We start from the raw sequence: 207,967 nt of genomic DNA, 5'->3' as shown, positions 1-207,967 counted from the left end.
AGATATTGTTAACGCCTTCAAATTACTACCAATTCAACCATCACTATCGCATCTGCATGGTATTAAAAGGAAAGGTCTGTACTATTGCTTTCCAAGACTCACTTTTGGTTCGAAGAGCAGCCCAAACATTTTCGACACGTTCGCTAAAACTTTGTGTTGGCTTTTGTTGAACTCGTGCAAGTGCCATTCAGTTATTCACTATCTGGATGAGTTTCGGTTTATCGAAAACAATTCCTCTCCCACAAATGATTTGACCAAAGACATTCAGTTATTTCATTCTATAGATGTTCCAGTCTCTCCCAAAATGACTAAAGATCCAGACACCTTGATTAGTTTCCTGGGTATACATATGGATTCTGTGGCCATGGAAGCCAGGCTCCCGTTAGGGAAGATTGATAATATCCTACAGATTATCAACCAATACATGCAAGTGGGTACCTGCAACCGCAATGAGTTACAATCTCTGTTAGGTTCCCTTAATTTTGCCATAAGGATTATCCAGCAATGGAGAGCCTTTATCGCTAGACTTCTTAGCCTACTTCCCGAATTTGCCAACGATCATAGTCGTATCCCCCTTAATCCTCAGGCTACTGCTGATCTACTCATGTGGCGCAAATCCCTGTTACACTGGAATGAGCATGTTTCTCCCACAGTTGTCGATACATTCCCCCATCATCTGGACGGATGCAGCAGCTACCACCAGTTTTGCGGCCATATTTGGTGACAGATGGCTCTGGGGTAGTTGGCCAGAAGAGGTGCAGGATATTGAAGGGTTCTCCCGCAACGCGGCCTTATTCGAGGTATATCCCATGTTTGCGGCAGCTGTAGCATGGAGCAATCATGGGCTGGTTGTTCAGTACGATGTCTTCCAGACAACCTAGCTACATGCCATATCATAAACAAAGGGCGTTCATCCTCCCTGATGTTTATGAGGTTCATTAGGAGACTCACTTAGTTAGCTGCCTGTAATAAGTTCTTTCTGGTTTGTTGTCATGTTCCGGGTATTTTCAATACAGCAGCTGACCAATTGTGCCGCTTTAAATTTCAGGCATTCAGGAGAACTCTACCCACTGCTTCACGGGTAGCCATAGTCGCCCCCCCCCCCCCCCCCCCCTGTTCTGGGAGCTAGTCATGGATTGAAGGAGTTAATGGATCATAGTCTAGTATTAACTATCTTGGCCCTTTCGACAAATACCGATCCTACAATAGGACTTTTTCATTATACAAAAAAATCCTGTTAGAACATACACTGGATAAGACGTTTGGCATTACATCTTTGGTAGTGTTCACTACTTTTTGCCACCTCAGGTTAAAGCTATCCCACAATACCATCAAGCTATACTTAACCGGCATTCAACATCACATGTATTTATTATTCCCAGACAACCCCAGTTTTCTTTCTTCATATCCAGTTAAGACTATACTAAAAGGCATATACAAAGCCAGCAGTCCTACCCCACATCAAAGATTACACATTCATAAATAGTTATTTCAAGATATGTCAGATTTGCTAGACTAAGCCACTTTCGAACCTATCACTAATGCAGTTATTAAACGGCAACTTACCTGGCTCATTATGGGTTGCTTAGACCCCGAGAATTCACCATCCATAATAAACAACTTCCAAGAATGCCTAAAATGCTCCTATCGGGTAAAACACCACGATCACTATGTCCTATCATTAACAATTACTAAAACAAGGCAACTGGGTCAGCCAGTTCAGATTGCATATTACCCTATGCAAAATAAATGGTGCCTGGTGAAGGTCCTAGATGCCTATCTCTGCACACTACCAATACAATCAGACACACCCGTTCTGACCACTTAAAAATTCATTTTGTACGTACGTGTATTACGAACTAGACTGGGTGTGAATTCTAGTAGATATTCAGGACACTCCTTCGGGATAGGAGCCGCATCTACGGCCTCAGGCCAGGACATACCCGTCCATGTTACTGAATCATTAGGTTGATGGAAGTCCTCCGCGTTCTCTGTATATAGCTCAACCCATTCAAGAAATACAGAGGGCTTTTGAGAAAAGGTAATCTTAAGGTATATTCCTTGCATTATGTTTCGATGTATTAATAAATATTCTTTGGCATGAAACTTCTGTTTTTGCCCACTTTATTTATCCGGTCTACCACATAAGTCGGTTCCGGCACACATCAACTGACTTTTTCCTCTATATAGGTTATGTCAATACAGAGTATACATTAATCTTAACGATGGTTGCCCCGAGCACGAATATATATATATATATATATCTCAATATTTAAAACTTACCAGGAAAGGTTAAAGGATCTTAACATGTATAGCTTGGAGGAAAGACGAGACAGGGGGGATATGATAGAAACATTTAAATACATAAAAGGGAATCAACACAGTAAAGGAGGAGACTATATTTAAAAGAAGAAAAACTACAACAAGAGGACATAGTCTTAAATTAGAGGGACAAAGGTTTAAAAATAATATCAGGAAGTATTACTTTACTGAGAGGGTAGTGGATGCATGGAATAGCCTTCCAGCTGAAGTGGTAGAGGTTAACACATTAAAGGAGTTTAAGCATGCGTGGGATAGGCATAAGGCTATCCTAACTATAAGATAAGGCCAGGGACTAATGAAAGTATTTAGAAAACTGGGCAGACTAGATGGGCCGAATGGTTCTTATCTGCCGTCACATTTATTTTTAAGAGCAAAGGAAATGATTGCTGGTAAATGGCATACAGTACTTTGCAACATATTTTGACAAATGACAAGAATTACTTTTTTTGACAAGATTAGCAAAGTATGATACAGCAAGTTCTCAATGTGCGTGCGATTTTACACCAGCTGCAGCAGAAAATGTACTTTACAGTACGCCAGCCATCTATCTGACCCTTATTGTGTCCGAGTATTTTATTATAATTTCCTCCCTCTATAGGAGAGAGAGTAAAGAACTTGTAAGGTAAAATAAACAAAAGAATTTAAATGGATAAAAAGAAAAAGGGGGAGAAGAAAGAAATGTCTTATACCATGCTCTGCCCCACTAAATTATGGTCTATGAGTCACTCATCCAGCAAAGTTCTAAGATGACACATTTTTAGGGGTGCCTATATTACAAGTGACCTGCCATAAACCACAGTCATAACAAAAAGAAAACAATGATTTTTAGTTAATATAAAAAAATATTTGCTCCACATTTTACAGAAATTTAAGGGTGGGTGTTTTGACTTATAATTCACAGAAATAGTAATACAAACAGGCCAGGTTTCTATTTCTCTGCTATGTCATAAAGCCATGCCCTTAGCAGACCTTTTGTACATTCCAGCCGCTATGTAATTTGTGTACTAAACATTAATTGGCTTTAAAGTATCTCATCTCAATAAATCTGGAAGCAGTTGTAAAGGCAAAATGTACAATTACTTTTTTATGAGTATGCAGTTTTATCTTCTCAAATGCGTTTTCAGAAGAAGGCCTAGCTCCTTTGATTTCTCCTAAACAAGCTTGACAGATTTATTTTGTCAAAAGGTGGTTATATTGATTCTCACTTTTGCTAGGTGGCCATTTCTTGTTATATAGTCTTTCAAATGTGGTGTCTACAAATTCCTTAAGGAACCCAGCCTTGAATTTTAGACATGTCTCAATTATCTAATTAACCTACCCACGAGGCACGTCTCAAAGCAATGGGTTAAGTTTTTATTAATGCAGGTGTAGCATGGAAGACTGATCTTTATTGAATTGCAGGGGTTTAGGGTTGAGAACTTACTTGTTAGTGAATGGACCCTTACGGTTTATATAGAATATAGTTGAACAGGATTTAGAACATAGATGCTCCACTGCCATCTGCTGGTAAAATTAGGACTGCACAAATATCAGCATAAAAAAAAAAAAAAAAACACACACACAAAAATAACGAAGGACAAGCTGCGCATCATTAACATAAAAATATACAAAAGTAGATTTCTTTTTATTCTGAAAATGTATATTACATGTCCCCTGTCCAAAATAAAATACAAAATAACAACAACCTAACATAACATCTGGTATGTAGAAATATCACAAAAATCAGGCATTGAAAAGGGTATCAAAAAGAGAGTATGAAATGAATATATAATTATGAATTAAAGAAGTCAGGTAGGTTGTAATTTGCAGTAAACAACATATGCAATGGTCCATTAAAGGACCATTGTGTAGCCTCACTTGCCAGGTGTTCTGATTAATACATACCATTCAGGTGACAATTTATTAGTTACACAAAATAGCTAAACTATTATCTTACAGGAATTCAATATATAAAGCATGCAGACATGGAAAAGAAGTTACTGACAATGTGTAGCCTTCCCTTACTCCTTTTTAGATATTACTTCCACAGAGGGGGTCCAGCATGTGTTTTGGATGCACTGTTCAATCTCCTTACCAAATGATTTGACAATGGCTGTCCACCACAGGATGCAATAATACACAGCTTGATGACCACATAACAAAATGTCTTGCCTGGTCATGTATTTTCATAAGTTTTAAGATAATGGGAGCTTTGGTGACCAGTTTAAGAAAATGTACATTTAGATGGCAACTGACCCAGTTAAGAGAGATCTTTGGGGACCAACTACATACCAAGGTGGTACACAAACCTAAAATGTTTGTTAGTCACTACTGGTTTCCTTGTCCTTTTATCACTTTGAAGAGGTTGATTCTGGTTACTTGGGTCACGAGATCAATCTATAGGCAGAAGAGAGAGGTATCACAAATAGAGACATGTGACAAAGACATTAATACAATGACATTGAGATTGTTTTGCTCCCACTGTCATAGAAAATCAACAGAAGTTCTTACATGTTAAGCTGCATGGTTTGCTGGCACAGGGTGGTCTTTGTTTGAACCATTACTGGCGGGTGGAGAGTGATGCATATCCCATGTACGTGAGCGGACGGCCATTTCCTCCAGGTTCCACAGGACAGTATCTCCATCTCCTTTATGTGGGGACGGTGTACTCCTAAATAATAAAAGGCATGTCAATGTCATGAATGCACTTGAGTAGATTCATGTCAAATACAAGCAATTCATTCATGATACTTTGAGGTCATTGTAGGCTAAGCTTTCTTTACATAATGGTTCTCTGAAGTGGAGGCAAAATAGTCTTAAAGTGATAGTTACACAGTTAAGATTAGTATTTAGACAGTGAAATGCATTCTGATTTGCTTTAGTCCACCACAATGATTTTACAAAAAACAATGACTAAAATATGGGTTAAAGTACAGCTTGTCAGTGTTTGACAGTTTTACATATAATATAAAATCTGTACTGGAACCAAAATTCATATACAATTGAATACCTGGTTGCAGATCCTTAGCATTCAATAACTACCTGAACTCACCACCAGCCAGTGGATATTTGCATTGTTGATGCTCTGCCAATATCTAGCATTATTACCTGTTTGTTCTGGGGGCATTTTACCATTCAGGAAGTGAAACATGCTCAGTTAGAATCTGGTAAAGTGATAACATTTACAATTAAGAACATTCCACATGCTGCACAGGACCCAAAGTAGTACTGTCCAACTGGTGGCCTGCAGGCTGTATGTATGTCACTTTAAACGTAATAACATTTTAAATTAAGACAGTGGCTTGATGCCGCTACACTTATTGGACAAGTTTCAGCAACAATCCCTTAAAGTACAACTTCATCTAGCCTTTTTTATGAATGGGGAGCTCCTGATTAGCTTAGAGCTTCAGGTATCCTCTCCAAGGTCCCTACCCGATGCTACTAGATTTCAAAGATAAGAAGAAGGTTATGGTGCAAAGAGTGTTCCTTTAAGAGTTAGTATTTGCAGGTTACCTGCTTCTGCTGTATATGAACTTTTTTTTATTAAGTTCAAACTTCAAAGTAGAGAATTGTAATTCTATTTTGACCATCTAAATGTATTTGGAACTATTACTTCAAACCTGTAAAGATTAATTCTCACTTACTTTGCGGAGTTCTGGACTGCTGAGTGACTGAGTGATCGTTGTACCTGAAACAAGAGACACCATTATAAATAAATTATAAAAGAGTGCACAGAGAACTATGACAAATATCTTTTTCTCACCCATAAACTCTTATTTGAAAGCTACTGAAGGTAATGAGTTAGTCAATAAAAGAAAGTCTGCAACTTTATTCTACATAATTAGCTCCATTTGGTGACAACATGTGTATATGAGGAAAGTTTAGATAGTAATGCCACATCAAATATAATTTTCATTGAGCAGATATATAATATGCATTGTGAGTATATACATAAAAGCACTATCACTTTAATTGTTTACTTTTGACACCGATTTTTGTTTTTTAAATTGCATTTATCACATTTGTGACAGTAGTCACCATCTTTGGGGATGGTAGACAGACACTATGTGTGGGTCCCCAGATTCCGTTTGTGTTTTGGTCCCCCTGTGCCCATTATTGGTGCAGGGTTTGTTGAATGTATTGCTTGTCTGTGCCTCTCCCCCTTTTTCCTGTCCTATTGTTTCCCCAGCAGGGCGTTCTCCCAGGGATATTGCCAGACCAGTTTGAACTAGCAGCCCAGTCTCTCCTCAACCTCCCATCAGCCTTTGCTATTGTCTGACCCCACCCTTCCTTGTACTATAGTGCTCTTATCAACCTATTGTATGTAAATGAGGCTGTTGGGGGCTGGAAATACACGTGCTATGTCCATTAAAGTTAGTTGTTGTTTTAACCTTCACCAAGTGTCGTCTGGTGTTTGGTCAAGGGTTAAAAAGGCCCTCCGTGATCCCAGTCAAGCCACAGCGACTGGGTTTGAAGTGCTCCAGGGTCCCTGATAGCTACGAGGAAGCAGACTTGGTGGAGGTTACAATATTATTTTTGCATTATAGAAACAGAAACATATGTTTCAGCCCAATTTCCTAAATACACTTCTTAATCCATGACCTTATCTTATAGCTAGGACAGCCTTATGCCTATCCCAATCATGTTTAAAGTAGCCCTTATAGTGCCAGGAAAACAAACCTGTTTTCCTGGCACTAGATGGTTATTAGGTCTCCCTCCTCCCCCCCCCCCACCCCCTCTTCGTGGCCGCCCTACCGCCGGGGTGAAGGGGTTAAAACCCCTTCAGCCACTTACCTTAATCCAGCACCAGTGACCTCTCCTCCCCCTGCCGACGTCAGCTCCCGAGTGGAGCCGATTGCACATGCGCGGCCAGAGCCTTGCGTGCATTCAAACCGCCCATAGGAAAGCATTACTCAATGCTTTCCTATTGGGAACTGAACTCATGCTGCGTGATTTCAATGCGATTTTCACACTGAGAATCGCGGAAGCGGCCTCTAGTGGCTGTCAGGGAGACAGCCACTAAAGGCTGGATTAAACCTGCAATGTAAACATTCCTGCACCATTCCTGCAAGATGCATGTTCCAGGTGTGCCCCCATTTTTCACAATGATCTTAAAATAGATTCATTAAATACACTTCAGCCTATTTAGCATTAGCACTTTTTGATTTGTCTCCCACGTAGGAATTAGTTTAGGACCCACAAATGGGGTACTCTGAAGTAGTGGTTGGCTTAACACAACATAGACATATGGTGAAACTAAATCCCCATATTTGTTTGCTGAGATAGGCTATTTTAACCCCTTAAGGACACATGACATGTCATGATTCCCTTTTATTCCAGAAGTTTGGTCCTTAAGGGGTTAAGTAGCTTTGTTGAAATTAGAAATGTATTTTATGAGTGTGCTGTTCCTTAATCTGTATTATGTATACATTTTGGTCACTATGGCAGCACCATTCCTGCAAGATGCATGTTCCAGGTGTGCCCCATATTTCTTTTTATTCTAGGTAAAGTAGTCTGAAACAACTTGAGTTCACGTGGTTACCTGGTACTGCTCAGGTGATAGCTCAGTTTTATTAGCAGAGAACAGGTAATCGTATATAGCAAGATGGCTATGTATCTATATTTGTGGTTATTAAGGAACACTGAATGCTAGATTTTGTCCATTATAATTTTAATGTTTTAAATATATAAAGCATTGAAAAGATATGCAAAACAATAAATAATAAGAATACTCATATTTAAAGTGCCTTTACTTACTGCAAAACCGCAAGCAATGCATATGTAGCGAGTGGTTATCAAACCAGGAAGTGACTATAGCACTGCTGAGCTTATCCCATACACAGTGCTCTACGGACAATGCAAGGGTATCTCAGAGTTGCTGTCCAGTATTACATCACATTATTTTTTGCAACATTTTTAGCAAGAAAAGGCAAGACTGCAGGTTCTGCAGGAGGGGAAGAAAGGATAGACTTTGGGAGCATTACTAAAGACAATTATTACAATAAAACCACTTAAGATAATGAACTGTAACATACCATCTACATATTTGAAATTATATACATGCAATCATGGTGCCTCCTTCGATTGTAAAATGAGATCAGTGGATTATTTTCCCATTGTAATGAAATATATGAAAAACACTTTCATTAAGATTTGAGCCAACATCCTATGGTTATATAGAATATTATATATGATGGGCACCTGCTTAGTACTATTTATGTGCCTATTTCAATCAACAGCAAAGCACTATATTACCATAGTGAGTCAGTTTTGATTTAGACGTTTGACCCAGACTCCTGGATTGTTGGGAAATTTGTCAAGTAATACAAAAACAAACCACACAGGTTACTAAACTACACTGAAAACTGTAAATGAAACTGAAATGTATGTGTGCGAGTATGGCTATTTAAAACAAAAATTTGCAATTGGTTTCGATTCACAACAATTCCATGTTCCTTTTAGCATTTTTACATAATTAGTTCAGATACATGTACCGTATATGACTAGAGGGGTTACTCTAAAACTAGCCATGCCATAATCATAATCAAACCCTTGGTATTCCAAGAGTGTCATTGGCACACAAAGCTTTCCAATATCAAAGTATGACATGGTCCACATCATGTATAGATAGAATACCTTTCGGGCCTGTGGCAGTTTAGTTCCAACAACATCTTCTGGCAGGACTGGCAAGGTGGGTAGGTGCTTCAGTGATTCCCGATTGGAATTGACGTACTTTATACACTCATCTAGCGTAGAACATATGCATGTGCACGTTCCATTCAGTATGTTGCAGGCAGCGTTTAGTTTCTGAAAAAAACACCAACATTGTTAATGCTTTCCCTGCACCTCGTATCATTAGTCAGTCAACAGATTTTCTCTGTAGTAAACCGATTCATTATCTCCTAAACAGCATAGCGCGAGCATGATTGATCTGCAGCCATATTTTCTGTATGAGCTCCTAAACCTACATACAGGTTCAGATATGCAAGTCATACAAGATAAGAAATAGGGGTAGACAGATTCCGACGGTTATTAAAGCCGATACTTATTATAATTGATATTGGTCTTATCAACTTACTCACTTCTCCCAGTCACTATCTCACATCGCTCCTCCCTGTGGAGCTCAGATGAGACAGTGAATAACCTACCGTAATGTATTGGGCTGGCTGGCTGACAGAGTCTGAGTGAACCCAGCATGTACTGGCTGCCTGTGAGTGATAGGAGTGTGTTTGCTGTCAGCATGTTCAGTTAACATTTTAAAAACGTTAACTGTACAGAATAATTGGCACTGGCTACCAGCAATCAGCCCGAAAGACAAACTAAAAATATGTGTTTGTATATGTTATCTTGGAAAATTATAGCATTCGATCTCTAATATGAAATACCGTATAACGTCCAATACTTTATATCCCCAATATTTCTGCAGTAAACCCTTAAGAGATACGTTACAGTGAAGATGTGATAATTTGAAAGAGGACACGGCTCACAATAAAAGAACCATCACTACTGCTATTCACCAGCTTTCTTTGTTGGAGGGACATGGAAGCTGGGCAGAAAATGAGCAACAGGCCAGCAATCCAGCAGATTTTTTTGTAGCCCCAGCTCAATACACAGATCTATACAAAGAGCATGGGTATGGTACAATCGGCATAGATGATGAAAGGATGAGGAATACATAGTATGGAGAGAAAATGCAAGGAAATGACAAACTGAGGGAGCTCTAGTACCATTACTGATGGCATACTGGAAGAATAGTGTCACTAAATGGACAGAGGGGACAATTTAAAGATACTCTATAGTCACCAAAACAACTTTACCTTAATGAAGCAGTTTTGGTGTATAGATCATGCCCCTGCAGTCTCACTGCTCAATTATCTGCCATTTAGGAGTTAAATCACTTTTATGCAGCCCTAGCCACACCTCCCCTGGCTGTGACTGACACAGCCTGCATGAAAACAAACTGGTTACATTGGTTTTTATCTCCAGTTCTGCCAATTCATTGTAGTTTTGCTCCGTGGAACTAAATCCAAGTAGCAGTGGCCAGGCCTAAGAACCAGCCTGCACAGATTTGTAAATGAGCTGCAATACAAATCATGGTGAAGTTTGTCATTGATAATCTGTGCTGGGAAAGAAGTGGATGGCTTGCAGTAGCTGCAGATACTAAATCTGTAGCTACTGTAAGCCAATATCTCATGTACCCCCCCCCCCCCCCCAAGAAACATGAAAATCAAATTGCATGTATATTTTCTTTGTGGGTATATAACTAAATTATTGTTTCCCCTCATTTAAATTCACCAATAAAAGTATTTATATAGGTAATAGAAGGAAGAATCCATTATCATACACTTAAAAGAATAGGATTGTCTTAAAATTTGCCCTTTAGCTAGCCTGACTATAAAACCTTGTATTACCACATTCCATATAGTTTTAATGTATGCACAGATCTTTATAATACTGGAGTATCCAGTTTCTTCTCTAAAATATTTTCTCTTTACAAACCTCTGTTGATGCATATCTCTTGTTTCAACTTTAATAAACTTAGTTCAGAGGCCAAGACACTACCAAAAATGAAATTCCAATATGTGTCTGCTACGTGGTGATTTCACTCTACTGACCAGAAGGACAATATATTAAAAAGTTCTAAATTATTTAGCATGGAAAGCCACAGTACATAATGAAGTCATAAAATAAATCAAAATATAAAAAAATCTTAGCAGTTGTATAGCAGCTGCATGATACATGTGTTCTATGCCAATTCTCAAGGTGCATACTCCTCGGCCAGAGCTCTGATTAAACCTTTGTTGATTTTGAGACATTAGTTTTTTTTTTTTCCCCCAAACACAGGTGGCTGATTTATTTATTGCTAACAAGAGTGTGTCTTTGTAAGATAAAATCAGAACATATTTTGTTCTATAGTAATATCAAGGCTCAAAATTTCCTAGCCACTGGCAAGTGAACATTCAGCACTGGTGAGTAAAAATTAATCTATGGTATGTAAAAAAACCATTTAGGCTTTTAGCGTCCGACTTGAAATTTTGAGCCCAGGTAATGTACTTTTTAGATGGATACAAAAAAAATAAAAATGTTCCTGTGCACCAGTCATAGCATGCCAAACTTGAGCTAAAGTGAACAAAATATCATCTTTAAAATGTGTCAGTCAGATTAATAACAAATCTATAGAAGTTGTTTTTTTTGTTTTTTTTTTACTTGTACAGTTTTTTTTTTATCGAATATACATCCTAATATATTCAGCATACACTTCTCTTATAACATATTCATGATGAACATTTATTAAATGACAAACAGCTCAAGCTGTTTTTTAGGGTTGTTTTTTGACAATCATTTTTTTTATTGAGGTAAATTCTTGACAAACAGATTAGACAATATACAAAATGTCAAAGATCGATTATAAAAAGTTTGTACACATACAGAGAAGTAATAAACTAATTTTATAGGGGATATAGAAAAAGAGAGTTAAGACTTGTTATGTAAGCTGTGAGGATATGCACTGATTGGCTGTTACATAAGCCAGTATTGTCAGGTCATGACGAACTTCAATAGACGCTAAGTCATAATAGAAAGTAAGCAAAACGCATGAAAAAAATAAAATAAAAAGGGACATCAGTCAGAATGTCCTGAGGAACTATCAGACTCCTTGTCGATAGGTATTTTTATGCTACAGCAGAAGAGATTTGGTAAGGACCTTCTGTCTCCCAGTCATCCTACCCATTCCAAGTCCCTCAAGACAGCTCTAACTGGCCCCCAAGCTTGCCTACAAGTTGGAGTATTTCTAGCGTCATGAACTGTGCCCGATATTAGGTCATATGAAGGGTGTCATCCGCCCATTGAGGTATCACAGTGTTTCCATCAGCATTTCTAGACCCTCAGGGAGTGGAAGCCGTGCAAGTGGCGATATCCACTTAGTGCCTGCTGAATTAAGATAGTCAGTACCTTTTGACTAGCGCATGCATTCACCACTCTTGCAGTTGATGGGACCAGTGGGGCCCTCTCCATTATCCAGCTAAGTAAACTGGGTTGTAGAGGTGAGGCATGCCATATTATAGTAGACTTGCTCTTGCTGCCAGTGTTTTCCAAAATGCTGAGCAAATACTGTGGCAAACGTGCCTATGCCACGAGCTCCTGGAGGAGCCTGTTAGCTAGCCTCCTGCCCCAGGACTATTGGCCATTTACAAAGACCCTGTTCAGGAGTTAAATCTCCCCAACTGCCATTAGTAGCTTGCTCTGGGTGCCCCTGGCTCAGCACTTTCCCTTCATGCTTTGAAATCTACCAGGAGAGTGCTTTTTAGAGGGAATGTGCCTGAGACTAAGGGGAACAAACGCTAAGAGCCAGCCGGCGCACCCAATATTGCAGCTGCAGGAGCTCCCGAAAGTTGACCAGCAAAAGCACCAAACCCCCTGAAACTGTTTTGGGCATAGGACAACGTGTGCGGCAAGTCAGAACTTTAACACTGTGGCGTTTCCCCTACACTGCATGTATCTGAGCACTATTTGGAGAACTTGGGACCAGTGGTGTATCCTGGTTTTGTGCTGCCCTAGGCAGGACAAAACTCAGATGCTCCCCCCCCCCCCACCCAACCCTTCCCCCCTGCCCCTCCTTCTAAATACACACACACTCACTGACAGATACACATACACTCACTAACAGACACACTCACACAGACACACACAGCTTGCTTACCTTTGGGAATGCTGGGGGAAGAGGGGGTGGTTCTCCCTCTCCCTGGGGTCTAGTGGGCGGTCTGTCAGGCGGCGCTGGCGAGGGAGCACTGATTAGTGAGTGCTCAGCTCCCTCGCGCGCCGCAGAGTGATGCCGGAATATGATGTCATATTCCGGCTCCCGGCATCACTCTGCGGCGCACAAAGGAGCTGAGCAGAGCACTCAGGTGAAAGTGCTCCTTTGCCAGCGCCGCCCAGAGCCCAGAGAATAGTAGGAGCACTACAAAGCAGGGAATCAGTGGTCTCCCCTGCCTCGAAGTGATCAGCAGGCTGCAGGTAATGCTGTCCAAAAAGGTGGCAGGGTGCCCTGCAGACGATTATAGGTTTGTTAGTTGCATAAAATGTCAGGATAACATGCTAATAGGGCTTACATTTTCATAGATCTTCTCCAGCATGCAACCTGCTTGATCAACAATCAGGCCCTGCCCTTCACCAAGTTTTTTCCCCACTATTAAATAAAAAGAATATTTAGATGTTATTTAACCCGTTCCTAGTGACTTGCTTTAAAAGTTTTCTAAAACTTGGTCATTGCACTCACACTCGTTCGGACAGAAGGGTCCGGTATACCTCAGTCCCACCGGCCACAATCATCTGGTGTGTAAAACAAAATAATTGTGGTTTAAATTGCATTTTTTTGGGCTTTTCTGCAGGCCTTTCTCAAGCTCGCTTAAGCTTGAGAAAGGTTCACACAATAGCTGCATTGCATATGGATGCTAACCTTTAGCCTGGTCATTATTCTCACACACGTTCCTTTTGTGGTTTCAATAGAAAATGAGCTCCTGGAGTTCAAGTAGTAAAAAACAACAAACTTTATTCTCCCCTTAGGAATTTAAAATCCAATGTCCATCCAATAATTCATGAACCGAGCCTTATCTAAGCAGGTGTCAGTGGGTCTACATGTTACGTTATTTTACATTTAATTTTATAAAGACCTTTTGTTGTTGTCTCATATTGTGAATTCACTTGCCCTAGTAAATTGGAATCTCACATGAAAGCCTCTGTCATTTTACCTGTATATTAGTGGTGCAAAGCTACCAAAAGCCATCCTAATGTGGTTCTAGCTAAACTAATTTGCCAGTTGAGTAAACACATTCCATTTTTGGGTGCATATTGCCTTTATGATAATTCATTAAGAACGTTGTTATTAAATGGAGTTTATGTACAAAACTGTGTAAAATCTCTTTGCATGGAAACGTCAAAGGGAATAACAAAGGGTAAACTATAGAGCAGGGTTTTCTTGTGTTTCTTTGAAATTTTAAGCAGGGGGTGAGATTATATACAATTTATCAGCTTGGTAATCCATTCATCAGCTGGAGCATTAGCTCAGTGGACACCTTCTTAAATCAGAATATAATAAATGCTAAAATAATTGTTAAAACTGTTTTGCATGGAAGAAAACAGGATGCTATACTTTACTCTGGGCAGAGAGTATTAGGTTGTGCCTGTTCCAACCAACAGGAAGTCCACAAAAAAAAAAAATACAAACAAATAAATAATAGCAAAATCAATCAATCAATTTTGGGTCCCTGTAATACAGTATAGTATAGACAATGTTTAAAGGATAGTAATACTAACTGTCATAAAAGAGTGTTATTCTCACTGGACTGAAAGGATTGTATAAGATATGTGTTAATACTTTGTACCCACGGTAGCCCCACAGAAGTCACGTTATGTTACCTCAATGTCTGGAGGAACGTCAGGACTGAATTTTCCTTGTATTTCTTCCACCTGCTGCTTAAGAACATCACAGAACAGGCGCATCTCTGACAGTTTCCGCCCCAGAGATTCTCTGTCGGAAGGGGTTTCTACAACAGGAAAATGCATCACTATGAGCAAAGCCGACAACATACAGTTTATATAAGAACAGCCATTATTTGCAGTGCTAACTGAGCCAGGGTACATTGACAAGGATCACAATTATTAGCATCTGTGAACTACACATAATCCTTTACAAGGAATGTGACCAGGAACATGCAGCTTTAGATCAATGTGGAAAAAAGATTATTCAATGATACTAAAATGTAGAAAAGTAACTGCTTCATAGAGAGAATCGCGGTCAATAAGGTTAAAGTAATTCAGAGATTTTGCAAACTCATTTCAATTTGTGCTATGCCTGCTATTGTCTAAATGACAAAAATAACAAGGTTTAGGTGAAGGATATATATATATAAATATAAATTTGTATATAGTCAAACTCAGTTCTATCTAAACCCAAACCCATTACATTTCTTACTTTATCTTTGTATTAGTCGATCTCCATTTTAAACATTTTTGATCCACCCTTTAACTCTGTTATCAGGGTAGATATCCCATGTGTTCAGATACTGCTGTGCGCACAGGTTGAGTCAAACTATAACTGTACAGCTATCAGACTACAAGAGAGATTTGAAATGTGTGTGCACTTAGTCATAATGTTTCCTCAACTATATAAAGTAATGATCGGGGTGCGGTGATAGAATTTGCTATAGCTAGACAATGATACCACTGCTTTGTACAGATTATCTATGCACATATATTGTACACACATTGACAATGTTTGTATAAATACTGCAGTATGGTACATTCTCACACCAATATTTTAGCCATACCAGTGATTTATCAGTTATATGGTAAAAGAGACCAAAGTATTTTGGCACTGAATAACCACACTGTTTCTATGTTTATTAAAATGTGTTTTAGAGCGAATTTGCTTGACGCACTCTATCATATATGATCGATTACTGCAGATATGCACGGAATGTAGTCTCTAACAAATGACAAATTTCAGTAATTAAATGATTTGACTACGCTATGCCAACAGTCACTTTTAGGGAAAAAAAGACAATGCGCTCCATGTGGATATATGCATGTCACACACAATATGCTCACTAACGTTTTGGTTTCTGGGTTGCACTGTCCCCTAGACAGGCTTTGGCAGATCCCAGTCCCACCAGCCATCTCTGCCGTTCAGCCACACTCTCTGCCCGCAAGTAGAAGCATTGTTCTCGTGGGATGATGAGGTCCATCCGGCAGCTGTCCGTGTTGTGCACTACATGGGAAGAGAAATGGCCATTTTATATATGGTTTGAGAAGCTTGAAGTAGAATAAAAAAAAAATATTGGTTTCGGGAGCATGCGTGAAAACAGAGGTAAAGAAGAAGTTCCTCTGAGCGGAGGTATAAAAGGAAAGGTGGCGGCACAGGAATCTTAACAAATCTCCTTAATGTCCTCAATGGCCAATCTGTGCCTTACAGGATGGAGGTGAGAATGATTTATCATGTTGTAATAGTAGAAACAATATTGTAAACCTGTGACCTTAAAACAATGTTCTATGGTTTGTCTTTTTATTAAATTAATCTGCAACTAAAACTATTTCCCATTTATGACTTTCAAAAATGTAATCAAATCCCAATGGCATATAGTGTTTAACCCCTTAAGGACACATGACGTGTGTGACACGTCAAGATTCCCTTTTATTCCAGAAGTTTGGTCCTTAAGGGGTTAAAACAGTGTTTACAAAAACAGATCTCACCTTGGATCTCACACACAGCCATTTTAATGCTGCCTTTGCTTGTTTTGCCAACATCCTCCTGGGTATCATAGTAAGACAGGATACCACTGTCCAGCACAAAGTAACGAGGCTGCCAGCCTGTTGGGGATTAAAAGAAAGGTAAATCATCATGTACACACCCACACATTTCAATATGACAAGAGTACAATGTACATAATTGCAGAATGTAAATAGATATGGCAGCAAGTGGAATAATTACAAAAAATGCAAAAACAACTTTTCAATTGTGTTCGTTTTAAATTGCTTTATTATTTAGGTTACACTTAACACAATTTAGAGGCTACTTTATCTCTACTTTGAAAGTCTCAGCAAACAGTTCCAGGCTGCAAGTTCTCGCATTGCAATGGACATGACCAGCACCTGTCCATGCAATAGAACTGCATGTAAATGATATGTGCAAGAAGATTCTTGTGATGATAGTGCACTATCTCCCATAAAGTCAGTGTCGGAAAGGCACTTCTGCAGGCTAGGCTATAGGACAGGATATTACAGGGTTACTACAATCACTATGACCAATTCAGGGTTTTGAAGTTGCCATGGTGATTGGAGTCTGTATGCACAGCATTTCAGAATAAAATAGTACACATGTAGAGTTATTCAGAAGTGATCAGGGAGGCATTAGCCATCCTGGGACATGATTTTGGGGTGCAGTGTGTCAATTCTGTGCATAATTCTTGAACAGATCTTCGCTCACTGGCTGAGAACACTTAGATGACGAGCTCAGCCAATAAATGAGCAGCAGGTTCAGCATCTTTCTTCTGCAGTTCTGAATAAGATGGACGACATTAACTCTGCTAGAGAGGAAGCTTGGTGCCCAGCAGGTAAGACGGTAAACCACTGCAAAATGCTTTGCCACATTATCGGGAAATGGAGCCAGGGAATCTCTAGCACCAGTCCAAGGACAGCAGTCTGTAGTGGTTATGCTAGGAGTACCCAAAGTAATTTTCTTTTTTTAGTTGTGCAATTACTGGTGTTATGTCACTTGTACTTTTTCAAAAACAATGTCTCACCCTGCACCCAAAAGACTTGGCTCTTGCACTCAGTGACACATACACTCACAATTATGCATGTGTAGCTGCTGGTTTCAACTATGCAAGGGAAAAGAAAAAAATGAGAAATGAGAAATAAGACTCTCTATTTAAAAAGGAGTGGTTCAAATCTCAGAAAAAACAAGGCCTCTGACTGTAAGCAAACATTGACTCTCACCCCCACCCAGAGATACTGACATGCAAGGGACTATGAAGGAAGAATGTGTCTACTGCAACAACCTTAATGGTAGCAAACAACCAATATTGTTATGTGTTTTAGGTTTTCATTAAAAATCTAAGCAAGACTTTTCAGCATTTCATAAAATAAAACTAGCAATACTATTGCTTATATAATGTTGTGACTATGGACGGTTTCTAAAATTGAAGTGAATATGGTGATGTTCTCACTGTGTTAATCCGCAAACCTTATTAATATGTGTAGATCGTTGTAAGGCAATACATTTTACTAAAGTCTTCTGTAGTTTAAAAGAACTGTCTACCCCCCAAACACATATCCCAATGATGTTGTGATGGGGGTTGAAATCTCAGATTCCCTAAAACCTTACAGAGATCTACTCAGTTTAACCTCAATGTTGTCCCAGGATGTCCGTATCAGGTTAACTTCAAAGTTGTGTGCCAGGATGTCCATCCACACTGACTCATTCTTCCTTTGCACAGCCGCCGTAATGATAAGGAAGGATTGGCTTGGGTGATGATGATAAGTTGAGAGCCTATCACTACAAATAACAATAGTTATAGGGATACTACAGCTTATTGTATTTGTTCTGGGGAGTAGAAACATTCCCATCATGCTTTAGTGCAGTGTTTACATTACAGCCTAGGGATACCTCCACTGACCACTCCTCAGATGGCTACTAGAGGTGCTTCCTGGGGCAGTGCTGCACAGTGTGCAACACTGCTATTTAGTGTCTCCATCTTCTGCATGGAAACACTGAATTTTCCTCATAGAGATGCATTAATTCAATGTATCTTATGAGGAGATGATGATTGGTCAGGGCTGTGTTTGGCTTGTGCTGGCTCTGCCCCCGATCTGCCTCCTGACAGTCTCAGCCAATTCAATGCTTTCCTATGTGAAAGCATTGTGATTGGCTCAAAACACAATTTCTGATGTCAGCCAAGCAGGCAGATCGGGGCAGAGCCAGCAGCATCAGGATAGATTAAAAATAAGATTTTTCTAGATTTAGGGGGGCAGATGGTGTTTACAGGTTTGTGTTCCTGACCCTACAGTGCTCCTTTAAATAGAGAGCTCCCAGGAACACCAGACCCCCATGACAACCTTTTCACAATTAAAGGGGAAACAAAAAATAAATAAAAATGTGGCAGTGTACATTAAAAAAAAAAAAATCATTAATGTATCATTAAAATACAGGCAAAATGATCTATTAGCCTGTTCTAATCTAAAAATAAGGGAATTATGAAAAAGGAAAAGAAAAAAAAAATGTTTACTCAACAGGTGTTATGGGATATGCATTCCATGAGGTCACCTGCCATCTCGAAGGCAGGTTTTAGCAAGAATAAGTAAGTGAAACTTTTTTAGAATTAAAAAAAAAAAAAATTCAATAAAAACCACACACACACACACACTTATGAAGACATAACATTGTACATTAAATTAATCTAGTTTATTGTTGTTTCCCGCCCACATAATGAAGTGTTTTTGGCACAAAGAGAAATGGCAACGTTAACATTTGGCCATATACATACCTCTGGTGGATTCACACAAACTGGCTCATAAATACAAAAACATTAAGCAACCCTCCCTCGCCCTGCACATACTCAGGAGGGAACTGGGAGGACTGGAAGCCATAGTGTCTGATGTCATCACAATGACGCCAAGACATCATAGATAGGCAATGCCAAATTACACTGCCCCACTGTCATATTGGCATATAAAGGCTGACGCCAAGCCAGCAGGTAACATCGCAACGTTATTTTTCCTGCTCCAACGTGTCCTGCTTCAAAATGAATGCTACAATGCTGCAGTGGCAGATCCGGGGGGGGGGGGCAACGGGGCCATTGTCCCCCTCCCCCCCTCCCCCCCCCGATGCTCTCTCCTGCAGGGCCGGTGCTATCCAAGCGCCGGCCCTGCTAAGTGCCTTCACAGACCGGAGGGGAGATCAAAGATATCCCTCCCCGGTGCGCAGGCACATTAGTGGCGACAGGGAGGGAGGAGGGAGAGGAGACCCGGGAGCTCTTTCCTGCAGCTGAGCTCCGCTGGGTCTCCTCTCGCGAGCACGGAGTGTTGCCGCGGTTACCACGGCAACGCTCCGTTCTCGCGAGAGTGAACTCTAGCCTGAGCTGCAGGTTTGAGTTCACTCCCACTAGAACCGCCAGGGATTCACCACGAGGACCACCAGGGATTTGAAATAATATCCCCCCCCCCTCCCTGGGCAAAGGTAAAAAGGGAGGGGGAATATAAAAAATATAAAATAATGTATTTTTAATCAATTAAAATTTTTGCTCTGCCCCCTCCAACTACACACACACACACACACACACACACACAATTCCCCCACAACCCCCCATACACACAGACTTATCCTCCACAAACACTGCACCCCCATACACACAGTGCTCCCCCATACACACACACACACTGCACCCCCCCCCACACACACACTGCACCCCCCCACACACACACACACTGCACCCCCCCACACACACACACTGCACCCCCCCCCCACACACACTGCACCCCATACAAATACTGCACCTCCACACACACACTGTATGGGGAGCACTGTGTGTATGGGGGAGTAGCGTGTGTGTGGGTGCAGTGTGTGTGGGGGTGCAAACACTGCACCCCCACACACATCTCCCACACACACACACAGTGCTCCCCATACAAACACTGCACCCCACACACACTTCTCCTCCATACACACACTGCTCCCCCATACACACAGTGCTCCCCCATACACACAGTGCTCCCCAAACAAACGCTGCACCCACACACACACACACACTGCACCCCCATAAACACACTTCCCCAACTGCACTCCCATACACACACTGCCCCCACTACACCCTCATACAAACACTGCCCCCACTACACCCTCATACAAACACTGGGCCCTTACACACACAGTCCTCCCACAGCACCCCACATATACACACTGCCTCCTACACACAGTGCTCCCACTGCACTCCCATAGACACACTGCCTCCCATCCACACACACACTCTGCACCCCTCACACACAGCCTCCCATACCCACCCTGCATCCCTCACACACTCAGTGCCTCCCATATACACACACACTACTGGAGGCCCTATCCCCTACTACAGCCCCTATCCTAGCAGACCCCAGGTAAATTGTCAAACTGTTCTTAAACAGTTTGACCATTTACTCTGGGAGGGCGCCACGGCACTCCTGGCACCAAAACCACTACAGAGATAGTGGTTATTGTGCCTGGATTGTTTATTTAAATAATCTATGAGTGCCCCTCCCGAGATAAGACTCTGGATCCGCCAGTGCAATGTTGTATAGCATTGCATCGAATAGAGGACTGACGCTGGCTTGAGTTGAGTAGCCAGATAATAGACAGGAAAATCTAATTGCTGTAAGCATTAATATATTTTCGCTGTTCCGGACATACCTAGGGAGCATATTCAATAGGGTAATGTCAATACTACAAGTTAAAGGGGATAAGGGCAGGAAAGTAGAAACAACCTCCAAAAAAGGTCAAGAAATGTAGACAAACTAATGAAATACCAAAAGGTGCCATAAATGAGCTACAGGATAGTTAATATCTCAAGGTAAAAAATACCAAAAGGTCAGACCCATAGTGTGGAATTACTGCTAAAGGCATGAACAGAACACAAAGTGTAAACTAGATATGACAATGCAACTGTACTACATCCCTCCAAATGTGGATGATATCTTAGCAGATACTGGCTAGCATTATTTAGGACAAGTCAAAGCATCCTGGATAATTAATCAACACCACATTGAAGGAAAGGAAAGCTGAATAACTGAAAATCATAGTCAATATGTGCAGAGTAAAAAATGGAAAAAAGGGGCGGGGCCGGACCGCCGAGCCGGCTGGTCGCATGCTAGACCAGCTCCTACAGCCTAGCCTTTAAACAGGTGATTTTAAGCATAATTCTTCGCAAAAACTTGCCGGCAACGGTGGCCCTTGGCGGGCAGAGAGCCCTGGGGCCCAGGGCGAGGCTGGCCCTACGGGCTACAGTCCCCTGGACGAGGAAACCTATCCGACCCTTTTTGAGGCCTACTCCAGAGGCGAGCGGGACGGACGGACGCTGCCCTGCCGCATACTGCTCGGGGCTTGGAGTCGGACCCGCGGGGATGCCGGCCCCGTTCCCCCCCCTATGGACCGGGGGGGTGATCCCGGTCCACACCTCTGAGACCCAACCTACCAAGCCAGCATCTTGAGTCTCCCACCCGCACTGCAGTCCACATGTCGGGCCCAAGATGGCCGCCAAGCTCCGACCTGCAAACAAGGGAAAGCACTTCCCGCTCAACCAGCTCACGTACGCCGAGACTAATGGTGGAGCACGGAACGCAGCAACACATACCCTGTACTATCCACCTCACCTGGGAGAAAAGGCTATTAAATCCACCAGGCGTATGGCAAAGCGACTTGTTCACCGGTGAGCCAGCCGTCGGACTCCATGAGAGGGGACCTGCAATGCGATACGACGCCATATACCACACACCGTGCAGAGTGAATCCCGACCGGGCCTACACAAACCCTAGAAAGTCGACCGGGCTCCCTCAAACCGGAAGGGAGAACCCTCAATCAAGCGGCAAAACAAGTCGTAAGAACGTACTCTCACCAGCTCCCGCGAAGGTACGAGCCTACAGAGACTTATCCTACTCCAGCACCCGTTAAGAACTGCTTAACCCTCTCTGGACACTCCACAGCTTAACCCAACGCCTGGAGACAAGCATCTGCGCCCCTGAAATGCTTCACCACACGCCGGATTAACCCATCCTGCAATTAAGTTGTTTGTCTTAAATTGTATACTTAATTGGGCCACTGGGCAATATTGTTTTGTCAGGGCAGGGGGGGGGGGGAAGAGACTCTAGGACACTCATGTCAATACTAGCGTGTAGCTAATCGCTTATTGTATTCGTAAACCTGCATGCTCTTACTATTCGTGATAAAACACTGAATCTACTACGCTTAGAAAGCATAGAGCCAAATAGACTGGCTAGAGAGTATTATACAACCCCCATACGTATAGTAGCAACACTAAGTAATATTCGTCTGTCAACTAGAATGCTAACATATACATAAATCGTCTAACTAAGCATGTTTAACAAACACAAAAATTTTGTGCAAGTTCCTTATGCCACTGTTTAACGCATCTGTAACCTTATGAAAATGAACGCTGTTGTGGCGTATGACAATAATCTGTAATCACCTGCACAACAAAAATAAAAAATTAAAAAAAAAAAAAAAAATGGAAAAAAATCCAACTTGTTTAGTAACATCCCCCAGAGGGTACCAAAAAATGCACCAAATGACTTAGACAGAACATTAAAAACGTGAAACCCTTAAAGTCAGAAAGGCTCAATGTGGGAAGTAATACGTGATCACTATTTCAGACAATACCATAAAAGTGTCTGTCTGGTAGTATATGGGAGCTTAAAGAGAAATGACAGAATTTATGTAATCACTGTTACCAAACATTGTGCCTGCCAATAGAACGATGAAGATATTCTTACTGAATTAAAAGAATACTCCAAGCACCATACCCACTCCATCACGCTAGTGGAGACAAGAAGTGACACCCGGCAGTACCCAAGTAAGATGTCAAACCGTTATAAAATCGTTTGACTATTTAGGATGGGAGGGCACTCCTGGTAAGATAATCAGTACAGTGTGCTGTAGAGGTTATGGTGCTCCTAGTGTTCCTTTAAGTCCTCTTCAAAACAGCATGCACTATGTATTCTGCAAAACAAAACAACCAATTCATTGGCAATGGTATTAACCATGGATATCTCCAGGATCCATCCTATAACACAAGAATCAGCTAAATTGAGAAGATAATCAAATTGTAGTATAAAGCACTAATTTCTCTGAAATTTACACCACTATAACGTGATATAGGAAACTATCACTTTAATTTCAACTTTTTTATTTTTTTTATTTACCATATTCCTGGTGGTGGGATCTTACATAAAGGTACCTCACAAATACATATCTGTTTAAGGAAAACTATAGGATTCCAGCGCCGATGTCCCTCGGCGCAAGTTCAGGCTCCATCTCCACTCCTCCTCTCCCGATGGAGGGAACCTAATGTGTATGTGTGGCGAGTGCCACGATCTCATTAGAACTTCCGCCACAGAAAAGCATTGAATAGTGCTTTTCTGTGGGGTTTTGGGCAACATTGGATGTCCTCTTGCACACCTTGAGGACGTCCAGCGTCAGTTAGATGACCAAAAGTAGCCTAACCACCCGGAAGTCCCTCTAGTAGCTGTCTCATTAAAGTGGTATAGGTGCAGTGGCACAGTAACCGTAACCCTGCAACTGTAATTATTATTTTTTTTGTAGTTAACATTTTTCAATTTCAATGCAATTACTGACTTGGAAAATAGAAATGACACTTGAACTGAATACCTGCATGGTGACAGGTATATTCTATATTACATTATTAGTGGATTACACCAATAACAGAAGTAGATCAAAGTGGTCTACAACTTATCTTATGTCTCGGAGCGTCTCATTATGGACGCTGTGAGACCTTCCCACAGGATGTAAAATGTCAGCATTATGGCAACTAATGATTTGCAAAATACCACAAATCCAAGTAACCTTTCATTTACACTTCAAGCACATTGTTCAAAAGTTAGAAATCTTATAATTCTCACCTCATTGAAATTAGACATTGTGGTCGGATACCATATCAAAAAAAATAAGGAAAAACAACAACACATAACTTGTAAAGGAAGTGAATGGCGCTTAACACTGCAGGGAAAAGGCAGTGATTATAGTGCCAGAAGTGCACACGGAGCGTGAGTAGTTAAACTATACTTACTGGGGTCTGCCATACATCAGTCATCTGCTTTAATTGAGCTGTAATTAACCCCCGAGAAGGGCCAGCTTACTGGCACATAGCAACTACAGAGCGATCGAATTTAGCAGTAAATTTGGTTTTGGTTTCCCCACATGAATATTTAACTTTAATAGTTATTTCACAGGCCTTGTGGATCCTACTACATCAAAGCCCCTGTAGTTTTATTTTATTGATTGCGCAGAGTACAGCAATACAGCTCATGTATACCTTAGCCAGGTTTTTGAAGGAATTTAAAAAGCCAAATAATAGACACGCTTCTTTGCTTGTTTCCAAGAGATCTTATATGGTAAGTAGTGATGTACCGAACTGTTCGCCAGCGAATAGTTCCCGGCGAACATAGCGTGTTCGCGTTCGCCACGGCGGGCGAACACATGCGCGGTTCGATCCGCACCCTATACGTCATCATTGAGCAAACTTTGACCCTGTGCCTCACGGTCAGCAGACACATTCCAGCAAATTAGCAGCAGATCCTCCCTTCCAGACCCTCCCACCTCCTGTACAGCATCCATTTTAGATTCATTCTGAAGCTGCATTCTTAGATAGAGGAGGGAAAGTGTAGCTGCTGCTGATTAGATAGGGAAATTGATAGCTAGGCTAGGGTATTCAGTGTCCACTACAGTCCTGAAGAACTAATCGGATCTCTGCTGTAAGAACAGCACCCCAAAAAGCCCTTTTTAGGGCTAGAACATCAGTCTGCTTTTTTTCCCCCTAATTGCAGTTGCCTGCCTGCCAGCTTCTGTGTCAGGCTCACAGTGGATACTGTGCCCACTTGCCCAGTGCCACCACTCATATCTGGTGTCACAATAGCTTAAGCTTGACATTTAAAAAGAAAAAACTTTTTTCACTGTTATAGATTGAATAGCAGTTAGTGGTCTTCAAGCGGGTGTCAGGCCTTCAGCGTGTACTCTGCCAACCTCAGCAAGTGCATTTGCCACTCATATCTGGTGTGACTATAGCTTGCCTTTAAAAACAAAAAAAGTTTTTCACTGTAAGCTAATAGCAGTTAGTTGTCTGCAAGCGTCTGGGTGTCAGGCCTTCAGTGTGTACTCTGCCAACCTCAGCAAGTGCACTTTGCCACTCATATCTGGTGTCACTATAGCGGGCATTTAAAAACAAAAAACTTTTTTCACTGTTGATTGTCTGCAAGCGTCTGGGTGTCAGGCCTTCAGCGTGTACTCTGCCAACCTCTGCAAGTGCAAATTGCCACTCATATCTGGTCTACGTCTCAGGCAGGCAGCATTACACACATGGACGTATGGTGTGATGATGATGATGTACCCGCTGCTGCTTCCTTTGCTGAGTTGTCAGATACAAGTGAAGCGGTTGATGATGACGATGCGTCCATGGATGTCACGTGGGTGCTCGCTCGGCAAGAAGAAGAACAGGGCGAAAGTTCAGATGGGGAGACAGAGAGGAGGAGGAGACGAGTTGAAAGCAGGGGGAGGTCGTCGCAAGGAGCTAGTGGCACAGTCAGACAGCATGCATCGGCACCCGGGGTCAGCCCGACAGCACGCCAATCAACGCATGCTGTGTCCACCACCAGAATGCCGTCATTGCAGAGCTCAGCAGTGTGGCATTTTTTTTTGTGTGTCTGCCTGTGACAACAGCGATGCCATTTGCAACCTGTGCCAAAAGAAACTGAGTCGTGGGAAGTCCAACACCCACCTAGGTACAATTGCTTTGCGTAGGCACATGATCGCACATCACAAACGCCTATGGGATCAACACATGAGTACAAGCAGCACACAAACTCAAAGCCGCCATCCTCCTCCTGGTCCAGCATCTTCAGCCACGTCAACCACTGCTGTCCTCCTTGCCCCCTCTCAACCATCCGCCACTCCGTCTCTCGCCTTGAGCAGTTCCCGCTCATCTGCCCACAGTAAGGTGTCTGTCAAGGACATGCTTGAGTGTAAGAAGCCAATGTCACAAAGTCACCCCCTTGCCCAGCGTCTGACAGTTGGCTTGTCCGAACTATTAACCCGCCAGCATTTTTCGTTGATATGCATTTTTATTTCTTCTTAGATAACAAAAAAATTTAGACGACATTGGCAGGGCTATTCACTTGTGTGATCTGTCATGAATTGTAATTTGAATGTTAATTTGAACTGTGGGGCACAAGAACTTGAATAGAAAACATATTTAAGCCAACTATGTTTTCACTAAGCTTAGTGAATAACCAACATTAACGAGTCGGATTAAACGCACTCTGCACTCGAGGTATGATCTGTTTAAATGACCCCACTCTGGGCCCTAAATGGTAAAATGTTTCACATGGGCATACGAAAGGTACACATGGCAATTAAAATCAGAAAATATGTAAAACATTTTTAGATATACTGGAAATTAGTACACCAATACGATTAAGCACGTTGATTAACAAAATAAAGAAATGTAAATCTATCAAAGCGGCTTGAGAAAATATATGTTTAAAAAGATACAAAAATATCAAAATCTGCTTATAAAAAATAAATACTGCCTTAAAATTCAAAATGCAAGTATGAATATTAGCACACACAAGCTATCTACCAAATGTGAAAACTATTATTTAGCTTTTCTGGCAACTAAAACTAACATACTACAGAGTTTACTATATTCAGTGCAATATCTAAAGGAAGTACTGGTTAAGAAATTCCATGCAAAACTAGCAAAGTTTTAAAAAATGTATTAAGTCGGTTGTTTTCTTTTTATCTGGTGAATAAAATGTTTCTACATTAGATCACACAGCTATTTGTCGTCTTCAAAAAATTCTTCTTGTGGTTTTGTCTTTCTGTACTTTCAGGATTCATGTTTGCACGTTTTTTTTCAGAATTTGCCAGAAATCTATTTTTGAAGTTGTTCCCCTCCTCTTGACACGATCAATGACCTGAGAGTCTCCATAAGCAGGGTTGACCTGTTAGTCACGTTTTACATTCAAGTTGCACATGATGTCCCGGCAAGGTTTCTAGGGACAAATGTTGGAGCCTCGGCGTTGCCCCAATATGGAGGGAGCGTGGAGTTTGTTGGAGGCTTCGATGTGAGTAGCAAGTCCGGGGGGAGACCCAGTTGCCCCAGGATTCCCTCTGCCTCTTGCATGTTGCGTACGGTATGCCTGACGTACGCATGGCGACTTCTCGCTTCAGTAGTTAGGACACGCCCCCCTAGCCCGCCAGCTTTTACCATACAAGGTGGTGGAGTCTGAGGCGTTCAAAAAATTTTGTAGCTATTGGGACACCGCAGTGGAAGGTACCCGGACGTTATTTCTTTTCACAAAAGGCAGTCCCCAACCTGTACTCGATTGTGCAAAAGGAAGTAATGGCATGTCTGGCACACAGTGTTGGGGCAAGGGTCCATCTGACCACTGATACCTGGTCTGCAAAGCATGGTCAGGGCAGGTATATCACCTACACTGCGCATTGGGTAAACCTGCTGACGGCTGCCAAGCATGGAATGCGTGGCTCTGCAGAGGAGTTGGTGACACCGCCACGACTTGCAGGCAGGCCTGCTGCCACCTCCTCTACTCCTCCTACTCCATCCTCTTCCATAACCTCCTCGGCTGAGTCCTCTTCTGCTGCTGCGTCTTGCTCCACATCAACGGCACCCCCCCAGCTCCCCAGGTACTATTCCACATCCTTATTCTGCTCTGTGTCAGTGTGTATCAGGGGCTCTGAGGACAGGTGTCAATCCATATCTGCCAAGTGATCCTATGTAGGGGAAACAGTCTCTATTCTGCTCTGTGGCAGTGTGTATCATGGTCCCTGAGGACAGGTGTCAATCCATATCTGCCAAGTGACCCTATGTAGGGGGAACAGTCTCTATTCTGCTCTGTGGCAGTGTGTATCAGGGATCCTTAGGATAGGTGTCAATCCATATCTGCCAAGTGACCCTATGTAGGGGGAACAGTCCCTATTCTGTTCTGTGTCAGTGTGTATCAGGGATCCTTAGGATAGGTGTCAATCCATATCTGCCAAGTGACCCTATGTAGGAGGGGCAGTCCCTATTCTGCTCTGTGTCAGTGTGTATCAGGGTCCCTGAGGACAGGTGTCAATCCATATCTGCCAAGTGACCCTATGTAGGGGGAACAGTCTCTATTCTGCTCTGTGTCAGTGTGTATCCGTGATCCTTAAGATAGGTGTCAATCCATATCTACCAAGTGACCCTATGTAGGGGGAACAGTCCCTATTCTGCTCTGTGTCAGTGTGCATCAGGGATCCTTAGGATAGGTGTCAATCCATATCTGCCAAGTGACCCTATGTAGGAGGGACAGTCCATATTCTGCTCTGTGTGAGGAGGAGGAACGGGAAATGAGTAGCTCGGCATCCAACCTTGTGCAAATGGGGTCTTTCATGCTGTCGTGCCTGTTGAGGGACCCTCGTATAAAAAGGCTGAAGGAGAACGACCTGTACTGGGTGTCCACGCTACTAGACCCCTGGTATAAGCAGACAGTGGCGGAAATGTTACCTAATTACAAGTCGGAAAGGATGCAGCATTTGCAAAATAAATTAAAAAGTATGCTTTACACAGCGTATAGGGGTGATGTCACAGCACAACGGGAATCTAACAGGGGAAGAGGTGAAAGTCATCCTCCTCCTCCCACGCCATATCTGCCAAGTGACCCTATGTAGGGGGAACAGTCCCTATTCTGCTCTGTGTCAGTGTGTATCAGGGATCCTTAGGACAGGTGTCAATCCATATCTGCCAAGTGACCCTATGTAGGGGGAACAGTCCCTATTCTGCTCTGTGTCAGTGTGTATCAGGGTCTCGGAGGACAGGTGTCAATCCATATGTCAAGGTGTCAATATGTCATATGTCAGGTGTCAATCCATTGTGATTTAGGAATGTTAGGTGATTTCTGCCCTTTATGGATTAAAACCAGACTCTGCATCAACTGTGTAATTTTCCATGGGAGTTTTGCCATGGATCCCCCTCCGGCATGCCACAGTCCAGGTGTTAGTCCCCTTGAAACAACTTTTCCATCACTTTTGTGGCCAGAGAGAGTCCCTGTGGGTTTTAAAATTCGCCTGCCCATTGAAGTCACCCTTCGCGAACGTTTGCGGAAGTTCCCGTTCGCGAACCGAAAATTTCATGTTCGCGACATCACTAATGGTAAAGTGACACTATCTGACCAATGTCATACTTTGCTTCTCTTTCTAAACCTAGCTATTACGATCAATTGATTGATCGCTTTGCCTTAAAGGAATGCTTTAAGGCAAAAAAAAAAAAAAAAAAGTACTTTTACTTAAAGGGACACTGTAGGCACCCAGAACACTTCTGCCCATTGGAGTGGTCTGGGTGCCTTGCTCCTCTCCCCTTAGCCCTGTTAGTCAAAACACTGCCGCTAGATGGTACTTCTGTGTTCTTTGAGCATAAAAAGTGTTTTAAATGACGTTCGACTTCCCCACGCTCTGCATGAGGACGTCGAGCGTTGTCGTAATCACCATAGGAAAGCATTGAACATGTTTTTCCCCTTATCCCTTCTGCTGCTTAAAAAACAACAACAAAAAAGGAGGATTTAGAGTTACCTTGGGGCCTGTTTACTTACCTGAAGGTTGCCCTTATCCAATACTCTGGCGTCATGTCATTATTGGGGGTAACGGGAATGTAATCTAGTCAGCAGTCAAGCATGTGCGGCCAAACTCCACTCTATGCCAATTAGATGACAACGTTTTCAGCTGCAGGGTGAATATGGTGGTGGAGGGGACAAGGCAATTCAGATCACTTTATCGAAATGAAATGGTCTGGGCACCTATAATGTCCCTGTAACGTACAGATTCACTGTGACTGGCTTCCAGGGTAATCAGCCAGCCTGGAAGCCCAGTCACTACGACTAAAGCAGTTAAAGCATGCCTCCTGGCAGTTGAGCATCAGCTGTCAATCTCATTATTCAGGCTTTGAAAAACCTCCACATTACTATTTGATGCCTTTTTAGACAGACTTCAAGAAAAGCCTGTTCTCACTAATCCTTGCAAGACCGGATTTGTAACGGCACTGTTAAATGAGTGTAATAACATCTAACAGAAAGCACATTTAAAAGCAATCATACAAGGTACAGCGACTGTCACAAAGTGCATACATGGCAGCGCTGTACCCGGCCACCACGAAGCAGTCAAAAGACATACTTTTTAAGTCTTCTTCTTGTCAGATGCTATGTGATCAATATTGTGACGATTAACATTTATACCTTAAGACACAAGTAATATACTGATTGGGAAATAGCAGAAAAAGGGTTTAGACTCAGGGCAGCGTGAATATCCATAATAAGCCAATAACAAGGTAGACATAAAGTAAACAGGATTAAAAAAAATTAATTAAAAAAATTAAAAACCCATAAATTCAAATATAATTAAATATCTATGGAAGTCCAGTGATGGGTCAAAGTTTTTAATGGTAAAATATTGCTTCCCCTAAAGCACAGACTTGTTTCCTTTATCACATGCATGCACTGCTAACTTACCTACATACAGCACACCCACCTACCCCCACAGCCTGCCCTGGGTAATTGTATGCATTGATAACTTACCTACATACAGCACACCCACATACCCCCACAGACCTAGCACACAGCCTGCCCTGGGTAATTGTATGCATTGATAACTTACCTTCATACAGCACACCCACCTACCCCCATAGACCTAGCACACAGCCTGCCCTGGGTAATTGTATGCATTGATAACTTACCTTCATACAGCACACCCACCTACCCCCATAGACCTAGCACACAGCCTGCCCTGGGTAATTGTATGCATTGATAACTTACCTTCATACAGCACACCCACCTACCCCCATAGACCTAGTACACAGCCTGCCCTGGGTCCCTCTGTGTGCACTCTCCCAGTGCCAGGCTGGTTATGGTGCTGAACACACTGTCAGTCCAGGCTGGGCTCCTGCCATGCCATCGGTGGTGGGTAAGGTACCAACCTGACAGGTAATTCGTCCACTTGTGTAGGAACCCTTCCATGCCAACAGCTGCCTCAGAGCCCCGCCCCCTGTCGGACAGCTGGCAATCAGCAGAGGAGTTAGTCCATTGCTTCCAGTTACAGGACTTAGGGGCGGGGTCATTATTAGCAACACCCGCCCTTGAAGACCGTTACAGCCAATTAGAACTGTTCAGTAAAAGGAGGACGGATTAGCTGCAGCCAATCAGGACAGACCTGCAGCGCCGCGTTGAATAATGGGCTGGGTTTATAACAGGCGTCCAGCGTGCAGCCACGCCCACTGTCTCCCGAGGCTTTTTGTCTGCCTGGGAGGTGAAACCTGATTGGCAGCTGTGGCTCGCGAACGGCTGCACGGGAAATGTAGTCAGCGGAGAGCGAGCGGCCCTGAGAAGGCCCGGCTTTTAAGACTACAATTCCCTTCGTGCCCGCTGCGGCGATGGTTTAGCTCTGTGAGCCATGCTTCCCGCCCCGGTCATTGTTACTGGCGAGCGTAGACCGGGAGGGAATGAGTGAGAACGAGGAGTGTGGGAACCAGACGAGCTCCGGGTGTCCCAGGTAGTGTGACCCGCATGCCTGGAGGTTATAGAAAGCCGGGTGTGCAGCTTGCTGAACGGGGACTGACAGCATGCACAGGGCCTACACCACCTTATCCCAGAGCCTGGAGTGTGCACTCACCCTACACCACCTTATCCCAGAGCCTGGAGTGTGCACTCACCCTACACCACCTTATCCCAGAGCCTGGAGTGTGCACTCACCCTACACCACCTTATCCCAGAGCCTGGAGTGTGCACTCACCCTACACCACCTTATCCCAGAGCCTGGAGTGTGCACTCACCCTACACCACCTTATCTCAGAGCCTGGAGTGTGCACTCACCCTACACCACCTTATCCCAGAGCCTGGAGTGTGCACTCACCCTACACCACCTTATCCCAGAGCCTGGAGTGTGCACTCACCCTACACCACCTTATCCCAGAGCCTGGAGTGTGCACTCACCCTACACCACCTTATCCCAGAGCCTGGAGTGTGCACTCACCCTACACCACCTTATCCCAGAGCCTGGAGTGTGCACTCACCCTACACCACCTTATCCCAGAGCCTGGAGTGTGCACTCACCCTACACCACCTTATCCCAGAGCCTGGAGTGTGCACTCACCCTACACCACCTTATCCCAGAGCCTGGAGTGTGCACTCACCCTACACCACCTTATCCCAGAGCCTGGAGTGTGCACTCACCCTACACCACCTTATCCCAGAGCCTGGAGTGTGCACTCACCCTACACCACCTTATCCCAGAGCCTGGAGTGTGCACTCACCCTACACCACCTTATCCCAGAGCCTGGAGTGTGCACTCACCCTACACCACCTTATCCCAGAGCCTGGAGTGTGCACTCATCCTACACCACCTTATCTCAGAGCCTGGAGTGTGCACTCACCCTACACCACCTTACCCCAGAGCCTGGAGTGTGCACTCACCCCATACCACCTTATCCCAGAGCCTGGAGTGTGTATCCCAGGGCCTGGAGTGTGCACTCACCTTATATTCCCTTATTCCAGGGCCTGGGGGGTGTACTCGCCTTATCACAGGGCCTGGGGTGTGTATCTCCTCATACACAATTACAACAATGACGAATACAGGCTGCTCCCAGTAATACAGGGCATGAAGTGTGCACTCGCCTTAGATGCGCTTACAGTAACCGTAAAGACAAAACACTTCATGTAGTACTATACTTGCCTCTATACACTTACATCAATGGAAAATAGAGGCTGTTCATGTAATACTGGGCTCAAAGTGTCCACTCTTTGCCTATTTCCTTCCACCAAATGAAGCTACTTCTTGCAATACTGTACCTGGCGTGTGCACTCCCTGTAGATAGTGTTATATGAGCTTTTGAAAAAGACAAGCTGCACTATTTATTATCCAGGCCTGGAGCGTGCATTTTGTCTATACACACACTATTCATACACACAGGAGTTTCCCTGCAACACCGGCCTTGCAGCAGGTTCCACGCGCTTATTAAAGAATTAATAATATATTGGACATCCTCATGCAAAGTGTGAGGTCGTCTAATGTTGTATAATGGAGTAAACCTCCATTAGGGACCCGGAAGTTCCTCTAGTTGCTTTCTAGAGATGGAGTTAAAGGAACACTATAGTGTCAGGAAAAAAAACATGTATTCCTGACCCCATAGTGTTAAAACCACCATCTTGCCCCGTGCCCCCCTAAATATAGTAAAATCTTACTTTTAGTCAAGTCTGCTGCTGGCTCTGACCTGCCTGCTTGGCTGACAGCAGTGATTCTCTGAGCCAATCACAATGCTTTCCCATAGGATTGGCTGAGACTCAAGTAGGCAGATCAGGGAAGGAAGCACCTCTAGTAGGGGCCAGTGGAGGTATGCCTAGGAGGCTGTAATGTAAACACTGCATTTTCTCTAAAAAAAAAACAGTTTACTGTAAAAAAAAAAAAAACCTGAAGGGAATGATTATATTTACCAGACCAAATATATAATGTAGAATTAATTGTATGCATGTTTTCACTGGGGATATATTTATAATGTTTTTGGGCAGTGGAGTGTCCCCTTTAAGCTAGTGGTAAAAGAGAGGCTATTCCTTGCCCTTGGAGTTTACTGTTTCTGCACATTCACACTTCCGTGTAGAAATATGCTTATCCCTGAAGCAGGGCGCAGATCTTACAAAATAAGTCTGGATTATCCAGAGACCAACATTAAAGTAATTTAGTATCTTCCAAACTGTGTTAATTTAAACTTATCGCGACACTGTCATCATGTGGGGACTTCCCGGGTGGGATTGGTTGTGCCATCTTCCGTCCAGTACTCTTCTGAAGAGCCAGGAGCCGGCATCACAGCTGTACTGTTGCACATGTGTGAGTTCCATAGAGGATCCCGCGAGAACTCTGAATCGCCCATAATCACAGCTGTTATCTCTGCAGCTGTCACTGGTGACTGCTGGGAGATTGCCACTTCTAGATGGCAGTAGCTCCGTCCAGTATCAAGCGTTGAAAAAATATTTAGACAAAGTAGTCCCTTCTTTGTCCCAGTATATCTTTTGACTGGACGTTCATCATTGTTTCAAGGAGGCACTGTAAATTCTCTGAAAACTGCAATGTTTTACATTTTAGGATTATGGTAACAGGTACACTGCACTCAGACCACTTCAATTAAATTAAGCGGTCTGTTTGCCTATAGTGTCTGTCTTCCAGACAGCCACTGGAAGCGTTTCCTAACTTTTAACAGGAGCGGGAGCCGGTCATTGTAAAACTAATTTTAGCTGAGTATAAAATTCCATTTCTACATTGCACTTGCGTTTTTTTTTCTAGCAAATTTATAGATTTGGAGAAAAACCTATTAAACATCAGACTCTCAGTTCCTCGGTATAAACTAAATGCTGAGGAATTGAAAGCCAGGGAGTGCAGAAGAGACCCCCCACAGAACGTCCCTCTATGCTCCACGCAGAGCAGCGCAAATCAACAATTCAACAAAGGGATGCACCGAAATGAAAATCCTTGGCCGAAAACCGAAAATTACTTTTCCTCCAAATGATTTTAAAATATATTTTTTAAATAATTGTATTAATATTAGACTTTTTAATGAATTTAATGAATCTAATATGAAAAACTTCCCCTCTCTTTTAGTGGTTCCCACTACCCCAGTGTTCCTTTCCCCTTTCCTCTACCTTAGTGCCCCTCCCTTTTCCCCCTCCTCCCCTGTCCCATAGTGTTCTTTCACCCCCTCCCCTGTCCCATAGAGTTCTTTCCTCTCCTGTGTCGTAGTGTCCCCCCCCCCTTCCTCTGTATCGTAGTGTACCCGTCCCGTAGTGTTCTCTCCCCTGCCCCCACGTCCTGTAGTTTTCTCTCCCCTGCCCCCACGTCCCGTAGTGTTCTTTCCTCCCCTGTCCCATAGTGTTCTTTTCCTCCCTCCCCTGCCCCATAGTGCAGTATTCTTGACTTTTCATGTTTTGTTTTTTTGTTTTTTTACTAATTTGGCATTCCGCTATGGGAAAAGTTCAATCTTGCCTTAGCCAAATTATATTGCAAAATATAGCCCTGAACCAGTCACCCTAACCTTCATGCATTTCATTCGGATATTCTGAATAAGTAACCTCTATAAAAAACATCTTTGCTTCACCCACATTTGGGTTTGTTTTCTGCTAATTGGGTACCCCATTAATGAAAATGAAATGCCATTAAATTAAGCTGATGTCAGAGGGATGCCCAGTTAGTAGAAAATAAACCAGATATGGACAAGCCAAGAATGGTTTTCATAGGTGAAGACCTTGGTTACTTATTGGGAATTTTCCTTTGAAATGTATGGATGTTAGGATTTAATTTTGTCTCAAGCCTGATTAAATTTTTTGGAAGATTGTTGTTTAGTAAATAATCAGTTTCATCAAAAATAAGTTGGATGAACATGAAGCCAGTCCAAATAAGAAACTAGGTGAATAGTAAGCTAAATTTAGCATTTGAATAAGAAGCTGATTGAAAATAAAAGCTAAATTCAGCATTGTGCTGCCTTGGAGAATTTTTCCAAACTTTTTGGACAAAAATTTGAAGCTTCACTTTGAATTACAAAAAAGTCACACGTTAGCGAATAACCCTTATAGAGATGTGTAAACTAAAGTCACCGAACATGTTAATTTTTTGGGGGGGACTTGATTGTGCTTTCCCCAAATAAGAACTATGTTTTCTTAAAACATGCATGCACAGTGACCGTTTTGCATGGCTTAAAACGGATACTTTATAGCTGACCTTTTATTGAAAGAGCAGAATTTTGCATTCATGTTCTACAATGTATATTGTTTGTTTTTTATATAGTTTAGAGCAGATGCTTGCTTTGAGCCCTGGGAAGACCCCAATCAGCTTACTGCAGGAGTATGGGACTCGGATAGGAAAGACCCCTGTATATGACTTACTGAAAGCCGAAGGACAAGCACACCAACCCAACTTCACATTTCGCGTTTCTGTTGGAGACATCAACTGCACTGGTCAGTCCCCTGGGTCATCCAGTCTTCGAGGTGAAATGCCCGTATCACGGATCCACTGTGCTGTCTATATGGTGTCCATTCTGTCTTGGATGGATTTTCCATCCAGTGACTCCAATCTTACAGCATGTACTGAATAGTTGATATTTGTTTTGTTAACATGATGCTTTGCCACCATTTAAGAAAATAAGCTACTTTTCAAATCCCTCTAGATATGTTACCTCAATATTGTAACAATGGGGAGGAGGATAATCTTTCATACCGCATGATTGGTCAGGTGCATTTAATTAAGTGCTGCTCCTCCTATAACAGTATTATTTGTTCTCTGTTTTCCTAATTGGAGATTGTTTAGGAGACAGAAGGAGACATACTATATAGTTTCTCTGGTATAGTGTGTATGTTTATACTGGAGACATCATAAGAAACAACAAGGCTAGAGCTTAAGTGATTTATGAATGTCCTTAGAACGTTTTAATAACACACATCAATGTATCCTGTATACTTCATTGCTAGCTTTACGGCTATTTGTGTTCCTTTTAATCCTTGGACAACACCAGGACATAAGTGGCCTGTTATGCCTGAGCTTAGTGGGAGCTACACACCAGGGCTGCAGCCATTAATTCAGCCTCTCATCTGAAAATATGGCTATAGATGATGTGTCAATTTATGTACATTTGAACTTGTTAACTATTAGTTAAGTTGCTTGAGATGCTGTCACTGTGCAAGACCGTTGTTTTCAAATGAGTATTGACCATACTATGGTTCTGACACAAAATACTTAACTCTAAAAATACGCTAGCATCCATCTATGTGTAGCATTACTATAGCTAAATTGGCTGTTATAGCTGCTTGCTGTGGTTGGTCTTTAAAAAAAAAAAAAAAAAAAAATTGGCTGTGTGTTTTTCCTACAACTGTGAATCGGCACAGTACTGGTAATCCACTTGAATTAAACCATACCTACGTGCTATCATTGTTTTATAACTTTCAAGATGTTGTATGTCTGCAGCCATCTTACTCTGGGTACACCGGATATAATGGTCTTTGCACTTTTTTTTTTTTTTTTAAACAGGTGCATATGAATAATTAATAGCATTGTTAGTGGCGCTAGGATTAGACATCACTAGATACATTAAACATAATCAACACAATATGTCTTAAATTATTTTTTTTAAAACCATTTATTCGTAAAGTAAATACAAGCTTTGAAACCTGATTTTTTTTTAGATTTTTTTTCTGAACACATCATTTTCAAAAAACAAAAACATTTTTATTCACAGTGGGAAACAGGGAGTTACTGCTAATGATGATTGGCGACTGGCATCACACCGTCTCTCTGCAAATTGTATCAGTAATTTGTTGAGAGATTGAACATTGTGATTCAATCCCCAGAAGTGGTAATTATGCCTCAATTGTTACAACAAAAATAATTGATATATAGAACATTTTAGAGACATTGCTGCTTTAGCATTCACATTTTACTATTTTATGTGATAACTTTAGTTAATTTATATACCAATTTCCCTTTTACATCTCAGATTCTGGTTCACAATCTATCAGATTGGTATGAATAAAATAAAAAATGAGGGCATTTAGATTCTCCTTTACTGGAACGTCTTGAAACCTTTGTAAAAGCAACATAAAACCTGTGGAATTTCCGCGGAATCCTGTAGCTTTAAGATTTCTTAATCTAAGCATAGCTGACTTTAATTAACCTGCCAGACTTTAATTGTGCACTCCTCTTATTCAAATTTTTTTAATAAAAAATAAAACTGCTTTGTGTCGTTATCAGGACAAGGACCCAGCAAAAAGTCAGCAAAACACAAGGCAGCAGAAGAAGCCATGACTCTTCTCAGAGGAGAACACATGTTGGGAGATGCCAGTGAGGAAAACACGTGAGGAGTCCACACTGTATTGATCTTTCTTTCTGGGAGAACTTTGTAAAGAAGGGCTTCTTCCTTCCTACTTGTCTGTTCCTTGTCTAAATGTTTTTCTTTTGCTGTGTTAGATAACTGCCCAGTTTATAGTCTTTAGGAAAATATCGCAGGAAAGCATTCAACCTCATGGGCACATTATAAGAAACAAACCTCACAGATACCTTCAAGTTGAAATCAATGACCAGATAAGCCCTTAGAGGAAAACTATAGGGTCAGGAACACAAACCTGTATTCCTGACCCTATAGAGCTAAACCCACCATTTAGGTGTCTTGCCCCCCACTTAGCCTCCTTAAAAGCAATTAAAACTCACCCTAGTTCCAGCACTGCGCAGGTCTGCCGGCGCTAACCCCGCCCCCTTGGCGACATCATTAGAATTGACGATTTTGATCAAATCCAATGCTTTCCCATAGTAAGCATTGGATTGGCTAAGCTATAGTTGTTCTGGTGACTTTAGTGTCTCTTTAACCCCTTAAGGACGGCAGGCGTGCTATGCCGTCCTTAGGGACCTGGCTCTAAACGCCGGGGGGCGGCATAGCACGTCCCCGCCGCCCTGTATACTTACCCGGTTGCCGGCGATCGCGGTGTGGGTATTCACCTGGGAGCCCAAGGAGTCCCCCTCCTTCCTCTTCGGCCCTCCTGGGGCATGTGATGCAAGGACCTCGCAATCACATGGACGGCATAGCTGTCCACAGAAATGCCAGCAGGGGGAGTGCCTGTAATGACAGGTACTCACCCTGCTGTCTGGGGGGAAAAAAACGTTTAAAACAGTGTAAAATTAAATAATATATACTTAGATCATATATATATTTATTATATATATGATCTTAGTGTGTGTGTGTGTGTGTGTGTATATATATATATATATATATATATATACACACACACATACACTGTCTAAGTGTATTTTAATATTAATATATATATTAATATCAAAGTACATGTACAATGATATTGATTAAATATATATATATAATTATATATTTATATAATAAAATAAATATGTAAATACGTTAAAAAATTATTAAATAATAAAATATATGTAATTTCGTTCTATTTTAAAATTTATATATATTGATATCAAAATACACGTAGAACGAAATCATATATAATTATATATCACTATATATAAATAAAAATAATTTTAAAAAATTATATATATATATATATATATATATATTTATATAATAATTCTACATATACATGTATGTAATAATTTTACATAATTAGGTCATTTTATTCATGACAACCGAGGCCAAAAGTCCAGGGAATTTAATTTGCTAGCACTATATTTAACCCTGTAACTTTCCAGGACACCATAAAACCTGTACATGGGGGGTACTGTTTTACTTGGAAGACTTCGCTGAACATAAATATTAGTGTTTCAAAACAGTAAAATGTATTACGATGATATAGTCAGTGAAAGTGAATTTTTATGCATTTTTCACACACAAACGGCACTTACACGGACGATATAATTGTTGTGATACGTTTTACTGTTTTGAAACACTAATATTTGTGTTCAGCGAAGTCTCCTGAGTTTTACAGTACCCCTCATGTACAGGTTTTATGGTGTTTTCAAAAGTTACAGAGTCAAATATAAGGCTTGCGTTTCAGTTTTTTCACATTGAAATCCGCCAGATTGGTTACGTTGCCTTTGAGACCGTATGGTAGCCCAGGAATGAGAATTACCCCCATGATGGCATACCATTTGCAAAAGTAGACAACCCAAGGTATTGCAAATGGGGTATGTCCAGTCTTTTTTTAGTAGCCACTTAGTCACAAATACTGGCCAAAACTGGCGTTCAAATTAGTTTTTTGCATTTTTCACACACAAATAAATATTAACACTAACTTTAGCAAAATAAAAAATAAGTTGAAGTCATATTAAGTAAACAAATATTAAAAAAGATTCCCCTTTCAATCCATATTGTATAGAGCTAGATGTTCAAAATGTTTGGACCTTTAAATCCATAATATGCTCTAACCTAAGCAGAGGCGTAACTAGAAACCACGGGGCCTCGGTGTGAAAATTGCCCTGGGGCCCACCCATATGTCTACCCCCCATGCATGCAGGCACACACACACACATACAGACATATGTACAGACACACACACACACACACACACACACATACATGCATACAAAATGTTTTAGTCACCCTTCTGTTTCTTGCCTTTTCGGTGCAGGAGGGGGGCTTTCCGTGGGTTCAGTGTTTCAGCCTGACTCCCTTTTCTCCTTCCTCCTCCCGTGCAGCTCCCGGTGGTTGCTGGGAGGAAGTGACCGGGGCAGTCACTTCCTCACTGCATCTGACATAATCAAAGGGGGCCCGGTAGTGCTATTAAAGCTCCGCATCGCTGACAGGGCCCCCTGGAAATTCATTGCCATCGGGGGACCCTAACAGCATGTGGCCCCGGTGGTATTACATGCCGCGGTCGCAGGGCGGCCGGACCCCCTGGAGTGTCGGGTCTGGTTGCAGCTGCGACCACGGTAGATTTTTGTTTGTGTTTACATTCAGATTTAAGAAAATTCAGAAATTTAAGTCTTGTATAACCTTGGTGTGTAGAAATTCACCCCGGAGCGTATGCTATGGCTTGCAATGGCGTGTAATTTAAGTCCTGGCCAGCAGCAAAATACCACAAGTTTTAAGCTGTATATAAGTGGGTGCATTGTCTGTCTATTTATATCTGTGATCCTAGATGCCTGGTGTAATTCCTATTTTTTTTAAATATATAGTATTATATTCAATTGTGTTTGAGACAAATTGTTTTTGTTTTTGTTTTTTGTTTTTTTAAAGTGCAATGTTCTCTCCTGAATCCCCTTCGGAGAAGAATGAAATAACAGATGTATGTCCCTCACCTTTATCAAACAGGTAGATGCTTTATTAATTTTCTATTTTAAGATGTAGTTGTCTGGGTAGATTTAGTGTCCTTTCTATTAAAGGGACCACTAATTCACGCCAGATAATCATTCTGCCTTGTTGAGAGTAGTTTGATTTTGATATGCTCCTCCCTGCCCTTACTTATTTTTATATTGTGTGTTCAACCAATTCCTCATATATAATAATTATATTCACTATAATATGCTATAGATATTACTCTATGGCAGCGGTTCCCAAAGTGTGGGTCGCGACCCACTGGTGGGTCGCAGGGCGATCCCCAGTGGGTCGCGCTGACCCACACATCCAGGGCCGCCAGCAGTCAGGCAGACTGACACCAGGAGGGAGCCCGGCGGTTTGCCCTGTATGCCGCCGGGCTCCCTCCAGTCAGTCTGCCCAGCAGCTCCGGTCTGCAGCTCCGCCGGGTGCAGAGCTGCAGACCGTGTGATAAAAGTCTCGCGAGCTCCCAGAGCGTTACCATGGCAACACTCGGGGAGCTCGCGAGACTTTTATTACACGGTCTGCAGCTCAGCACCCGGCGGAGCCGAGACAGGAGAGTTACCCCAACGGACCACCAGGGAGACACTGGACCACCAGGGATGTTTAAAGAAGGTAGGGCACAGAGCCCAAACAATGCCCCCCCCACCCCAATGTAACCCCTTCTCTGTCTACCCCCCACCCCCCACCCACTGTAACCCCTTCTCTGCCCCCTCCTCCCCCTGTAACCCCTTCTCTGTCTGCCCCCCTCCCCCCGTAACCCCTTCTCTGCCTGCCCCCCTCCCCCCACTGTAACCCCTTCGCTGCCTGCCCTCCCCCCCAATGTAACCCCTTCTCTGTCTGCCCCCCTGTAACCCCTTCTCTGCCTGCCCCCCTCCCCCCCAATGTAACCCCTTCTCTGTCTGCCCCCCTCCCCCCCAATGTAACCCCTTCTCTTTCTGCCCCCCTCCCCCCCAATGTAACCCCTTCTCTGTCTGCCCCCCTGTAACCCCTTCTCTGCCTGCCCTCCTCCCCCCCCCACTGTAACCCCTTCTCTGTCTGACCCCCTCCCCCCCAATGTAACCCCTTCTCTGTCTGACCCCCTCCCCCTGTAACCCCTTCTCTGCCTGCCCCCTCCCCCCCAATGTAACCCTTCTCTTTCTGCCCCCCTCCCCCTGTAACACCTTCTCTGCCTGCCCTCCTCCCCCCCCCCACTATAACCCCTTCTCTGCCTGCCCTCCTCCCCCCCACTGTAACACCTTCTCTGCCTGCCCCCCTCCCCCCCACTGTAACCCCTTCTCTGCCTGCCCCCCTCCCCCCACTGTAACCCCTTCTCTGCCTGCCCTCCCCCCACTGTAACCCCTTCTCTGCCTGCCCCCACTGTAACCCCTTCTCTGCCTGCCCTCCTCCCCCCCACTGTAACCCCTTCTCTGCCTGCCCTCCTCCCCCCCACTGTAACCCCTTCTCTGCCTGCCCTCCTCCCCCCCACTGTAACCCCTTCTCTGCCTGCCCTCCTCCCCCCACTGTAACCCCTTCTCTGCCTGCCCCCTCCCCCCACTGTAACCCCTTCTCTGCCTGCCCCCTCCCCCACTGTAACGCCTACTCTGCCTGCCCTCCCCCCTGTAACCCCTTCTCTGCCTGCCCTCCCCCACTGTAACCCCTTCTCTGCCTGCCCTCCCCCCCTGTAACCCCTTCTCTGCCTACCCCCCACTCTAACCCCTTCTCTGCCTACCCTCCCCACTGTAACCCCTTCTCTGCCTACCCCTCCACTGTAACCCCTTCTCTGCCTACCCTACCCACAGTAACCCCTTCTCTGCCTACCCCCACTGTAACCCCTTCTCTCCCTGCCCCCTCCCCCACTGTAACCCATTCTCTGCCTACCCCCACTGTAACCCCTTCTCTCCCTACCCCCACTGTAACCCCTTCTCTCCCTGCCCCCCTCCCCCCACTGTAACCCCTTCTCTGCCTACCCCCCCACTGTAACCCCTTCTCTCCCTGCCCCTCTCCCCACACTGTAACCTTTTCTCCCCCTGCCCCCCCACTGTCGCCTTTTCTCCCCCTGCCCCCCCCACACTGTAACCCTTTCTCCCCCTGCCCACCCACTGTAACCCTTTCTCACACTGCCCCCCACACTGTTACCAGTACACACACTCCCTCCCACACTGTCACCCTCACCTCCTGTCTCTGCGTGTCCTTTTGTGTCAGTGTGTGTGTGTATTTGTGTGTCTGTGTGTATCTGTGTACATGAGTGTCTGTGTATCTGTGTGTGGGAAACTAAGTGTCATTGTGTGTATCGCTGTGTCAATGTGTGTATTTGTGTGTCTGTGTGTGTGTGTATACACTGCACACATACTCCATACAAAAACCATGCTTACATTGAAACACACGTGTATATGTATATTTTATAAACACAATATACACACACTGCATCCACTACACACACACACACTGAAATCAAACGCAAACATTACATACAAATACACCCCTGCATTAAAACACTAAAATGATCTACAAACACCCCTTCATTCAAACACCAACACTACACACAAAAAGCACATCTGCATTTAAAGTCCTACACTACATATACAAACACCCCTGCATTCAAATGCAAACATTACAAAAAAGTACACCACTACATTCCAATAGCAACAGTACATACAAATACACTCATACATGCACACATATACTTAATACAAAAACATGCATTCAAACACTGCTCACAAATATAACCCTGCAATGATGTGCAAATGGTAGATCTCCATCTGGCATATTATTGTTGAAGTTCTCCGACAGATGGAGATCTACCTTTTGGCCACACTTTCACTAGATGGGGGCCCAGAAAACATACTTGCACCACGGTCCTCTCTACATTAGTTCCACCACTAGGATAATCAACGTGAGGTGCCTGGATGAAAGAGCAGGACAACTAAATTTCTGATTCTGAGTTTGTGAGTAAGCAGTTGTATGTCTCTAAAACTGATTGCCATGATGTGTAAAGTTTCTGCCTCTAAAACTGCCATGATATATCAAAATTATGCCTCTAAAACTGCCATGTTATGCCAATTTTATGCATCTAAAGCTGATTGCCATGGTGTGCCAATTTTATGCATCTGACTGTTTGCAATGGTGTGCCAATTGAATGCTTCTGAAACGGATTGCCATGATGTGCCACGTTTATGCATCTAAAGCTGATTGCCATGGTGTGCCAAGTTTATGTATTTAAAGCTGTCATGATGTTCCAATTGTATGCCTCTAAAACTGATTGCCATGATGTACCAATTTTATGCATCTAAAACTGATTGCAATGGTATGCCAATTGTATGCATCTAAAGCGGATTGCCATGGTGTGCCAATTGTATGCATCTAAAGCGGATTTCCACGGTGTGCCAATTGTATGCTTCTGAAGCTGATTGCCATGATGTGCCCAGTTTATGCATCTAAAAGTGATTGCCATGATATGCCAATTTTATGCATCTAAAGCGGATTGCATTGGTGTGCCAATTGTATGCATCTAAAGCGGATTTCCACGTTGTGCCAATTGTATGCATCTAAAGCGGATTGCTATAGTGTGCCAATTGTATGCCTCTAAAGCGGTTTGCCATGGTGTGCCAATTGTATGCCTCTGAAGCGGATTGCCATGGTGTTCACTTTTTAAAATACGCATTAAAAGCAAGTGGGTCTCGAAAAATTACCATTTTGAAAAGTGGGTCTCGGCCCATAAAAGTTTGGGAAGCCCTGCTCTATGGTATTAAATATAACTGTTGCTTTTAGTGGCTCTTTTGCAGCTATCTTTAAAGCCTGTACAACAGTTTTGCTCACCTTCACAGGATTGTACACTAACGTAAGAATTGTCCGGAACTAAATTGGATGTCAAATTTAAGACTAAATACTGACTTTTAGAGTTTTCCAGTTCACATATATTGACCTTAAATTTGAAATTCACTTTAAATTACTGACAGATCTCAATTTAGTAAGTAATATTGCTAGTGTAGAAAAATAAGCTACTACCAGAAAGAAAAATCTACGTATCTGACTTTATTGTGATATAGTGATTTGACTTTTTTTTTTGATCTTACAATTTAAAAGTAAACCAAAATTAGAATAAAATGTATTCTTCAAAGAAATGTATAAATTCACTACTGGAAAATACATTTTAGGGATAAAATAATGCATAGAGGTATGTCTATTGTTATAGAACTAGGATGTTTGTAAAGTGCTATGTTATGGTTGTTTTTTTTATTTATTTATTTTTTTCACATATAATTATCCCTCCCGTATGGGCTCGACACTCCCGCCTTGCTCCTGCCTCGGTGCAACTTTGTGCCCGGAGAATAATAATTTTAAAAAAGTGCACTCTGAAGACTTTATTTTTATTTTTTTTTGTGCATTCATTATTTTCTTTATTGTGAAGAAGTGGTGTACGAGGTTTCAGTCTTTTGTGGACTTTTTTCACAAAAATTTAGTTGTTTTTAAAAAAATAAAAAAAAATAAAAAAAGTCTCATATGACGATTTAGTTGCCGAATATAATCATACAGAGAAATATACAAGAAGTGCGCTGTGTCTTGAAATATTCTAAAGTGCAAATGCAATTTAAATTTCATGCAAAAAAATTATGTAACACTTGCAATACAAACAGTTCCATACACCATTATTATAATATCATTCAAGTGAAGATGCACTGTGCACAAATAAAGTGTACAAACGTGCAAAAAAGAAAAATATACTTTTACCACAATATGCGCAATATAAACATCTGACCACTCTTTAGTAGAAAAATGATATTCTTATGCATGTATAGAAAAAGGGAAACAAAGAGGGAAGAGAGGAAATATAGTGTAAAACTGTATGAACAGTAGTATAAATGTAAGATGAAAAATATGCACTCACAAACGCAGAGCAGATGAGTCTGCTCTGACTATAACAGCTCCAAGCAATAAACCCAACAGAGATGCAGGTAAAAAACCACAACTTTATTGTACATAAACTTTAAAACCACAGCAGCCAACAGAAAGGACCCTCTACTTTGTTTCCTCACCGGGGCAGAGTCTCTAATGAATCTCGGTGTCTGGCGAAAGTTCCAGGAGCGAGATCACAAGTGTACCTCAATGCTTCCGGAGGACGGGGTTTCCTTCGCTGGCGTGCGTGATGACGTGGGAGGGCGCACTTGTATATTTCTGTTATATTTATTAGGGTTAGGACTCACTCTTAAAGAAGGTGCTGCTATATGTTAAATATATATGTCCTTGAATTTATATTTTTAACCCCATTGTTTTCACTTGCTTCAACCACTTGTTGTATATGATCATACATTGCATAAGCTTGCCACAACTTCAATGTACCCCATTTTGTAACCTAGTAACCTGATGCTTGCCTTTTTGTGAGCTTTGAAGTTGGTGTTTACTGAGTGAGTGCACTGACTCTTGTATTATGCATTAATTGGCTTTAGAAACACCCTTATATTTTATGCATGTTTAAAAAAGTATAGCCATCTTGTAATTTATTTATATATATATATATATATATATATATATATATATATATATATATATATATATATGAGAGAGAGAGATTTTTATTTTATTTTTTTGGTTTTCTTCTAGGAACGACACAATTGAACTAAAACCCCCGCTCTCTGCACAGCAGTCAGAATGTAACCCAGTGGGAGCTTTACAGGTAGGTCAGATCGCTTTCACTACATCCTCTGACAATCTTAAAAAAACAAAAACTGTTTTCATGTGAGTTGTTTTTTTCCTTCGTATCATTTGTCAGCCGCATGCTCTTTACACACCAAGAGTTCTTGGTTCCAACTTTTGTTTACTTAAAACACAACTGTCATGCCCTGCCCCCTCCCTTAGTGGGCCTGTATTGTGTTTTGTTTGTTTTTTGTTTACACAATTATGCATATTTTCTAGTGAGTTTCTTATGTATAACCTGAAGGTTGACAAAGGGTGTTTGTCATTGACCATCTTCTACTATAGTCACCTCCCTCCCACGGCTCAGCACTTCATTAGCGTTACATTATTGACCATTGTTTACTATCATAAGAGTTAATGCAAAGTTTCAGATTTCATGTCCAGAAAACGTCAAGAGATAAGATTTACGGGCGCCGCCATTTTAGAATCTTTATGATGGCAGAGCCAAGAAGAAGACCTGGCGAGACTGGAATAACTTTGAAAACAATAAGTTGAACCAGTCCTGGGGCGAGGCGTGGTGGTGGGGTTCAGGTTTAAGCAGGAGATCCCTTGGCTGGGAGCAGAGTGATTCATATAGTGACAGAGCTACTTCAAGTACTATCCGTTTTCCCCAGGAGCTTGTGGTGCAGAAGGGTTGGAGGCTGCCTGAATATACAGTGACTCAAGAGTCTGGTCCAGCGCACAGGAAGGAATTCACCATGACGTGCCGTGTTGAGAAGTTCCTGGAAATTGGTAGGATCATGGAGAAAGAATTTCTAATTTATTCTTAGTGTTACATATGCAGAAAATGCAACATAATTACAGAAAAAATGGCTTAAGTTTTGTGAAAATAATGGAAATACATGGTTGATGTCAACAATATTTCTTTAAACCCATGCACTTTGAGCCAGACCAATCGGAAATTTTAGACTAAAAAGTGTTGCTTCATTATGTTAAAAGTAATTTATTTTTTATTTTTTTAAATTGGGGATTGTTGGGAAAAATAAATATAGAACGAATATTTGTAATCTTTTTCTGCTAGTTTTTAACCCCTTAAGGACCAAACTTCTGGAATAAAAGGGAATCATGACATGTCACACATGTCATGTGTCCTTAAGGGGTTAAAGGATGATGATAGGGTCAGGAACACAAACATGTATTCCTGACCCTATAGTGTTAAAACCACCATCTAGTCCCCCTGGACCCCTCATGCCTCCATAAATATAGCAAAATCTTATTGTATTCAAGCCTGAAGCTGTAACTCTGCATGCTGTTTGCCTCAGAAAAACAAGCAGTCTGCTGACATCTGCAGAAGTGGTGGCCTGATCCAATCACAATGCTTCCCCATAGGATTGTCTAAGACTGACAAAGAGGAAGATCAGGGGCAGAGCCAGCATGATTCAAACACAGCCCTGGCCAATCAGCATCTCCTCATAAAGAGGAATTGAATCAATGCATCTCTAGAGGAAAGTTCAGTGTCTGCATGCAGAGGGAGGGGACATTGAATGTTTGGATGCATTTTAGGCAGCCATGACCCAGGAAAGATCTCTAACAGCTATCTGAGGAGTGGCCAGAGAAGTCATCACTAGGCTGTAATGTAAACACTGCATTTTCTCTGAAAAGACAGTGTTTACAGCAAAAAGCCTGAAGGTAATGATTCTACTCACCAGAACAAATTCAATAAGCTGTAGTTGTTCTGGTGACTAATAAGACCACTTTTTTTCTTCTTCTTTTTTATTTCATGCCCTTGAACAAAGCTGTTCTTTAATAATTGTATAGAGGCTCTTTTTTGAGCCCCTGTGTAAATAATTCTAGTAACTGCTGGGGCATATTTTTTATTCTTTATTTTTATTGTGCAAAGGTGTACAAATCATCCTGCATCGTCACAACAACGAATGCAGGAACATGCAAAATTCACAATAAAAACTGGTACATAATGTTTTGATATATGCAAGGTATTACTTTGTTTCATTTCGCTGCATCTGCACATTTTTATGGTAAAGTTAAAGTACAAGAGGTAACTGCACACATTTTCATGGTAAAGCTAACGTACTTTTTAGAGATGCACGTTTTTATATTAATACAGGCTGAAATAAGTTATGTCCAACAATGCGAAAGCAACAAGTGTTATCAAGGCTTACTGGGTAGGCAGACATTAACATTGTCAGGTACACTAGGGTAATATAGGGCAACACATTAATCTTTAGTTTGTTCTGTAGCTTAGTATCCACTGGGTACTATTCCTAGGGGTGGAGCATGTTCGAGATGCAATTCGTAGGGGTATTGGTTGAGATAGCATGTCCACCCTGAGATTAGGTTTATCCTCTCATGTGGGAGGGGAGTCCGTTAGTTAGGCTGGTGGACTCTGGGGTTTATGCCTCCAAGGGAGGTATCTCGCAGTGGCCAGTCTGGTTATTACCTTACAACTTGTACAAATTAAGCTCTTGTCGTGCTGTGACCGAAAATGAGCATTACATTTAAACAATGGAGCACATTGTCGGTGCAATAAGCACGGTTAGGCTAATGTATCATGTCATGACTGACATGTCAGTCTCACACAGGTAATATTTGAGGCTTGCCATTAGATAGTTATGTGCAGAGAGTAACAAATTTAAGTTTACTTAACTGGCGTATAAACACGAGGAATGGTAAATTAAATCTTTTTTTGTTATTTTTTTTTAAATAAAAATAAATATAAAAAAAAAAAACATTCCCACTTAAAACTAGCCCCTTAAGCAATGAAAGCAAGCTGTACATTAAGAGCTCAGTGGCCTTCGCACGGGGCTGCTTATCCGATGCCCATTAATGGCGGGCTGCTGAGACTGGAACACATAAGTCCACCTTGCTGTATGGAAAAGAGCCACCAGCTCCGAGTGCCTGTGCGCACCCATCTTGTCCCGGCCGCCAGGCAACACAGTCCAGCGTTCGGACCAGAGCTCCTGTGTCTTCTCTGGGCTCGTGATCTGCGGCGCCAGATGCGCGTCACCCGACGGAGCAGTCCAGCAGAGTGTTTTCGGCTCCCCCCAGAGCGCCGTGCCGAGAGGCGGCAGCAAGATGGGAAGGCCGGCATACAGTTGTATTGTGTTGTTGTCAGCTCCGGCACCCGTAGAGACCTCCGATAGGTCTGTCGGTATGGCGGTTGCGCACTGGTGTTGGATCGGTGAACAGCCGTTTCAGCAGTAAACTTCTGCATGACAGGTAAGTCCTGGGGGGTTGACCTACGCTCCAAACGCCTCCAGAAGTCTTGACAGATTTGGTCAAATCTAGCTTCAAATCTTTCTCTCCATGCTTGAATCTCTGAGTCCTCTCGCCCATGCTGTGGTTCGGTGGCCATCTTGGGCTTGGCCTGCAGTCTTCGCTCCGGCAGAGGATCCACATGCTGTAGATACGGGGATGTCCCCAGCAGGGACCGGGATAACCCCCACCTGTCCAGAGGGGGGGATGCGGGGTATCAGTTGGGCTGCTGCTCAAAGCGGTCCTCATGTTGGGAGATCGGCCGCCTCTCCCTGCCATGAGGTCGCCTCCCATGCTAGGCCGCATATGAGGAGTGTGGTATATCTTGTTAGAAGTACTCGGTGCTTGTATCCACAAGCTCCCACTCATTTCAGTAGTAAGCAGTCGCAGGGCTGTTGGAATCACGATTTTGGGCAGTAATAGCCAAGATTAAGCTTAGTTTTGTCAGAGCTCTTTGCATACATGTCTGGCCAGCTCGGCTGTTAGGCCCCGCCCCCTGCTGGGACATTTTTTAAAGGGTTTTTGGACCATGATACTTTCTGCCTTAAAGGGAACGTATAGTACTGGAAATAACAGTAGTGCACTCTCATTTTGCTATAAAAATTAAAAATATGTTAACAAATGAATACTTAGTTTCCTGAGCCAAGACTCCTCTGCTGCAGCCACACTTTCTGCCTTCGAAGATGTCGGCCTGACTGCTGTTGTCTTCCACAGTCTGCTCCAAACCAATGCTTCTAGTAGTGATGGAAGTGATGGATTGGAGTTACTCATGCTCAGCCAACGGTCACACTCCAGGACCCACTTTCCCTCTGTTTTGTTTTGTCGTTGTCTTATTTAACCCTGCAATGTAAATATTGCAGTTTCTTCAAAAGTCTAATGTTGTACATTGCAGGGTTAAAATGGCTTGTCCGCTGCACTCAGACCTTTTAGTTGAGAGTAGGGGGTTTGGGTGATTTCAGTGGTCCTTTAAGGTGGTCTAGAGCATATTTCAAAGTAGTGTGCCTGTTTCCAAAAGATAATTGTTCTGGCAAGTTTGAAAATCCCCTCACTTTCCTTAGAACTATTTTAAAAATGCATACGGTCTTCGTTTGAAGGGATATAATGTCGTTTTTAGGTAAAAGTAGCAGTGACCATGGTTACCCATTTGCTACTTATAAGATGCAAGTTATATTTTGCCTTCTGTTTAGCACTTGCTTTAATTGGAACATAAGCTCTTGTAATCATAACATTTTCTGTTTTTGGAAGGTATTTCAAGTTCGTATTGTTGATGACCTAAAAAAACAAACCTATTATATAAATCTGCACACCAGTCAAGCCATAAGACTTTCTTTTCCCACAGAAATCACAAATCTGCAGTGGATATATCAACTATCCACAGACTTGAGGTGGAAGGGGTTTTCAATCACATTTCATTCCCCACTATAACCTTTTTGGATTTTGCTCAGGTTACTAGGTTACAAAATGGGGTACATTGACGTTATGACAGGCTTATGCAATGTATGATCATATACTGCAACAAAATCGTCATTATGTAAGATGTTTTTAAAATCTATATACCGTATATACTGGAGTATAAGCAGAGTTTTTCGGCACATTTTGTGTGCTGAAAAAGCCTCACTCTGCTTATACTCGAGTCAGTGTCTGTATTATGGCAACTTACATTGCCATACTACAGACCAGGACCGCCGGGCTCATTACAAGCCCGGCGGTCTTGTTCGGGGCTGGCAAGAAGCGTTTACTTACCTTTACTGCAGCTCCATGCAGCTCCCCCGTTCAGCTCACAGTGGAAGTCTCGCGAGACCCGCGGCCATCAGAGCGTTGCCACAGGTTACTGTGGCAATGCGGCAAGCAGACTGCGAGACTTACACTGTGAGCTGAATGGAGAAGCTGCACAGAGCTGACAAGAGCTGCACGATGCTGACCGGAGCTGTTGTAAAGGTATGTAAACACTTCCTGCCGGCCCCCCCACTGCGCAGCCCATCCACTGGACCACCAGGGATTGCCATAGTCCCCCTCCCTGGCCAGGTATGAAGCAGGGAGGGGGGACAAAAAAAATAATTTCATTTTAGAATATTAAAATAAATAAAAAATAATAATATTAAAAAAAATAATAATATTAAAATAAAAAAATCTTAAAAATAACAAAAATGCCCTCCCCCACCCAGTTTACACACACACACACACTCTGCATTATATACACACCCACACACTCATACAAACACACTCTGCATTATACACACACACCCATACAAACACACACTCTGCATTATATGCACACACACTCATACAAACACACACTGCAATATATACACACGCACACTCATACAAACATACACTCTGCATTATTTACACACACACACAAACACACACACTCATACAAACACACACACACTGCATTCATACAAACACACACTACACACAAACACACACACACTGCATTCATTATATAGACACACTACACACACACACACTCTGCATTAATTATATACACACACTGTAAATAAATATTCAATTAATGTAATTTTATTGGGATCTACTTTTATTTAGAAATTTACCAGTAGCTGCTGCATTTCCCACCCTAGGATATACTCGAGTCAATAAGTTTTCCTAGTTTTTTGTGGTAAAATTAGGGGCCTCGGCTTATATTCGGGTCGACTTATACTCGAGTATATACGGTGTGTGTGTGTGTGTGTATATATATATATATGTATATATATATATATATATATATATATATATATATATATATATATATATATATATATATATATATATATATAGAGAGAGAGAGATATTACATAATGACGATTTTGTTGCAGTATATGATCATACATTGCATAAGCCTGTCATAACGTCAATGTACCCCATTTCAAAGTAATTTCAAAATGATCACTTGTGTATATTGTAGGCAACATTTTGCAACTTTTTTTTTATATATATATATATATCTATAGATCTATATTTTTTTAAACGGCAAAGTTTGCGTAATTAATTTAGGGTTTCTGTTTGAAATTGGCAGGAAAGGATGCTGAAAGTGGCACTCAAAGCAAACATTGGGGGATGTGGTGGTTATGGTGCCAGAAGTACCATGGCACTGTCCCACGGTTAACAATCAAACCATTTTTAAAGGGACACTATAGTCACCTGAACAACTTCAGCTTGATGAGGTTGTTCAGGTGAGTGCTACAGCTACCCGGAGCCTTTTTCTTGTACGCACTGTATTTTCTGAGAAAATGCAGTGTTTACATTGGAAGCTTGGAACACCTCTTGTTGCAGTCAATCAGACGGCCACCAGAGGGACTTCCGAGTTCAGAGGCCCTAAAAAGGCCTCTCGTCTGATGCATTCTGGGTGAATACTTCAGACGGGCTATCAGCACACAAAGCACTGTGAACGCGCCCGGCCCCCACCCCTGAGCGGCAGGTGGGGGCCCTAAAATTATCGATAAGGGGGGGGGGGGACCTACTGTCCCCGCCCAGCCCCCACCCCTGTGTGGCGGGTGGGGGCCCTAAAATTATCAATAAGGGGGGGGACCTATTGTCCCCCCCGGCCCCCACCCCTGAGCGGTGGGTGGGGGCCCTAAAATTGTCAATAAGGGGGGGACCTATTGTCCCCACCCCTGTGCGGCGGATGGGGGCCCTAAAATTATCAATAAGGAGGGACCTATTGTCCCCCCCGGCCCCCACCCCTGAGTGGCGGGTGGGGGCCCTAAATACAAAGGGGGGGGACCCTAGTTAACCCCCCCCCCCCCCAAAAAAAACAAATAAAAAATTATCTCCCTACCTACCCCCCTCACCCTAAAAATAATGAATTAACTAAAAAATGAGATAAAAACAACTTACCATTCGATGTTTTCTTTCTTCTAAAATCTTCTTTCTTCAGCCCCAAAAAAGGCCAAATAAAAAGCCATAATAACCGACGCAATTTAAAAAAAAAAAAAAAAAACGAGCGCAAAAAAAACAATCCATGTTCACCCATGGAGGGCTCCGCGCAGACTGAGCTCCGCAGGGCGGGGGAAGGCTTATAAAGCCTTGCCCCGCCCTGCAATTAGGCTAAGAACACTCTGATTGGTGCGTTTAAGCCAATTACAGTGCTCTGTGTCATTTTACAAGCGTGGGAAAGTTCTTTGGAATTTTCCCACGCTTGTAAAATGACACAGAGCACTGTGATTGGATGGCTTGAAATCCATCCAATCACAGTGCTCTGTGTCATTTTACAAGCGTGGGAAAATTCCAAAGAACTTTCCCACGCTTGTAAAATGACACAGAGCACTGTGATTGGATGGATTTCAAGCCATCCAATCACAGTGCTCTGTGCCATTTTACAAGCGTGGGAAAATTCCAAAGAACTTTCCCACGCTTGTAAAATGACACAGAGCACTGTGATTGGATGGCTTGAAATCCATCCAATCACAGTGCTCTGTCATTTTACAAGCGTGGGAAAATTCCAAAGAACTTTCCCACGCTTGTAAAATGACAAAGAGCACTCTGATTGGCTTAAACCCACCAATCAGAGTGTTCTTAGCCTAATTGCAGGGCGGGGCAAGGCTTTATAAGCCTTCCCCCGCCCTGCGGAGCTCAGTCTGCACGGAGCCCTCCATGGGTGAACATGGATTTTGTTTTTTTTTTTTTTTTTTTATTGCGTCTGTTATTATGGCTTTTTATTTGGCCTTTTTTGGGGCTGAAGAAAGAAGATTTTAGAAGAAAGAAAACATCAAATGGTAAGTTGTTTTTATCTCATTTTTTTTTTTTTTTTACATGTTTTTAGTTAATGGTGGGGGTCTGGGGGGACAATAGGTCCCCCCCTTATTGATAATTTTAGGGCCCCCACCCGCCGCACAGGGGTGGGGGCCGGGGGGAGGACAGTAGGTCCCCCCTTATTGACAATTTTAGGGCCCCCACCCACCGCTCAGGGGTGGGGGGGGGGACAGTAGGTCCCCCCCCCCCTTATTGATAATTTTAGGGCCCCCACCCGCCGCTCAGGGGTGGGGGCCGGGGGGGGGGGGACAGTAGGTCCCCCTTATTGATAATTTTAGGGCCCCCACCCGCCGCACAGGGGTGGGGGCTGGGGGGAGGACAGTAGGTCCCCCCCTTATTGACAATTTTAGGGCCCCCACCCACCGCTCAGGGGTGGGGGCCGGGGGGGGGGGACAGTAGGTCCCCCCCCTTATTGATAATTTTAGGGCCCCCACCCGCCGCTCAGGGGTGGGGGCCAGGGGGGGGGAACAGTAGGCCCCCCCCTTATTGATAATTTTAGGGCCCCCACCCGCCGCTCAGGGGTGGGGGCCGGGGGGGGAGACCGTAGGTGTCCCCCCCTTATTGATAATTTTAGGGCCCCCACCCGCCGCTCAGGGGTGGGGGGCCGGGGGCTGGGGGGGGGGAGACAGTAGCCCCCCCCCCCCTATTGATAATTTTAGGGCCCCCACCCGCCGCACCGGGGGGGGGACAGTAGGTCCCCCCCCCTTATTGATAATTTTAGGGCCCCCACCCGCCGCTCAGGGGTGGGGGCCGGGGGGGGGGGACAGTAGGCCCCCCCCTTATTGATAATTTTAGGGCCCCCACCCGCCGCTCAGGGGTGGGGGCCGGGGGGGGGACAGTAGGTCCCCCTTATTGATAATTTTAGGGCCCCCACCCGCCGCACAGGGGTGGGGGCCGGGGGGAGGACAGTAGGTCCCCCCCTTATTGACAATTTTAGGGCCCCCACCCACCGCTCAGGGGTGGGGGCCGGGGGACAGTAGGTCCCCCCCCCTTATTGATAATTTTAGGGCCCCCACCCGCCGCTCAGGGGTGGCGGCCGGGGGGGGGGGGGGAACAGTAGGCCCCCCCCTTATTGATAATTTTAGGGCCCCCACCCGCCGCTCAGGGGTGGGGGCCGGGGGGGGAGACAGTAGGTCCCCCCCCCTTATTGATAATTTTAGGCCCCCCACCCACCGCTCAGGGCTTCTCTGTGAGAAGCGTCCTATTGGGCCCCGAAAAAGGGGGCGCGGCATGGCTGGGAGCTCGGCGCTGGAACGGAGGTAAGTTTTGAATATAAAACCACCTCAAATTTTTTTTTAAATAAATGAAAGTACATATAAAAGCAAGAAGGAAGGCTGGGGGACCTGTCTTTCTTGATTTTATATGGTGACTATAGAGTCCCTTTAAACTGTTTGATGCGTACATTTGTCCCTTTAGTTTCACAGGTTCAACCCATCTTTAAAGATATTGCTAAAGTGGGAATTCCTTTTTCTAGAAACTCAGTTTGGAATAAACCGGTGTCCAACAGGCTCTTTGCCCCATAACCAATGCAATCAGCTGTAGTAGTTATGTTTTGTTTTTTTCCAGAGGGCCTCTTTGAAATACTAGAACATAGTAAAGTCGATATGTATGTGTGCATTGTTAGCTGCCTGGCAGCTGAACAAACTAGAGGTGTGCACTAACAGAAACAGCAGAAATGCTAGCATATCAGAAGTTTCAGATGGAGAGATGGTTGTCTGGCACCCTGGTGCCCTGTTTTTGAATAAAATGTGTACAGCAGTCAATAGACTCCTTAAATTGATGCATAGACATCCGGGTTGAACTACAACTCCCATGATTCTCTGGCTATCTATTTCATTCAAAAAATAATGGGAGTTGTAGTTCGGCAACATCTGGAGGGTCAGAGTTTGGAGAACTCTAATGTAGAAAAATGGATGCGCTGGCTAGATTCCTCGCGGGGAGATTATATAGATTTAATTTCCTAGGAAATCATAAAATCAAACAAAATTAAACCAATTGCTTTTCTTGTATGACGTTTATTCTCCCCATATCCCTCCTGTGCAATTTATTAAGACTGTCCTATACATTCATCGCTGTAAAAAATAATAACTTGCCCCATGAGATATTTCTTCTGTAGTGAGATATACAGTAATTGCTGGATTAAACCGATTATGCAAATGATGTGTATTAAACTTGTATTAGCACATTCATGGATGATTTGGTAGTTGGTATGATAAGTAATGGTTATAATGAATCATTTTTTGGAAATGATCAGTATTGGAATGTAGATTTTTGCTTGCCTCTTGGAATTCAGTTTTTACACTTTCCCTCATGAATTATTGAGATGACACTTTAGGTGAGTTCTACATAATTTGTTTTGGACATTTTGTTTGTTTAATTGCACACACAAATCTCTTAAAGGAACACTTCTAGCACCATAAGCATTACAACTCAAAGTGGTCATGGTGCCAGGACTGACCTTGTGCCATCTCATAGTCATTGTTCAAACCATTTTCGAAGGACTTTGTGGTGGAAATCTAATACTCGATCAGAGTATCTCTGCCAAAGTTTAAACTTGATGAAGAGTGAAAACAGGAATGCTTTATTGTCTTACAGTGCACACATTTATATACAGATCCTGGGTTGTTAACTAAAATAATGTAGATCTCACTCAGGCGTCTCTGTGTCTGGCAGATAACTAGATCGAGTGCCACTAATATAATTGACCTCCCGGCAACAGGGTGCCCTAACAAAATAGCCTGAACTATACAGTTCTCCTACAGTACACCCCATATATGTAATATCCCCGCATAGCTCAACCCAAGAGCTGTCTACAGTTTAAATAATGCAAATCAACTGCACTATGTGTGATCACAACCAGTTAAAGGTTTGACCGGCTAGCATCTCCAAGTTCCATGCGGCCAGCCTGATTTGGTAGGCTGCTCCAGGGAATATAACCTGTATAAAAAGGGGGTCGGATTTCAGGGTGCTTGGTCTGGTTGTGTCTGCTAGGAGAAGACCAGAGCCACAGCAGGGTCATTTTCATTCTCTTCTTCTTAATTAGTACCGTCTTGTAACAGACTTGACAAGTTACCTAGGTCCTGCCAGGCACCTCTAACATTTTACCCTGCTTGTGGATTCTCCTGCAGAAGAACCTGGTTAGCTCTGCAATGTTAAGCAGTGCCAGGGCTGAGAGAGCACACCCAAGTATGTTGTCAAATTTCTAAAATAGTCTGATATATATTAGAACAGCACTACAGTATAACCTTCCAGGCAGTGTTAAGAATGTAATCTGTAAGGAAACAGAAACGTTTAAAATAAGGCGCAGTGTATTGGTTATAAAAAAATTAAAACCTATGCATTTCTATGTTACATAATGTTGTTGGTAAAGTAGTGAGTTACATTTATTTATTACTAATGTTTTATTTTTGTTGGGTGACAGTACTTTGTGAGGTTGTGGTTTTTCTTATTTTTAAATCATTCGTTTTTAAGCAGCATGTTTGCAGCAATTTACGTAATTATAGAAGTTTGGAATGCAACAGCATGTCACCATCACCACGTTTTATCCATAAATACTTTTGTTACAATTGTATTAACAGGCAGCGGAACGTCCAAGAAGCTGGCCAAAAGAAATGCAGCTGCGAAAATGCTTTTCCAAATTCATAGGGTCCCCACAGAGCATCGTGATACAGGAGAGACGGAGCCTGAAGAGGATCAATTCTGCATGGTAGCTATGTGGCTGGGCTGGACTGGACATGATTGCATTCCCTCTTCTAAAAGGGCTTTCCACTTGATATTGAAACAACTTAGCTGGATTGTAATAAGTGTGTTAGAAATCACATGTCACTTTACTAGTACTAAGAATCTTTGCTCGATCCATGAAAAACTGGCCCAGACAAAGTGCTTTCATTGTGTAATATGTATGTGTATACAACTTACCATTACCATCAAGACTTTTAGATATAAGTGATTATGATACACTGCACTTTTTATTTTTTATTTTTTTTTAAAGAAAAATATTAAGGTAATAGAAACAATGAGCATTGGTGAACTGCAATTGGCTAGGAGCACCAGGTCGCCGTTCAAAGTGTGGAGAGCGGCCATTTTTCCCAAACTCGAACCACTGTAGGACCCAAAGTTGCGTCCCAGGTTTCTTGCGGTCAAGATTCTCAGGCTTGGTGTCTATACGTCCACCAAAGTGTTCTACAGGTGCTCGTGATTCTGCAGAGTCGATAACTCACTGTCAGGAGATATCTCCTTGATTTCAGGTGGTGCAGTCAGGTTCTGCCCAGGCTGTCTTTCTCTTCTTCCTTCTCCTTTTGGTTTGGCAGTGGTATCCAGCTCAGAAGCATTTGCGATTCTCCATCCCTCTCCCTTCAAAAACAAAAAACGGGGGGTGGGGACTTCTCATGTTTTGATTCCTGCTGGACCACAGGAACAGGGCAAAGTAGCGAGCACCATTACACAAATCCCGAACAACACTTCACTCATTACACCCACATTTCACACGGTTTACACCCCCCTACACATAACACAAAGATACAAACTCACACACATTAAAAACAGTCACCAAATCCCCCAAACTTTACACACAGACAGCGCACACATTACACATAGCAAACAAACAACCCCCCCCCACATTACACACAATGTGCACATCCCACACACATACTAAGCACAGCATCCACGCACACCCCAGACACACTACCCACTGCCAGCACACTATGAGGGAGAACAGAGGGAGAGATTATTTCTACTTAAAACTTTTTTTTATTGGTCAGGACAAGTAGCTTGTTAGGAGGAGTTAGGTTGGGTTATGACTTGGGTCTTGAGGACAAGTAGATTTCTTTTTTTTTTTTTATTACCACACCTCTGTAGCAGGCATCTCAAACACTGCCCTCAGGTGCTGCTAAACTGCAACTCCTATGACTCTCTGGTTAGCTACTGCATTCAAAGAATTCTTGGAGTTGTTGGCTATCAACATCGTGGTGGGCAAGAGTTTGCTCAAAGACACAATCCCCTTCTTTTTTTTTTTTTTTTTTTAAACCCAAATGCTATTTTCATATTTCTGATGCTTCACTCTATCCCAACTTCCAAACCACAGCCAGCACTTTGCACATTGTAAGGAAGTATAAGGAAGTCTTTGCCATTGAAAACTGAATATTACGGAGATTGCTTTCTTATAATATAATGCAGTTATATAAGTCAATACAAATGTGTGTCAGTGTGTCTTCTGCCTTATTCTTGCACTGTAGAGCTTGCCATCATTAATTCTCTTTTGTCAGACTTCCCATGTACCTACCAAGACAGAGCACAATTTGAATAGCTGCACCAAACACAGAGCACATATTTGAGATGAGTAGCACTCTGCTAAAGGCACCAAGAACTGTGGAAGCTGATTAGATTTTGTTGGCCTGCATGATCTTTTGGTTGGATAAGCTTTATTTTATCCAAAAAGCATCTAAAAATGCCCACCCCCATGGAGCAAGGGTAATCCAGAAAATAAATAATAAGCATTCTTTTAGTTTACGTAATGGTAATCCAGAAAATACATAATAAATAGGCATTATTTTAGTTTACCTAATACAAATTGATAACTAACAGAAGGATGGACAATGAAAACTGTGAGTGGGGCTTAAAGGAAAAAAGTAATTAAGCTTCTTGTAGATTGGTATGTCTCCACAAACCTTTTCTTTTCCATTCTTCCCCTACCCAGAGTTTTTCCATAAACCCACTCAAACCTCCTTCACGTAACTTGGCGCTCCACCCCACGTCCCCATTTCACTGCTCTGTTTAGTATACCCGTTTTGTCTATTTCTGAGAATATATGATTTTAATGTACTAACTGATCTTTTACATTGTGTAGACCACAGGTGGTGGTAAGCTGGATGGAGGCAAAGGTCGAGGTGTAACATGCACCTGGGATTCCTTGCGGAACTCAACTGGAGAGAAGATTGTACACCTGAAGACCAACCCGCTGAGCACCCCCAACACTAGTTTCTGCACTTTCCTACAAGAACTTGCAGAGGAGCAGAACTTTCAAATTAGCTATTTTGATCTTGGTAATTAAATAGAGTCTGGGCTCCATAGTTTTTGTGACAAACTCTTGCAAATCCTATATACAGTACATTTCTGAATATACCATTTATATTCAGTTACATTTTGCAAAATTACATGCCTTTTGTCACAGGTTCTAAATCTGTCTTTGAGTATGTGTAATGTACAAACCCTTTCAGCATTCCATTGCAGGGAGGCAGAAAATAGTTCTCCAAACGCTCTGTTTCAAATGGGTAAAGGTGGCATTTTGCAAAGAAATATATATAGTTTTAATCAAAACTATTCAAACGCCCTTGAAAATCTGGTTTACTGTTAAAATGTACAGACTTTCAGCGGTTTGCAATGAACAAATCAAACACAAGCAATTGAAATAACAAACACAATGAATGTTTCAAGTTTTTTCCGCAACTTCCACTGAAAATGTTTGACTTCTGATGTCTCAGAAGTATTCAACCCCCTGAATAGATTCCCTCACAACAGCACAAAATACGTGAACTGGGGTTTGTTGAGTGTCAAGTTTGACTGCATGTTAGAAATATGCAATATTATAAGTAAGAAAATTGGTCCTCAAAGTTAAACAAGGAACAGGATACAAATAGATAGCAAAGGCACTATATGTTCCTAGAGATGCCGTTGTAAGCATAGTTTGCAAGATCAAAGTTGATGGAACAGTGGTTACTCTACCTGGACAGGGCAGAAAGAGGAAGCTATCAATTGCAACAACCAGATTTCTGAGAAGACAGGCTGTTAAAAACCCTTAAGTGACTGCAAAAGACCTGCAGCAAGACTTGGTGGCAACAGGCACTAAGGTTTGAGTGCGTACCACAAGGCGCATGCTAAACGCAGAAGGTTTCCATGCCAAAACTCCAAAATGTCCATCACTAATGATCCAAAAGCACAAGAAGTCTGTTCCCATATACTCAATATCATATAAATATGTTTTTTTATTCTGTTCTGGGGAGTGATAAAACAAAACTGGAACTTTTCGGCCCAATGGATCAGCTTTAAGTCTGGAGGAAGAAAAATAATAAAGCCTACAGTTAAGCATTGTGGGGGCTCAGTGATGCTCTAGGGCTGCTTTACATCCTCTGGCACTGGAAATCTGCAGCATGTGGAAGTCAAGATGGATTTATTGAAGTATCAGGAAATCCTAGGAGAAAACGTCATGCTGTCTGTGAGGAAGCTGAAGCTTGGGCATCATTGGACCTTCCAGCAAGTCAATCATCCCAAGCATACCTCAATTTTACCAAGGCTTGATTGCAAAAAAAAACTAAAAAGGCGACTATTGTGTCCCTTTAACTTACTAGGAATTTCACTCAAATTTCTGTAGTTTCTACTTGCATCTTGTCCAAACAGAGAGAATATGATTTTGTTTATTTTTTTTTTTTATTGATTAGAGCCTTGCTTAAAGGGACACTATAGTCACCAGAACAACTGCAGCTTATTGTATTTGTTCTGATGAAAAGAATCATTCCCTTCAGGCTTTTTGCAGTAAAACGTGTCTTTTCAGAGAAAATGCAGTGTTTACATTACAACCTAGTGAAAACTCTTCTGACCACTACTCAGATGGCTACAAGAGTTGCTTCCTGGGGCAGTACTGCCTAGTGTGCAGCACTGCCATTCAGTGTCTCCGCCCACTGCAGACACTGAACGTTCCTAATGGAGATGCATTGATTCAATTCATCTCTATGAGGAGATGCTGATTGGCCAGGGCTGTGTTTGACTTGTGCTGGCTCTGCCCCTGATCAGCCTCCTTGACACTCTAAGCCAATCCTATGGGGAAGCATTGTGAGTGGCTGAGGCCACCACTTCTAATGATGTCAGCAGATAGAGGCAGTTCAGGGGCATAGCCAGCAGCTGCAAACTTAAATACAAGTAAGATTTTACTATATTTAGGGGGCAGGAAGGCTAGATTGTGGTTTTAACAATATAGGGTCAGGAATAAATGTTTGTGTTCCTGACCCTATAGTGTTCCTTTAAGCTAACATTTTTTTTTTTTTTTTTTAAATCTATAGATTTATTTTTTTGTTTTGTTTGTGTGTACGTTATAGATGTTACAGTATGTGCCTAAAATGTAGTTCCATTTTCTTTTCTTTTTCCCCCCCAAGGTGAACGCAGCTTAAGCGGAAAGTGTCAGTGTTTTGTGGAACTTTCTACTCAGCCCATAACTGTGTGCCATGGATCTGCCCCTTCTCGCGACGAGTCTCACGCAAACGCTGCTAAAAACGCATTGGAGTACCTGAAGCTCATGGCAGGCCAGAAGTGAGTCAGGTTGGGGAGGCATATTAGTACCTGCCTCCCCATTCCCTTGTAATTTATCTCACAGCTAAATTTCCTTATTTCAGTTATGTGAAGACTGCACCAGCCTGTCATTCCTAAAATCTCATCCCACAGCATGGTATTAAGGAACAGGCCAGCAGGTCTCCAGCTCCTGCAAACCAAAGGGCCGCACGCTCTGCTACAGCTGAAAAGAATCTGGGCTGGTATCCCTGTATCACTACCACTACTGAACTTGTAAAGCAGCAATTATTTGGCATTCGGTTTTGTTGTTTTTTTTTCCATTTGCTCACTCCTAAATCATTGTGTTAATGCGAATACTGGAAAGGAGGTGCTTTCCTATATTGACTTCAAGCAAAATTTTAATTTATCGAATCTCAGGAACCTTACAAGGCAACATTTCAACAAGCACGTATATTCATACTTGCACTAAAACCCTGGTCAGCCATTGTGATGAAAGCATGGTCTGTTTACAAAAGGAGAATTGCAACAGTGTACAATGCATTAGGAACACATTGGGCAGTCAAGGCTTGTCCATAGGGACACTTTGAGCAGCGCCCCTCCAGATAATTGTTGTAATAATAATAATAAAATCTCTTGCCAGTGGTAAAAAGCGTGAATTACTGACCTTGTTTCCCTTTGGGAAAAGTTAACTTGCAAATTTCCATTATAAATAGTAAACATACAATACTGCAGTGCTTTGATGTCCCTCCCCCTTCCTCCACCAAAGCATAAACGGACTCATTGATTATAAAGGATGGCTGTATGGATATGCTATTGAGGGTAACTGGGAGAATTTAAGATGATTTTTTTTTTTTTTTTTAAGGTATTTATCCAATTAGAGGGCATGCTGGACTTGCTCAGTATGCATCTAGAAGTGATTTTCAGATGAGCAGCTAAATTGGACGCTGAGTGTATGATAGTTCAAAAAAATCTCATCCATTACTTGCTAGTTACCCTAGACGCAGTGCATGGAGCTTATCATGCATAGGTTTTAAGTTTAATTCGTTTTTTATATGCTTATTCTATATACATGAGATTCTGAGGGTATGATTTAAACTCCTGCATTTTTATTTGTAAAGTTTTTTTTTTTGCTTGTTCTGCTTCCACAAGTGCAATGTAGTTATCGCATTTATGTTATCCTGCTAAATTTAGTGGAAGCCCTCATTAATTATACTTATTCAGTTTCTCTTTAGTGAACATGCAAGAGTGAATATTTACTGTCTTGTGTGTTGTTCCAGGTAAAATAATTCACTGCATGTAATGTCTCCAGCAATGTTTGTTTTATCAGATGTTTATCATATTAGAGTAATATTTCCCCATAAGATGATTTGAACCCGGGTTACTATATCAAAAGTACAAGCTCCTAAACAGTAGGCTGCAGTGGAACTCACAAAGTGTCAGTGCTATGTTTTAAAATGACACTATAGTCACCAGAACAACTACAGCTTATTGTAGTTGTTCTGGTGAGTATAACCAGCTCTTTCGGGCATTTTGCAGTCAACACTGTTTTCTTTCAGAGAAAATGCTGTGTTTACATCATAGCCTAAGGATACCTCTACTGGCCATTCCTCATATGGCTACTAGAGGTGCTTCCTGGGGCATCGCTTTACAGTGTGCAGCACTGACATTCAGTCTCTCCACCTTCTACATGGAGACACTGAACTTTCCTCATAGAGATGGATTGATTCAATGAGGAGATGCTGGTAGGCCAGGGCTGTGTTTGGCTTGTGCTGGCTGTGCCCCTGATCTGCCTCCTTGACTAGCTCAGCCTATGGGAAAGTATTCTGATTGGCTCAGATCACCACTTCTAATGATGTCGGTGAAGGAGGCAGATCAGGGGCAGACTGAAATAAAGGTAAGATCTTATTAAATTGAGGGGGGCTAGATGGTGTTTTTAACACTAGAGTCAGGAATACATGTTTGTATTCCTGACCCTATAGTGTTCCTTTAATGTCAGCACTGTGTGTGGCTGTGTCATCCAATAGGAACACTGTGTGCATTTTAGAAATGTCTTCCTCCTGTCAGCTCTATATGTGTCTGATGAAAATGTGTTTCCCAAACTTCAGCACTGTGTGCCTTCTGAGAATGTTTCTCCCAGACCTACCACATTATTTGTTTCTGTTTAACCGTGCTGCCAGACTGAGGTTTCCAGGTACTGTTCTATTATTGTTATGTTCTGTATCCTCAAGTCTAATTTTTTTAATTGGATTTTTTTGTGACAATTGTAATAATCTAATATTTTAATATAATTTATTGTGCCAAAGCAGGAATGGTGTAACTCATTAACCTTGGTAATTTCCTGCATGATAATTCATAAACCTTACCAATTTCCTGTATACTTAGTAATACATAATTTTATTAAAGACGCCGAGGCTCCTATTATGCACTATTTCTTTATTTTCCTTCAACAGCAAAAAAAATTGAGAGAAAATCATCAGTAAAACACAACATTGACTAGCAACACTGCAACCAATCATGACCCAGTACAGTCCATAAAGGTGTGAAACCCCTAGACTCCCCTCTTTCTTTGCTGCTCCCTCAGACTAGCTAAGTATTCCATTTTACGTCTCCATTTATACTTTTGTTATACTTGGGATTGTACATTATTTTATCTGATTTTCTTAACAGTCATTACTGTGTCTCTCGGAGTGTTGTCTTCCCCATTTTTTTCCTTGAGGGACTTGACTTTCCCTGCCCTTCTCCTTTGGCGCCCCCTTTTTCCCTGCTCATATTCTACTCCCTTACCGGGTAACCACTTCCCAGTCCTCCTGCTCGACCATCCACCCTGTTTCTGTATTAGACCTGCGGATGGCCTTGGGCCGCGATTTCCACGGTCTTCGCCATTCTCGGAGGCATGCTATTTTTTCTAGGCTGCAGTTTTTCCCTTTGACTGTTGCGCGTGCACAATTAACCTTTGCAGCCTTTTTTTTGGTTTGTTTGTTTGTCATTGCATATGCACGCTAGCACTTATGGCGGCCATTTTATTCCTTCTCCCCAGGTCATGCCAGAAAGAGAGCGCGAAAATTAGGGTAATCATATGCTGGATCGTTTCTACCTCTCCTGGTACACTCCCAGAACATGTCATTTATTTTTCTGCAATGAGTAAATTCTTGGTGTGTGGATTGCTCAATCCTCTCACCACCTTTTACTCTTAACCTATTTCTCATTTCGATTTAACCTATTAGGGTTTTACTTAAAGTTTAGTGCCTTTAAGTATTATTGTTGCACATTGGCCCTTTCGTTTACTAAATAGTATTACATAGTTATTAGCAGTTTTTCTGCTGTTTGAGTTTAGGTTATTGCCTACCTTGACTATGCAGAATCAGGGTGATGGACCCTCTGGCCCTGAATTTCCCTTGCCTGGGGTTTCCCTTTCTGGCAGGGATTTCAGAGATGGTGCCAACATTATGGCATCAGAGGAATTCCAATCACTCCCTGATTCCACCATCGCTCACTCCGTTAAGACTTTGGCCTCAGCAATGGGTGTTGTCATCCTCCATCACTCCGTCCATTACCCAGGCCTTTATACAGACACAAGGCAATGGCCCACAGGTTAGTCAGGCCTTGTTAGCCGCCACACTGGCGCAACCAGGCTACAGAGCCTTACGTAAGTATAAACAGGCTATATCCCCTCCAACTAAACAGGTTAATCCGGTCTTAAATGACATACACAAGGCTGTCAATGATGGCTCGCTACCACTGTGCAAAAGAACCCCTGGCCAGGCACAATCTGGCAGATCTTGGAAATGGCACGTGCCCAAGATAATTGTGGAGGAATATGGACCTGTATAGTGAGGACGGCTCCGACCTTGATGACTTGTTTGAGAAACCTGCCTCTTCAGTCCAGAAGGCTAAGGTTTAGGGCTCTTAGCCTTCTGAGGTAAACAAGAGCAGTGGTTTTCTACACCCACACGGTGTAATCCCTTGTTTGACCTGGACAATCTGCGCCATCCTTGTTCAGCTGAGTGGTAGCCTCCTGAGTACATTGCTTAATACCTCGCACTTAGATTGCATAAGCCGTTGTCCAAAGAGTGTCGCAGTAAGCTTAGGGTTGAATGCTCACGGACCATTTTACCGGATCCGGTTGGGAAAACCCTAGATGTTGACTCGCAGATTGTTCAGTTTCTGAACAAGTCGGGATGGAAGCCGAAAAAAGGTCTTGACTCTTTATTAAGAATTGCCAAGATTCTTGGACACCCTTTGCCCTATTACAAAGCTATACGAGCTTATTGAGGCCACCCAATCAGGCGAGGTAGTCTTTAATTTTGAGGTGGCTAAGGGTTGGTTGCAACAATTAGTTTGCATGGTAGGAAACGTGAATACAGCAATGTCCTCTGAACGCCGCAAGGCAATTCTGTTAAAGATTGAGCCCAAACTGGTCAGTATGGCAACCAATAAGCTAGGACCGGCCGCCAATGGCCTTCTTATTGGGGAATCCTTCATCAAGGATCTCCACAATAATGTAAAGACATTTAAAGTGCTTGACAAAGCACAAACATCTCTTAAGAGGGTGTTTGCACCCAAGCTTTTTGGAGGGTCCCGGAAGAGGGAGAAGCCGTCTACCCAGCCGTTGATTTTCGGGGCTCATACAACACAGAGGCTCCTTTAACACACAGAGACTTATGCAGGAGCATAACTACCCGTTCTTCCCATCTCGTGGGCCACAGGGGTCAGTCTTCAGAATAAGACCTTATGGGAAGTACAGTTTATTCCCATTTTTCACGTGTAAAAGTAGGGAGCACACTAGCACTGTTTTACCAGTCATACACTGTGATAACAAACGATACAGAGCTATCGGTTACAGTTGGTCTCTCATCCCATACAGGCACTCCCACCTTGGGAGATGATTATTGCCGCCAACCATCAAACCTTCATTACCGAAGAAATTTGCATCCAAAAATGCTATTCAGGAAATCCATTGGGATACATTGGGTTTTGTGAGCAACCTTTTTCTGGTCCCCCAAGAAAGGAGGCGGAATATGACCATCCATCGATCTCCCATCCTTTGAATGCATTTGTCCAATACCACCACTTCAAGATGGAGGTTATCCATTGCCTTTGGGACATTCTGTTACAGTCAGATTGGATGGTCAAATTGGACTTGTGAGACGCGTACCTGACGATCACTCTTGCAGAAGATCATCAGAATTTCCTCCAGTTTCAGTGGCAAGGGACAAATTGTAGGTTTTCATGTCTCCCATTTGACCTTTCCTCTGCTCCCTGGTGCGTCAGAAAGGTACTAAAGCTGGTGGTTGCTTGTCTACACACAGGAGGTGAGTATCATTCCCACTCACCCTTCCCTCTTAGAATTATTTGTTTTTTATTTTGTTTCTTCCTACCATCTGTAGATTCTTGTGAGTACAGAAAAATATCTCTTACGCAAGTAGTCGGTAAGTACCTGGGATTATATACTTTTGGTATGGTGTTTTATTACCTATATTGTTTACATGCCTACGGCTAGATAGATGATTGTTGAATCTGAGTCACGAACTTTCGATATTACCATAATTTTTATTTTCTTAATTTTTGCTTCTTCCTTTTTTTTTTTTTATTCTTTATTTTCTGTTGTGCATGATTCTTTATTTTCTGTTGTGCATGATATAACAATAGGCACAATTTTTTACATTTTGTTGAGAGAAACATAGACAGTGGGTAAACATAGCATTTAACATGTGAGCTTTCCTGTCTGACCTGCCCATTTTTGAGGAGTAAATATAACAAGGGTTAACTATCGCTAGAGTGTGGTTAAGTAGGTACTAGCTAGGGAAGCTATACATTTTAAGCTTTGACACTGCTATATCTAGAAGTACGGTTTGCGGTAGCTTATAGAAAAGTATGTTTGCTGTTTAGTTAGACTAATGGTACGTTTAGAAAATAGGTAGACTTAGTTAGTTGTCGTTGAAGCTTTAAGAGTAGGGTACGTCTAAAAAACTTAAATTACAGTTAATCACTCTAGAGGCTTAGCGAGGCAAAGTTATTAAGCAACATAATATAATAACTGTAGCATAACCATCATATTTATGAAGCAAAATAATTGGTATGGATAATCTTTTAGTGGTTGTTGCTAGCCTTGCAGCAGATTATATCACGGTAACACAATAAGACTAATAGAAATCACGTTTGCGCTAAGCTGTACTTTACAGCCACTGTGCTTGTGGAATTAACAGGTTATGAGACTTCCATAGTTAGTAGTGTACTATAAGACATCAATGATAGGTAGTGTACTATAAGACATCAATGATAGGTAGTTAAGATGCTGGGACATTGGGCATCAATAGATTATGGTAAGCATAAGTGCCAGAACAATTAACATGTTATTAACAAGCTATAAGACAGCAGTGGATTATAGCAAATTGTGTACATGTTAGGCTAGATATGCATACGATTCAGTATCATGCTTAAGGTTAGATCAGAGTCCATTAGCCCTAAATTTTGATTAGATTATGGCAGCACTTAAACTGTAACTTTACGGTTAGATTGTGTATATGGAGCAGTTCCTGCATTTAGGAGCATGGTAGTGGAGTCCAGCAAGAACAAGCAGTGCCTGGCTGACTCTGGTCTGCAGCTTGTGCTCATCCGATTCCAGCTGGGTGCCATACGCCGTCCTCGAGGGCTCTTATCGCCTGAGATGTCGGATGCTTTGGCGTGGCTGAGTGCCAGGTATCCGGCATGTGATGGCGTGCCCCGCGGTTATGCAGGTCGGTAAGGTGATTCAGGCCCCTGGGTTCTGGTCTCATGCTGCGGGGCTGGTCAGTCTCTCGAGTGGTGGTTGTTAGAGGTGCCGGAGGTCTTCGGCGGTGAGCAAAGGTAGGGTTCAGGCTTTGCTTTTGTTTGTGTTGGGACGATGTATGAGGCCTGATCAGCCTTTTCCGTGTGCGCGGGGGGCGTCGTCTAGGTGAGGAGCTGCTTGCCTGCTGCAGGGCCCTTTTCTCCAGCTTCAGACAGAATGCTGCCATGATAGCCTCTAGTTTGGTCTGCAGCGTGGTCTCAGTGCTGAGATCTTGTTTGCGAGGGAGGCATGAGGTGTCCGCCATTAGGGGTGTGTGTTGTCAGTTATGTGAGTCGCTTGTTTGCTGGCCTTCACCTCCCCCTCGCCTCTGCGAAGCGTAGCTCTCCCGTGTTGGACCGTGTTCACCCCCGACAGTCCCGGGGGGGGGGGGGGTAACGGGGCGTCTGCATCTCCGTAGCAGTCGCTGAGTATCCTCGGAGCGGGAGAGCGTCCGCCTCTCCCACCCGGTGCACACAAGGCCCCATGTTGTCACACGCGTGGTTACTCGATTTTTACCGGGGCACCGACCCCTACAACCAGGCCCAGCAGTGTCAGGCGCCGGAGTGGGCTCTAGGTGGTTCCGAAATTATGCTTGATGGGGCCTTGTGTTGCTTTCGTTGGCAAAATTGTGGAGGAGCTTCAGTGAAACACGTCTGTCCTCCATGACAGTTAGACCCCGCCCCCTTGAATGCTTCTTCTTTGCCAGTGTTTTGTTGGATTATATCCTTGTTGACTGACTTTTGGATGCTGGAGGTTTTGTTACCATAGTTCCTGTTCTGTTTGTTTTTCTTGGTTCCAGTTGTTGTTGGTCTTTGGGTGATTACGCAAGAAAGAGGAGGAGTCTAGGATTGTCACACCTTTATGGACTGTACTGTGTCATGATTGCAGTGTTCCTAAGAAATGTTGTTATACTGATGATTTTCTTTGCTGCTGAATGAAAATAAAGAAAGAGAATGCATAATACTCCCCTCCGTGCCCTCAATAAAATCATGACTTTACGTCATGCTAATAGTAAGATCTGTGAATTATGGTTTTACTGTTTCAGTGCCAGGGCTATGAGACTTACTTTTCTCTCTAATGTGCAGGTCACATCTATGGCATTAAATAGGTTAAACCATGAAAAGTGGAAAAAAAAATTGTTTTCCCTTTTATTTATTTTTATTTTATTTTGAAAGCTATTTTCATGTTTCATATGGGTCCACTAAATCAGGAGGTGGTGTTCCAAAGAGAGGGGGTGGAGCCAAGTTATGTGTGGAGAGTCTGGCGCCCACATCATTTTAAAACTTCACCAACCTCCCCTGGTATTCGGTTGTGCATCCTCTAATAATATATAGTCTCTAGAACAGTGTTTCCCAAACCAGTCCTCAAGACCAACCAAAAGTCAAGGTTTTGTCAGGATCTCGATTGGAATAAAAGAGGGAACTGCAAAAATCCTGGTTTGTTGGTGGGCCATGAGGACTGGTTTGGAAACCACTGCTCTACAGGTATCTAAAGCATTTTTTTCTTGGGAGATGCTGATTGATGTTGTCTCCACTGCACTGGATGGTAATAGCTGTCTACTGACTAACAGTAATAAGATTAATTTAGAGTTAAATGAACTCTTTAGTATTAGGAAACTAAATATGCATTCTAACACTAGGAAAGGGCTTTTTTGTAGGAAAGGGCTACAAAAAAAACTTTAACTTACCTGATTCCAGCGCCAAGATCCCTTGGTGCTGTGTGGTGCTTCTCTTCCACCAATGTCAGCCGATTTGGGGGCAAGGGAACCTAATGCATGTGTGTAGCGAATGCCGCGAGCATTAGGCCTCCTCTATAGGAAAGCATTGACTCAATGTTGTTTGATGCTGGATCTCCTTGTGCAAAGCGTGGCCAAACTTTGTGAAACTGCAGAAAGCACCTCTAGTGACTGTCTGGTAGACAGCCACTAGAGGCAGTCTTAACACTGCAATGAAAATATAGCCGTTTTTTTTTTTTACTTCTTCTTTAAAGGAGCACTATAAGGTCAGGAACACAAACATGTATTCCTGACCCTATAGGGTTAAAACAACTATCTACCCCTCATGCCTCCATAAATATAGTAAAAATCTTACTTGTATTCAAGCCTGCAGCTGCTTGTTTGTCCCTGTTAACTTTAGACCTGTCTGCTGACATCAGCAGAAGTGGTAGCCTGATCCAATCACAATGCTTCCCCATAGGATTGGCTGAGACTGACAAAGAGGCAGGTCAGGGGCAGAGACAGCACAATTCAAACACAGCCCTGGCCAATCAGCATCTCCTCATAGAGAGGAATTGAATCAATGAATCTCCATGAGGAAAGTTCAGTGTCTGCATGCAGAGGTAGGAGATACTGAATATTTGGATGCATTTTAGGCAGCCATGACCCAGGAAGGATATCTAACAGCCATCTAAGGAGTGGCCAGTGAAGTTATCACTAGGCTGTAATGTAAACACTGCATTTTCTCTGAAAAGACAGTGTTTACAGAAAAAAGCCTGAAGGTAATGATTCTACTCACCAGAACAGATTCAATAAGCTGTATTTGTTCTGGTGACTATAGTGTCCCTTTAAGTTTACTAGACTATTCCTGGACACGTCAGGCTGTTTCAAAGTAGACATTATTCTGTTGGTGGGATAAGTGTGCACACTTTAGGCTTTCTTAAAAGTTGCTGCATGTTTATCAACCTGTACCTTCCTCCTGAAATCCTAATGAAAAAGAAGGCATGCAACCAGAATGTGTTTCGAATTCATTGTTATATTAATAGCAAAAAGACAAAATTGTGTCCAGTTAATTTATTGTGTATATTTTTGCACATCAGTCATTTGATTAACTAGACTGACTGTTGCTCTGCTGTTTGCTTTGTGATTTTTACTTGGTCTTGTGTGAACTCTCCTCCATTTGTTGGCTGTCCTTTTGAATGATAACTATTCTATATATATAATGGGCAAGACTGCGAAAACCCCACCAATGTTGCAAGTTTGTGCTCCTGGTACCCACCATAAACCCATTAAAAGGTCTGTTAAACCTTTCCGCCATTGAATGGCTGCATGTTCTCAATCCATGTGTTATTTGTCAAGACATGACTCTTACATTCCATTACACACAAGTATAGCATGGCTTTCACTGGTAATTTACCCCTTTGTTCTGTTTATTGAAGAGAGATGGTGTTCTTGTTTGGTACACTCGATTCACATTAATTCAGACTTTTTTTTTTTTTTTATTCTTTATTTATATTGTGCAAGTCATAACAACAAAGCTTTGTAGGCCACGACAGCACTTCCAAGCAGTTAAATAACAGGGTTAAGAATCATAGTCATGGCATTCAGTTAGACAGCACGTTTTTATATTGTAAAATGCCACTAGTCACCCCTCCCTCTGTCACTAGTCAACCCCTCCCTACGTCACTGTCACTAATCACTCCCTCCCTCCCTGTGTCACTGTGTCACCCCCACCCTCCCTCTGTCGCTGTGTCACTAGTCACCCCTCCCTTTGTCACCCCCTCCCTCCCTCTGTCATTGTGTCACCCCCTCCCTCTGTCATTAGTCACCCCTCCCTCTGTCATTAGTCACCCCTCCCTCTGTCATTAGTCACCCCTCCTCTCTGTCACTAGTCACCTCTTTCCTCCCTCCGTCACTAGTCACCCCATCCCTCCCTCTGTCACTAGTCACCCCACCCCTCCCTTACTCTGTCACTAGTCACCCCCTCACTCTAGTGACAGTGAGGGAGGGGGAGGGTGTGACTAGTGATAGAGGGAGGGGATGACTAGTGACAGAGTGAGAGAGGCATGGGGTGACTAGTGACAGAGGGAGGGAGGGGTGACTAGTGACAGAGGGAGGGAGGGGTGACTAGTGACAGAGGGAGGGAGGGGTGACTAGTGACAGAGGGAGGGGAGGGGTGACTAGTGACAGAGGGAGGGGAGGGGTGACTAGTGACAGAGGGAGGCATGGGGTGACTAGTGACAGAGGGAGGCATGGGGTGACTAGTGACAGAGGGAGGCATGGGGTGACTAGTGACAGAGGGAGGGAGGGGGTGACTAGTGACAGAGGGAGGGAGGGGGTGACTAGTGACAGAAGGATGGAGGGGGTGACTAGTGACAGAGGGAGGGAGGGGGTGACTAGTGACAGAGGGAGGGAGGGGGTGACTAGTGACAGAGGGAACGAGGGGGTGACTAGTGAGGGAGGGAGGGGGTGACTAAGGACAGAGGGAGGGTGTGACTAGTGACGGTCACCCCCTCCCTCCCTCACTCTGTCCCTAGTAACCCCTTCCCTCCCTCTGTCACTAGTCACCCCTTCCCTCCCTCTGTCACTAGTCACCCCTTCCCTCCCTTACTCTGTCACTAGTCACCCCCTCCCTCACTCTGTCAGTAGTCACCCCCTCACTCTAGTGACAGAGTGAGTGAGGGGATGACTGGTGACAGAGTGAGGGAGGGAGGTGGTGACTAGTGACAGAGTAAGGGGGACAGTCACCCCCTCCCTCACTCTGTCACTAGTCATCCCCTCCCTCCCTGACTCTGCCTCCAGGTACCCCCTCACTCTGCCACCTGTCACCACCTCCCACACTCTTCCACCTGTCACCCTCTCCCTCACACACTCTCTCACCTGTAACATATGCATTCACACTGACACTATATACAAAAAATCACATGTAGTCATCCAGACATGGACAAGTGCATTCACACGGACTCAAATACAAACATGCATTGATACACAGGTCTTCACAATATACACATCCAAAGGAATGCTGTATTATATGAGAGTTATATTTAAAGGGACACTATAGTCACCCAGACCACTTCAGCTCAATGAAGTGGTCTGGGTGCCAGGTCCCTCAGGTTTTAACCCTTCAGATGTAAACATAGCAGTTTGTTTACTTAGCAGGGTTAATCAAACCTCTAGTCAGGGCCAGTGGAAAGTTTTTTTCCGCCATAGGCAAAAGTAAAGTTTGCCGCCCCCCCCCCCCCCCCCCCCCCCCCCCCGTGACATCACAATGCCCCACCCATATGACCTGCCATGTTAACTAACGCTAGTGCTGCAGTGCCGCCGTGTTTACATTAAAAGGCCTGTAGGGACAGGCTATAGACACCAGAACCACTACATTAAGCTGCAGTGGTTCTGGGGACTATAGTGTTTCTTTAATGTGAGGTAAATTAGAGATTAGTGCCACAAATAATATACTAGATTGCCTACTTACAACCAGATGAGGATGATGATGGGCTCTAGCTGCAGTCTGGCTCCACTGGTCTGGTGTAGAACAGGATCTATGGAGGCTGTTTGTAACTGTGGTCACAAAAATCAATGTTCTGGGAGAACGTGAAGCAGCTCAATTTTTGGGGGGCCCTTTACACAGCTCAAGGTCTGGGTCCCAGGGTCCAACAATGAGTTTGTTCACAGGGGGTGGAGTGTGTAGGGGATGTCCTGATTTGTGTGTAAGGAATGCATTGTGTGAATTTGTGTTTGTATGTGTAAGGGCTGCAAGGTGTGTTTCTGTGTATGTAAAGGATGAAGTGTGTGAGTCTGTAAGGGGTGCATTGAGTGTGTGTAAGGAATGCATTGTGTGTTTCTGTGTGTGTAAGGGTTGCATTGCGTGTGTGTGTGTGAAATGCATTGTGTGTTTTTTCTGTGTGCAGGGGGTGCATTGTGTGTGATGAATGTCAACCTCTCCCCCCTCCCTTGTCACTCTCATTCCCCTCCCTCCCCTGTCACTCCCCCATCCCTGTCAATTCCCCTCTCCCTGTCAATTCCCCTCTCCCCGTCAATTCCCCTCTCCCCGTCAATTCCCCTCCCTGTCAGTTTCTTTCTCCCCCCTCCCTGTCAGTTTCTTTCTCCCCCCCTCCCTGTCAGTTTCTTTCTCCCCCCCCTCCCTGTCAGTTTCTTTCTCCCCCCCTCCCTGTCAGTTTCTTTCTCCCCCCTCCCTGTCAGTTTCTTTCTCCCCCCCCTGTCAGTTTCTTTCTCCCCCCCTCCCTGTCAGTTTCTTTCTCCCCCCCTCCCTGTCAGTTTCTTTCTCCCCCTCCTCCCTGTCAGTTTCTTTCTCCCCCTCCTCCCTGTCAGTTTCTTTCTCCCCCCCTCCCTGTCAGTTTCTTTCTCCCACCCCATCCCTGTCTGTTTCTTTCTCCCCCCCCTCCCTGTCAGTTTCTTTCTCCCCCCCCTCCCTGTCAGTTTCTTTCTTTCCCCTCCCTCCCTCCCTTCTTTCTCCCCCCTCCCTCCCTCCCTGTTTCTTTCTCCCCCCCCGTTTCTTTCTCCCTCCCTCCCTGTTTCTTTCTCCCCCCTCCCTGTTTCTTTCTCCCCCCCCCTCCCTCCCTGTTTCTTTCTCCCCCCTCCCTCCCTCCCTGTTTCTTTCTCCCCCTCCCTCCCTGTTTCTTTCTCCCCCCTCCCTCCCTCCATGTTTCTTTCTCCCCCCTCCCTGTTTCTTTCTCCCCCCCTCCCTCCCTGTTTCTTTCTCGCCCCTCCCTCCCTGTTTCTTTCTCCCCCCTCCCTGTTTCTTTCTCCCCCCTCCCTGTTTCTTTCTCCCCCTCCCTCCCTGTTTCTTTCTCCCCCCCTCCCTGTTTCTTTCTCCCCCTCCCTCCCTGTTTCTTTCTCCCCCCTCCCTGTTTCTTTCTCCCCCCCTCCCTCCCTGTTTCTTTCTCGCCCCTCCCTCCCTGTTTCTTTCTCGCCCCTCCCTCCCTGTTTCTTTCTCCCCCCTCCCTGTTTCTTTCTCCCCCTCCCTCCCTGTTTCTTTCTCCCCCCCTCCCTGTTTCTTTCTCCCCCTCCCTCCCTGTTTCTTTCTCCCCCCCTCCCTGTTTCTTTCTCCCCCCTCCCTCCCTGTTTCTTTCTCCCCCTCCCTCCCTGTTTCTTTCTCCCCCTCCCTCCCTGTTTCTTTCTCCTCCCTCCCTCCCTGTTTGTTTCTCCTCCCTCCCTCCCTCCCTGTGTTCACTTCCTGTTAGTCCGGCCGGGTACAGGAGACAGATGCTCCCTGTACTGGCGGACCATACAGGGCTCGGCCACGTTACAGTGAGGGAGTGACAGGAGGAAGCGCTGAGCGCTTCCCTCCTGTCAGTCCCTCTCCTCATGCTTCGCCCGGGACGCACCAGCCCGGGCAAAGCTGCAGCCGCCTGAGGCTCTCTGCAGAGCGCTCGGGCGGCTGCAGCATTAGGGGGGCCGGCGCTCCTGGCGGCGCCCCTTCCCAAGGGGCGCCCTAGGCGGCTGCCTACTCCGCCTAACAGGTAGAGCCGGCCCTGCCTCTAGTGGGGTTCATCCTGATGTGCAGAACGTCTATAGGAAAGCATTGAGAAATGCTTTCCTATGGACTGTTTGAATGCGCGCTTGCCGCGCATGCGCATTTCGCTCCACTCATGAGCTGACGTCGGCAGGGAGGAGAGGTCACCAGCACCTAGGGAGCCTGGTGCTGGATAAAGGTAAGCTGCTTAAGGGCTTTTAGCCCCTTCAGCACAACGGGAGGGGGACCCTTAGGGTGGGGGCACCCTTAGGGCACTTTAGTGTCAGGAAAACCGCTTTGTTTTCCTGACACTATAGTGATCCTTTAACATTTATTTAATGCACATATATTTGTGCATTCAAAGGGCCTGGGATCTAATTTTGCCCGGGGGCCCCAAAGGCTCTCAGTCCGCCCCTGGTTCTAGCATTGTAATAACAAAGTCTCTATCTAACAGTTTAAAATTGGTAACGAATCTGGAGCTAAATCTTTGAGAGCATATTTTAAAAAGTTTGATGCTAAAAAATACCAATTGGTGTCAGTTCAAAGTCAAACTGCTCTTAAACTTTTGTTACGGTCTCTTTAATTTGTTGATATCCTGATGTTCTTCAGGACTCTGTATTGAGACCTCTTCTCAATTTATACTGCATCTCTCCTGTAACTGTCAGAAATAACCCACCAAGCCCCCCGTGAATACTTTTCTAGAAACCCCTACCCCTACCCTCACCCTTTGTGATCCTATACCCCACTCCCTCTAACATGTACGCTTACTGAGCAGGGCCCTCAACCACTGTGTGTCTGTTCGTCCTATTTGTCTGGTTATAATTACGTGTCTGTTAGTCCACCCATTGTACAACTCTTTGTTGGTGCTTCAGAACTAATAATCTCTTGGTAATCCAATATCCTATGGTTTTCAATATCACATGTACACTGATGATATCCTCGACTGATCTTTCTGCCCATCAGCTGGATCATATCACAAACTACTGACAACAATGCACAATTACTGATTAACAATTACTAAACAATTACTAAAAACTCAACCTATCAAAGTCCTTGTCTTTGCACCCTCTAAAGCTGCTTCTATTTCCCTTAAAGTGAGTGGAGCGATCATAAACTCTACCCCTCAGGCACATTTGCCTTTGTGAGATATTTGACTCTGACCTTTCCTTAACCCATTACATAAGTTCTATTATCAAACCCTGAGTTTGACCTTAAAAATATCTCACTTTCACCCATTTCTCACTCAAGATGCAACTAAAGCACTTGTCCATGCTCTTGTTTCCCGTCTTTGATTTTTGTAATCCTCTGTGCACTTTTCAGATCGACAAGCAGATTGCCCCTCTACAGTCTGTAATGAATCGTCTGCAAGACTTCTCTACCTGATGTGCAGGAATTATTTACATTGGCTTCCTCTTTTATTTAGAATTCAGGTCAAAGTTTTTGTATTTACTTACAAAGATCTCCATAACCTTTCTTTTGCTCCCATCTCGTTCCTCATTAACAGACCAACTCCAGCTCACCAATGACCTGTTCTGTTTTTGCACCCCAGACTTTTGCTCTGGTTGCGCCCATGCCCGAATGTTTTCCCCTTCTCTTAAGTACTTCAAAAAAAGTCCCAGAAAACACATTTCTCTAGAGTAGCCTTTCATCTCACCCCTCAACTCCTCATCCCCTACAACCTTACTCTGTTGTCTCCTAATATGCTCCCTCCTCTCAAACAACCCTTGACTACCCTTTTGTGTATCTGTTTCTCATCCCTTTAGATTGTAAGCTTGTTTAGACAGGGCCCTCTCTGCCTACTGTTCCAGTAAATCATGTATGTTTTGCTGGACTTAAATTGTCTTGGTCCCTATTGTACAGTGCTGCAGAACACGGCGCTATATATACATAATTGTAATTGATTTGTTTGACACAACCTAACTCCTGTTGGCGGAAAAAATAAACTCACATTTTAGGCAGCGCCATGAGAAATACCCAATATATTATTTAAAGTATCAATCGAGAAGCTTAAAACCACCGCCTGGAGTAACCTTTCCACTGACCACAGTAACGGCAGTAACGGTGTGGCTGCTTTTTGCACACTTTCACTCATCTTTTGTGACTGTAGAACTGTGGGAAAATGATTTATCCTTTTATTGGAAAATATCAGACTCCATGGACCAGAAGGAGAGGCTCCTGATTGGTGATATAGATGTAGCTGCAGCTACAAATCGCCTCTCACAACTACAGCTACAGAAGTTTGACATATTTTTGTTTAATTGATGCTATTGTCTAAATATGATATGAGGTTTTTTAATTTATTTTTATAACAGTTCCCTTTAATTTCCCAGCATATAGTAGTTACAGGCAATAAACATTCTATTTGGGAGAGAATGAGATAAAATGCAGTATACTGTGATTAACATAACTTTATAATAATGCTACTAATATAGCAAAGTTAATAAACCCCTTCCTGAGCTTTGTTTATTTAAGCTAAGCCCAACCACATTTCATGTGTAAAAACCATCATGTACACATCATTAAATTCAGTTAATCATTGTTGTTTTAACACAATCTGTTTTGTGTGGTCACATAATAAACTACTAAAACTAGTGTCTTTTTGGGTAACGGCGATAAGAGATCATTAAGCAGTAATATGTCTTAATTACGCTCAGAGAGCAGTTTAAACATCCTACCACTTAACATGGAACATGAGGATAATTTCATTTTAATGGCATTCGGTTCACATCCTGGCAGTCTTCATGTAGGATTTCCGCTGACAACTTCTTTTAATCTGTATCACAGCAACTACTGACTACCGCTTTTTAAATTATTATTATATACAGGGAAATACATTGAGTGATGAAGTGTGTGGGTTGTGGTTTTTTTTTTTGGTTTTCTTTTTTACAAATGAACTCAAATTGTTTAATTAGAGGCTCAATACGTGTGCATTCTTAGCGTTTTATAATTATGTTCGTCGGTTAGAGGAGAGGTTCAGGAAACAAATGGATTTTAATACCAGTTGTTTTTCTACTTCTAGGCTTCTGTCAATATGCAATTACAATTTGCTGATGTGTGCTAGTTAAATATCATATAAGGGAAATATTGCTTCAACTTCTTTTTCATACACTACAACCTGTTTGTTTCACTGTTTGCTCTTTTCAAAGATTGGAGACGGTAACCTGGCGTGTAACTTTGATTTCACAATTGCATGCATCAAAAATGTATATTGCCAAATTCAGACACCTGTAATGCGACTCATAAATGAAGTAAATGTTTGCTTGTACTTTATTTAACTTCTAATATACTGTGCACAGGATATGTGAAAAGTATAAAATAAGCTATGGAACCCCTCCCCCCCTCCATACACTTACCCTCTGTCATTCACATACACTATGTTTTTATCTTTTCCATCAAAAAACAAACAAACTGTATAGTTCTTGGCAATTTATGAATCCATAGCAAACTTTGTTAAAATGCTTCAGATATAATCTACTAAATGCTAATCACTAAAGTGACAATGGTCTTTGGGGGTTTGTGTTGTATGTCTGTTTTAGGGTACATTGGTAGACATAACAGATTCTAGCTAGAGGTCCTTCTGATATAGCATCACTTGGTCAACCTCTTACACAGAGTAGAATATACCCGTATCTCAAACAGTAGAACACTTCTATATTTAATGAATTTGGTATTGGCATGTCCACAACCTATCAGAAATGGAAAATTGTGGATCTTTAATAATGTAGCTATTTTCCTTTATACTGCAGGGTCCTATTTAGTATACAAGAGAAAAGGAGAGAAATTATACAGAGACTCTAATCAGAAACACAATTTGAGAGTCACTGTATTACTTGGATATAACTGTAGTCATAAGAGCAACAGTCTTGGTCAAGTAATATACACCAACAAAAATAATAAGTAGCCACAAATATGTGTCAGCTCAGAGGAAGGGGACTATGTCCGGGTAGAGTAAAAATCAATTAGATAAAATGAGCTTTATTAAATTGGCTCAAAAAATGAAGACTCTACTGGACCCCCAATAAACTGAAGTCAGCTACATAACAAAAACCACACCAGGTCATCCCAGAGACAAATAAGGGTTAAATGGTAGGTGGTATAATCTCTGCCCTAGCTTAGTGATCAGGAAAAGGATTCCTAGAAATAGGCAGGATAGCCAAATGCTACCAAATTACCATAAATGGATATAGATACAATTAGGTATTGGTCAAAACCCTCAAATAGAGAATGCAAATATATATGCAAGTATCCCTAAAGTAAACCTGTGAGACAGGTACTACCCAGATATAGAGTATGGAGGAGGATAGTAGTGAATAATTTTAAGCCAGGCAAAAATTGAACTGGCAATAGTTAACTTACAAAGCCTCTCTCCCTGTAAAACTAGCTATATAGGCATAGAAGCGATAAATAATAAAAGAAGGTTACATATGATTCAAACGTGCTTAAAAGTAAACAGTGCAGTGCCCATAACCCACGAAGAAAAAACGCCTGACAAGCGTTTCGGTGCAATGCAGAGTGCACCTTCGTCAGGGTTAATGTCTTTGTAACTTTAGGTATATTGGATTGGTTTTTGTGGTGGTTTATATTTTGTTTTAAATTTGTGATTTATTTTAGTTTTACAACGTTACTCCTTTTTTATAATGCATGTTTGGATCTTATGATGTAAAGTAAAATACACTTGTATATATTGAAATGTGTATTGACATCCTGTGAGCCTTTGATATAAAAGCATATCATTGAAAGTTTAGGCAAATAACCTGCATGCTTGCTCTGTTTGTTGGGGAGATTTTCTTGATTGAGTGGTTCTGAAATTAAGTATTCTGGAATTAGTAACCTCATATTGAGCGTCTGTGAGTTAGGAGAAAACTGATACTTTCTGTCTTGGGAGTCTTGAGATTGTTACTGGTGGTCTATTGTTGTCCAGGGGTTTACATTAATTTTAGCTGCCTTAAAATATTTCTCTGCTAGCACAAGTTGACATCCTTTCGATATAGATTTTACCTGAAATGTAGAGACTTCTTGTTTGATTTGAAGAGCTTTTACCATTCCATTGAAGAAAGGAAGATGCAGGATTTTAAAAAATTCAAGGCACTTCCTTCGAGAACAGTCCATTGGTTTGAACTTTTTAACCTCACAGCAAACAAGAGGCAAGTTTTTTGTCATTGTTGACATTCTAACAAATACCGTATATACTCGAGTATAAGCCGACCCGAATATAAGCCGAGGCCCCTAATTTTACCCCCAAAAAATGGGAAAACGTATTGACTCGAGTATAAGACTAGGGTGAGAAATGCAGCAGCTACTGGTAAATTTCTAAATAAAATTAGATCCTAAAAAAAATATATTAATTGAATATTTATTTACAGTGTGTGTATAATGAATGCAGTGTGTGTGTATGAATGCAGTGTGAGTGTATGAATGCAGTGTGAGTGTATGAATGCAGTGTGAGTGTATGAATGCAGTGTGAGTGTATGAATGCAGTGTGAGTGTATGAATGCAGTGTGAGTGTATGAATGCAGTGTGAGTGTATGAATGCAGTGTGAGTGTATGAATGCAGTGTGAGTGTATGAATGCAGTGTGAGTGAGTGCAGCGTGTGTATGAGTGCAGTGTGTGTATGAATGCAGTGTGTGTGTGTATGAATGCAGTGTGTGTGTATGAATGCAGTGTGTATGAATGCAGTGTGAGTGTATGAGTGCAGTGTGTGTATGAGTGCAGCGTGTGTGTATGAGTGCAGCGTGTGTGTATGAGTGCAGCGTGTGTGTATGAATGCAGCGTGTGTGTATGAATGCAGCGTGTGTGTGTATGAATGCAGCGTGAGTGTATGAATGCAGCGTGAGTGTATGAATGCAGCGTGAGTGTATGAATGCAGCGTGAGTGTATGAATGCAGCGTGTGTATGAATGCAGCGTGTGTATGAGTGCAGCGTGTGTATGAGTGCAGCGTGTGTATGAGTGCAGCGTGTGTATGAGTGCAGCGTGTGTATGAGTGCAGCGTGTGTATGAGTGCAGCGTGTGTATGAGTGCAGCGTGTGTATGAGTGCAGCGTGTGTATGAGTGCAGCGTGTGTATGAATGCAGTGTGTGTGTATGAATGCAGCGTGTGTGTATGAGTGCAGCGTGAGTGTATGAGTGCAGCGTGAGTGTATGAGTGCAGCGTGAGTGTATGAGTGCAGCGTGAGTGTATGAGTGCAGCGTGAGTGTATGAGTGCAGCGTGAGTGTATGAGTGCAGCGTGAGTGTATGAGTGCAGCGTGAGTGTATGAGTGCAGCGTGTGTGTATGAGTGCAGTGTGTGTATGAGTGGTGTGTGTGTGTGTGTGTGTGTGTGTGTGTGTGTGTGTTGCAGAGCCTTGGTGGGGGGTGGGCAATTTTTTTTATTATTTTAATTTTTTTTAATTATTATTTTATTTATTTAATTTAATTATTATTTATTTTTTTATTATTATATATTATTTAATTTTTTTTTATTACTATCTTTTTTTTTCGTCCCCCCTCCCTGCTTGATACATAGCAGGGAGGGGGGCTCTCCTTCTCTGGTGGTCCAGTGGCATTGGCAGTTCAGTGGGGGGAGAGGGGGTGCTGGCAGAGCTGTAACTTACCTCTCCTGCAGCTCCTGTCAGCTCCCTCCTCCTCCGCGCGGTCTGTGCAGCTCCCTCTGTCAGCTCCCAGTGTAAGTCTCGCGAGAGCCGCGGCTCTCGCGAGACTTACACTGGGAGCTGACCGAGGTGCTGAACGGACAGCGCGGAGGAGGAGAGAGCTGACAGGAGCTGCAGGAGAGGTAAGTAAGATCTCTGCAGCCCCCACAGCCCCATTGTCTGTATTATGGCAATGTAAATTGCCATAATACAGACAATTGACTCGAGTATAAGCCGAGTTGGGTTTTTTTAGCACAGAAAATGTGCGAGTATATACGGTATATGAATATGCTCTTTTACATTGCTTCTTGGTCACAAAGATTCACATTATTATACTCATATGCTAATTTATTTATTCATTTAATAGTTTGAATTGAGCTTATTACAACTTCCGTTGTAAAATAAAACAAAGGTGTAGTTTTATCAAAGTGATGTGAAAAGTGGAGCAAAGTTGTAAAATTTTTTTTTTTTTAAATCTAACGGAATATACCTGATGATTCCATTTGTTTCTATGGTGATTGCCCCACTGTCTGTCATTTGACAGCCATTTTCCAGTTAGCACTCTTCTAAATTTCTCCTCAAATAATTTTTTTTCTTATGCAATTAAGGATAGCACCACTGATCCTAATGTGATCTATAATAAACATGTACCTTTCACATGATTTTCTAGATGAATGCCCTATTCATCCCCCCTTCCCCCCCATGGTCATGAAACATGACTGATGAAACAACAAAAGGCTTTATTGATGAGTTTGCAAAATCAACTGACATATAAACATTAAAGATGGCCTCTCTTTACAGTGTGGTAAGGAGCAATACATGTATGACAAATGGCAAGTTATGATCTTCAGGGTTGGAAATTGCTGCTTCTTATGGATGAAATATGGTTGTGAGCTAGATGAATCACACACTGATAATATTTACAAAATGTTTGACTATCAATATATAGTATTGGTGAGATGAGTGAGAGTCCATGTTCTTTGTGTGATGTCTTGTATTGATTGTTGTACTTTGCAGCTTTTCCGAACAGTACATCTGAGACACGAGTCAACCAATCTTTTTTTTTTTCTTCACTTCTTTCTTCCAAAACGCTGAGGTACTGCCATGCTCCAGAACTGAGGTGCCATTGAATCCCATCCTCGTGAATGTATTCTGCTGTCTCCCACCATTGTGCTGCGCTCGTCCCTTCCAAACCTTTAAAGGCAAATATGGGTTTTATGGTCTGTATAGCATCCCATTGTTCCAAAACTCTTTATATGGAATTCACAATAGTGTTTGTATATGTTAGAAAAGTAAGTGTGTGTGTGTGTGTGTGTGTATATATATATATATATATATATATATATATATATATATATATATTATAGTGTATGGATCTGAAGAAGAACTTGGCTTAGTGCTTTTGGTTCTAAATAAAGCAACATGTTTGTAGTCAGTGAAACTACAGATGGAGAAAATGTATAACGTTTATTACACATTACTGGGCTGATGCATTACATATTTGGGGGTTAGGTGACTAGGTTTGTTTCTGATGTTTTTAAAGATTGAACATTCTGTGCATTTCCTCATTCAGTATTCAGCTAATTTTAACTTGAAGGTTACCTCTGGGGCTGGAACTGGAAGGAACTCCGGGCAGGTCTGTTATGTAAAATTGTCCTAAGCAATATATTCAGTGCAGTTCTCTCATCTGACGTTGGGTGCGGAAACAAACTTTCATCCATCTGAAATGCAGAAATGTATTGTGAACACTTAAATAGGACTTATTTGTATGCAATATTACACAGCTTTGGGATCCCTTTAACATTAATAAATGTCAGGAGTTTATAGTTATCTCTCTGCCCATATTTTAAATACAGGGTTTATATCAGACTCTTAATCAGGAATGGATCATGGCAAGGGTGCCCATCTGTCTCCAATACTATTTGTTATATAATTAGAACCTTTGGAAATTAAACAGTGCAGATATCTCTAGTGTTCACATAGAAGATAAGATATAAAAGTATTTTTACATGCAATGTTTTAATTACAGTTCCTTACACATTTGTTTCTATTCCAGAAATGGTATCTTGCATATCACAAAACTATAATTACCACTCAGTAGAATATGCCTGCAATCTTCACTTTCGCTACATGTTCCCTAATATTCAATGCTGCTGCTTGTCCATTTTTGCTTGGACTTTTTTTGTATTTTTATCTATATGTTCAAGTCAGACACTGCCTCTAGTTCTCTAACACTGTTTGCGCAAATAAAAAGACAATGATTGTGCTTATGGTATGAAAAACTAAATCTACATTTATTAACATAGTATCTCTAATGCTTTGGAGCAGGTTATTGCTTCAGTAGGGTAGATTAGCTACTTAAATTATTCTCAATATTTTCCAAACACTGCATTCTCTGATATACAATAGCTGAGGGACATGATGGGAAATGTAGTTCAAAAGCCGCTGTGTTGTTAGGATCTGACATCCCCATTGTACTGTGCGCCTCTTTCTTCATGCTCTTGGATAATTTGGCCTCTAAAACCATACAAGGTGACTAATATGATCACGATCTTCATTGGATGCTACACAACCACGTCTCCCAGTTTTGTTCTTGTAACTCTAACCTACATACCCATAACCTATTGCTGTGCTTGAAAAATAATTCCAATCTGGCTCTCTTGACCTTTAAATCTTGAATTCCTGACGGTTTCAGGCGGCTCTCAAATGCAACAACTCTTTGATTGGTAATGTCTTTCAAATATATACCAAACCCTTGGTTGTAGAGCAAGTTCTTTCTAAAATGAATGATTTAATACACTTCGTTAGACTTTCAAGGCCCAACACATCCTTAAAAGAACACTCCGGGAACCATAACCACTACAGCTCGCTTGCAAGCAGTTTAATCCATATGATCCCTTAAACTACAGGATGATGTGCAGAGCAATGTACTGAATATTCCATCTCTGTGTATATAATTATTGTTATAAACACTAAATTATCTCCAACACATTTAAAATTGCTCTGCCACTCCAACTAATAAATCCAATAGATTGACAGAGGTTACCATCCTTTTAAAACTATTACAAGTGTCCAAGATAACTCTATACTTTAATAGAGCTGACAGCTTGGCCTCTCCTCATTGAAAAATTCAATTATTTATTTACATCAGATACACGTCCTCTAACCAAAGCAAGGCTGTGCAGTAGAAGGACTTGACTGATTCCAATTCTGCATTCTGATACACTCTATAACGGGTTAATCGGAAATCTTCCTTTGTCCATTTATTTTGTGTTCATGTTTATTTATGCTTTTTTATTATTTATTTATTTTTAAATCTCTTTATGTGGTATTGAGTGAAGATGGGATTTTTTTTTTTTTAATAATTTTTTTACAATAGCATAAGATGGCAGCATAAAAAGTTTGTGTAAAAAAAAAAAAATTAAGAGGTCTGAATAGTTTCGGTATGCATAATATGTGTAATTGACACAAGCAGTAACAGTCATATGAAATGAAGCAAGAGTATCTATTAACACTGGCATGTTAAAGGGGCACTCTTGGCCAAAAATCAGAAGCCTCTCATTTTGTTCTATGGAGCTGATAGCTGAGCTGTCAGTTATTTAACCCAGTACTGTGAATGTGTAACAGTGTAGATCAGACACTAGCTGTTCAATGTTGTATATAGAGACTTAAAGGACCACTATAAGCACCCAGACCATTTCAGCTCAATGAAGTGGTCTGGGTGCCAGGTCCATCTAGGATTAACCCTGCCTGCTGTAAACATAGCAGTTTCAGAGAACTATGTTTACATATGGCTTAATCCAGCCTCTAGTGGCTGTCTCATTGACAGCCGCTAGAGGCACTTCCGCGCTTCTCACTGTGATTTTCATTTATTATTGTTTAACCCCCTTCAGCCCGGCAGGAGTGGGACCCTGAGGGTGGGGGCACCCTCAGGGCACTATAGTGCCAGGAAAATGTGTTTGTTTTCCTGGCACTATAGTGGTCCTTTAATATGTGACTGTGACTGACTAGCATACACAGGATATAACTCGCCACAAAACTGTCCTACTGCCTGTTAATCTTCAAACCGTGCAGGAGGGGCTGACTACACCAAAGGGTTGCTCAGAATAGTGTTTTCTGTGACTTGCAGTTCACTTATCGTTTCTTTTTTTTCTCTCTCTCTCTCTCTCTCTCTCTCTCTATGTAGTTATGAAAGATTTTAGCTTCCTCTCCCATAGATTTTTCCCAAAGACGTACAGCTGTGTTATCGAACACTGCATGCTAGGAAAGAGTCAAATAGGGAGCTGACAAGCTGTACCCACGTGCAATGGCTAACAGGTAGGAAGTCCTGTGTGTGTAATATATATATATATATTACACACATACCATATATTCTGGGATACACATCACTTTTATAAATCGATAGGCGACATACAGAAGGTATGTAGAAGTCACATGCTGCAGGTAGTAAATTAGGTGATAAATCAATCCGGAACCCTGCAGTATTTTCACGTGCTGCCAATCAACATGATGAAATTATGTGTGTCCCAGAAAACAAGGTGAATATGGCAAATCTATATACAGATTCTTGCACAAGGTCTGTACTTGCCTAAATATGCACATTATAAGGGTGATTTGTTTATTTTAATAACTCTGTGGATATTGAAGCTAGTGAACAGGGAGAGAGTGTGCTGGTTTTTGCACAATACAAATATATATATAAAATGCAACGCAAAATATTACAAGTTTGGTAAATTGGCTATAAAAGGCATAAAACTTCACAAACCTCTTTTAAGGTCTTTATTCTCCAGGACTCTCGCACACATTGCACTCATACACAGTGTAGGAGGAAGGAGGTATTGTAATGTATATTTCCAGTGTTTGAGGTAGAGAACTGACTGGAGCTCTTGCTCTGTACACAGAGGACCAATGCTGGAGCAGAGATGAAGGTAAGTGCTGGATTTTATGTTTTTATTTATTTTTGCTTTGCACTGTATTATTATTACATATAGGCCGACTAGGCCTCAACTACATTTGAGGGGAGTCCAGATCTCAATCCTGTTTGCTTTTCGTGATACCCACCCTTTTCAGACCACAGAGCTCTCGTTACTTGCTTTCCCCAAACTGTTTCCCCAGTCATGCCTCAATATTGTAGCAAGATACTAAGCAGAAAACTAACCCAGGATCAAGTCAAGGCAGCTTGGTTCACTGTAATCCAGGTAATCGTTCTAGGTGACCTCCCAACATGTGTACCTTCCCTTACTATAATACTTGGTATCCCAATCACTCGAGTCCAATGTACCCATTGTATTATGTATTCTATATACCGTACTTCTGCCATGATACTATCTGTTCAGTTATGGAATTGTAGGGTCACTTGCTGTATGTTCAGCATAGATCAGTGGTCCTCAGCCAAGTCCTGAAGGCAAACTAACAGTGCAGGTTTTAGGCATTTTCTAACTCTGTTCCTGCAGGTATACTGACATCTGGCCCACTGGGGGCGCCTTGCATGCTGGGGTGGGAGCCACTGGATGGAGCACACATTTCTAAAACATTTTTAGAGTTTGTGAAATGACAATTTTCTGCAACTAAATTTTATATTTTGTGTTCGAATCTGTAATGGGCGTGTTAAATCGTGAACTACCATTTTTTTTAAATGTAAGCCAAATTTGCAGGGTCTGTATTTCCGCAATTTGTACGTTTTTCCGTTTGACTGTTATTACCTAGATTTCGCTTGTGGCTTGTTCACCATGTATTGCTGTATTTATAAATCTAGGGTTTCTTATTCTGAGATCTTGCCAGTAAGAAAAAACACATATTCTTATTGTATACTGTTACGTGTAACTTTATATATAAACTTCATAAAGTACTTTTTTTTTTTCCAGTTTGCATTGATGAGAAACTCTAGAACAAGAACTGGATTTGCTAAATAAACTAAATGGACAACTATATACTAGTTGCCTCCGCCTTGACTACCAATGCGCAAAGTTTAATTTTTTTGTAGATTTAGTTTATATCCTTTTTTTTTTTTTTTTTTTTCTACAGCATAACTGTATTATTTAAGTGAAGGAAGTAGTGGGGGATGTACAGTATTACGCTGTTGCTTGCTCCATGATTTGGAAGGTGCACAACAGAAATATGGATTTTAGGAGGATAAGGGAACCTGACCATAATTAATCCAGCACTGTTTATAACAAAGAGAGACTGACTAAAGCACCTTACATTTTCAGCCATTTCTCTCCTTTTCCTCCTAAGATAAGCTCAGAGAAAATGTTTTATATACTGCAAGACTTCATCAAAAGCCTTAGTTATGTAGAAGGGATGTAGATCGACTCAGCTGCCCCACGTGGCCTCATGGGATTCTCTCTCTGATACAATACATGTTCAGGAAGTTGTAAGGTGTGATTTATATCTGTTGTGTAACTATAATTGTAGAATCCTGTCCAAGTGAATTAGTTGTCTTGTTGTTATCTAGATACTGTGTCTATCTACTAAACAGTAACTTACGTTGAGGCATCAACAACTGTGCAAAATGTAGCAAATCGCAGTTTTGTGAATAGTTCCCTCTTGATGGCTTTAGTGTATACTTTTCATCAGAGATAATCAAAGTGGTCCTTGGCTGAAAACACACACTTCTAATCACAAACCTCACCAGAATCTGAAGTCATACCTGATCACCTTTACACACCTTAACGTTGGTAGGACCCACCTTGGTACATTCTTACATACTCTTACATAAACTGTGAATATGTCTCACACAATATTATTTTATCAATGCTGAACTTTTTAGTATTGTTATAACAAATCAAACGCTTCTCAAATTCTAAGCTTTCCAAACACACACACAAATGTTTCTACATAACCACACAAATCCAAACTTGTAGTAAACTGAAAGCCAAATTGCAAAGTATAGGGGGAAAAAATTTGATTTTAAAATTAAAACCAAAAACATGATTTTTCTTTATTGTCAAGGCTTGGCTATTTTAGCCTTAATATTGTAGTATTTAAATTCACTACAATTTGGTGTTTAGTGAATAATTGGCGTGCTTACGTCAATCAATAATATTTTGCATTGTTTGTGAATCTGTGCTGTCACAATGGAAGAGGGCAGAGTAAAATTAAACAAAATACACACACATATAGATATATATATTATTTTTTTTCTGTAAGATTTAATATTTCACCAAACAAATAAAACCCTTGCCATTCCCATTAAATCATTTATTTATTTTTTAGAACATGCATCCTGGCTTCATTTTTCCTTCCTTGAACTTACCTGTGAATCCAGGTAACCAGGAGCCACCTCTTGGTAGTTTTCTGGTGGTTCACCCTCTGCTTGGTGAGACTTGGCACATGTAACACATGCAAGGACAGAGATGAGCAAAAGGACAGGGAGCTGCATGGCTGAGTGTAAGATGTGATCAGATAGACCCAGGCCACCTATATATAGTGAATAAGGATCAGGGGGAGGAGACTCCATGCTTTCAAGGTGGATAAGGTGATTAATCTGCAGAGTGGAGAGGCACTACATGTCCCTGTCACATCGGCTTGCGGGAGATGTGACCCATGGGGCTGTTAAATACTCCCCTTAGACATGAGAAAATCGTACCTCTGTGTTATTACGAGGATAAATCCAGCTAAATTGTACTTAACACCCCATTTGCACACATTTAATTGAAGACTGTTTGTCCTACTAATGCACAGGGTATCCCATTGGGAGGGATGTGAGTAATTTGTTCATTTCTACAGTCAAAGATAAATTCCTTTAGCTTAAACTGTAATAATTGTTTTTTTTATTTATTTATTTTAAATTGTGTTTTACAGACTTTGGGGACATGTGCATGTCTCATTCCATTATGGTTGTGTATTTAGTGAACTCGGTCCACTGCAAAGCTCATAGAAAATACAAAAAATGCACAAGCCAAGAAAGATATGTATTGGGTCTTAGCTTTAACAGAACTGTAGTTATTAGTTAACTGATTGAAGCTCAAACTCAGTCTGTTCTTGGACTACAAGCCCCTTTGTTTTTGGTTGAGGATTGTGTGTACTTTTGTACCAATGACTGTCTACCTGTTAAAGAATCAGTGATGGTTATAATGGTCTTGTCCATAGTATGGCATTTTAGGCTGGGGCTAGTTTATCATGCGTACGGAGCCGCTAACGAATATTCCATGCCAGAGATGTCCCTATTAGTGATGTCCCGAACAGTTCGCCGGGAACTGTTCACCGGCGAACATAGCTTGTTCGTGGCGAACGCGGCTGGCGAACATATGCGATGTTCGGTCCGCCCCCTATTCGTCATGGTGGTGGGAGGGCCTGGGAGGGATGGTCTGCTGCTGATTGGCTGGAATGTGTCTGCTGACTGTGAGGTACAGGGTCAAAGTTTACTCAATGATGACGAATAGGGGGCGGACCGACCATCGCATATGTTCGACCGCCGCGTTCGCCGGCGAACTGTTCGGGACATCACTAGTCCCTATGTACAAATTGTGATGAAGATATGTATGGCCATTGATCCTTAAGGCTTTAGCAAGTGTGGTTCTCAAATCTACAATAGTAACTAGAGCAGGCATGGATACTTACAAACCCATCACCAACAGCCTCTTCATTAAGCAACCTTTCGCACATAAAACAGTTGTAACAAAATAAATTAGCTATGCAATAAACAAATAAATATAAAAGAGTTGTAACAAAAAAATAAGTTACTGGTAACTTGTTTGTCATCATAGAATAATCACCACAATGTGTGATGATCTTCCCCTCACAGGCCCGTAGCTAGCACAGAAAGCACCAAGCCCTCTCTATTTCCAGCAGGAAACCCAGGTGTAAGAAACCATACCAGTAACATAATCCGAAAAGCCCACAACGTATGTATTTCTCGCAAAGGGCAGGTCCTGCAGGACTACTAACGGGAACGGCATTCCTGCTGCGGAAAAGGTGCAGGAACACCGTTCCCACCCGTTCCTGCAGGACTCAAACCCTGCCTGAACCTGCCCCTCACTAGCACGCCCATCTTTCTCAGTCTGCTCCTCTTTGCGCCAGAAGCCAACATCACTGCTGCACTCTTGCGCATGCACGGTTCTGCATAGACAGAACCAATTACCTGCCCCAGTCATTGGTGACGGCTGTCAAGGTTGACACTTAGACTCCGCTATAAGTCTAAGAAAGTCATTTGGAGGAGAAATACAGGACAACAAATTATTGACATGCACCACTTTTTGGTAACCTAATAAATTACTTCTCCTCGATGTCTGGGCTCCTCAGCAGGACTTTTATTTCTCGATTTAAGAGTTCCTGAATGTGAGACATCTTCACTCCTCTCTGTTCCTGTGTATCTCAAATATTTTCACAACTCTCTTGCAGACATTCCAACGGACCACCAATCCTTGTCAAAAAGTCATCCCTTCAAAATTTCATTTGACTTCTTACTCATTTCTGGATTACTCATTTACAGACTCATGCTGCATTTTGCTCCCGGAATTATCCTTTCCTTATATTATTCTTTTATAGATTTATTTCCATCCACTTTTAAAGATTAGACAAAATCAGCTCTATCCAGTGTCCCATTCACGCTGTGCCCACCTCTATACAGCCAGCCGTAACAACACTGTCCCTTTAATTCTGTGCCCACTTCTAAACAGCCAGCTGTACTTACTGTCCCTTTAATTTTGTGCCCACCTCTAAACAGGCAGCTCTACTTACACTGTCTTTAACACTGTGTGCCCACCTCCAGCTGCACCCACAATATTCCTTTCACTCTGTGCCCACCTCTAAAGCCAGCTGTGCCCACCTTCAGCTGTGCCCACATTGTCCTTTATTCTGTAAACTCCTGGTACATGTCTGTCACCTATTCTGTTTCTAATCCAGTGACAGAAAGTGGCACCATCTAACCCTGTCTTTCTCGGGGTGCTTCCACTTCACTCCAGCCACCCTCTATTTGTCCCTATGAACCCCGACTAGCTCGCCTACGTCCTTGTTGCCGCAGCTTAATTTCCAAATCAATAGCCTGCTGCATACCGTGTGTCATGGCGTCGTAGCATCACTGGTTGAACGCAGCCATTTTAGAAGTTGGGAATAAAAGTCTATTTTTTAGGTCTGGTGACGTGGCTAATGGATTAGTGTGACTCGAGCAGCCATGTTTATTACGGGCATAACCAAGAGACCTTGAGAGACACTCAGCTCTAGTGTCATTCAGATAGAGGCTTGGTCTCTAGTAGAGGAAAAAAAAAAAGAGAGAAAGTGCTCACACTGTGATGTAGTCAAAGGGCCCCCGGTTAGATGTGGGTCCCCCGCAGTAGTCATACACAAGTCCCAGTCCCCGGGAGATGTACCGTATTTATCGGCGTATAACACGCGCCTCATTTTAAGAAGGAGATTCCAGGAAATTCCCCCCCCTCCCATAGTATTCCCCCCCTCATCCCATAATGTCCCCCCACCCTTTCCATAGTATTCTCCACCCCCTCCCATAGTATTCTCCACCCCCTCCCATAGTGTTCCCCCCCTCATCCCATAGTTTCCCCCCCTCATCCCATAGTGTCCCCCCCTTTCCATAGTATTCTCCCCCCCTTTCCATAGTATTCCCCCCCCTCCCCACTTTCCCTTCCCTTGTCCCATAATTACTTACCTGTCTTGAAGCGTGGGCCGGCTTCACAGCGCGCACCGCGGTACTGGAACTTCAATTTCAGGTTCCGGTTTCCGGCGGGACTGAAAGGAAGTGTGCACACTTCCTTTCAGTCCCGCCGGAAACCGGAACCTGAAATTGAAGTTCCAGTACCGCGGTGCGCGCTGAACACCGGCCCACGCTTCAAGACAGGTAAGTAAACATGGTATATCGGCGTATAACACGCACACATCATTTTCCCCCTATTTTCAGAAAAAGTGCGTGTTATACGCCGATAAATGCGGTAGTTACTTTGTGCAGAGAAAAGATTCTGTAAGATGGTTGTGTCCGAGGGGAAGAGATTCTCTGGGGAACATGTCTGTCCAGGATTGGGAGGTATGGAATATATTATCCAAAGGGCAGGTCCTTCAGGACTACTAACGGGAACGGAGTTCCTGTTGTGAAAAAAAAGTGCAGGAACACAGTTTACAAGCATTCCTGCAGGACTAGAGCCCTGGAAATTATACAAAATCAGGATCCTGATAATTTCAATATAACATTATAATTTCCTCCGTCCCGTATAATGCCAATTTAGCATTAAAAAAACAAAACAAGAGAGAACAGTCGCATGATCAGGTCGCTCCGAGCATCAAACGGAGAAAACTTACTACTGTCTTACCCTATCACCCCCTCCAAACGACTACAGTGCATTTTAACGCTACATGGGGCGAAAAGGGAAAAAAACGACACCAAACAAGCCTGCCTCGGGGCTCACGATCGGGGAGATGTGGAGCCAGGCACGAGGCGCCAACGAAGCCAAAATGGCGGCACTACATGGCGGCTGCTCTGACTTCTCAGAAGACATATCTGATGACATGGAGGAGGAGGACCAGCCGACTCCTGCACCGGTACGAAGGGTGAAACACAGCGGCACAGGAGTGGGCTCAGAGCCGGTGACCACGGCAGCCCTACAGGCAATGCTGGCAGACCTACAAAAACACATCCACGAAGATGTCATGGCGGTACGCACAGACCTGAGAGGCCTGACAGGCCGCATCACAAAACTGGAGGGAACCTCACACTCCCAAGCCCAGGAAATTGCGGTGCTACAACGAACTGTGCAAGACTTACAATTGCAGAACCTGCAACAAGAACGCCGTCTGGCGGCTCAAGAGGACTCCAGGCGCAGGCGTAACCTAAAGGTTAGGGGGGTCCCTGAAGAGGTTCCGGACGCTGAGCTGCCGAAGGTAACGGGGCGCATACTAGCGGCGATACTACCACACAGACAGGGCAAACAAATCACCCCAGAAGAGATCTTCAGGGTCCCCAAGCCACGGAGGGCCCCGACCACCAGCACCAGAGACGTGATTATTACCTTCCGCAACGGCAGGGACAAAGCGGCGGTCCTCTCAGCCCTACGGGGCAAAACACCTCTCCGCTTTGAGGCCATGGACCTGGCCTTCTTTACAGACCTATCCAACAGCACCCTCGCCTGGCGGAGGTCGCTGCGCCCTCTCACCTCCGTGCTGCAACAGCACAAGATTGAATATCGCTGGCGGTCTTCCCGATCCCTGGCAGTAAACGAAGGGACCAACACACACATCGTCCAAGACATTCAAGACGCCCCAGCCTTACTGCGGACCTTGGGCCTGTCGCAAGAACCTCTCTCCCAAGAGGGGCCATCTAACACCACCTCCCCAATCCACACCTGGGACCCGACAAGGGTCACCCCATTCGTACCGCATGGCAGCACGCCGAATTCCTACGCGGCGATCACCACTTAAGGCTTCTCGACTGAATGGACAGAAGTGAAGGTTGCATACTGACCCCTTTGTTGTGCTGGCCATATGTGACCCCAACGATGGGGGAAAAAAGGTACTCTCACAATTTATTGCCTAGTGACTCCCAAGTAATGGCTTTTGACCTAGTTGTTGTGCCTACAGTTGTTAATAGATAGAGGCATATCGGTCACATGCGGCCACAGCGAAACTACAAGTGACTTTATTGCTCCGGACCAACCGTGGCTACACGGGCCTTGTCTGGCATTATCGGCTGCTCCCACGACTCCTTATGGCACGTAGACTGACATAGGAATGACCCCAACTGTGACAAATCACCTCCTGGGTCCTGGGATTGGAAGAGACATAGTCCAATATTACCTATTTAGCATGCACGGCAAGTCTGGACGGCGGAATTCGTTTGGAGAGGTCCTCCGTTCGAACTGTGTTGGAGACCTGCGGCAGAGAATCTCCGCTGCTGATGAAAGCTGTGGTTGGATCTGACACCACAGGGATGGCGTGAAGGGTCTAGGGGTATAATGCCGTTAGTCAGGGAATGTCCTTTGCATTTTACGCCTGCTCCGTCCTAATATAGGTGCTATTTAAACCTGTTACTAAGCCTTGGGTTACAGACAGCTTGATGTGATGTTACTTATGAGCATGTTATGTCAGTCTCACTGCTATCACAATAGGGCTAAAATCACGCTTGTACTAACATCTTAAACACTGACAGATCCACACAAAGGCCCTGCAATGCCTTGCAAACCACTGCTGTTTAATCTAGCTTCTCCACCTAACCCGATGAACATGTCCCCACTATTGCTTAAACGAGCCATTAGAGCACACTCTCACAGCTTACATCACATGAACAGGGTACAGGATGTCACATACGTGCAATCGTACCTATGAACCTTAGTAGCCAGGAAACATACATTGCTTGACAAACACCACACCTATTAAGCACCCGCGGTCTATGCTTATAGATATTGTTTTATATAACCAAACCTGAAAGCGCTAACAGGTTATTTATTATTTATATTTCGCTAATTGATAAGATGTTTTCATTATTCATGCTTTAAGTTTCAACATTCTTGTACAACCACACACGACTAAGTAACCCACACTGACCGCTTAACTTGTATTGCTATATATATAGGACGTACACGACTATACTACGCCCTAGCTATTTCACTATAAAATGTGATACTACATTTACCTTTCTGTGCCTACGACAATACACCCATTTTTCGCTGTGTTAGTCAGTTAGCATGCTGCCATTCAGATCATATGATCCATAACTTGTACTTTCAAACTCTAGGTTCACGACAAAACTTGCTAAAACATGCTATGCTTAGCCAGTTGTTGACAACTTTTTATATATATATATATATTTTTTTTTTTAATTATTTTTATTTATTTTTTTTTTATTTTTTTTTATTTTTTTATTTATTTTTTTTTTTTTATTATTTATTTCTCAATATATAGACTTTTACTGATTTTGTCATGAGAGCGAAAGGAGTTATACAGTGTACGTACATAACACAGCACCTATAATTGTATTTACAGGTTTTAATAAGGTACAGTTGTCGACAACTTTTTGGTATTTTTCCTGGGCCTAGACAGGGCTGCGGGCTCTTTAACTGTTACATACGATGGTTAGCGGTGCTACATCATTTCATATGTCCTAGACCAGTTGGATAAGCCAGCGACTAAATGGAATGCTTAATATGGTATATAACACACTAGGCCGCCAAGGTCTTGCTAGATCTACTCCGCTAAACTGTGATCTCATTTTAATTGTATACCCAGCGTACAGTTTGAATGTGGACAGTCTTGATATCAATAACTGAAAAATGTGCACGGATTTATGATAACCCCATTGTTACAAATGTTAATTCTAAGCGTGAGGAATGCTATTGGGGCACCACACGCCTACTGTTATGTTTCTTCTTTGCACTGCAAAAATAAAGAATTACAAAAATGTAAAAAAAACAAAAACAAAAAAAAAAAAGAATACGTACAGAACTGGATTAGTAATGTTCTGCATTATATAGCTCTTCCTGGGATAGTCCATTCATCCATGTGAAAAATGCAAACTTTAATATTTTCCTTGAGCCCAGCATTAAAAAAAATCTCATTGGTCCTATTAATGAAACAATCCTTTATTCAGCAGCTTCTATCTTTAACAATCCACAACATAAATAAACCAACACAAACCCTACTTCACAGCAAATTTAACAAAGCATCACAAAAATCTGCTCCTGATAAATCAGACCATGCATAAGCATGTGTAATGTGTCTATAGCTCAGTACTGCTTGCTGGGATTCTAAGCAGAACCTTGTGGTTAAATGGATACTCTAAGCACCATAACTGCTTCAGTGATATTAAGTGCTCACGGTGCTTGTAGTCTGTGCAGTCTTTTTCTATGAATTGCTTCACAAATCGAGTTAAAGCGTTTTGCTTAAAGAGGTGTACCTCCGATAGTGTCTCTAGCAAACCTAGAACAGCAGCTCTGGGAGTTAATGTCAATTCTATGCATATTGGACATGTTGCGACAGATGACCAATGGCAGCCCGGACCCGCCCTCTGTGCCACCAAAATACTCCCCTCAGCCATGCAGCCGAGGGGGAGTCATGTGACTGGAGGAAAATTGGACTACCGGGAGAACTTTGCCACAATGCAGGATTACAGGTACATTTGTACTTTATTTATTTTTTTAGTTCTTTTCATATTATTTTACGATATATACAAATATATATATTTTTTTAGAGGAGTTGTGTGGGGGGGAGGATGAGGTTGACAGTACGTGTTAGTCTGAGACGTTTATTAAAACAACATTTGTATAAAGGGCCACCCAAACCCTCACAAGGATCCACAGGCCTACCTCCCCCGGTCACCATGAAGATATTTACCAGCCTCCTGTCTGATCTTTCCCAGACGCTGTCTGCAGAAATCTCTCAGGTAAGGATAGATGTAAGGGGGTTCACCACATGCCTCACAACTGTAGAACAGACCTCCAGTACCCACACCACTCTAGTCATAGAAACAGGTCAGTAACTTTACTTCAGCTCAAGCTTCCTTAACACACCTATTAGCTGCTCTGGAGGACAAGCGGCGCTTTAAACAAGTGAAGATTAGAGGCCTCTCGGACGAGGTGACTTCTGCAGAGCTACCACATTTTCTCTGCAGGTTGTTTGTAGCCTTTCTAGCACCGAAGCAGGCCAAAGGCATTCTGCTGGATGGGATGTTCTGCCTACCTAAACCACAGTGGTCTACCAGTACCGCCACGCGTGAGCTTCTCATCCAATTCCAAAATGGGCAAGGCAAGGCTGCCTTCCTGACTGCCAACAGGGGGAAGACCCCGTACTGTTTTGAAGTAATTGAACTCACCTTCTTTTCAGATCTCACGCGTACAACCCTAAAGTGGAGATAGTCACTCCGACATCAATCCTAACTAAAAGTGGAGTGAAGTACAGAAGGGGATCGCCCCATCTACTTCTAGTGCAGCACCAGAATACAGAGCATAAGGTGTCTGATGCATTGAAGATGGACGCTATTCAGGCTTCCATGCTTTCTCCTTCCAAGAGCACAACCTGGGAAATGTGTTCAGTTTCCGCACCCAACAGTACATCTGGGATGGTGGTCACCTGACTTACCTGATTCCCTTTTTTAATTATTTTTTTTTTGTGTTCTCATTTTTCTATATGTTGGGACTTGCCCTATGGTTCGGATTATGTTCACATTTTTATATTCTCATGTTGTCTACGCGCACTACCTAACATACCCATGGCATAAACAATGATTCAGAGGCCAAACTTGGCCAAAACCAGGATTATGCTGCATATACTAGAATCAATACAACCACCTACCCCCCCAGCTTTTGTCCTATCATCTTACACTTCCCTCTATTTAGAGGAGCTGCTTTTTATATTACCGTATGCTCTCTTGTTTGATTTTAATGTTTTCTCACCCTAATCGCACTCGGTTGTTGCTGTGAATTTGCCCCTAACCTGATAGTTGTTCCCCTAGGCTCTCACACGGTCGTAAAAACAAAAGTAAGGGGGGGCAAAAAAAGTGACATCTGTAGAGATTTATTGAAAATCAAAAAAACAAAACAAAACACAAGACAGAAGTTAAGGAATGCCAGAACACAGCATATTTGTATGAAAAGCTGATAGCATCTTTAATATGCAAATAATCCACATTTTAACATTCTACTTTGCCCTGTCGCTGCTGCTTCTCCTACAAATTTAAACGCTACTAACTTCACGACTCACTTCACTGAGAAGATTTTGTCGATGAGGGAACAGATCTCGAATGTTCTCCTACCCCTTTCAATACTTATCCCGATCCCTCTTCTATTGTATGCTCACTAACACCTGTTATGCCAGCAGAAGTTTCTCTCTGCTTCGGTCACCCACCCCCACCACTTGTTTCCTCTATCCTATTCCCTCACATCTCACTCATCTCACTCAGGCTTTGTCTCCTCCGGTTTCTCACTAAAATATTACATTTCTCCCTCTCCTCTGGCATATTTCCTTCATCCTTTAAGCATGCAACAATCACCCTGATTCTAAAAAAGCCCAACCTTGACCCTCTTTCACCACTACCGTTTGCCTCCAAGATCCTTGAGAGAGTTGTATACGCTAGATTGACTGACTTCCTTGAATCCACTCTCTGCTCGACCCACTTCAGTATGGATTCCATGCTCATCACTCTGTCGAAATGGCTCTGACCAAAGTATCCACTGATTTAACTCTAAATCTCTCTCCTAATTCTCCAGCTGCTTTTGAGACTGTTGATTATAAACTACTTCTTCTCATCCTCTGTAATCTCAATCTACTAGACTTTGCTCTTTCCTGGTTCTCCTCCTACCTCTACCAATGCTCATTCATTGTTTCTTTTTCTGACTCTTTCTCTTCTCCACAAACCCCCTCTGTCTGTGTTCCCCAAGGTTCTGTCCATGGTACCATACTGTAGTCGATATATACTACCTCCTTTGGTAAACTCATCAGGTCCAATAACCCTTCTATGCGGATCACATTAAATTCTGTCTTTCCTCTCTTGATCTCTCACCATCTCTCTTGACTCATGTCCCTGACTGCGTCTCTGCTATTTCTAACTGGATGGCTGCTCATTTTTTTTAAACTTAACCTGTCCAAAAGTAAACTTCTCGTCTTTTCTCCCTCAATTGTTGCTACTCCTGTGTCTGTTTCCCTCCAAGTCAATGGTAATTCCGTCGGTTCTACCTCACATGTTTGCTGCCTTAGTGTTCTCTTTGACTCCAACCTCTCCTTCATCCCTCCTATCCAGTAATTCGCCAAATTCTGCCGATTTCATCGCAAAAACATAGCTCGCACCTGCCCCTATCTAACGCTGGAAGTGGCTAGGGTGCTGTTCCATGCCGCTTACATCTCTTGCCTCGACTACAGCAATCTACTTCTACATGGTCTTACGCTTTGCTAATTGGCCCTGTTAAAGTCTACAATGAATGTGGAGATGAGGCTCATATTCTTGTCCGCCTGCACCTCCCATGCTTCCCTCCTCTGTCAGTCCTTACACTTCCCGTAAGAATTAAGGCACCATTTAAAATTCTGGTACTTTGCTTACAAATCTCTTACCCAACCTGTGTCCCTTTTAACCCCTTAATGACGGGTGACGGACTGGATCCGTGATCCTGAGGACGCCGGGTGCATTAAAATTAACCCCAGATCGGGGCGGGGCCGGGCCGCCGACCTGGAAGGTCGCAAGTCAGAGCGGCTCCGGCCAAACACAACGAGAAACACGCCAAAACTTCATATAATTCTCATACAATAACCAAAGCGACCCGACAGCACCGACGCCCAGTGCCGCGGTACAGATGGACCAGGGGAGAGGCTTGCTCGCTGAGCTACAGTCCCCCAGGGGAGAGAAACGCGGCGCCATAACCCGGGCCTTCTCCGGCGGTGAGCGAGGCAGACGGCCGCTGCCTCGCTATCCTGCACCACTGAGCCCGGCCAATGGCACTGATCGGCTCAGACCTGGCTCCGTTCCCCCCCCTATGGACCGGGGGGGGTGATCCCGGTCCTCACCTGGTGACCGTAAGCGAGAACCTGCATCTGAGGCCGGGGAACCTGATCGCTGCCTCCAAGATGGCGGGCGCCACGTGCGCCGACTACATAAAGGTGAAGCCACCCTCCTAGTGTCCTCGACCCACAAAATGGCTCCTAAGAGACGATCCCGATACACAGGGAAGCAGAAATTTTCTTATTAATCCCAGCAACCACACATGCCACCAACACAAGCAATAAGAGCATTGAGGGTGCGGGTAACAGCAGCGGCACCGCGGAGATGGGTCACCAAACATCGACCACTCCAGTCCGGGGTGATATCTGCCCAGCGAGACATCCCTACTAATGACCCAACTCTGCACCTGCTTTCAACTCTGCCTTTGAAAGGATGACCCGGAGAACTACAGATCTCCACGGATACCCTCAGAGCGTGAACATGGCGGTCACCCACATGCAGTTGACCGAGAGCGACAAGCCCATCCTGCTCAGGCTACACCCCAGAAGACCGCAGTGAACGAGCAAAATAACAATCCGACAAACCCGAATCCAGCTCTGGGGGATACTGGCATACCACCACACAGACTCCACAGAGCAGGTATCTGGGCAAAACTGGACTGTCAATCCATGTAAAGTCTTGGACTCACTGGGATGCTGATTTTCTCCCACAGGGGCAGCTAGGGGAACCCCGACCCACCAGGGTGACAATCACACTCTTTCCAGCTACTATTATAATGCATAACATGTTTGTAAGCGACAGCCTCACTAGCATGGTTTATCTAATTTAACGTGGTTTCATAGCGACTACCTAATCCTACTAATATGAGTAATGTTGTTGTCCGAGCTTACCAATTCAACGACAAACCACTACATATATTGCTAAACCTAGAAGCAACTTGGAATGTCATATGCTTGTCTAGTATGTAACAAAAGTTGCTGTTTCATGTAAAAAAAAAAAAAAAAAAAAAATGTGCTGTATCAAAATGCCACTCCATTGAAATGCCATGATTTTGCCTGCAGCTGCTGTTGTGGCCCTGCACGCTTGTCTGTAACTCCTATGCACATGCAAAAATAAAGAATTAAAAAAAAAAAAAAAAAATTAACCCCAGATCGTGGCGATCGCAGGGTTAATGGTGCTCTGATCTGGCTCTGTATTAGAGGCAGACTGGGAGCACCCGATCGCGCTGTCCCTGCAGCAGTGATTGCTCTGACAGGCTGTTAGAGCGAGCACATGTGCTGAAGGGACTCCGGGTTCAGTGTGAAGTGCAGGGAGACGGATCAGCAGTGATCTTCTCCCTGTGTAAAAAAATAAATAAAGTTTAATTAAAATCCCACCCCCCTTTACCCACTTTAAATACAAAATTAACCCTTTCCCTGCCAATTGATCACTGGTTACAGTGATCAATTGGCAGGGTATACATTTTACTTTGATCTAAATTTTTTATTTTTTAACCCCTGAGGGTCAACTTTTATTTTTTGTAACCCACAGGGGTTAATTTTCTTTTATTAATTTAAAAATATAAAAATGATATATTTAACTAGCTGGGGTGGGTGGAAGTTAGTGGGGAATTTGGTGTCAGGCTAGCTAGGGGTTAACGTTAAAAAAAGTTTACAAAAGTAAAAAAAAATCCCACCCTCCTTTACCCAGTCCTAATAAAAATTAACCCCTTCCCTGCCAGTTGATCAATACCTACAGTGATCAAAATACAGATCACAGTATTATACTGTGATCCGATTTTTTTTTAAAAAATACATTTAAAAATGCTCATTACCACTACACCTGAAACAAACTAGAAAAAAAATGATCCCACGTTAAGTTTCAAAATACGCCTTTTGAATTACCCAAGGGTGTATTCTTTAATAAATAGTATGTGTTTGTGGGGAAGTTTTAATAACCAACCATCTAAACTACTCCAAAATGGAACATGGACACAGCGTAAAACTTCAAAGTTGTAAAAAAACTGTCTGTGTCTCAAATGTGCCCCTTCAACATCCACATATACCTGGCAAAGGTACATACAGGGGTATTGCTGTACTCAGACGACATAGCTGAGCAACATATGTAGTATTATACAGTCGTAGTACACATAAGGTTTGCAAAATATACTGTGCAAACTCACTTTGTGTGTCAAAAACGCAGAAAAATATTATTATTAACACTACACTTGGTACAAGCTAGCGAAAAAATGATCCCACACTTAGGTCAAAATATGCCTTTTGAAATACCCTGGGATGTCTTCTTTAAGAAATGGTATGCCTTTATGGTGTAGTTGTAATATGTAGCCTGCTCAAGTGCTCCAAAGTGGGACACGGGCGCATGAAAACCCTTCATGAAAATTCACACTTAAAAACTTGAACTTGTCACGTCTCTTTTACAGCACTGTAACTTCACAAAATAGTGTCTAGGTCATACATTGGGCATATTGTTTTACTCAGCTGAGTATAATTTGGGGATTTTTATGACAGTGGTACATATTAGGTGTAAGAAATACTCTGCAAAAATGCAACATATATGTAAAAATGCAATTGTTCCCACCCCTCACCACAAACATTGACATAAATTGGTGAAAAAATGGTGACAAGTTAAGGCACAATATACACCATATAAGATACCATGGGGTGTCTGCTTTTTCGAATGAAAGCCCTTTGTGGGGTTATTTGAGCAGTCACACTGCTAGAATACCCTAAAATGAGACATAGGCCCATCAAATCCATCTACGAAAATTTCTAATAGAAACTGAAATAGCCTTGTCTCTTATATGGCACTGTAGCTTTACAGAAAAGTGCCAAAGGCATACAATGGGGCTATCGTTATACTCAGCAGATGTAGCTGAACACAATATGGGGTTCTGTGCAGGAATAGCACACACCAGCTTTAAGAAATACACATTACAAAAACCTTATTATATGTGTATATGCCAAAATAAAGAAATAACACAATTTTACTCCAATATTTATCAGAGATTGGCGAAGAAATGGCTACATAAAAAGTGTCAAACTAACCTTAGGTAAATAGCCTGTGATGTCTACTTTATATAAATATATACTTTTGTGTGGCAATTTTGTTTTCTGTGATGGCTACTAAAACTACAAGACAAACATACCAAATTCTAAAATTGTTGCAAATTGAAATTTTATTTGAGTCCTTGTATTTTGTGACCTGTAGCTTTCAAAATAAGCAGAAATCCTAGACCTATGATTTACTCTATAAATGAAGACACGTAAATGAATTTATTTTGAATTATTTTTTCTAAGCTGGACATATTATGCACACGCTATTATTGCCAAAACTGTGAAAAAATGTTTTTTGTTTTTACATTTTTGGGCATTTTTATATAATTAATGAGAATGTATATATGCATATGTGACATCAAATTAAAGCCCTGTTTGCCCTCTAAAAATGTGTTGGTGCAATACAAACTGCAGAAAAATGCAGAAATGGCCTTTGTCCTTAAGCGTAAGACAAGCTTCTGAAGCTGTGTCCTTAAGGGGTTAAATGTTTCACATCTGTGCACTGCTGCTCTTTACCCGTGAATGACATCTTGCGTCAGCTGCCGTATTACTCGATGCTGACTGTTTTTTTTTTTTAAGTTACATTTTTGAAACGCAAAGCAATCCTTTGTTTAAGGTTTTGGTCAGACACTATATTATCTGTTAGAACCCTATATCGTGGCCCATCTTCCATTCGCTCCTTGGTGAAAGTGACATTTTTTGCTTTTTTCACACTGTAATGGCACTTACATGGACGATATAATTGTTGTGATGCGTTTTACTGTTTTGAAACACTAATATGTGTTCAGCGAAGTCTCCTGAGTATAACAGTACCCCTCATGTACAGGTTTTATGGGGTTTTCAAAAGTTATAGAGTCAAATATAAGGGTTGTGTTTTGTTTTTTTCACATTGAAATTCACCAGATTAGTTATATTGCCTTTGAGACCATATGGTAGCCCAGGAATGAGAATTACCCCCATGATGTCATACCATTTGCAATAGTAGACAACCTAAGGTATTGCAAATGGGGTATAGTAGCCACTTAGTCACAAACACTGGCCAAAATTGGCGTTCAAATTAGTTTTTTGCCTTTTTCACACACAAATATTAACACTAACTTTGACCAGTGTTTGTGACCAAGTGGCTACTAAAAAAGACTGGACATACCCCATTTGCAATACCTTGGGTTGTCTACTTTTGCAACTGGTATGCCATCATGGGGGTAATTTTTATTCCAGGGCTACCATACAGTCTCAAAGGCAACATAACCAATTTGGCGAATTTCAATGTGAAAAAACTGAAAAATGTAACGTGCTATATTTGACCCTGTAACTTACCAAAACACCATATAACCTGTACATAGGGGGTACTGTTTCACATGTGAGACATCGTTGAATACAAATATGTGTATTTTATTGCAGTAAAAGCAAACAGTATTATGACAGTCACAGTTAAAATGTCACGTAGGGGGGGGCGGGGCCGAACCGCTGAGCTGAGCGGCAGCAACACTTAGCAGCTCCTGCACACAGCGATTGAATAATCATCAAAACCCTACTGAAACGGCGACTAAAAGCCAGATAAGGGCCACCGGGTGCTGGGGGAAGTCGGGACAAACAATAAGATGCAACCCAAGCGACAAACAACCCGATCTACACCGCACACCCCGATGAGGCCTACTGACTTTATGGGCGCAGGAGAGGCGGCTGCTATCCTGCTGCCGACACCAGAGGACAACAAGTCTCGGAGCCACCGTTCCCCCCCCCTAGGACCGGCGGGGGATATCCCGGTCCAGCCTAGCAAGACCAACCGGCCACACAAGGCTCAAGCGACGGGGCCAGAAAGCCCAGCAATCGTGAGGGAGGCCTGCAAAATGGCGGTCGACCCGCGCTCCACTGCCATGTACTCGATCAGGAGGGAGACTGAGCTCCGATATGAACGCATGTTCCGGGCAGTCTGGGAAAAACTGGAGGCTCTCCTGTGGTCTCCGCAAGAGGATACCTCGCCTGGCGGAACGCTTTGGAGACCGACACATGTGAGCAAGGAAAAGAAGGGGAAAACCCCCACTCACAAAATGGACACTCGCAAAACAGGTACCCGAGCTCCTAGCATCAGGAGGCCGACCCCACACAAGACACGGGACCAAAAGGAAACCCCACTTATCGCACGGCTCACCCGCCCTCCAAGATCTCTCCAGGTACCAGTCGCCACATTGCCGCAACACCCGGCGAGGCAGCCCTATAAATGGCGCCGGAGACGCCGCCACCACTCACCCATAAAACGCATGCGTCCATACAGAAAGGCGGCTGTCACCCGACCGATGCTACCGACACCCCGGTCCAGTATACAGCCACAGCTCCACGAGAGAACCCTGAAGAACCACCGTCCCTACCTACGCGGGTTTACACAAGCAGCGACAAAGATCCAACAAGGCCAGCCGGGAAGGCCCGACTATGATCGCGCTTATCGAGCCGGTGCTGCTGGGAATGAACCCCCGCATAACACTATGACAGGCATGGACATTAGGACCTTAAACGCACTGGACTTGTGCTTTCCGGCACTGGGAGTGGGCTGATGACACACTCACCTACCAGGGAAGGCCCACCATCTACAAGTTGGGACTTTCTCACCTACAGAACTTTCCCTTGTTCTTTAAGTTGCCCTCTTGATCGATATAGCTGAGCGCTGTATATACCTGTTTGTCCAACTTAAGTTAACAGTTAAAGCATGTATCTTCCCATGCAACTAGCTAGACGCAGCCATGTAAGAGATGTCTCTAGCATTGTAAAACTGCAATTTGATTCACACTTTTGCTGACCCCCTTTATGCTAACTTATGATGCTGCAATGTAACTTGCTACTAACAATGCGATCAAACTAAACTACTAAGCTCAAAAAAAGCGACTGTATAAGCGCCCTACCTAAACTACTAAGCTCAGACAAGCGACTGTATAAGCGCCCTAAATTACTAATTTCAGATAAGCGACTGTATAAGCGCCCTAACTAAACTACTAATCTCAGATAAACAACTGTCTAAGCGCCCTAACTAAACTACTAATCTCAGAAAAGCGACTGTATAAGCGCCCTAACTAAACTACTAAGCTTAGAAAAGCGACTGTATAAGCGCCCTAACTAAACTACTGACAATTATAGTCCCCCAGCTTGCGCCTAGCTTGTATTAATACATATGCATATCTCTCATTTATTAACGGCTTAGACATAAACCTGTTTGCTAATTTACCTTTTAAAAAAATGTGCAATGTTAATCTCTACTGCCATATGTTATCCTATGTATATCACCGAGTTGCACCTGCTGTTGTGGCAGTGCTAAACCACGTGTTTCACCTTTGCACAAATAAAATAAAGAATTAAAAAAAAAAAAAAAAAAAAAATGTCACGTAGAACGTGTCTCCCATTTTTAAAATATTTTATTCGTATTAAATTATGTTTCATACCTATATATTTGATGTTAAATGAAAGCCCCGTTTCCCCTAAATAAAATGTTATATAATAAGTGTGGGTGCACATAATATGAAAGAGGCAAATTACGCCTGAACAGACATATAGCGCAAATTCAAGTTTTTGTTTGTTTTGATCACAACTTGTACATTTGGCTCAGTCCTTAAGGGGTTAAAAGGTTGGAAGACAGTCCTCTGTGCACTGTATGTGGATTACCTCTCCATTAAATAGGACTTCCGATAGAGAAAGCATGTGTAAGAAAGCAATCACCCACAGCATGAATGGGCCCTTTGGCTGGTCAATTGCAGAAACAAGGATCAGTATATCACTGTTGGTATTGTACAGTCAATTGGTGAGTGAGCTTTCTGCCATGCTCACCTCCTTTTTTTTTTTCTCTTCAATTATCTAGCTCTTTCTCTGTGTAGTTTGTAGATCATGGATCCCTATTGTGATGTTTATTATCTAAAGGTTTTCAACCTAGTGTGTCCCTTACACTACAATGTGCAATGCACGGGATATTTAGTCTCCTCTGTCTGGTCTGAGATAAAGCTGTGAGTGGAGGGGACAGAGGCTGAACATCTTATCTCTGCCTCTCTGGACACTCTCTGCGTGCAGCCTGGGCTCCCTGTCAGATCTGGGAGACGTATGAAGATCCTCTTCTGCAGTCCTGTGTGTCCATGCTACAATGATAAGTGTGGGCTTAAGAGATACAAAAGTGGGAGGTAGGTGGGGGGGCTTCAGAGACACAAAGTGGGTAGAGAGACATACAAGGTATAAAAAGGGAGTTAAATGTAACGAGAGCGGAGTTAAGATTTAAAGGGAACATCTTTATGAAATGCTCATAAGAACGGTGTTGGAAATTCATTGAGATTCCAACTCAGTCAAAGGATACCATAACACAAAGTAGGGACTACTGTGTCTTGTAGTAAACCCTCGTCCCTGGTTGGCTCCAACTATGGCTGTGAGAATAAAGCATTGTCTTGCTCATCGGGAAACTATGTCCATGAAGGCTCCTAGGTTCGAAGACCCTCCATAGACCTCAGTATTGTACTCTCGCACATGTCAGCTCCTGGTGGATGAAGATTGAAGATGGCCATGCCCATAAGTCACCTATTTATGATATTTCACAAATAAGTGCCATAACTAAACTTTTAAAAGCCCAGTGTGGTAACATTTTGTTTTCCTCTTAATTCTTTACCCAAACCATGCATGTTGAGGATGTGTACACCACTAATGGTGTATCTTCTCCAAAGCTTACAATAATGATTGTTTTTTAGAATAACAGACATAAGCACGCATTTTCTGATCACTAAAATGGCAACATTTATGAAATGCATGCCATACTTACTACAAACCCTAAGTATTAACATTGAGTTTTCACTCTGTTTTGCCTCTACAGAGCACATCGTGAAGATGGCACACTTGTGGATTCTATAAAGAAGAAAAAGGAGAGGAGAATGAAAAGAACTGATGAACCGCTAAGCTTAATCTCTTTTAAATGATGTGCATTGCTATTGTGGGTTATTGCATTGTAAGTAAGGTATTTCAGTTCTCAAATATATGAAGTGTTGCCATTTTAGCTGATCAAATCACAATAATATATACTGGATGAATAATTCAAAAGATGCATAGATAGTGTCAAATTATGCCAGCTTGGATCAGAGGAGTAGCGGGGTAATGAGGTGCTCGTGGGCAAGTCTTTATTTGTCTTTCATATTTAAACTGAAAATATTCTTCTAGTCATACTTCCGTTTGGCTAGTTTTAGCCTTTAATTTGAAATTCCCTTTATATTCACTTTATCATCAACGGCACACATCTCCTCCAAAGTGGCTATCTCAATTCAGTGTCCCTCCACACTCACAGATTCACACACATAGGTTAAAACATACCAACATGTCAGAAAACATACCATACTGAGACTCTTTACCCAATAGAGAGAATACAATCCCGACCAGATAAAGAGAAGTGCCCATACCAGACCATGAATGGCATCAATTACGCTCTTGAAAATAGTGATGGGAGGATGGTCAGAGGGAGGGCCGGAGTCTTAGAATAATGGGTTTAGGGGACAAAACACCAATGAAACACCTCTAAGAATAGGCACCACAGAAACCGTTGCCAAGCTGCTCAAGTGCTCAACACACTGCTTCTCTCAATGGGGCTTCCTGAGGGGGGCCTCTCTGTGCTCATTAATACAGTGGGAACTGCGAGTCTCAGATGGTATGTGATGCCAGCTTATTCCTACTGCTCCTCCTACTTTTTGATGGTTAAAGACCTGCGTGTCCAACTTTTGCCATGTTGTCAGATATAAAGCTTCATTCTTATAATGTTGGATCTGTGAGTCCCTGCTTTGTATTTTGGTTTTATGCATAGGAGAAAAATACAAATAAAAATTAGATTTACCAAAAATAAACACATACAGATTCACAGACAAACATACTGAAGTACAAGCCAATTTCAGCTACCCTCCTCTTGGCTTACTCTGCAGACGAGGGTGGCTTTTGTTCGTATTAATATTTATTTATTATTTTGATGCGGTGTGTGCAGTTACTGCTGAATCTCCCTCCTGCATGGCTTTTATAGAGCGCTGAGAGGAAGTGATTTGATGTGATGTCACTTCCTCCCAGTGGTGTTGAAGAGTAGTGTATGTGAGCAGAGCCAGAACAGTGGGCCTATTTTGGGCATGTTTTGCTGAGCTGGAGCTCTCTGACTGCCCATATGTTAATTCGCCATGCCACTACACTGGCATCAGAGACGGTCTCTGAGGCCGAGGAGCTCCATCAGACCAACGGCCGTGTTCGGCTACCCCTCCTTTGCCTCTGGCTTGGATAGCTGAATCTTGCAGATACACACGTATTGCTTGTGTTAATTCATCTGGATGTATTGACTGGCCAATAACCAGTTGTTTGTTTTTTGTTTTTTTTATAAATATTATAGCTCCAAGAGCCCATATTTCTGCATTTTACATGGAAGTGGACTTGAAAATGGACATTAGGCACCGACACATATTGCTGTCAATGTAAAGATACATTCACAGCTACACATCCTTGTGATGTCTATACTCAAAACTACTGGATCTATTTAGTTTAATGGAAACCATTAGAATGTTTTAAAATGTTGAATTTACAATTTTTCACATATGTAAATAAAGCTTGTTATGCTGCAATGAGCATTGCCTTGTTAATGCAGTTTAATGTTTGGTTCTTTTAAGTCCGGAAGATGGTCCAAATATAAATCTCCAAAGACCTGTAAGAGTTATGGTACAATATATTTGGTAAAAATGTAGAGATCTTATATGTTTAACAGTACCTTAATACCCAGAATAACCCATACCACAATTGAACTAGATATAACTTTATCTAGTTTTGGATCATCTATAAATCAAGAGATGTTAATTTATACCATTGGAAGATCTTTAATAAACGGATTGAAGAGAAACTGACCCGTTACAGGTGTTCACTCACCCCTTATGTACAACTTGAACATTTTCCATGTACTACTCTCTGCTCTGATCCAAATTGCTTGGGTTTGGTATTAATCTGACACTATAGTCCTCAAACAACTTAAGCTTTGTGCAGGGCTTGACAAATTTGTTTTAAATCTAGAAGCCAGCTAAAAAAGTTAACAGCCAAGCTTTTTACAAAATATTTTTTGACTTACACAACTTTATATTCAACAACAAGAATACAATTCTTAAAAGGACACTATAGTCACCAGGACCACTACAGCTTTTATGTAGTGGTTCTGGTATCCATAGCCTGACCCTGCAGGCTTTGCAATGTAAACATTGCCTTTTCAGAGAAATCTGAGGAATTGCTGATTGGTGCAGCGTTTTGCAGCGTGTGCGCAATAGCCACCCAATATTTTCCTATGATAAAACATTGGATTGTCGAAGATCATCAAGCTTGATAATCTCAGCCATAGAGGTGGGGCCAGTCGAAGGGGGGGACAAGTAAAAATATGCCCAGCAAAAATATGCTCCGCCAGCTGGCCACCCGCCTCGGAGGTAACAGGCTCACTGTCACGGTAATATACCCCAACATGCAAGAATAGTCCAGATAGTCTAGAGGCAAGAAAACAAGATACGTCTTACCGGGCCTTAGAATGGCTGGACTTGACGAGGACAAGAAAAGACAGAGTCCAGAACGAGCCGAGGTCAAGGGGACAGAGAGACAGCGTAAACTAGAACAAGCCAAGGACTGGTACACAGGAGAGCAAACCGGCGAATAAGACAAGCAGGGATAAAGAGAAAACGGAGTCAGGAACAAAGCCAAGGTCTAGCACCAAAAACCACAACTGAACGATACAAGCACTAAAGGGAACTGAACCAGAAAACACGATAGGGCAGGGAGCTAAGGGAAAGGTGAGTATAAATACCTATTAGATTGATTTGATTGGCCCTTGTCATATCCACGCCCCCAATACGTGAGAGTATGGGGAATGTGGAATGACATGGGCCAATGGGGGAGACCTTTTTATTTTTTTGCTCCTGCTGTCCCTTTAAATGCGCGTCCGCTATGCGCGGCGTGCTCCCAGTACCAGGCGCGTCATGTGGCTGCTTCTCGCGGTCTGTGCACGCCTCCCCTTCAGATGCAGGACGGCATGCGGCGGAGAAGGAGGACCTCGCCCGGCCCCTGGAGAGGGTAAGTACCGCTACAGTACCCCCCCCTGAAGACACGCCCACCGGGCGGGGAGGACCTGGCCTGCCAGGAATCCAACTGCGTTCCTCCGGCCCATATCCCTTCCAATGCACCAGGTACTGGAGGCTACCCGGAGAAAACGAGAGTCAAGTACGGCAGCAACTTCAAATTCCTCACGACCCTCCACAGAAACAGGAGGAGGAGGAGGAGGAACATACCAGGTATAACGGTTACACAGGAGCGGTTTCAACAAGGAAGTGTGAAAGACGTTGGGAATACGCAGGTTACTTGGAAGATCCAAGGCATAAGAGACAGGATTAACTATATGCAAGACACGAAAAGGACCGATAAAACGGGGAGCCAGCTTCATAGAAGGCACACAAAGGCGGATGTTACGAGTAGAAAGCCAAACCTTATCCCCCACAACATAGGAAGGAGCAGCTCTACGATGCTTGTCAGCCTGAACCTTCTGACCAAATGAACGCTGAACCTGCTCCCAGGTAGTATGCAAACCGACCAAATGCTCATCCAAAGAACCACAGGATGCCGGTGAGGTGAGTATAAATACCTATTAGATTGATTTGATTGGCCCTTGTCATATCCACGCCCCCAATACGTGAGAGTATGGGGAATGTGGAATGACATGGGCCAATGGGGGAGACCTTTTTATTTTTTTGCTCCTGCTGTCCCTTTAAATGCGCGTCCGCTATGCGCGGCGTGCTCCCAGTACCAGGCGCGTCACGTGGCTGCTTCTCGCGGTCTGTGCACGCCTCCCCTTCAGATGCAGGACGGCATGCGGCGGAGAAGGAGGACCTCGCCCGGCCCCTGGAGAGGGTAAGTACCGCTACAGTACCCCCCCCTGAAGACACGCCCACCGGGCGGGGAGGACCTGGCCTGCCAGGAATCCAACTGCGTTCCTCCGGCCCATATCCCTTCCAATGCACCAGGTACTGGAGGCTACCCGGAGAAAACGAGAGTCAAGTACGGCAGCAACTTCAAATTCCTCACGACCCTCCACAGAAACAGGAGGAGGAGGAGGAGGAACATACCAGGTATAACGGTTACACAGGAGCGGTTTCAACAAGGAAGTGTGAAAGACGTTGGGAATACGCAGGTTACTTGGAAGATCCAAGGCATAAGAGACAGGATTAACTATATGCAAGACACGAAAAGGACCGATAAAACGGGGAGCCAGCTTCATAGAAGGCACACAAAGGCGGATGTTACGAGTAGAAAGCCAAACCTTATCCCCCACAACATAGGAAGGAGCAGCTCTACGATGCTTGTCAGCCTGAACCTTCTGACCAAATGAACGCTGAACCTGCTCCCAGGTAGTATGCAAACCGACCAAATGCTCATCCAAAGAACCACAGGATGCCGGCCATAAACAACGTAGAAAGGGCTAATAGCGGAAAATTCATGAGTAGCGTTATTACGAGCAAACTCAGCCCAAGGAAGCAGGTCAGCCCAATTGTTCTGATGGTGGGATACAAAACAGCGAAGGTACTGCTCTAGCGATTGGTTGGCACGTTCAGCAGCTCCATTGGACTCGGGGTGGTAAACTGAGGAAAACGAGAGGGTAATACCCATCTCTGAACAAAAGGCCTTCCAGAATCTAGAAATAAATTGGCTACCCCTATCGGATACAATAGACTCAGGTATACCGTGTAACCTAAACACCTCCCTGGCAAAGACAGAGGCGAGTTCCTTAGATGAGGGTAATTTTGCAAGAGAGACAAAATGAGCCATCTTAGAAAATCTATCCACGATCATCAGGATGACTGTTTTACCATTCGAAGGGGGCAACTCAACAATAAAATCCATGGACAGATTAGACCAAGGCTTCTCGGGTATGGGTAACGGATGCAACAACCCACAAGGAACACTATGTGAAGACTTCATACTGGCACAAGTAACACATGCCCGTACGTAATCGGTGACGTCCTTGTGCAAGGAGGCCCATTACAAATATCTAGACACTGCTGTAAAGGTTTTAGCGATACCAGGGTGACCAGCGGTTCTGGTGTCATGATAGAGTGACATGATTTCCTGCCTTTCAGGAACATCGACAAACAATTTATCAGCTAAGTCTAGCACCAAAAACCACAACTGAACGATACAAGCACTAAAGGGAACTGAACCAGAAACCTGTTCTCTCTAGGTGCAATATTTTGTTTAGCTTGTATGACTTGCAAGATGGACGAAGAAATAGAAAGGACAGTAGTAGCGATGATCCTGTCCGGGGGAATGACAGGGGTATCATCAAGCTCTTGTTTGTCGGTAGTTTCGAACTGTCTGGACAGAGCGTCAGCTTTAGTATTACGATAACCCGGTCTGTAGGTGATGATATAATTGAAGCGAGACAAAAACAGAGACCACCTGGCCTGTCTAGAAGACAATCTCTTGGCTTCACTAAGGTAGGAAAGATTTTTATGATCTGTAAGTATGAGGATAGGATCCTTAGTGCCTTCCAAAAGATGCCTCCATTCCTTAAGTGCTAAAATAATGGCAAGGAGTTCCCGATTTCCTATGTCATAATTCTTTTCGGCTTTAGACATCTGCTTGGAAAAGAAACCACACAGATGTAAAGGCCTTTCTGAAGATTCTCTTTGAGACAATATAGCATCCCACCCCAATATCAGAAGCATCAACTTCAAGAATAAAAGGCAAAGAAGGGACAGGATGCTGTAAAATAGGGGCAGAAGCAAATGTAGCTTTAAGGAATTCAAAGGCCTCAAGCGCTTCCGGTGTCCAGACATGAGTATTACCATCCTTTTTAGTCATTCGGGTTATAGGTGCTACAATGGCAGAAAACCCTTTAATAAAGCGCCTATAATAAATCGAAAAACCAAGAAAATGCTGAATGGCTTTCAAACCCTGAGATAGAGGCCATTCCATGATAGCAGAAAGTTTATTGGGATCCATACGAAAACCCTTAGCAGAGATTATATAACCCAAGAATTGGACTTCCGATTGATCAAATAAACATTTTTCAAGTTTACAATATAGACCGTTTACAAGAAGAGTCTTCAAAACTAATTTATATGTAAATATATGTATGTGTATGTAAATCAGGTGAATATATTAATATGTCGTCCAAGTACACGATTACGAATGTGTGTATGTACTCACGTAGGACATCATTAATAAATTCTTGAAATACTGCTGGGGCGTTATAAAGACCAATGGGCATCACAGTATATTCGTAATGACCACTCCTGGTACTGAATGCGGTCTTCCATTCATGATCCTTTTTGATACGTTTGAGATTGTAAGCACCCCTAAGGTCCAGTTTAGTAAACACAGTGGCTTGTTTAAGCCTGTCAAATAATTCCGTGATTAAGGGTATAGGGTACGCATTTTTGATGGTGATTTTATTAAGGCCCCTATAGTCGATACAAGGTCTTAAATCGCCATCCTTCTTGGATACAAAGAAGAAACCAGCCCCTGCCGGAGAAGAGGATCTTCTTATACATCCCTTTTGTAACGATTCTTTAATATATTCCTACACAACAAGATTTTCTTGAGGAGACAAAGGATACACTCTCCCTTTGGGAGGTATAGCACCAGGTAACAGATTAATAGCACAGTCGTAGGGTCTGTGAGGTGGCAACTTTTCAGCCTCCCTTTTATAAAAAAACAGACTTAAGAGACATGTACTGAGGAGGTATAACAGTAGACACAGGAGGAATATTAGTAGAATTCAAAGGGGTGATTTTAACAATACAAGACTCTTGGCAAGCATCACTCCAAGATACTATTTGTCCTGACTCCCAGTCAATAGTGGGATTATGAGAACGCAACCAAGGATACCCTAACACGAGGTGAGAGGAAGGAGAAGTAATGATCTGAAACTGAATGGTTTCTGAGTGTAACAACCCTGTAGACATATGCAATGGTTCAGTTTCATGCGTGATAACTGGGGAGCATAATGGTCTACCATCTATGGCCTCAACGGCCAAGGGTGTCTTCTTCTCTCTAGTGGGTATGTTATTTTCCCTAACAAAGCCGGAATCTATAAAGTTTTCGGCCGCACCGGAATCAACCAGGGCTAGTATATTCCCTGCTATGCAGTTTTTTTTCAAGATGCAGGGAAACGGGGAGAAGCAATTTATTAAGAGGCAAATGTGAGGACTCTGATGTCATACCCAAGGCCTGTCCCCTATATGGTCTTAGGTGCGATAGTTTTCCGGACGCACGGGACATTCTTGTCTCATATGGCCCTTCCTACCACAATAAAGGCAAAATCCCTCCTTTCTCCTATATAGTTTTTCAGCATCACGAATCACGAAGCCTGTCACGAATCCTGTTATCTATATCGATGAGATAGTCGATAAGGTCCTCTAAGGGTACAGTAAGATCCCTAGCTGCTACCTCATCCAAAATAGTTTCAGATAGACCTTCCATGAACGCAGTAGTAAGCCCATTGTTAGTCCAATCTGCCTGTGAAGCAAGGGTACGGAACTAAATAGCATAATCAGCGACAGACTTAGATCCTTGCTTAATTCTCATTAACGCACTGGCGGCATTCTTTGACCTTTTAGTTGTGTCAAAGGTTCTACGAAAAGCCGTAAGGAAGCTATTGAAATCATCTACCATAGGTCCATTAGCCTCCCAAATAAGATTTGCCCACTCAAGTGCTTTATCAGTAAGCTGGTGCATAAGTAAACCCACCTTAGATCTATCAGTGGGAAATGAACGTGGATACATCTCAAAGTGGAATTCCACTTGATTAAGGAATCCCCTGCAGGTCTTAGCATCCCCTCCATACCTAGGTGGAGGGGTTAGATGTGCTGAAGCATTAGGCATATTAGCTGTGTCTGGTACAGGGGTTACAGGAGGCGCTTGTACAGGTACCGCAGCTGTTCTGGATAAAAGTGTCTGGATGGCTTGAGCCATCTGATCCATACGGTGATCCTGTTCTGCAAATCTAGCCTCATGAGTGGCCATCTGTTGTCCTAAACCTGCGGGGTCCATGGCCCTATTGTAATGTCACAGTAATATACTCCAACACGCAAGAATAGTCCAGATAGTCTAGAGGCAAGAAAACAAGATACGTCTTACCGTGCCTTAGAATGGCTGGACTTGACGAGGACAAGAAAAGACAGAGTCCAGAACGAGCCGAGGTCAAGGGGACAGAGAGACAGCGTAAACTAGAACAAGCCAAAGACTGGTACACAGGAGAGCAAACCGGCGAATAAGACAAAGATAAGATAAAGAGAAAACGGAGTCAGGAACAAAGCCAAGGCCTAGCACCAAAAACCACAATTGAACGATACAAGCACTAAAGGGAACTGAACCAGAAACCACGATAGGGCAGGGAGCTAAGGGAAAGGTGAGTATAAATACCTATTAGATTTATTTGATTGGCCCTAACGTGAGAGTATGGGGAATGTGGAATGACATAGGCCAATGGGAGACCTTTTTATTTTTTTGCTCCCGCTGTCCCTTTAAATGCGCGCCCGCTATGCGCGGCGCACTCCCAGTACCAGGCGCGTCACATGGCTGCTTCTCGCGGTCTGTGCACGCTTCCCCTTCAGATGCAGGACGGCGTGCGGCGGAGAAGGAGGACCTCGCCCGGTCCCTGGAGCCAAAGCAAAACTCCTATGTGCCATGGCGACCTGCAGAGCTCTGGCTTGGTGAAGCAGTTTTTGTGAATAGATCATAACTTAAATCACTTTTGTTTCTATTTATCCAGCCCTAGCCATGCCTCCCCTGGTTGTGACTGATACAGCTTGCATGATCAATCATGTGTTAATTTACTTTAGAGGTTTGTATCTTCTGCTCTAAAAATTAAACTTTAATCATACACCAGAGGCTCCTGCAAAATCTAGTGAGCTTAACATAGCAGGGATCAGAAAGTCTAAACTAAACTGACTGTGCTAAAGTGTAAACCTTAGATATCCTTTACAGGAAGTGGTTAGGAAGGCAGTTCAATTCATATGCAGGCAGGTGTGACTAGGGCTGTATAAACAAAGTGATTTAATTCCTAAATAGCAGAGAATTGAACAGTGACACTGCATGGGCATGATCTATACACCAAACCTGCCTAATTAAAGGAACACTGTAGGCACCCAGACCACTTCAGCTGAGCATGTAATTATTTCAGTTTTTATAAACCGCAATAATTACCTGCTAGGGTTAACTCCTCCTCTAGTGGCTATCTACCAGACAGACACTAGAGGGACTTCCGGGTGGATAGGCGACTTTTGGTCGCTTAAACGATGCTGGACGTCCTCACGCTATGCATGAAGACTTCAGCATCACTGGAAATTCCATAATGCTTTCGTATGGGGAAACCCTAATGCTAGCGCGGCGATTGCCGAGCATTCGCATTAGGTCTCCCCGGCCGGCTGACGTCGGTGGGGGCAGAGCTGAGCCAACGCCTAGAAACATCGGCACTAACCCCTTCTGCACCACTGGGAGGGGGGGCCTTGACAAAGGGGGAAGCTATAGTGCCAGGAAAACGAGTCTGGCACTGATCCTGATCTGGGTGCTGAAGGCCTGTGCTACACTTTTCCAAACACAGGCAGAGAATCGTGGGCTACTTTCCGAACCCTCCTTACACTAGTTATCAATGTGTAGATAGTAGGGGCCCACTGTGCAGTGTTTCTTGTGGAGGAAAATGTATCTGACCTTGTTTTTTGTATCTGACTTTTATTTTATTTTTAATTTGTTTTCTTATATTCAGATATAATAGTGTTGTTCTAAGACTTACTGGTTTTACAACAAGAATGCCAAATCCAGCTCTTAAAGGTCGAGTCACGGGCCACCCAATGTTAATGATCTGCTAATATAAAACTTACCAGTGGTTTCCTGAGAATTGCTCGTATTATTTTTTCTGGGGGTAATAATCCTCTTTCATGGGGTCCTCTGTTTACATATGAGGTTAAAGACCTCCTCCTTGCATCTTGTCCTAGTTCACACAGCCATTGCTCAAGTAGCCATGGTGCATACTCAGAGTAGAAGTGAGGTTATTTCCCTGATATAAATGGGTACTGCCACTACCAAATCAACGCAATAAGGGCCTTACCTTGTTTTCTGCCAAGCTAATTGTGTTATTACTCACTCCTCTCTTGCAGTCGAATTTACTCAGTCTCTTTTTCACTAAAGTACAGCTAAATTACAGCTTGCTGTTATTTTTGTGATGAATTACAAAAACGTGCTGTTTCCTCTATATACCTTATGCGATGGAAATGTCTAATCTCGTGAACACTTATATCTGCTGATGACATTATCTCTGTTGTAACCAAGCACATCTAAAAAATAAAGAATTAAAAAATAAAATAAGGGCCTTCCCTTTATTTTATGCATCACAAAGCTCCCCCACATCGCTTCTGCTTTAGAGAAGACATTTTTGGGGGTTCGGGTACCTAGTGTTAGGATATGACTTTTCCTCATAGATAGCATAAACGTTTATTTACTATAGTGATAATTCAAAGTGAATTACGACTAAGGTTCAAAATACCCGCAAAAAAAAGTAGATGTCAACTATGCCATGGTCCTTGAATTTGGTATTCATTTGCAATTCTAATTTAATAAATAAACCTTTCCTGTAAATCTACTACTAAAATAAACGGTCTCATTCCATTTCATTTTACTACTTGCCTATATTTTCTGTTTTCCCCCCACACCTCTGTCTATAACAAAAGACACACAACACCTTAACCTGCACTTTAGCTAATAAGAATGTCTGCATTTTGTTCCTGATTTCACACAAAGCTATAGAGCATATTGCATAAACACAATTTATTTTAATTTAGCAAATTGATAAGAACAGTAAAGATCAATTGCTGGCTTTCAGTCCTGTTGTTTGTTCTCGAGAAAACTAATAAAATCTATGCTTTAGTAACATCATATTGGGACACTATAATCTATGATCCTTCACTAAGAAACGGCACTAGGAAGCATTCCAGCGTGAAATCGATAGAATGCCATTATTTCATCAGAATAAAACACCATTCTTGCTTCAAACCCTAAGAATAAATAAATAATCAAATGGATTCCTTGGCATTATGTGTTGATTACATTCTTCATTTACCTGCGATAACTCTGTAGTTGGAATTTTCTTTCCCCCCCTTATTTTTTAATATTCTGATTTAAAATAAATGTTGTTTGAAGACTGGCCCTACAAAATGCCAAATCCAGCTTATAAAGGTCAAGGGTCACCCAATATTAATCGAAAAATTACTTAACGTGGTTCCAGTTACTTTTGTTGGGTGGGTGTCTTATTCATCTCCTTTGATTATGTAATGTCTTACTCTATAAGCCCATCTTTTTGTCCTACCTTTCATCCTTCACTGTTGAGCTATTTGCCAAAAATTGTGAACATCTGGAAAAATCAAAGCGAATATAAAATTTTACGAGGCCAAAATAGCCAATTTGAAAATAAAACTGACTTTGAGAATCTTTCCAGTTGGTCTATTTTGTTTTAAAATTTGAAATCTACTTTGGGTTCCAGAAAAGTTGCACTTTAATGTGTGTTTTGAATGGAGGTAACAATCAGGTCTGGCCTTTGGGTGTGCGAGCTGTGCAGCCATAGATGGCACCATGACCACAGGGTGGCTGACACAGCTCGCACACACTCACAGGCAGGCACTAAGTTCCAGCAATAAAAAAAGAGCGGACGCACTTTGGTCAAGTGAGCTTATAGTCAGAGGGCAGTTTGTAAATAGGACCAAAAAAATGATAAAGTATCATATGACTATGTTTACAACTATCCGAAACATATATCTACAACTTTTACATTACTCAGCTAAAACTATGATGAGAAGTCAGAAATATAACTAACTACCAAGACCAAGAGGTGGATTAGGTCTTCTCAACCTCTTGTTAATGTATTATTAGGTTAAGTTCAGGTTCAAACCTGACTCTGGTGGCAGGTGTCCGTCAGTGTTTGCCGATTAGCCAGCGATCCTTACTTAAAGTACCTGGCCATCCTAAATGACATCCATTCTAGATAGAATTGTAGCCTACTGCTTCTTGACTATACACGGTCTCTCCCTAACATGTAAAATAAATTGCTTAGCAAGATCACTCTTGCAGCCAGGATGATACTGGTAGAGACATCCAAATCACCCGACTTGGTCAATTGTGAAATGCGATGTAAGCTAAAAGACACCTTACTTAAGAGCTGAAAATGTTTCATCATACAACAGGTTTGGTCACCTTGTACGTACTAAGACAAAATAAAGGAAAATCGTGGCACTCGTGTCTTGGACTGATTTAAATTGATGGATATTTTCACTGCCTTGAAATGTGAATTTAATTTTTCCTCCCTGTAATTTACAATGAGCCAACATCTTGCGCTTAGAGATCTGGGTACATATAAAACCATAGAATGGAACATTGTTTCAAGGCTAACATCTAGGTATGGTTGACAATAACATGACACCCCTTTTCCATAACTCGTAGTGAGTTTATGCCAACATTACGTAAGAGGAAATTCGTCTTGTTGCTGAAAATAACATGTAACAAGGGGAATATGTAAGCACTTAACGTTTTCTGTCTGATAGCCATACTGTGATCTAGTGTAATGGGTGTTTGCTCGAAGCAGATAATATATGCTATCACGTCACGGTGGGTAATGGAAGCATGGACAGGAAGGGTGATTAGCTGAGCAGCTGCCCTGATTTGATGAAGCAAAGCACAATAAAGGAAAAGACAATTCTCCTGAATTGCAGTGTTATCTTCAACAATTTACCGTGCAAATATTCAATCAATAGGGTAGATTTGGTTCTCCATCTTTGATTCCCTGAGCTCACTGCTTTCAATAATTATCTGATCTATTGCCTTGCAAATTACCTCATTAACAGACTAATCAATGATTTGGTCTCCACTCCCAGTGCTTGGATAGATGCAATTTAAATGTTGTCAAGTAATGTTTAGGTAGGACTTTAATTTCAGTGAAAACAAATGTATTTATTGTGGTAAATTCCCCATTCTTGCGTTAATATTCCCTATGAGTGGTTCGTGGGTGAGCAACAGATTTCCTTAAACTAAATTGCCCGATAAGTTTCATTTTCCCATAGATTGCCAGAGGAAACATATTTAAGTGCAAATCTTTAATTTTATTTTTACCAAAAGGGGTAGGGAATACTACAACATTAACTCATACCAGTAATATCATGGCTAATCTATATATGTTTTTTTAATACATGGGATTAAATCAAGTAAACCATTTTTATGGTAAATATATTTTATTGATCTAATATCAATTGATTATTCAATATGTGCAATTCTGCAATGCAGTTTAGCCTTTTTTCAGAATTTTTTTTTTTCAAAATATTAGTACAATGGGCACAGGCACCTTAATCAAACTTGTATGTGGTGGGTTTATCAATAACTTTTCAAGCACTGTGGTTATAGCATTCTGTGTCTAGGAAAATGAAGCGATCATCAGGGCAGGATTAAGAATAAAAAGCCGCCCTGTAAATTTTATACCAGCCGCATCATGCAGATATACACCTGATAACAAATTAGGACTTCCTGCAGGCTGGGAGGGAGAAAAAGAGATACTCTTAAGGAAGAAAACATGTTTAAGAATTCAGATTTAATTTGCTAAAATTTCTCATTTAATAATACTTATGGTGAAGAATTATCTTTTGCGATCTAACCATGACGGAATGTTTATGGTCCACCCACTCACAGCACATAGGACAGGAAAAAGAACAACATTCTATAACGAATGCTTCCTTGTCATGTGACCCTCAGTCTTTTTTTCCTGTCCATAGCAGTTAGGATGAAGCCTTTGTTTGAAGGCCAATATTTTATTTTACGCTTACTAGGCGTACTATTTTTGTAGACCGACCAGGGTTCAGCCTCTTTTTCCTGAAAACCCAGCAAATTGCACACAAGTAAAGGTGACTCCATGGGTGCACTTTTTTGTGTGACCCTCTCAGATAAACACATGAGAAGTCAAGATTGCTGGCTAGTATTGGGTGGTTCTGTTTTTTTTCCAGCTTCCCTTTTACTGCCTTGTTGAATCTACTAACAGGTCTTATTTAGGAGATTATTTATTGAGCATCAAAGGTAGTTTAGTATTGGATTTTGATGAAATCACGTGTCTGATGGCCCTACTTCATGGGAAGTGTTTCTGTATAGTACAGCCCTGAGTACAGAGGAGAGGCCAAAACCAGGGATGACTGCTATACTTTATACAACTAAAATGCAATTTAAAACACGAACTATGTATCTCATTTACACAGACTAACATAGTTATTGCAAATTAAGACATTATTTGAGAGTATTATTGCTGTTCTAGACTTGGACACATCAATAAAATGGAGCTCCTAGAAAAGAGGGGCAGATGGATTTGGATCCAAAATAGGGACTCCCCCTCCTAAATAGGTATGCCTGTTTGTAAGGCATGGCCAGAATGTGACTGTATGTCCATTTCGCGCTAGATATGTGGCATTCATTTACTAGGAATGTCTAGACAAAGTAAAGTGTGAATCTTTGTCAAGCCATATGACGAATTTTTGTCTACACACTAAACTTAAAGGGACACTCCAGGCACCCAGACCACTTCTGCCCATTGGAGTGGTCTGGGTGCCAACTCCCACTACGCTTAACCCTGCAAGTGTAATTATTGCAGTTTTTTTTTTATAAACTGCAATAATTACCTTGCAGGGTTAACTCCTCCTCTAGTGGCTGCCTACCAGACAGCCACTAGAGGGCACTTCCTGGTTCCTAGCACAGGAAACCTGTGCTAGAGCGTCACTGGACGTCCTCACGCTGTGTGAGGACCTCCAGCGTCGCTCATTTCCCCATAGGAAAGCACTGAAAGCACTTTCCTATGGGGAGCGATAATGCGCATGCGCATGCGCGCCGTTGCCACGCATGCGCATTAGGTCTCCCTGGCCGGAGGGCGGGATCAGTCTCGCCCACCGACCGGCGCAGTCAGGAGGAGTGGCGCGTAGGGAGAAGCAGCGACGTGGGACATCGTTGCTGCCTCAGGTAAGTTACTGAAGGGGTTTTCAGCCCTTCAGCAACTGGGGATTGGGGGGTGGGAGGGAGAGGGAACCTGCAGTGCCAGGAAAACAGATTTTTTTCCTGGCACTGGAGTTTCCCTTTAACAGTAACACATTATGTGGTTATGATTAGATGCAATGCAGTGTCTGCACATTTGACACGTGCTCTTTGTCCTTTGCACCGGGCAGTCAAGATACAGAAAAGAAGAATAATCAAACAATGTTATAGGACAGGGGTAGGCAACCATCAGCACTTCAGGTGTTGCCAGCGTTATGGTTATAAGAGCATTGTGGGAAATCCATCAAATCTAGAATGCCAAAGGTTACCTACCCGTTATAAAATTAATTTTGTTTTGTTCACTCGTATAATTTCCAGAAAAGTGACGGTTTTCCTTCATTGAATAAAAAACAAATTCCTGCTATTATCAACTATTCAATACATGTCCATGTTTTATTTATAAAAAATAAAATAAAAATGCAATTCTCTTTTTAAATAAATAAGTGTGCAGAGTCTAATGAAATGTGCTACACACTATTTTAGTTGTACTTTGCTTTCAGTCTCATTTGTGGTTAGATCAAACCAAATAAATTGCGAAAATAATTTGAATACAAAGAGAGACCCCATGTGGTAAAATGTAGTTATTGCACTTAGTCCCATTCTTAAACCTTCCGTATATTGAAATGATGGCTAAGTATATGCACATTATATATAAATATATATATATATATATATATATATATACAGTGGCGTACACATGACCCATGGGGCCCCGATGCGAAAATTTATCTGTGGGCCCCCCCCCCGCGGGCCGGGGCAGCAACACATGGCGGCGGGCACCTGGTCGCAGGGGTTGCAGGGCTGCGACCCCTGCGACCGCGGTATGTACGCAAGTGCATGCAGATGCACACACACTTAAAGGACCACTACAGACACCCAGATCACATCAGCTCAATGAAGTGGTCTGGGTGTCAGGTCCCTCTAGTTTTAACCCTGCAGCTGAAAGCATAGCAGTTTCAGAGAAACTGCTATACTACTATGTTTCACTGAGGGTTAATCCAGCCTCTAGTGGCTGTCCCACTGACAGCCGCTAGAGGCGCTTCTGCGATTCTAAGACACTGAATGTCCATAGGAAAGCATTGAGTAATGCTTTCCTATGGGCGGTTTGAATGCGTGCGCGGCTCTTGCCGCGCATGCGCATTCAGAGCTGAGAGGCGGAGGGATCCCCAGCGCCATGGGAGTCCGGCGCTGGAGAAAGGTAAGTGCTGAAGACACACACACACACACACTCTCACGAACAAACACATACACACTAGCTAACAGACACACACATTTACTGACAGAGACACATTCAGCGGCAGACATACATACACACTCACTTACAAAACATACACTCTCACTGACAAACACACATTCACTAACAGACATCAAACAGACTTACTAACACACACACACAAACACACTCAGTACCAGACACACACAGTAACACACTCACTGACACTCACTAGCAGACACACACTCAACAGACACACTCACTAGCAGACACACACACACACACTAACACTCACTCACACACACACACTCACTCACACACACACTAACACTCACACACACTTACACTAACACTCACACACACTAACACTCACTCACACACTCTAACACTCACACACACACACACACTAACACACACAATATTTTTTTTTTTTATTAATCCCCCCAGCCTCCTTACCTTTTGGAGTGCTGAGGGGATTCCCTGGGGTCCAGTGGTGCTGCTGGGCTCCTGGGCGGCCAGTCAGGCTGGCGCGCGAGGGAGCACTCTCCCCTGAGTGCTTCCTCTTCAGCTCCCTCGCGCGCCGCATAGGGATGCCGGCGCCGGAAGATGACGTCATCTTCCGGCTCCGGTATCAGTGCGGTGCGCGAGGGAGCTGAAGAGGAAGCACTCAGGGGAGAGTGCTCCCTCGCGTGCCAGCCTGACCGGCCGTGGGGTGACAGCAGGGACAGCCTGTGGGTACATACAGGGTCGCAGGGGCGGCCAGGCCCCCTGGTGGGCCGGGCCCGGTCGCAGCCGCGACCCCTGCGACCCTGGTATGTAAGCCACTGTATATATATATATATATATATATATATATATATATATATATATATATATATATATATATACACACACACACACACATTTGTTTTCCTCATTTCTTTGTGTCATTGTTTTTTTGGTGGTTTCTGCGATTTCTGATTGTATTTATTTGAATATTATACTTTTGCTAGTTTCCTATCTAGTCTGCCGCATTTTCTAAATACTTTCATTAGTCCCTGGCCTTATCTTATGCGTAGGATAGGCATAAGGCTATCCTAACGATGCTTAAACTCCTTTACTGTGTTAACCTCTACCACTTCAGCTGGAAGGCTATTCCATGCATCCACTACCCTCTCAGTAAAGCAATACTTCCTGATATTATTTTTAAACATTTGTCCCTCTAATTTAAGACTATGTCCTCTTGTTGTGGTAGTTTTCCTTCTTTTAAATATAGTCTCCTCCTTTACTGTGTTGATTCCCTTTATGTATTTAAATGTTTCTATCTTATCCCCCCCCCGTCTCGTCTTTCCTCCAAGCTATACATGTTAAGATCCTTTATTCTATAGAAACAAAAACATAACAAAATGTGATTTATGTGTGCCACTACTACATGAATTTCATTGAAAGCAAAAACTTAAACTTTTAAAAACAAAATTAGGATGTTTTAATCCCTACTGTGGTGATTATTTACACAATGGAGTAGTTTTTTTGTGTACTCCCAGCTACCATATTTTGAAGAGTTATTCTCCATTCTTTAATTATTATTTTTTTATTACAACATACACAATAAAACATAAAAATGTACACTGATTGGTGATGGATATTGAATTAAAATTAATCTGAGAGACAAAAGACATTTAAATATAAAAAAAAAAATATATAGAAAAATGGCAAAGTATTCAAATGCATGTTTTGCAGCTAAAATTTTAAAAGTCAAATGCCATCAAATTTCCACTTTTCTTTTCTAAAACTTTTACGTTTAATGAAACTTTTTAAAAATTATATATATTGTTTCTCCCCCCCCCCCCCACCCCATTTTTTGAGAATGGACCACAGGTAATCCACCCACACTGATAGATATATACAGAGCTGCCAAAAATGCCTCCATCTCATGCAAATAATACAAACAGCCCACAGACAAACACACACAGAGCTACATAAGCAGTCTCTCACCTGCAATACCACAAGCAGCCCCACACATACACACACCACCAGACGCAATGTGATGTATCATCCACACACACAATTCCACAAGCAGCCCCACACATACACACACCACCAGACGCAATGTCACGTATCGTCCACACACACAATTCCACAAGCAGTCCCACACATACACACACGCAATACCACAAGCAGTCCTCATACACAGCCCCCATTCGTAGGTATCTTACACAATACCACAAACTACTCATGAACTTATACAATATAACAGCCCACATACGCACAAATACAACACTACAAAGCAACTGCAGCACTCATAAATAACGCATGCACAATGCGGCAACATACACACCTTAAAAAAAAATATTTTTTTTTTAAAAATAGGACTGGCATGCCAAGAGACTTAAAGATATTGTTTTGGTACAGTACTATTTAAAGGTTGCTTGCCCCTTTTCTATTATTGGACCAACTTCTGCCCAACCCAAGTTACCTGCTGCTGCAGTTTCACACAGACCATTTACAACAGCAGGCAAGTTAGGTTGAGCAACCATTGGTCAGATAAACGGACACGTTTTTCTCCCTTTCTCCTCACCCATCCATCCACCTGATCAAAAAAAGAAAGTAGTTCATCAGACCATGCAACCATTTTTCATTGTAATAAAAAGTCTACCCAATACAATACTAGTTTTTCTGTAAGAGGCGGGTGTCTTATTCTAGGGAAGCTTTATAGCTATGAAACTGCAATGTCTGTAACTGGCTGTCCGCAAGCAGAAAATGCTACTGCAATAGCAGTACATATTATTTAGCCCCTTAAAGGTCCACTCCACACCCCAAAAGCACTTCAACTAGGGTACACCCCCTGGCTGCCACATTAACTAGGGTACACCCCCTGGCTGCCACATTAACTAGGGTACACCCCCTGGCTGCCACATTAACTAGGGTACACCCCCTGGCTGCCACATTAACTAGGGTACACCCCCTGGCTGTCAAACAGCTGAGGGAGGTTTGCTGCCTTCTCTACTTAACCTCCCACACAGACCTCAGACCAGACATGCATGTGGACACCAATTCAGAGGCTTCCCGACTGTCAGGATCGGGTCAGGGATCCAACACGCAGAGTACAAAGAGTAGCTGATACGTATACCGGTCCTTAGAATGGCCGGACTTAACGTATAACTACGATAGAATGGTCAGAGACAAGCCGAGGTCGAGGGAACGAGAAGACAGGTAAGCGAGAGACAAGCCGGGTCAAGGATAACAGAAAGACAGGAGAGTAAATACCAAAGCCGGGTCGGAACCAAAAGACAAGAGAATAACAAAGCACTGTGTGACTAGGCGGACTAGAACCACGACAGGGCAATGAGTGAATGAGAGAGCCACTGTTAAGTATCCTGGCTAGGGAGAGAAGACACGCCTCCGGCGAGTCCTGATTCGTCTCCCGAGATTTGAGTGACAGGACGTTCCGGGTTGGCGTCATGACGTCTACCTCCGGTCCTCCTGTTATAAAAGGAAGTGACTCCCTCGCGGCCGGCGTTAGCAAGACCGAGTGAACCGCGAGGGACCGAGGAGACATGCCGTCCGGACGGATAGACTTCTAAGTCTCTACCTCTCTCAGAGGTAGAGACCTCAGGTACCCTGACAGTACCCCCCCTCTCAGATACGCCCACCGGGCGGAAGGAGCCGGGGCGAGATGGAAAGTGGGAGTGAAATGCCCTGCGAAGGCGAGGAGCATGAACATCCTCTTGTGGTACCCAACTCCTCTCCTCAGGACCATATCCCTTCCAGTCAACTAAATATTGTACTCTCCCCCGGGAGACACGAGAATCAATAATGGAGTTAACCTCATACTCCTCCTGACCCTCCACCTGAACAGGGCGCGGAGGGGCGATTGTGGAGGAGAATCTGTTACAGATTAGAGGTTTCAGCAATGACACGTGAAAGGAGTTCGGGATGCGTAAAGTAGCAGGGAGGGCTAGACGATACGCCACTGGGTTAATTCGAGTCAAGATCCTGTAGGGACCAATATAACGAGGAGCGAATTTCATGGAAGGAACTTTAAGACGAATATTCCTAGTACTCAACCAAACTCTATCGCCTGGAACAAAATTCGGGGCCGCCCTTCTACGTTTGTCAGCATGTTTCTTAACCAGTACAGAATTATGTAGAAGAATCTGTCGAGTCTGATCCCACAACTTCCTCAAATTGGCCACATGGACATCAACCGACGGTACACCTTGGGAAGGAGAAACCGAGGGAAGAATAGATGGATGAAAGCCATAGTTCATGAAGAAGGGGCTTGAATGCGTAGAGTCACAAACGAGATTGTTATGCGCAAACTCCGCCCAAGGAATCAAACCGACCCAATCGTCCTGGTGTTCGGAAACAAAACAACGTAAGTATTGCTCAATCTTCTGGTTGGTTCGTTCGGCAGCTCCGTTAGACTGAGGATGATAGGCGGACGAAAAATTCAATTTGATGCCTAATTGAGAACAGAACGACCTCCAAAAACGTGAAACAAATTGGGAGCCTCTATCAGAAGTGATCTCCGAGGGAATCCCATGCAAGCGAAAAATCTCTTTAGCAAAGATTTCCGCCAATTCAGGAGAAGTCGGGAGTTTAGGCAAAGGTACGAAATGTGCCATCTTGGTAAATCTATCGACTACGGTGAGGATAACCGTGTGCTTTTTAGAAACAGGCAAATCCACAATAAAGTCCATTGCCACACAGGACCAAGGTTTGTCAGGAATTTCCAGAGGTTGTAAAAGGCCACACGGAAGTGAATGCGGTAGTTTAGTTTTAGTACAGATCACACAAACTCCGATAAAATCCTTAATATCCCTCCGTAACGAAGGCCACCAGAAATCCTTGGAGATCAAAGAATACGTCTTGCGAACACCCGGATGGCCAGCCACCTTACTCTCGTGAAGACACTGTAAGAGCTCCAATTGGAGTTCAGGAGGAACGAAAAGTCTGGAAGCCGGAGTCAGTCTAGGTGCCAGATGCTGCAAGCTCCTTATCTGATCAAGAAGCGGAGAATGGACTTTGAGAGTAGTGTTAGCGATAATGTTACACCTGGGTACTATAGAGGACAAAACCGGCTCAGATACGGCAGCAGGTTCATATTGGCGAGATAAGGCGTCGGCTTTAGAATTCTTGGAACCTGGCCTATATGTGAGTACGTAGTTGAAGTGAGTGAGGAATATGGACCAACGAGCCTGTCTAGATGATAGATGTTTAGCCTCTCCAATATAGGATAAGTTTTTATGATCTGTCAAAATAGTAACAGGATGCAAAGTACCCTCCAATAAATGTCTCCACTCCTTCAAGGCCATTATAACCGCTAGTAGTTCCCTGTCACCAATGCCATATCTGCTTTCAGTACCTGACAATTTTTTGGAAAAGTATCCACAAGGATGTAAAGGCTTATCTACACCCAACCTTTGGGACAGAACAGCACCTATACCAGTCTCAGAAGCGTCAACTTCGAGTAGGAAAGGTAGTGTAGTATCAGGGTGAACTAAAATTGGTGCGGAAGCAAACAGCTCCTTGAGTGTCCTAAAAGCCAGAAGTGCTTCAGTAGACCAATTCTTAGTATCAGCCCCTTGTTTGGTCATATTGGTGATGGGAGCAATGATAGAGGAGTAACCCTTAATGAAACGTCTGTAGTAATTGGAGAAACCAATAAATCTCTGGATAGCCTTGAGTCCCTTAGGTAAAGGCCAATCCAATATGGATTGGAGCTTCTCTGGATCCATTTCAAACCCCTCCCCAGAAATTACATAACCAAGAAAGGTAGTTTGGGATTGGTCAAAGCTGCATTTCTCTAGTTTGCAGTATAAGCCATGCTGAAGAAGTTTATGTAAAACCCTTCTGACTTGTCCGTGGTGAGTTTCAATATCCCTGGAATGTATAAGTATATCATCAAGGTATACAATCACACAGTCATCTTGAAACTCCCTAAGAACCTCATTAATAAGGTCCTGAAATACCGCCGGGGCATTGCAGAGACCAAAAGGCATTACAGTATACTCATAGTGCCCATAACGAGTATTGAATGCAGTTTTCCACTCGTCACCGTCGTGGATTCTCACCAAATTATAAGCACCTCTAAGGTCTAACTTAGTGAAAATTTTAGAACTTTTTAATCGATCAAAAAGCTCGGTGATCAAGGGGATCGGATATACATTTCTGATGGTTATCTTGTTAAGACCTCGGTCAGTGGCGTACACATGACCCATGGGGCCCCGGTGCGAACATTGATCCGTGGGCCCCCCCCCCCTTCGCGCTTACTCTGCGCGGGCCAGGGCAGCAACACATGGCGGCGGGCACCTGGTCGCAGGGGTTGCAGGGCTGCGACCGCGGTATTTACGCCAGTGCATGCAGATGCACACACACTTAAAGGACCACTACAGACACCCAGATCACATCAGCTCAATGAAGTGGTCTGGGTATCAGGTCCCTCTAGTTTTAACCCTGCAGCTGAAAGCATAGCAGTTTCAGAGAAACTGTTATGTTTCACTGAGGGTTAATCCAGCCTCTAGTGGCTGTCTCACTGACAGCCGCTAGAGGCGCTTCCGCCATTTTAAGACACTGAACGTCCATTGGTAAGCATTGAGTAATGCTTTCCTATGGGCGGTTTGAATGCGTGCGCGGCTCTTGACGTGCACGCGCATTCGGAGCTGAAAGGCGGAGAGATCCCCAGCGCCATGGGAGTCCGGCGCTGGAGAAAGGTAAGTGCTGAAGACACACACTCTCACGAACAAATGCATACACACTAGCTAACAGACACACACATTTACTGACAGAGACACACTCAGCGGCAGACATACATACACACTCACAAAACATACACTCTCACTGACAAACACACACTCACTAACAGACATCAAACAGACTCACTAACACACACACACAAACACACTCAGTAACAGACACACAGTAACACACTCACTGACACTCACTAGCAGACACACACACTCTAACACAAACACCAACACTCACACTAACACACTCACACTAACACACACACACACTAACACTCACACACACACTAACACTCACACACACACTAACACACACACTAACCTCACACACACACTAACCCTCACACACACACTAACCCTCACACACACACTAACACTCACACACACACTAACACTCACACACACACTAACACTCACACACACACTAACACTCACACTCACACACACACTAACACTCACACACACACTAACACTCACACACACACTAACACTCACACACACTTACACATGTTTTTTTTTTAATTTAATCCCCCCAGCCTCCTTACCTTTTGGAGTGCTGAGGGGATTCCCTGGGGTCCAGTGGTGCTGCTGGGCTCCTGGGGGGGCGGTCACCCGGCGGGCAGTCAGGCTGGCCGGTGCGCGAGGGAGCACTCTCCCCTGAGTGCTTCCTCTTCAGCTCCCTCGCGCGCCGCGTAATGATACCGGCGCCGGAAGATGACGTCATCTTCCGGCTCCGGTATCAGTGCGGTGCGCGAGGGAGCTGAAGAGGAAGCACTCAGGGGAGAGTGCTCCCTCGCGCACCGGCCAGCCTGACTGCCCGCCGGGTGTAAGCAGGGCCAGCCGAGGGGGGCCCGGAGGTGGCCGGCTCCTGGGCCCCCCAGGAGAAGAGGCTGGCCCAGTGGCTACATACAGGGTCGCAGGGGCGGCCGGGCCCCCTGGTGGGCCGGGCCCGGTCGCAGCCGCGACCCCTGCGACCCTGGTATGTACGCCACTGACCTCGGTAGTCAATGCAGGGTCTTAAAGAACCATCCTTCTTTTTAACAAAAAAAAATCCAGCCCCAGCAGGCGAGGAGGATCTTCTAATGAACCCCTTGTCTAGGTTTTCACGAATGTACTCCTCTAGAACTAAGTTTTCATTCGTAGACAAAGGGTATACATGACCCCTGGGGGGCATGGTACCAGAAAGTAAATTAATTTTGCAATCAAAAGACCTATGTGGTGGCAAGGTATCAGCCTTTCCTTTGTCAAATACTGCCTTTAAATCTTGATACAAAGACGGTATCTGTACTTTGGTAGAGTCGGTAGCGTTATTAAGTGAGTTGACACTACAAAGAGGTGACACTTTCTTTAAACAATTCTCTTGACAATCCTGACCCCACGAAACTATTTCCCCTGATCTCCAATCTATAACGGGGTTGTGTCTTTTAAGCCAGGAGTATCCCAGGACTATGGGAACAGAAGGAGATGAAATGAGTAGTAGGGATATTTCCTCCTTGTGTAGAATACCAGTAGTTAAGTAAAGAGGTGTGGTCTCCCGGAAAATCACAGGCTCAACTAAAGGTCTACCATCAATGGCTTCAACAGCTAAGGGTGTCTTCCTTAACTGGGAAGGGATAGTGTGTTTGTTGAGAAACTTTTGGTCGATAAAACTCTCAGCAGCGCCGGAGTCTATCAATGCCATAGTCTCTAAAGTTCCCTTCTCCCAAGTTAAAGAGACCGGTAATAGGAGTCTATGTTCTTTGTAGTTATGAGTAGAGGACAAAATCGAAACACCCAAGGTCTGCCCTCTAGAGAAACTTAGGTGCGAGCGTTTCCCGGACGACTGGGACAGCTCAAACGTACATGACCTCTGGACCCACAATACATACACAGTCCCTCCCTTCTCCTGTACTGTCTCTCCTCCTCTGAGAGACGAGTAAGGCCTAGCTGCATAGATTCTGAAACCTGTGGATTTTTGGTTTCAGAACTTTGAAATGATGGTGCTAGTCTAAAGGAAGATTTACCGGTTCTATCTCGAGTATTCTGTCTCTCCCTTAGACGTTCGTCAATACGAGAGATAAAAGAAATTAAGTCCTCCAGATTCTCGGGAAGCTCTCTTGTCGCTACCTCATCAAGTATTACATCAGATAAACCATTTAAGAATACGTCTATATAGGCCTGTTCATTCCATTTTACCTCTGCCGCCAAAGACCTAAACTCTAGTGCGTAATCCACAAGTGTTTGGTTGTCTTGTCTAAGGCGCAACAGTAATCTGGCTGCATTGACCCTCCTGCCAGGAGGATCAAAAGTTATTTTAAAAGCAGCTACAAAGGAATTATAGTTATAGACTAATGGATTATCATTCTCCCACAACGGATTAGCCCATCTCAGAGCTTTCTCAATGAGTAAGGTAATAATAAATCCCACTTTTGCCCTATCCGTAGGGTATGAACGGGGCTGTAGCTCGAAATGAATACTGATCTGGTTCAAAAAGCCACGACACCTCTCAGGAGAACCAGCATAACGTACAGGTGGGGTAACTCGGGAAGAAGCACCTACAGTAGCTACCTCTAGCCCTGAACCCACAGAAGAAGCAGACATATTACGCATCTCCTCAGGTGGATTAATAGGACGAGACAGCAGCGCCTGTAGTGCTAGAGCCATCTGATCCATCCTATGATCCATGGCGTCAAACCTAGGATCAGGAGAACCAAGCTGACAATTTGTACCTGCAGGATCCATGGCCCTGTCGTAATGTCAGGATCGGGTCAGGGATCCAACACGCAGAGTACAAAGAGTAGCTGATACGTATACCGGTCCTTAGAATGGCCGGACTTAACGTATAACTACGATAGAATGGTCAGAGACAAGCCGAGGTCGAGGGAACGAGAAGACAGGTAAGCGAGAGACAAGCCGGGTCAAGGATAACAGAAAGACAGGAGAGTAAATACCAAAGCCGGGTCGGAACCAAAAGACAAGAGAATAACAAAGCACTGTGTGACTAGGCGGACTAGAACCACGACAGGGCAATGAGTGAATGAGAGAGCCACTGTTAAGTATCCTGGCTAGGGAGAGAAGACACGCCTCCGGCGAGTCCTGATTCGTCTCCCGAGATTTGAGTGACAGGACGTTCCGGGTTGGCGTCATGACGTCTACCTCCGGTCCTCCTGTTATAAAAGGAAGTGACTCCCTCGCGGCCGGCGTTAGCAAGACCGAGTGAACCGCGAGGGACCGAGGAGACATGCCGTCCGGACGGATAGACTTCTAAGTCTCTACCTCTCTCAGAGGTAGAGACCTCAGGTACCCTGACACCGACGATAAGACCCAGATTGGTTATATCCCTGTGAAAAGGGAGGGATTGCTAAGGCTGCAGTTCATAAGATCTGATATTTTCATGCAGGTATTCATTGGAGGTATATCTATTAAATAGTGATTCTTATTTTTGCCTATTTGGACAGTGGAATGTTCCTATAAGGACAAGGCTACTGAATATAGAAGGCAAGCATGACAACAAATTTCTGTTATTTGTTAAAGAAGATATGGCCCCTATTTCACATAGCGATAATCTTGTTTTTGATAAACCATTAGAATTCTCAGTGCCAGCAAGTACATATATTTCTTCTAGGACTTTTAAGAATATATTTGTTTATCCCCTATATTTAGCAACTGTTTAGCGACTGGGTTCTGAAAACTAAAATTAGATGTAGAAATCTACACTTTAATCCTGTAACTGGGTACTTTCATCTTGGCTGCCTGTAAATCATTAGCATAAATGTTTCCTTTCACTGCCATTGAACAAGGTTTCTAATCTCCTCCTCATTTGCATTGTGTGCCCCGTCTGTGCCTGAACTGAACTGTGATGTTACTTGATAAATCTTTACATCTGTACATTTTGAAATAAAACGGAGCATCATATTAGGGAACAAATGTTATAAATTATTTTCAATGTTTGTAGAGATACGACAGTCCGCATTAAGGATGTCCACGTAGTGCTTCTAGTCACTAATACAGTGACTGCGCCAACAGTTTCCGCAGCGCTGTACAATGGGATCTGCAATAATTTCTATTGAAAAGAAAGTGACCATGCATCTGAATCTCATGCATATGTTATTACAGTCATCATAGTCTACGCATCTTGTCATACTTCTTTAAATCTGCTTTTAATGATAGACTTACCATTTGTACTGTTAATTGTATCCATACATTCCTTAACACAAGGGGGTGAAAGCAAACAGAAGGTCTCCAGATACAATCTAGATAAATACCAATGGGTTTATGGTTCCTTTCTACTCATAACATTGGAATATCGGGTGGGGAGATATTGTAAGATACCTTGTGTGTTATTCATAAAGCACAGTATTGAATCATTTTTGAAGTTGTAATGTTCTCATTTAGTATGTTTGTAATTACTTTAAGAGAAACAAGTTCCCTTTGCTTAGTTCAGTGAGATTCCTGCAAAACGTATTTATCCTTTCTTGCCAATTGAACCTTTTACTCCCATTCCTGTCTTCACAAATTAGGTTTATATTCCTTAAAGGCACACTATAGGCACCAAACAACTTTAGTTTAATGAAGCAGTTTTGGTATATAAATCATCCCCCTGCCATCTAGGAGATAAAATGCTTTGTTTATGTAGCCCTAATCACACCTCCCTGCATGTGACTTGCACAGCCTTCCTAAACACTTCCTGAAAAATAACAGATTTTAGGATCCTTTATTGCACAGTCTGTTTAATCTAGAATTTCTTATCGTCTGCTCTGTTAAGAGGCTCCGGCAGGGTATAAGAGGCTATAATGAGTGATTCAAGTGATTACATTTACAGAGCAGGAGCTAAAACACTTCTAAAACTAGTTAGCATTTAAGAAAATGAAAAATTTTTCCTGGCTAATATTGGCAGCATCACCTATGTGTAGTTTCGTCCCAACAGGAAAAATCCACCAATCAGAACAGGACTAAGTATAAAAGGTCTCTCCTCCTTCTACCCCATAGTCTTCTTTTCTGTCCTCACAGGACAAACAGGATTTATTTTTCCTAAATAAACTTTTTTTTATTTTGTGGTTACCTTCCTACATGTACTATGGGCTTACCAGATGCAGTTTAGGTTCTCTTCATCTGAAGGACTCCGTAACAAGCCTGCATGAGCAGGACTGAGTCAAGTACAGATTAGTATCTGTACTACATCAAGGCAAATTCTTATTCTCCTATATCCTGTATTTCCTTTTTATATATAGTATAATTATATATGGGGGAAGAGTATTGGGAGACTCTGGTAAGTTTACATACTCAAGATTCTTTTTTCAATCTCTTAATCTTCTCTCCACTTACTTAGCTAGCTTTCTGCCTTTCTTGGCGTGGAACCGCCTTGGTGCATGTGCTTCTGCCACCGTGCTGCAGCATCGGCGTCCAGAAATGCCTATCAAACTTAAAGAGACACTACGGCATTCCAAAAATGGATTTTGGAAGCCATAGCAGAAGGTTTCAAGCTAACTACTGAAATATTAAGTTCATCTCAACGTCCCAGAATTGAAACAATTTCTTCAGAGTCAGATGAAAATTCTGATTTGGTGGAAGACTTATCTATGAAGAAGAGGAGGAGGTAACTTGTTCTTCTAGATCCCTGGATGCTAGAGCCGTAGATAAACATATCAACCTTATAAGAGAGGAGAGGTCAAAATAAGAAGGAATCCAATACTTTGAGGATCTGAAGTCAAACAAGACCCACGTTTCCTGTAATCCAGCCATTAAATAAGTCATTGATGAGGAAGGGAAGAAACCAAAGAGAAAAGCTTCCAAAATATATTGTTATGCCCTAGAGGACAGCAAATCATGGAATTCAATTTTGCAACAAACTAGGAAAAGAATTCCTTCTTGACCCCATAATGGCAGTCAGATTTATCATTGGATCAAGAAGCTTTTACCCTTCATTGAAAAATTATATCCTTGAATATTCTGTTTTTGCAAGTACAGTGGGACCTCGGTTTACGAATTTAATGCGTTCTCTGGGACGTTTCTTATTGCGAAAAACTTGTAAACCAAAACGCGGTTTCCCATAGGAATGCATTGAAAACCAATTAATAAAAGTAAAAATGAGCTGGCATGGAAACCAACCCACACTGCCGAACACACAATAAAAGGCATGCAAACGAAGAAGCTCCCTAATTTACCACAGCTTGAGAAATGCACCAAAAAGTCCCCAAACAACTGCAATTTCCAGAATGGCTGCAAAACTCTATGCAAAAGCCGCTACTACACCTCCACACTCGATGCCACGTGCTACCCACAGGCTCCAGCATGCAGGGGGCGGTGCTATAAACCTCCCAGGTGCAATGCATCCTGGGGAAACTTGCTTTGTATTGGAAAAAAGGTTGTAAACCGAGGCCTGGGGTCTAGCGGCAGGCGACATAGTTGTGCACCGTTTGGTGTCTTTGTTGGTGTGTGCCCTGTCTTGTATTGCTTTCAGTGGTGGTGTGTTTGGGGTTTCTGCTCGTTGTGTTACCTTTTAATCGTATTCGGGTTGATTATGGCCCGAATCCTGTGTCCTGTGCTGCCCCAGTTGTGGTCTGCATGGGCAGGTTGTGGGATATTTTAACCCTCCCCATGCAAGCCCCGCCCCCAGGGACAAGTGGGGCTGAAGGGGAGAGGGAAGTGGTCTGTGGTTAGATGGTCTCCCCTACCACCACCCCCCCCAACCCTGGGAAGGCGGAAGCATTGACATTTTTGGTTTTGTTGCATGGTTGGTAGTGGGCGTGCCTTTCTCCATGTCAGTTAGGCGTGTGTCCTTTGCGTTGGCTGGATTTCATCTTGAGTCGTTGGATCCATTCAAGCAGGTTATGGTCCGTCATTAGATTGAGTGGGTCGGTAGATGGGGTAGTTCTAGACGGGTGTCGTTCCAGGGTATAGTCTTCGGAAGTTTGCGTCCCAAAGGTCCCAGGTCCTATGGAAGGCTTTGTATGAGTCAATTTCTGCGGTAAGTTCGTCTAGGTCTCTAGTTTCCTCCTGTTTGCGTATGATTGTGGTCAGTTTGGGAATGTGTTGATCCGCCCCTAGTTCTTAGTGATATTGCATCAAGGTCTTGATGGTAAGGTATGTATTTTTGCTGATGATACTAAGATATGTAACAGGGTTGATGTTCCAGGAGGGATAAGCCAAATGGCTAATGATTTAGGTAAACTAGAAAAATGGTCCGAGTTGTGGCAACTGACATTATGTGGATAAGTGCAAGATAATGCATCTTGGACGTAAAAACCCAAGGGCAGAGTACAGAATATTTGATAGAGTCCTAACCTCAACATCTGAGGAAAGGGATTTAGGGGTGATTATTTCTGAGGACTTAAAGGCAGGCAGACAATGTAATAGAGCAGCAGGAAATGCTAGCAGAATGCTTGGTTGTATAGGGAGAGGTATTAGCAGTAGAAAGAGGGAAGTGCTCATGCCATTGTACAGAACACTGGTGAGACCTCACTTGGAGTATTGTACGCAGTACTGGAGACCGTATCTTCAGAAGGATATTGATACCTTAGAGAGAGTTCAGAGAAGGGCTACTAAACTGGTTCATGGATTGCAGGATAAAACTTACCAGAAAAGGTTAAAGGATCTTAACATGTATAGCTTGGAGGAAAGACGAGACGGGGGGGAATATGATAAAAACATTTAAATACATAAAGGGAATCAACACTTAAAGGAGGAGACTATATTTAAAAGAAGAAAAACTACCACAACAAGAGGACAGTCTTAAATTAGAGGGACAAAGGTTTAAAAACAATACCAGAAAGTATTACTTTACTGAGAGGGTAGTGGATGCATGGAATAGCCTTTCAGCTGAAGTGGTAGATGTTAACACAGTAAAGGAGTTTAAGCATGCGTGGGATAGGCATAAGGCTATCCTAACTATAAGATAAGGCCAGAGACTAATGAAAGTATTTAGAAAATTGGGCAGACTAGATGGGCCAAATGGTTCTTATCTGCCGTCACATTCTATGTTTTGCTATCGCCCGCCGTGTTGCCAGTGTTATTCTGGTGGTGAATTTGTTTTCGCTCCTGGTGAGGGAGGCCGATGGTTTTGTAAGCAGCATGGTCCACGGATCTGCTGTGATGGGTTTTTCGATGATGGTTTCAATGAGTGTGTGTACTTCTGCCCAGAGTGGTTTAAGCTTGGAGCATTGCCACCAGCAATGGAAATACGACCCTGTTTCCCCGCAGTTTTTCCAACATTGTCCGTTGGGCATTTTCCCCATTTTATGGAGTCGGTATGGTGTCAGGTACCAACGAAACAATGTTTTGCAGGCCTGTTCCTTGTGGGTAACGCAGACTGTTAATGTGCGTATTGCTTCCCAAATTTCAGTCCAGTCATTCGGTTCTTCTGGCGGCCCTAGTTCTCGTTCCCATGCCGTTATATATGTGAGGATTATGTGGGATGTGTGTGTCGTAAGGGTGACGTAGATGTCTGAAACCTGTCCAGGGCACTGGGGGCGTCAATGCATTGCTTCTCGAATGGTGTGGGTTGTGCTGTCCCTGCTTGCTTGATCAGGGGTTGTTGTGGTAGATCGCATAGTTGTATGTGGCGGAAATAGTCTGAGGTGTTGAGGGTCTCAGCGTCTGGGAGGTCGTCATATGTAAACACGTCGCCCCGTTGGTATAGGTGTAGTAGCTGTGATATGTCCCGCTGGTCGAAGTTGATGAAGTGCTTTGGAGTCATTCCTGGAAGATCTTGTTACGGTAGATTGGTGTGACCGGGGAGAGGAAGGAAGAAAGGTCGTATTTGGGGTTTAGTGAGGTCTGCCATGCCTTCTAAGATGGGGCTCATTCGTTTGTCTAATTCTTCTTTCGCTGTGATTTTCGGAAGTCGGCCAGGAAGCCTCATTTCCCTGCGGGTGAGAGGGGCCTCCGTGCGGTCTGATGGGGCTGTGCTGCTCATTTTTTAGTCAGATTCCGACTGGGATTTTACTTGAGGGCGCTTGGGCCTTCTCCGGTCTAGATCTGAAGATCGGTGCTACCGCGGAGTTGCAGGATTTTCGGCCCCCTCCTGTGCTGCGGTCCGGGTAATAGTATAGCATTGGTAGGGTGGTATTGGGGGCTTCAGGTGCTGTTGATGGCTATAGCAGGCGATGAAGGGGTTATGACCTAGAAGGAGTTCGAGGCTCTCCAGAACTCCACCATCGGGGTCTATTCAGCAGGCCCTTGCTTCTGCCTCTATTTCGCAGACCCTGGCCCGAGCCTTGTTCATACCCCAGGGGTCGCCTGCTACTATGGTCACGGCAGATAAGTCGGCGCTAATGGCACGCAAAGCCACGACCAAGACGAAACACGTCTCCCCTCAATCGACGAATCAGGCTTTGCCTGAATTGACTGACACGCTTTATGCGATCCCAGATGGCGGGATACCGCGTAAAAGAGCCACTGGTTGGGCAAAATGGAAACAGGCACGGGTTTGAGAGGAAGGGTTGGACAGCGACCTGCGTGAGTGGTCCGGGTCAGAGGACCTTGAATATTCCTCCTATGAGGAAGCAGATTCGGAGGTTGTGGAACTCCAGGACTTGATCCCTACCCTAGGTAATGCCTCAGTGTCTCGAGGAGAGGCCCTTTCCCCGACGGGGGTGGAGTTGGGACTTCGGGATCCGCTCAGTAACCCCCTGTTTGACCTGGACAACCTCCACCATCCACGTTCGGTGGAGTGGGAGCCCTCCGAAAACACATAGCCCAATATCTAGCGCTTAGGATGCGCACCCCCTTATCTAAAGAAGGGCACAGTAAGCTGCGGGCGGAATGCCCACATCCTTCGGTACCTTATGCAGCCTTAAGGATCCCTGAGGTGGACCGGAGAATCATACAATTCTTGGCTAAAATGGGTTGGAAACCTAGGAAGGGACTGCATAGCTGTCAAGATCCTGGATACCAGCGGCAAAGCTCTATGAGCTCCTTGAGTCCACCAAGGCAGGAGAGACATTGCTCAATTTTGATGTGGCCATTGGATGGGTGCAAAGGTTAATCTGCCTTCTCGGTAATGCCAACACGGCTTTGTCGGCAGAACGGCATAAGGTCATTTTCATCAAGATAGAGCCCAAATTAATTGATATGTCACCTAAGGAGCCAGGCCCTTCAGCCAAAGGTATGCTCTTCGGAGAGTCATTTATCAAAGGCCTTGACTCGATTGTGAAGACATTTACAGCCTTGGACAAGGCTCAGGAAAACATTAAGCGGGTCTTTAATACTCGTGTTTTCACCAGGCCGGGAGATCAAGGAGCCGTCCACCCGGCGATGGATACAGCGGCCCACAGAGGGTTAATAGAGGTTCCTTTAATGCACATAAAGCCATCCAGGACACCAAGCAATCACCCTTCTTTGCATCACATGGAAGATCCTGGTCGTCCCGTGGTACCCGAGGATATCCCTCAAGTCGCAGACCATACGGTGAGTACCATGCTTCACCATTCTTTCCCCACAGGGGTAGGGGGCAGATAAGCTCTGTTTACTCAGACTTGGGACTCGCTATCTTCAGATGCTTGGTTACGGCAGACTGGCAGGGGCTTCCATCTCGATCTGCTCTTTACCCATTTCAGGTTCACCAGCCTCACGAACCCTGGATAACCAGGGATCAAGAGGATCTGATCTCTTCCGCGGTGGCAGAATTGTTCGTAAAAAATGTGATCCAAGAAGTTCCATACCACTCCCAAGGATTTACGAGCAATCTATTTTTGGTTCCCAAGAAAGGCAGAGGTATCCGACTGGTTCAACCTACGGACCTTATATACTTTCGTCAGGTACCAAAATGGAGGGCATCCACCGTCTAAGAGACCTCCATCTGCCCTCGGATTGGATGACCAAATTGGACTTGAAGGATGCTTACTTGACGGTATCTATCGCTGTGGAGCACAGGGACCTACTCCATTTCACATGGCGTGGAAGGAGATAGAGGTTTACCTGTCTTCCATTTGGACTGTCCATTTGGACAGCGGTGTCATTTCTATGAAAACGAGGGGTACGCCTGATCATTTATCTGGACGACATCCTCATGTCGCACTCGCCAGATGGTCTATGTACCCACCTGCAATGGACGGTACAAATTTTACAAGACCTGGGCTCTCTCATTTTAACAAACTGCCATATTTCTGTGAGTTTGCCACGAGTTTTTAGAGGGGCCTGTTACCTGCCTCCTACCCTGTGACTATGGGCCCTGCAATATACCTTGCTCAATAGACTTTGAAAGGCTCCATTCATGTACTGTAAGTACTTTTGTTCTCCACAAAGAGAGACCGACTGCTGGCCCTAATTCCCTGGAACTGTTTTGGGCATGAAGCTATGCTTGTAGCCAGTCAAAAAGAGACTTCCATTAAATTTTTGAACCCCTGCTCTGCTCTGGGTGATTTTTGGATATGTTGTTCACCTAGATCAGTGCTATCCGGGGATGTAACATGTTTTGGGGGTATGTTATGTTTTGGGGTACTTTTTGAAAATTTGGTTTTTCTGCCTGGAGGACTTTACTCCATTATCTCCCAAGCAGAAAAAACACATTTTCCCAAATCGGCGTGTCACAGACATAGTTACATAGCTGAAAAGAGACTTGCGTCCATCAAGTTCAGCCTTCTTCACATATGCTTTTGCTGTTGATCCAAAAGAAGGCAAAAAACCCAGTCTGAAGTGCTTCCAATTTTGCAACAAACTAGGAAAAAATTCCTTCTTGACCCCAAAATAGCAGTCAGATGTCTCATTGGATCAAGCAGCTATTACCCCACTAATTAGAAATTATATCCCTGTATGTTATATTTTTGCAAGTATTTATCCAATTTCAGTTTAAACATCTGTATAGACTCTGACAAAACCACCTCTTCAGGCAAAGAATTCCATATTCTTATTGCTCTTACTGTAAAAAAAAACAACCTTTTATTTGCCTTAGATGAAATCTCCTTTCTTCAAGCCTAAATGTGTGACCTCGTGTCCTATGTATAGCCCTGTTTATGAATAGATTTCCAGATAATGGTTTGTACTGGCCCCGAATATATTTGTATAATGTTATCATATCCCCTCTCAGGCGCCGTCCAAACTAAAGAGATTTACATTTTTTAACCTTTCTTCAAAACTAAAATGCTCCATTCCTTTTATCAATTTTGTAGCTCGTCTCTGCACTTTTTCTAGTGCCATGATATCTTTCTTTAGAACAGGTGCCCAAAATTGCACAGCATATTCAAGGTGTGGTCTTACCAGCGATTTATAAAGAAGCAAAATTATATTTTCATCTCGAGAATTTATGCCCCTATTTATACATGACAAAACCTTACTGGCCTTAGCAACGGCAGATTGACATTGCATATTGCTACCTAATTTATTGTCTATAACAATTCCCAAATCCTTGCTTGTGCATTCTTAACCCCGAAGTGCATAACTTTGCATTTTTCTACGTTAAATTTAATCTGCCATTTTAGTGCCCAGTCCCCCAATCTATCCAAATCCCTCTGCAGCAAGGCAATATCCTGTTCACATTTTATTACTTTACAAGGTTTTGTGTCATCTGCAAACACTGATACATGGCTTTCAATGCCCATTTCAAGATCATTTATAAATATGTTAAATAGAAGCGGTCCCAAAACAGAACCCTGAGGGACACCACTTACCACTTTTGTCCAGCTTGAAAATTTACCATTTATGACAACTCGTTGTACTCTATCCTTAAGCCAATGTTCTACCCAAGAACAAGAATATTCATCTAGACCAAATTCGTTTAGTTTGAAGACTAACCTATTGTGAGGAACCGTATCAAATGCCTTGGCAAAATCCAAGTAGATCACATCCACTGCAACACCCTGATCTATATTTCTACTTACTTCTTCGTAGTATGCAATTAGGTTAGTTTGACATGACCTATGTTTCATAAAACCATGCTGATTATTGCTAATAACACAGTTCATCCCAATGAATTCCTGAATATTATCCGTTCAAATAATTTCCCAGTCACAGAAGTTAAGCTCACAGGTCTATAATTTCCAGGCAAGGATTTTGAACCCTTTTAAAATATAGGAACAACATCTGCCTTCCTCCAATCCTCCGGTACAATACCTGAAACAAAAGAATCTTGAAAAATTAAATACAGAGGTTCACTTATTTCCCCACTTAGCTCCTTAAGTACTCGTGGGTGGATACCGTCAGGCCCCAGAGCTTTATTTACATTAATTTTCTTTAATAGCTGTAGCACCTTGTCTCGAGTTATCCAATCACAAGTTATCTGCAAGTTGGTTGCAGCAATCATTTGCATATCTCTTGCCATAGGATCCTCATTAATAAATACTGAAGAAAAAAAAATTAAAAATTTCTGCCTTTTCCTGGTCTTCATTGACTAACAGACCCATCTCTGTTTTCAGTGTACCTACACTTTCATTTTTTGTTTTTTTTTAGAATTAATGTACTTGAAAAATATTTTGGGGTTGGTTTTGCATTCTTTGGCTATCAATTTCTCATTTTCTAGTTTAGCCACTTTAATTGCCTTTTTGCAAGTATTATTGGCTTCCTTATATCTTATATAGGATGCCTCTGATTTGTCCGATTTAAATGCTTTAAAAGCCCTTTTCTTATTTTTAATCTCGTTTTACTTCTCTACTAAGCCACATTGGTTTTAATTTGTTTCTTTTATATTTATTACCCAATGGTACATACTGTGAAATGTACCTTTCTAATATTTGTTTGAATAGTTTCCATTTATCCTCAGTGTTTTTATCACTAAGGAGTTTATGCCAGTCGATATGTTGTAGAGCTGCCCTAATCTTATTAAAATTGGCTTTTTTAAAATTATACGTTTTAATATACCCCACATGCTTTTGCTTTTTTGAGTTTATTTCAAAAGTGACCCTATTGTGATCACTATTTCCCAAATGCTCCCCTACTTGAATGTTGGTTAAAAGATTAACATTGTTTGTTATAACGAGATCCAGACAAGCATCCTTTCTAGTTGGTGCTTGTACCAGTTGTGACATAAAGGTGTCATTTAACACATTCAAAAAACGGATTCCCTTTGCTGAAGTACTAGTCCCTCTATCCCAATTTATGTCCGGGTAATTAAAATCTCCAATAATTAATGTGTTCCCCTGATTTGCAGCTTTACCAATTTGCTCTAAGAGCAATTCTTCCTCATTAATATTTACATTTGGTGGTTTATAACATATCCCAACCAATAACGTATTTCCCTTTGTTTGCCCCAAGCAGATATCTACCCATAAAGCTTCCACATTTTCCTCGTCACACTCCACATGCCTAAGATTTGACTTTAACTCATGGTTGACATACAAACATACCCCACCACCCTTCTTGTTTTTCCTATCCTTCCTAAATAACGTGTACCCATTTAAGTTAACTGCCCAGTCATGTGTCTCAGCCCTCCATGTTTGTTATGCCTATTATATCATATTGTTTAGTGTATGCTATTGCCTCTAGTTCCCCCATTTTGTTATATAGGCTCCTTGCATTAGTAAGCATACATTTAATATTACCATGAGTCATTTGTACTTTTTGTGAATTATCAATATTACATACCTCCTCTGTCCTGAGCTTCCCCGTCCCCCCCATCTCCACCCCCTTTGTTCTGAGCTAAAGCCCATCTCATTTCTATCCTATCTCCATTTTCTAGATTGCTTTGACCCTCCCCCCTACTACTAGTTTAAAATCTCCTCCAACCTTCTAGCCATCCTATCCCCCAGCACAGCAGACCCTCTTCCGTTTAGGTGCAATCCATCACGAATGTACAGGTTGTACCCAAGCGCAAAATCGGCCCAGTGCCCTAAAAACACAAAACCCTCTTTCCTGCACCAAGACTTCAGCCACGCATTGACCTCTCTAATCTCCCGCTGCCTTTCTGCTGTAGCGCGCGGCACAGGTAATATTTCTGAAAATATTACCTTGGAGGTCCTTTTCTTTAGCTTACTTCCTAGATCCCTGAACTCACTCTTTAGGACCTTCCATTTTCCTCTGACTTTGTCATTGGTACCAATATGGACCATGACAGCTGGATCATCCCCAGCCCCTCATAATAATCCCTCCACTTTGTCGGCAACATGCCAGACCCGAGCACCCGGGAGATAGCAAACTGTCCGGTTGAGTCGATCAGAGTGGCAGATTACCCTATCTACTCTCTTAATAATAGAGTCCCCTACCACCACAACCTGTCTAGACTTCCTTACCCTCTCAACCCCACCTGTACTAGAGGGGCTGTTCCCACGGCTGTTAGAAGAAACAGCTTCCTGCAGTACAGCTACTCCTGAACTGATGCTCCCAACATCTTCACTCAAACGGGCAAATCTGTTAGGCTGCACTAGATCAGGACTAGCTAAACCTTTCCTCTTCTCTCCCCCTCTGCTTCCTCACCCCACTGTTACCCAGCTATGTGCCTGTTCTCCAACTGTCTCATCTCCTCCCACTCCACTACCTGCACCCACTAAACTCTGCTCTCAAGATTATCAATCTCCCTCAGTGTTGCAATTTGCCTCTCCAGATCTCCAATCCGAGCTTCCAGAAAAGCCACTCGCTCACACCCACCACAGAGGTATGGACCCTGGACAGATTTATCCAGGCATGCATACATGCAGCAGGATGTACACTGAGTAAAACTTGTAATCTTGCTAGCACTCATCCCCAGTTACAAAAACACAAGTGAGCAAAAACAATATTTACCCTCTTGATTTCAACTCCTGTTGTTTTAACTCCTACTTAAAAAAGACTACTTTAAATAGCCTATTTCAAGTAAACTCCAGTGAGCAAGCTCTGTGAGTCAGTAGTGGGTTTATATTGGCAATACAAATCCCACACAGGTGGAAATTAAGGGGCACTCCCCCTAATTAGCTCAGCAGCAGCAGCACCCACAAGGAGGGGAATAGAAACAACAAGAGAGGGGGGGGGGGGGAAGGAGGGAAAACGTTTTAAATAAAATCAGCAAGGAGAAAAATATAGAAGAAAAAAAAAGGGACAAAGTTTAAATATATCCAGCAAAGAAAAAAAATATATATATGAAAAGGGGAAAAAAGTTACAAAAAATTAAAATAAATCGAAACAGCAAGGAGAAAAATAAAATAAAATAAGGGTAAAAGATAAAAATAAAATACAAAACAAAAAATACAAAAAATTTAAACCTGCTTTTTCCCACTTGGTATTAACTAATACCAACCACAGTCCACCAGTTCTCCAACAAACTCCTGTTGTTTTAACTCCTACTTAAACTACTTTAAATAGCCTACTTTCAAGCAAACTCCAGTGAGACTGTATGTTTGTTCTGATTGGTTTGTGTCCTTTGTGTCCCTCTGGCCTGGAGAATTGTATAAAAGCCAACCTGAACAATTAAAGATCAGATCATCTTGCACCTTCATGAAATTTCGGCTCATGTTTGGGGGATTGGAGAACTACACTCTGGGGGATTGCTATAATCACTATACTCCCCTGAGTATAATCACTATACTTCTTTGAGTATAATCACTATACTCCTTTGAGTATAATCACTAAGCTCTTGTAAGAGCTTGTTCCTGCTACGCTCTCTGGACTAAGAGAGGTCTACCCACTGGAAGCTGGTATCCTGGTCACAGGTCCAGGGTGGGTAGGAGACGGCGAGATCCCAACCAAGCTGCGGTGGTTCGTGCGGTTTGCAGTAGTTATGGTGTTCTAGAGCAGTGCTTATGGTACTCGCAAGAAACCATTGACGGAGGTAGCCGGTTGGGGTGCACACTCATCAACTGGGAAAAGGCTATTCTACACCAAACTCAGACGATAAGAGTTTCTGGGATTCGGTCACCCAGTTCCTCTACCTTATGTTGGCATATGCTGGGGCAAAACTCGCCCCCATTGCTGTCCCAGGGACAGCAATGGGGGCGAGTTTTGCCCCAGCATATGCCAACATCTTTATGGGTCTATGGGAACATTCTAATATTTACAATAACCCAATCTGGAAGGGGCACCTGAAATTTTACAAACGCTTCATTGATGACATCCTGATCATTTGGGAGGGTGATCTGAATGAAGCTGAGGAGTTTGTTCAAAGTCTCAACAACAACGAGTGGGGGCTTTCCTTCACGAGCAACAAAAACAGATCTACGATTGAATTCCTGGACTTAGTTTTGAGTGGTAAATCTGGTCATGTCCTCACCAAAACTTATAAAAAACAGGTGGATGTTAACGGATTTCTACATTCCACGAGTGGCCATCATCCCATGTGGATCAATAATATTCCATTCAGTCAGTTTACCAGGCTCCGACGCAACTGTTCCTTCTTGGAGAACTTTGAAGAGGAGTCATTGGACCTTTGTCAGCGATTCCTGGACAAAAATTATGATCCCAACATTATTTATCGGGCATACCAGAAGGCTAGAGGACTCAATAGAGGTTCCCTTATCGATCAGCGGAAGATAGGAATGGACAAAATAGACTCCACTACCATTCCTGGTCCTTCAGTTTATATACCGGTCTCACCACTCCGCCCCTCAGTCAAACATAGGGAGATTCTATTGCTACTGGAGAATCATCCGATTAAAAGAAGACCTATATTAAGGAGTGACTTTCACATTAGCACTAGAGAGGTGGGTCAGAATAAGGGTCCCATCTTCTCGACTACCTTCAATAGGGCGTATAACCAGATCATTCTGATTTTAAGAAATCACTGGTCGATTCTGCGTCTGGATCCATGGCTCCGATTCAGTATCCCTGAAGTACCCAGAGTGACATTCCGTAAAAATAGGAATTTAAAGAATCTACTGGCGCCTTCCAAATTTCCGACTACAAAAACCAATAAAACATCGATATCATGTGAAGCAGGAAATTTTAAATGTGGTGCTACCCGATGCCTAACGTGTCAATACATATGTCATGGAAAGAAGAACTTCTATTCGTCCTCTAAAGATGAGATGTTCCATATATCCACTAGAATCTCCTGTAATACTCCATTTGTCGTATACCTATTGATGTGTACTTGTGGCTTACTGTATGTAGGTCAGACCTCGAGACCATTAAAAGCTAGGTTTAGGGAACACAGGCGAGCCATCAGCAACCATGATAGAAAATCGTCGGTGGCTAGACACTTCCAAATGGCCCATGAGAGTAATCCGGCTCATTTAGTAGTGATGGGTATTGAGCATATTGTAGAGAGCACACATAATAGAAAATTAGCTCTAATTACAGCGGAAACCAAATGGATTTTTAGACTCAATACACTTACCCCTAATGGGTTAAATGAAGAAGTGGAATGTAACATCTAAGATTTGTAATATATATTCTTTATCTCTGGTAGCGGAGGATTTTTCTTTCATTGATTCCATTTGTGGGTTAAATAAAGAAGTGGAATGTCACATCTAAGATTTGTAATATTCTTTATCTCTGGTAGTGGAGGATTTTTCATTGATCCCATTTGTGGGGGAGAAGCAATTGGGAACCTCACTCATATATATTGGATATTTATTATAGACCCTATGATCCATTATGATATTGATATGAGTTATACATGAGTTTTCAGCATCATTTTAATGTTCTTTTTCATTATTTATTTTCCAGGTTTTAAATAATTATTTAACTGCATTATACTCCCAAATAAGACTAAGGAATTAAGGTCCATTAATATAATCCAATTTTGGGAAAACATTTTGTAAATGGATAAGTAATTATTTCACTCTGTCAGATATTCTTATCTTTATTTTATTTTTATTTTTATTTTTTAAGTATAATTTTTTATGTAGTTTTGAAGTTAATTATGTGACATTGTTCAGTAATTATAAGTGATTTCATTACACTTTTATTCATTGCAGTCCGTGTTACTGTAATAACATACAGCATTTTTTATATATATATATGTATATAAATGATTTTATTGATCAATTAACAAATTATGACCACTTTGTAAATCAATTAAGAGGGGGTATATATACCCTGCTCTTAGACAGCATATTTTGTCTTGAAAAAGTCCTCCAGTAAGGACGAAACGCGTAGACGTGCTGTCTGCTGCTTCACCACACTGCCGACCTGCTTGAATTTTCCTGCCGGTCCTTCCTTTACGATCTGACGTTGATTTCCGGCGATTGACCTGGCGTGAATGGCATTATCGGCATCTCTCACTGTTTGGAGTTGATGTGCTCCCAGTACCTCACCCGAAGGTTGGACGAACAGGGTAAGTTGCCTTGGTTTATACCCCTATAGTGTTTCATATCTGGTGGATGTGACTTCATATTCGGGGTCATCCCAATCGCAACCCCCTTAGCCTTGACCCGGGTGTTTGGTTGGTTCCCGAGCTCCCTCCTCGTGAGACGGTGCATTCATTTAGACACTTTCTTTCTATCTTATATTTATTTTTTACGGAATATACATCATTTTTTCGGTTGAATTTATTCATCATTCATTTGTTTTATTTTTATGTGCACATCTCCTATTTCCTATATCAGCTTTTTGTGGAAATTATCAATGAATAAGGGGCCCCATACTATTCTCTATATTAACATTTGAGCTGGACATTTGAGGTGTTGTTTCATATTTTGATGTTTCGTTTTTTATACAATAAATGAAGTTTTGTATACACTTTGCATATGTGTATAGTACATTTATTTAGATAGATTGATTTAGTGTATATGCCTATTGCCTCATTATATTGAATATATTAATATTTATTTTTATTTGTGGTCAGTGTGGTGATCCTAGCCATTGTGGTCATTATATCATTTTTATATTTTATTGTGTTGTATGATCACTTTTGTGTATTTTTATTGGAGCGCTCACATACCAGACCAATATCCTTGTGGGTGATATCTATACCTCCCACTGTGATTGAGGCACTGTGCCTTTAACGCCAGGTCAGGTGGCTGACCCCGGCGTTTACAAAAATGGGCGGTCTCCCAGTGTGCAGCGTCATGCATACTGCCGCTGGGGGACGAAGAGGAAGAAGCGGGCGGCATCCGAGGCTGGGAGGATGCCGCTCGCTGAGCGTACAACGAGAAGGGGACCGAGGACGGCTGGAGGGTGAGTGCCGCGAGCGGACTGCAGCCCCCCCTCGCAGCCGCCCGCGGGATCCTGACAATAGGACTACTCGCCTCTTCTATCAAGGCGATATTCCCAGGGCCACTTCACTATGGAGCACTTCAGAGGATCAAAGGTTCTTCCCTGAGGTCAGACCACTCTTACGAGTCGCGCCTCACTCTAGATTCCGAAGCTTGGGAGGAATTGGAATGGTGGCTTGCCCACATGGAGGCATGGAATGGCCATCTTTGGGACTACACCCAACATGGTTATCGAGTCAGGTGCCAGTTCACATGGCTGGGGTGCGCGTTGCGGCAATATCGCTACTGGGGGCAGATGGTCGGCGGAGTAATCTTCGATGCACATCAACACACTCGAATTGCTAGCGAGGTCCTTTGCCATCACCAGCCTGGCGCCTAAACAGGTGAAATGCTGCATCCTGCTCAAGATGGACATGTCGGCAGTGAGCTACATCAATCGTTTAGGGGGCACGAAGTTAAAACTTGGCCAACCTGGCGAAAGACTTCTGGCAATTTTGCCTTCTCAACAATCTTTCGGTCATAGCGGAACATATTTCAGGATTGGACAACTCATGGGCGGACTGGAATTGGAGATATCTTCGGGACACAGAAGATTGGCATAGCGCCTGTGGGGCCCACTGGATATCGATCTATTTGTCTTCAGACTGAACTCCCAGCTACCTCATTACTACAGCTGCAGACTGGATCCGAACGCGCTGGGGGTGGACTCATTTCTGCAGATATGGCCAGACAAGCGGCTCTATGCGTTTCCACCATTCAACCGGATTCTTTGGACCCTGACATACCTATGTAAGCACAGGTGCTCTCTGGTGATCGTCACACCGTTATGGAAAACTCAGCCATGTTTCCTGCTCCTTTTGGAGAGGTCTCTGGATTTCTCACATTTAATCCCGACCATGCCTTGGCTCCTGACAGACCCGAATGGAAAGTTGCACGAGTTGGTGGGTCAAGGTCATCTCCAACTCGTGGCTTGGTTGGTTCCAGGAGTACCTGGACTATCCATGATGTTCCACAGTCTACTCTCAGACTCCTCAAGAACGCTTGGGCCCCAGGCACAAGATCGCCTACCGGACTGAATGGCGATCTTGGGCTAGCTGGTGCTAAGATCGATCACTGGATCCAGCTACTGCCCCTCTTAATATGGTTCTTCAATTCCTGACTTCAATCTTTGATGCAGGAAAGGCTTATAGGACGGTGAACGTTTCCCGATCTGCGATGTCTGCTGGACATTGTGGCATTGATGGATCCCTTATCGGCAGATACCTGCTAGTCTGTAGATTATTAAAAGGAATAAAGTTTTCAAGACCTCCTCGGGCAAGATATACCTCATTCTGGGACATCAATTTGGTGTTACCTCTTTTGGAATCTTGGTTTCCAGATGGTACGCTATCTCTTAAAAAAAAAAAAAAAACTAATCGAAGCTACTCATGCTACTCTGCCTGATTGGGATGCTCTGGTTTTCCTTCCCGAGGGAATGTCTTTCGACATTACTCGCAGGACGAAGTCTTCTACTAAATCTGTACTTTATCCAGGATTTCCTGATAAGGGAAATAAAGAAAAGCATAAGTCGTCTCCATGTTATTAATAAAATCATGACTAATGGAGATATAGGTTTGGTAGACAGAGTCCACCCTTTGCTTTAGGTCAGTATAGTAATTGTCTGGACAGTTTATGGCATTCATGTGCCCAAATTAAATGATCAATTGCTAATTGCAAGTGCACTAAATCTTTTTGGTGACCTTTATGGGGAGGGCTTTAAACATGAAGAGAATTCATGGTAACATTCATTTGAATTGAGTGTAATCTGCTAATTCATGAAATAGGCTTCATATACCATCTGTCTAAATTGTTAATTTGAGCCTTTATTAAGGCAGAAAAATTGCAGTGGTAGAGGGTCTTCGTGTCCGCTGTCAGTTTAACTCCCACTTAATAAAGGTCTGTGTAATTTTAAATAATAGACAAGGGCGGGTGAATGGTAGTGAGACCCAAGTGCAGGCAAGCCTCTGTATACAGGTCACTCCAACCTTAAACAAAACATGCAAACAAACCGTAGAAGGTACAGGGCGCCACAGTCACTATATGGGTGATCTCATAAACAGGGTTAAGAAAGAGTAAAAAGTAGAGTAGATAAAATACAAATTTATTGAAAGTATTGAACAATATCAGCACACAATATGTGCAATGGATAAAAGATAAAAAAGTCACAAAGATAAAAAAAGCCACAATGGGCTATAGGTCCCTTAAGTATAGCAGCTCGATGCTATACTCAACGCGTTGAGCAACAGCTGGGACCCTGTACTTTGGTAGTAGCAGTCTCTTTTTTGTACTTTGGTTATTATTGGTTGTGTTGCATTTGTATTTTATCTAGTGCTGTTTTTAATCTCCACTAGTGATTTGGCTTTTTTGCCTCTCCACTTATGTTGATTTTGCACTTTAGCATTTGCACCTTTTCATAAATTATATGCACCATTGTACTTTATTGCATCGAGCTGCTATACTTAAGGGACCTATAGCCCATTGTGGCTTTTTTATCTTTTATCCATTGCACATATTGTGTGCTGATATTGTTCAATACTTTCAATAAATTTTATTTTATCTACTCTACTTTTTACTCTTTCTTAACCCTGTGTAATTTTAAGGCTGTGAGAGGACCTCAGTAATGCTGCGTCCACAGCAGACACATTTAGAGGTATTGCAGTTGACTTATCTAGGTTTCATTTTTAGCCCAAGCTATAGCTGAATACATTTAGTAGTTGTAATATATTGGTAAGTGTGAGCAGGACATAGTCTGCATAAGCAGAGACTTTGAATTCTCTGTTGGCAAGTGTAATTCCCTGTCTGGGCAAAGTCTAATTAAATGTAATAGTGCTTTAATAGCTATAACGAAAAGGAAGGGTGACAGAGGGCAGCCACGGTGGGTGCCGTTACCTAGAACAAAAGGTTCTGGTGTAGCTCCTGGGAGCACAATCTGGCCTCTAGGATTAGTGTATATAAAACCATAACTGCGCTCACACATGAACCAGAAGACGACACAACTAAGGCCATTGAAGCCTATCGAATGCCTTCTTTGTATCCAGAGAAAGCTCTCTTTTTTTTTTTTTTTTAACCGCCTGCCACATCTGGTCCACCCAGCCGAATGTACTCATACAGTTGTTTGTAATGGATGAACCTCACCTGGTAGGGATGTGGTCGCTGGCTGCTTGAGCCTGGAAGCCAATATCTTAGTGTAAATCTTCATATAAAAATGTATAAAGGGAATGGGTCTGTAATTAGCTTCACCATCGGGTCCTTGCCAGGCTTTGGTATGTGAAAATTGGCCAATTGTATTTCAGGTGTTGGAGTTTCCCCTTCTATGAGTTCTACAAACATCGACTCCAGGTGGGGAATCAGTTAATTTCTACATGCCTTATAATAAGTGCCATCAAACCCATCTGGGCCTGGCCCTTTGTTAGCCCATAGGCCTGTGATAGCCAAATTAATTTTCTCCTTGTTTATGAAGGCACCTAGTGAGTGCAGTTGCTCATCATTCAATCTGGGCATCTCCAGGAATACTCGGATGGCCTCCGTGTAAACCTCATTTGAGCCATTGTAGGTGATTGTAATGGTTGTATGAAGCTGAAAATAAATCTGTGAATATCCTGTTAGTTTCTCAGGGGTTGTTGCTTAGTTTGCCTTCCTTGTACTTAATGGCTGCGATTAGATTAGCCTTGTGTTTAGGCTTGAGCACTCTTACCATTATTGTGTCCATTTTGTTTGACTTTTCTTAGAAAAATATTTTGGATTGTACAAAGTCTCTGCTCACCTCCCCAAGGGCCTCCTCCATCAGCAGATGTCTTATGGCACAAAGTTCCCTTTAGTTTCTCTGGGATGTGGTTTTGTTTGTGTTGGTATTCTGCTCTACGGAGAGCTCTGTGAAGATTGAAAAATCTATTTTCTTAAAATGAGTAGCTATTGTGATAAAAGATCCACAAATGACTTGCCTTGTGGACAGTCCACACCATGGCTGGTGATCTACCATGGGTAAGGTTGATTGTGACATCATCTTTTAGTTTGTTTGGTCTGCTCTACTACTGCTTTGTCCTCAAGAATGGAGTTAACTTCTATCTCCACTGTGATTGGAAGCCTGGACGTGATTGCAATGTCAGGGTGGTCAGAACATGGGATCAAATTGATCTCTGTGGATCCAACCCATTGCATCATCCCCTGGGAGTGGGTTAATATAAAAACAAAAAAATCAGTTCTGGAGTAGGTGCTGAATAAAACAATCACTCCTTGGTGGTGAGCCTTCCATGGATCTAGCAGTCCTGTATTTCGCATGAAATAATTATAACTTGTCCTCCCCTACCCAGAGATCCAGGTAGACCTCGGCTGCTGCCTTGAAATTAATTATGACATCAGGTTACAAAACAGATAAACAGAGAATTCAGATGGAATTTTTCTACTTTTGGACCCAAACAACAGAACTGAATATATAGCTGACCACTCTGCTGTTTAGGCCTGAATGTTGATATGAAAATTAACACTTTACAAAATAACCCTGGCTATCATGCATGTTATCTGAGCTGTAGTCTGCTGGAAATGCAGATTAAAATTACCGGCAACACGTTATATCAAATACCTGCACACACTAAAATTTACAGAACACATTTTAAAAGTTACACCTTACTTCTAAAGCATTATTCATTCTAATTACTTTCCATTTTTTGTCAGGCAAGAGGTGAGGAAAGAACCCAAAGGAGACATTATTTACTTGGTAACAGAGTTTAATGTTACAGGATTAACAAAAATAAAAGGCACAGAACATTATTTTGGTGTCACAAGGGTAAAAAGAACAAGGCCTTTAACCCACCCACTTCCAGAGTAAATTGCTCTGCAGATCTCTGGCAGTGGAAGGGTAAAACGGTGCAGAAATAATGCACCTATAATCCCCGAGAGCCAGGGGCACGTATGGCATTCTATATACGTTTAGATATAGAGATTAACGCAAGAATTGTACCTGAGTAGCAAAACAAGGACACATCTTACATACTACCTCACATCTACAGAAACAGCACCAGTTTCACAAACTTACAGGTGTTTTGTAAAGGTCTATGAACACCACACATGAACTGAAGCACTTTTACTAAATAGGCCCCTTAACCGCCATTGCTCAGCAATGTGTTTCATGCTCATTTGCAGTTGTATTAATTGTGTTGTGTGTTGCTTTGGGGCGTACTTTGGCCTAAGTAAATGTTTTAGCCATGTCCTGGTTATCTCGGCTTTCCATTAGTGAATTTAAAAATGTGTTTTCTACATAAAAAAGTAAAACCTATTAGTTTTTAATGTAAGACACACAGCAAAGTTGTGTGTGTGTATGTATGTAAAATGTTTTAGTACACTGTGATGAAGATCATACTTGCAGGTGTTTACATTGCAGCTATTGCTCTCAGTCCAAGTTAGAAGTAACGGACAATCACTTCAGACTATTGTGTTAACTTTCTAAGTGAGAAATTGTTACATATAGAAGAGTGCCTCATGATTTCATTCATTTACATATTCCAGATTGCCCCTGGAATACTCTGCATATAGTTCTCAATGCTGGAAAGTTTTCTGGGTAAGTCAAGCTAGGTATATCCAGGACCTGACCCTTTTTCCACTAAATTAAAGGAACACAACAGGCACCCATGCCACTTCAGCTCATTTAAGTGGTCTGGGTGCAGTGCCTCTTTCCCCATAACCCCTTAAGGACCAAACTTCTGGAATAAAAGGGAATCATGACATGTCATACATGTCATGTGTCCTTAAGGGGTTAAAGGGACACTATAGTCACCTGAACAACTTTAGTTTAATGAAGCAGTTTTGATGTATAGAACATGCCCCTGCAGCCTCACTGCTCAATCATCTGCTATTTAGGAGTTAAATCCCTTTGTTTATGAACCCTAGTCACACCTCCCTGCATGTGACTTGCACAGCCTTCCATAAACACTTCCTGTAAAGAGAGCCCTATTTAGGCTTTCTTTATTGCAAGTTCTGTTTAATTAAGATTTACTTATCCCCCTATGTTAATAGCTTGCTAGACCCTGCAAGAGCCTCCTGTATGTGATTAAAGTTCAATTTAGAGATTGAGATACAATTATTTAAGGTAAATTACATCTGATTGAAAGTGAAACCAGGTATTTTTTCATGCAGGCTCTGTCAATCATAGCCAGGGGAGGTGTGGCTAGTGCTTCATAAACAGAAACAAAGTGATTTAACTCCTAAATGACAGTGAATTGAGCAGTGAAATTGCAGGGTAATGATCTATACACTAAAACTGCTTTATTTAGCTAAAGTAATTTAGGTGACTATAGTGTTCCTTTAACACTGCAATGTGAATTATTTTAGTTCCTGAGAAATTGCAATAACTATATTGCAGGGTTAACTTGATCTCTAGTGGCAGTCTTCCAGACAGCCACTAGAGATGCTTTCTGGTGGTTCACTGAGTTTTACTCTGTGAAACAACGCTGGACGCCATAACGCTTTGCATGAGGACATCAAGTGTCATGAAAAACCACAGGTCCAATCGCCAACATCACAGGAGGTGGTTCCTGATACATTGCCAAGAGACATCAGTGCTGGAATCTGGTAAGTGAATGAAAGGGTTTTTGACCTTTTCATGACTGAGGTGGGGGAACACCTGCAAAGTCAGAGAGACACTGTATTGTTGGGAATACGGTTTTGTATTCCTAACAGTAATAGTGTTCCTTTAACCCCTTAAGGACCAAACGTTTGGGAATCATGACATGTCAGACATTTTATGTGTCCTTAAGGGGTTAAGGCTGTACACATTTAATGCATGAGTTAAGCTGTGGGATGACGAACCTTATAATGTTGTCTACAGTTATAATAAGCCCCAGACATTTCATATAATATAGTTTCTCCTGATCATTACACTGTGTGCAGAATTATTAGGCAAATGAGTATTTTGACCACATCATCCTCTTTATGCATGTTGTCTTACTCCAAGCTGTATAGGCTCGAAAGCCTACTACCAATTAAGCATATTAGGTGATGTGCATCTCTGTAATGAGAAGGGGTGTGGTCTAATGACATCAACACCCTATATCAGGTGTGCATAATTATTAGGCAACTTCCTTTCCTTTGGCAAAATGGGTCAAAAGAAGGACTTGACAGGCTCAGAAAAGTCAAAAATAGTGAGATATCTTGCAGAGGGATGCAGCACTCTTAAAATTGCAAAGCTTCTGAAGCGTGATCATCGAACAATCAAGTGTTTCATTCAAAATAGTCAACAGGGTCGCAAGAAGCGTGTGGAGAAACCAAGGCGCAAAATAACTGCCCATGAACTGAGAAAAGTCAAGCGTGCAGCTGCCAAGATGCCACTTGCCACCAGTTTGGCCATATTTCAGAGCTGCAACATCACCGGAGTGCCCAAAAGCACAAGGTGTGCAATACTCAGAGACATGGCCAAGGTAAGAAAGGCTGAAAGACGACCACCACTGAACAAGACACACAAGCTGAAACGTCAAGACTGGGCCAAGAAATATCTCAAGACTGATTTTTCTAAGGTTTTATGGACTGATGAAATGAGAGTGAGTCTTGATGGGCCAGATGGATGGATTGGTAAAGGGCAGAGAGCTCCAGTCCGACTCAGACGCCAGCAAGGTGGAGGTGGAGTACTGGTTTGGGCTGGTATCATCAAAGATGAGCTTGTGGGGCCTTTTCGGGTTGAGGATGGAGTCAAGCTCAACTCCCAGTTTCTGGAAGACACCTTCTTCAAGCAGTGGTACAGGAAGAAGTCTGCATCCTTCAAGAAAAACATGATTTTCATGCAGGACAATGCTCCATCACACGCGTCCAAGTACTCCACAGCGTGGCTGGCAAGAAAGGGTATAAAAGAAGAAAATCTAATGACATGGCCTCCTTGTTCACCTGATCTGAACCCCATTGAGAACCTGTGGTCCATCATCAAATGTGAGATTTACAAGGAGGGAAAACAGTACACCTCTCTGAACAGTGTCTGGGAGGCTGTGGTTGCTTCTGCACGCAATGTTGATGGTGAACAGATCAAAACACTGACAGAATCCATGGATGGCAGGCTTTTGAGTGTCCTTGCAAAGAAAGGTGGCTATATCGGTCACTGATTTGTTTTTGTTATGTTTTTGAATGTCAGAAATGTATATTTGTGAATGTTGAGATGTTATATTGGTTTCACTGGTAAAAATAAATAATTGAAATGGGTATATATTTGTTTTTTTGTTAAGTTGCCTAATAATTATGCAGAGTAATAGTCACCTGCACACACAGATATCCCCCTAAAATAGCTATAACTAAAAACAAACTAAAAACTACTTCCAAAAATATTCAGCTTTGATATTAATGAGTTTTTTGGGTTCATTGAGAACATGGTTGTTGTTCAATAATAAAATGAATCCTCAAAAATACAACTTGCCTAATAATTCTGCACTCCCTGTATTTTATGTTCATGATTTTCTAAAGAGATTTCATCATTAAAGGGACACTCAGGCACCCACAGTTTGCAGTTTTATGTTTTTTTTGTTTATTTTTTAAATAAATTGTTTAATAGAAATGATTTTAAAAAAAAGTCCATGCTTTAAACTTTTTGCTCCAAAAATACGGCTGAATAGAATCGAAAACTGACAACGGAACTATACCCAGAGCCACTTGTTGTTCCCCCACTGGCAATTGTTAAGAAATAAATCAGCAGTAGTATAGAGATGTAAGGGAGTGCTACTGACTTTATTTTGAAGCTTGGCAAGAACTCTATTTAAAAGCTACGAAGAGCAAGGTTTTGTATAGAATGTGGAAATTAAAAATTTTGAGTATGTATTTTCAATTATTTTATATTATTTATGCAATGCATTATATAGAATGAGTGTACTCCAGCCTCACATGTCCATTTAACATTATATAACATCCAAGATCTGTGTGGTACATTTCTGACATCTAGGTCTAAAAACAAATTCATTAACGCGGTCTTGATTGCAATAGGGGTTGCAACGCAATATTGGAAAGTGGTTTTGTACACCAAAAAGGGATTTCTCCTCTCTTTTTTCACTGAACATGGAACCGAAAAATTAATTTATATAAGTAGACCACATAAACATGACAGATCAGTGGTAGTGGTGTGTTTTTCTGTTTTTTTTACATAACAAGAGTGGATTTTAGTTTTGTAATTAACTTATTATGGAAATAGACTGCATTAAAAAGTTGTACAAATTCTACAGCTGGATGGGCTAGTAAACCGTAGGCATATTTTTCCATCCATAGACGTTCACAAATATACACACATGCCCAGAGATACAGATATGTACAGACAAACCAAGTAACATTATTCTAAATTTATCTTAAATCAGCCATGGCAAGAGCGAATGCAAATGCTTAATTACTCTAGAATGTCTATATGGCATAGTTTGTCTAAAAAAAAAAATTATGTATTAGAAGCATTTGTTGGACAAACCTCTTAATGTGAACCAATGATCATGGAAACAAAGGACATTTTTTATGTAAACTGCTCAGATTTTAGAACATTGAGAATGGCTATATGTTTCTAATTGAAACATCACATATCTACATCAGTGTCAGCTGAATTTTTAGTAACTGATATTACATTTTTTTACTTTGTATTTCTGAAAGTACTACAGCAATATTTTGGCATTCCCATCTTCTACACTGCACATGTTTCTGCATCACTTTATGTACTATAATCATCAACTACCTCTAGGGGCCCAGTCCATTTTAACAGTCCTTAGTCTTTCCCCACATGGAACTTTATTAAGAGGCAGTTTTTCAGGAAAAATGCATGGGTATAAGGGCTGACGTTAATTCTACCTAATTAAGTTTAGACCTGTGTGTCAGGCTTTGAGTACTGATTGTGGATATAATCATATGTGAAATGTTATTAAACAGAACGGCAAATAGATGAAACAGATAAGGCAAAAAGTAAACTAAAAACTGAATAAATTTCACAGATTGGGGGGAATAAAAGGTGTGACATAAGAGTTTAACTTATAGGCACCGGCAAAAAAATGATAATGGAATTTAAATTCACTCAGTAATTTGACGTCTCCTTTATGCAGACATTTTAATGTAATGATGCATTCACTATCACTTTAACTTGGATTGCTTGTCAATATTTGCATATACACTTGGTAGATATCTCGATTCACTAAGCACACTGCATTAGAGTGCAAACTTTAAAAACAACTGAAGTTATTCAAGTATGTTAAAAATTAAAGCTGAAATTATATATGTATATTTCATATACTATAAGATATATGTATTTTTACATAGTACTTTTTGATGTAGATATCTTTGGAGACCGGTTGGTGGCAAATGGCATATAAATTAAAGAATTGTGGTTATATGGACTGTGGACACAGTCAATGTATGCAACTCTCTTGCCTTAGAAAATCTATTTATTTTATAAATATAATCCAGTACTTACTCAATTAGAAAATAGTGACTGGTCACTTGTGTATTTAGTGCTAGATTGTATAAGCCAGCATAGCAAAACATTATGTGCTGCAGTTGTCTCCATGTTCCAAAGGGCTTACGAGGGAGATATTGGGGACCTGTAAATCATTAAGCTTGATTCCTTATGCAGGAATCCTCATCTGAGTTAATGGGATATCTTGTCAAGCGTTTCTTTGGAAACAGAGCAGGCTGCATATAGTTATACCCATGACAAAATATCAATTAAGCTATTGGGTAATTTAAAGGATTACTTTAGTAATTTGAAGTGGTCATGGTGGAGGGAGTCTGTAGGTGCAGTGTTTCAATATGAAATCCTGCACATAAAGAGATTTTTTCGGGCTACCTGCTGGAGGAGTAACTCCACCTTCTGCAGTGTCATTAGTCAGTCCTGGACAAGAGGTCTAGTCTGGCTAATACCAATCATTTGCATAATGACTGGTGGGATTGGTATTGGGCTTCTGCAGCTTTGCAAAATGGTTTGCTCTATTGCCAGGGAACAGCACCGGGGTACTCCTGGCATCATAACCATTACAGTAATTATAAAAAGATGTTGGACATATGTTTCTGTGCTGCAAAAAAAAAATCCAGCCATGTTTTTTATTCCACAAATGAAACAACTTGTGGCTGAGCTTAATAGCCAGGTGTACACAACTTGCCTGTAAGAGCCCAAGAGTTGGACACAAGCACTACTGTGAACATATGGTGTTCGAAGTAGCACCAGATGTTTCTAGCAAATTTCTGCTAAAGTACTGGAAAGTATGATGGAAAAAAAACTACAAAAAAAAAATCATGACATCACCTGTTATAGTGCTTGAAATGTCACTGCAAAAGAAACAAATTGCATTACGCATTGTTAAAGAACACTACGCACTTATTGCATTTGCATTTTACCTGTATCTACCTTATTTATGAAGCTGCAAGTCTATCAAGTGTAACTTCCACCCATATCTCTAGCATGTTTAATAATTGAATTGGGTTATAAGGTGTAAATATCACAGGAAGACAAAATTAATATTTTAGACTGTTACAGTAGCCCTCACTGATCTGAGTTTGTAACACATTAACTAGGTGCTTTAAAGTTAACGTGCATAAAAACATCTCCTACAGGATAGCAATAGCACTTCTGCCAGTAACTGAATACATTATATGATATACTAACTATACTGCATCCGTGTCTGTGTGATGGGATTCTGTTACTAACCATGGCACCAGCATGGCTGACATTTACAGTTTTGTTTTTTTTGTTTGTTTTTTATCTGGACAATAAAGAGGTATATAAGCTATAACCTGGAAACTGAATAGTGTTTTTTACATTTGCTACCATTTTGGTTAGTACAGTGTGCAGATGAAACGTTCTGTCCTTGAGGTACCATCATGCCCAATATGCATGACTTGTACACATTGAAGAGTTGAAACATGGCTCTATAGACAGTAAAAAAAAAAAAAAACAATATCCCTAAAACCATGTGATCCTAGCACCTGTATATATGGTCATGAAACAAAAGACAGATTCCCTTTGAACAAGCAGATAAAATATTTATGAGGACAACTGTTTTGGTGGCAAAGGCAAGTTAAACATTTCAAGGATTCTACATAAATATCAAACCTGCTTCTCAGGTACTCCATAATTTGCCACATATAAAATATAAGGCACTAATTCATGCTGAAAATTATACAGAACTCAATACAGGATCAATAGAATGGGATGGTATTGCATATCTAAAATAGATACCATGGCAAAGGCATATAAAATAAAAAAATAAAAAGCCACCGTATCTTCACATATGATGCATTAATAAAAAGATGGTATGCTTTACTGGCATCAAGTACTAAAACAAAAAACAACCATATAGTTTGAAAAAAAATACAAAAAAAACATTAAGTAGGAAAACATTAAACTGTTGGCAAATTAAAATGCAAAACATTTAAGTTAAAGGAGCACTCCAGGCACTAAAACAACGTAATTTAACTTAAGTTATCATGGTGCCATAAGGCCCCCGGGTTCACTCTTACCTCAAGGTGATAAACCGCTTTGAAACGGTTTAACCTCAAAGTTACTTCTTGCGAAGATCTCTGCTCCCCCAGCGCAGCAACTGGCTTCTATAATGTCACTTTCAGGAAGCGTGGAGTAGGTGAAAGCGGTCAGCTGATGCTCTTAGCCACTCCATGCTTCCTGAAAGTGAAATTTCAGAAGCCAAATGCTGTACTGGAGGCAACTGTGGGGTTAAACAGTTAGAAAACTGTTTAACCCCTTGAGATAAGAGTAAGTCTGGGAGTCTTCTAATACCATAAGATGTCCCTTTAAGGCAGCTCTGCATCCATTCAATGGTTACAACAAAGTTTCAGTGCATAGTTGAAATGTAAGCAAGCTGAAATACCGTAAGTACCATTAAATACACGTTCCTATGCCTCTGAAGGTCGACTAATTTGTATGGCAATGTGTTACCACCTGAAAAACATATACATGCTTTGCAAAAATGACCAAGTGCTGACATTGATGTAATACAAACCCCCCCCCCCAAAAAAACACAACAAAACTGCTGTATATAAACAAGTCAATTGAAGTTTTAGCTCTTCAGAAGTTTGCCATCCTGCTTTTGTTTTAATTAGTCTCTTTTGAGTAGATATAAGGCACTCTTATACACAGCCCACAACACAGCTAGTTCACAGAGGCAATTCAACAGAAAGATGCACATTTGCCGCTGTGGGCCAGGATAAGAAGATTAACGCTACCCTAGTCTGTAGGGCCTAACAACATAAAATGTTGGAATCCATTGAATGAGCACATGTAAATTATCCAATCATATTTGTTAGGCAATAGGAGGGCAGTAAATACCTCAAGCACTGTTCAAGAATATCAATTAAAGATATCAGTTGCAGCAAACAAGTAATTTATAATCAAAAGGTTCTGGTAAAATGTGGGCCATGTAGAGGTATTGGCAATGCATCATGATGTTTCTACTCTATATTTTAAAAGGACACCCCAGAGTGAAGTAGCCCACTTTTCCCATTCTTTATTGTAATACATTTAAATGAGACATGCAAATTCAATTCACATCTAACCATCCCTACCTCGTACGAAGAAGGAAAAAACAAAAACTATAAAACAATCTTGCATCATAGGTGCCTGGAGTGTCCCATAATCTATGGCTACTTTCTGTCATCTGGTCTACTCTCGACTTAGATATGATGGTTCTGTCTTTATCCTTCTGTTGACGGAAAAAAGGACAGGTAGTGGACACTAATAAAGTAATTTAAAAATAGAAAATATGCAATTTTCTGAATAAACTATAGATTCAAATATAATAAATATAACTAAGCATTATATTTATAAACAAAGTTGAACACAATACATTATATTCTTAATGTAGGAAAGTAAATTTAGATTTGTAAATGTTTCTAAATGATTGATTGCATATATTTGAATTTTCCCAAACAATTCTTTTTTTCTTGGAAACCTACCTCACAAAATGTTTGCTTTAAAATCTTCCAGCTATTTTACATCTCTAGTGATGATCCAGATACACAGTATCAATTTTAACATGTTATACATTTAAAGATTACAATGACAAATTAATGAGTGGATACCAGGTTTCCTGTTCTCAGTCAGGATTCAGTAATGTATGTAGTATTTGGGAGCCAGACTTTTTTGTGGAGTCTGCTGGAGATCAATATTGCACAAAAATAAGATTAGGTGAAAGCAATACATTTTGAGTCCAAGCAAGCAGACTCCTGGGACTCACCCGTCCATCACAGTAATTAACATAGTTACATCAGAATATGAACTTGCAGCAAGTTTACACAACATACTAGTTTCTTAAGCTTCAAGGGTAATATAGCATTACATATTTAAGAATCCCTGCAAGAACAGAGGAGTAAAATAAAAGATCAGGCACTTTGACTTATTATTCACATCTGAACTGAATGTGTTAGAAGATGGACCAGGTGCTTGACCTGCTGGCCAATACATTTATGTAGGAAAAAAAAAAACATAACTGTATCCACTGCAATCATGTCTGTGTATGGCTAATCTACAATATTTGCTTATAGAAGAGCTATATATATACTTTACTAATAATTTTGCAAGTTATTGTCCACCTTTAATTTGCTTCAGGATAGAAGCACAAGAATATAAATACACTACTTTTTGTATTAACTCAGACTCGAGGTAACATCTCTTTAAAGTGTATTAGAAGTATTTTGTGAAATTGAATCTGATAGCTGCAGTGGAACAGGTTAGTCATTATGTGTTCTATTCTACCACTAACTGCTAGAGATGCTTCATGCACTGCATGTGAAATGTTCATCACACTGAACTCCCTGATCTGAGGCATTAGAAATCATATACCCTGTTCATTTAATAACTTACATGGGAAGGACACTTTTCCTTTGAAAATAAATCTGCTGTATGTATTAATTATCTAGTTAACAATTGGTTAAAACATGGGTAACTTTTTGCAGGAGGGTGGTAATATTAAAATTCTCCAACCTACCTTATCTACAAACCTAAAATAACAAGTTAAGATTTGTAGTGCGTTTTAAGATTTCTAACACTTGACTGTGCCAGTTTCAATAATCTATTCTTATGGTAGTTGTGTCCCTTTTAGGAAGCCATTTGCCCTGCATTCAGTTATGCCAAGACCACAAGAGCTTTATGAGAAGGTCTTTTGTTACAGCACTGGGTACATTCTCAAAGTTAAAATCCATAATATATTGTAAACCTTATAATTAAGGAAATAGTGGGGAGGATGTATTGGCTAATACAGGTTTGCAAACATTCACAAATGTATCTTGCAATGCTCTATAAAAGCATATTGTTTGACCACAGTGAAGAGGCAGAAAAAATAGGATTCACAAACCATCCCATACCACTGTTAGGTATGAGGACTAGAGAGAAAGAGAAAAATCACTAAAGTATCTCTCAGTGCATAGGAAATACCTGATATAGAAGAAAGCAAATAGAACCAAAGTAATTCACATAAGAATCAATACTTGAGCCCCTTGGATCAAACTCTATTCATGATCCTTTAAATCTCGAGTAATATGATGCACATAAACTCAGGCCTTTGTCAAATAGATAAGCCTCTTCTGGCTGTTTCCCTGGGCAAGATGATAACAGTTAATGCCACATGGATACCTCATTTCCAGGGTGCATGAATAAGTCTCACCCATTATATTCAACATGAATCTTCCAACTTGATCAGAAAGCAGCTCAATATTCCGGATTCCAAAACAGCTGCCTCCTTAACTCAAGTAAGAGTGAGTTCTCGGATCTGATCTAAAATGACCTTAGGTCAACAGTCACCCGTTCATTATAGGTGTATGCTGGAAGACAGTGAGCAAAGGCTTCAAGGAGGTTACATCGCTGGTTATATTTAGTGTTTGAAAAAGACTGAAGGATACAATCTCAAGGTTTAAGCAGCAAACAGGTCAGTGGCATGTGAAACATTTGATGGAAGACTGAATTATCCTGCAAGAGTTATGATAAGCTGTATATTGTTGCCACGTTGATCGCTGGGCTGCTCCTGAAATCTGCAAAGTAAAGCCCTGTTATTTCTGTAAAACATCTGAGTGCTGCTGCTTTGTCACTAAACTGTACTGAACATGTAGTTCGTCCTCAAATTCTTGCATTGGTGGAGGGATCTCCTGCATATTCCTCTCTGATGTGTCATGCATCCCCCAGCACCTGGCCACTCTCCGAGGTTAGAACATTTATCCACAAGCTCACTGACACAGATTAAAAGGTCAAAGCAAGAAAGGCCGCAATGCTGAAATGCCATGGACAGGTAAATGGATGGATGGCATGTCCTTTTCCCCAAACAATCTAAAGTAAATATAACATGAGATGTGTTTCAGTAATAACATATTAATGAACCTGATTAGGAAGGGATAGTACTCAAAAAAGGAGCACCTAGGACAATCCCGCCCTGCTGGCGCAGAAATGGGTTAACTGGGTGCAGATGCCCTATCTCCTCAAGTAAACCTCGATCACAATCTGTGTAGGCCACATGGTGTGTGTTACAGTATGAGTTCATGAAAGTTTGTTAGTGCTTGAAGCCCTTACTGTTCATTTGTGTACGTATTAAATCTCTGAACTTTTGGATCCAACTTAGTGATTTGATTGGCGTGTGTGTATGTAACTGTAGTAAAAAGCTCTTTAACCACCCTTCTACTCGACTTTAAAAACAAATATATATGTGTGTATATATATTTTAAATCCATATCCACCCCTTTTGTACTGGGGCTTAGTTATTCTGCTCAGTCTCTGGGGCTGAGGCATCCCATTGGTTAGTTCTAGGTCAAATGACCTGGTTACATCATCTGCTGGCTGCCTGAGACTGTGGTGACATGATGACGTGTGACTGTAGAAGTTGACTGTGGCCATCTGTCCGTTGGCTGGCCATCTGTGTGAGCACCGAGGTGGCCATGTGTTCTGCCGGTGAGCGAAGACCATTAGGAGAGGCAGCAGATAATGAACTGTGCTGGCTGACTGGACCAGGAGAACCAGTCACATCACAACTGTCCTTCAGGTTTTCTAAAAGGAAATAAATAGCATATTATAAACAGCTTATGAGAATTGTATGTAGAAATGATCAATATTCACACACAAAAATCTGCCAAACTAAAATGTATGGAAACATTACACACAATTTTTAATGTAGTACTCCAGAGATTAAGCTGGCCTTCTGCCCATGATACTTGGCCATTCTAAATGCAAAACAAGAACATTTGCATTGCCAAAGTTAAAAATCAAATATCTATGTAAATGAACACTTGCTGGCTGAGCTTCTTTGGAAATATTGGTCACAGATATCTGCTAGCCATCAGTAATTTATTTCAAAACCTTTCATGTCAGTTACTACAATATAAAAATAACACTGTGGGAAAAGAATTATATTTACCGCATATGTATCAATAGAAAATTTATAGAAATCCAGTAAATACACAAATTATTTTGTTCACTTGCTAGTATTGTTTTAAACATTTTATGACGATAATAAGATAGATATTTACGTTATGAATTTGAAACACATCAGTTCACACCTATAATGCTCCTCACATTAGGGCACTGTTTGCTTCATTCCTAGTCCACACACTGTGCACCTACATGCTTTCACAATGCACACAGATCAATTATAGCATCTATAGTTACAATGCATCATATGATCCATATTTAATATGACATATTTAGTAATGACTATCGGGAAACAGCATTTTAAATATAGATAGATAATCTGTTAAAGAGATGTTCTCCAAAACAAAAACAACCCCTATCCAAAAAAAACTTTTAAAAAATAGCTATATGCAGAACTGGCCTACCAGCTGCTGTTGGCATACAACCCCAAATTGCTCTACAGTTTTATGGTTCTGTGAATGGTCTGACAGCCCTAATGAATGACCGAGACTGTGCACTAAATTACCCTATTTATATCAACATTTAGGTTATAAAGAAAATAATAAATATAAAAGGATTAATGCAGAGTAAATGGCTGTTAATGCAGTACATTAAAGGGACACCATAGTCACCAGAACAACTACAGCTTATTGTATTTGTTCTAAGGGGGTATAATCAGTCTCTTTAGGCTTTTTGCTATAAACACTGCCTTTTCAGAATAAAGGCAGTGTTTTCATTACAGCCTAGGGATAACTAAACTGTCCAATCCTCATATGGCTACTAGAGGTGCTTCCTGGGGCAGTGCTGCACAGTGGGCAGCACTGGCATTCAGTGTCTCCACCCTCTGCATGGAGACACTGAACCTTTCTCATAGACAGACAGCTGCAGATGACTAGACTCTGGCAGAGGCCTGGGGGAGCGGGGATTGGGAGGGGAATCAGGCGCACCCATATCTCATTCTCATCTATATCTTTACTCACACCTCTACGTCCAACTCTCCACTCATCTTATCCTACCTCTTAGAGCAACATACTTCTGTACCACATCTCTGGACATTGGGTCAAGGTCCACCCTCCTGTTAGGTGACACTTTACCCATATCTCCAGTACATGGCAGTCGTGTGGATACATGAAGGAGAGTAGGGATACCCCCGGGACAGCACTACGGGTGCAGGAAATTCTATGTGCCGACAATCAAACAATGAGGACATAGTTAACCAACTTATGAATCCAGATACCCGAGAACAGAGTCGATCCCACTCCTGAACCAAAAACCACACCAACTACAGAACAAGACGTTTGACAAATATGCCTTAGCTGCCTTGAAACTTCAACACACAAAAACCAACTGCCTAACATGACCCGGGTTTCTACCTACACACACCAGACGAGATGCTATGAGCTGACAGTCCAGTACAGAGGAGCCGACGCAAGCACCAAGGAGAATGCATTTCTAAACACTGCACCAGGGTCACGGGAAACCCATAGCTCTCATGGCCAGTCACTGTTACCCAGAGCTCATATACGCATATGAATAATATGAAGTGCCACAACAGGGACGACTGGGTTGGGGGGACCCAAGGGAAACTGTACAAGCTCACGCACACATTCTATCCAGCTTTACTTAACATTACCCAGAGTTTGTAGCTATGCCTGGAAATGGAGCCATACGACAAGTACAATATAACAAACTCACTTATGCAACTATTAATGTATGATGTTGACTAATACGCAAAGGTCCTGCATGACCAAACGTTTATTATTGCATTGGAGATCTACGAATCTCTGGTTGTTTAGATAATCTATTAATTCTGTCCTATTCATAACAAAATAAAAACTTGATAAATACAAAAAAACAAAAAACAAAAACAAAAAACAATTCCTCATAGAGATGCATTGATTCAGTGCATCTCTAGAAGTAGATGCTGATTGGCAGGGCTGTGTCTGGCTTGTGCTAGCATTCAGATTGGCTGAGATCACCACTTTTGATGATGTCAACTAAGGCGGCAGATCAGGGAAAGAGCCAGCACCAGCAAACTGGAATAAAGGTACAATTTTACTATATTTAGGGGGGCAAGGATGGCTAGATGGTATTTTTACCCCCTTTTACTGCTCTGACAGGTTACTGGGGACTTAAGTAGCCACACCAGCACTATCGTGTCAGGAATACATATTTGTGATCCTGACCCTATAGTGTTCTTTTAAGAGAATAAAAAAAAAAAAAAGAAGAAGACAATGCAGATACAAACACCTCAATGGGATTGAATAGGGTGAGCATTGCCATAACATTTTAAATTCTTAATGCAACGCTTACATGTTATTGCTAAATTATTATTTTTTTTTAATGTTTACCTATGTGATATTCTCTTAAATGTGGCATCTTCAGATATCACGTGTGTAGTGGCACTCTGGGCATTGCATGATCTCTTAGAAATCATTTAAAGGTGGATGGATGAGCTCTGTTCACATTCACTGATGCTGCAAGCTCCAGATATCCTCTGACATTTTCAAGCAACTCTATCAGAGTTATTTACTAAAGGGAGAATTCAATGTCCATTTAAGACCAAAGTAGCTGAACTGAAAGCAGGATTTAGAGACTTCCAGTTTGGCTATTTTGACCTTAAATTTGAAATTCACATTGTACAGACCTTGAATTCTCCCTTTAGTGAATAACCATGTCTGTTTATACATAGCTGACCCATGCTTTTCATTTTTCATCTAAAACATGGAGACTTACATATTCATTCGCCAAACAACCCTAGCTTAATGAAGCCGTTTTGGTGTTTAGCGCATGTCTCTGAAGTCTCACTGCTCAGCTCTCTGCCATTTAGGAGTTAAATCAGTTTTGTTTCTGTCCATGCAGCCCTAGCCACACCTTCCCTGGCTGTGACATTCGCAGCCTGCATGGGAAAAAAAAAAAGTATTTTTTCCAGTCAGATGTCAACTTACTTTAGATGTTTTATCGCCTACTCTGTCAAATTTACTTAAATCACACACCAGAGGCTCCTGCAAGGTCTATCAAGCTATTAACAGAGCAAGAGATAAGAAATTCTAAATTAAACAGACTGTGCAATAAAGGAAGTGTAAACATTAGCTTTAACTTTGCACGTAGTGTTTAGCAAGGATGTGCAAATCACAATCAGGGAGGTGTAACTAGTGTGCATAAACAAAGTGATTTAACTCCTAAATGGTAGAGAATATAGCAGTGAGACTACAAGGGCATGATCGACACACCTAAATGTGTTATACTGTTTGGAAAATTTTGATGGGGAGCAGCAATTGCTTCTCTAAGATCATTGCTGATGTCTTTCTTCCTTGGCATTGTGTTAACACACACCTGAATGTTCCAGACCAGCAAACTGCTAAAACGTCAGTTTTTATAGAGGTGGCCACACTTGATGATCAATTAATTAAGGGCATTTGATTAGCAGCTCCAGTCTGCTATTAGCCTCTTAATTCCTATGGAAGCAGTAAGGGTGTACTTAGTTTTTCCACACATGGCTTCTCCATTTTGGCTTTATTTTTGTTAAATAAATCATGTCACTGTGTAACATGTCACATGTTGTGAGTGTGTGTACTTTCTTTTTCCCATGAGAAAGAGAGTGTGTGTGTGTTCAAAACAATTGAATTCTGACATTTTTAAAAAACTTAAAAAAATAAATAAATTAAAACAATTTAAATCTAATATTACCTCTCCGTTTGTAGCACTCACCAAGATATACCTGGCTCTTTTTTTGCAGTGCAGTCACAGGACAGTCCTTATGTGCCAGCAGCAGTTGCTTTAATTGAGCAACCTCATTCCGCAAAAGGGTAACTTCATTCTACAGGTGGAAACAACAGGTAAACACATACATGTCAGTTTCCTATTTCTACACTCTATTCAGTAAACCTTTCACCTTTCTTTTCAGTAAACTTACACTAAGCTGCACATTTTGACTAGTCAGCTCCTCTGCTTTCTTCTCTAATGAACACACCCAGACCTTCCGCTTTTGTCGGCAACGGGACGCAGCTGCTCTATTCCGCTCTAAAAAGCGCTGCCGGCGCTCATCTGGGTCCTCATCTGTTGCTCTGCGTCTTCTACCTCCTGTACTTGGAGTGGGTTGTGCAGGAGACACCTACATCAGCAAAGAATCATTGTAACTGCTTTGAACAAATGTGTTTTCCAATTATGATTTGTATTTCTCCTTTATCCCTAACTACTTTTGGTAGCGCACTGGTCTTCGTGGTTCTGTTTTTTTTTTTTGTTTTTTTTTAACCATCTCTGCACACTGGTTTTATCTCACACTCTGTAAACTGAACCTAAATCACACATCGGAGGCATGATCTATACACCTAATTGTAACTTGTGTACTGAATTTAACTTACTATGTAACTTATGAAGGCACTTGTTTGCACCAGGATTATTTAGTGGTGAGTACTTGACAAAAATGGACATTTGCTGCATACACAACTTCGAAAATATTTTTACTTAAGTATTAGGTGTGTTGGTTCAAGTTAATGGTGACAATTTCAATAAAATACATTTTAATTCCAGGCTCTAAAACTATAAATTGTGGAAAATGTCCAAGGATGTAAATATTTACTGGTAATTAATATAGATACTGTATGTGTTCTAAAGAAATTTACACACATGAATTTGTTATAAAATTCGATTTAATACGTTTTCCAAATGATTCAATATTGTAAGAAAACTTTCCAAATGATTTATAGTCAAAAATTCACATGGACATTAATTGTGATTTCTGTAGTTAAATTATTTGAAAATATTTTTCTAACAGTGCTCAATCATTTTGAAAACTTGTTGCATCAAGGAAATAAATTCAGTAGCTTAAAACAGTATCTACTAGAAGCACTATGATGTAGTTCCATTACAAATTATAACATGGTCTTTGTAGGGGCAATTTGACTACATGTCCTGATGAAGGAACATTGCTAGTGAACCACCCGTGATTTAAAGTGACACTCTGAGCACCATAGCCACTTCATCGTATTGAAGTGTGTTTGAGAGGACTTGCAACATGATCTGGCTATGCTTTTTCAAGGTAGTTATGAGGTTAGAATTAACCAACATGTTAAAAACACAAAAAAAGAAACCTTGCATACAAAAATCTACTTATTTTCCGTATTTTCTTTTTAATGCTTACTTGAGGCTGAGCAGGGGAGGGTGCATCAGGATGCTGGACGAGAATCTGACTATGTTCAGGCCGTGATGTTACCATAGCCATTCCTCCATTCAGAGAAGAGGGCACCTGCTGTGTAAGGGATGCTTTAAGTCTCTGTGTATGAAAGAAAGTAAAAGGCTTAGCTGAAAAAAAGTGAAATACTAAGAATATAAACTTGTCTTGCGAAGTATGTACAAGCAAAAATCAGTATAAAAAATACAATGACCTTTTAAACCATTAGCCTATTAAATAATCCAACTACTTTTTCTAACATTCTTTAACATTTTCTCAAAATATACAAAACATATAAAATGTATTCACAGTCAAAGCATCAAGAAAATTAATAATCCAACTACTTTTTGATGACATAGGGAAAAGTACATCTTCCCTTGACTGTTACAAGAACTCGTACAGTGTGTGCATGACTGCTTTGTATGGACGGTGCCATAGCTTCCTATATGAGAGATTATTCAGCAGCACATTGGCACATTAGACCCAGCCATTGGCACTTTTACGCATCAAAAACAAGAAAGAAGCTACACTGCAAATTAAGAACAGATGCTTGGCAGTTTCTTTTAACTTCTCCAAGTATTATGTGTTGTTAAAGAAAATTCGAAAGAAAGCCAGGTTTTATGGGATAAGTCACGTGGACCACTGGAGGGATACAAAATAAAAGACACAAACTGAGAGTGAAAGTCAAAACAGGTAAATGACAATGAAACAGAATAAACAAAGGTGTACTGAGATCAAAGTAGATTTCAAACTATTCCATACTTATCCCAGCTCAGCGATGTATCTGAAGAGTAAGGCTCTGTATGTGTAAGTGCTATGCAAATCCTAGTGTGTGTTTTGTCTGCCATAGTCATACAATAAAAGCATATTAAATGGATCCATACAATTATTTGGTAAAATACTAAATGGAAATGGGTTACTGTTTGCCAACACTAAACCTGCAAGAAATGCCAAGAATAATGAAATATGTTCTGAATTTGGGGAGAGCAAAAAACAAGGTGCAAGAGATTACTGAGAACAGACAAGAGCTCAAGCAGCCTTCCCTTCGGTGGGTCCCCACTCAGATCTCAAGCTGGTATTCGTTCATCGCTGTCATTACAAAACATTGGTCCATTTGTGTATCAGACTGATCCCACCAAAAAGGTGTTTTAAATGTGGTTATACTGACACTAAATAAGTCACTTAAATGGGCAATCCAGACACCCACATGTTTACTGCAATATGCAGGTTTAAGTTGGCTGACGTTTTTTTTGTTGTTGATTAAAAAGACAAAAAAAGAAACAAAGCACTAAAACTAATCGGTTTGGCTCCAAAAGCCTTCTTTCATATCCTGCAGTGTTCCTTCACAAGCCGAACTACAACTAACAGACACTTTTGCAGTTGCCTTAAATCACTGCTTACAGGAAGAGTTCAGCAGTGCTACAAGAAAGTTTATCAAACATCAGTCACTTCCAACTGACTTATTTATTATAGTTTATGCTATTATCCATGCATATTTTTTTATGGACTATATATATATATAATGATTATAAAGACTTTGTCAAATCCAGCCTGGAGTGCTCTTTACAGTGTTTTCGTATTGCACTTTAACTCACCATCTTGGCTTCTGAATGAGCAGAAAGCCCTGAAGGAGAAATATGTCCCCCGCCACTGATTACTGGAGGACCAGGAATCCCAGGGACATTGGGAACCAATGACATTGGTCTTGCCAGCTGAATCAAACATAAAAAAAAATGTGTGTGTTAGAGGAGCAAAAGAGGTTTAAAAATGATCAGATCTAAATAACTGCAGGCATATTACCGATATAACAGAAGGCATCTGTACATGGGGTCCAGGAAGGAAGGGTACAGCCTGTCCATTACCAAGCTGCATCATGAGGGGAACAGAATTGCTAGGAGAACTATCAGAAATATAAAATAAATTAGGAATTATACTTAAGTTGAACATCAAAGCATGAAAAACTAAGAAATGCAAGTTGAGAGTGAGGACTTTGAAAAGTAATAAAACAGCAATTAGGATCATGAAAGACACATGGACAAAATGGCACAGAAGAGTAATAATGTGATGGGCAGAATAAGAGTGATAGAATAGAGATTTGGATATCTTGTTATTAGTCAGTAAAGGAAAACATAGAAATTGCAGTTGACACTGCCTTACCCTAGCTGTCTGTTGGACGGTGGGGCTTGTGTGATGACAGATGTAGGGGAAGGCAAAGTAGGGTGTAGCGGGTCGTAGCCCAGATGAAGGGGCAGTGAGCCAGGCCGTACAATAGTCGGAGTGGGAGTAGAGCTGACCTGGGGTTTCAGTGGTACCTTAACCAGATCAAGAGAACATTACTGTTCAAATAAACTAAACTTTCCTACATGGTAGTAACTGTTTTCTCATAATAAGTTATTTAGCACAGAGACTGTCAGATTGCAGTTTGATCTCTAATGGTTATTTTGTACGTCTGCATTGTAAAAAATATACCCATCTTAATGCTGCATCCTATATCCTAAATATGCTTAGAATCAGTTTTTACATTTTTTTCCCAAATCCCTATGAAGAGCCATGTTAATCAACCCCCTTTTTAAAGAATATTTTCTATCATCTTAATTATGCATGATAAAAATTGCTATTCATCTACATAATTTACTAATATCAGTTTTGTTTCGTGCTCCTTCCAAGCAGCATGTATTACCTTCTCTTCTGTGTATGATCTTGGACTGTCTGGAGGAGAAGAGTCCACGTCCACTGTCTCTTCCTCTTTGATTTTTATGTCGGGAGTTGAAGGAAGAGACATGTCCAGTGGTCCTGCACTCTGAAAGGACAACCAAAAATTAAATATGTTACAATAGTCTTAATGTAAAAGTGCTTTGTAAATCATGGCCGTTTGAAATAAATATATATGCTTTAACCCCTTCCCGCCGTTACGACGTTCTATGCCGTCACGCATTTAGTGGGCTTTAAAGCCGTTGCGACGGCATAGAGCGCCGTAACGGCTTTAAGCCCTGGAGCGCCCGGGTTACTTACCTTCCCGGCGCTCCGCTTCGGGAGGACTGCCTCACAGCCCAGGCAGCCCCCCCCATGGCAAATCAGGCCCCCGGGGGCCATGTGATCGCTCAAAGAGCGATCACATGGGCCCCCTATAGCTGGCTGTGGATCTGCCAGCAGGGGGACTGTCTAAAATATTAGACAGTCCCCCTGCTGGTAGGTAGTGTAAAAAAAAAAAAATTAAACATGTTATAAAATAAAATAGACTCAGACATAACCACAGGATGGGGTATAGTGCCTCTCAGGGACTTACCGGCACCCAACCCTTCGAGCTTCCTGACGCAGTTCCAATACCACCAGTTGACAGGGCACGTACGGAATATCCCACACCTGGAATCGGCACACAGACAACCTACCGCATACGAAGAATTGTGTGATCAAGACACCCCCCTAGCGCACGGCATATCGGTACTATACCAAATGATACTACCTACCCACAGAGGAAATCGACCCCCATATTTTGCCAAGTACTGGGAGAAAGACCTGGGGCACACGCTCACGGATGACCAATGGCTAGAGGTATTTGTGAACATACACAAATCCTCAATTAGCACAAAGTACCAGGAATCAGGATACAAGTTAGTTACCCATTGGTATAAGACCCCTGCAAGACTTTCCGCAGCGGGCCTGAGCGGCAACCCGGAGTGCTGGCGCTGCGAAAAGGAACTGGGCACGCAATTCCACATTTGGTGGAACTGCCAAGACATCAAACCCTTCTGGGAGGGGGTACACAAGATCATTACCGAATTAACAGACGCCAGTGTAGAGTTCACCCCCGAAGCATATCTGTTACATGTCACCTCTATGCCACCTACGAAGTACAAAAAGACTGTGATACCGCACTTACTCAATGCGGCACGTAGCCTGGTACCTAGCCACTGGAGACGAAAAACAGTACCCACTACTAGAGACTGGGTAAATAGAGTGGAACTCATTTTGACATCAACGGGGCGGACCCAGCGATATTTTCAGACCTGGTATTTTCAGACAAAATGGCTCTCAGACGACCCAGCAAGCGGACAGGGGGCGCGGGGGCGGACCGCCCCACAGGGGACAGGAGGAGGCCCCGGAGGGGGGGGGGGGGGGGGGGGAGAGGCCTGAGAATACCATCTGAAAAAATGTGGTCTTGTACTGACCCTTCATCCACTTTACCTCCTCTAGGCTACACATCTCTATATCTACCCATACCCCCTCCCAAGCCTGGAGTCCAATAGCCCCAATTCCTCCTCTAACAGGGGCATTTGAGGAAGGGGGGGGGGGGGGGGGGAACGAGACACTTCAGGGAGACGCACACACCAGCCATGTGAACAGATCTCCCAATGCCCCAATCACTACGGGGGGGCACGGGGGGAGGAGGGGAAGGGGAGGCGGCTGCGATACCGCACCCCAACACAGAATCCAGAGGGGGGTCGGTGGGTGGGGGGGAGGAGAGCGGTCAGGGGAGGGGTGACCTCGACTTCACCCTAACCAGGGAGAAATGGGAAAGCATGAACAATGGAGGGTCATGAGTTCAAGCCTACACTACTCTCAATTAATACCCACTACAGAGAAGGGAGTAACCAAGCTGTATTATCCACAAACACACGAGCACTGGAGGGAGACCCTGGGGGGAAACCAGGGGGGACTTAATCTGATAAGAGGGAAGGAGGACGGTGAACAGGTACACACACAGGGACAGCTCATGAAGCTGAGAGTCTAGTTAAAAGGCAAATGAAAATAGTTAAGCATGGTTATGGTTCATAAGATTAAGCCACGATTCTAAGTATTCTTATCTTTTCCTATGTTATAGCGGAGGTAGACACAATAGTAAGCTAGAGTAATGCGCGACGTGGCAGGAGTTTAGATAGGAACTAGCCGACATACAGACAAGGATTGTGATTAACCATGTTGTATAACACTCAAGTGGCTCTGATAGTGAAATTGTAAACTATGTCAAACTGTACAATTGCATCAATAAAAACGCTTTAAATAAAAATAAAAAAATTGCTCTAAAAAGAGCTACTTTATAAAGTGGGAAATAAACTGTTGCTCATATTCAATAGACTGTTGTTTATATGATACCCAAGTGGAGTATAAAACAAAGAAACAAAAATTAGAGAAACGGTAAAAGCTGGAGTGTTAAACTTAACATTTTAACTTAAAATAAACAATCCTGTTATTACTGATACTGTTGTACTCGTGAGACATCGCTGATTACAAATATGTGCATTTTTGTGCATTAAAACACAACAGTATTATGACATTCACAGCTAAAATGTCAGACGGAAATACAAATTTAACCCCTTAAGGACTGGAGTGTTTTTGCGATGTTGTACATTTGCGACCAGGCATCTTTTTACACTTTTGTGGTGTTTGTGTTTAGCTGTAATTTTCCGCTCTCTCATTTACTGTTCCCATACAAATTATATATTGTTTTTTTCAGGACAAAAGGGGCTTTCTTTACATACCATTATTTATATAATCTCATGTAATTTAATTTTTAAAAAATGAAAAAATATGATGAAAAATTGAAAAAAATACATGTTTTTTGACTTTTATGTGAAAAATCTTTTACTCATCTACAAAAGCGAATGAAAAAAACTGCTAAATAGATTCAAAATTTTGTCCTGAGTTTAAAAATACCCAGTGTTTACATGCTTTTTGCTATTTTTTTGCATGTTATAGGGCTATAAGTACAAGTAGGATATTGCGGTTTCAAAACATACATTTTTAAAATGTATCAATAGTGACATTGTAACACTATTATCTGTCATAAATCGCTGAATAACACCCCACATGTACATATTTTTTTTAAAGTAGACAACCCAGGGTATTCAATATGGGGTATGTCCAGACTTTTTTAGTAGCCACTTAGTCGCAAACACTGGCCAAAGTTAGCGTTCATATTTGTTTGTGTGTGAAAAAAGTAAAAAACTAAATTGAATGCTAATTTTGGCCAGTGTTTGTGACTAAGTGGCTACTAAAAAAGACTGGACATACCCCATTTGCAATACCTTGGGTTGTCTTCTTTCGCAAATGGTATGCCATCATGGGGGTAATTCTCATTCCTGGGCTACCATACGCTCTCAAAGGCAACGTAACCAACCTGGCCATTTTCAATGTAAAAATATTTGACCCATATATTTGACCCTGTAACTTTCAAAAACACTATAAAACCTGTACATGGGGGGTACTGTTATACTCAGGAGACTTTGCTGAACACAAATATTAGTGTTTCAAAACTGGAAAATGTATCACAACAATTATATCAGTAAACGTGCTTTTTGTGTGTGAAAAATGCAAAAAAAGTCACTTTCACTGACAATATCATCGCTGTGATATGTTTTACTGTTTTGAATCACTAATATTTGTGTTCAGCAAAGTCTCCCGAGTAAAACAGTACCCCCCATGTACAGGTTTTAGGGTGTCAGAACATTACAGGGTAAAATACAGTGCTAGCAAATTAAATTCTCTGGACTTTCGACCTGGGTTGGCAGGCAGGTCCCTTAAATTGCAATCAATAAAATAACTTAATTATGTAAAAATATTACATAAATACGCACGTAGAATTTAAATATATATGCATATTTATATATTTGAAGTCTACGTGTATATTTATATAATTATTTATGTAATTTTGTATATGGACATATGAATAGTTTGTATTCTTTTTATTTATTTATATATACATACAATTTCATTCTAAGTGTATTTTGATATAAATATATATTTTAATATCAAAATACAGTTAGAATAACATTTCGTATAGATATATAATTTTTTTTAAATTGTTATTATTATTTTTACATGTTTAATTTAATTTAAATTACTTATTATTTGTATTTTATAATAATATATATATACAATATATAGTTATTATATATATTATATATATACGTGTGTAATTTAATTATAAGTGTATTTTTATATTAATATATGTACATATTAATATAAAAATACACTTAGCATGACATTATATATATATGATATATAGACATATTATATAGGTATAATATATGTCTATATATCATATATATATACACATATATAATAATATTTATTTTTTTTATTAACTATAACTTACATTTTTTTTCAGATTTTACACTGATTTTAGAGCAGCAGGGAGACTGCCTGTCAGCACAGACAGTCCCCCTGCAGGCAGACACATGGACACCTATTGTGACCATGTGGTCGCCCTGTTGGGCGATCACATGGCCACAGGGGTCCTAATCCGCCATGGGGAGACTGTCTGGGCTGCAGGCAGTCTCCCCACAACGGGAGCACCGCCGATCGCCGCCGGGGGAACGACGGCGATCGGGTAAGTACATTTTAAATTTAGGACGGTTCAGGACCGTCGTCGGTCGGCAACGCAAAAATGCCGATGACGGTCCTGAACCGTCTAGCGTCCTCAAGGGGTTAAAAAAAAAAAACCTTATTTTCTCACATTTTTTTTTTTATTTTATTCATAATGAATTATGTTCCATATATGAATAGTTAATGATAAATTAAAGTCCTGTTTCTCCTGAACAAAATGATATATAATAAGTGTGGGTGCATATAATATGAAAGAGGGGAACTACGGGTGAACAGACATATAGCGCAAATTCCAGTTTTTGTTTACATTTTGTTTTGATCAGAACGTGCACTATTGACTCCGTCCTGAAGGGGTTAAGAATACATTCTTACCCAAGCAGAAACTTTGTTTTGTCACTTTCTCCCATGATCAATAAAGTATTTATTGTTCAACAAGAAAGCCATAAACTTCACAATAACTGAATTTGAATCTTAAAAATGTACAGAAGAGCTTAAAGGATCACAATAGGGTCAAATACACAAACATGTATTCCTCCATCTAGCCCCCCTGGGCCCATCATGCCTCCATAAATATAGCAAAATCTTACTGTATTCAAGCCAGAAGCTGTAACTCTGCATTCTGTTTGCCTTGTTAATGGACTACTGACACATTGAAGACTGGGAATTCCTTAAACATAGGAGCCCATCACGATATTGGCATTACTGAAATTTGGGGAATACCGGTTATTTACCCAAACATTCTATACACTCTGGGGAGATCTTGTAATACTCCTGTCTATCTAACATTCTAGCTTAACTCTCGAATCAGTTTAGTGGTTGATTGCAATTACCTTTTGATTTCCCCTTGGAGGTTAAATCCTCAGTGGGGATGAGGTTTGGGATGATTTCACCCACTTGGAGGGTTTTATTACCTGATCCACTGTGTCTTACCCACTACAGGGCACAGCACGTTACTGTATGGCACTTGAGCAACTATTTATACGAGGCTCAACCTATTTTTGTTATAACTATTATGCAACAGTGTAACAAACTGCTACTTAGTTGCGGCATTATTCACCCGATATGATTAGCTTTTGATAAACGTTACACTTGCAGAAATGTCTCATGTTGTATGAAGGTCTCGTCCTCTAGTTGCCACTAGCCTGATATACTACAGTCTACTGTTGATTTGGTTTTAACTTCCCTATTTATGGGGTGGTTTCTCTTCCCATAAGGTGCACCTGTGTCTGCCCATTTTTTATAATCTTTCCATAATGTGTTTGATACCTAATAAAAGTTTATTATTCTGTTTTTGCAAGTCTTTAGATTAAACTCAAATTAGGAGGTATTGGTTTTGAGGAGATTGAATCTCTCAATTTCCAGAGGAGTCATTACCCCTCGCTACCTTATTTATTTTTTTAGATATCCATTATACATAAAGCAAAGGACACACCTGACTGCAGGGCTTGACAAATTTGTTTGAAATCTAGGAGCCAGCTAAAAAAGCTAGGAGCTAGTTTTTTTAAAGGGACACTATAGTCACCAGAACCACTTCAGAGTAATGTAGTTGTTCTAGTGCCTATAGCCTGTCCCTGTAGCCTTTTAAATGTAAACACTGCCTTTAAAAAAAAAAAAAAAAAAAAAGGCAGCGTTTACATTGCAGCCTACTAGGACCTCTAGTGACAGTCACTCAGATGGCCACTAGAGAGTCCTGTGTCAGTGCTCTGCATGGAGGCGCTGAATGTTACACATAGAGAACATGCGTAATATCCTCCCAATGCTTTCCTATGGGAAAGTATTGGCTTAGCTGAGATCATTAAGATCTTAGCTATGGAGGCGGGACAGGTACCTAAACAGATATATATACACACACACAGACATTTACACTAGGGATCAACCGATATTGATTTTTAAAGGGACCGATACCGATAATCTGTGAACTTTCAGGCCGTTAGCTGATAACTTACCGATATTCTGTACATTTACCATTTTGAAAAAATAAACTATTTCTACACAAATCTACTGTTAAATGAACATGTTTATTTATTTTTTTTAAATCTTTTTTTTATTAAGGTAAATGCACAAAATAAACATGCCAGTCCGAATTTTTTATGTTTTCAAGAATATATGTGTGTGTACTATTGCCTATTGAAAAAGTTTCCCTAATATTAAATGAGATCGAGGTTAGGTCATAGAAGTAGTGGAAGCAGGTGATATTATCTAAGTTCTAAAATGGGGGCAATCTCTATGCAAACCAATGCAAAGGGTACGCAGCAGACCTATATGACTATATGGACATAATGGTTGACATCCACTATAGTAAAGGAGGTTTTAGATACGAATTACCCATTTCCATACAGAGTTCTTTGGCCCTTTGACATACGTAGGACACGGACCAACAGAGTGGAGGAAGTAGAATCCGAGATATTAGTATAATGTTCTAAATATTGTTCATGCTAATGTTTAATCAAATAATTGTGCACAGCTTTTCATGAATTCAATGAGCCGAAAGGCCTGAACAGATAGTTCTATAGACAGAATATTGAACAAGTGTTTACATAGATACAAAGCTAATAAAAACTGGAATGGAGGAATGAAGAATGATATGTATTTATTGTAAAATGTTTTCATTACAATTGTAATAACTACTTGCTTATGAATACTGAATGTAAAAACATTGTTCTACTTTATTGTAAAACTTTTGCTGACGCTATGAAATAAAATCTGATTTACCACAAAAAAGTATTTTTTTTCTGGTAAGGGTCTAAACTTTTTTTTTTTACATGCGGCATTGGTAGTTGAAACAAATAACATTATTTGGCACACCGTTTCTGGCATAATGTCATCTAAACATGTATAGAATTTGTATTTTTTTTACTTACCTTCTTGTCATCTTCATCATCTGCCACTTTCTTGAAGTCATGTTCAAAAGAACTAGCTATCTCGTTAAAAAGACCTACTTCCTCACAGTTCTTCAAGAAGCGAGTTGGAGTGGGGGTCTGATCTATACACAAGCAGAGAATGGCAACACATTAAAATTTTTATTTTATTTTTTAAATAAGAGGACGACCGAAACTAAACCAAATCTCCACCCCCATGCAACAGAAAATGTCTTTGTCATGAATTGGTGGCCCATTAAAAAGCATTACTTCATCTATATACACAATTCTGACAAAAGTATATATATAGCATTTGTTAACATCTATTCCACTGGCATGACGTGAATAATTATACTACAAAGTGCTATTTCTAGCAAAGATCACAGATTGCATATATCTCTACCGGATTGATGGATGAAAGGTTAGTTTTTAACTTGAACTACAAGAACCACTGCAGAGAAACCTAGTGGATCTCTAAATATGCTTAATAAGAAATGTACAAACAGTTTACCTGCAATTATTACAGAATCAGTTCTTGGAGGTCCAAATTTTAATGTCATCTCATGCTTGTGTTTATGGACAGCCAAGTGGTCTTCATTTGTAAATCGCTGTAAATAAGAAAACATCTCTTAACTATTTTACGAATGACAAACCATTCTTGGTATAGTGCACTACTATGGAAAAATAAGGTAAATGTTACCTTAACATAAAATTATACAATAAAAACAAAGGAAAGTTAAAGGACAACTGTCACCTCAAAACATTTGTAATCATCCTTTTTTTGTTAAAAAAGAAAGATTTTTTTTTTAAATTAAGTATATGAAGAAAAAACAAAATCAAACAACCCCCCCCAAAAAAAAACCCCATCTCTCTCTACCTTTAATATATGACTGCATCATTCAGTATGTATGTATATATATATATATATATATATATATATATATATATATATATAAAATCTTGGCACTCACCCTATTGCAATGAGTAGTGAATTTTCTTGCCTGGGTGCAAACCTCAGCGTTAGTATATAAACAAAGATGAGATATAAGGTGCACTCACAGGTCTTGATGAGAAGATTCTTTTATTCAGTGATGCAAATTAGATGTGCACACACAGTTTTAGATCAACGTTTTCAAGATCTTAAAAAAGGCCCTATAGGGGTCGAAACGTCGATCTAAAACGGTTTGCACATGTAATTTGCATCACTGAATAAAAGAATCTTCTCATCAAGACCTGTGAGTGCACCTTATATCTAATCTTTGTGTGTGTGTGTGTATATATATATATATATATATATATATATATATATATATATATATATATATATATCTCTCACTGGTCAGACAGTGTTAAAAAAACAAACTGTCTATTATCACCTTAGCTTCATATAGTTAAAGGATCCTTTTTTTTTAACATCCTATATTTAAAAAATTCCATTTTCATTTTGAATCTTTAACTATTAAATATAGTTGAGGTAACCATTTTCATATTTTTTTTTTTTTAAATGCAGTAGACTGATGGTTAATGTTGGAAGAATTCCTGGAGATCAACTAGGGGTTAACAAAACCAAGGCATCCTGACCTAATGTGTTTTATACCCCACCTCCTATAGACTGTCAGCTCCTTTGAGCAGGGTACTCTTCAACCTATCATTCCTGTAAGTTTTCTTGTAATTGTCCTATTTATAGTTAAAACCCCCTCTCATAATATTGTAAAGCGCTACTGAATCTGTTGGCGCTATATAAATGGCAATAATAATTATATTATTAGGGTTGTGGTCATGTTTATATACTCCACTATTTCTATTTAACCTGTTGCACTCGGGAGACTTCACTAAACACACATGTGATACATTTTACTGTTTTGAAACACGTATAACTATGATATCATCAGTGAAAATGCAGTTTTTGTATGAAAAATTTGAAAAACTAATATTAATGTTTGTGACTAGGTGGCCACGAAAAAAAAACTGGGCGGTCTACTTTTTCAAATAGTATGCCATAATGCTAATCTTAATTTCTGGGCAGCATTATATGTTTTACTGGTCTAAAACTCTCATATTTGTGCCCAGTAATGTCTCATGAGTACGAGAGTGCTACAGCAGTAAAACCTATAATAATGATGATGATGATGATGATGATATCATCGGTGAAAGGGCAGTTTATTTGTAAAAAAAAAATGCAAAAAAACAAATAACGCCAAGTTTGGCCAGTGTTCGTGACTAAGTGGCTACTAAAAAAAAGACTTGACATACCCCATTTGGAATACCCTGGGTTGTCTACTTTTGCGAATGCTATGCCATGATTGGGGAAATTTTCATTCTTGGACTGCTATACAATCTCAAAGGCAACATTACCAACCTGGCAAATTTTAATGTATTTAAACTAAAAAAGGGAACATGCTTTTTGACCCTGTTACTAAAACCTGTACATGGTGGCACTGTTGTACTTGTGAGACACCGCTGAACACAAATGTGTATTTTATTGTAGTAAAAGCCAACAGTACTAGGACCTTCACAGTTATGCCATGCAAAAAATAAAAATCTTAATTTCTCAAAATTTTATTTATATTAAATTATGTCTCATATATAAATATTTGATGTGAAATGAAAGTCCCGTTTCCCCTGAACAAAATGATATATAATAAGTGTGGGTGCACTAAATATGAAAGAGGTGAATTATGGTTGAACAGACATATAGCGCAAAGTCCAGGTTTCCAGGTATTGTTTACATTTTGTTTTGATCAGAACGTGTACAATTTACTCCGTCCTTAAGGGGTTAAAGGACAATTGTCATCAAACTTTCACTTCTCAATTTTTAAAAGCTGGCCACATTTAATGAAACATAACAGTTTTTAAATGATCATTTTTTTTATATTAGGAAATTTCCCTTTATCTGGCTGAGCAACCATTTTGTAGGAAGTGTTGAACTGAGGAGATCCGACAAGGGAACTGCAATTTGTATGCCAAAATATCTGAATTGAAAACTGTTTCCAACAGTTTTTTTCTAGCTTGGTTATATTGGCCAAAAATGTGCAATTTCCTTTTTTATGCTCCACAATTCCCGTTTTAGTGAATATCCCCACAAGTTTTATTTTGTTTTGCCAACTGGTACTTTCAACAATTAAATAGTTATAAGCATTCAAACAGAAATCAGAACACATTTCTCATATAGTACAGCAGTGTCACCAAAACAGATCCAATAATAATATGCAGCACCTGTCACCATGAACAAATATAAAGACAAATAGATAAATCTACAATTCTGGATGAAGTTCAGAAAGGACACCGGTAAACCCAAGAAGCATGTATTTATTTACACCACAAAATGCAGGGTTCAATGAGAAATTACAGAACCAGACCCCCCACCCCAAAAAAAGAAAAAAAAAAAAAAAAAGCACACTACTTTAACAAGCTTAATGTATAAAAGGTTGCCTTTCATTTAAGCTACATTTAAGCTATTTGATTTGTTTAAATATTTACAGTGCTTTTAAAAGTGCAGAAAGATTGCAGAGATTGGAAATGAGAACTAATGATGGACAGAATAAGGAGAGCTGGTTTTTAGACAGCTGAAAGCTGCATTCCAACAGCTAGGAAAGTGAATAAAGGGCACCGCGCCCCCTCATGTCCCGTGCTTTTTGTGCCAAAACAACTTCAGGAAAAATAGGCCCCTGGAAGCAGTGTCCGGGCCTGGCAGGCACAGCCTGCGGAAACATGAGAGCTATGGGATTACTGCACATATACAATCACAGAACCATGTTTCTTCACTTCCTCTGGTCTAGAGATCATCATGCTGGGGGTAAAAGAATCAGAGACATTTGTGAAGGAAAAAAGGGAACTTCATTTAAAAAAAAACCCACAACAAACAAATATGTCGAATGAGGAATGTTTACTAAAATTTAAATAAACACAGGGACGAGGGTTCTCATATTATGAATGAGGCTGATTTCTCTGGAACTGCAATGTTTAACATTGCAGCACTAAGGGCAAAAGGGACACTGCACCCAGACCACTTTAATGAGCCGAAGTGGTCTGGGTTCCTACAGTGTCTTTTTAAGAACAGGTAGTGGATCTTAAAGGGACACTCCAGGCACCCAGACCACTTCTGCCCATTGGAGTGGTCTGGGTGTCAACTCCCATCACCCTTAACCCAGCAAGTGTAATTATTGCAGTTTTTATAAACTGCAATAATTACCTTGCAGGGTTAAGTCCTTGCAGGGTTAAGTCCTCCTCTAGTGGCTGTCTATCAGACAGTCACTAGAGGGACTTCCGGGTTCTTAAAACCCGAAAAGTGTTTTAAACGACGCTGGATGTCCTCACGCTATGCATGAGGACTTTCAGCATCGCTGGAATCCCCACAGAAAAGCACTAAATAATAATTTACTATGGGGAGGTATAATGCGTGCGACCATTGCCGCACATTAGGTCTTCCCCGCCGGCTGACGGTGGGGGAGGAGCATGGGCAGAGCCTGACCCAGCGCCGAGGGACATGGGCGCTGGATTCAGGTAAATCACGGATAGGGTTTCAACCCCTTCAGCAACATGGGATGGGAACCCGATATGTTTTCCTGGCACTGCAGAGTCCCTTTAAGGTGAAGGCATAGCTCAATGAAGTGGTCTGAGTGACTTTAGTAGTCCTTTAAAACTTAAAGCAATTACTAATTTACCAGTCACTAACACAATTTGTTTTAGCATAGATACAGATGCAAGGTGCTACATTTACCAATAGCCATTATAAATATCAACGTTTTTATAACCAATGACATGCATAGTGACAAGGTAGATTCCCAAATGTTGTAGAGCTAATACTCCAATGATGCTTTGTATGCCTTTAGAATACCAAAGTATCAAAGAAGCTGTAGTTTTAAAACATCTGGGGATCTACCCCTTTTGGGTAACCCTGGTCTACTGTATGATCAAAATCATGGGAATACTTGGTAAGGGCCTATTGAAAAACAACTATGGAAGGGAAAATAAGTTAATTGTTTATGAAGGTTTGCTGTTTTATACAGAGTTTCCAGCACTACATAATGACTCATTATGATCAAATTGAAAATAAAAATAAATAGCTACCTGGATTTGGAATACTAATGTGTCTGTATACTTTGCAATTTCGATGTAATCTTAATATTTCATTATATATGGCTATTTATCTTTTACTTGAAGATGCTGAATCTTCTCATAAGTGGATATTATTAGCAGCTTGTTTTAGACTTGGGGGTCTCCTTGTGGCCCTTGCACAATAATGGAGGATGGCATAAGCATTACATCACTTTTTGATATTATATACATAATGGATAAACTAAAAGTAATTAAAAGACATGTAAGCCTATGCATTATTCACCTTTCCACAAAACAGTGCTTGTTTTAGAAAAATTTAAATTAAAATACAACCAGTGAAATCCTTCAGTAGCATAGGTGGAGAAAAATGCTTGCATTGTCAACAACATAAAATGCTTGCATGTGCTATGCAACTTTTCATATGTCTCAACTGTGCCATAATACACCATTTCCTCTGTATTTCATCCTTCCTCATAATTTAAATAAATTGCCACTATAAACTAAATCTGGGATTCTGCGTTCCCTTTACCTGTACCACATACACACTGGATTCCAGGGGATCAGGTCATTCTGCAGTAAACATGCTTTACCTGTATACCATTGGTTAGACAGCAGTGAGGTCTGTTTGCTGTGTGAGTCACGTTTCCTGAACTGATGCAGCTGAGGCGCCCAGGATAACTGAATCCATTATCTAGCAGGCTAGGTTAGGAAGTTAGGGCATTTTAGGAACAAATTACAGGTTTCTGATACTTCACTTCGTTCACTGCCACAAAAGGTTTATGACCACAGGTAAAAGTGACAATAGAATAAATTAAAAGGCACATTTCTTGTAGGTTATTTATTATGATTCTAGACCTATGTGATCATAATGTACCATATTTTTCAGTGTTTAAGACGCCCCCATGTATAAGACAACCCCCTTTTTTTAGCCCAAAATTTTGAATTAAATATTTTAAACATCAAATAGAACAAGTTTTTAGTATTTCAGTGGTGACTTCTGAGGAGAGCAACACACTTCTGATTCCCATGCTTCCCCTGAGCTACAGTACTCTGTGAAGTTAATGGGGCCACAGTGCATGCTGGGAGACTACAGCTCCCACAATACAGAAGGTGGTGTGAGGGCATGCTGGGACATCACAGCAGTATTCCCTCTGTTCCCTGATCCCCATTTCCTCCCCCCATAAATATAAGTCAGAAAGCAAGACCTACCTGAGGTGGAGCATACCTTAATATGGCTGCTCCTTTTATGGTGTAGCATTTCTCTGGAGCGCTGTTGGTGGCAAGTGCTGACGTCTGCTGCAGCTCCCACACACACAGGGACCTCTTCCTCCTTGTCACAGCATTCAGAAGTGGATCACGTGATGTAAAGTATACCCAGGCCCTGCTTCATGTTAATCTGGGCCAATAACCTGGATCCAAATGGGGTTCTAAATGGGAGCGAGCGCAACATGGTCCGAGATTATAAGATGGCAGGATCTTCCGCCATCTTCAGTTTTTCTATACTACAGACTTGCTCTGACTATGGGGCTGCGGGGCCAGGTATGTGTGTGGGCCATGGTACACTAAAATGCAGCAGGCGCCATCTTCGCTTAGGTACTGCGCACAAGTGGGGTTTTTAATCCCTGCAATGACATTCCGTGTATAAAACGACCCCCAATTTAAGACTAAATTAAAAAAAAATACAAAAAAAATGTCTTCTACATGGAAAAATATGGTATATCACCCCTATGGAGGTTTCTACCCTTAAACACAGTTCCAAGGTCAAATGAACTATCCCAAAACTCTAGTTGTGTAGATATAATTATCACAGGCAAGAATAGAAAAATCTCACATCTGGTGAGAAAGTTAGAGCGTTGCTTGGATAAATGGGGAACATTTTTAAAAGAAAAGTAATTGTGGGACAAAGTTCAAAATGAGGACTGATCACCATGAATGTTCTTGCTCATTAAGAACTTTGCCCACATTTGTGTTACCTTTCTCTCAATTACTCCTCATTTACCCCACAATAATGTCTTTTTTCTTAAGCTTTATCAATTAAAAATTACTTGGTTACTCATAATGTCTATTCTAAATCTTTCAGGTATTTCAGGTTAGTAATACAATTTATTTATTTTTTTAAATCGTAAACTTGTTAATATGTATTATTTGCTTTAGGTAAGTTAGGGCATGGTCTATACGCACATCAAAGTACCAGAAGAAATTTAGCTTAACCCCTAATGACCTCTCATGCTGCAGGTCTTAAAACTGATCAGTACTGTGCAGATGCAAAGCCCAGCACCGACCGAGTAGAGGGGCATGCAAGGTGACCTCAGCAGGGTCTCCCTCATACTGGGGGCAGACTCAAACTCACTGCAGCAGACTGCAATTGGTTGCCCTTAGTCCTGGTATTTGAATGAATTTAAAGGGCTATTATTATATCTATTATTATTGCCATTTATATAGCGCCAACAGATTCCATAGCGCTTTAAAATAGTATAAGAGGGGGGATATGACTATAAATAGGACAATTAAAAAAAAAAAAAACTTACAGGAAAAATAGGTTAAAGAGGACCCTGCTCAAACGAGCTTACAGTCTATTGGAGGTAGGGTGTAAAACACAGTAGGACAGGAAATAGCTATGAGCTGTTTAAGTTCGAAGTAGCAGTCCAGCTTGCCGAACTGCTATATGGCTGGAGAACCCCTTTAAAATCCCCATTTATAAAAGTGCCAATTTCACAGTGACAATAGCACTTTTATAGTTCAAAATGGAAATGCTTCCCCCTTAAACAGTTGGGGAGATTCACTTCCTACTTCCGTTAGCTTCACTGATCTAACGGAAGTAGCAGGCACTCTAATAGAGTGCACCTGCCTTCCAATACTGGCATTAAGTACACCTGCCTTTCCATATTGGCCACAAGAACTGCCCGGGGAGCGCAATCGCTGGCTAGTTCTTGAAGCGTCTATCCCCACTCCCAGTGTCTCTGTCCCCCTCTCCCCTCTATTAGTCTCACACCTCCTCCCCTCCTGTGTCTGCCAACCTTGTAGAAGGGGCGAGCTGCGGGTAGAGGATCTTAAGTTTTCTTTACACAGACTGACAGGAAGTGTTCTCACTGAGAACATTCTGTCAGTCTGGGTAGAGGTAACTGAAGATCCTCTACCCTCAGCTCGCCCTGCTACCAGGTCGGCAGACAGAGGAGGGGAGGAGATGTGAGACACATGGGGGAGGGAGGGAAAAGGGGGACAGAGAACATCATGGGAATGGTTGAAAGGAAAGTAAAATGCACTAAAGGGAGGGCAGGAGAGGTAAGTGCTCTCTGCCAGCCCCCCTCCCCGCCACTGAACTGCCAATGCCACTGGACCACCAGGGAAGGAGAGCCCCCCTCCCTGCCATGTATCAAGCAGGGAGGGGGGACGAAAAAAAAATAAATTAATAATAATAATAAAAATAAATAAATAATACAACAAAACAAAAATTAAAATAATAATAATAATAATAATAAAAAATATAAAAAATGCCCACCCCCCACCAAGGCTCTGCATCACACACACACACACACACACACACACAGCATTCATATACACACACACACAGCATTCATATACACACACACACTGCATTCATATACACACACACACTGCATTCATACACACACACACTGCATTCATATACACACACACACTGCATTCATATACACACACACACTGCATTCATATACACACACACACTGCATTCATATACACACACACACTGCATTCATATACACACACACACTGCATTCATATACACACACACACTGCATTCATTATATACACACACTGTAAATAAATATTCAATTAATATATTTTTTTTAGGATCTAATTTTATTTAGAAATTTACCAGTAGCTGCTGCATTTCCCACCCTAGTCTTATACTCGAGTCAATACGTTTTCCCATTTTTTTGGGGTAAAATTAGGGGCCTCGGCTTATATTCGGGTCGGCTTATACGGTGTGTGTGTATGTATATATATATATATATATATATATATATATATATATATATATATATATATATATATATATATATATATATATATATATATCACGATCCTCACAATAAATATCGCTGAAAAACGTAAGTGAGGGAAAAAGGGAAGTACAAACTAAAAAGTAGGGATCGACGATTATCGGTCTGGTCGATATTCGGTATTTTCGCCAATATCGGTCCATGACACCGGACCACCATGGAATGCCATATCCCCCCTCCCCGGCCAAGTAATAAGTAGGGAGGAGGGAATAGAATTTAAAAAAATAATATATATAAGCCTGCCACGAATGGGGTACTTTGATGCAGTTGGCAGGCTTATGCAATGTATGATCATATAATGTAACCAAACCCCCATTATTTTTTACCTAGGTGAGGTGTTTTTACATAGTACTATTTAGGATTTGAGATCACTATTTAGTTAATAAGCGAGTGCACTGGTTTGTGTATTTTTTGTATTTTGGTCCCAGTAGCACCCTATAATATATGCATGTTTAGGTGAGTGCAGCCCTCCTGACTTTATAATTGTGGGGGTCTAGGCCAACCCGTGGGGTTTGCACCCCTCCCTGTCACAGGTGTCTCATTCCAGGATCCTATTTAGCCTTGACTTGCAGAGAGTCCCAGTAAGGAAGCATTTCCAAAGTAAGTGGATTAATCTCATAAGAGCAAGCATTAGGCTGCTAGAGTAGGACCTGCCAAGAATGGGGTACTTTGATGCAGTTGGCAGGCTTATGCAATGTATGATCATATAATGTAACCAAACCCCCATTATTTTTTACCTAGGTGAGGTGTTTTTACATAGTACTATTTAGGATTTGAGATCACTATTTAGTTAATAAGCGAGTGCACTGGTTTGTGTATTTTATATATATATATATATATATATATATATATAAAAAAAAATTTTATTATTAAAATGCCGCCCTCCCCCCCACATTTTACACCCATTACATGCCTACACAAACACACTATACACACACTACACAAACACTCTGCATTCATTATACACCCTATACAAACACACACTGCATCCGCTACACAAACACACACTGCATCCGCTACACAAACACACACTGCATCCGCTACACAAACACACACTGCATTCACTAATCAAATACTCTGCATCCACTACACACACATATATTCTTAAAAACGTAAAAAAAATCTGACTGGCATGTATATTTTGTGCATTAATAAAAAAAAAAGATTTGCAAAAAAATAAACATGTTCAGTTAACAGTAGATTTATGTAGAAATCGTTTATTTTTTCAAAATGGTAAATGTACAGAATATCGGTAAGTTATCGACAATCGGCCTGAAAGTTCACAGATTATCGGCATTAGTTCCAAAAAAATCAATATGGGTCGATCCCTACTAAAATGCACACGTAACAGACTGCTTGCAACATTTAAGGGATTTGGCACATTCTCCACACCAAGTGTTCTCACACAGGGTCTAATGCAGAGGAGTGAATGTATAGGGAAGGAGGGTTGCAGCAGAACCCTCCCACAGGCATTTTCCTGCTACTGGTCACAATGGAACACCTCCAGCAGGCATTTCATGCTTTTAGTGATAGTATGGGAAACCCTAATGCTGATGTGCTGGCAGTAAATAATCACAGAAGCTAAGGTGCAGAACTGGAGGGTGGGTGTTACTATAGAATGACAGTATCACTTTAATTTTAAATTTCCTTTGCTTGTACATAGAGTGTGACATTGCAGAAATTTAACAATACTTGGCAATAGACATTTGGCAATGTAGTTAAACACATATGCAAACAATTATATGTGTCTTGCATTATAAGATAACAGATAAAGAACATATAAAAAATATCAGAAACATTTCAGGGATTTCTATGTGCCCTAAGGAATATCTTCTGCCACTGACTTTGTATGATGTTGGTTCACAATTCTTCTGACTACTTCACTGTAAAGCGTGGGAGATCTTGTGTTTGTGCTTTTGTAATAGCGTGTACATGTTGGAGAGAAGTTTCTGTTTTAAAGCGTGTGATAGACACAGTTGCTCAAATGTCGTTAGGTCTCCAATACCATCTGGTATGAGTTTAGTGCCTCAGATGAAATGTGCCAGTTGTGTGTACTGGAGGTGTTGTCTACCTGTGGGGGGTTGTATGTAGAGGAGTTTGGTCAAAGGTTTCAACTTATCCCTTTGTACCACATCTCGGAGCATAAGAGGTTTGTCATGGTACAATTGGTACCCTTTAGCTGAATTCGTCTCTTGGAAGAGGGGGTTAGGTGTAAGCGGGTATAGCTGAGAGGGATAGGGGGAAAGAAGTCCGGATTGTCTAATTGACGCTCAAACTCTTAGTGTCATAGTGATGGTTGGGTGCGGTTTGTGTTTTAGAAACATTTGACTAGACTTATGCCAGGGGACTGTGAGAATGGAGATCTCTAAAAAGGAAGCTTCTATTTTTGCCCATTGGGTGGTCGAGTTTGCATTTGTCCACTCATACATCCCAGCTCGGTGTATAGATTTGTGGTAAACATCTATATTAGGAAGTCCTAGGATCCCCCTTCTGTCGAGGCCGGGTGAGGAGAGAGTGTGTCAAGCATGGATGTTGGTGTGACCAGAGAAAGGATGTAAACAAAGCCTTGACTGTGTCAAATAATTTTTTGGGGAGTACTATGGGGATTGTCTGCAGGATACACAGAATGCGTGGTAAAACATTAATTTTTAAAATGTTGATCCTGCAAAACCATCCATAACTCTGTTTGTGCCATATTTACACATCTTTAGATACGGCGGTTAAGTGTGGGGAAAAGTTAAGTATATGTGGTAGGTGTATCCATAGGTATTTGATGGGGGTGTTGGTCCACGTAAAGTGGTACTGTTGTTTCAGATTTGGGTCTATATCTGATGTTGTGTTCAAGGGTAGTAACAAATTTAGAGAGATTAGCTTGGAAATAGGTATAGATATCCATTTCTGCAAGGATATGTGGGAGAGTGTTTAGTGGATCTGCGACAGTGAAGAGTAGGTCATCAGCAAAAGCAGAGATCTTGTATTCTTCCTCAAAGATTTGAAAGCCTCGGATCAGCTGGCTGTCTCGGATTCCCTGTAAGGATGGTTCCAATACAAGTATAAATATGAGGGGAGACAGGGGACACCCCTGTCTCGAGCCATTAGATATCTTCCCTGGACTAGAAAGTTTTCTAATGCGTAGACGAGCAGTGGGAGATGAATCGATGGCTCTCAACCAATTGAGCCAACGTGTGCCAAAGCGTTTTACGGTTTCCAACATCAGGGACCAGTCCACCCTATCGAATGCCTTTTCAGCGTCGATGGTCAACAAAGCACTCTGTGTCTTACTTAACTTCGCCTAATGCACTAGTTTTATGATTTTGGTGGTATTATTTATTGCTTCCCTACCAGGCAAAAAGCCTGATTGGTCTGGGTGGACCAGCCCCTGAAGCAGTGGTTTTAATCTGGTGGCCAGAATTTTTGTGAAGATTTTGATGTCAATATTTATTAGCGTAATGGACCTGTTACTACCACAATTCACTGGGTTTTTCCCAGGTTTGGGAAGTAAGGCTATGGTTACTTCCAACACAGACAGAGGCAGGGAAGGGGCCTTGGTTATGGAGTTAAAGGGGTTTATGAATGGTTGTGCTAGAACTGATGTTAGGATTTTTATAGTATTTGCCCGGGAAGCCATCTGGGCCCAGGCTTTTGCCTAGTGGGATGCGTTTGATTGTTTGACGAACAGAGTCTACCAAAAAAGGGCTATCTAGGAACTCATTATGTGGTACAGCAGTTTTAATCCTTTTTGAAAGGAAGTCTTTTATATCTTGTGCCGAGGGTGTTTTTTCCCTCAAATTGTATAGTTTCGTGTAGTAAGCTTGAAAAGCCACAATGATGTCTGGCATACAGCATGTATGGGTGCCATTAGGGAGTTTAATGGTTGATATAAATGTAGTTTGTCTACCCTGTCGTAGGGATTGAACTAGAACGCGTCCGCTTTTGCCTCCCTGGGTATAATAAGTGTGTTTAGTTAGTTGTAGTTTGCGTTTGGTTTGCAAATTTAATATTGTCGATAACAGATCTTTTAGCCGTCAATGCCTTAAACGTTTCCAGTGTTAGGTCTGTGCTGTGTCTTTCTTCAAGCGTTTTAATGTCAGTAAGCAGTAGCTGGATTTGTTTTACTCTTTTGCGTTTCTGGGCTGAGGCTACTTTAATTAGCGCTCCTCTCATAACGTATTTATGGGCTTTCCATAGTATGGTAGGTGTGGTGTCAGGGTGTGCGTTTTCCTCAAAGTACTGTTTGATGGTCTCCTTTAGCTGATTAATAATGTCTGTGTTCTTAAGCAGTAGATCATTTAATTTCCATTGGGGGGGGCGGCGTGTGGTAGGGACGGAATAGAAATTTCAAGAGACAGGGGTGCGTGATCGGACCACATAATCGCTCCATAGGAGGAGTATTTAATGAGGTGCAGATATCGTTGCTGTAGAAATAGCATATCTATGCGTGTGTAAAGACTTGAGGATGGAGAAAATAGTCTTTTCATGGGGTACAAAGTTCTCCAGCTGTCAAATAGTTGCGCTCTGTGCAAAATATTGTGTAGTTGTTTGTGAGCTGGGGCAAGATAGTCTCTGGATGAGGAGGATGTGTCTAGGTCACTGTCTAAAGTAATGTTAAGATCTCCCCCAGCAATAAGGATGCCATCTTGGAATTCGGACAATTTGTCAGAGCGCCTGAAACTTTCAGGTATAGATTAGAAAACGTGATTGTTGGGTTTCCAATTTTCACTATGACAAAGATATATTGGCCAGCATCGTCCACCTGTTCCTTAAATGTAAAGGGGACATGGCTGCCCACCGGTATTGCCACTCCTCTAGATTTCGACTCAGAGAAATGGCTGAAATAGCCTGTAGGGAATCTACGGTTTCTTGGTGAGAGAGCAGTCTTTGCGGAAGTGAGTCTCCTGCAGAAAGACTATCTCCGCTTTGTGCCTATGGAAATATGCTACAGCTAGTGACCTCTTTTCGGGCGAGTTTAACAAGAGGATGCAGATTGTGGCCAAAGTGTATGTGATTTTCTCATAGGTGAGAGCTTTAGTTCCTGTATGTATCTGATAACTTTCGCCTATATGTACTTCAGTTCAGTAGTTAAAAAAAAGCAGTATATATACCTTATACAATTAACTTAAAGTAACAAAATTATACAAAAAATAAACAATAGAACACAGTATGCAGTTTGCAAAACAGCAAGTAACTTTTGTAGTTTACAATTGATAGTGGATAATTGGGGAGGGTGGGATGGGGTGAGGGTTTTTGTACCTGAGGTTTTATGGTAAGTCTTTGTTATAGATTTTTCGTGTACGCGGAAATAAACACGTATTGTGTGTTAATTTAGGAGGAATCTCCTGGCCTGGTATTTCCCACTAATGTGATTACGATTAGTCGAGTATATAGTGTTGGGGTTGTTCGGGGCTGCGTAAGAAACGGGTATTGTATTGGATGGTGCGTTAGGGGTTTGTGGTCTCGTCGGGACAGTAAGAGGAAAGTGGAGTATTCTCTATGAAGAATAGCAGTAGGAGTCGTAATAAAGGTGCAATTATATCTCTCTGTGCAGGAGACAGAAAAATTAAGTCAGGTGCGTGGCATAAAGGGAACTCTATTCAAGTTAAATCATGTTTTACTTAGGTTATTGTTAGGGAGACGTAAGGTTATTGTTAGGGAGACGTAATGTACTGATGGGTCAGGTATTTGGTCTGTTAGGCTGAGTCAGTATATTAAAAACTCTCCGCTGGTGAGAAGTAGTAGTATTGATAGTATTTTTATATATATATTTGTGCTCGGAATTTATCTAATACGTAATGGAATGTAGAAGGAGAAGCAAAGTTGGTTGAGGTGTGCCGAAACCAACGTACGAGTAGGCCTGTAAAAGAGGGCCCACAAAGGTGAATTGTTAATATAGATGGGTGTAGGTGGGTGGGGACAAACAGCTTGCACAACAAAAGGTAAGTAGGGGGCGTAGGGTTTATATAGGATCATAACTCCTCCCACAAATTCAGGCCAAATGGCCTTCCAACTTGTGCTCAGAATTTATCCAATACGTAATGGAATGTAGAAGGAGAAGGAATGTAGAAGGAGAAGCAAAGTTGGTTGAGGTGTGCCGAAACCAACGTACGAGTAGGCCTGTAAAAGAGGGCAAAAAGAGGATTCAAAGAAAACACACTTTATTGCAAGTTTATACAGCTTGTGTACTGAAAGCTAGTAAGGAGCTTTTACTCCGATTGAGGTATATATGTAACTAAGCTGAGGATTACCTGTGGCCCCATCACCTAGTGATGTGGACTAGGGTGTAAGAGCTTGGAACCGCTGATGCAGCGCTTCTGCGAAAAAGAGAGACCAGCGAAGGAAGCCATGATGTAGCTTACCTTAATGGAATGTTTAGATGTGAAGTAATGGCTTAGTAATGATAATGTGTGGCTGACCTTGGATACGTAAAACGGAGTGACAGCATAGGAGGTATAAATAAGATGCTTGATATGTAGGTTTAGCGGAAAAGGCAAAAGGTACAATAGTTTAAAAAAGTCTCGAATCAAGCAAACTCTACTTGTGACATGGAACAATATACAAAGCCCTGGCGTGAGTGATAGAGTAGTGGTGAAACTGTGTGAAGCGTGCGTATCTCTATGAGGTGTAACTGTGTGCTTAGTCCAAGATTATCTCATGAAAAGGTTGTATCCTGGATGGTATGTAGTAGTTCATAGGGAGACCTTAAACTGGGCGTGAAAAAGCTTCAGCGGCTGTGTTGTGGACACCAGGAATGTAAAAGCAGACTAATGAGAACTGAGAGGGGCTGCCAGCCAAGTCAGCCTATGAAAACAGCCACAAAATGGTTAGCGAGGATGGCCGCCCGAATGTAGGCCAGGTGCCATGGTGAAGGGTGAATAGATAGTAGATTAAAGGCGTTGGACAAGTCCATCTTGCTCAACCAAGCCTTACTACTTGTTAAGTGATAGCTTGTATGGCATGATTGATTTGCGTAGTGCAGTGAGAACTCCATAGCGGGAATGAGGGAGTTTGGTGCTGGGAATGGATGTAGAGTGTGGTGCGAAAGAGGTCTATGATCAGACGTATTATATGGTATAGTGAATTTCTACATCGATGGGAATGGTACGCCAAGATGAGAAGTGTGAAGACAGTAAGGAGGCAATCGTTAACCCAGCGTATGACTGCTGTGGACAGAAGGTGGTCCACCGTAAGAGGGTCAATGGGTGCAGATAATAGGTTAGGGCCTATGAGTGTACCTGTGGGAATGGCGATAAGGCCCGAGTGAACCCCTGTGAGAAACCCGGCACCAGAATCTACCATATGCCTAGCTGGGTGTAAATGCAGATAGTATATTAGGATAACAAAGTTAACCTTAGTTGGGCGTATCTTAGGTGACAGATGGGCTGCGTATATAGACTAGGTGTAGGTTCTGGAGCAATGTGCAAAACCCTGCATGTAGTGAAATAGCATACCCCAGTATTAAAAGTCATACTGCACCTGAGCCTTCCCCAGAAATGAAGTGGTCAGCCCAGCTTGTCCCTCTGGCCGCCTCTTCTGACTAGTGCGTGGGGTGAAAGGGTGGTGAGAAGTGGAAGTAGCGGTCTCTATGCGAGAGATAATGATAAACAGAGGAATGGAAAGCTTTGTTAAGTGGTGAGTGTCACTCTTTGGAGTACTGAAATGTCACCAAGAATATAACCTTTGTACTGTAGGGAGTCTTGTGAAGTTAAGTAGTGGTGTTAGTTTAACGTCCTTTCCATTGAGAATTACTTTCTCCATGGAAATTGGAACAGGGTGGTCCGGTGAGACGTATGGAGTAGTGATAGTGGGTGGTGGGGGACGGGGAGGGAAATGAGGGGTAAGCCAGACTGTATGATCGAGATCACCAGGTGAGCGCCTGCCGGGCTTAATGAGATACCTGGTGTGGCTATAGCCGATTCCATTTATCAGCCTGTTGATCATTTGGAGGTTGGCCAGGATAGCGACTAGGGTCTCCTGACTGGAATCTGAGGAGTAAGCCGACGGCCCTTGTGAACTAGAACATTGGGCTGAGCCGTTGTGAGCCAGTGTAGTTCTGCCTTACTGGCAGTGGCTGGGGAGAGGATACCCCTGTGTCAGAGCTCTGCTGATATTTTTTTTAGAATGTACCAGAATCCCAGGTAACTGAGGGTAGAAGGGGTGAGGGATTCCAAAGGAGACCCTGGCCAGACTGGCGTGCTGGGTATTTTGTCCAACAGTAGACTGATTATCGTGATAGATACTTGTGACATTCTGAAAAAGAAATAATGATTTGGATAAGTAATGTGTCAGAGGTATGGATGAGAACTTCGGAGAACTGGCCTAAAGCTAGTGCCGAAGCGAAGAATTTACATAGTACCAAGTGACAGGTGAGGCCCTGCTAGTGCCAAGTGGCAGACAGAGGCTCTACCTATGATTTGGGCCGAGGGGATTTTGTGGCCACATGAACATGGTGGCAGGATGTCGGCCTCTCGGTGACCGTAAGAGATTCAAAACGTGTGGCCGTGAAGAAGGGCGAGCGAGGTGGCGAACTATGATTTAGTCGTGGGGCTGAACCTCCGTGTTGAGGTGGGGTGTAGACCTCGCGGGACCGTAGTATTACTTAGGATAGCTAAGGCCAGCGCCTAACCCTCAATGCCAGTTCTCTAGCCTAATGGGGCTTGTCTCTTAGAACGGTGTGATATAACGTATGTAGATTCTTAACCTTGAGTGTTTGTCCTCTTTATTTGGGCAATGTGCCAGAAGATTACAATATATTCTTGCTTCTGCAGAGAACGGGCCCGGTCCAGGAAACCTTAGTGGGGAAAAAGATGCTAGTGGGCCTGAGGCGTGCCACTAATATAATGAGTGTAAAAATTTAGAACGTATGAGAATGTGTGTATCAGAGATACTGTAACGTACGAACGTGGGCAAGCTGAGGGACCTGAACGTTGGTCCGTAAATTAGAGACAAGCCCCTGGGTTCCCATAAATGTGAATTTTTTGAATGATACGAAGGCAAAGTGAGCCCTTAAGGAGAAACGTAATAGTAGTGAGTAAGATTACCAATACCTGATACTGCAATGCAGGGAACCAGGTAGACTGTAGGTTGTTGATGGTGTAGGACTTGGTGTCTAAGTAATGATATGTAGAAATAAATGACAAAACATGTACCGATAAATATAGTAGTAATATGGTGGATTATGATTAAAATATTGTTGTTGACATTTTGTGAGAAATCTTAGCCCAGGTACGTTTTGAAGTGCAGAGCCCACTTTGGGAGGTGGGGGGTTGTATGAGGCCGTGGAGGCTGAATGAGGCCTCAAGGGAAAACGTAAAATCTTCTTGGAGCTCTGTTTGAAGAAAAGTATAAGTAGTAGCAAGGTGGTGTAGGTGTGTGTGATTGATGTTTTTAAACGCCGTGAGGAATCTCAGAACTGGCCTGTTGGAAGTTTAGAACCCACTTTGGAAGGTGGGGAGGCTGAATGAGGCCGTGGAGGCTGAATGAGGCCTCGAGGGAAAAAGAGAACTGGTAAACCTACTTACCTGATACAGTATTAGAGGGTATTGGGATACCGCTTCTTGAAGACTGATAAATGCAATAATGTCTGAGAAGCCTGTAGTACACTGAATGACCGGTAGGGGTCAGTGTAGGTGAAAATGCAGTGGTTTATTGGTTTGTACATGAAATGCAAAAACGTCTAAGAAGCCTGTAGTACACTGAATGACCGGTAGGGGTCAGTGTGTAGGCGAAAATGCAGTGGTTCGTTGGTTTGTACATGAAATGCAATAACGTCTGAGATGCCTGTAGTACACCAAATAACCGGTAGGGGTAAGTGTGCAGGCGAAAATGCAGTGGTTCGTTGGTTTGTACATGAAATGCAATAATGTCTGAGAAGCCTGTAGTACACCAAAAGACCGGTAGGGGTCAGTGTGTAGGCGAAAAATTGTATTTAATTTGTAGTTTTAACCGAACAGATTTTTAACCCAACAGATTTGAACCAAAACAGCTTTTAAACAACAGATTTTACATGAACAGCTAAGCGAGTATAAGGTAACGAAATAACTGTGCAAAACGAAAGGAAACCGTAAAGTGAGGACCCGTGCTGTGCTGAACGCCGTGGGAACTAATCCTAGCGCAACATGTGGGTCTTACGGTTTGAGAGTCCATGAGACAACAAATGCGATGCTGACCGGAGAGCAGGCCACTGGATTAACAGAAAGCCCTGCTGCAGGATTTCTGGACACAGCTTGGAGTAGGAGACCTCATGGAGCAAAGGTGAAACCAAAATGGTGTCTTGAAGGACCTGGAAGTGGATCTCATGCAAATGCTGACCTTGAACAGTCTATTCGTCTGACCAACAAACAGCTTGCACAACAAAGGTAAGTAGGGGGCGCGTAGGGTTTATATAGGATCATAACTCCTCCCACAAATTCAGGCCAAATGGCCTTCCAACATACATACATACATACATACATACATACATACATACATACATACATACATACATACACAGTTATTTGTTGCAGTTTATTTTTTTTTAACCTCTTCCTTTTTTGTTTATATTAACTATGTATAGATAGATAACCTCAGATACCCTCATGTCCTGTACATATATTACCGGGAAGGAAGGGGGAGGTTGCTCAAACTGGTTATTTCCCTTTCTATGCTATTCAGGACATCATTCTATCTGTAACAGGCCTCACTTTGCATGTGAGACAACACTTTTCCATAGTGCGGTTGTACATGCAAGCATCACCTCTGAGATAACAAGAGAACATACGACCTGTTTGTTGTTATATCTGTGAAGCTTTTGGTCCTTTATGTCACCATAGACACGGAGCAGTTATTGAAAATTTTAAGCAGCCAATACTATAGTGCTGGGTGAGCAGTGTAGTCCACTTGAGTTATTTTATGAAAGCCCCTTGGTTGTGCGACAGATCAAAGATGTAGATGATCTAGTCCCAAGTTCGAGGTGTCGTCTTCGTTGCCTGCGTAGTCATAGGGTCTTTTAGTGAATGAGGTTAGTATGGAATTAACTTAAATATATATATTGCGGAGAGTCCTTGGGTTTGAAGGTAGCGATATCCCTCCCATTATTAAGCAGCCTCTCCGCTTCCTGTTGGTTGCCTTTGGTGTGGTGAAGTGATGCGCTCGTCTGTTCTCTTCTTAGATGGCGTTTTCCATCGCTGAGGCAGTCTTGGTAGCTTGGTTGTTGGGGGAGTACCAATCTAATACCTGTGTATCAGGGAGTTTTGAGAACTTGTAAGAAAGGTTTCACATCCAGGTGAATGGATATCAACTACGTGGTTCCTTTGTGAGTGAGTATAAGTTTGAAAGGGAATCCCCATCTGTATTTCATGTTGTGGTTTTGAAGGTGTTCGGTGATGGGTTTAAGTGCCCTTCTGGCCTGGAGTGTGAGCCAGGATAGATCCGGGTATATTTGGATCGGGTTCCCATGGAACAAGAGAGGTGGTGTGGTCTCTCAGGGCTCGCAACATGCTGTCCTTTACTGAGAAGTATTGGACCCGGCATATTAAATTTCTGGGTGCTTCCATAGCCGATCCCCTCGGTCTAAGCAATCTATGTGCCCTGTCTAGGATGATCAGGTGATCACTTGTCTTCCCCACCCCCCCCCCCAAATGAAATAAAAAAAGTTCAGTGAGGGATGCTCCCAGGTCCTCACCTTGTATTTCCGTTAGGTCGCGTATTCGGAGGTTGTTTCGACGACCCTTATTATCCAGGTCATCCATATTGCGCTGGATAGAAGCCAAATATTGGGAGTCTCCATTGTAGAGGATAGATTTAGTAGTTGGGTCTGTGTCACATCCCTTTCTTTTTCTAAGTCCGTGACTCTGCAGCCTACATGCCAGATGTCTGAGCCCAGCACTTCCATCTTGGTTTGGGAAGCTGTTTCCAGCTTACCCAACATGTTGGCTATATCAGCCTTCGAAGGTAGGTTCCATATCAGCTCCCTGATATCAGGATCATGCGCGATTTCCTGCGATTTGTATGAGCTTTCCGACGGTGTAGGACTTGGTGATTTAGATTCTGCCTGAGTGTCTGTCTGCGCCATTTTGTTTACGGCGGTATCCATCTCGCGATCTGACTGGTCTTTAAAATACTAAGACAACGAGCTCGATTTAGTCGAGGGAGTTCTCCCAGCTGTATTGTGTGTGTGTGTGTGTGTTTTTTTTTTTTTTTTCCTTTTGGGGTTTCCCATTGTCGCTTGGCGTCTCGTATTATAATGGATTGTCGATCGAGCTAGAGGGAGCTGAGCTAGGGCACATTCTGCGTGCTCCCGTTCCTGCGTGCTGATGCGATTTTCGCATTGAGTGTTGCGGGTTGTGGATTAACCCTGCAATGTAAACCTAGCAGTTTCTCTGAAACTGCTGTGTGTACAGCTGCAGAGTTAAAACCTTGGAGACCTAGCACCCAGACCACTTTGATGAGCTGAAGTGGTCTGGGTGACTGTAGCGGTCCTTTAATAAACAGGAGTGAACTTCCAAAGGGTTAGGCAGGGCATAATCTAAGGCATTTTGTGACCTTTACTAAAGAGTGGATTGAAGTGGAATAAAAGAAAATTCACATTCGAGAGGAGTTTAGCACGGAATGATGCCCCACGGAGAAAATTGCCATAAATTGACAAAGATCATCTAATAACAGTCTCATGTGCTGCTTTCTACTTCTGTATTTCTTTTTACGTAGCTAATGTTATACATAGCTTGAAAGACCGAATGGTAAGTAGGGCGGATTATACTACAAGATACTCGTGCTTTGAAAGGGTTAAACTT

The 207,967-nt window shown here is 42.0% G+C and overlaps 4 protein-coding genes and 1 long non-coding RNA gene across 9 annotated transcripts in view; 1 reads left to right on the top strand and 4 right to left on the bottom strand.

The window, feature by feature from the left end:
- Positions 1 to 3,913: 3,913 nt before the first annotated feature.
- LOC134597182 (pleckstrin homology domain-containing family A member 3-like) lies at positions 3,914 to 31,708 on the bottom strand. The gene is made up of 8 exons (XM_063444813.1): positions 31,578 to 31,708; positions 16,549 to 16,665; positions 15,911 to 16,066; positions 14,716 to 14,843; positions 8,938 to 9,108; positions 5,946 to 5,989; positions 4,813 to 4,972; positions 3,914 to 4,698 (listed from the first exon to the last, which is right to left on the bottom strand). Exons 1-7 carry the CDS (start codon positions 31,615 to 31,617, stop codon positions 4,816 to 4,818), a joined length of 813 nt encoding a protein of 270 aa, XP_063300883.1. The 5' UTR covers positions 31,618 to 31,708; the 3' UTR covers positions 3,914 to 4,698; positions 4,813 to 4,815.
- Positions 31,709 to 31,990: 282 nt separating this feature from the next.
- Positions 31,991 to 110,309, top strand: TARBP2 (TARBP2 subunit of RISC loading complex). Of its 4 annotated transcripts, none has more exons than XM_063428449.1 (10): positions 31,991 to 32,149; positions 36,425 to 36,624; positions 38,381 to 38,483; positions 41,322 to 41,396; positions 46,980 to 47,052; positions 47,687 to 47,804; positions 58,619 to 58,746; positions 60,886 to 61,081; positions 63,185 to 63,338; positions 110,192 to 110,309. In XM_063428449.1, exons 1-10 carry the CDS (start codon positions 32,100 to 32,102, stop codon positions 110,292 to 110,294), a joined length of 1,200 nt encoding a protein of 399 aa, XP_063284519.1. In that variant the 5' UTR covers positions 31,991 to 32,099; the 3' UTR covers positions 110,295 to 110,309. The 4 variants fall into 4 exon arrangements, with proteins under 4 accessions (XP_063284519.1, XP_063284520.1, XP_063284521.1 ...); XM_063428450.1 differs by having other exon boundaries at positions 31,993 to 32,149; positions 36,425 to 36,594; XM_063428451.1 differs by lacking the exon at positions 110,192 to 110,309 and adding an exon at positions 63,422 to 64,162 and having other exon boundaries at positions 31,993 to 32,149.
- On the bottom strand, positions 84,685 to 91,321 carry NPFF (neuropeptide FF-amide peptide precursor). The gene is made up of 3 exons (XM_063445290.1): positions 91,196 to 91,321; positions 85,543 to 85,661; positions 84,685 to 85,134 (listed from the first exon to the last, which is right to left on the bottom strand). Exons 1-3 carry the CDS (start codon positions 91,319 to 91,321, stop codon positions 85,011 to 85,013), a joined length of 369 nt encoding a protein of 122 aa, XP_063301360.1. The 3' UTR covers positions 84,685 to 85,010.
- Positions 110,310 to 158,119: 47,810 nt separating the features above from the next.
- Positions 158,120 to 160,441, bottom strand: LOC134597171 (uncharacterized). The gene is made up of 2 exons (XR_010090339.1): positions 159,721 to 160,441; positions 158,120 to 159,096 (listed from the first exon to the last, which is right to left on the bottom strand). It is a non-coding gene; the product is annotated as an uncharacterized LOC134597171 (long non-coding RNA).
- A 7,487-nt stretch (positions 160,442 to 167,928) lies between these two features.
- Positions 167,929 to 207,967, bottom strand: part of LOC134569647 (cyclic AMP-dependent transcription factor ATF-7-like) — a 96,369-nt gene continuing 56,330 nt past the window's right edge. The window contains exons 3-12 of one of the 2 annotated variants that reach the window (XM_063428447.1): positions 186,614 to 186,710; positions 186,106 to 186,227; positions 178,599 to 178,718; positions 178,076 to 178,230; positions 177,719 to 177,818; positions 177,514 to 177,630; positions 175,889 to 176,020; positions 174,662 to 174,859; positions 174,436 to 174,565; positions 167,929 to 170,385 (exon numbers count right to left, since the gene is read on the bottom strand). In XM_063428447.1, coding sequence (XP_063284517.1) covers positions 170,168 to 170,385; positions 174,436 to 174,565; positions 174,662 to 174,859; positions 175,889 to 176,020; positions 177,514 to 177,630; positions 177,719 to 177,818; positions 178,076 to 178,230; positions 178,599 to 178,718; positions 186,106 to 186,227; positions 186,614 to 186,710 — 1,389 coding nt within the window. In that variant the 3' untranslated portion in view covers positions 167,929 to 170,167. The remainder of the gene's footprint in view (positions 170,386 to 174,435; positions 174,566 to 174,661; positions 174,860 to 175,888; positions 176,021 to 177,513; positions 177,631 to 177,718; positions 177,819 to 178,075; positions 178,231 to 178,598; positions 178,719 to 186,105; positions 186,228 to 186,613; positions 186,711 to 207,967) is intronic. The other variant, XM_063428448.1, reaches the window with a different exon arrangement.

This window comes from Pelobates fuscus, chromosome 1 (assembly GCF_036172605.1).
Source record: "Pelobates fuscus isolate aPelFus1 chromosome 1, aPelFus1.pri, whole genome shotgun sequence".
Taxonomy (NCBI): Eukaryota; Metazoa; Chordata; class Amphibia; order Anura; family Pelobatidae; genus Pelobates; species Pelobates fuscus.
The sequence above is the reverse complement of the archived record's forward strand: the minus strand, read 5'-3'. Positions and strand labels throughout refer to the sequence as shown.

Coding starts and splice junctions, on each gene's coding strand:
- LOC134597182 (XM_063444813.1), bottom strand. CDS start 31,617: ATGGAAGGGTTCCTACACAAGTGGACGAATTACCTGTCAG. Junction 16,067..16,548: donor GGCTGTGTGTGAGATCCAAG/GTGAGATCTGTT, acceptor CTTCCCATGTAG/TGCACAACACGGACAGCTGC. Junction 9,109..14,715: donor ACGTTCCTCCAGACATTGAG/GTAACATAACGT, acceptor TGTTTTTTTCAG/AAACTAAACGCTGCCTGCAA.
- TARBP2 (XM_063428449.1), top strand. CDS start 32,100: ATGAGTGAGAACGAGGAGTGTGGGAACCAGACGAGCTCCGGGTGTCCC. Junction 32,150..36,424: donor ACGAGCTCCGGGTGTCCCAG/GTAGTGTGACCC, acceptor TTTTTTATATAG/TTTAGAGCAGATGCTTGCTT. Junction 47,805..58,618: donor TGAGAAGTTCCTGGAAATTG/GTAGGATCATGG, acceptor TTGTATTAACAG/GCAGCGGAACGTCCAAGAAG.
- NPFF (XM_063445290.1), bottom strand. CDS start 91,321: ATGCAGCTCCCTGTCCTTTTGCTCATCTCTGTCCTTGCATGTGTTACA. Junction 85,662..91,195: donor CTGGTTACCTGGATTCACAG/GTAAGTTCAAGG, acceptor TCTGCATTTCAG/ATGGATGAAAGTTTGTTTCC. Junction 85,135..85,542: donor TTCCAGTTCCAGCCCCAGAG/GTAACCTTCAAG, acceptor TTGCCTTTAAAG/GTTTGGAAGGGACGAGCGCA.